Source organism: Ambystoma mexicanum, chromosome 5p (assembly GCF_040938575.1).
Source record: "Ambystoma mexicanum isolate Mex_15411 chromosome 5p, UKY_AmexF1_1, whole genome shotgun sequence".
Taxonomy (NCBI): Eukaryota; Metazoa; Chordata; class Amphibia; order Caudata; family Ambystomatidae; genus Ambystoma; species Ambystoma mexicanum.
In genome coordinates, this window is record NC_090930.1 from 413,296,886 (window position 1) to 413,585,243 (window position 288,358).

Here is a 288,358-nt window from a genome sequence, read left to right on the forward strand (position 1 = left end):
GTCCCCGGAATCTCTTCCGTCTGTTAACAGATCTTTGACAAAGAAATACCGCCCTTCTGTTAGCGACCACAGCTATTTATCTACTCACCCCACTCCTGAGCGTTTGGTGGTTCAGGCGGCTACGGCCGCCTCGAGGCAGGCGGTGTACCCTACCATCCCTCCGGATAGGGACGACAAGCGCTTCGACGGTTGGGCCCGGAAGGTATTTTCTGCTGGGAGCATGGCCTTGAAATCGGCCAACTCCACTTGTGCTTGGCAAGGTTTTCATACACTCTGTGGAACTGTGTTTCATTAGCGGCTGAGCATATTCCCGAGGAGGAAGAAAGGGATGGGTTCCTTGCTCTCGTGCAAGATGGCAAGGATACCATGTGCAAATCCATTGAGTCGGGTTTAGATACAGCCGACAGTGTTAGCCAATCCATGGCTGCGAGCACCATTTTACGCAGATTTGCGTGGTTGCGGAAGTCGGGTTTTGCTCCGGATGTGCAGGCCCGTCTTCTCAACATGCCCTTTGATGTTGCACATTTGTTTGGCATCAAGGCTGACGAGAGGCTTGAGAGGTTGCAGACCTCAAAAGCTGCGGCTAAATCTTTAAGCGCAGCTGTGCGTCAACCTCTGCCTTTTTTGTCCTAGGGGACAGCAATGGAGGGGAGGTTCTTTTCGCTACTACTCCTCCTTTGGTAGAACGAGACGGGCCGCCAGTCAAAGGGGACAGCGAAAAAGTACCTGTGGTGGTCGGGGAAATTGTGGTGCAAAAGCCGCTCAGGCAGCTGCCTCTTTGCCTTCAGACACTGCCGCAGCCGCTAACACAGGTTAGCTTCAAAAGACAATAAAGGCGCTGTGCTGCGCTGCGCTTCACGCTTTCTCAAGGCTATGAGCAGTTAAGCAGGCATGAGACTGGTGCCACATGTTCTGAGGGAAAAAAACTTAAACTGAGGTTGCGTGCGCCGTGCATCCTATTTATAACATCCGGTGACGTCGCCCTCGACGGATGCCTTCGAGGGACATCGACTCGATGTCATCGACGCTGGACGCCCTCTGCTGAAAAAGTTTCCGAAGTCCGCAGCTGTGGACATTACATGTCAAAGATGTGGAATCATTTGGAGGAACATCCAGTCGAAAGAACGTTACCAATTGGTAAGTAACTTGTTCATCTCTTTAAACAAAATATCCCATTCAACTAGGATGAGGAGGATGATATATGGAGGAAGAGAGAAGCCATGTGAGAGAGAAAGAGGAAGACCAAGACGTACGCTGGGGAAGTGCCAAGCATATGTCACGCATGAGAAGGGAGGAGACTGGAGAAGAGCCTGCAAGTTAAAAAATGTGGCGGCTACCTGTTGCAGAGAGAGAGTTGGAGACGCAGTGTCCTGTGACCAAAATGGAACATGAAGTTGAATCAGATGCTCAGGGTCTTACCTCGAAGAGAGTGAGAGAAGTAGTCAGACGCAGAGTGTCCTGGAGTCCAGAGAGAGAGAGACACCAAAGATGGTGGCGTGACCACAAAAGATTTGTGCTGGACCAGGAGTCCAACAAACAACACAAACCCACTCCGCTGACAGAGGCAGAACCTAATGGTACGGAAAGTACCATCCGACCATCCTCAACAATGGCATGAAAAAGGACGCATTTTAGAAGTAAGACAGAAAATGTTGATGGTACTGAGAACCAACCCGAGCAGCTAGATGCTCCGGTGACGTTATCCCTAGGAGCACCAGGTAACACGGAGAACTGGAGACCCGGGAGGGGAATCCGAGAATTATTATGGGACCAGTCATATTCATCCCAGTCAAAGTAAAGAGAATAATACTTAAATCAAGAGGGGTGAATGAGAACTGAGACAAGTAAGATTGGTCTCATAACAATTAAGATGAAGAAATCCAAATTGTGAAACCTCAAGGAGTGAATGAGAATCAATACTGGAATATTCAATCTTGTATCAGTAAACTTCAAGAAAGTAAAATAGAAGGCAAGAATTATAAACGTTGAATAACTTTACCATGGGTGGAGAGAAGAACAAATATCTGTAGAAATAATCAAGAGGAGAGTAATAGAATTCAAAAGGATAACCATCAAGAAAAGGCAAAGTCAAGCAAAGTCCTGAACGAATTGTATGAAATGATCAAAACAGTCACCAGATACTATCTGAAAGTTAACTATTGAATTTGAAGTTTACAAGAAGCAAATAGACCATGGTAGAAGTGAGTCATTATCCTGTCTGTAGTTGTTATTATAGTGGTAGGGGCAGTTAGGCTTAGTTTGGAGGGGGACAGATTCTGTTAAGACATTCACTGACGAGCACCTTAACTAGTTTTGTTAGGTATGGACACCTTATAGCATAGGGAAAGTTAGGTCTTTTTTTCCTTTTCTTGAATATACCTCATCGTGAAATGACAGTCCGCGTCCTTATTCTGAGCCGCAGCATAGGCAAAATTGATTCTCTGGTGTAGCTTGGCCAGTGCTGGGTTTGCTGATCATTTAGTCAACATGACAACAAGTTGAATTTTTGATTAACCAAGGATGTGCTTTGAGCTTGGCCTGGACATCTGGAGTGAATAGGCTTATCACTCATGAAAACACTTTAGTTTCACAGAACATAGAGCTGTCCGTACAAGATCAATGAGTAATGGGACATCTCCCATCCACATAGGCCCATTTTAAGGGAACATTTCTAATAAATAAATGTGAGTTCATTCTTGTGCTAATAAGAATCACAACTGTTCATATGACAACCTTCCCTGTGAAAAGCCAGGTTCAAAGGCTGGAATATACTTAAGCTTTCACCTTGTGACATGACCCGCCAACAGAAATGACCATCTGTAATCATACGACAAACTGAGTGAAAGTACTAGCACTACAATGAAAATTTGCTGACAACAAGCATCATTACCGTCTTCCACAACGAGGGATGGTCCACCCTAATGCGGGACGTGCACAGTGTCATCAAGAGGACACCGAGGAGGTACCTGGCTGAGATAGTCATGATTGATGACTTCAGTAACAAAGGTAATTAGTCACCGGATCAAGTATGAATGATGTAATGAGAATGTGCGACTAAGCCTGCAGACCCCCTTCCGCCCCCCTCTTGCAATGACTCAGACATCTCTGTCTCCTAGGTGCATTCTAATGGCCCAGTGCTGCAAATTGCTCTGTGTGGTTCCAAGCAGAACAGCTCCTCCGGCTTTCACACGAGATGTAAATAAATTCTGCCCAGATAGAATTGCTAGCATGTACTTACATGTGTGCATGTTGCTGTGCTGTGATTTCTGCATTTGTGCAGCAAAGGCTAGAGGCAGAATTTTCCCTGAGACTCGTTACCCCGTTCACATATCGTATCTAGTATGTGTTTGATCTTTAAGTGACAATTCTCAAATGTTATTGGTCTGAAAGAGTTTGGGACTGTCTTTGATTCTATGGGGCTCATTTTGTTTTGCGTGTTAAAATGCCTGAAAAATATTTTACAGGTGGCTTGGGCAAGGTAAGGTGAACCTGCTAAGGCCCTTTGAGATTTTGGCCAATTCACATGGGCAATAAAAAATGCATTGCTCGGTGTGCATTCGAATTTCCTGGCCTTCCCACTTCCCATGCCTGCTTGTTCTTCTAACGTCACACCCCATGCCCTGATTGGTGGGCTGAAGATACACTGTTAGCGTGGCTGTAGGGCCTGTTTTCTCCGTCCCTCCAGCATTTGTGCAGGTGGCTTGGGCAGGGTAAGGTGAACTGCTAAGGTGCTTTGTGATTTTGGCTAATGCAGCGCTCAGTGCGCATTCGAATTTCCTGAGCCTCCCGCTTCCCGGGCCTGCCTGTTCCTCCAACGTCCCACCCCCTGCCCTGATTGGTGGGCTGTAGACACACTGTTAGCATGACTGCAGGCCCCGTTTTCTCCGTCGCTCTGGCATTTGTGCAGGTGGCTTGGGCAAGGTAAGGTGCACCTGCTAAGGCCCTTTGAGATTTTGGCCTATTTACTTGGGCAATAGAAAATGCAGCACTTGGTGCGCATTCGAATTTCCTGGGCTTCCCACTTCCCGGGCCTACCTGTTCCTCCAACATCCCACCCCCTGCCCTGATTGGTGGGCCTCCTCCACCATGCTTGGTGCATTCACCTGACCTGATTGGTCAGACGGTTATTCAAAACCCATCCACCCTGGGCAGCCATCTGCCCAGAAGCCCCTGTGGCTATGGGCCCTAAGGCAAAGGGCGGCTCCAACAGAGGCGGCTCTAGAAAGTCTCAGCAGGTGTATGCTGGGGAAGCCAGCGACCAGCCGTCATCCAGCAGCAACCCAAAAAGTAAGGGTGGCAAGGGTGGGGAGTAGAGCAATTACTCCACTCTGGAAAACCCTGCCACTCTACATGACCTTACCTTACCTCAGAACTATGAACGTTTGCAACCCCACACTTAGTTAGAATTGTGAACATTGGCCTGCCCAGACCCACACTAGAATGTTAACAATGCTGCACTTAGTAGAATTGAAAACACTAGCCCACGCCAGACCCGGACACGATTGTGAATATTGACAATGCCACACTTAGTTTAGAATTGTGAACATTAGCATGCCCAGACCCATACTAGATTGTGATAGTTAGCAATGCTGCACTTAGTTTGAATTGTGAACATTAGCCTCACAGGATTCTGAAGACTAGCAATGCTGCACCTAGTTAAATTGTGAACATTGGCCTGCTCAGACCCAGACTAGATTGTGAATGTGAGCAATGCTGCACTTAGTAGAATTGAGAACATTTGCCTCACAGGATTGTGAATGTTAGTAATGCCACATTTAGTTACAATTGTGAACATTAGCCTGCCCAGATCCATACTAGATTATGAATGTTAGCAATACCGCACCAAGTTAGAATTGTGGACGTTGGTCCGCGCCGGACCCGGACAGGACTGTGAATGTTAACAATGTCTCACTCAGTTCCAATTTTGAACATTAGCCGACAGGATTGTAAAAGTTAGCAGTGCCACACCTGGTTAGAATTGTGAATGTTGGTCTGCGCTGGACCTGGACGGAATTGTGAACTCTAGCGAAACCACACTTGGTTAGAATTGCGAACATTGGCCTGCCCAGAGCCATACTGGAATGGACGGAATATATAAAATGGTTAGAGTGGATGGAACAGATAGAGTGGATGAAGTGGACGGAATGAATGGAATCGATTAAATGGATGGAGCGCGTGGAGAAGATGAGTGGATGGATTGGATGGATGATGTGGAGGGGATGAAATGGGTGGAGTTGAAATAATGGATGGAATGGGTTGAATGGGTGGAGTGGATGGAATTATGGAGCACTCAGTCAGAATCGTGAATATTAGCCTGCGCCAGACCCTGACAGGATTGTGAACGTTGGCCTCAGTCGCTTGTAGATAGAGATACAAATGTTGGCATGTCCCACACTTGGGTGGAGCTGTGAACAGTGGCCTGAATCTCATCTGAATAGAAATACGAATGTAAATGTTAACATGGCCCACATGTATATCACTGTGTACCCTGCCTTCCTGTACCCCATGCTATTGCCATATGTCCACATCCCTCCCTGTCGCTGTAAGCCCAGCCCCCTGTCTCTATGTGTCCGTCTGTCACTATGTTCCCTGCCATCCTATTCACGTGCCTGTTCTTGGGCGCTCTAAAGATAACCATCACATCACATCACTACGCTTACTTTCTACTATACACCATCATTCAACTAGAACACAGCTATAACCCCAACTTATTTGGCCTAGCTGTTCACATACGAATACGACCCCATGAACACCTCATCACCCTAATAAAATGCAACTAGCCAAGCACATTCTGGCCTATTTGCTCACATATGCGTCCTTCAGGCCTAACGCAGCCAGAAGCCCAGTCTGAGCGTCCACCCACCAGACTGCACACATCCAACTGCTATCTCCAGCAACACACCCAACGCTAGGATGCAGCTACCACCCAGCAATTATATCAGCTGCATACATATTTGGTGCACCCATGCACCCTATGACACTATCTCTCTCTACTGACCAGAACTATGGTTACCGAGGGCGTTCAACCTACCAGCGCTTTAAGGTCATACCAATGATATATAGAGCGCTATATAAATGCCAACTAACATAACATGACATAACATGCCTTTGCACACAAAAGGAGCCCATGTCCACTGATTCAGGCTAATCATTAGCTGTAGGCAAGCCTGGTCATGTGTGCTGTAAGGTTGCAGAAGTACAAGTTTGACACAGTGTTGGCATGTTTGTTGGCAAATACTTTTTTGATATAAAAGTAAAAGAAAAGGAAAAAACCTATCTTGCCCTATTTCTATGAGGGGTTACCCCACCTCAACAACAATACTAAGGACTGTTGGATGTCCAGTAAAATACAATGCCCATCATCCTGTGTCAAAACCTATTTTTGTCCCTTTCACTCCAGACTAACTAAGGAAAAACTGTATGTCTTGATCCAGAAGGAGGCTTCTCTTCTTCTGGATACAGATTTCAAATGTTCAATTCTTGATTTAAAAAAATGTTGTTCCAAACGTATAGAAAAAAACAACGTTCCCAATCATCAGTGGGGACTCTTCCCCTAATATTTTCTCCAATTCACAAATTTAGTATCAAGACTGGTACACTATCCTGCTAGACTTGACTGTAGACTTCATCACAAAACACAGTTCCCAAGTATCAGTGGGGAGTCTCTTCCTCTGTTCTTTCTCCAGTTCACAAATGTAGCATCAAGCCTGGTTCACTATCCTGCCAGACCAGACCGTAGATCTTAGAATTCCAGAAAATGCCTCTTCTTTTGGCAACAGATCCTCAACCCTTTGTTTTGCCTTCTTGTACCTCATTCTCTTATGTGGGTCCCAGAGCCCTCTGCGATGTCTCAGGATCTCCCAGACTTTAGTTTGTTTCTCTTGTGTGGTCCCAGAGCCCTTTATCTTATTGCGGGATCTCCCCGACTTGCTCTGGGTGCCAATCCCTTAACGGTCTGCTTCTTTAAACTCATGTGGGTGCTTGACACCCGTGTGTTGCTTTTGCAGGGTTTTCCTGACTTTATATGGGTCCCAGACCCTGGTCTGCTGTTTTGGCGGGGCTTCCCCCATTTCATATGAGTTCCAAACCCTGGTGTTCTGTTTTTGCCGGCTCTTTTCTCCTGCTTCACTCAATGTCCAAATGAACAGACCTAGTGTACTCTCCTGCAATGTACTGTTCCACATAGAACATTTTCTTTCGCTATGTCTTTCTGCTTTTTGGGATATTGGTACATGTCTTTTTAATCTGTTTGGCTCCCTCCGTGTCCCACTAGCCAGCCCGACTCTTTCTCTACCTTTGGGAAACGTTGTAGCGGTCTTCCGGTCTGTCCTGGGAGTAGAGCAGGGCTTCTGTTCTGCTTCCATGTGCGGCATCCTGCCCCAGGCTGCTTCGCAGCGGTAGGCTCTCCCTTACTTCGTCAGCTGCACCCCTTCTTCTTGCTTTGTCTTCGGCGGTCAATTTTCCTCGCTGGCAGTCACCGGACAGGTCCGTGCCCCAAGTCCCTACTCGATAGCGTCTCATTCTGTTTTCCTAGGTGTTCCACCACAGAAACAGCATATGGTTCCCCGCTCCTGCAGGGCCGTCTTGACCAAGTACATAGTCCTTCTGCCAGTGAGGAATTTGGCAGCTTTTTCCAGTTCCTCTGCCCTTGCCGGCTGGCAAAGGTTTCCAGTCTGTCTGGTGGGCAGACCGCCCACAGCCCCTTCTCAGCAGCTCACCGCTTGCCTGCTCCTGGCTCCTCAAGGAAGGGCTTGACAACACTTCCTGGTTTCCTTCCTCGATTTCTACTCTAGTTGGACCAATCGGAAGCCAGTAGCCACTAGACTGTTCCTTGTGGTTTTCAAAGGTGATCCTCATGCTTCTGTACTTCTCCCTCATCACAGTGTTTGTCTGTCAGCAGTGTATCTTTCAGCTCCCTATTCTTCCTACCCTCAATATTTCTACCCTTGATCTCCCTTGAGTCGGTTATGCTCTTCATAGTCCTAGTACTTTCTAGAGAAATGGTAGGTTGACAATAAATTACCCTATTAAGGAAGGGGCTGTTAAGGTTGTAGGAAGGGGGTCTAGGGTCAGGAGATTGGCAGGGATACCACGTTCTCCCACAGGGGGTTCGCCCTCCCATGAGATCCACCCACTGAGTACCACCCCCAGGGGGACTATCAGGTAGTGGCTTCACCACCTCTATAGAAGCAGTGACAATACCCTGGGATTCGTCACAGTGCCCATCCCCAATTTGAAACCACAGATGCACACAATACTTATGCAGCATGACATTTCACATATAGAACATCAATGTGTTATTAAAGTGTGATGTTGCCATGAAATAGTGTGGTAAGATCACACATTACGAAAGGAAAAACAGAGGGAATGCGAGAGTCACAAACTGAAGAGCTGGGATTTTAAAAGGCTTCTGAGGAGGGAACCTGTGGATAAGTGCAATAATGGGGTGTAAAGGGGGTGAAAAGGGGGTAAAAAAAAGAAATGATAAAAATAGGCATTTACGTATGTCACAATAATGGGGGTCACAGTGATAACAGATACCATATGAGCTTGGATAATATCTGGTGGTGATTGGGCATTGGGTATCCCGTGTATTTTTCCGACATTATTTACTTCAAAAACACTTCAAATTATACAGGGGGTTGTGGGTTAAGGGGTTAAAATTGGTGGGGACGGGTTTGGGCTAGGGGTACTAGTGTATTGAAAGCTTGGGGGGCAAACGGGGACACCTGAAAAATGAAAAAATAATAACATTCAAAGTGATTTTTCAAAGTAAATTACTTTGACGTAATCACTGTTGGCAAAATCACATGGAACCTGGCGTTGTCCAGAAGGGAACCTGAGGCAGATTGGACTTCCTAAAAGCAGGGACCAGCGGGGCATAGCTGGCTTGGACAACTGCCTGGGAACTCCAAGGGCTCATGCTGGCATGTGAATTCAAGGGTTATCCAAGAATGAGTATAGAAAACCTCCCAAATAAATTAGATATGCCCTCTAGAAGCATTTCTCTGCTAAGTCCTAGGTGTCGGTGGAATGGAGAGTGACACGCGGTGGAGCTCATTCCAAAGAAAATATACTCATTTTGTAGTGGCAAACGCACCCTGTTTCTTCACAGTATTCAATGCCAAGTGGGATGCCATTTCAATGAGAACCAATAGCATCTGCCTGTGCTGTGTGGGCAGTGAAGAACTGATAGCTTTTCGGCACAGATAAAGCAGTGGTCCTTGTACATTAAATACAATTAAATTGTAATATGCACGTTTCTACAGGTGTACTGAACCACTTAGGATGTGATTCGAATGTGCACATTCCATACACTAACTGAGAACTGCTTGACAACTTGTTACCAGTGACAATCAGAGATTTAAAAAGAGGCATTGAGAGATCAAAGGGAGTTTAGCCGTGCCACTTCATTTCCCTAAAAAAGAAAAGAATTATGCCAATGTAAATTACAGTCTTCATCAACCATAACATTACATAGTATGGGAAGGATCCTGCACCATTACGATCCTTTCTACTAAGTGAAGTGAGGGGAGGAGGGTACTCATTCCATTATTAGAGAATTATGAAACCATTCTCCTGTGTTGAGTGGATGAACCAATATACAGTGCCTTCTAAATTGATATTACCGCATATTGAAAAACACACTTGTAGATTCTAATGCAACTCACCATAGATTATATTTATTTACCTACATATGTTGGCAACCCACATATTTACATGGGGCAAATGGATTTCAAATGGATTAACATTGATAATGTTAATGTAAATGCAACCTTTCTCTGAAACCAATACTTATTTTTGATTTTGGTGAAAGCAAATTTCCCTGAATAATTGATCATGAAGTAGAAAGTGCATTGTGTGAATTAAAAATAAAGTTTTCAAACGCTGGCCGATGAGCAGCAATATTATAAGAGAATTTAACTTAGCTGCCTGGAGATAGCATTGTATTATTCTAGTTTAGAAACATTTCGAAACCCAATTACTGATAAAGGGTATGAGTGCATGAGTGTGTTATCTGTTAGCGAAACGTTCACAGACAGGCCAACTCTAATTGTGTAAAGAAGCTATCAATGTCCCCTGCAGTTTGGGGACCTTTTTTGGATTGATTTTTATTTTAAACAAAATATCTAATACAGACAGTTTCTTGTCTCCAGAATTATTGTTTGGGATTGTCTATTGGGGGTGTTAAATTTGCGATAGCCACTTAGTGAAAACAGCAACACATTAAAAGAGATCTCAGCATAGTTAAGGGGCTGTGGGCCATGGCCAAAGGGCCTGGCCAGTGGGCCATGGTTATTCACTAGAACAAGTGAGGCACAATAAAGCATAACAAAACCCTTGAAATTCAGTGAAAGTACTTAGTTCAGGGACAGTGACGTTGAAAACATTTCTTGCAACAAAGCTGGGTGATGGAAGTCATGAAAAACGTAACTCCGAGCCCCCTTATGTTACTCAGCCCAATGCGCGCATAGATAATACCACAAACGCCATCAACAATTACATCCAAAATAACATCATGGGTGACAAGGTTGTTCTCACTTCCAACACCCCAAGAATGTCATGGATTTTGTTGTGGAATATATCTCATATCACAATCTACATCTACGTTCCATATATAGGTAATGGCCCAAAATGTCGCCCTCATAATTGCAACAGCTGACATTTCTGCCTTTTTTTAACACTCCCTTTACACCAGATATATATGTGGGGGGTGTGTGATATTATAGTAATGTAGGGGGTGCAAAGGGGGTAAAAAAAAAGAGTAAAAATAGGCATTTTCATACGTCGCAATTATGGGGGTCACAGTGATAACATAGACACCATATATATGGAATCGTGACATTACGACAACTGCCCCGGAGCACGGTATGAAAATCCAGAACCCCATTACTGCGCCCAAGCAGAGCGGGGGGTGTGAGCGGGGGGACAAGATATTAAAAAAATAAAAGACCATGTGACGTCTTCACCACCTCATGTAAGTGGGAGGAGCTGACACCGCAGGGGTACAAGGATGTCAGTGGTGCACACAGGAGTGCCCCGCAGTAAAGGTAAGCGGGGTGTGTGGAATTGCGGGCCGGGGCAGGCGCAGGCGGGCAGAAGTGATCTATCTGATCATTGCGCCGCGCTGTAATTGCAGTTGACATTTTCGTCTGCGCAATTACGTGCGGCGCAGTGATCACATATCACCCACACACAAACTCTCAATTGGGGTGAGCAATTACTTTCTACTTGCAATTCTAACCCTTCAAGTGGCATTGGTTATGGAAAGCAAAGCATGAGTTATAGTAGCTGAAGGCAACTCCCATACTGTAGCTTACGTTACTCACCGCACCAGAGTAAAAAATAATACTATTTTCCATTAGCACATCTGAACCTACTTTAACAGGATGCTGGCCAAGTTCCACTCATGATCCTATTGAAACCTGCAGCCCACCTCGATGGCGTGTTCAAAAGTGGGATTATACAGTATGGAATAGCAGAAGAGCTGGTGTTCATGACCCACACACCTGGCAATAGTCCAATGATTAGTTTGTAGCAAATCAAGACTACAATTCTCTAATTCACATGTGCGATTAAGTGGGTCATGAAGAACTGGTGGCGAGCAGATGTTAAGTAACTGCTAATCCGAAACGTATTACTATACATTTTACAAAATATTGTTCTTATTAGGCAGAGTCAAAAATAATATTGGTAGAATAATGTTTAAAATTCTAGATCATTTAAAAAAGGTAGAATAACATTTGACAATAGGACACTTGCACTCCCCAGATGCAGTCAGGTTGAGCAGAGATGTGCATTTGCTGTTACTGAAGAGAGCTATGATACTTTAGCTTACAGTCCTTCTGCCTGACTTTAGTCCAATGTATTCAACTGAAGCAAATGAAGACTACAACTCCAAGAAAGCAATTGATAGGAAAATGAAAGCCCAGGACTGTTGACATACATACTTGATTGTCCAAGCCCTACTTCCTAAATATATTTGACAGTACGGTGGCGGGGAAAGATTTGCAGTGGCGAGTGGGTTGCAATATTTGAACAGCTGCAGCAGGGGTGGGGCGAGGAGATAATTGTGGAGGAATAGCTTATGGCAGAAGAGCAGCATCTGAACTTGCTACAGCCAACATGGGAATGGGCATTGAGAAAGCAACAAATAAGAACAATCCACAGCAAAATCCAAATACATAATGTACACATACCTCCTTTAAGTGTTTTTAACTGCATACCGTTGAACATTGGCAGTCCTGTCTTTCCGAAAAAGTGGCTAGGAACGTCCCGTATGCACTCCATAGAAATGTAAATGTGTCATTTTCTATCAGAAGAAAACTGCATCTACTGCCTGTGCTGTTGTATGCGCAAAGCTAGACTATTGCTACATACTACTCTTGTGAGTGAAGAACATTTTCAACGACTCCAGGTACTTCTCAATATGGCTGACATGGCTGTGACCAACACTCCCAGGCAGTCTCACAATTCAGCTGTTCTTAAGGGATGTAGCTGGCTCCTAGAGGTGGCCAGAGTTAAATTCAGGCATTGACATTCATGAAATTCTCATTGGCCATGCACCGACATACCTGAAGGATAACGTATCATGGCATGTGTCTGGCAGAAACCAATACATTACTCGTTACTGTGCCCATGTTTAAGTGTAAAAAGAAGTAGTGCGCCACTTTTTCCAGTAAAAGTGCCAATGCCCTGGAACTCCCTTCCACGAGAGATCCAAAGGATCAGCAACATGTTGGCTTTTTTCGTAAGAAATGAAAAAATATTCTCATTTAAGTAAGTCGATGTTTCTCGTCTCTTTACTAATTCTCTGTTTTTTGGTTACAAGCACGTTAGATACCTGTGTGGGCACTAGCGAAAGACATCAAATAAAATATTGGTTGAAAGGTGCATCACTGATATTTTAATCATTTGGCACAGTTGAACAAAATAAAAGATAAAGGACATTGGTCGTTTAGAGGGGACAGAATTTGAAATATTGCATTTCTATGTGTAAGCACTTTGATTAGTTTTGTATATACTATGAAAGCCCAGAGTGAATCTGCATGTATGCTATGAACTAACTACAGTACTCTGGGGAACACTGCTGGGCAGGTTAGTCAGGCAGTCAAAAATCAATGGCTGTACTTAACAACACAAAGGCCCACTTATTTAAACTTTTAAAGGTGAACAGCTTTAAAATTTGCCATTTTAGTATCATAACTCACATTTAATAAACACATAGCTTTCTGTGAATACTATTACAATTTGATGATTTCATCTTTCAGTCATCCACATGTTTATGGTGTCTACTTATAAGCCATTCTCCTGTACGTTTGAGAAACATCATTACTTTTCCCATTAGTAAAAAATAATTTCATACTTTATTATATTAGAAATTGAAATGTAACACTCACATGAATTCAATGTCTAATGTTTCTCGTGAGTACTTGCTTCATTTTATACTGAAATAGCAAAATAAATGTGTTCATTGCTCTCAAAGCACGGATTTCCTAGGGGTACATTACTCATGCTGGTCTTAAAATGCGTGCATTTAAATACTGAACATATCCAAAACAAAGTTCTGCTTAGCAATGCTGTTGGTCACAATAAGCTGTATTTCAAATTCCATACAATGAGTAATCTCAGCGGTCATATCTTTTCCACTATCGCGGGGTCGCACTTGGTCATTCTCCGAGTCAGGATCTAACCACAGATTGTGCACGGTCAAACTCTCCATCTGTGGCGCTTTTGCTTTCTTTAAATGACTTCTGGTTTTCCATGCAGGTGTCAGGTTGTGTTTCTTCACCGTTAAACTAGCCGTGCGTTTTAGGTTTCTGCCAGAAACACCAGACTCCATTTTTGTACAGTTGGTATCATTCAAATTAACTTTTGGTTCTGTATTTTTTTTCCTCTCTTCAGAGATTTTTTCACCAGATCTTGCTGATATCCTCTTTGTAGCCATTTGCGGCCTCTTTTTCAGCTTCGTCTACAAAAGATTTTATAGATGTACCATTTCTTTTTAGACGCAGAGACTGGCTGAATGGTAAGCTCTCGTGTATATTTAGGGTGCAGACTACTATAGAAGAGTAAAGAGTTCTTATCCTTTGGTTTGTGATAGAATCTGCAACCTTTAGTGAAGAAATCCTTCAAGAGAGCAAAAAATAACACAAGACATGCCTTACTGGAACACAAAGGCAAGAATAAAGATTAGGATAATATTGTTTCTGTAAGCACTTTTACGAACTTGTCTAATAAAACCAAAAAGATTATAGTGAGAAACTAAACATTTGGGGAAGGTGGGACAAATCTGCTTATACCACCAATCTAATAGAATCAGAACTGGAACGATCGGATGAGGAAAGATTTACGCTCATTTAAAGCTAGCTGCACCACATTACCAGAAATATGGGCCTTTGGGAGAGTAATAGGACATTCCCTGTGTGGACAGTGCAGATGCTGCAAACAGAGCCCTTGAAGCTTAGAGGTCGGTATAGGCCTGGCGGCTAGAATGTGGCAGCAAGTTCATTGTAATTATACTATGGTAGTGAATGCAATTTGGTGCCAATGCAAAGAGGTTGTACATGGAGAAGACAGAAGAAAAATAAGAACAAGAATCTTGAGGAGAAGAGCTGTATTAAGAATGAAATAATAACTGCCTCTTTAGTACATTATGTGGAGAAACAACATCAACAGTAACATGGTCAGTACTTTATGATCTAAATACAATTAAAGTGTATGCTTACCAGATAATACGGTTTAAAAAGGAACAGGAGCTAATTTGTCTTACACAAAGCAATGTGAGGGGATTGAATGGAACAGTGGCATGGTTCAAAATAAAAAAGAAATGATGATGAATTAGGACATCGGTTCCAATAACCCTCTTCTGTTGTGCAAGTGTAGGCCAGATTCATTACAGAACACTGTAAAAGTTCATTCGAATGACACAGAGTTCAAATATTGAGTCCACGTTTGTGGGAGCAAAGAACGCAAGCCCAGCGTAACAATGAAGAAACGCAATCCGTTGGTTGTATAGAAAACCATAAGTCTATTCATTTATGTAGTTTACATTGTGCTTTTATCCAAACCGTTTCCCGGGACTTGAACCTACACAATGATAATGCGACCCAGAAAAGTTAGGAGACTGAGGGAAGCGAATGGAATTTCAGCCGTTTTTTTAAACTGTGAAAGTTTCGAAAAGTAACGGATCTGAAGATGTGAGTTCCAGAAAAGGAGGGGCCAGAAGTTGAATGAGCGGAACCTGTAAGACGCACAGGTAGGGCGCAGAACAAACAATTGAAACTGAGAAGCAGAGCTGAAGGATGGCAAAAGGAAATTAAAGAATATAGATAAGGGGGAGCTAAAGCATGGATAGTCTTGAAGACTAAGTAGGGGGCGGTACTAGTAGATTTAAAAAACCCAAAAAGAGCGCAGACAGTGAGCTCGCACAGTATGAATGGTTAGATTCCAAATCGGTGGGTAAAGATGGGACCACTGAGATCACTCATCAAAAGGAATACGAAATATGTCGCATTATGACCAACAACATTGACATAAGGACTAAGGAGTCTAGGATATGTTCAGTATTTAAATGCACGCAAGTTACGGGCAGCCTGACTGTTGTACGCCTAACCAGTCAATGCAGTGAGTATAATGGGCTCATTTATTTTGCCATTTCAGTATACGATCGTAAGAATGCCCAACATCACGGGACACGCACTTCACGAGAACCATTAGACATTGGATTCACGTGAGTGTTGCATTGCAATTTCTAATATAATAAAGTATTACATTATTTATTACTATTGATAATAGTAATGATGGATTTCGACCTTGCAGGAACATGTAATTAGACACCATAGCCATGCAGATGACAGGAAGATTCAATCACCAAATTGTAATCATTGCAGAAAAGAAGGAAAGTGCAAATAGCAATAAAGATATATCAATGGAATTAGAAAAAGAATCACTGTATGCATAATAATATGTTATTGTTTCTATGGATGAATTGAGGTGAAACACATTGTAGAACTAATGTGTGTAAAAGATGATCCCTTAGTTTTGCCCAAAAGATGTCCCGTAGTAGTATGTTGTGATGGAATGCAACGTGTAGGGCCAGATGTTTTAATAAAGTGATCATGTTAGGTGCCAAACAGAACATATGACAAATACACTTCTAGTCTAGAACGGATGCACAAATAGGATTTAAGTTCTTGTTTGTTGTTTTATGTCGTGTTTGCCTGTTACGTTTGGGGTCTGGTTTGAATTTATGTATTATGAAAATTATTGTTTTAAAATGTATAATGAATTAAAGAGGCTATTTATTTGGAGTACTTATGAATGAGGACTGTGGATACAAACACTGCATGTTATGTAGCACGATTGTGTTGTCCAAAATATGTAATTAGTTTGCATGACTTGACTTAAATATGTTATTAATTCATGGAAAATTTTGTATTTATTAAATAAAAGTGATTTTTGAGAATACAATTTCTAATTTAAAGCCATGCCCCTTTAAGAGTTTAAATAAGTGTGCCTTTTTGTGGCTGGGTTCATAATGTTCCTAGGGGTGGCACACGTATGTTGTCTTGCTCTAGGATCCCCAATATAACATAGAAGTACAATAAACACTCACTATATACATCATCAAAGTTGAAATCTGTGAAACTATTCATGGTGGCTATTAAGGTGGCAGTGGCAACAGTTGCACAAAATAGAAGGGAAGGAGTATTTGTTGCCAGGAGGGTTGAACTTGGCCATTTTGCCTTATAGAAAGACTACCTCCAAGCACCTTTTCCACTACCTCTATGAACATTAGACTCTTTGGAGAGCTGAACTGGGTATATGAATGAGGTTGGACTAATAATGGCATTCTAAGGCCTCAACCATTTGCCGTAGATTACCAACACCTTGCCCAAAACTGCATCAGGTTGTCATTGCATCCTTCATCGTAAGTGTTTATACTCTTAAAGAAAAATAGAAAAAGAGAGCATTGGGGATTAAGCATGAATCCATCACTCATGACCGCCTGCTTCCCTAAGAGAGTGTTCTAACCTTTAGTCTGCCAATGCACTGGCTGTTGCATGTACCCACGGTCTTACCTGCCTGAGAATGGTGCCCACCTTTCCGTTGTGGATAGGGAAAAAAAGTGAAGGCATTGAGATCCTTGTTCAATGTCAATGGGAAAACAATAGCACAGGCAGATTTTGAATCCAAAATAGATGTGATGTGTCAATGAAATGGCCAGACTTTTCAGAATGGGTGGTCCTCCTGCCCAGCAGCAGCTGTGCCTCCTGTTGGCTGGTTGAGACTGCCCATGTGTATAATTCATGACTCTAAGATCAGAAACAAGCTTTGGAAATGTTTGAAGCCTGTTGGAAAATATGTATGCCGCTCTAGTTTGATTAATCTATGTGGCTTCCCATCTCATTCAGCCGATACTATTAAAACCTCAATAGCTCCTCCTAAACACCTAGGCCTACATAGGCCTACACCCCCTCCAATCCCATCTAACCTGAAAACCTGAGACTGGGCGATCTGCTTCTCCAGTTTTCTCCCCTGGTTGCCTATAGTTTCCCTTACTGCCAAATTGCCCACACTCCCCTCCCCTGTTGCTGGCTTCCCTCCCCTTTGTATCGTGATCTGCTTCTTTTACTGTGTACTTCCTCCCATGACTTGTGAAACTCTCCATTGCTTCCCAAAGCTAGGTCCATGCTCAATAAATACACAAATAATAATAATGTGTAGGGTCATGTGATAAATATTTGTGGAAGCAAGTAAAGATCCACGGGATTGTAGGCATACCTGTTAGACATGCATATTTTTTAATTGTTGATATGACTCAAATGTGTATTTTCCTGTTACAGCATTGTTCCATCATTGCTCTATAATCATTTAAGTATGCTCTTTTGGCGAAAACATATTTTGTATTGGCTGTGCATCTCGGGAGGAACCTGTTTCTGAGAGTCTGACAATTTAAGAGAGGTTCACTATGTTACAAGACATGAGGCGAAGCCTCTGAAAAGTCCATTTAGTTATTCCCCCTACAACCAATGATTCACATTGTGCATATATAGATTGAAAAGTGAGTCTTAAATAGACAACAAGCTATAATCAAACAATAGCAGACAAACAGTAGTTATTTCATCAGATTATGTAAAAGAGATTAATGAGCTCGCCCCAAACCCACTGCTCACAATCTCACTCAGTCCACTTTTTCTTACCATGTCTGAGGTCAAATAATACGTCCTGACCTTTACAGTATGGGTCATCAATCAAACAGCAAGATTTCCCCCAACCCCCCAACCCAGAGCACATTAAGCAAACGGTAAAAGTTCATGTCTAACACCCGCACTATTCTCACCTGAGTAGAACATTCATTCACCTGAGCTGGAAGAGATAGATACATAACAGGTCTTTACAGCAAATACACAATTTTTAAAGATGTCATGTTGCCATAAATTCATTTTAAAATCACTGTCTCTTTTCCCCACGTTGAAGAGTCCATAATGTTTCTTGTCCAGGCATACTTCAGTCTAGATACTGTCCTCTTCTTTTTTCATGTCGTTGTCGCCGAGCAACGTAAAGCTTATTTCAGATATTGGTATATTATCTTTGATTACAGTGACTCCAGTAGCGGTATTACTTTGGGTTGGACTGGCTTGACGTATAGCTGGCTTTGCCTTGCAACACAAGACTTGCTTTTTAAAGTGTTGCCTGAAAGATTTGCTCAACCAATACAGAGCAAAGGGATTTACACAGGAATTGCTGAAAGCCAGAGCTCGAGAAAAGATAGTGGCTGTAAGGTGAAACATGGACGAATCAATTAAGGAGTGATATGTAAAGGATCGATACAAGTAGAGGATATGGTTAGGCAGCCAACAGAAGGCAAACAATCCAACCAACACTAGTACTGTTTTGGCAACTCTCGTGCGTGCCTCGATCTAGAGGGAAAAAATGGAATATCAGTTAATTAAATACAATCACCTCATTTATTTAACTTTTCATATTAGTACAAAATGTATACATTTCATTATTTGCAGAAAAAATATTTCAATATCAATATAATTGTTTATTCATACAAGCCCACATGGCAGCTAATGCTATCCATATCTTTTGATAACCTTCATTTGTTTGTGATAAGGGAAAGCTGGTGTACCACAATCTACATGCAACCCTTCAACCAAGGAGTATGGGAGATTACACTATGTGTTCGGTCTACTGGTGACCAATAGGATCAGACATTTTTGCATACGAGTAATGGGTCAGCACGCCAGGCGCAAGCGAAGAAGGTAAGGAGATCTGACCCAAACGAGTAGGTCTTACCTCATCCTTCAAACCAAACAGGTACAGCAAACAAAAAGGTAGATTTTTCCTTTTCTAAAAAACCTGGGATCAACCATACTTAGCAGTTTTTGACTCATCACCACTGTACATGCCTGTGCCACGGTGAAGCTTGGGAAAGTTAAATTCTCTTCTGTTTCAATCTCATTTTAAACGCTTGCACCCTCCATTTTCTTAACAATTAGTTTCCGAGCTTGCCATAGCAAAGAGACTGCAACTATTCAGGTGATAAACAATACCATCAGGTTACCTGATAGGGGAGATGCCTGCTAACATATTTTACAGGATCACTCAGAGGCATTAGAAATGGTTCATCAAAAGGTCCCTTTGGCTATATTATCGTGCTGCATGGTCATTGAGGCCCAAGGTAAATTCCTAGAGGAAAGGGCATCCTTTGGTTCTGGCAGATCTTAATTTGGTCAGATCTGTCCTTGCTTGTGGCATGTGGATTGTCAAAAGGGGTCCCAAAGTTGTTCAGAATGTATATTGAGCCTTTGGATCTGTGATGATGTGCAATGCCACCATTTCTCAGTATGCCAATGATACAAATTTAGAAGTCATAAATACGTATTAAGGACGACCATCACGGGGCGGGATGTCTGGCTGTGATTGATACTGAAAGCAAGTTTAAAGTCAAAACCATCTAAGACTGACCATCTCCTTATCTCTACAAGAAAGGTGTCAGAGGATAGCTTTGTAAAGTCTTGGATTTCCATTTTAGAGATGATGCATGTTGCTCACTCTTTGGGATTGCTGCTTGATAGTAGACTATCCCTAAAAGTGCAGGACGCAAAGAAAACTAAAATAGCATATCACTCTTAGTGCATAAAGTGTTCTACGTGATCGCTGCATGCCCTGAAATGTCTGACGAATATGTCTTTTCCCCGCAGTCTCGACTCGCATGTCTCCCTGTGGCAAACGTTTTCTAATCCAAATGTGGGTTGGGACTTCCTTTGCAAGGTCCTTTTTCCCCACACTTTATTATCCCCTGCTATCCTTCCGATGGAAGGGGGGGACTCCCATCAGCCCCCAAACCCATTATACCATACAAGGGGTGCGGGGGACATCCCCGCTCCACTTTTTTAGTATAGTGGGATTTGACATTTTTGCTACTTCAGAATGCACATTCAGCATTTTCTTTCCGCAGAGAACGAGCGATAGCACATAAAGCTCTATAGACTTGCCGATATGTTCTGATGTGCTGTGCAGATCCATATTGATGGTGTTAATGTTATCCTGATGGGAGTTTGGAATGTGTTTGAAGACCACTGAAATCTGCTTTTCATTCTACAGTTTGGTTGACAGCGTGGATGAAAAACATTGATCGTACTTCCCCTAACATTTCCAGACGCCACTGGTTTATGTTCGAACCAGGAGACAGTGTAAATAAGACTTTACACTATAACGCTAGCTTTAATTCTTTAGCAGCCATGTTAGCTGGCTGCAGACAGAAAATGCACAATAACTCCAAAATATGTGAGATATGGCGTAAAGCCTTCATTCACCTGGATATCGCAGGCAAAAAAAAAGCTGACACTCATAAGCATTTTGCAAAGGAAACCCAATGTTAAGGAGCACACCTGTGTTCAGTGGCAATTACGGCGATTTGAGAGAGGAGAGGGTGCGCAGGAGAAATACAACCCTGGCACTAGGCTGAGGACAATGAAGACCAACAATAAATGTCCACAACTTGTGGAACACTCGATCCCCTGCACACCTATCGGACTGTCTAACAGCCAAACCTTTAGAATTTAACAATGTTAGCGAATTATAAGTATCTGTCTCTGAAGACCATAGGCTCTTTCTAGATGACCAGTGATAACTGAACTGTTAAATTCTAAAGGTTTGACTGTTGCTCAGTCCAATAGGTGTGCAGGGGGTCGAGTGTTCCAGAAGTTGTGGACACTTTGTTTTTACTCGTATGCATTTTCACATGCAAAACCAATTCTTACCTGCATTTCCTGCTCTTTACACTAACCTTTTTGAACTTTTTAAAAAATGTAAACGTTTCTTTCCGTAAATCTTCAAATGTAGTCATAATTAATCCTTTGAATGTAATTGGAGGAGAGCTTTTTTCCTTGTAGAAAAGGAGCGTGCAGATAGGGTAGCAGACTAGGAAGTGCAGTTAATTAATGGGTATCTAGTCAATTCATCTAAATCCATTCCATCTAATACCATTCCATCGAAATTTTTCCATCTAAGAAATGTCCATGTAATGCATGTTTTTTGGGGGTAAAGGGTTAGTTTTTGTTCAGGTGCATTTTAAAGGGTAAAAAACGGGGGTTTGGAGGGGACCCCCCAAACAAAAAGAAAAAAAAAAATGCATTAGATGGAAATTTGTTAGATGGAAACATTTCGATGGAATGGCATTAGATGTAATGGTTTTAAATGAAATTACCATAAACCACATTTCCTGTTCTATGACAGAGTAGCTCTACTCCAAATCAGAGAGTGCACTGCACATGAACGCAACAACAGAGTCACTATCCCTGTGGCTCAGAGGCCAGAAACACTGGCATCAATAGTGAGGATGGTGGGTTTTTATGGTCGAAATGTCTATCGAGTCAAGGCATTAAGAATATATGATTTGGACAGGTCAAACATGATGTGGGAGTGGTCGGATCACTCATAAGAAATAGCCTTCCTGATCAGGAGGCAAAGAGGTTCAGTCTTGGAGGAGAATCGGCCTATGAATTTGGCAAAGTGCTCAGTGATGCCCATGATTGCGGTCGCACTTTGGTGAGTGGCGAGTGCTTTGGAGATAGCATCCACAAAAGCAATTTTGGGCCAGAGACCTGCGGCCGAGAAGGTATGTACTAAGTATGCCACTTCAAGCTGCCTGACTTTGCATTTTTCTTTTCTCAGTATGAGCCAGCTGTCAATTTTCTGGAACACTTTTGCTAAGGTCCGACAGTGCGATTCTATGGTGTTGCTGTAGACCAAGAGATCGCCCTGGAAGATGGCAACATTGAAAGTGTTCTGTAGTAAGATTGTGTTGAGCCCTTGAAATAGTGCAGCTGCTAATGCTAGCCCAAGGGGCATCTTGGTGTACTGATACAAACCTTGATGAAAGCTGCATATGCCCTGGAGTCTGGATATAGACAAACCAGGTGGTATGTGTTTTTAAGGTCAAGTTTGGCAAAGACGTTCATGAGTAGCAGTAATTACAAGGTTTGGAAACTGGTAGGAGCCAGTGAATGTTATTGTTTTAACTAGACAGGTCGACAATGATGAAAACCTTAGCCATCACGTTCTCAGGTGATTATCACAGGGCTCAGCCATTCTGTGGCTTCAAAGGGCTCAATGATATTGCTGCATAGGAGGTCACCAAGCAAGTGCGTGAGATGTTCTCCGCCGTGAGTGCTACAATGCACACTTTATGCTTTACAGGTATGGCACCTTTGCATAAATCGTTTCTGTGCACAAATTTCCTGAGCGCACCTGTCATTTTGCAAAATAGTGCTGAAGAAGCAAACCTGCACCTGACCCATGTTTTATGGACAAGACCTGTCCTCCTGAGCTTGGATCAAGCTGTATTCTCGGTAGTGTTGGGTTGTCCAACATAGAACTGCCAGGTCTTCAATTGACAGACATTTCCAACCACAACATGCCATCTGAAAAGCAGTGTGCTGCGTCTATAGCCTAGTAAATCGATTTAGTCACCAGCACTGTGGTAATGGTAATTGGGGCCCACAAGACATGAAACTAGGAAGATGTGTGAGGAAGCAGCGATCTCTATTTCAACTGGGAGAGGGACGCTCGGTCTAATACCAGCATGTGGGGAGTGGGGATCTGCTGAGGTGTATCTTCGTGTTCCTCGGATGCCATAAGTCGATTGTGCTTGCGTGCTCAAGACTGCGTAAGCAGCCAAGTGTGGGGAGGACACAGGAGGGACGAAGCAGACGGGGTGGAGGAAGGACATTACAGCAATTTCCTGTGGAACAAAATGAATTTTCCCAGCTCAATCAACCCGCCCTGAACAAATAGAACGTTGGTAGTGAAGCAGAGCCACCACATACAGTTTCACGTCAGAAACAAAAAGAAAACAAAAGCAAATTGCCAGCTCAAAATTCCCATCCTTTGCTCATAACGAATCACACACACACAAACTGCCTCCGTTGCAAAGACATTGGGAGCTATGCATGAATGCCCACCAAAGGGGTGTACATTGAAGAAGTGTCTTTAACAGAGACATCTGCTGATGAAAAATGCAAATGCCCTTTCCAAACCACCCAATGCAGCCTTTGTCTCTTTTGCTCAAGCCAGTACATGGAATAAAGTATTTGAGACAAATGAGGTTGTCTAATCTTAGGGGGTTCAGTGGCCTCAAAGCATCAAGAGTTGGTGGATTTTCTACTGCCTCAAACACATTAAGACAACAGTGCTGCTTCTTTTTGGGGTGACACCACATTAGGTGATGATGCCTCGTTGTGCAGTCAGTGCCAGACTCTTCTACCCTGTTTCCCTTGCTCCTCCTCCTGCCCATGCAGCTGTCACTGCACCCCACACAGTGGCTGTTGCAAGTCCTTCCAAAAATGTAGTGCATAGAAACAACGAACGACTGCAGATTTGTGATCCGCGTATTGGCCCAGACCGATAGTTTCTGAAATTATATGTTACGATACTAGAGATGTTCAGTTCGGCCAAAACTAAAATTAAAGACCTTGCCAAGAATGTTACCTTTAAATAAAATAGGTCTTCTTAAAATAACACCTGACCAGGGATGTTTCCAGGTTGGGAAATGATCTGGGGTACACTAATGTCAGGACTGTCGGGATTCGGGGCTAGCTATACTATAGTCTTTTATTTGTAGCCCATGAGCTTCTATCTGGGGCTACGACCAAAAAACCTGGGGCTATAGCTCACCCCGCCCGCAGCAATGCCTCAGATGTAACCCCCTCGCCCTAGCGTGAGGAAATTAGCCCAGCGTGAGGAAATTACAACAGGGTCAACAGTTTAGCATCTTTACAGTGGGATCACTTCTGCTGGGGGGGGGGGGGGCTCTCATGATGACGTACCTGTTTCCGGGCATGGCCGTGCACTTCCGCAGGCATGTTGAAGGTGCTCTTGTATAAAGTTCGCGCAATGAGGAAATAATAGATGGAAATCACAGATAATGGTATGATGTAGAATACCAAAAAGCACATGAGTGAATGCACCTCCTGGAGTATTTTTTCTGAAACCGGATAAGGGGCACAAGCTTCAAAAGTAACATTTTTGTCAGGACTTATGAATATGTATATGTCGGAAAACACTGCCTCGGGAACAGCGATTAACATGGAGACGATCCACACGCAGCCAGCTTTAGCGCACGTCTTCAGAACTGCGTCCGACGTCTGCAGCTCCAGGGGCTTCACGATCGCTCTGTATCTGCAATGAAAGCCCGCAAGACAATGTTAAGACTCAAAATATGGGACCTTTCTTTTTCAGAATTATATTTATAGTCTTAAAATCCTATTACTGTAAAACTAAGGGTATCCAGATAAACAATGAACAATCTACAGTGGCCCTCTTTGTTAGAAGCAAAACCCAAGCCCCGCCCTTTTTGTGGAAGCCCCACCCCTTGACATGCCCCTTTTATAGATTTAGAAACTGTAGTTAAATAGCAAGAGAAGAAAAAAAATGCCTGCTTTTTTAGTGTACCTATATTCTTTTTGTTTGAATAGCAATACATTATTAAAAAAAAATACTATTTAATGTAAGACTGAAATGACATTTCACGCAATTATATGCCATATCTTTTTTGACCAAAAAGAGATGAAAAGCTTAGTTGTTTCTGACAAAAGCAGATCCAGTGACTGGCAAGCTATTTTAACAAGATGTGCATTAAGCCACTTGCCCATTTTGCCAGATCATTGTAAAAATATTATTTAAAAAGACAACTGTTAAAAACATTCGAATTGTTATTAGCTTTGAAATCCAATGAAACCTTGGAATAGCTCAGTGGGTTAAGAACCTCCTATGGAACTCTAGAAGCAGGTTTCACATAAATCACTGCAGCGTGCACATAAACCCGCCAAGCCAACATTCCCAAAAAATCTCCCAGGGAGAAAAGATAAGAGGGCTTCTTTAGCCATTTTATAAAGTGCACACCAATTACAAAATGGCCTGTTGCAATTTTGAAGAACCTTTGCCATTATTGCCCAATCAAATTAATTGTATATGAACACGAAATTTTAAATAGGCGCATAGTTCTTCCCAATCACTACCAACATCCAGCATTAAGATAGTTCTTCCCAATCACTACCAGCCCTTTGGAGGGATAGGTTAGTCATCAAATATTTTCCACCAGAATCGTATTCGTTTTGGCAAATGAGATAAAGAAGACGAGTTGCAATTGATTTCTCCCAGTTGCTCCTAGCCTTTCACAGCCACTGCCCCAAATTTAATCTCCCCATTTTATCTTTGTTGTTGCACTTGTTAACCTTATCAAATAGCAATATTCTAGATATCTTGCTCCCTTACAACATAATCAGAACCCCAGCGTTTAGTGATTTGACTATCATTTAAAATACTGCAAAATCAGCAGTTTTGCAAAAACACCCTCAAAGTCAGTTTTAATAAAAACACATACAAAGACAGCTTTTTGTTATGCAGAAATGCCCATGTATGACAAAAAGAACCAAACTGCATTTTTTTATTATTAAAAACTAGTCACCATATGAGGGGAGCAGTGGGCCAGAAAGCACACAGCATTCAGCCAGATAGGGAGAGTTGGGTCAACGAGTGAACGGTGGGCCGGAGAGGGGGAGCCAGCATTGGAGCAGAATGCAGAGAGTGAGCAGTGGGACAGTGGGGGAACGATGGGCCAGAGGAGGAGCGGTTGGCCAGAAAGCAGAGAGGGTAAGCGGTGGGTGGGAAAGAGGGAGCAAGCTGCAGATTGGGATAAAGGATGGGGAAAGAACATGCTAGACTGGGAGAAGAGATGGAGATGGAGTGAGAAAGAATGAAGGGCTGTGGACCGCAGGAGGAGCTGGAGTGCATTAGGGGGGAGTTGAGAGCATGATTGAGAGTGTAGCGGGGCCTAGAGAGTGCGATTTGTGGCTTGGCAGTGTGACAGAACAAGTAAGTATGCACAGGATTGCAGAGTGAGTGGTTTGGGAGCATAAGTTATGATGGAGAATTGGTGAGTGTGAGCAGTGTTGGTGAGTGGGGGCGCGTCAGTGCTTGGGGGATTGGAGAACATGGATGGGAAATATTTGCACCATTACAAATTAAATAATGATTGATAAAGCTATTGTGGGATGTTTTTACCCATGCATCTGAGCCCTACCACAAAAACTGTGCCTTACTGGCATTGAAAACATCATGAAGGCCAGAACATCCCAGAAAATGCACAGGGAAATGCATGAAGAATAGGCTGCCACCCATTTTTGCCTATGTTGTGGGCACACAAGGGCACTGCCTAAAACCACCATTGGGCTACACACAATAGCCTGAAACCATTGCAAAAGGGGCAATGCTGATTGCCAAAAGCAACCCATAACTATTGGGAATTCATTTTCTTCAGGTCAAATATGGCTAAATTATGGGCACAAAATTATTTTACTGCAGAACCACACCAGTGTCATGTGCTGAACCTGGATAATATACTTCCATGTAAAATCTCTTGTTTGAAATGCATTAATTCAAGACTGATCCAAAAAAAAAAATGCATGTAGTACCCGCTTTGGACTCAAGGCGGTGCTAGCGGTCTAAACTCTGACAGGAGAACTGCTACTTCAGAAGCTAATCAGCCTTCTGTGACAATTGGGACTTCAAAGCTTGTTAGTTAATTGAAAATCTAACCACCTGCTGTTCCCAGAGACAATCTGATTTGATTAAAAGGCCAAAAGGCTGGGAAACCTTCTCACCTCAGAAAGCCCAGGATATCACATGGTCATGCTAAACAAATGCAAAATGGCCCCCTGGTCTGTTGACCTCAGCTTGCTGGAGCCCACACAAAAGACCTTTTCCCTTGAATAGGATATGGTGATTTTGACTGTTTCCTGTCAACAAAGATCTGCCAGCCAGGAGAGACATGTGATCACTGTCATCCCCAAACTTTGGGGGCGGACTCAAACACTGCAGTACTTTGAATTGAAAGCAAATATATATTTTACAGAAACACTGATAACTCTTGGTAACCAGATGACAGAAATGTGAAATTTGGGGATCCTTAAAATGAAAACTTTGCCCACAATTCAAGCCCAAACTCCAATTTGTGTGATGTTCTGGGGCAAAACCTCGCTATTTATTGATACTACAGACTCTGTGTTTAAGCTAGAGACATGGGAATTTACTGGAGTATGTATGGACAGGCTGTGTACATGTGTATAATTTTTAATGAAAAACCAATGTTGCATAACCCACTAAAATCGAAAATAAGTTGCCATTTCTTTACCCAAGCTCATAGAAACACCAGAGTCGGAACAGTGCCTACCTCATGTGATATATGATGTGTGTAGGCGATGTAAAAACAACTGTGTATTTGGGAAAATATGTATTTGTATCAAATATAGATTTGTGTGTAAAGATGACAGGGGAGGGCCCTCTGGCCATAAAATCTACCTCATCACTCTGACTCACAACTCAGTTCCCCCAATCAAGGGAGAGAGGAGGAATTGGCCAATGATAAGTGAGAGGGGCAGGTTTAGTTATGACCAACGCACACACCCACTTTCCAAAACACATAAAAAGAGACTGCTGGGACAGGTAGAGACATTCAATTCCATTTGCTGCGGAGCAAGCTGACCGACGACTTCACATCCAGAGAACCAGACTTCAAATCCATCAATCTCCAGAACCTGTAGCAGAAATTAACTCCAGAATTTGTAGCAGAGAGGCCTGAATCCACCAGCTGAATCCTCTTCAGCAGGCCTCAACACCAACCAAACTATTCAACAGCCGGGCAAGCTGTTTGAATCTTTGCCAAGAACTGTTGCCGGAACAGCAGACCAGACCCAGACCGCTGTGAGCAGAACCGGTGCCTGATTGACCCGCTGTATCCAGAGAGGCTAGACCAGCTGAGCAGAGCTGACCCAGACGCTGTGAGCAGAACCGCCCAGTCCAGTCCAGTTGACCAGATCCGTGACGAGGACCATTAATTTCAAAATTAGGAGTGAGTATCCGCCAGAACTGTGCAGAACCCAATCCCTTAGTTAAAATAATCTAATCCAAACTATTTTAACCTAATTAGAACAGCCTCCTAGAAATCGTGTCATCTGTCATTTTTAAAGCTGCACAACTGTCAACTGTCAATTCTGCAGCTGCAAGCTGTCACCTGTTATTTTGAGTTTTACTTTAAATCCGAAAATCTACCTTTATTAAATCATCCGTATCTCCGGAACCGTTTGTGCTAGGAACGAAATTCCTACACCCTATACTTGTTCTGTAATCGCGAGACAGGCACTCGCGAAATTTACCGCGATTCGCGATTTGGCCTGATTTCTTCATCTGTAGAAATCAGCAGCTTTTTGCTTCTCTTTGCTAAAATTCGTTTGCAATCTGCGAATCATTCATAGAGTATTGTTAAAGTGAGCCTGAACTAATATAAAGTAGCCATCATCTACCCAGAACCTCTAGAGGGAATTAAAAGCAATTTTAGCACCTTTTCACTTCCTTGCAAACCACATTAAAGTAATTCGCCTGTGCTTAAAACTCATCCATGTTTTCCCTAAGCTTGCTGGGAGAACTGGAACTGTGTATTGCATTATAAAGTGTGATTTGTTGGGATTCTTGAAGACTGTGTGCTCTCCTTCCATTTCTTGTATTGCATAGGGGGGGAGTGAATTCTCAAAAGAAAAAGTGATCATATTACCTTTTGCTAAAATCATAACAAACCATGTTCAGTCAAGCCAGGGTCTTGATAGCATAACCTACATTAATAAGGTGCAAATAAAGACAATATACCTCTTTTGCAGCCTCACACCCACAAAACGTCTTTTGCAACCTAGTTCTCCATCACCCTCCCATCAATACAAAATGTGAAGCAAAAATACTGGAACAATGTTCAGTCAAGCATTTCATTCGAGCATTTCAACTCGAATGACTAATTGGTTACTATTGCAATCCTATGACACACCTGGATTTTGAATACGGTTAGCTCCTGGCATTTCTTATGTCGTTTCTGTCTTGTCTGCTTCTATGTGCTCACAGAGGCGTGAGGGCGAGTGGTGTGGTATAAGAAATTAAAATAATAATAATGAATACAAATTTATGGCACACAATGTGCTTTTTTGACTAGTAACATGTTCAGTTTCAGGCTGAAAAATCCTGGCGGGTTTGAATAATGAAGTTCAATTTTTCCAATGGAAATGCAGATCTATAAATAGCAGACTTGAAGGTTGATATGGTACCAAAGAAACGGAGGTGCTCCACAAACTTCACTTGTAGCACAGATATAAGTGGAGAATCGAGGACAACACAAACAAAATCTCATCTGACATATTGCTACTTACTTGGATATCAGTAAATAGAGTTCCACATTAAATTACACAAGTATTTACTTACATTATAATATGTTAAGTTAAAATGTGTCCACAGACGGACACCAATCACAAAACTGAAATGACCAACACACAACAAGGCAATATTTTAAATATTCATAACATCATAGCAAAGTCAATACTCTTTCGTTCCCAGGCATACCTTGAACCTGTCTCACAGCTGGTCCACACACATTACCCAAATGTATTTATTAGCCCATAGTGTCACAGAAATAGATGCACTCACAGGTTCAAACACAATCCAAATCAAAATTGTTTTCCAAAAACACTAGAAATACATAACAGAAAAATAATCATAAACCAAATTGCAATTAACTGGCAGAGAATGATTTTAAATCTTGATAAAGTGCAACCTATTGCCTAATGGATTCCTGACGGAAAAGCCATTTTGACGGAACAAAGCTGCCTTATTCTGGCCTCCAGTTAATGCTGGATCCTAATTTGATGTAACCCGATTGCCTTGAGCTGTTCTGAGGAGCCCACCCTTCTTCAGAACCAAAGTTTCAACTTCTGTGGTGGAAAAACGACCTGTACTGTAAGAATTCAAGGGTGGCCATATCCCAAGGGCAGACCTCATAGTGTCAGTAACAGACCAGATACTGTCAGGGTGCTGGACGCGACCTGGAATCCTCTCCCCGGAAAATCTTTTTCTTTTAATGTCCCAGTGTGCAAAGGGTGTCAGAGTGAATGGTCCTCTATTCTAGGTAGTCCACATTGCTGTCAGGACCCCCACTGTTGCTGCATTTGGCAGCTTTTTGCCGGAATTATTCCACTGCGATCCCCCAGTGACCTGCTTTGTTCAATCATCGCAGACGCTGATTACAGCAAAAGCCGTAGGTCTCGCTTCAGTCACAGATTCCCTACATTGAACAAAGCAGGTCTCTAGGGGACGACAGTGGAATAATTCTGGAAAAAGTGGCCAAATGCAGCCTTTGAAGGCTGAGAACAATGGGGGTCCCGACAGCAATGTGGACTACCTGGGACCAAAACCTGCCTCTGTCACTGTTATGTCGGGGCAATTTCCCAGGGGCTGGCAGGGCCATCCGTGGACCTCTGGGGTTGGGGAGGCCTCAACTCATCCCGTGTCCCAAAGGAGTATGAGGCACACACAAGAGCAAAGAGTTACTGCTGTTTATTGCACAAAACAGACAGGGACGAGCTCTCAGGTCATAGGCATCCGGGAGACGACTCGTTCATGGTGGGCTCGCAGGCCCTTTTTCTAACTGTATGACGCGGCTATGTGCGTCACCTGGGAAAACTAGTCCCAAAACCTAACGCCATCTCGGGTTGGCTCCCAGAGTGGTAGGGTCAGTATAGATACATATAGAGAAAACTGTTAGTGGTGGAGGAAGGGTCAGGTGGTACGCTTGGGCCATCCCTAATAATTGCTACAAGCGAATTGTTTCAAGGGGACAATTAGTGATTGGCTAAACTGAAGTGGCGTCAATGGTGAGCCTCTCGTATTCTGATTGGTTCACCCACGAGCCCCCAAGCCTGGGACCATCGCTGTTCCCAGCTTGCAGTGTACCTGGTGCTGGCAACAAAGTATGACTATGTGTCAGTGGCGGACAATGGACAGGTCTGACTATTAGCTGGTGTGCATGTCTTTCCCATCGCTGTCGGTCTCCAATTTGTCACCTCATTGTTGCAGCCTGTGTCCCAGACGTGAGATCCCAGCGCTTCTCTGGTCCTTGGTTCTCTGGGTTTGGCATCATATCAGGTCAGCCTGGTCACGCGTTGTGAGACTGTGGCTGGAGCAGAATTATGAGCATCTGATTTGTATTTCGGCTCTGAGGGGTGTTTAGAAGTGGCAGGTGTATTCTTGGTGTGGGGAGCGCGGCATTTAGATTGCAAGATTGCAGCCTTGGCTGTGGGCTCTCGTCGCGGCTCGTTCTGCGTGATCAGCAGCTTGCAGCTTTGTCAGAGCTGCTCCGGCCTGGGGACTCTGACTTTGCGGCCTATCTTGGCCTAGCTTATGGGTGGCGGTACATAGTCCATAATATGGGGGTCGCAAGGGGCAAGAGAGATTCATATGCATTAGTCCATATACAGGTTTACATCTTCATGGTTTTAGGGGCGAGGAAGCGTCTGCAAGCATGTACACAAGCTCTTCTGGCATCTTGCATTTCTGCAGTGCTGTAGTTGGCCTACGTGAAAAATAACACAATGCATGTGTGAGTGTAAGTGGTCCTCTACGTCATAGCACTGTGTATGTTCATTATGTGGATTGTTGTGTGTATGACCAATGTGCTTAGTGGCACGTGTGTTCTTGTCCGCTGGCTATGTCGTCATGGTATCTCTAACGATGGCGGTATTTTGTGGTTGCTGTCTAATCGAGTTGCTCCATATGGTCGATGTCAGCTCCACCTGAGGTTCCAGCATGTGGTTTGATTGACGGACAGCTTCCCTGGCTGTGAGGGGCGTGGCCACAGTGGATCTGGACATTCAGGGCAGCCGTGAGCGGGTCAAATTCACTCTTGCGGTGGGTGCTTGGGTTGTGACGTCCTAGGCCATGGTCTGGTTGACAATCGGGGGAAGGGATCATCCCATTTTCCCTCTTCAGTCCCTCCTCTGGTCGACTTGTCAACCACAAAATTATTCACTCTCTCTTCTCCTCGTACTCACCATACCTTCGTTATTCCTGCCAAGTGTCTGTACCGTGCACATGATCTTCAAATGACCAGTATATATAAACACATCCGCCACCGGGTTTGCAATAAATCCATTTTCCAATGTAGCTTTTCAGGGTTCCTTGGGTTCTCAACTTTTATTGATGGTGGATACAAGTCTGCTTCTACTATCTGTTGGCACATCCGTTCAAGTTCCTTAATAATGACGTCTGTGTGTTTTCGTCTTCAGCTGGCATTAGGACGTGCATGCCAATCATTTCTTCAGCAGTACGCTTTGATCTTTACTTCCATACCTTTATCCCCATCAGAAAAGCCATTTCTAATATTATGCATCCTGCCACAACCTTAAGGCCGTCTGAGATCCATGATGGCATCCAGGACCAGATGTAAGAGAACCAACTACCGTCCTTCACTCCCTATGCTTCTTCCATTTTGGTATGCATCTTGGCCAGCTGTGATAGTACCTCAGATAACGTACTGTTGTCTTCGTTGTTGGCAGGAATAAACATGCAACATGAGCTCCCAATTTTTGCGCAAACACCTCCTTCCATTGCTGTCAGGAGATCCAGCACATATCTGTTCTGTGGGGCCACCATCCCCACCATCCTGATCTCCCTTAGTTCTTCCTTTATCACGTTGAATCCGTTAACTGTGGAGTTGATTGTCATCATTAGCTCCCATCTTGTTATCTGGAGCCACTTTGCATTTGCATATTCCTGCACCCCTGGATGTACGATGGAGGAAAAGAACATTGCTGCTCTGCTAAATAGCCTGTGTGCTGGTGGAATGTCACTCAGAGCTGTTTCTGACTTTCCCCACAGGTAGTTTCCTGTCAGTGGTTCTCCTTGTCTTTTTACTCTGGATAAGTGTGTAGTGTTGTTCCGTTGCTTGCTTCCTACCATCTTCAGTGATCTGTTCTTCCTTTTATTCCCTTCGTACATCTTAGGGAAGTTGTCTATGTTGACGTGTTTTTGCGGTAATACCAGTGATGGCACGTTGATGTGTACCATAGTGCACACTCCATTCCACAAAAGTGGCAAGCTGTTGTATGCCTTCGCTCCGCAGGCCCAATAGTGGTCCCTCAGAACTGCTGTTCCTGCACCCCCCTCAGGAAGCTTTATCGTTCTCTTGCAACCTTCATTTGCTCCAACATCAACTTCTCCATCATGCTGGTAACACAGTGTTGGTGCTGTGAGTGGGAGTATTGTTATGGGTTCCTCGACTTTATCTAACCATGTCATTTTCTTCTTGCACTGTCATTACTGATGACTTTGCCAAAGTCAACATTTTACTTCCTACAACTCCATCCACCCATCCGCCTTTCGTGTATACCTTGCCATATATTAATATTAGTGGCCTTTCCCAGCATACTGGTTCACCTGCTACTTCTTTTGCGTACCACTCGCATGGTAGGTAATCAGTGTAACTTCTTTTGTCTCTCCTTTGTCGGGTCCATCTGTTATGTACTTGAGCCCTTTGGTCTGCTGCCACGACATGTCATATATTGGTAGTGTTTTGATGAAGTTATCTTCATAGGGGTAGGTTGACCTTGATTTCCACCTTAGTGTTGCTCTTTTCCCTTGAAATCGTCCACGTGTTTGGAACAATGCTAGATAAAAAATGTTCTTGAGGTGCTCATGGCGTATGGGATCAACAAGCACACATAGCAGTTGTCCTTTGTCATGTCCTTACAAATTTTGGACATGTGCTTGTACCACATGTTGTTGGAAATGTGTGCGGATTCAGTAAGGTATGTGTCCACCCCATGTACATCAATAGAAACACTACTTTTATCCCTCTTTATGTTGGGCCCCGCACTACTGTACCACCTGACACCGTGCTCCTTGCAGCCATGGTAGGGGAAATGTTAGTAAAGGAAGATGCCATCATATAGAAAGCATACTAGGCATACCAGACAGCGGCAGTAATCAGACTAGTGGTGAAGAATATCCCTTACATTTTTATTACAGTTGCTATTACCACTGGCTTGTCTCTCTTACCTTTGCTGCGGCCCTGCAGCTACTTTACTTTAGATGATATAGGTGCCCGCCTGAAAATTTCTCAAAATATAAGTTATTATTGTTAGTACTTTTATTCAAGCCCTCCGTATCAAGTAATCGTTCAATGCACAAGCAAAAAGCTGTTCCCACACTTTCCTTACCGTCCTATCTCTTAGGGCGGGTAATGCTGCTTGGAGATGTGGAAATGATTGTGCTATTATCATAAGGAACGTGTTATAATATACACGTATTCTCCTCCGTTTTAAGTATTTTGGCCTTTTTAACGTATACAAACTGGTGCGACAGTGCTTCTGTGGTGTTATCGTCTGCGGGCAGCATTTACTCCTGGGCAGTGACGTATGCTTCAGTTACGTATGTTCCTTTTCTTTTTATTATATACACAATAGCAATGCACAATACCTGCATCTGCGAGACAAAAAGAGAAGAGAGCATGCACGCGTTTACACAGTGTGGTGTATATTGCAGATTTTTTTGACAATGTTCTTCATTAATTGGTGGCTGGTGGGAGTACATGTTAGCTAATTTATTTACTTTGCCTGGGATCTTGTGATCATAGTGTGAGCTATGGGTGGTTGGTCGTTTATGTCCTTTGGGGTATCTGGTGTCTATACTGTGTCGTTGTTGTCAGTTGTCATTGCTGCAGCATTGGCCCCTTCGCTGAGGTGAGGAAGGGTCTGTGCTTTGTAGGGCTTGATATCGTGGATGTGTGTCCACACATCCTTACCCTTCAATTTTATTGCTCTAGGGGCTACCTATTTCACCAAGTGTGGACCTGTGAATCTAGGATTGTTCCATGTTCGATGGTAATTCTTCAGGAGAACCTGGTCTCCCTCTTTCACTGTCCACTGTGTAGTCTGTTCCTGTTCCTCGTTGGTTGCTTCTCCTTGTTGGTTGTTCTTCGACATGCCCTGCGTCCGTTGGATCTGTTGAGAGATAAAAGCGGCACTAGTAACCAAGGAAGAGACATACTTGTGCATTTCTTCACCAAATACAGTACTTGTAGCGTGGAAGTCAGTTGCTGCCCTTGATGGTGTTGTGAGTGGAAGGTGCATTTGACGTCCGGTCACCACCTCGTGGGGTGTGAGGTGGTGGTCCGAACCTGGTCTGTTTCTCAACTCAAACAAGGCCAACGGGAGGCAGTACAGCCAACTCTTTTTGGTCGTTTGTTGGGTCTTTGCTATTTCTTCTTTTAGGAGGCTGTTGAGGCGTTCGCAGATGCCATTTGCTTGCGGGTGATATGCGAATGCAAACTTATGTTTAATTCCCAAGAGGGCAGTTACGTGCTGGAACAGTTCATTGGCAAAGTGTGGGACATTGTCTGACCACAGCACTTCGCATACTCCCCACCTCGGGAACACCTCCCTCACCAGGAATTTGGCTGCTCTGAACGCATCTGCATGAGAGCATGGACCAGCCTTGATCCACCTTGAAAATGGGCACACTACTACAATCATGTATCTGTAACCTTGACATACATTGATCATGTCAACGTAGTCAATGTGTAGGTGCAGAAAGGGTCCTACAGGCCGGGGTATTGTACCTTTGATCACTTGCAGTGTGTGACCGACCGTAAATTGCTGACATGTGAGGCAGTTGCTAATGAAATTTGCAACATGTGAGTTTAGCTCGGGCAGAACCATGACTCTTTTATCCGTGCAGCAATTACTTCTTTCCCTGTATGTGTGGGACAGTGTAATTGGGTCAGAGCTGTTTTGAATAGAGCCAGGGGTATCACAACTTTTCCTGTATCATTCTGTCACCATAATTCATCTGTGGGGGACATGGTGCATCCTCTTTTGATCCATAGTTCCTTCTCTGCCATTGGTGCTGCTGCCTGCAGTTACATAATCTGTGTCTCTGGGATTTGTGTGTACCCATCCTTCATCAACATCTGTCTCACCCCCCCTTATCTTTTTGTTTTTCTGGGAGGATCCATGTCTCGCCAAAGTACACAGCATATTTTGCATGTGCGTCTGCTGTTTCGTTACCTCTTGATACTGGGTCATCACCATTAGTGTGGGCCTGGCACTTTATCAGTGCTACCTCTTCCGGGTAATTAATTACTTAAATTAGTTCAGCCAGTAGGAGAGCATGTTGTACCGGAGTACCATCTGCTCTTCTGAATCCTCTTCTTTGCCATTTTATTAATCCTGAGTGTATTGTTGATGTAACATATGCACTGTCAGAGTCTATAGTTACTCTTTTCTTATTGCTTTCTTCTAAGGCCAAAATTAGTGCTACTAGCTCTGCTGCTTGTACTGAATAGTGTTGTGGTGATTGGACACATTTTACTGGAACGTAAGTCCAGTCTTCCCTCAATCGTACTACTGCTGCTCCTGTCCTTTTTATCCCATTGATTTGATCAATTGTTGATGACCCATCTATGTACATTACCTCTCCCCCCTCTAGGGCATTTTTTGCCACTCTCCTGGTATTTGAGTAAATTTCAATTGCCTGTGTGCAGTCATGCACATGCTCCCCATTTTCCACTTCTTCTGCTATAAACCATGGTGGGTTAACATTACTGCACCTTACTACTTTTAGCTCTGGTCTCGAGAGTATGATCTCGTAACCTGTAGCTCTTTGAGTGGTCAGTGTGGATTTTGGCTTGTTCAATATTGCAAATAGGGCATGCTCCACGTACAGTGTGGTAGGGCATCCCATTGTGATTGAGGAAGATTTTTCTACTGCAAATGCTGCTGCAGCTAGGCTCTGTTCGCAAGGGAAGCGACCCATCATTACAGGATCCAAATGGCCACTGTAAAATGCCACTGGTTTGTGTCCCATGCATGTCATTTGTGTCAGTACTGCTTTCATTACTGCAGTATCACAATGTGAGAATATGTAGAATTGCTCTTTGTAGTTGGGGGTAGCTAGTACTGGTGCAGTTGAAATGGCGTGTTTTAATTCATTCAATGACTCTGTCATTTCTCTTGTCCATCCCATCTTCCTTTCCCCCCCTCTGTGCTCCTCTAAGGGCCTCGAGCAGTGGTCCTATGTATGAGCTGTAGTCAAAGACCCATGCCCTGCAGTAGTTGCATAGGCCCACAAATTGCTGCAATTCTCTCACTGTCTGCGGCTGTGGTGTATTCGTTATTGCTTGTGCCCTTTGTGGTGCAATGTTCCTTCCTTTTTGTGAGATGATCTGCTCGATATAAAGCACTTGTTCTTGACAGTACTGCAGTTTCCCCTTGTCATCCTTGTATCCTTTCTCAGCCAGCACTGTGAGCATCTTTAAAGAGTCCCTCCTGCACTTCTCCTCACTGGTGCTGCAGATGATGATGTCATCCACATATTGCAGCACTGTTCTTTCCATCTCTATTCTTCCCAAATCCATTTGTATTACTCTTTAAAAATGTATGGTGACTCGCAGTACCCTTGGGGTAGTCTAGTGTGTTTCCACTTTGTGTTGCGGTATGTGAAACTTGTTAAGTCTTGTGAATCAGGGTGTAGAGGTATTGACAAAAAGGCATTTTTGCGGTCGATCACAGTGAATCATGATGCCTCTGCTGGTATCCAGCACAGTATGGTGGCTGGGTTAGCTGCTATTGGGTATTCTGCCTCTTCAATGTGGTTGAGCGGTCCCAAATCTTGTATAAAACACCAGGACCCTCCCTTCATCGGCTTCTTTGGATAGTGGGTACTGCCTCACCCTGGGCAGCATTGCACCTTTCTTTAGCTTTATTTGTACTCCAATGCTTTTTATGCAGCCTACGTCATATGGACTAGTGGTCCATAGAGAGGCAGGTACTGCTGCTAAATCCTCCTCATAGAAAGGTACTTGTGTAGGGGTGGGGGCTTCTAGTGCCATTGGCATTTTCTGTGCTACCTCCTTGTATGCCACTCTCAACCAAATCTAGACGCTCATCTAGAACACCATCTCCTGCTCCATTTGAGAACAGCTCCTCATCTGATACCTGATTAGCCTGCATCCCTTTGCTAGTGATATTACTGCTCTCCATGCTTTCCCTTCCCCATCCTGGGCGTGTACTGCAATGTAATCTGTGGCTGCCACAAAACTCTCAATATCCACTGATATTATTGCCCCCTCCTCTTCACTGGTGGGTGTTTCTGGCCTGAAAAAGGTAAGCTGCTGGTCTCCTCTGTCTCCTCCACACCTTGCCCTCAATCCCTGGTAGCCATGCTATTGCCATGTCTGTTCCATACTGGAAGAGGTCCCCATCCACTGGTTCGGCCCTCACCACTGTTTTGCCACAGTAAGCCTGGAGTATGTGTCGTGCTGTGAGCATGTGTATGCCTGGTGTGGAGTACGGCGGTAGGGGGTTAACGGCACTGGTAAAGATGCCAGTGCCGTTAACCCCCTACCGCCGTATTCCGAGGTCCCTTAGCGGGTCCCACTAGGGCCGGCCTGTTTTACCAGCCGCCCCTAGCAGGCCCGTTAAGGGACCAGGGAGCTAATAACGGGCCCGCTATTTGCGGGCCCGTTATTAGCTCCTTCCCCATTCCCATTGAGCCCTATGGGGGCTCGAATGCGAATGGGGAATGGTTTTCAGAATGGGGACTAACCGGGTCCTCCAAGGTTGCAATGACCCAGTAAGTTCGCATTCCGACTACCCAGATCCGGGTTTGGAGGCAGCCATGGTGCTAATAGCACCATGGCTGCCTCCAAACTCGGAATGACCCCCATAGTCATGTTCAGTCTGCTCATAATGTCTCTCCCTAGTATGTTTACTGGCGATTGTTTTAAGTATAGCAGTGGTAGAGACAGGTCGTGATCTCCAACAGACAAGGAGATGTTATCAGTGAAAGGAACCAGCCCTCGAGCCCCAGAGAAACCTTGAGTGTGCATGGCTTCGCCTGACAAGTTGAACTTCCCCTCCCTTATACAGGACCTAGTGGCCCCTGTGTCAACTAGGAAAGAAAATGTTTTGTCACCTATCGCCACCTTTATGCGTGGTTCCTCCACAGGGTTAGGTGTTACCGATAGGATGGGACACTTCAAGGACATCTGTGGGCTGTTCTATTGGGGGTATAGTGACTGTCCGCTCCCTGTGTATGGGTTGTGACCCAATATTGTCACCCCCCCAACTGTGTCTGTTGTATTGGTGTGGTTGCCGGTAGTAGTTTATCATCCTGTACTTGTGTGAGCTGTTGTACTGTCTGGACGTGTTGTGCCATTGCCACTTGCTGTTGTGCCTGTTGTGGTGGTTGGTACTGCACTTGCGGTTGTTGTGGTGTGTATGTTTGTAGTTGTTGCTGAGGTTGTGGTGCTTGCTGTTGTATTAGTGTTTATGTCCTCTGCTGCGGCTGTTGGTGTTGGTAGAGTTGTTGTCCCCTATTGTAACCCTGTTACCCTTGCTCTCCCCATACGGTTTGTGCCGGTCTTGCTCTGCACGTGCGTGATATGTGTCCTACTAGCCGCTATGTCCAGCACGTTGGTGGCTCCTGTGCTTGTCATGGGTATCCTCCAGTGTTGTCTAAGTACCCCTGATGTCCATATTGGATGTGCCCCCAAAACCCCCACCTTGCGGTGGTGCTGCTGATCCAAATCCCCTTCCACTTGTTTGCCCACCCCTCCCCCGGTTAATTGTTTTTGTATCCGTTTCACATTTGTGTGTATCCACCTCCCATCTGTGCTGCATATTGGTGTTGGGCTGTGTATGGTGGGGGTGGTGGCATTTATATGTCGTCATTTGTGCTTGCTGTAGTGATGCTGTTTGTTGTTGTGTAGTGTCTGGTGCCGGAGTGACCTGGGCGGAGCCTGTTATCAGCGCACCTTCCATGGCATATTTGGACAGTTTCTTTTGGACCAGTTTCGCCTCCTCTGCCTTTCTGTCCTCCTCTTTCTGTTTCATCTTTTCTTGCCATTGCCTACAATGGTGCACTATTGTCAGCTGTGTCTCTGGCCATGCCTTTGCTTCCATTCCTACTAATTTCTTTAATTGTCTCTGTACTGGTTCTGGGAGGCCTTGAATCAGTATGTGGTAAAAAATTGTGAGTGTTTTGTCAATCGGTTCTCGCGTTTCCAGGCGCCACTTCTCCTGAATTTCCTGGAGGTAATCAACAGGATCTTCATTCTCACACATTTTGCTTGACGTTATTGCTCCTATGTCTGAAGTGTTTGGGTATTGCATCCTCAGTGCTTGCCATAGCGTGTGTCTGCAATGTGCAAATGGCGCCCCATCATGTGATGTGTCACTTATAGTTACCCCAGGGAATCCTGCCCTCTTCCAAATGTCATCTGCTGCGTCACCCAGTATGGAAATTAACAACCCCTTGACATTGCCCACCACTAGTTTTTGCCCTGCAGTTTGTTTTTCCATCTCATATTTACACTTCCTGGCCCCTTCACTCAAAGATGGAAGTCTGCATTTGACGTTTTCTTTGTCCGTATGTTTATATGGGATATATTGTGGCCTTGCTCCCCCTCTCTCTACTATTGGCATTAGAGTATACTCCTTCACCTCCACGGGTGTCCGTCTGTGCGGGTATGTATGAGTGCATTCGCTGTCCTCTTCCATGTCAGAAAGTTCTTCAATAAAGTCAGTAATGTGTTTTGTTACTCTATCACCTCCTATGCTCTTGTTCCTCCTCTGTCGACCCACTTGACCCTTCCTGTGTGTATCAGCTGATTCTTCCATTCTGCGTCCTGGGAGGTCTCTGAGTCTATTAACATATGGTGTGTGTTGAGCTGGCGGTGTCAGTGGCCGTGGTGTTCATTGTTTTAGTTGCCTTTTGTTTTCCCTCCCTGTGTTTTCTTCTTCCCGTGTCTCACATTCCCACGATGACCCGCAGTCTGTGCGTGTTATGTATAGTTTGCTTAGCCCCTCCCCACTTACATCACTTCGTCCTCCACAGAATCCCTCCTCCTCCTCACTGCAAAATCCATCTCAGAATGTCAACCCTGTGCCTGGGCGGTTTCCCCCCAATGTGACGGTCCCTAAGTCTATGCCTGTGTACTCGCCTGTCTTCTCCGCGCCCCCCTGTGCCGGTGTTGTCATTACCTCCTTATTGCTACACGCATATGTCTTGACCTCGTGTTCCTTGGGCGTCTCTCCTAGCACTGTATTGCTTTGCTTGCTCACTTCACCACCTACCTCCGCTCTTGCTCTATAAAGCTCATTCGTTATTGCGTTGCATACCTGTTCTAATATCCTTTCCTCTTCCTCCTTGTTGCTCCATAATCCACCCTCCCTTGCCATTATACTTTCTATAATTCTCCCCTCCTCATATTTTCGTGCGCTCTCCGATATAATCTTCTTCCCTCATAGTCCCATCTCCCTGGCATTTTCTTCTCGTTCCTCTTCTTTTCTCCTGACCTCCTGCTGCTCCATGCGTGCCACCCTTTCTGCAATCTCCCTTATGCGGTCCTCATTGCCTTCCTTTTCCGCTGTTTCTGCTCAAACTGTCTGATCAACGTGCTCCGTGCTTCCCTCAGTTCTGCTAATTTCGCCTCCAGCACTTCCTCTTATTCCAGTGTCATTCTTAACTCCTCCTTTGTACTTACCCAGCACCCTCTCTGTGTGTACTCTGTCTCTTCTTTACCTACCTTCTTTACCGTTTCTTCCTCTTCCCGTTATCATCCCTCAAAGCTTCAGTAACACCTGTGCTGCTATCCATTCTTCTGGTCCTATACTTGCTAAGTCGTTTTGTGCCCTTTTTTCTCCCTGCTGCTTACCTGTGTTTGTTTCGTGTCTGCTGCACTCCTCGCACCCAACCCCTTTTGGTAGCTGTCTGCTGGTGCGTATGGTGGTGGGCTGTATGCAGGGTTGGAGTATCCTTCAACTGCCGTTAATTGTGATCGTGTAGCTTCCCTCAACTCTCTCATTGGATACAGCCCTTATGTTTCTTTCTTTACTTCTTTAGTTATGTGCGTCTCTTCCTCATCTTCCTTTTTTACCTCTGCAATTGGGAATGATCCTTCTGATTCTTCCTCACTTTCCTCAGCACTGTGGGGAGCTTGGGGCGCGCTGCACCCGCCCTCCCCGCTCACCTTCTCCTCCTTTACTCCCTGCACGGTGAACATCCCTGGTACCCCTGGTGCACACCCCTGGAACATCTTCCAGAGGTCGAAAACTTCTAGGTGACTCGCTAATTTCTTCCCCTTATATGTGTTATGTAGATACGCTAGCAGTGAATGTTGCGTGCACATGTCAAAACTGCCATTTGGTCGGCCATGGTATCCTTATTTTGTTGTCTGTCCCTTGTGTCCATTCGATACTATACTTTACTATTTTATCTCTGTGCGGTATTAGTGTTGCGCAGATATGTCGGAGTGATGTTGTTAAGGCGCTGGCCCTGAGCCCTAACCCTGCCCCTGCCCCTATCCCATAATACGTAGACATTTTATAACTTCACTTTCTCAATACCACCGTTACCTGGTCCCATAAATTGGGGTCTTCCGACTTTCCGCTGCAAGGAAAAGCAATTTATTACAATACTTTTGTGCTGGGCGCCACCGCCCCCTTGGTTTTTACAACAATATCACCTTCCTTTATACTTCTCCTTCCGGAACTAGGGCCCCCGTTGACCCGTGGTGCACGAAGCCCCCTGTGGCTGCATGCCCCACACGTCGTGCTTTTGAGCTGCCCCACCTTTCCTGTGCTGCTGCTACTTGGTGCACCTGCAATGTACTTCTAGTGCACCTGCAATGTACTTCTAAATCCTTCTCCTTCTCCTCCTCTGCCCTCACTGCCTGCGCAGTGTATGCTCTTCTTGTCCCCCTCCCACCGGCCGCACCACCTCCTTGTGCGACCCCCGTTGTTGAATATGTGCCGGCGTTCTCCGTGTGTAGCCGCCTCTCCCCCTTCACCCCTCCCTTACCGCGTGTCCCTGCCCCGATCACTCTTGGAGGAAATAGACGGCAATATCCTATGCAAGCCCTATGGGTGACGTCACCAACTACTACAAGGGGTTACCGGTATGTACGATTACAGCAAAAAATGGATGCGTGCCATATTTGACAATCTTATTCCCCGTTATCCCCACAGCTGTCTTCCCACCACGTCTGGAGTGGAGTATTCATCAATTACTTCATTATTACAATCGGACTGTGCACGCTGCGTCTCCTCGCATGTGATACGCCCCCTCTCTAGGGGAGCTTAGCCAGCCAATTATCTTCCACACTGAGAAATAATCTAGCTACCTCCTGCGGGAATACGTTATCTATTCACAGAGCTAAAACACTCAATCAATAGGAATCTTCATCTATTCATTGATCTACAACGCCAACTCATAGGAATGCCACACCCCCTTACAAAAGGTGTCCGCAATCTCGACCAGTCAACGCGATCTGCCAGTCACACGTGGGTGCTCGAAGCCCCACCCAGTCTGCTCGGTAACACTAGAGGGGACGGCCCTCATGCCAGTCCCCGCTACACCTTACACACTGATCGCCGCCTGATGGCCAAAATCTTTTCTTAAAACCCTGTAAGAGCCACCCGCCACCCTAGTTACAATGCCTCCCGCCTCCTGCACAACATTGTATTGCTGTTGTGTGTGCCATACTCACATCGAGCTCTCGCCTGCCCGTGGCGCTCAACTGCGGGCACCCCTCCCAATCAGGTCGCCGCCTCCCCTCGTCTGGACCACGCCTGGAAACTCGCCAACCGCGGGCGGGATACTTTTCAATCCGGCTCCCGACGGCCAATCTCCGGATTGCGCTGTCCGGTCATCTCGCAGTTCTGCGATGGTCCTGTAGTCCTCCAAAGGGGGCAACGGCAGAGGGGCCGCGTTGCCGGACCACCTTGACGCAAGCAGCCTCGCTGTGATCTCGCCCAGTCTCAGCAGATCTCAGCAGTGCCTCCAACTTGTCGGGGCAATTTCCCGGGGGCCCGCAGGGCCGTCCGCGGACCTCCGGGGTTGGGGAGGCCCCAACTCCTCCCGTGTCCCAAAGGAGTATGAAGCACACACAAGAGCAAAGAGTTACTGTTGTTTATTGCACAAAACAGACAGGGACGAGCTCTCACGTCATAGGCATCCGGGAGACGACTCGTTCATGGTGGGCTCGCAGGCCCTTTTTCATGGCTATGTGCGTCACATGGGAAAACTAGTCCCAAAACCTAACACCATCTCGGGTTGGCTCCCAGAGTGTTAGGGTCAGTATAGATACATACAGAGAAAACTGTTAGTGATGGAGGAAGGGTCAGGTGGTACGCTTGGGCGTCCCTAATAATTGCTACAAGAGAATTGTTATAAGGGGACAATTAGTGATTGGCTAAACTGTAGTGGCGTCAATGGTGAGCCCCTCGTATTCTGATTGGTCCACCCTTGAGCCCCCGAGCCTGGGACAATCGCTGTTCACAGCTTGCGGTGTACCTGGTGCTGGCAACAGAGTATGACTATGTGTAAGTGACGAACAATGGACAGGTCTGACTATTAGCTGGTGTGCATGTCTTTCTCATCGCTGTCGGTATCCAATTTGTCACCCCATTGTTGCAGCCTGTGTCCCAGACGTGAGACCCCAGTGCTTCTCTTGTCCTCGGGGCTTGGCATCGTATCAGGTCGGCCTGGTCACGTGTTGTGAGATCGTGGCTGGAGCAGAATTATGAGCATTTGATTTGTATTTCGGCTCTGAGGGGCATTTAGCAGTGGCAGGTGTAACCTTGGCGCGGGGAGCGCGGCATGTAGATTGCAACATTGCGGCCTTGGCTGTGGGCTCTCGTCGGGGCTCGGTCTGCATGATCAGCACCTTGCAGCTTTGTGTGAGCTGCTTCAACCTGGGGACTCTGGCTTTGCGGCCTACCTTGGCCTAGCTTATGGGTGGCGATACATAGTCCATAATATGGGAGTTGCGAGGGGCGACAGAGATTCATATGCATTAGTCCATATACAGGGTTACATCGTCATGGTTTTAGTGGAGAGGAAGAGTCTGCAAGCATGTACACAGGCTCTTCTGGCATCTTGCATTTCTGCGGTGCTGTAGTTGGCCTATGTGGAAAATAACAACAATGCAAGCGTGAGTGTAAGTGGTCCTCTACGTCATAGCACTGAGTATGTTCTTCGTGTGGATTGGTGTGTGTATGACCAATGTGCTTGGTGGTACGTGTGTTCTTGTCTGCTGGCTATGTTGTCATGGTATCTCTAACGATGGCGGTATTTTGTGGTTGCTGTCTAATCAAGTTGATCCATATGGTCGATGTCACCTCCACCTGAGGTTCCAGCACATGGTTTGGTTGACGGACAGCTTCCCTGGCTGTGTAGGGCGTGGCCACAGTGGATCTTGGCCACAGTGGACATCTGGGCTGGCCGTGAGCGGCTCGAATTCCTCTCGCGGTGGGTGCTTGGGTCGTGACATCCTAGGCCATGGTCTGGATGACAATCGGGGGAAGGGATCCTCACATTTTCCCTCTTCAGTTACAAGACATACAACCTTATTAAGAGATATAGGTAACACTGTGTAAACAAGCATTGGCCATGCCAACAGTTTCGGCTTTTGTGTAGGCTTGGGAAAGGCAAGGCACTTTCCTAATACTTATACACAAGCCAAAACGACTGGCTTTGCCAATGCTTATTTTTAACAAGACTTCAGTAAAGGACGCACATGGTTCTTATGAATCGAGTGGCTGAACGCAGACCTGGTTTTATTACACGAGTTGCACTTTTACAGCTCCAATTAACTCATGAGCTCTTAGGAGACTGCTTTGAAAAAGCACTGACAGGCACTGAGTGCAAAATTTGATGATGAGACTTGATTAAAACAAGCTCAAAGAGATCCCAGGAGGAGATGTTTTGATGGGTCGGATGTGCCACGGGGATTAGTTTAGTCATCAGCAGTCAATGGGTGGCCAAATAACACTTACAGGCTGTGTGTCCCTCATATGCCATTTCTCCCCATCTGCACTCGAATCCCAAACTAAAAATATTGTAAAACGTGCAGCAACTCAATTGCTTTATGTGCCAGTACATAATGCAACATTCATGAACACTTATGTGTTTTGTCCACAGTGGGAAGAATGGAGCAATAGATCTTCTCTTAATGTTTCTAATTTTTTGATTAAACACAGGAAACAGTTAAACGCGTGGTCAGAAAGCGGCTATAATGGTAGGGAATATCATTAACTGTTTTCAGTTGTAGACAACCAATTGGAGGAAATCCAGATTGCACGCAGAGTGAATTGTACCCTATATAAAGAATATGAAATGACAGGAATAGTGTCCACGTGTTAGAATTCTGTCATTTCATGATTCAGGAATGGTTACACAGTGCTTTACATTTCCTCAATACCACCAGCCATTATACTCAATGCTATCATATGTTAACCTTTTGCAAACATTCTTAACTTATAGGAAACCTAGGGCTAGTCTTCAGGGGCTTTTAACCCCAGTCCGCAACAACAGTCCTCTCCATCTCTAGGCACCCTCTTAAGAATCCCCTGCCACAGCGCTCCAAGGTCGAGGATAGACAACAAGCAGCACTTTACAAAACCACTATGAATAAACAAATGTAGATCGTGACTAAATGCGGTGTAGGCCACTTCTATTGCTTTCATACACTGTTTGTGCACATCCTGACTAGTACTTTTATTGCTCAGGTCCTTGGTCCGGCTTCAGTTTCTAAAACTATTTCTGCTGATGCAGTTGGATCAAAAGTATTACAATGGATAAGGAAACTGAAGGGTCCTGGGAGGTTTGCCATCACAGCATCGCCTCAATCATAACTGCTGCATCACAATTGATGCTGTCGGTGATGGTCACCAGTAGTGCTTCAGGCACTTCCACTCTGCTCTTTTATAGGAAGAGAAATCATGAGGGGAGCGCTGGACGAGACAGATTACGAGCAGCAGTCACAAACACCACGTCCACAGCCATAATCGCCACAACCACCGAGACCCCAGTCACCACCAAGGCTAACGATGCTAGGTCCACCACCATCACAGCCACAGCTGCTAACATCTGATGCTCCCACCTACAATTTACATAGGGAACTTGGATGATGCCCAAGTACTCCTTCGAAGGAAGAAGGACTTGGATGAAGATGGAGGTGGTGCTTGTGATGATGGTAAGGAGCAGCAAGATCATCGCCTCAGGGCCAGGCCAAGGGGGAGGAATGATGCTTACAGTGATGGGATGCAACAATGATCTTGGCGGCAGCCTTGCTTGAACAGCATACAATTGTTTGTGGATAGATTTAGTGGTAGAGAAAGCACTGTGGGTCTGGAAGGACTTAATGGAGCGGTTTCTCTAGGCCACAGTATTCACATGATGTAGTCATGCACGGATCTCCTGTGATAACTAAATAAAGGTGCGGGGGGCAATGTTTCACCCACTTCACTCCCCATCATTTGCCAGTCCCCTGCTGAACAAACAACCTTCCTACAATGTGGCACACTGCAAGTCACCAGCAAACACCACGAACATCCAACCCAGTATGGATTAATGTAATAGAAAAGAAAGTGAGGGGGGTAAAACAATGCACCACTTGCAGTCCTCTCACTAAATCAAGTACTGGTATTTCCACCAATAATTAATCCAGCCCAAACACGAGGCTGAAAGACAGAGTCAGCCCAGGCAGCAATCTTAGCCTCAAAGAGTGCCGTTCAGGACAGAAGCAATGGTAGGACACTACAACTCTAGTACCCTGGCTCCATTGTGTGCTGGCCACCGTGCACTGCGGCATGACCCTGGTGTGTTTGAACTATCTGTAGGTCATAACTGGTCAATCTATGGCCCATCTAAGGTATGCTGTCGTGAAAGCCCACAAACCCCAGTGCCAGACCAGATGTTCAGCCCAGCATGCTGCCCCCACCACTAATAATACCAAATGACAGAGGATGAAGAGGGTGTTGAACCCATGCTGGTGCTAGGGTACAACTGTAGTACCTTGTTAAGAGACTGAACTCTCTGAGCACTCTTGTTGCATATTTTGGGCAACTTAGCCCATTGTCAGCCTTTGTCATGATTCGCTCCCTTCACTCTTGTTCCCGCTTCTTGGGTACCTGACTTGAAGTCCGTTCCCTCTTGGACTTTCTTTCTAAACCTTTCAACACAGTTCTGCAGTGAATTGGGAGCTCTAAAGGGATAGTTTCTATTTCACTGCCCTTCCGGTTCCATTTCAGGTTTTTGGCAAACAGTATGCTGCTTTACAAAAGACTATGCTTCCATGTATTTCTTGGCCACTTTTTCATCTCTACCTTTGCAGCACAAGGTTTGGTGGAAGATTAGGAACACCTTTGGCTGAGTGGTGCTAGCAAAGATTGCACCTGAGGTATGCGTTCGTTAGCCAGCTTTAAAAGCCTTCTTGCTTTAGCCCAATGATGAACATTGTTGATAGTGTCCCTGTTTGTGCACAGTCCCCTGTTCCTGTTTATTATGCTTAATGTCTAGTTCCTTTTTTCATGTTCCTAGATTCCCTTTGCCTTCCTCTGTTTTGCAATCAGCACTTCCCAGTGCTTTACCTTTCCTGTGTCACCCAGGCTGTTGGTTTTCTTTATTCCTTTTACCTTGCCCTGTTCTGCGATGTAGCCATGATACTTTAGAAGCCTCTCATTGAGAGATTTCCTGTTGTGTACCCTTTTCCTTTCCTTCCCTGTGTGGGGACGGGATATGGTTTTGCACATGTAATTTCGCTTTCGCTGCTCCTGTTCCACGACTTTCTCTTGGTTCCCTGCTGATTGTTATGTGTGGTGTGTTGTGTTCAGCTCCTTTGTGAATGCCTATGTTTTCCCCGCTATTCTGTAAGCACTATTCCTACTTGTCCTTGTCAGGAGTTTTATGTATTACGTTTCCTCCCTTTGCTCTTTGCTTTCTGGGTCTCTCTTTGATCAGCAGGATTTGTGGACTTTGCTGTCATTCCAGGTACTGTTTCTCATCCTTGTGAGTATGATCATTAAGTTACCTTATATATTACCATGAAGGGTGTTATTTCACAGGTCCAGTCATTGATTGTCCTGTGTGTGGGCCTGTGGGCTACATTGACCCACTCAGCAGAATTCCCATCCATAACCAAGCTGCGCTTCTGCAGTCAACAGCAAAATGGCTGCGCTGGCTCCTTGGAGTACCATTGCATCAAAACTGCATTTGGCAGTGACAAAAGGATGGCTGCACCATCTTGCCAAACACCTATTGGGCGAGTTGGAACAGGGAGCACCCCGAGAAAAGTGCCAGTGTGTGTTCTTGTGTGCACCAAAAGAAGCAAATTGAAAAAGACAGCGCTGCTCAGTTGCTTGCAAAAAGTTCCCATTGAAAAGGGAATATTTTACACCAAAAAGGATGCTGCCCTGACGCTATTTTCATCTATTCCATGTCACATTGTTTTTTATCAATAAGGCCCTGCCATGCCCATCCATACTCACATTGTGCTTCAGCAGAATACAGCATTATCCCTGAATGACAGTCTAATGTCAAGCCAAATCTGGGAAATCTAAGAAACTTCACTTTCAGCCGTGCGAGAAAATGCTTAACTTTTGGGTTACAAAATTTCAAAATTCAAGGCTTTAAAGAAATCCTAGCTCTATGGGCATATGTCAATTTCAGTGAACCTGTGGCTTGAACAAACTGCTGGATAAAAGAAACTGAATAGGGCTGCAAAACAATATTGGGAAGACAGGTGGAAGAGAGAAAAACTGAATTTAAAAGAGAATCCTAGCAGCTTTCACCATGTGTCAAAATGGTCTTTTGCAAACCAAAAGAAAAATGTAAAATCTTTTCCTTGCCTAGCAATGTAAAGGGGGCTTTGCTGTAGGACATATATGGAATGTTTTATTCAACAGGCTTGTTTTTGATTCAGAACAAAATAAAAGAAAATAAAGGAATTAAAATGCATTGGCTGGATTTTGCAAGCTCCAGAACTGGTCTTTCTGCTGGCTAAACTGAGGCCTTCCCCAAAAAGGAGCCACCATAAACTTCTGGGACACAAAGTGATAATTGCTAGCTTGGAAAACTTTAAATGGGCCCAGAAGCCTGCATATCCCAGGCTCATCAGACTTTTGTCTGGGCAGAGACCTCTTAAAATAGAGATTCTGGGACACCAACTTGTGAAGTGAGGAAGTGGCAATAAACATTCAATCAAACTGGGAAACCCCCATGACCACCCTGGGCTCAAATGACAGTTGGTGGTAGCTGAGAAAAAAAAGAGCCAAGTGAAGGACAAAGGCCAGCCCCATTTGTTTCAAAAGACTATTTTGATTAAGAAACTTTTAAGACTTTTATCTTTGCGACAGGACTTTGCAGGAATGTAAAAAGTTAACAGTGTGAATATAATTTTGTGGTTTTTAATTTAAGACGTAGCCTTCATTGCCATATTGGGAACAGAAATGGCAGGGAATTGCATATTCTAAGGAAAGTGTGCATGATGCCACTTTGAAATTCAATACTGATATGCCTAATAATAATCTATACACATGTATAAAGTTATAGAATTTTAGGCTGAATATTTTTTACTGAAAACGATGAAAAAATGATTGTTAAGCGGACGAAACAGTCTTACAAACTGGAGAGTTGGACTGGCACGCTCTGTGTAAAATATGTAATCTGTCCATGTGGTTTGTTAAAGTTCCACAACTGTATAAATTATGTTAAGACTGACATTTGTCAAACAGGTCTGTGGGAAGGCTTTGCACGTCATAAAGTCCAGCTCCATAAACTGAGCCACCTCCTAGAGGAGGCAACCAACATTGGTTGCCCTAGCCGTGTCTTGGGGGTAGGCCTAGCTCAGTTCTGCCTACCAATAATTCTATGATGTCACTGTGTCTTATAAATAAGGGTGTCTGACAGAACTCTAAAGACACTCACTCCTGAATTTCCAGCGCCTGCCTATCCTGACATTCCAGATCCACTGTTGCAAGATTCCAGTCTCTACTGCAAGGCCAAAGCATAGCTGATCCTATCCCAGCAAGGCAGAAGCATAGCTGATCCTATCCAACAAGATCTTGATCCAGAAATACCACTAAACCCCCATAGCAAAATCCCACTAACTTCAGGGAGAAAGGGTAAAGGTGGCTGAGCCAGCTGTGGGATTCTCCAGTGCAGCCTGCTTGCCCTGCTTACCCGGTCCATCCCGCTGAGGCGTCGCTGTGCCGTGACCAGACCTTTGCCCATTTGCCCATCTGTCTTTTGCCAGGAGAGCCCGCTATCTGGTTACTCGGGCATTGGAGCTCAGAACCCGGTTTGCTGTTCCTAATCCCAAATCCAAGAGCAGATTGTGAGTATTTTAACTTCCATAGAAATTAATAGCCTGCCCCATCTTGATACTTTGGGCCTCATTACGAGGTGGGCGGTAAGGGTTAACAGGCACTGGTAAGGAGACCGGTGCCAGCAAACCCTTACCGCTCTATTTCGAGGTCCCTTAGCAGGTCCCGCTATGGGCGCCTGGTTTTACCAGGCGCCCTTAGTGGGAAACGCTAAAGGACCAGGGAGCTAATAATGGGCCAGCTACTAGCGGGCACGTTATTAGCACGTTATTAGCTCCATCCCCATTCCCATTGAGCCCTATGAGGGCTCGAATGGGAATGGTTCTCAGAATGGGGACTTACCGGGTCCTCCAAGGTTGGAATGACACAGCAAGTCCCTATTTCGAGAACCCAGACCCGGAATGCGGTAAGGGGGTAGCCAAGGTGCTAATAGCACCATGGCAACCTCCTCCCTCATAATGAGGCCCTCTGTCTTTGTTCTACTCTCTAAGTAATCCTATCCATACCCTGGTAACTTGTCCAAAACTGTTAGAATTCTCTGTGCACCCTGTCCTTGTTTTTCTAGTGTTAGCACAAATCTTTCATTCACCTCATCTTGTAACTCCTTAGCAATATTTGGAATAATTTAAATTAATTCCCACATAGACCTGAACGCGGGGTGAACGGGTTAAGTTGCAAATTAACCTGGGATCGTACCATGTCTTTCTTTAACAATCTAGTCTTAATAATCTAGTTTAAGTAGAACTTTTCCTTTCTTTCCAAACCGATTTGCTCTTCTTAGTTGCTTCATTTTACCAAAACTGAACCTTCTTTCACCTTGAAAATCTTTCAGTTCTCCAACTTTAGTCACTCTTTCACCTTCATATTGTCCCTGTGATGTGCATCTATCACCCTGCCCAAAAACCGCATCCTGATTTTGTATATTTCACCCGTTTTGTTTAAAAACTGTTTTGACATTTAACACTGAAGTAAAGTGTAAATGCAACTTTTCCACGTGGGATTTCGATTGCATCGTGTTCTTACTTTCAACTTGCTTTTGAACTGTATGCCTTTGTTGATACCTTGCCTTGTGATTGCTAGGGTTTATACATTACTGCTATTGTGAGAAATCATATTTGTCTCATAGATTTAACCGCACATTAATTATTTGTCAATTTCCGAGTGTCATTTTAGGCCTCCTATTTTGTGAGGAAAGGTCGGAATTCGATTCTGTTTGCTGCCTCATACCCCTGACTAGCCGGTGTTTCTTTCTATCCACTTCACAGAATTCGATAATTGTTGGTTGAGGGAACATTGCAGGGGGAAACCTTAACTCAGGTACTATCAATCCTATTTGAAAAAGTGCTCCTATTCATTTGTGCTTTGGATATGTTCTTGTAGAAAGTTAACCAAGTGTATTTCAGTGGTTTTCATTTTAATTATCACCCCATTGTTGATTGCTGCCCAATATAAAAATGTGTCTGATTTCTTTGAATTTTAAAATAAATAAATATTGCATTCCCATCAACCGGCCTGGTTCATGGTCCATTGTGACCCGGGTTATTTGTAAAAGGGAGTGTGAGACGGGTTGTGTTCCCTCTCAAATTGAATTAATAGAAAATAAAGAGAAAGCATTCCTATTGTGTGTTACATCCTAGGCTAAGGCCAAGGTGTGTCGCCCGATTGAAATCCTTACAGGCCTAATGCTAACAGTACTTGTAACAGCAATTGTGGGTGAGGAGCTTGCAGACTTTCTTTTTAATCATAAGGAGCTTCCAAGTGCTTACCCCAAACCCCTTATTCATATATTTGTATCACATTCCACTTGCACATCCTGGGGTTAGTGTGCATGTTTCTTGGTTCCTGAGTCTATGTTGTTTGATATCCATTACTGACTGATCTGGTGCACATTTCCATGACCATATCCACTGACCTTTGTCTCCCCATGACAGACTTGTAAAGCAACTGCAATATAACACATGGTTCATGGGATCCATATGATTTGGCCACATTTTAACTGGTCGAAGCCTGTTATACTGCATTTATCAATTTGTGTACAGCAAAGCTCAGGGAAAGACACCTACACCTTGCACCCACTCGCACTTCCCTTCTATATGCCACACACCATCTACCTCCCAAAAATGTGGCCACTAGTCAACAACAGCATTTCTCCAAAACTCGTGGTTTACTGCATGATCTACAACATTATCTACAATCAACCTTTAGACCAACATGAAGCACAAACTACACTTCTTTTCATGAGGGATGAGATCTTGTCTTCACTTGACATCAACCATCCTAACAGCATTCTCCAGGTTCTCTCAGTGGCAATTGAGACCGTCAACTATGCAACACTCCTCTACTGACAGGACACATCATTTGCCATCTCTTGCTCAGCTCCCCATCTGATTTCTCTCTTCTCGCCTGCCCAGGATCTTCAGGTTAAGTTAAGCCATTGCCTCTCAAGGCCCTTCACCCAACACTGCATAATCCATCAAGGTTCCAACCTATCTCTTTCCTATTTAAGACCCATGGTGTACATCTTCACCCCCTGCATGACATTTTTCAAACCTATTCAGATGACATTGAGGTCTCCTCTTAAGGAATCTGCACGTGCACATCTCTGAATGCTTGTTCCAAATCCAGGACTGGAAGTGGCCTTTCTGTGGTAGCTCTCAGACAATTCCATTTGTTTATTTCAATACTCTTTCATCAGAGAAAGAGAAGGTTGGTGGCACCATGAAGGTGCTAACGGACAAGTGTAGCACTCAGTTAAAAGAGCCTAAACTCTACAAAGACTCTTATTGCATATTTTGCCAACATTGCTCATTGTCAGCCTTGTAAAGCAACTGCAAAATAAAACGACGCATGATTCATGGAAGGTGGATTTCTTAGTGAGCTCTTGCATCTGAGGCATAAAGAACAGCAGGTTGCCAAATAAGACACTGAGGTTTTTGGCTGAGCCAACTGTGGCTGGGAAGAGTCCAAGAGAGGGAGCGAAGAGGAATGAAAAGACTGTGGGAATGGAGTTGCCAAATGCAAGCATCTCCATCATTAAGGGATTCATGCAGAAGGTACAGAAGACACAGCGACTGACAGTCAAAGTCAACTGTTTTCAATTATATATGTACCTGAAGCAGCTAAGATTAAAGACCAAGGCTATGAAGCCTAATGCTGCTTGTTGAGCATTTCAAAATGGCCAGCTATGTGGTAGGTTGATGCTCCTAAAAGAATAAGAGTGATCTGGATCAATTGAGGTTATCTTTAGTGAAGTATTTGCAAACATGTTATTATTCAAAATTATATTTACTGAGCAAACCTGATAGACCTCAAATTTGAAAAATTCTTGGGAACAAAAACAATTTATTGGTGCCCATTTTTGGAAGAAATATATACATGAGCTATGGTATGCATTAATAGTACAGTTATTTAGAAGAAAATGTTAATTGGTATGAATTTGGAAATAATATGCATAAACCAACATCATGGCCATGTGTTTCATCACCTGGGCTTTGTCGAAGTTGTAGATCGTATGTTCAGTCTCCATCTATACCATAAACGAGCTGTATCAAATCTTCTTATGAGGGAACTCAAACTTCAAATCAAATGTAAAATACTGGGTTTTCTTAAAGGGATTGTGTTGTTTGAGTGCTTTAAATATAGAGTTTATATTATGTTTTGTGACTCGAGTATGTTCAGCTGTTAAATGATCTTTTCTTCTATGTTCCTATTTACCCAAAATTGCCGCATCAGAAATTTGAAATTCGTTGTGGTAGAATAAGTAGAATACCTCTTTTATAAGGGTGCTTGATTTCGAAATTCAGTTTTAAATAACTTATTAAATCAATTATCTAATCACATTAGTTTACTGTCACCAAGTGCATGTTATTAATAATACATATTCCATGACATGCTTTTGCCAAAAGAAATAACATACCCATCAAATTTGCAGTCATAAATACCGTAGAACTTCATATCCATATTTAATTCCACAAGTAGCATTTTCAGAATCTGACAAATTTGAAGTTTAGCGTGCCCGTTCATCAAAAATGACTGTAATAAATGTCTAAGAAATTCATATCCACATTTAAGTCCACAATTATCATTTTCAAACCCATCAAAATTAAACTTTTGGATGCCGAAATTTTTTGATTTGTTGGATCTTCTTCTAGGCTATTTAATAAATAGATAAATCACAGATATTAGTAAATTGTCTGTGTTATAATCTAATAGATTTAACTTTTTCAGTGAATTTAAGCTAAGCGAGCTAAAATATTGATAAGTCCCAAGCTGTGTTCTGTCGAGTCGCTTATAGGTTGTTATCCACCACTAATTTATATAGTTTTTCCTTCAGCTTTCTACCAACCTAAAACATCCCATTTCAATATAGTGTAATTTCCAATATATGCGATTAAACTTCACAATAATTCCATGTTGTAGCTAGATTCGGATTACCATATTGTTGTATCTCAATTACATCTTTTTCCAAGTACTATACATCTGTTTCTGCGCTGTTCTCATTTTGCAATCTAAAGTATGTGATGGCATCATGAAGTAAGACACAGACAACAGACTTAAGATTCAAACAAAAGATATTTATTAACTTAAATGTCACGATGGTTGAAGGCCTAACTTGTCCTAGGCTAAGGTGGGATTTCCCTACCTGAATGAAACTAAGGACAGTCTGAGTCAAAGAGTTCAACTTAACAGTTCGTCTGTGTCCGAAACCTGCCCTTGCCCTCACAACTAAAGCTAACAAATGTGTAGGGATGTCAAAGTAAAAAATAAATTGTGCTCAACTCAAAACTCCGAGTCTCTTCCAGCTCACAGCTTACTTTCAGCACCCCGTCCCAAGCATAAGAAAGTTCAATGAAAAAGTCCAAAAGTTTACCTTTCTCCAGTTCAAGGCAACGTAGTTCAGAATCAATCCTTGGGGTTCCCTTCCACAAGTTTCAAATAACATAATCCAAAAAAAAAGGGTCGAGACTACAGTCCCAAGACAACAAGTGTAGTCTTTTAAGCCTCGGGGTTCCCTTGCCCAAGACTTCACTTTCACCATTTGTTACTTGCTTCAATCTTTTCAAAAAGTCTTAACAAAAAAACACCAGGTTAACCTGACCTTCTTTCTGGCTTGCCACGCCAGTTCATTGCAGTAGTTTCAATGGGCTGTTTCACAGTGTCCTTGTCTCACCATTCAGGGCTCTCTGGTCTAGGCACAGTTTTCAGACTGCATGGTCCACACATCACAGGTCGTGCAACCAAGATTCCCTGGACTCCTCAGCCCACACAGGTTCGTTGGCACTTGTTCCTGTTCACCAAGTCACCTTAGCTTAGTTCCTTTTATTGGCCTCATGGCTTAGTGTGTAATCTTGCACTCCTCTGGCTTCTCATTGATGGTCCCTTGGCTCTATCACACACCTCTTGCCAAACTGGGGCATTGCCGCACTGCATTCATTCATAAAAGTTCACTCTGTGGCTCCCTTTAGCCTTTGATGTATTCAACTTCAGGGTTTAAGTTAAATTGTGCTGCAATATGTGTTTAATATTGTTTACTTTCAGGTCAGTCTCCCAAATGCACTTATGTTGCTTTATTGTAGGATCTCTTTTAGTTTGGTATTCAATATGCCTGTATTGGCTTCAAAGTACCGACCATTGTTCACTTGCGGTCCCACTGGAGCGCTGCGGTGCTTACCCAGCTTTCCAACACTCACTGGTCTTTTGCATATCTTCCAGGTGGTTCCCAGGACTTCCTCTTGCTTTCTGAAGTCAGGAACGCCACTGGCGTGTACCCCCTGTGCTTGTCATGTCTCCTCTATTTACGCCTGGCTGTGTCCTCTCTGCACCGGATCTCTCCTCAGCAGCTCCTGCTGCTCGCACTTGGAGATGGAAGCTTCCACAGCTGGAGAAAACACACATCCCTCTCATTTGGGACCCACAAGTCCTCTGGGATAATTGCCGGCGTCCCGGCTCCGTCTCCGGTCCCACCACAGCTGGCTCCTCATAAGGGTCTCCTGCTGCTGCTCCCCCTGTCTCTGTCTCTGCATGGCTGGTCTCATTGTATACACCTGCAGCCCCTTGACAGGCTGCAGGAGTGGATGTTTAATTAGGCCTGCCTGACCACAATGAAAGGGACATGCCTGGCCCTCACAGTTCTTAGCAGGCATTTTCCTCGTCCCAGTACTAGAGTGGTGAAAGAGTGTAGTCTTTATTGCTTTCAGTTGCCTCTTCTTCATCCCAGTCCTGCCAAGTATAATATGTGGGTAAATGAGGGAAGCAAGTTTATGAGAGCCCATAAAGTTTGGGGGAAGGTTAGGTTGGTTGTTGATTGGAAAGGGGGATACCATGTCTCACCCGAGGTCACCCCACTCCTAATCCTCAAGGACCCTCCACCCAGGTGATCCTACCTCGCTTCTCCACCCCTTAGTGTCAGGATCCAAGAGTGATGGCCTTTCCCTGTCCACATGCACAGAGGATCCAAGGGAAGTAGGAGTGAAAATACCCTCAGGTTTCTCACAAGTATCATTTGCTTTTCAGCTGCAAGCAAAGAAAGGATTATCATGTAGCTTAGTCATTAGGGCTAAATTAACCTAATACAATTGATAAAGATGCTCATTTAAAGTTGTTGCTCTCACCTCAGAATGCATATGCAGTGACCCGCCTTTCAGCTTGTGTTCTTTTTAATCAAACTTCCTGCGTTCTTGCGTTTTTCCAAAATGGTGTCCTTCTTTCACATAATAGACATGATATCATAGTACACTTCTGCTTAATGATGGATATCTCAATTGCCGTTCAAGGAATCTTTGCCTTTTTTTTGCTAAATGGCAAATTCACTGAATTCGTTTTTGCTGATCCTGCCATTTTTTTAACCACAAACAGCAAGGGGTGTGGGTGGAAACCCCCACATGCCCCCTTCCACCACCCCCTGACCCCACTATATACCTTGCCCCAACTTTCCATGTATGGGTTTGCGGTAAACGAAATGCCCAAAAACGTATTCAGCAAAGTTGCTATTCAGCAAAAGTAATGTATACCCTCCATCGTCACTATGTTTACGTTTTTACATTCTTCAGTATAGAAGTTAATTTTCTTACATTAATCTCACTCAATTTTACATTTCTTTATGGTAATAGTCTCAATTAAAGATTAGTTTGCTTAGTTTAATGTCGCCTTACATTTTAGGCGAACTTCGTCAAAAGTGAGCTTTTTTGGACGTACCACAAAACTCAGTTATCTATAGGAGTCAATTTTTTCTAAGTACAGTTACACGCCTTGAAAGTTTATTTCTTTATTATACATTTTTGTAGCTTGCTTAGCTTAAATTAGCAGATTAAAGATTGAGAGTTAAGCTTCGGGGGAGTGTCTTGCGCTCAAGGTCAGTCCTTTCAATGCAAAGATTGTTTCAAACAAACGTAGTATATGTCCAAATCATGTGAGATTTTGAATGATGTTTATTTTCCAAAAGAACAACAGCCAACACGTGTTTCGACCCCTGGTCGTTGTCAAGGCTGTATACATCATATGTATAACATAACAACATTGGTGACAATGTACATAACAGTGAAATTATCATTAGATCATAGAGTTAACCATAAAACCATAAAAAACATAAAAAAGGAGATAAGTCATACCATATTGTATCATATACCAGGTCATGTTAACACTATGATCTAATGATAATTTCACTGTTATGTACATTGTCACCAATGTTGTTATGTTATACATATGATGTATGCAGCCTCGACAACGACCAGGGGTCGAAACACGTGTTTGCTGTTGTTCTTTTGGAAAATAAACATCATTCAAAATCTCACATGATTTGGACATATAGTACGTTTGTTTGAAACAATCTTTGCATTGAAAGGACTGACCTTGAGCGCAAGACTCTCCCCCGAAGCTTAACTCTCAATCTTCAATACCATATACAAACTTTGTGGGAAGTTTGAGGGGGTAGTATTTGTTTTGCTGCCAGGATAATCAGAACTAATTTTAAAGGCTGGTTCTGGAATCAATCGAGAGTGGTCACTAGCGCACCAACAGGGACTGGCCCATATTTACAATTATTTTCCTGTCACTTTTCGGTCTTTGGTGCCTGCTGATTTCCACTGAGCCAATATGGCAGATTATATGTGTAATAGAGATGAAGACATAGCTGCACTTTTTGCCCCAAGGGGTAGTATAGAAAATCCTTTCAGGAGTAGCCACAATGCAGTAGAAGCTTTGAGACAGAAGTTCATCAAATTAGAACACTTGTCAAAAAAAGAAATCAACATGTATTGGGAACACGCTTCACTAACCAATTATTTGGAGAATTGAATTATACCTAGAGGTTTAAGGGTGCTAATTATGCCTAATTTTGATAATGAAGAGGACTGTGACTTGGCAGAAAGTTGGGAAAAGAATTTAAATGAAAGTTCTAAACCTATGTTGGAACATTTAAACACACATGCCACACGCGAACATAAGAGAGTGATAGCACTAATTACTACTGTGAAAGAAGAGATAGTCAACATGACCAATGCTGAAAGTACTAAATCAAAGAATTATGAGAAAATGAATGAGATTTTACGCGAATACCAAGATGATATTAAATTAAGGAACTTCAGAAAGTTTTACAGGGATGACAATGATTATAGAAAATCAAGGGTATATACTTTTCAACCAAAATATGATAATATCACTATCAAGCACCAATCCAATTCATCTAACACTACCCCAGCTAGTTCAGACCCTGAATCAGAAGAGGACAGTAATTCCACAATTAGTGGGGACAAAGAAGTGCCTGAAAGAGTCTCTCAAGGAGGGCAAAGTTTTTTTTAGAAGAAATAAGAAGGTACAAAAAAAGAAATCAACGATGCACTATCAACAAGCAAGTCAGATTTGCAAATCCACCAGCAACACCTACGTCAACACCAAATTTCACACCAGGGGCAGGAGAGGGAGGAAGCGGAAGCCGGAGTGGAAGCTCAGACGAAGAAATTTCATGTCCAGGGATACTAACCCGCTCAACCAGCAAGAAGCGATTGATCAATTGATACAATCAGACTTGGTAATTAATTTGTCAAACAGACAGCTGAATAAAACTGAAATTTCAGTATTGAATAAAGATTTATCTTTTGCACCCAGTATGGGCACTGATTTTGTTGATTTTAAAATTGACCTTTTTAAATTTTTGAGAAAACTCAAATTGAAAAAATTCTTCTCCACACAAGTACGTACCTTTGAGCGTAAAGCCTCACTTGAACCTCTTAGCACTTATACCATCAAAGATATCAAGAATATTGAGACTTTAATGTCTCTCAATTCAGAAAGTAACACAGACATTCATTCTATCTGTCAGGATTTGGGAATAAACACCAGCCATATAGAGATTAATGAATTTAAGCCTAAATCTAAATTTACATTGCAGTTTGGATCAGACAATATTATTGAGACTTTTCACAGAGCTGTGACCAAAGACATTCATGACTATTTAGACCAATATTTTCATAAAGGGAGAAAAATCAGGTCCAATTTGAGTCAAGAAGAGTTTAAAGCTTTAGATGATCTAGCAAGAGACAAATCAATCACTGTCAAAGAAGCAGATAAGGGGGGCAATATTGTGGTAATGAATACTTTGGATTACATCAGTATGGCCATGTTACATCTTAACACACCTGGATGCTACACCCCCCTTAAATCCAACCCAACCAAAAAAGTAGTTGCTGAGCTCTTGGAACGTATAATATTTTGGTATGAAAAGGCTTTCTTGACTGAAGATGAAAAGCAATTTTTGATCAACACAGAACCAGTTATGCCCACCCTGTATTTTCTACCTAAGATTCATAAAGACTATATCGATTTCCCATCTGTAAAACCGATAATAAGTGGTATAGGGTGGGCCACAGAAGGGCTCTCACAGTATTTGGATGAAGTTCTCAAACCCCATGTGATCGCAATGAAATCATATGTACGAGATAGTACTCATGTTTTACAATTTCTGCAATCATTACAATGGGAGTCCGATTATTTGTTAGCAACATTGGATGTATCAGCCCTCTACACTAGCATTGATCATGATCTGGCAATACGTACCATTGACTACATCTTTCGTGATTTTTCTGCATCATATTTAGACCATGTCCATTTACTGAAAAGTTTTTTGAAATTCACATTTGATAACAATGTGTTTATATTCAATGGACAGTACTATGTTCAAGCCAAAGGTGTTGCCATGGGGGCAAAGTTTGTGCCCTCTTTAGCAAACCTTTTCATGGCACAATTTGAGGATGTTCATATATACAGCAACACTGAATACAAGAACAATCTGATTGCTTGGCGATGCTTCATAGACGATATACTTATTGTTTGGAAAGGAGATTCTGAGTCATTTGATATTTTTGTACAATGTGTCAACAAGAATGATTTTGGGCTCAATTTTGTGGGCACTGCAGATGCAGATGCAATTGAATTTTTTAAACCTGCACATTTTCATTGAACAAGGCAGTATCCAAACCAAGACTTTTCGTAAACCAACAGAAGTTAACTCTGTACTCCAGGCACGAAGTAGCCATCAGCGCTCTACAATTGACAATATTCCTTCCGGTGGATTTTACAGGGCCAGAAGGAATTGCGGTAGGGGCTCTGATTATGAAGAAGAAACTAGAGTTTTGAGATCCAGGTTCTTGAGCAGAGGATACAAACCAACATGCATTAAAGCAGAGAATAAATACCTAAAATACAAACAGTCAGATTTACTTTCTGAGCGTTCCAGTGCGAAACACGTATCGCAACACATTGCAATTATTACTCAGTTCTCAAAAGACTCATCCATTCTTTATCGCTTGGTAGATAAACAATGGAATATATTTAAATTGGATAATGATTTGACTCCCTATCTTTCTGATAAACCTAAGTTCACTTATACACAAGCTCAGACAATAAAACAAAAGCTTAGTCCATCTTTTCTAGAAACCAAAGTTAATGATTCAGGAGAACATTGGTTGAAGAAAAATATTGGGTTTTTCAAATGTGGTAATTGCAATCAATGTCAGTATGCTCACAGTAATTGTCAATCTTTCACAGACATGAATGGGAATGTGGTTAAAATCAACCAATTTATCAATTGTCGCACAACCAATGTTGTGTACGCTATTATTTGTGTCTGTGGCAAGCTGTATGTAGGGAGCACAATTAGACAACTGAGAGTTCGAATCAGAGACATTTGTCTAGTTTAAGAAACAATGACCCCAAACCACCGTTGGCCATTCATTGGCGAGAATGTCACCAAATGCACAATAGCAATGATATTCGTTTCATTGGACTAATGAAGGCTAAGTTAGGCAAAAGAGGAGGCAATATTATGCTCAAATTGAAGCAACAGGTGTGTAAACTAATCTGTTTCTTAAGATGCACCCAAGTGGGTTTGAATTGCGAGCATGAAAAGCATGTGTTTCTTTAACCATATACAGGTTAGTTACAAAACCATTCTTAAGTAGTTGTGCGGTGCCATTCTTCAGTAACCCGATATTAGACATACGTGGGTATTTTTCCATAACACTAACGTAACTGTTTGACCCCATTACACGTGAACAAGTCCTTTTTTCTCCTATAATATAATACACCTTTTACTACATTAGGAGTGGAAGCTACCAAGGGAATCATGTTTACCTTTCACCAATAGTGACATATGCATCCTTTGTTGCCAATAACAGATATAGTACGCTGATAATGCGCATCATCATGTTTACATTGATGACGCCATCACGTTACGGGCGCCATTTTGTGTGGCGCTTTAGCCGCAACAGCGGCTGAAAAGCATTGCTGAAGGAGCCGAAAGGGACTGCTTCACAAACTGGAATCAGGGATTTATCCCCACAAATAGAAGGTATAGAATTTTGTGATGCAAATTATTTTAATTGGGTTTTTTTTATCTCGATGGGTCTCCTTGGGGGAACAAGGTGCTGTTCATGGATATATGGGGCCACATGTTCAATGTTATCTTTCACTTATCCAATTCTCACCAACAAGACTTCACTATAAAGGACACATAGGAGTAAAAAATTATTTTTTATGGGTATTGATTTAAATCTAAGGGCTATATCATATGATCAAAACATTTTACATATATTTTCACAGGCCACATAAAGATACTCATGCCAGAAATGGCCCATTGAAATTCAGTGTGCTTGTAAATCCGCCATGCCATAATAAGGTAAGACAATTATTGTATTTATCACTTCACAGTCCTTGCCACCAAACAGCTCATCATAGATTGATACATATATGTTCATTTACTGCAGAATTACCAATAATCATTTCTTCGGGAAATACGTTTGATGTCCCAGTGGTCTCATGAGAGAATTATAATTAATAGTCGTTAATGACATTGGATCTAACTTCAGGGTGAGTAGGCTTCATTCTACTTATTTTAGTATATACAGGTTACACTATTTCGATTTCTAAATTCTTGTTATATTTTGGTCATATCGGGTACTGACAGATAGAATACCTCACAAACCCTGCATAAGCTTAGTGTTCATGTATCAAGGATACATTTCTTAAGACCATATATTAGTGTATATTGAATACAATGGAAGGACAACACTTGCCAATTTGCTTATTGCAACTTTATATTTTCTTTCTATCATTTGGTATTGAATTCTCATCCTGCTCTGACTCCTACCATCAAATCCTGACCTGGTGCATGATACAATATGGTATGACTTATCTCCTTTCTTTATGTTTTCTATGGTTTTATGTTTAACTCTATGATCTAATGATAATTTCACTGTTATGTACATTGTCACCAATGTTGTTATGTTATACATATGATGTATACAGCCTTGACAACGACCAGGGGTCGAAACACGTGTCGGCTGTTGTTCTTTTGGAAAATAAACATCATTCAAAATCTCACATGATTTGGACATATACTACGTTTGTTTGAAATAATCTTTGCATTGAAAGGACTGACCTTGAGCGCAAGACACTCCCCCGAAGTTGAACTCTCAATCTTCAATACTACATACAAACTTTGTAGGAAGTTTGAGGGGGTAGTATTTGTTTTGCTGCCAGGATAATCAGAACTAATTTTAAAGGCTGGTTCTGGAATCAATAGAGAGTGGTCACTAGCGCACCGATAGGGACTGATCCCACATTTACAATTATTTTCCTAAATTAGCGGATTAGCTGATTTCAGTAAAAGATATGATAATAAAGACAATTAGCCAATACAGGTTAAAGAGCATCAATTTACGAAATAGAGTTGATTTCTCTTTGATAAATAAGAAAATGCTATCTGTTTATCCATTTATTGAATAGCAAGAAGAAGACCCAATGGATCAAATGTGTCGGCATGCAAAACGTTTATATTTAGATGGATTTGAAAATGCTAATTGTGGAATTAAATATGGATATGAAGTTCTAAGGTATTTATGACTACAAACTTGATGATTATGGTCAAATTAATAATTTCCATGGAATATGTATTATTTATTATTTGCACAAGATGTTTAAGAAACTGAATTTCGAAATCAAGCACCCTTATAAAAGAAGTATTTTGTCTTTGATGTTTTTGAGCTACTGCATTTTCTCCCTATCTACTTATTAGGTTGGGTGGCCCACCTACTAAATCCCTGACATAAAAGGTGCAGCTAGAAGTGAAGAATCCGACAGGATTTCCACCAGGAACCTGTTCTCGGCCTGTTCTCATGTGGCCAGGGGAAGGCAGGTGCTCTCTGATTGTCATGATGCCTACCCCCGGGGACCCAGACCAAGTCCAGCAACCCCGGAAGCAGGCATCAAGTTATCCTAAGCAAGCCCAACAACCCCTGCTAGGGGCTATTTGGGTCCAGTCCTGGCGCCGATGGCCATAAGCGCCAGGCTCATAGATTAAAACTTACCTGATGCAGACCATGCTGCAAACTTACCTGATGCAGACCATGCTGCAAGAGATCCAAGCCAAAGGAGGCTTGGAAGGGACTACTTTACTTAGGGACTATTTTTACTCGGGCAGAGCTGGGGAGGAATACTTACCTGGGACTACTTTGGTGGCTATTTAAACCACGCCCGAAGAGCAGCACATGCTTCGCGTTATTCTGCATCCAGCAGCGTAACGCTCACCGTGCCTGCAAGTCTGCATCCAGCCTTCTGCTACGCCCGCCTCAAGTTTGGAGCTCCTAGAAAAAGGTAGAAAGAAGGAGAAAAGGTTGGAACAAGAGCAATACCTTTGATCCTTACCTTAATTCCCGATCCATCGCGCCTTCGAGCTGGAAGAAAGTAGTTATTTATGCACGTCGCCTCGCCAGCTGCAGCGCCGCGCTGAACTCACCGGCCTTCGCAGCATCTTCACATTCCACCGCATCCTCCTGCATGTTCCTGCCGCACTCCGGCACCTAAGGAGAAGACAAGAACAGCAAGGTGAGCCAAGGGAATACACAGAGGAATATTAGTTACCCCCCATAGACTTACCTGATTTTACCACCGGGGGTACTATTCCTCTTCACGGGTCGGCGCAGCTTCCACTGCATCTTCGCCGAACCCTGGCCCCTAAGGGGAAACAAAAGGACAGCTAGGTGACACAAAGGGACTAACAAGGGGAACCCTCCTCACCACAATAGACTTACCTGATTTTACCGCCAGAGGTATTATTCCCCGAGACTTCATACTTTCTCTCAGCACCTGAATAAGGGAGAAAGCAACAGGTTAGATATTGACATTATTTTATCGAACTGTGTTGGAAAATACAAATCCTTACCAGAATACCACCGGTTGCCACAAGGAACTCTTCATTAGGGTCAAGCAGCAACCTGCAAGGAATCGGACAAGAGTGAAAGTCAGGCATTTGAACTCTTACGAACTTTATACTTATGGCGTCTTGCTGGGAATCTCAGAGTCAATATTGTTCTGGAACTCACCAATTCCTTCGAGCCAGTGAAGCAACTGGTTATCAACGCGCCCCTGCGCTCAAAGCAGGATGGAGAGCTCATCTTTTCAAACCATCAGGTCAGACTATAAGAGGGGTCATCAAAGGTGATCTGTGGGGAGAACAGCAGGGGTGGGGGGATTTACGCTCAACTCCACGGGTGCTTAATTCCCTTTCTCCATGTGCAGAAGAATATTCCTATGGGCCAAGCAAAGGAAGCTAGGTGGGCCAGTCCAGTCCATCATCTCGGCCGTACGCGTCACATTGGTGGAGACCGCAGCTGTCCAGTTCCGATTGACGCCTCTGTGGGAGCCAGGTGAGCGTAACACTGATCCCAACCCTGGGGGTGGTGCACTGCAGGAGGATCACATGGGGGGGGCATAATCAGCCCGGAAAGACACGGAAGAACCCCCTTTTAACTTTCCCCATAATCCCACCCTTCTGATGGGCTTTTCCCATTTTAATAAAAAGTAGGAAAAACAAATTCCTTTAAAATGTACTCCATGTCCCAGAATCCCTCAGGGACTGTACTGAAGAAGAGGGCTGAAGAAGCATGCAGGAACCAAGGCCAGGCAGCCCAAATAGCCTTTGGCAAGGTCAGGAAATTAGATTTAAGGGCCTGTACCTGAAGCCAATTGACACACCTGAGGGGCATACAAGGCTGCAGCAGGAAGGAGCAGTAGAAAGAAGCTGGAAGGACAGCAGAAGAAGCAGAGCACAGGACGCTGGAACAGAGGAAGTGCAGATTTCACCTGCAAGCTCCAAGTTGGTTCTTTGCTCACAAGCCAGGATTGGCCATGGCAGCATTGGAAGAGACTGGGAGAAAGAGGCAGTCTTTCCAGGTGTGCTAATTGCTGTGACTGCAGAGCTGAAGTTGGGTATCAATCCGAGGCCCGTGTGTAGATGCAAGTGAGGGAAGCTGGAGAAGGGAAGATTCTCCATTGAGGAGCCCAGATCAGAGACACACATGTTGCAGAGGGGTGTGGGTCCCAAAAGTGCCTGTAGTAGTTGACACTCTAGCTCCAACCTTGGTGGACCTCTGCAACCTCTTCTTCACCTCTGGAGTTTTCCCTTCCTCTCTCAAACACTCTCTGGTGCGCCCACTACTCAAAAAACCTTCAGCCGACCCCTCTGTCCCAGCAATCTATTGTTCGATTTTCATCACTCCTTTCCTTGGCAAACTACTGGAGAAGTTGGCTATCTCACAGCCTACTCCTCACACTGAATCTGTTGGTTATCTCCATGATCATCAGTCTGGCTTCGGAGCATCCAGAGGCACGGAAACTGCTCTTCTGAACACCCGTGAAGACCTGCTCTCAAATCTTGACACTAACTCTCCTTCTGTCCTCATTCTCCTTGACCTCTCCTCAGCATTTGACACAGTAAATCATCCTTGATCTATCACATCTGCGATATCCTGGGCATCACTGATCAGGCCGTGGCATGGCTTACCTCCTTTCTCTCAGACCGAACATCCTAAGTGGAACTTAAGCCTTTTCTCTCCCCTATCACTCTTTCTACTTGCGGGGTCCCTCAGGGATCCAACCTATCCCCTTGGTTTTTCAATATCTACATGGCTGTCTTGGCCTACAGGATCTCTTCCTTCGCTTCCAACGTTCGTTGTCAAGCGAATGACACGCAGCTCTCCTTCTAGCTACCCTCAGCCTCTTCTTACTCCTTGCTCATTCATGACTGTTGGTCCGCAATTCAGTACTGGTGTGCAGCCAACGATCTCTGCCTTAATGCCAGTAAGACAGAGATTGTTCTCAGTGGGACCCCTGCTCCCCGTTTTCCCACTCTCACTCTTGCCGGCCTCCCTTGGCCCTGCACCAACACCCACCAGTGAGACAAAAACTGGGGGTCATCTTCGACTCCACTCTGTCCTTCTCACCTCACATCTCAGACATATCCCAAAAATCACACTACCAGCTGCACCTCCTCCGAGGTATCCTACCATTTCTCACTTTCCCCCCAGAGAATGGCTGTCTCCAGAGCTCAGATTCCCTCTAGACTTGACTACTGTAACAGTCTCTTTCTCAATCGCCCTACTTCTGCACTGCGTCCTTTAAAACTCATCCAGAACGGAACTGCAAGCCCAGGGATTGCATCTCTCCAGCATTGAAATCCCTCCACTGGCACCCCGTGACTGCAAGGATCAAGTCCAAAACCCTCTGCATAGTTCACAAGGCTTTCTGGGGCCGGTGCCCACACTACCTACAGCACACGCTTCCCAAATACACTCCCTCTAGAGCACTCTGCTCATCCGCCTTCAAATCTCTCAGAGTGTGAGCTGTTTTTCCAAACAGAGACTTGGGGGTAGATCCTTATCCTCTGCAGGAGCCACCTTCTGGAACAGTCTACCTGCCTCTCTCCGTCTCAAGCCAGATCTCCCTAAATTCCAAAAACTCCTGAAGACCTACCTCTTCTCCTCTGCCTTCTGTCTACCTATACCTAACCTCTGCTCTCTACCTGCTACTTCCTCCTTCTGCTTAGCTAGCTGACTGGTCGCCTGGCTCACCTCAGAACCTTACAGGTCCCACGCACCCATACCAGTCCCTGCACTTGACTCTGGGACCCCCAGCACTTCTTACTATGCTACGCACTTCCCAATGAGATTACCCTCTCCAATTATCCTGGCCCTCCTGGACCAGGCACACTTGTCCTTTTCCCCCTTCCCTCGCACTTCCTTTCTATGGCACTCCATCTCTCTCCCCCCTTCGCTCCTATCCCCTCTGCATGTCACGCACTTGCCTTACCACCAGTTGTTATTATGTACCCCCCCTTGCTTCCCCACTATCTGTTACTGCACTTGAATTAGCAGAAATGTCGCCAGGCCTAGTATGCTATTACTACTGTATATCATTCGGAATCGACACGGCCTTATGAATGATTGTATCCCATGTTCCCTGCAGTCTTGCAGTGCTTTGCAGCATTCATTTTGTTAATAAGTGCTTTATAATAAATACCATAACATACAATACATGTCTGGTGGAGAAGGAGACTCAAAGGCAATTAATGACTGTCAGCCTAGATTGGATGCGAGTAATCTTTTCTTTAATTTAAACCTACATGGTATTACACCAGTCTTCTGATGGCTCATGTAGGACAACATTACAGGAGGGCTTAGAAAGAGAAGTTAGTATTTTGAAAAAATAATTGGTCGCGTTTGAGGGTGAATTTATTTCAGAGACATAATCTATGTCCTTGTCTCCAGTACCACACTTTTATACTTGGCATGCTAAAATCTGTATTTTGTAGTATTGCCAGGATTGGGATTTCTTTGTGTTCTTCTGGATTTTCTAAGAGCCAATTTAAATGTTCTAAGAATAGGAGAGAAACAATTGTTTGCATTCTTTCTAGTAGACACCTACTTGAAGTGTATGGGAGCAATGGTCTCAATAATGTTATAAATATTACGATAATAGGAGTTGACAGTAAGATCTTGGTCCTCCCTATCCATGAAAGTTTCAGTGAACAAAGTCAGATGCAGTAGAAAGAACGGAGCATTATGGAACTGTGTGTTCCTTTAATGAATTAAAATGTTACACTGTTCGAGGTTCATGGGGGATGAGTGTCTTAATGTATAAAACAAGATGGCGGTGTGATCGGACCACAGTATGCTAATAAGTGTGGTGGTTGATAAGAATATTCCTTGTGAGGACCCATTCAATACATCGACTATTGTGAGTAGCACCTGAAAGCATGAATTCGAATCCTAGATCAGTAGAGAGCACTTTCATTTGATGGGCTAAGTGACTGAAAGGATTGAAGAGATGACGGTTCGGTTTCGTTTGTGGTGAAATGATTTCGGTTAGGGAAGCCAGTGGACCACTTTGGATGGTAAGTTACTAGGATTAGTAACAAGGCTGTTGGTTCCAATGTTCATTCCAAAATTAACATTTCACATTGTAGAATCGGTAGTGAATTAATAGGGTGGATGTCTTTAAATGAGCTTCTCAAGATGAGGGTTACCCTGCCACCCCGGACATTGCATTCTATTGGAGAAAAATGTTTTATGTAATGTGAAGGCATCATCAAGCAAGACACAGACAACATACTTAAAGTTCAAAATAAAATGCTTTATTAAATCAAAGATCAGGATGGTAGAAGGCCTAACTTACCTTATGCTAAGGTGGGATTTCCCCACCTGAATGAAACTAAGGAAAGTCTTCAACTTAAAAGTCTGTCTGTGTCCAAAACCTATCCTTGCCCGAGCAACTAAAACTAACCAAAGTGTAGGGATATCAAACTGAAGAAATAGTGTTCAACTCACAGTTCTGAGCTTCTTCCAGCTCGTAGCTTCCTCTCAGCTCCCCTTTCCCAAATATAAGAAAGTTCCATGAAACAGTCTCAAGATTATCTTTCTCCTGTTTACAATAATTCAGTTCAATAGCAATCCTCAGGGTTCCCTTCCCCAAGTTTCAAGCAACACAGTTCACAGAAACCAACTGTTTTAAGACTTCGTTCTCAAGATCACAAAATGTAGCTCCTTAATCTTCAGGGTTCCCTTCCCAAAGACCTATCTACATTAGCCAAATGTCTGTTTTTCACATGAAGGGCTCACTGGTCTAGCCACGGTTGTCAGACCAAATGGTCCACCCATTATAGGTCACACAACCAGGATCCCTAACCTTTGAGCCTCTTGACTTTGATGTGTAGATTTACAATACTCTGGCTTTTCCTTTATCAGCCTCTTGGCTTTGCCACACTTGTCACACATCCTCTTCAGTCTTTGGCCTTATCACTCTGCATTTGATCATAAAAGTTTAGTTGAGGATGTTCTACGTGCACTCATCTTCTTGTAACACTAGTGCTCTTGTTCTTCCTTGGGGCATTCAGGATATTCACTTTAGTTGCTTGGTTTTCTTAACTTCAAGGTTTCAATTAATTCAGAGTTTGTGAAGCATTCATACCATGCAATTATAAAGCTCTATTCAATAGTCATTGGTTTGTATTTCACATTCCATTCAATTTGGTATTCAACAAACATTAATTTCGCTTGATTTAAAGTTTCATGCAGCTCGTTATTCAGGAAGCACCGTTATGCTTGATTTTAAAGTTTCATATAGTTCGATATTTAGTAAGTGTTATTTTGCTAAATTGTAATGTGGCTTTCATTCAGTATTCACTATAATTTTTTCGGAGTGCCTGGTATACATGCGTCCTATCTGACACTCAGTGGCTGGTGGCTTTTCCAGAGGCGTTGGGGGTGGGGGTGTGGCTGAGGGGGCTATAACTCCGGGTCTTTTGGTTGTAGCCCCGGATAGAAGCTCAGGGGCTACAACCAAAAGGTAAGTTATCCCCCAGTCCCGACAGTCCTGACATTAGTGTAGCCACGGATCTTTTCCCAACTTACCAACACCCCTGAGCTTCTCTGTTCGTTCAGCGGTTCTCTGCAGTTCTCTTCAGCAGAGGTTGGGAAACTCACCCCGGCATTTCCCTGTGTTTCTCCTCTCCAGCGGAGGTCAGAAAACTCACCCTTGCACACTGGATGTCCCCGGTGTCCCCTCCTCTGGTTGCCCTCTCTCAGCTCCGGCTGCATAGCAATAGTTACAGAGGGTCCCAGTTTGACACAACTTACACAGCCCATGGGCTGTGTAAGTCTTCTGTATAGTTTGCCGGCATCCTGGCTACTCATCCGGTCCCACCACGGATGCCTCCTCTGAAGCTTGGTCCCCGGATGGTTCCCTCTATGCAGGCCTCCTTCCTCCATGTTGTGGTTCACCAGACCCTCTTTATACACCCGCAGCCCCTTGACAGGCTGCAGGTGTGCATCTCCAATGAGACTTTCCTGACAAAGGGAAATGCCTGACCCTTACAGCTCCCTGCAGGCATCTTCCTTGTCACAGTAGCAACGTGGTGAAATTGTGTATTGTTCATTACTCTTCATTGTTTCTTCTTCGTCTCAGTACCAACAGGTTGAAGAGATGTAATATTCATTACTCTTAGTTGTTTCTTCTCGGTCCCAGTACTGTCAGATGTCATACATGGGGAAATGTGGGGAATAGTCAACAGGATAAGGGGGATACCAGGTCTGTCCTAAGGGTACCCCACTCCCAGTTCCCAAGGACCCTCCACCCAGGTGATTCACATTGCTTCTCCAACCGCAGGGTCGGGATCCAAGAGCGATGGCCTTTGCCTGACTACCTGAGAAGAGAATCCAGAGGTCTTGTGGTTAGGATACCCTCAGGTTTCTCACAATAATCCAATGCTAGGGCAGGGGAAATAGCAGGCCCTTCGGTGAATTCTTTCAGCCAGGTTTCGGTAACCACAAAGAAATCAAAGTTATGGTACAAGATAAATTAATGAAAATCATTGGAACGCAAGGGAGAGAACGAACATTTAGAGGGGCCCATTTTAGTGCTGTATGTATGGAAGCAGGATAATGAGAGACAAACCATTGTTTAGAGGAACAGAGATCTGTGGGGGAGCAAAATCTTTTAGGCCATAGGGAGAAGGGGGAGGGGCATTATCTGTTTCATAGAAATGCCATGAACCAGTAGGTTTGGGAAGGCCGAGAAACCAATGTAGCTTGGCAACAATGGAGTGCCTAGTTACATTCTCTTTGGTATGGGCTAATGTCAAATAAGCATCTTTTAATTCTGGCAGATATGATTAACCAGGTTTTGGTATTGTGTCAGGCTGAATAAGAGATAAGGGGATATTTAGGTACGTTTTGCCACATAACGCCTGGCTAGTCGGAGGACTGAGCATGCCAGCATTGTTGTTGGGACAGCACTCGCCAGCACATGACTCATTTAGTATAGTGTCTTCGAGACCATATTGACATTTGGGCAAATATTTATTTAATATAGATTGGAGGAGAAGGCTATAGCACCGGTGTGCTGAGACTTCGCTATAACCATAGAAACAGAAGGGGAAAGGGTCAGCGGTGAAGTAGGCAAGATCAGATGGTGCAACGACGCTTTTTGAAGGTTAAAACCACTAGGCTCTGGGGAAAAGAGTCAGCGTGATGGGCACACAGCCCACAGCTCCCAGAAGTTGCACTTGGAGGGAGGCTTGTTTCTTTGTGAATGAGTGTGGCAAGTATGATTAGTAATGTATGTCTTAGTTATTAGTTCTACTATTCATAAAGCCTCACCACAAAAGTCTTAATAGATGCTAAATGAACCATGTGGCAAACATGACAGTTCAGCTTGCCTCAAACTTCAACCATTGTTATGAATTATCGTTAAAACATTTTTTTTTAATCAACCCATAAAACAATAAACACTCCACCATTTACCCTAGTGTGCCAAACATGTTTTTTTCCTCCACCACCACAACATTAATACCTACACCAATTACAGCCATAACAAGGTACACTGCAACAACCAAGAAGGCTTTATCAACTCACTCGAACTCTGAGAAGAACCTAAAATCCATCTACCAAATTCATGGAGTGAGACCTTTCTGGTATTTGGTGAATTTGTGTTTTGTTTACAAGAGCTTGGTGGAAGATAACGTCTTACCTCTATGTTTGTTATGGTGTTTACCTTGGTATAACGGGGGAACACCCAACTGAACTCGAAAAGAACTACGTCAAAGACGAACCTCCAACAACTATGTCGAGAGATTGCAATGCTAGAATGTTGGTGACTTTGGGGTTTTTCATGGGTGGTTGAGACATGGGAAAGGCTTCCCCTACTAACTTGGGCGGGGGAGACATGATTTCAAACAGAAGAATGCCTCACCTGCATACTTGTTCCACAAGTAAAATCCAAATGTTCTCCCAATTTCATCATCAAGGCTTAGATCCAAAGCAATGCGCAATGTGCAAATGACACCTCTTGCTGTAATCTAAGATACATGTGCCCATAACAGTAAGAAATTGATGGTGAATACTGTTATTGGCCATTATTGTGTTTTCCATGTTAACCACTGTATGACTGCAGAGCACCAGTTCCATTTATCACTCACCACCAGTTCCTAGTCTACCACATCAACACTATCCAGCTAAAATATATTCTTAAGCCGATATTACCGTATGCACTGGTGTAAGTTCAATTAGCACTGGGACAGAAATGTGCCTGGTGCAGGAAACATTCTTTTAATGCATTGTTGATTGGGGCAATATTTGTCCTAGTCTCTTGCCCTGGTGCAAAAATGTTCTGAAATAATGTTTCTTGCACTAGTGTCGTTTTTTGCTCCGGTGCTACCTTCCCTTGTGCTGAAGTTTCTGTACTATGACCCTCAGTGTTCCACCAATTTGAGGAAGTAACACGCCTTCCATGTAGTTTGGATCCTGATTGGGGTCTCTGGGTCACCCTTTGCAGCTTCAGTATCCTGGTCCAAGTAGTACAGGCAGTGTGAGGGGACCATGTAATATATTTCTATTTGTATTTTATTGAATTTATATAGCCCTTTACTCCAAAGTGCTTTACATGAGAACAAGTAAACAATCCAGTAAGCATGAGATGACAATTGAACCACAACCTGAAAACAGTATAAAGAACAACTTACAAAATTTCAGGGGTGAGGAGGGTGAAGGGATGGGAGCGGTGTGCAAGGGAGTAGTAGATGTTAGAGGAGGTAAGGACGGGGGAAAGAGGGAATGCAGGAATGTGAAGGAAGAAGAGAGGAAAAAGAGAGGCTAGATGCGAGCAGGGGGAAGGGAGGAAGAAGATAGTTTAGATGAAAAGGGTAAGGAAGAGCAGTAGTAAGAGGTGAGAGTAGTCGGGAAGGGAGGAGGAAAGGAACGTGGGGTGTTAGGGAGGAGAGTGGAGGAGATAAGATTTTAGGGAAGAGCGAAAGGAAGGATAGGAGGGAGAAGAGCGGATGTGAAGGGGGAGGCGGTTCCAGTGGAAGGGAGCAAGGAGTTGGAAGGAGCGGAAGCGGGAGGTGGTGCAGGGTGGGGGAGGAGGAGAGAGTAGGAAAAGATTAGCAGAGAGGAGAGAGCGAGAAGGGGTGTAGAAAGAAAGAAGGGAGGAGAGGTACGGGGGGCAAGACCATAGAGTGATTTGAAAACAAGACAGAGGAACTTGAGCTGGGAGTGAAAAGAGAGCCAGCCTAGAGAGGTGTGGGAGGAGGAGATAAAGTCAAGAGGTGAGAGAAGGCATAGGGAGCAGATGGCAGAGTGGTAGATGGATTTAAGAGGGAAGAGATGGGAGGAGGGGAGTCCGAAGAGAAGGGAGGAACAGTAGAAGAGCCTGGAGAAGATGAGGGAGGTAATTAAGAGTTTAGTGGCATGGAAGGTAAGGAGGGGTCGGATTTTACGAATGTTGTAGAGGTGAAAGCGACAGGATTTAGCAGTGAGAGAAATGTGGTGAGATAGAGAGAGGAGAGGGTCGATATGGAGACCAAGGTTATGGGCATGGGGAGAGAAGGAAAGCTGGGAGGGGGGAAATAGAATGAAGGGGGGAGGGGAGGGAGGAAGAACAGTGTTGGCAGAAAAGGAGTTCAATTTTGTCAGCATTCAGAGTAAGGAAGTGTGAGGACATCCAAGATTTAATGGCCGAAAGGCAAGAAGAGAGTTTATCATGGATGTCAGGAGAGAAAGAGGAGAAGGATAAGAAGAGCTGGGTGTCATCAGCATAGAAATAGTGAGAGATGCCAAAGGAGGAGATAATAGGAGCTAAGAATGAGGTGTAGAGTGAGAAAAGAAAGGGGCCGAGGACAGAGCCTTGGGGAATGCTGTGGTTAAGGGGAAAAGTAGGGGAGGAGGAGCCGCCCCAAGAGTCAGAAAAGCTGCAGTTAGAAAGATAAGAGGAGAGCCAGTTAAGGACGTTGTCCTTGAAGCCAAATGATGAGAGGGAGTTAAGGAGGAGAGGATGGTCGACAGTATCAAAAGCAGCGGAAAGGTCAAGGAGAATAAGAATGGAGGAGTGCGGAGAAGAGATAGTTAAGAACAGAGGTTAGGGCAGTTTCTGTGGAGTGCTGTGGGCGGAAGCCGGATTGGGTGGAGGGAAGGAGTGAGTGGTTAGAGATGAAGGAAGCGAGTTGAGAATAGATAATGCGTTCGAGAAGTTTAGAAAGGAAGGGTAGTAGAGAGATGGGGCGATAATTGGAAGCAAGATGGGGGTTAGCAGAAGGTTTTTTAAGAAATTGGATGGTAGTAGCATGTTTAAAGGGAGAATGAAAAGTGGAAGTTGAGAGCCATATGTTGAAGAAGGAGGTGAGGTAGGGTATGAGGAGGGGGTATATTTTAGTGATGAGGGGAAAGGGAATAGGGTCAAAGGGAGAAGCAGTAGGATGAATGTTGGATAGGAGTAAAGTGACATCAGAATGCGTGACTGGAGAGAAAGAGGACATATTGAAGATAGGGGGGAAGGAGGAGGAGAAGGAGGAGAGTAGGAGGGGGAGGAGATAATAGTTTGACGGAGATTGAGGACTTTACTAGAAAAGGAGGAGGCAAGATCAGTGGCAGTGAGGGAAGAGGTAGTGGAGGGGTCAGGAGTAGATGGAGGGAGAAGTCGGGCTAAGGTTTGAAAGATGCAGCGAGGGTGAGAGGAATGTGATTGGAGAAGGTCAGAGTAGTAGGTGCATTTCACAGAGTTGAGGCATGAGTCGTAGAGGGTATGATAGGAGAAGTATGCAGATTGGTTAGAGGGGGATGGGTGTTTGAGCCACTGACGTTCAAGGCGCCTGAGGAGGCAGCTCATAGAGGAGAGATGAGAAGAAAGCCAGGGTTGAGCGGGTTTGTGAGAGGGGCGAAATGGTGAGAGGGGTTAGAGAAGATCAAGAGTAGTAGAGAAGGAGGAAGTTAATATGGAGGAGGCATCATAGGCAGAGGTAGAAGAGAAGCGGGAGAGGGGGGAGGGAAGAGGAAAGGGATGCTAGAAAGAGGGAGGGGTTAAAGCGGCATAGGTCACGCTGGAGAAAAGAGGTAGAGGATTGAGGGGGAGGAGGAGAGAGTGAGGGGAGAGGGAAAATGAAAGTAGAGAATGATCAGATAGGTAGGTGGGGAGGGAGGAGATGGGGGAGGCAGTGAAGGAGGAAGAAAAGATGAGATCAATAGTAGAGCCAGATTGGTGAGTATGAGGGGAACGGAGGGGAGAGAGGAGGTAGGAGTGAAGGATGGAGAAGAGAGGAGAGGAAGGAGGGTTAGAAGTGAGGTGGAGATTAAAGTCACCAAGTACAAGTAGTGGAGTGGGACTGGGGGAAATAAGGCTGAGGAGTTGGTCAATGTCCTCATAAAAGGAGCAGACTGGACCATGGGGGCGGTAGATGAGGAGGAAAGAGATAGCATGAGGAGAGTTAAAGATTTTGAACATGAATTCAAAGGAAGGGAAAGAGGGTGGAGAATTAGGGGATGGAGAAGAGGTGAAGTGTGGGCGAAAGAGGAGGCCAAGATCACCCCCATGGCCAGAGGATCGGGGAACATGTTCAAAGGAGGAAGAGGAGGATGTGAGGGAGGCAGGAACAGAGGTATTGTGAGGCGGGATCCAGGTTTCAGTGATGCAAAGAAATTGAAGGTTAAGGCGTAGGAAAAGGTCAAGGACAGCAGAGGTTTTGTTACAGATATACTTCAATATACTTTTGTTTTGTTACAGATATACTTTCTTCATGAGTGGCAGCTTGTCTATATTTGAGGATGGCAAGCTTGTACATTTCTCCCTGAAAGTGGATTCAGCCGTTCTGTCATCCCTCTTGGTCAAGCTAAAAAAGGTCCACATATTTTTTATGGTAATGGTCATAATTCTTTCATACGTTGTTTTAAAATCAGACTTTGGCAGCAGGGGACAAAATGTTGATACACTTTAAGGAGAAATACTGTTGTTGCTTTGCATCTGTCTTCACATGCTGTGGAATGTGCTTGTATACTGTGGCTGTTCAGTCATGTGCCACCAAGAAAGCACCATCCAAATTCCTGATGTCAATACAATACCCACGAGGGGCTACCATAGCTCCAACAGCTCCTGCCCAGCATTGCCAAGTCTTAGTTATCCGGACTTGCAAAAACTGCATCTTTTGATGATGGAGCACATTGCTCAGCTGTAGAAGCTCATACAAGGCATTGCAGACAGCATAGGCGCAGCGGAAATTCCACCTTATATCTAGAGCAGTTTGGAAGGAACTGGGTCACCAGGAGTTAACAGCATCGGGCAAACGCACTACATGATGTGCATAGTTAAATGCACATTTGTGTTATTGTATTCGGCATGCAATTGAGTTCCTTCAACATATATTCAATAGCACAGTAAACAAAATGCATAATGCAGGCAATGCAGAATTGTCGTTTCCCGTCTGCCCTTTGTGGAGGCACCTTGTGTAGGCTTAACGAAGGCAGTCATATATGTGAGCGCTGGACTAGTGCATTGATGAAAAGAGCTGCCCAAATATCAGGATTCTTGCAAATCGGGCTTATGTGTGTATGCATGTCTGCATGATAGGATAGGTTATTTATAATGTGCTTAATACCCAGAGGTTTCTAAGCCCAGACCCGTGGATCGAACCTGTGTTGCTCTGTGTCGTCTTGCTTCCAAGGCGAGCATGTTACCCCTGAGCTATGCTCCCGAGACATGGGGCGTTATTACGAGGTTGATGGTAACCCACCAGTGCACAGGCAGCTTGCCCCCAACCCTTTAACACTGTTTCCAGTACCTGACTTCCCAGTACCGCCAGGATATTACAAGTCCCGGCGTATTGGGAAGTCAAGCTCCGGAAAATGTTAGCACCCATTCCTGTGGAGTCCCATAGGACTCCATGGGAATTGGGACTCAGAACCATTGCTAGCGGTGCCGGTGCTTCTGGGACAACTCTGCTTTCTGGGGCCTTTGCGCCCGGCAGGTCAGATCAGCCAAGGTCAACGACCATGTCAGGCAGAGTTGTAGTTTGCCGGTCCGGAAAGGATGCCAGTAAGTTTCTACCGGCACCCTTATTTCCGGACCGCCAAACTCGGAATGCGGCCCATGGTGTTTCACATATCGCAAACCTAGCTGGGTATCATGAAGTGCTACATAACAAGGGGTTAGAGTAATTGATAAAGTGATACAGATGGATTAAATAAGGATATACTAATAACGTAGTTTGGTGTACCAGCTGGAGCATGGCAGTCTCGGCAGAGGTGGTACATTTGGAGGGTTCTATGTAATAATGTCGCTACAAAAATCTCGCCATGCAAATATATCGCCGAAAAATGGCCGTTTTTTGTGGCGACATTATTGCATGGAACATGCGGGGGACACCCCCGCAACCCCCAGACTTTTTTTTTTCTATTTTTTTTAAAAAAAACATTTTTTTTTGCCCCTGTCCCCATATATATGGTCACCCAAATAATATGGCCACGACATTTTCCCGGCGATATTATTTACGGCGACCATATATATGGCGATATTATTACCTGATACCATTTGGAGAATATTTGTACGCTGGAGACATTGTTCCTTCTTGACGACCTGCTATGCCGTGTGCCAGCTGGAGCAAGTAAGTCTTGGCAGTCCTGGTGGTTTGCAGAAGGGGGGGGTCTGCAAGGCAAGAGACTGAGTTGGGCAATTGTATTGTTTGCTCACACCAAGTTCTAATGAGTTACCTGCCCCCACTGCAGAGTGTCACCTTTTGGCAGTTCTTTGTAGATTGAAGAGTTAATTTTCTTTGTTTTCACTGAAAAATGATTATTTCATAAGTTTTCTTTTATTCGATTTTCATGCAACATAGAGATGAACAGCAACTTCAAGATGAAAACACGATTCATGTATTCTGACGAATGTGCCGCAAGCACCACCACCCAATAAAATATGATCCCGTAACCCATAAACCCCACTCTCGCCCATTGAACACCAAGTCAGTTACCGTCATCCGGGCGACCCTTCCCCAGCGCTGTCACCTTGCATCACAATCAGCCTGCGTCTTCCCCTTCCCTCATCCATTTCCCCCACACTGTTGTAATGTAGTCTTGTCATGTGATGTCACTGGCCTGGAGTGCTTGCTGTCAGAATGTTGATGCATGAATGCAGCTCAGGAGAATGTTGTGTGGATCAGTGAGTGCATTTTCTGAGTGTGTCAGTTGGGGGCCTGAGCTGGAATAGATGGATGGCCGGTGGGTTTCCTTCTCTGTATGTAGGTCCATTACCCCTCCTTGTCCCTGTCCTCTACTATATGTCTTGTATATAGCTGAAGAGTAACAGGATTGATGTATATACTGTACACCTGTAAAATAAAGCTGCCTGCAAAAACTACTGACTCCACAGCAGGTCTGTGTGTGAGTGCCAGCTTTATTAACCACAATACAGACTTTATAACAGTGGAGACGAGGATGAAAAACCTTTGGAAAGAAGAAACAAAGGAAACCAAAAGAACATGGACAGAGAGCGACAGAGGGAGAGACTACAACTACTTTGATGACAGTAAGGAGTGCTGTTGGTGGGTGGGGGGGGACAGAAGTTGAATGAGAGATCCACCGTTCCCCCATACAAATAAATATCCATCCTGCCCAGCATAAAGACAAAAATGACATTTGGACTCTGGGGGGGGAGGTCCCCATCACAAATTGCATTACTCCAGAGATTGCCAGCAAGGGAGAGCCCACTCCCCTATGAGAAACATAAGATGGTGTTTGTGTTTTCAATCAATAATGGGCATTGACGTTTGTCCGGCGCCAGGAAATTGTCCCGATGAATAACTAGTTTTATGGGATTATGGATGTTGCCAGTTCCGGAAAAAGGGAACTAAAAGTGTGAAAGAACGGAAAGAAGCAGCGTGTATTAATAGAATAACACCAGTACCTAGGTGGGTATAGCAAATTATTGGTGCCTGCAGGAATCCTGCAGGTGGCGCCAGTGCTCCACGTTGTCTATCTGGACCAAGCGAAAATGAATATGGAAAATTGCTAGTGCACTGTTAATAAAGAAGTGATATATCTAAACTTGCCCAATTGGAAAAATGCGGTATACAGCATGAACATAATTGCAGTATGGAACTTGACCACATTGAAAAATGCTGTGTGGAGTGACAGTTGGTGCCGGAGGACAAGAGAGGTCCGTCTTCTCTGGTGCCAAGGAGTTAGTGAGGACTAGTGTAGAACGTGGATGGCATTGGTGGAGCATGGAATGTGGACGTCTAAAGCCTGTGGTTGCGTGGCGCTCCGTTTCTACAATGCAAGACTAGGATGATCGAGTAACGGACCTTTTGTTACGTGCAACCGGTTCAGGAAGTTGCATATGGAAGTGCGTTGCAGTTCGAGCAAACAATTTGTTATTTCAGCAGGCGAAAAGAGTGGCGTCGTTGTGGAATGTTCCGTTGTGTGCGGAAGAAAAGAAAGGAGAACAGGTTTGATGGACATCGTGAGAAAGAAATGAACACTCACACTCGTGGTTTACGGTGTATGGAAAATGAACTTTGCTGCACTAGGTGAATAATGCCATACACTACAGTAAGAGGATTTGCCAGGTACAGGAGTGACTAATGATCTGTTTTGGCGACACGCTGCAGGCAGTATGTATGGAATTCTGTGTAAAATGCAAACAGCAATTTGTCCTTTTTACTGGGCGTGGATGAATTTTGACAATGATGAGTTTTGGGTAATATAGTTTTACTATATGGTTATATAAAAGGGACAGTGACAAAATAACGGAATGAGTAACAGCGAAATACAAACTGGATAAGCCACGGAGTATCAGTAGCAGGCTGCCACGGACGGCGCAGCATCTCTGGTGCGCTACAGGAGTAGCGTACCACGCACATCCACAGCATCGCCCATCAAATAGGTAAACCCAGGCGGGCCCCTAGTAACTGTCGCCTTACATCAGGAATCTCGCTGCGACGGAATTATGCACCCCACTATTTGCACGAAACAAGGTCCATATCCCTCGTTCAAAAGCACCGGATCCATTTCATGCTGAAATCACCGGCATTTCATCAGGCTCTACGCCGCCAAAGCACTCGAGACGCATCTAAGATGGCTGCCGCCTTTGTCTGAGGCTGACCCTGACCATCGCAGCCTCCGCGTCATACCAGTAGGCTGCTCCCTTTATTGCCCAATTGGGTGGACCGGTAGGCAGAAGCCGGCACCCCCACCAAAGGCACCACACATAAGGCGCCTGTCGTGGCCTGGCCCACTATCAGTAGCAGGCAGCCGTGGACGGTGCAGTATCTCTGGTGCGCTACAGGAGTAGCGTACCACGCACATCCACAGCATCGCCCATCAAATAGGTAAGCCCAAGCGGGCCCCTAGTAGCTGTCGCCTTACATCAGAAATCTTGCAGCGACAGAATTATGCACCCCACTATTTGCACACAATAAGGTGCATATCCCTCGTTCAACAGCACCGGATCCATTTCATGCCGAAATCACCGGCAATTCATCAGGCTCTACGCCGCCACAGCACTCGAGGCGCATCTAAGATGGCCGCCGCCTTTGTCTGGGGCTGACCGTGACCATCACAGCCTCCGCGTCATACCAGTAGGCTGCTCCCTTTATTGCCCAATCGGGTGGACCGGTAGGCGGAAGCCGGCACCCCCACCTAAGGCACCACACACAAAGCGCCTGTCCTGGGCCAGTCCAGGGACGGCCAGACGGCGTCGGCATCCCACTAAGACCAATTCTTCCTCCTAAGACTTGCCCATACGAACACGCTGCACTGGGCACCAACGCATGCAAGCTGATTCACATGCGATAGATACCCGATGCTAACAGAGCAACGCGAAAAATGCACTGCCACGTCCTGCACCAGCACTAGTCGATTACAACCGCAAGTCTCCCCCGCTCGCCCTCTAAGCTGACCACAAGGCCAACTCACCTCGCTATCGGCCATTTGCATCTAGTCTACTCTGTGCAAATGCTCCCATCCTGTGACAATTGCATCCAGTGCATTTTTGCCATCCTGTGATAATTGCATCTAGTCCATTTTTGCCATCCTGTGATAATTGCATCTAGCCCATTGTGATACATGCTCCCATCTTGTGAACAACCTACTTACCTCAGTGTCCACATACCTAACTGCACAGCGAACTCACCTACAGCATGTACACCCTGCCCCTCTACGTATGCCTGTTAAGCGCGCTACTTATTGAAATGACCTCACCTAACCTCCCTAGCCTAGAGCTCAACTACCACGATCACAACACCACTAGTCGTCCCCTCACTATGGACATCCTGCCAAAGCCATCATACACTCCACACAACATATCAGACACACTGGTGCCTAACCTGAGCCTGAGATTGGTCAGACTCAGATCCCGTACCCTCCCCATCCACTATCATGCCACCCCTACACTCATACCACACAGAAACTGCCGACTTAGCTCACGCACCATCAAAGCTAACACACACCACCACTGCGCCAATACCTCTAAATGCCACAACACAAAGCTAACACATGCCACACCTAACGGCAACCGGCAACTCCTACACTCAACATACCGCCACACCCAAGTCAGACCCTCCTACCATGCCTATAAAGAACCTGTGTCCCACGCAATACAAGTGTGCTTTAATCAATGTACGCTCTCTCAATGCCCATGCTCTAGAAGTTAATGACCTAATAACCACCCAAGACTTACACATACCTGCTATCACAGAGACCTGGCTTCACGAAGCATCCGGCCAAGTCATCACATTACCCTTACCGCAAGGGTATGCCATCCTTAGACAAGACAGGATCGCCAAATCAGGGGGGGTAGCTCTTATTTACAAAGAAACACTATCAGAACCATACCCCACCAAGGGGAAGGAAATAAAGACATTCTATCAGATAAAATAGCACTCTCGCCAAACAGCACAATAAATATTCATATCATATATCGACCACCTGGCCCCACCGCCAATTTCATAGGTCAAGTCAATCACCTCCTAGGAAACAATATTAAGAAACCCACTAAATCCCTACTTATAGGAGACCTAAACCTAGGATTCAACGACCCCCAAGGACAAAACCGCTATCTCTCTAACCAAAGACCTCCACGACTTAGGCTTCTCACAAAAAAATCACATCGCCTACTCGCACAAAGGACGCATCCTAGATTAGATAATAGACCACAATTGCAACACAGTCATCACCTCCAATATTAGCCTCCCTTGGACAGACCACAACTATCTCCAATTCGACATCCCATTTTCACCATGCACTAAAGTGCCTACCACAGCGCCGGCTACCTTAGCCAGAAGTGCCAAAAGACTCACTGCGGACAATGTCAGCGCACACCTCAATCTGCCATGCCTAGCGCCCCCATTCTCCTCGGACCCGAACATCCTTGCAGAGATATTCAAAGACACCATTACTACGGCTGTCAACACCGTTGCTCCACTGGAAAACAAAAAAGAGAAAAATCCTTCCACTCCAATTCCTGGTTCAACGAGGAACTCCAGACTCTGCGCAAAGACAAATGCCAGGCGCTCAAAAACTGGCAGAGCAATCCTTGTGACACCACAAAAGATAACTTCAAATCCATAGCCAAAAAATACAAAGACGCCATCTTCATTGCTAAATCTGAAGCCTACAACCACTGTATCTCCGCTGCCAACTCCCACACTAAAGAACTCTTCAGTATCTTTAAAGAACTAACTGCACCACCTACATGCCCTGATGAGATTGTCAAAGACGAAGCATGGTGCACAGGCATACAATCAGCCATGCTTGAAAAAATAGACCTCCTCCAAAACAAGATATCTCACCACTACAAAACCATACCTAAGCAAAGCCCTCATGCACAGACACAACCAAATGCAAAAAAAAGCAACTTGCCCAAATTTTCATTCAACGAAATCTCCGAAGCCGATGTCATTGACATCCTCAGACACCTCAAACCCTCACAATGTAAGGGTGATGTGTGCCCCCCAAAAATCATCAATGACTGCGCAGAACCGCTCGCCCCTCTTCTCACGGCATTCATCAATGCTTCATTCAAAACGGGCATAGTCCCAGACAGCCTTAAAGAGGCCTGGGTGCGCCCTCTTAAAAAAAAACAATGCTAGACCCCGCTAACCCCAATAAATATTGGCCCATGACAACAGTTCCATTCCTTCTGAAAATACTAGACAAGGCCGCCCACAAACAGATTCAACTATACCTTGAATCGAACGCGATCCTAGGAAAAAGACAATCTGGGTTCCTCAAGGGGCACGGAACCGAAACCGCCCTTATAGACCTAAAAAGTTAAATCACTAACATCCTGGACAAAGACACTCCTGCTCCTCCTCCTTGACCTTTCAGCAGCGTTTGATCTGGTAGATCAGATCACACTTACCAGTCATCTTACGCATGCGGCGCACTTCTCTAAGGATGCAGCATCTTGGGTTACTGCTTTCCTAGAGGGCAGAGCCATGAAAGTGTTCTCAAACACAGCTCATGCTGCACCCTCCATCATCCACTGCGGTGTCCCACAAGGTTCCTGTACTGCCCCCACGTTCTATAATATTTTTACCAAGCCTCTCTTTGATAAACTGGACGCACTTGGGATCACATACACAAATTACGCTGATGACACCCAGGTGCTCCTTCCCCTGACGGGGCATCATCATCAAGACGCCACTACCCTACAGCAAATCTACTAACGGCCTCTGCCTGAACGGGGACAAGACCAAAATCCTCATTCTCTACAGAAATCCACACTCTCCAACCTCAACCCGCTGTACCTCAATTTCAACATAGATAACTGTGTCATCCCAGTATTATCCTCAGTCAAAACTCTGGGGATTCACATAGATGCTATCCTATCTATGGACAAACAAGTCAGCGCCATAGTCTCGGCCTCCGCACGGAGTACTAAACTCATCAATGCAATAAAACCATTCCTAACTAAGGATAACTGCCTGTCCATCGATAGAGCAACCATAGGAGCCAAACTAGATTACTGTAATGCACTCTTAGTCGGCACCACCACAAAAAACCTATCTAGGCTCCAAACAACTCAAAACAGCGCTCTTAGAGCAGCCCTCAGCATACCGAAAAGAGACCACATCACACAAGCCAGGAAGCTCACTGGCTCCCAGTCAAGGACCGCATCTCCTTCAAAATTCTCACAACCACTCATAAATGTATCAACCTCTCAGCACCCTCATACCTATCTGACACCTTATGTAGATCTCAATCCACTAGACCGATCAGACTACAATATACCAATCAGCTAACGATACCTCGCATCAACAGGACTAAGGCAGGAGGTAAAGGCTTCCCCTTCCTCGCACCAAAGCCATTGACCTCAGAGCTGAAACATCTCTCTTCTCCTTCCGCAAAAAACTCCCCTCTTCAACTAACCATGCACTCCCAGTTAACTGCCTCTCAATGTATGTATGTAAAGAAATAATCTCATCCAATGTAACACCGACAGACTTGAATTGTATGTAACTAAGTATAAGCACCAATGTAACAAGTGCCACGATGCCTTCAGTCTGCTGTGCGCTCAACAAATGTGAATAAATAAATAAATATGTGGCAAAGGTGAAAAGTGACTATTAGTTTAAGAATTGATGTATTGAAATGCAATATGTGATGTCCAAGTTTTGTTATGTGAATTTGTGTGTGGCCCTGATCAAGCCACCACATTTAGAGTTGTTTACAATTATCAGGTATGTATGCAGCATATGAATATGTCAAATGGTATGACTAATTGAATTTTTGGAATTTTAGTAATGCTAAAACAGTGTAGAACATTTTTGAATAATGATGCAAACATTTGATGTTCTTGAAGAATTATATGAAGTGATCAACTACATAGTGTTGTAGGTTAAAATTCAATGTTCAGGGCTGTTGTCTTGTGGCAGTGATGTGATGTGCTGTGGCCCTAAATTTGGGAAGTTTATTTATGCATGCATAACTCGTGTATCCTAGATTATGTTTGAAGGAGAGTTATTAAATTGAAGAGGTAACAGTTTAACCAATACGCTCTAATACGAGGTATAGGAAAAAAGGGTATTAGGTACGCTCACATTTGAGGTACGGTAGTAAGTGCAAAAGGATTCATTGAATACATGCATAACATGGACAATTAGGGTCATAGTGTAACGACCAAACATAAAGGTGCACGGACAGTTGGGGTCAATGATAAAAGAAAAGGCACCAAAAGAAAAAGGTTAATGTTAAAAGTGAATGTTATATAAAAAGTGATATAAAAGAAAAAAGGATATATATATATAAAAGGAAAAAGATTGATTGAGCTGAGATAAAGTTTTAATGGCTAGCGGATAGTTAAAATGTAAACATGTGCACAGACATATTAGGCTACCTTTTGTTAGTATTGTTATTAGTTAAATTTATGCTCATTTTAAATTTGCAGTTCTACCAGGAGCACAATTTATGTTTAAATGTTGTTTCATGTGCGCGAGTCTGATAGTGTTGTGGTTTGGCTGACGCATGCATGTTGTTTACTGGTTTAAGGATGTACGTGGCTCAGGTGGGTATGAATGTGTTCGCCTGTTGTGAGAGGTTGCACCTGTATGTGTGTTGCTTCGTTCCACCGTCCCCCGTATAAGTATGTCTGCACTGAGTGAGTGCTGTGATGCAGTGTGCATGTGTTTGATATTTAGGTTGGTTGAAAGTTGTTTTGTCATTGGTCTTGGATGATATCTGTGGGGTGAGTGCTAGGGTGACAAGTGGGAACTTATTGCGATGAATGAGTTTCTGGTTGCGAGAGTAGAAGGAGAAGCATCTATGCATCCCTCCTGCAAACGTTGTATGTCGTGGCGACACCCCTCTTCTGCATGTTAGTGTTTGGACTCCTCAGACTAAAGTCTGGTTGGCTCTGTTTCATGGTTTTTGGGTTGCATCCGGGTCTGTTGTGAGGTAATCCGTGCCCCATCCCTTTTCTAATTTCCCACGTGTATGGTTGATTGATGTTTCCCCTATTGGTTTGGTTTGCGCCATAGTGTGGCAGGCTCCGTGTGTGGATGTGGCGGGTCTGGACGGAAGGATGTTATGTTGGAAGGCTTTTGTTGTGTGAAAGGTAGATGTTGTAATGTAGTCTTGTCATGTGATGTCACGAGCCTGGAGTGCTTGCTGTCAGAATGTTGATGCATGAATGCAGCTCAGGAGAATGTTGTGTGGATCAGTGAGTGCATTTTCTGAGTGTGTCAGTTGGGGGCCTGAGCTGGAATAGTTGGATGGCTGGTGGGTTTCTCTCCTATGCATTTTGGTCCAATGCCCCTCCTTGTCCCTGTCCTGTACTTCATGTCTTGTATAGAACTGAAGAGTAACAGGATTGATGTATATACTGTACATCTGTAAAATAAAGCTATCTGGAACAACTACTGACTCCACAGCAGGTCTGTGTGTGAGTGTCAGCTTTATTAACCACCAACAAGACATTATAACACACACGTTCAGGTTTTGCCCGGTATTCCCTATTCTTGTGGATCAGCCTCTTCATCCCCATGCTCCCATCCATACTCGATTCACATTATTTTTTTTTATGTTTTATGCATTTTTATTGGTTATTTCTTACTTATATACATACAGTCTAAAGAAAAGAATAAATAACCATTTACATTGTCAGAAATTCTTTGCACTTCCACCATAAAAAAAAATAATCAGAGAACGCATTGGTCACGTTAAAACCTCAGCTTTAAAGCAACAAAGAAACAAAAATAAAAAAAAAATAACAAAACAGTACAGACCATAGGGAGCAATTGCAATCCAAATGATCTTCCCTTAGGACCATACAGTTTATTACTGTTTCTTACATTTAAGAAATAGCTACACAGCAGTACATTATTGTCTGTCACGGTCTATTAATGCAGATTCTATCGGATTTAGGACAGCTATAGTGAGACGAGGCCTCTCTCCCATCATAATCCACTCCCACCATTCAGCAGCTGTAAGAGTCATTTCTGGAGCACAGCATTTCAATCTTAACATACGTAAGCTGGACAATACTCTGCAAGAGGAGGCCACATGCAAGATGGTTTCTACCACCCCCAGAGTTCCACAGAACCTGCATTCTGTCGCATTCGGACTAATCATCTTTCGAGATAACAGAACCTCTTTGGTCGGCAGGATATTGAGTCAGCACCTAAGCAAAAGATCCCTATAATTAGCAGATGGAAACTTCAGGCGGTAAAGAGGCGGATCGTTGAGGCGTATTCTTTATCTATAGGCGGTCTAAGCCTATCCTCATCTTCTATTACATTTATCAATCCAATCCATTAGTTTGAATTTATTTTTCCCATCTGCGGATTGTTCATTCCCATTAAACCAAGGAAGGGGTCTCCTCGGATCCCCACACCTCTGCTAGGCCTCTCTTAGCCAACACGAATGCTAGGACGGACAGCTTCCTATCCCACTTTTACAGGAGGTCTCTCCCCATATCCCTAGTAGACATACCTTGCGGTCGACCTCCCCTCCCAGGACCAACCTCATTCTTAGCAGCACCCCTTCCCAGAAGGGCTTTATCCTGGGGCAGCCCCAGATCATGTGTGTGCAAGGGCCCCTTTCACCATTGCATTTAGCACAGATGTCTTCCTTCTTCCTGATAAAGTGCAATCTATCTATCTATTATACTCTTCTATCTCGCCAAACACCCCAGGGCCTCGAGGCGCTCACAAGACAAAACGGGTAACAAAAAGCAATAATCAGTGGGAGAAATCTGTGTCGAGAGGGTAAAGGCCTAGCACAAATCAAAAAGATATGTTTTTAGTTGTTTCTTAAACTGGGAGGATGACTCGCAGTCCTTCAGAGTGGATGGAAGCTGATTCCAGAGTTCCAGGTTCCAGGCATGAAAGCCTGAGCCACCAATCCTCTTCCGCAAGATTCGTGGTTGCTGCAGAAGAATATCTTTGTTTGAACTAAGAGTTTGCCGAAAGGGAACTCTGGAGATTCTTGTAGATGGATAGTTTGGAGCTTTACCTGTCAAACAATTATGACCTAACATGGTGCTTATGAATCTAATTCTTAGGCCAACAGGCAACCAGCGTAATCTTCTGCAATCATAAATGACATCAGTGCGCCAGCCAAGGCCACAAACTGCTCCATTTTGAATCACTTGTAAGCTTTTTACATTAGCCTGCATGGAGCCAATGCGCAGACTATTACAATAGTCTAGTTTGGTGTTAATAATGGCCGCCACAATCATGGTGGTCTCAGAGAGGTACGGACGGTTTTGCCACAATAAATGAATATAGAAAGAGCAAGATGATTTACGATGGAGAACGTGTTTCTTGAATGAGAGATGGGAATCAAAATAGACTCCCAATGTTTTCACATGGTCAGAGACCTTGATGGTGTTGCCAACAATACAGAAGCTGCTGTAGGAAGGATCCAATTTCTTAAGTTTGGTCGGAGTACCCAGGATAAGCAGCTTGGTTTTCTTGTTAAGGGCCAGAGAATGTTTACAACGTTGTATGGCGTGGAAATGGTGTTGACCTTCTTTAGGTTCTTCCTATACACGCGTGACAACTTAATCACAATCTGGGTGTCGTCTGTCTAATTAGCAAAACGGACACCCAGTGATGATAGGAGATCGCAGAGTGGCTTTACATAGATCTTGAACAGAAGGGGTAACAAGCAGGATCCGCACAAGTCAACATCACCTGAAGGGGCTAAGCATTGTCCTTGGTTACAAAAGCGGTTTGTGGACCAAGAAATGACCTAAGCCAATTAGCTGCATGGTTGGAACATCTGCCCACCCCAACCAGCCTATCAGACAAAATGCCATGATCGACCAGGTCAAAGGCAGCCGAGAAAACCAAAAGCAGTAATAACGCCCGATCGCCTCCATCTACTATCTCTGCAATATTGGATTTGAGATCGAGTAGGGCGGTCTTGGTTCCATTATTCACACAGAACTCGGATTGACCAATGGCGAGAATGTCATTCTGTAGGACAAAGCCTTGGTATTGATTAGGAACAAGTTTGTCCAAGATTTTTAACAGGAATGGAACGTTGGTGATTGGTCGAAAATTACCATGATCGCTAACATCAAGATTATCCTTTTTCAGCAAAGGGGTAATTCACGCATCCTTAATGCTGTCTGGGACGACGGCTTCAGTAAATGACCGCTTGATGAGAGTAGTGACCCAGGGTATCGGGGTGTTCTGAAATTCTTGAAAAAGTGAGGCAGGGAACAATCCCTTTTACATGACGTGGGTTTGATCTCCGACATGAATTTCTGAACCTTGTTCTCTGACACCTCATGAAAGGAGAAACCAAAAGAAGTTGAGTCATAGGAAAGACAAGCCGTGGGTGTCTCTTTATCATGAACTTGAAATGGATTGAGTTGGTCCGAGATGTTTTGCTGATGTAATATAATCTTCTGAGTAAAACAATCATGAATGTGTTAGCACCAGGTTTTTTTCTGCTTCAGGGAGAATATGTTGCGGGACATTATCCAGTCAAGAGTGTTACCACCAATATGGGTGGGTTCAATGACATGTATAAATCCAAGGTTACCTACAGTATGTAACACGGATGCACCATCTCGGCATTGAGGTTTATTAGCCCATAAATTGAAGTCTCCCAAAACAAGAAACGGCGAGTTCAGTTTGGTGGTACACCCAAGGAGAGCTAGAAATTGTTTTTCAAAAAGTGGCGTTACCTCTGGGGGCCTATAAAGAAGTAGAATACCAAGAGTAGTAACAGGATTTATTTGTAGTTTTACGAGCATAGATTAACAGTGAACTAATTGTGGTTTATTAGATAGACAGAGGTTCAGACTTTTGTGAAATATCAAAGCAACTCCCCCACCTCCGTCTCGTGTTCCGATCTATGTGCAGCATATCATATCCCACAGGAGTTGCAAGAAGTGTAGAGTGACATGCTGCATCATGGAGCCACGTCTCAGTTATGGCCATGATGTCAGGTTTAAACTCGAGTATGAAATCTGAGACTTCTACAGCATGACAAATCAAAGAACGTGTATTCAATAAAACACATTGAAGGCATGTTTGGGCAGGCAATGTAGACGGTTCAGAACGAGTGGTGGCGCTTGTACAGAGTATATCCTCAATCAAAAGAACACTAGTGGTTTCCCCATCATCAGCAGAAATGCGAGGGGGAGGCGATACAGGGTTAACAATATCCTGTATATCTTGCGGCTTGTGTGTGCAGGCAGCTATCAACTGTGCTGCAGGTAAGGAAGAGGAGGTTAGGTCCTCTAATGAGGTGGCAAGTCTTACCCGGTGGTTCTTTTGGATGGCCGATATTAAGGAGCAGTGTGTAGACATGATAAATGCATGCAAAGGACGAGGGTGCAGAGTAACGGCAGCACACGGCACTAACCGGCACAAACCGGCTTATTCGCGCCAGGCGCGCCTGTGATCACAATATAACAGCGTGGAACTGCAAACGAGCAGGGAGTTGTAGTTCCAGGGACTCAATGCGTGCAGAGCTATAAGCTCTGTTTTAAATCACACGAGACAAAGGAAGGCAATGCAAGAAGAATGTAATGAGGTGAGTAAATAAAAGTTATACAAATAAAATAAGTGGAGCAGCGACAGAGTGAGAAAAAGCAATCAATCCTCTAGGAGTATAGTACACCTTAAGTAGGATCTTCTAAAGTATCAACCGATGTTTGACATTAACAGCCAGTTCCCTCGTGTGGTCCAGCGCACAGTCCCACTCCCCTTACGCCAGAGAGCCCTGACTCCCTTCTTGTCTTCAGTGCCTCCAAGGACTGAACAGTAACTCCCATTAACCATTTACATACATTACAGATTGGCTCTGCTGTGAATTTTTCTGTTATTTTGCTCAGGAGAAGCATCTCCTGTGGGATTATTGTAGCTTCCCCCAAACTTCTTATGCACGACGTGCTGCAACTGTAGGTATTGAGAAAACATTTTGCCCCAGGCCAAATGTATCCTGCACGTCTGTGAAGGAGGAGTAGCTCCCATTGGTTACCACATCCCCCAGGTACCCCATCCATCCATCCATCCATCCATCCATCCATCCATCCATCCATCCATCCATCCATCCATCCATCCATCCATCCATCCATCCATCCATCCATCCATCCATCCATCCATCCATCCATCCATCCATCCATCCATCCATCCATCCATCCATCCATCCATCCATCCATCCATCCATCCATCCATCCATCCATCCAGCCATCCCCTTTACCCCCTCAATTTTCTTTAATTCGTGCAAAAATCTGTTCCCCCAAAGTGGCTGGTCTTCCACCACTCTGGTATCCCATCCGGTTTTATCCAGCAAACATCGCCACACCTTGACCACTAATTTCCCTGTCAAGAGTAAACCCACCAGGAAGCGACTTCCCAAACAATATTTGACCCATTGTTCATGCTCCCAACCTCCATCTTTATAATCTCAAGGACAAATTATCCATGGCCTATAGAAAACAGTTGTTCACAACCGCAAGTTGCATAGCCCGAAAGTATTTGCAAAAGGTCCGGGAGATTGAGACCATCTTCCCAAACCAGAGTTAGACAATGCATCCAGCGCTATTCTGGGGACCATGGCCCCCCACAGTAATTTCCTCACTGTGCCGCCATCTAGATGTCTCACAGCTATCCTTCGCACCACTAAAGGACCAGAACCTGCCCAACATTTCAAATGCTCTAGATAAGCTCTAGCAAGGTCAGTTATGTAAAGGAGCAGGTCATAGGCAAATAAAGAAATCCTATCCTCATTGAACACACCTGCAATTGGAAACCAGTGCAATCCCAGTCCTCTTTAAATCTATTGGGATAAAGGGTTGATTAGGAGCATGAATAAAAAGAGGGAAGGGGAAACCCTGCCTCGTCCCCCTCTCTAGGGAACAGGGTTCTTAAAAAGGTAGCCATCGACCCTTACCCCAGCAGTGGAGGACCTGTACAGTAGTTTTGCCCAGCCCAGGATATTTGTTGCGAAACTCAACAATGGAACGCTTTGTACAAATTCAATGCCAGGATTACATTGCTCTTGTAAGGCAGTAACTTGGCCATTGACACTGCCCCAAAGAGCTGCCGCAGATTAAGACGGGTCTGCCGTCTCCCATCTGTCTACCTTCCTTGAAATCCCTGGATCGCCTCTCCCAGCAACACCATTTTTTTTCCATAAAATTTTTATTGAATATTTTCAAAATACAGAACAACCAGACATAGTCATTAAGAACACTACCCACTGCAACAAGAACATCTGGTGAAATAATCTCCCCTCCCACCCCTACCCCCCTTGCCCTTTTATTACCGAGTACAGAGTGGGACCGTTGCACCTATGAAAGACGGGAGCCGAGACTAAAAGAAAACCAAATTTCAAACATTCTCTGACCCAAGAAGGCTCACAATCATCCTCAAACTCAATGAGTGTTCAGGAGTCCAGGCCCAGGAGCGGCGAAAAGAGGGTTGAGGCCCAGTACAGTGAAGCGTTCAAAGTTCAAAGTCTCATCGCCTCACATATCTCATGCAACAAGACAGGGGTCCAATCACGCAAAAAGGATACCATTTTGTCGTGGACCATAGCATACAGTTTCTCATATGTAAATATCACCCAACCTCCCTGCTCTCAACATTCCCTGTATTACCTGCGGGAGACCACCCAGGTCCTCTGCGGGGACCGAGATCCCAAATAAAATCTCCAGGGGGCCCTTGGTCACAGTAAATCCAATGATGTCTTTGATCCAGCTAAGGAGTTCCGACCAATAGAGATGAACACCTGGACATTCCCACCACATGTGGAACCATGTGCCGAGGGCACCACACTCCCTAGGACACAGAGGGGAGAGGCCCAGGTACATCTTGGACAGCCTACCCGGAGGGAGATGCCACGCATGAAGAATCTTAAAGTTATGTTCCATAGCGGCAGTATATAGCGAGCCGGAGAAAAGAACATTGAAAATTCTAGACCAAATATCGTCCTCAATCACAAACCCAACCCTCTCGTTCCAAAGGGACTTAAAACCCTGCCTACTCTGAAGCTGGGCCATAACCAAAGTCCCATAAATTCTGGAAAGAGACCCTTACGCAAGTGGCACTCAGTAATCACCCTCTCAAAGGGGAAGAGCGGACGCGCAAGGTCCTTTACCCAGGGTGAGGAGGTCAGAATACCTTTAATGCTAAGGTGCTCAAAAATGGAAATCGAAGTTTCCCCCATAGCCTCTAACAGAGATGAATAATCAATGAATGAGTTCTGGAGGAAACAGCTGGGCTGCCCTCTCCATACCCAAATCAGACCACTTCTGGGTGTTTCTCAGACCCCGTTTGCCAAGATCCAAGGGAGGACCCCAAAGAGAAGAGAGAGAAGGCCAGGAGGAGAGAACAAGGTTTTCCCCGGAGGGCTTCCAAAGCTCCCATAGAACTGCCAGCGTAGGATCAGTTCTCACTCAGGCAGGGAGTGCACCAACAGGAGCCCATAACCAGTCTCTTACCTTCCGCGGATGTGTATGGAAGTCCTCAATATACATCCAATACGTACGTAGATCATCCCTCATGTGCTCCAACAGCACCCTAAATTGTGCCGCCTTGTAATACATGCGAAAATCTGGTAAGCCGAACCCCCAAAGGACCTCAGGAGAGTGAATGTGTCATGTCTGACCATCGGTTTCTTACTATTCCAGATGAAACGATGGATCATGAGATGGAGAAACCGGAAGAAATTCTCTGGGATCTTTATGGGAAGAGAAGAGGTAAAGGAGACGGGGGAACACATTCATTTTAACGGACACCATACGACCAAACCAGGACAGAGTCAGGGGCGCCCATCTAGCAAGGTCCGACTTAATTTTATAGAGAGTCGGGGGGAAGTTTAACTCAAACAGGGAGTCTAAATCTCATGGAAGGCGGATTCCAAGATAAAGGATGTCTGACCACACTACTTTAATGTCCTCCAGCGTCACCCCCCCCCCCACACAATCTCGTGAGACCGAACCCACCGGCATTAAACATGACTTAGACGGGTTAATCTTCAAGCCAGAAAGGGCACCAAAGGCGTGAATCAAGGAGAGACGATTGGTCAGGGAGACTTCCAGGTTAGTTAAGTATGGTAAAATGTCATCTGTGAAAAGAGAGTTTAAAATCAAGCTCCCCGACCCTGTTCCCCCGTAATCCCCGAATGCTGCCGGATGGCTATGGCTAGCGGCTCCATTGCGAGAGCATATAAAAGGGGGGAAAGAGGACAGCCCTGTCTAGTTCCTCTGGAAAGAAAGAGCCGATCAGAGATAACACCGTTCACCAATACCCTGGCTGAGGGCCCGTTGTACATGGAGGCAATCCAGCAGCAAAACCGTACACCCAGCCCCATTTTCTGGAGAACCCTGACCATGTAAGACCACTCAACCCGGTCAAAAGCCTTCTCCGAGTGAATAGAAAGCAGGAAGGCATCCAAACCACCACTTGAGGCCTCATGCATGAGGTCCAGGGTCTTCCTGATATTATCTGAGCCCTGCCACCTGTGGATGAAGCCCACTTGATCACTGTGGACCAGGGAGGGAAGATGCTGGGCCAATCTATTAGCTAGGAGTTTCGCCAATATTTTCACGTCAGTATTAATTAAAGAGATTAGATGATATGAGGGGCAGAGAGTAGGGTCCTTCCCCTCCTTGGGAATGACAACTATAAGAGCCGAAAGAATAGACTGAGGGAGGACACCAGATTCAAGAAAGGAATTAAATAATTTGGCCAAATGAGGGGCTAGAGAAGCCCCAAAAAATGTATAAAAGGCAATCGTGAACCCGTCATCACCCGGGGTGGTCCCCCCCTTCATCGAGCTTATTGTGTCAACAATTTCCTGAGAGGTGATAGGATTTTCCAGTGGACTCGCCTGCTCAGGAGTAAGGCGGGGAATTGGCAAGGCGTCCAGGAAGGAATCGACGTCTGAGACCTCTCCAACACATTCTGAGGAGTAGAGGTTTTCATAATAAAGGCGGAAGTGTTCTGCGATTTCCAAGTCTTCCGTGCATTTACCTCCACTAAGAGAACGTACCGCATCTACTCTCTTACTATTTCTGAGTTCCCTTAGTCTCTAGGCCAGGATCTTGTCCGCCTTCTCCCGTCTCTCCATGTATCTCTGCTTTAGAAAGGCAAGCTTTCTCTCGGTTTGCCCCACTAGGAGCGCCACTAGCTGGGCCTTGAGCCGTTGGAGTTCAGCACATTTGGGACCTAAGTTTGCCCCCCGGCTGGATTTCCTCAATTTTATCTCTAAGGATTTTCTCCTCCCTATCCCTCTCCCTCCTCCTTCTCGCTCCCATGCCAATAAGCACCCCTCTAATCGTAGCCTTAAATGCCTCCCAAACACCGGCTACCCCCACTTCCCCATTGTCATTCAGAGCGAAGTAGTCTTTGATCACAGCCAAAAGTTCTTGGGACAGAATTCTATCATGCAACAACAAGTCGTTACAAGACCACCTCAGGCTCTGGGGACGGGTAGGGAGCAATCCTAGTTGAACCCGCACCAAATCATGATCTGACCATGGGATTAGTTCCACCCCGAAATTCGATACCCTCTCCATCAGAAAACTATCCACCAGAATGTAGTCTATTCGGGAGAAGGAAGCATGCGGCTTAGAAAAGAAGGTAAAGAGGGGTGCGCATCATTTCCAGGAGGAATGAGAGTCCGAGACTCCCAGGGCAGCCTTCGTGTTATGAAAAGAATCTGAGACCCTCCTCTGCCCGTGGGAGACCGGACAAGGCCGTTATGTTTTTCTGTCAACGTCAGGGTCGAGGACCATATTAAAATCCCCTCCCACCAAGAGAACCACCTCTGTGAATTCCATAATTGTGGGCCTGGTCTCGTCCCAGAATTTGTCTCGGGCCTCGTTTGGGCCGTAAATAGATACCAGCGTCACCTTATTGCCCTTGACTTACCCCTTAACCATTACAAAATCGGCAATCTGGATCCTTTTGCTGAGCCTGTAGGACAAAGTGGGCCCCAGAAGAGACCACTATCGCCACCCCCCTCTTCTTAACCCTACATGATACGTGAAAAATTTGCTGCACAAATTTGGCTCTAAGAGGCCATTCCCTTCCCCTCACCCAATGAGTTTCCTGGAGGAATAATACATGGAGCTTCAACCTTTTAAACTCCGTAACCACCAAGGATCTCTTCTAGGGGGAGTTTAAACCCCAAACATTCAAGGAACCTAGGGTCAGCGCAAGGTGGGAGTCAGCCATCAGGGAAGTGATTTTCTCTGCATATTACCCTCTGGAGATATTCTAGGGCCAGATTCCCCAGGCTGCCCCCAACATCCCGGTCCGGAAAAGAAATGGTAGCCTCCACCAAAGACGGATCCCCACTCGGTAAACTCATGAAACTCTAACACAAACCCCAAATTTGCCAAATCCCCACCAACCCCTGTCTCCCCCAGAGTGCCTGGAAAACCTGCGACCACATAAATGAGAGCAGGTCCAGGCCACCAACGTCAGCCTCCAACGGGCAAAAGATCAAAACACCACTGACCCATTATGAGCCCCCACATGCTCTTGTGTGACAACAAAGGGAAGAGAAGGACAGATTTCCCCCCCGGCCCCCGGAACCCCAAAAACAGCAAGAATACAGAGAACCACACAACCCAATATCCAACAAAAATTGGATCCTGGGCTGATACACATTCTCAGCAATCCCATATACATGCACAGCCCCTCCACGTCACCCCCCAATGGAAACCAAAACATGAAAAGATTCAGACTTTGGAAGTGCTCGGCGAGGATGCAGACACTTTCCTATACTTCCTATGACCTCAAACTCGCCTCCTCTCCGAAGCGTGACTGAGACCGATCAAGCTCCCCTGGTTGGCACCCTGGCTGGACTCGCCCACAATCTCACCAGATACCCTCTGAATGTCGTCCTCCATGACCAAAGAGTATTTATAGCCATCAAGTTCAAATGAGAGCGAAAAGGGATAGCCCCATCTATATCGAACTCCCTTAGACTGGAGCCTTCTAGTTAGAGGAGCGCACAAGCGGCGGCGGGATAGGGTGAAGGCCGACAGATCTTGATAAATCGACACCTTAGAATCCTCCCAGGAGATGGGGCCTTTTTTCCTTGCCAGATCGAGGATTTTAGACTTCTGATATGATATGATAGGTTATTTATAACGCGCTTAATACCCAGAGGTTTCTAAGCGCGGACCCTGGGATCGAACCTGTGTTGCTCCGTGTTGTTTTGTTTCCAAGTCGAGCACCCTGCCGCTGAGCTATCCTCCTTCTCAGAAAAATAGTGAAATTTCACTAGGATGGATCTGGGCCCCCTACTAGGGTTACCTGCCCTGTGAGCTCTGTCCACTGTTGGTTCGTCAATATTGCCCTCGTCAAACAGCTTGCGAATCACAGAGTTGATGACTCTGAGAATGTCCGCCTGAGACTCACCCTCTCGCTCCGGAACCCCAAGGAATCCCAGATTGTTCCGGCGCTCCCTGTTTTCCAAATCATCTAGCTTAAGGGTACATTTTTCCTCTCTTCTCTCCAGCTCGGACAGACGCATGTCTCCAAAATGTCAACCGAGGGCTGATTTGCCTCCAATGCCTGAACTCGTTCATCCACAGCGTCCACTTTTTTATCCAACGAATCCAACCTCCTGCCTATGTCCGCCCGAAAGCCCCGAATCTCCTCCAAGATGGCAGCCATGTTCCTGTTAACCTCCTGGGCATCTAGGGCCTCGGATTGCGCCCCGGCCAACATGTCGGGAGGGGCCTGGGTCTGAGGGGGAGAGTAAGCAAACTTTTGGAGAGCCCGCGCCCAGCTCATCCAAGGAAGCTTCCAGCGTAGCCTGGTGGGCAGACCGGGAAGGACACCGTAAAAAGAGCCCCCACTAGATCAAGAGAAGGACAGGCCCAATCTCCCATCTGATAAAAAGCCAAGCCCGTGGCTCCTCCTCAGACCCTTAACCAGGTCCAACCGGCCCCTCCAGAAAACCCCCCCGGGACAGACCCAGAGGTGAGGCCTTCAAAGAGCTCAGGGCGTTCACGGGGCAAGGCCCCTCAGATTCCCAAAGTCACCGACTGCAGGTGGGGAGGGGCAGCCCCCGTTCCCCTGGCTGCGTTGTCTCAAGACCACACACAAAGGGGGACACCCACTCCTCTCCAGTCCGTCAAAGAGTCACAGGCCACCGGGGGGAAGGGCGAAGAGGGGGCCGATCCTGATCCTCAAAATTACTGCGGGCTAAGCGTGCCCCCTATATCCGCAGAGAGAGCCCCCACCAAGCGTCCAAAAACTCTCTCCTTACAATCGGGGACTCCAGGCACATTCAGGCCTCCTACTGGGTGGGGGGGCGGCACCCAGCGGCCAAGATCCAAACCGGGCCTCACAAACTCCTCCTCGCGAGATGGGCACCCTCCGCACAAGCCCGCACCAGCAAACGCCAGGGAGCAGGGGCAGGGGCTAAACCCGAGGCCCACGCGTTGAAGTTGCCCCTCACTCATGCCTCAGAGCTCAGCAATCCTCCTCCTGCAGGCAGGCGGGTGCCCGCAGCTCAGCCAGTCTTCCCATCAGGGAGGTGGTGGCCCCCACCTCAGGTTCACGCCAGTACGGGCCAATTCCGCCACTGTGGCCAGGCTCCCCACCCGCCACCACTACCCCTGCAGATGGCGCGGTGCGCGGGCGAAGGGCACAACACGCCGAAGGGTACATGCACACTTCGGTGGGTCCCGCAGCTCACTGCTCCTCTCTTCAGGCCGCTCGTGAAGTAGGAGTCCAAGCCCTCACACGACATACGAGCTCCCCTGAGCCCAGGGATCCTTTTCCTCTAGTCCACAGGGTCGCTCTGTGCTCCCTCGAGGCGGGGGGGGGGGCAGCTCCAAGCACCTCAGTTCCCCGCTGCGCTGCTCTGCCTTCCCGAGAGAGCGGCGGCTCCTGGGTGAACCAGAAGGAGGGAGCTCTCCCACTCCAAAGTCCACAGGGCTCGATCTAGGGTTCTGGATCAACGTTTTCGGTTCAAACAATGCTCCAAAGCTGCATGCCACTTTTCAGGAGATGTCCCGGGGGTCTAATTCTCACTCCTAGGAGGTCTTGGGGGGGCTCAGGTCCCATAAATCACAGCCCACGGAGGAGACAGATATGGAGACGTCAAGCTATCTCGGCGCCCCCTGGTGGCTCAGCAGCACCATTTTAAATGCCTCCCACAACGTCACCACAAACTCGCATGACTCCTCATTTTCTCTAAACAACCGATCCATTGTTTCTGCCAAGGTATCGCTCAGTTCCAGTGTCAGCAAATGATAGGTGTTCAGCTGTCAGATCCCTTGCGGTTTCCTCTTTCCTATTCCCCAGAGTACCAAGAAGAGTGATCTGAAAATCCCCTTGCCAAATACATCGCCTCCTTCAGTCCTTCAGCCTGTGTACTTCATCACTATGGGTAATAATCTATGAAGGACAAGAACCAGTTTGCTCCGGAAAGAAACGCTCATCTGGGTGCAGTTCTCTCTAGAGAGCAACAAGGTCTAAAGATTAGACGCACTTGTTCAATCTCGTGCCTCTCGTCCCTCTTGGTCTCACCTTGCAGGCTCTATCCCACCCCACATCCATTACATCGTTTAAGTTCCATCCAATAAGCACCGTAGCCGACCCTTCCTCCAAGAGTCTCCAAACTCTTCCAAAAGCCCTCTTGTACTGGTTGGTTTGCATAAACATTGACCAAGGTTTCCGTCACCTGTCAAAGTGTTGCGGCTTGAAGCACTTGTGTATAGGTGCGTTATAAATGCCAGATCATAATGCAAATGTACCCGCCCCTCTATCTGTTATGATAAGACTGGTTGCCCACAGGACCGATTTTGAAATCTAAATAGCTGCCCCCTCACCCATCTAGTAAACTTTGAATGGAACACAGTTTGGTAGAGCTTCCTACCCAGGAACTGACACCGGGTGCCTTCCAGGTGCGTTACTTGTCGCTGAACCACCTCTGGCTTATCACTCACTGCCCCCTCATCTTGATCTTATCCTCCCAACCCATTCATGTTTGTACTGGAGGGGAGTAGCTGTACTTCTGCCCTCTATATGGTTGGGACAGAGGCACAGAGCACACCAGCCATGGTTCTCTATATGGTAGTTTGGACGAGCAACCAAGACTTAAGCTCTCAGGAGGGGCCTGCTCTTACCACATGTATGTCTTCAACGCTAAGTTCATCCCTTATTCTATGAAATGCTCCTAGACCCTCATTAGGTGACCAACTGGCCCATTCATTTTGCACAAATTCTTTTAATTGTTTAAGTTCTAGATCATTGTTGTAACTGTGTTGTCATTCATCCTGTGGTATTGACTCATCACATACTCTGAAACCCTCTTGTAAGGGTTCCTCTGGATCTTCATCACATATTGACTGAAAACCTTGATAGGTAGTCTGCTATGACATTTCCTTTACTTTGAACATGGCTAATGGTAAAGTTATGTCCTTGCAGCGAGGTCACCCAATTCATTCTTCTTCTTGAGACACCATCTAGACCTTTTGACATAAATACAGATACTAAAGGTTTATGGTCGGTGATGGAACATTTGCTGTCCCATATAAATGACACGAAAGAGAGTGCTTCTTTTTCTGTTACAGAGTACATCTGTTTCACTTCTCGTGCTCTAGAGGCAAATGCTTTGATTGTGTCTCCACGCTTAGAGGCTTGCAAGTGAACTGCCCCTAATCCCGTACTGTTGGCATCTGTCATAATATAAGTGTCCTTGCTGGGATTGAAGGATGAGAGAATGGGGGCATTGACAACAGAGCTCTATCTCGGAAAATTCTTTTTCACTCAGTATTCCATTCGAAATGTTGGCCTTTCTTGCATAGATTGCTAATATTGAAGGATTTTTCTGAAACATTTCTTATGAACATTGAGTAATATTCTACTAGTCCTAAAAAAAACATGACCTCTTGTCTGTTATTTGGTGGTTTTGCCTGTAGAATTGATGAGATTAAACCCTCCCTTGGACATAAATCCTTTTCCGATAGTTTGTGACCCAAATAGTCAATATGGGATGTTCGGAAACATTTGTATTTTTGTAACGTGAGACCAGCATCACTTACTCTGTTCAGTTCTGTTTTGAGTTTATCATCATGACCCCATCACTAAAATGTCATCGTGGTAAAAGAATACTCCTGGAAAATCCTGCAATGTTTCTTTCATCATTCTCTGAAAGAATACAGCGGCAGATATCAAACCAAAGGGCATTGTTTTGAATTGAAATGCGCCATCTTGTGTTATGAATGTAGTTAAGCTTCAATATTTGGGGTGTAATAGAATTTGGTGATAGACTGGCACCAGATCGAGGGTGAAGAACACTTTGGCTCCTTCTGTGAGGCTGATCATTTCCCCAATATTTGGCAGGGAAAAGCGGTCTACTACCACATATTTATTGAGTGCCCCAAGGTCTACACATAGGTGGGCACTTACATTTGGTTTGCTCACCACCACCACTGGAGAGCACCATTCTGATGCTTCTACAGCTTCTATAATATACTTAATTAACGTATTCATCTATTTGGTGACTTCCTTCCCTTAATGCTATGGGTACACATCTTGCCTTTGCAATGACTGGTGAGGAACCTTTGTTCAATTTAATTACATGGCATTTACCGTTAAGCTAACCAAGTTCGTCCCTAAATGATATTGCCCACGTTTTCTTCTGGGGTAGTGGAAATGGAAGCAACACAGCCCAGAACATAAGGGTTGTCAATCTCATGTCCCATTGCTGCTAGCAGCCTAATAACCAACCACCTCTGTCAGAGACAAAAACCTTATTTCTTGTACTTTTCCCTTTGCATTTTAATGCCACATGGAACCATCCTAACATTGTGATCTTTGAACTACCATAGGTGGTGACTCTAAAATGAGATGGTCTTAAACTGACATTGACAAATTTGGATTGCCAGGTCTGCTTGACGATGGAATAGTCAGAACCAGAATCAAACATTTTTATTGGTGTTTCATTCATCATTAACATAGCATGTGGTTTCTCATCAGTGTTGCTCCCAACATTGCAAGCAGACCAAGTGACCCCAGAGGACTCTTTCTCGGAAGATTGTCCTTCTGAAGCTCCATTCAAAGTGTTACCATTTATTTCCTCGATAGCCATTTTGGTAGTACTGTGACAACATTTTGTAAAGTGACCTTTCCTTCCACATTTGGCACATTAAGCATTAACTGCAGGACAGGAAGCACTTTTTGCCAAATGGGAGGAGCTGCCACACCTGAACATTTCTTGGTGGAGGAGGAAGGTTTTGAACCAGAAGTTTATCACCTCCTTTACTAGGGGTTTTCCTTTTCTTAACGCCCCTCTTTGCTTCTGGAGGAGAAAAGGTGCAAATGGCCTCTTTAGCTTCAAGCGGATTGACACAAGCTATCAAATGTTCAATTCGTTTGGAAATGTCCAAAGCTTCATCTAAAGAGGGATCACTCTTTGCCCAAATGTCCTCTTATTTTTAATTCTTTGAGCATGAATTGATACGTAAACGCTCGTCATATAACAGACCAAAATTGCAAGCATTAGCTTTCAGTGCTGTGATAAAGGATGCACTGGATTCATCTTTCGCATGCTCCCTTGTGCTGAAGTGATAGCGCTGTAGCCCTATGCTCACACATTTTTCATAATGTTTATCAAGTTTTTTTAGAATGATTTCATATGGTGTGGGAACATCTGAGCCTTCACCAGCAGCTTCAGTGAAAGAAGGTAAGTCAGGGAGGCTCTTTAGAATTCTCCTGCCCTCGTAACTTCAACAATGCATGAGCAGTGCTCTGTGTCTTTCCATGTTAAAGTTAGGGCTTTAAATGGTCGCAACAATCTAAAAAGTCATCCCTGCACGTCCCCCAAGGTATGGTGGGTTCCCAGTGGTTTGAAGAAAGTGAGATGGTAGATTCCTCATGGTGGGGAGAACAAAATGATAGGAAATGGCAGGGGAGGGAAACCTGAAGGTGACTGGAACCTGCTGCAGCAAAGACTATAGCCTGCGTGGAGAAAAACAATATGCAGTGATGACCTATGAGAAATGAAAAGGCATGGTGTTGTAACAGCAAAACATTTGGATGAAAGCCGAACCCACAATGTGCGCGCAGAGATGCTGTTTTTCAGTAAAATGTGAGTGAACAATATGCATGTTAAGCATACAGGGTTATTGAAGAATGACAAGAGATGAGGGCACAGATAATAAAAAGAACGAATGATAAGGTATGTATGGAGATTCAGTTAAATAAAAGGTAGGAAAGCAGGACTGGCTGAAGAGGGATGCAGCCACTGAGTTCCAGGGATGACAGCAAAGCGTCCAGAAAACATGTGTTTACCAGGCAACAAGCGATAACCAGCCAGATTCAGGTGCAGTGAATTTCGAAGTGAGAAAGAATGTGGTCTGTGATGAGGAGAAAAGGAGCAGATGCGCTGTGAGCAGAGGGGTGCCATGAAGCTTATGGGGCACGGAGTTGAGGAAGCTGCAAACGTGTTAAGTCGATTGACTGGTTGGCAGCATAACTGCACCGCAGTGGTAGGCAGGTACGGTGACATAGCATTGAGAAGTTGATGAAGCGCCAAAGGCGTGGAGGTCTGGTTGGCAGAGGGATGAACGGTTGGTTGGTGCTGTTGCGTAGCTTACTTGGCAGCATCACGGGCGGCTGTATCTTTGGTTACTGCTCTGCCGGTACAGTTTCTTTGGATGGCGAGCCCCGGTCATACTTCGCCATGGCTCTCTGGGTTGCCAGCAGCCCCGCCCACTTCCCATAAATGCAGCCGGTGACTCGCAGCTTGCGAATCCCTTCCGTGCACGCAGCTCCAGCCGCTGACACTCCAGCAAAGAGGCTCCCAATTCTGTGGTCCTCTCACGGCCCGTCCTGGACCCAGCGCCACAGCTTCTTGGGGGTACTTGCCAACGCCCTGACTCTCCTGCAGGATCCAACTCAGCGGCCTCCTTCTGTCCAACCCACAACGCTCAGCCTAGCTTCTCTCCTCGTCTCTCGGCTGGCCTCTTTATATACAACTGCAACCACTTAACAGATTGCAGGTGAGAGTCCCCAGTCGCAATTACCTGACTCCAATTAGTGGAACCTTTTGGCCATGCCTGACTCTTACACCAGTTAGCAGGCCTCTTCCTCGTCTCAGTACTATAGTAGTGAAACGACAAGTTAATATGCACTGCTCTTAGTCGCATCTTACTCATCGCAGTACTATGATGGTCTGAAAGAGGGGAAATTAGGGGAAATGGTTTACATTAGTCCATAAAGGCAGGAGGAGGGGGGAGTTCGGCTCTCACTTGGCAAAGGGGGATCCAATGTCTCCTGGTCGATATCCTCTCCCCAATCCTGAAGGACCCTCCACCCAGGTGATCCTCCTTCACTTCTCCACCCCAAGGGTCAGGATCCAAAAGTGATGGCCTTTTCCTGGCCACCTTAGCAGAGGATATGAGGGGAGTAGGTGTGAGGATACCTTCAGGTTTCTCAAAGAAAGCAGCAATCGCGTAAGACTGAAAGTGGTTACCAAGGTGATCTTGAATACCGAACTAGTGAAAAGCAGTGAAAACATATTTTAACAAAGCCAAATGACTAATCTTACTAGTGTGAGCCTGTGGACAACCCGGCAACCCAAGGAGGCGACAATGCTAAGAGTTAACACAGACTAAAACCAGGGCAATTACAATCTAGCAAATATTGTCAACAGAAGCAGACAACAAAAAGGTTCATGAACTGTTAACCTAGTTTCCCAAAATGTGTACAACACAGTGTAAAAGCTGGTATAAATTCACATTACCAAAGCCAAGGAACGCGCAGGAAGAGACCCTCACCCTGTCAGTCTTTGGTTACTTGTGTACAAGAGTAGCAAGCGGGCTGCCTTTTTGGAAAAGGCGATCCAGAAGGAGAGAAGCATTATTTGCAAAAAAGTATTAAAGAACACACATTTTGTTTTACCTGAAGATTTATTGAAAGTTTTGAAGTAGCAATTTGTTGAATATTATGAAAACTTTGTGAACTGGTTAGTTGACTTGAACCATAAAAACACTTGTTGTTGTGAAATGCTGTTAAGGCAGATGAGTATACCTGGATAGAAAAACCTTTAGAGTAGTAGGCCTGGCATGGGAGTAAACCAGGAAGTTGAAGAAGTGCTACAACAGTGGTCCTGGCAGAGATGTCATGACACTTGCCCCTGGCCCTCACTGGCAAGTCAGCCTTCCAGTTAGGGCAAGGTCAAAGGCCTTCAAACCTCATCCAAGACTCTCTTGGAGTCAGTCCTGGCGCCTTTGGCGCCAGGCTCATAACCATCATGAAGACCAACATTAGAATGGGACTATTTACATGGGACTATTTAACTTGGAGGGGGGGGTCAGCCAACATGGAGGCACACACATATCTCAGTTACAAGGAACTGAGCTATGTGGTCTAGTCTTTTGGGTGTGGCAGGCCTGGGACTACTTTACCTGGACTACTTTGGGTGTGGCAGGCCTGGGACTATTTTACCTGGACTACTTTACCTGAGACTATTTAAACTACACCAAAACAGCAGAACATGCTTTGCGTTATTCTGCTGTGGGCAGCGTAACGCTCACCATGGCCAGTTCTTTCATGCCAGTTTACCTGAAACGAAGGACCGGCAAAGAGAGAAAGAACACCACGAAACTTACCTGGAACAGTATCCTGTCTTCAATCCATCGCTGACTTCAGTTCCACTCACCTGAAGGTACGAACTCCATCATCCGGCACCTCATCCTGGAATACCATAACCTGGAAAGAGGAGAAAAAAAGACAGCATTAGTAAGCGTTTACTCACGTTTCCTCCCGAATGAAGCAAGCCCCACAATTCTTACCTGGGTAGTCATCTCCTGGTCAGTATCATTGCTGGAACATTACGCTGCTCGGCGAGGAACATCGCAACCTGCAAAGAGAGAAAAGACACAGGTTAGCAATATAAAAGCCCAGTGCATCGCGCATTACTCACCGGACAGCATCGCGCACACCGTGCTTTCGCCTACCGGCCCATGCTCATCTTCAAACTGCATGACACCAAAATACCTTTCCATACCTAAAAGGAAAGAAGCAAGACATTATTATTCGAACTAAGAGGAACATAAGAACTGCATATAAAGACTGTAAAGCAGCAAACCTATGGAGTCGCAGCAGGCCTTGATTCCCACAGGGGGGCTTGCACCAGTGAAGTAACTTGGTCGTTGCTTGCCCCCCACATCTATGCGCCCCTGCCATGAGGAGCAGGACAGAGAATCCACCTTTTACAATATTAAGGTGAGGAGAAGACCCAAGGGGGAGGGGAAGGAGTTGAGGCCAAGGGAGGTGGGAAAACAAAGACAATCTGGTATTGAATCCAGCTCTCCTATATTGCAGACCCATCTTTAACCAGAGGCCTTACCAAGGGACCGGGAGAGGGTTCGAGAGTGCAAATCATCCAACCAGGGCTGGGTGGCGTGCCTGTGGATACCAGGTGAGCGTAACAAGAGAAAGTTAATGTTGTTTATGGTACTAAAGGAAGAGCATGTAAAGCAGTTACAAAGAAGCTTTATTTCTTAGAGGTTATCATCCTCACCAAGACAATTAGTTGATATTGATGAACTGAGAACATGTTCAAGGAAGAGGAACAGCCTTCTATTTACTGTGCTGGAACTTATTGTTGAGAAGTTGAAGTTGCACCAAACTGAGTTGGAACTTTCAGTTGATCAGTTGAAGTTGAATCGAACTGTGTTTTAACATTGTTGAAAATCAGGATTTCCTAGTATTATTTTCTTGGACTGTAAAGCAGAATCACATTTAAACCTGTGGAAGGGGAATTTGCCCAGGTTTTTAAAAAGAAACTGTGGTTATATTATCAATTCAATCACTATTGTTTTGTACAGCTTTGAATTTTCTTGTTTATTTATTGTATGTATAAGTGTGAGGGACAGATATCATTTATTAGGGTGTTTAAGTTAGTTTATTTCAGGCAGGGAAATCCTCATCAGGGTAGGGATAGTGAGGCGTTCATCCAACCTTCTAATGTAATAAAAGGGAATTTGTTCAGAAACCTTCAGAGTTGTCCGCCTCATAATTCAGACCCCTCACGCTGCCCACTGGGGAATATCTAGGGAATCTAACTTTGGAGCTAGCCCCCTGCAAATACATTGTGGAGTTTGTATCCGCAGGCCCCAACACATACATCTATCACACATCTCCAAGGACCATCAGAATGCAAAGCGAAAGTAACACTGAATGTTAACAATACAGTAGAGATACATTTTGACAGTTTGACCGATCTGGTGTAGTCATTTGTACAGGGAGAGGCATGCAACACAGCAAGCTCTATCACTGTTATACATCAGTGTATTATCCGCAATAAAGAGCAGTGGGAGATAGCAATAGCACGCTGCAGAAGATTCTCAGCGTCATGTTTGATAAAAAGGATGCTGGCAGCGGGTGGCTTGATGCAACCCTACAGTTATTACATATCCAGTGTTATGGATACCATCCTACAACGTCCATTTGCGTGTGTGCTGTCTGGACCTTCCAGCTGGTTTTATCAGAAAATGTCTAGAAAATGCCCACACCGCGATTACCTATATCCCCACCAATATTGTCTGGCTGTACAGCTGCTTGCAACCTCTCTATACAACCTTGCAACAAGTGTTTAAGAAACTTCAATTTGTAGACAGTCTCAAGGATGATCGTTTCCGTTTATTACTGCTGAGCATGGTGAATATAGTCATTGTGGATGATTTGATGATGCAGTGTGGTCAAAGCGCTGAGCTAGAATAAGCCTATATTCAATATTCCCATCATCGCAACCCTAGTATTTGCTATATTGTGCAGAACCTGTTCAAGCAACAAGTCTATAACACTAGTTGTATAGTGTCATTTAAAAGACCCTGCGATAAGCAACAACTAGCCATGACAGCTCTCCAGATGTATCCATCCAAAACACATATCTTCATGGAGGCTTTTGAAGACCTGATCAGTAAGCCCTATGGATATCTGCTGGTTGACAAAAAAAAGAAAAACACTCTCGAGGATTATACATTGCACACCAATATACTCCCAACCTGTATTTTTGCTGTTTACACCCCTAAACAGACATCTAAAAACACCATTAACCACAATACCACATCAGTAGCTGGTCATGCTTTCAACCTGTCGGCACGCATACAGGGGGAAGATCACACTGCTCAAAATGCTTGTATGTGCCACCCAATAACGCAAGGCCATGCTAGCTACGGCTGCTGATGATCTGGTGGCCGCTATTTTGGAGATTGCCCAGAACACTGTAAAAGGGCGACTTAACACCGTCAAGTAAGTGTGCTGAAAAAGAAATAAGGCGTCATCAAGAAACTGGTCAATAAGTGGATATCGATATGCGCTAAAAGAAAAGTGGTCTCTCAGGCCAGTGAATTCATAGGATCTCTCATCTCTCATAGGCATAGCCCTACTGCTAATCACCAGATTGCTCAGGGGTCAGTGATGGAGCACGCTTACAAGATGATTTGGTGGACAAGCGTCAGTTAGGAAGTCTGGTAGGCCCCACACCCCTGGAAGATTGGGATATGCAGAAGGTTGCCATTCACACTAAGCACAGGGATGCAGAAAGAAACAAACTAACCTTTTCCATGCCCCAGAAGAACCTAGCAGTGTGAAGGCTCCACTGACAATAGACCCTATTGTGGCAGATGTGGTGAATACTAGCCAGCGCTATAGAACTATGCAGAACTACTGCTAGATAAAATGAAACATGAAAGAGATGCTGTGACATGGACCGATGGGGGAAGTTTATCTGCAGGGGTAGGGATGTAAGGGGCTGAAACCTCCATGACCTAGTACACAGTATTACAAGTCGACAGCCCACTTCTAAAAAGAAAATCCCCCAGCCGCTAGAAGGCAGTTGCCAATTTAAATATCCCGACATCCGTTGCAGGTAATTTAACCCAATGACGCCTTCTGTAGAGGCTAAAAACTGGTGCCACTGCTACCCCAAAACACTGCCTTATACCTGGAACAATCACCCTTATAAACATATCCCATTTGCCCCATCCTGAAGTGAGGTGGAATACCTGGGGTTTAAGGAATCTTTAACCATCCCCTCACAATTTTACGATGACCCTGTCGCCTATACCTCTGAAGTGTCTAGGCCATGCAGGAGACGTGGCCCTCCTAGTTTGCTGTCTGATTAATGCAAATGACCCATTGTCTACATGTATTTAGAATGATTGTTGTGATTTTCTTTTTGTATTGAAATGTTAGTGGTATCACCTTGTTTTCCTTTCTGTATAAATATGTCTTTTTAATAAATAACAGAAACTTGTTGATTTTGTAAAAGTTATTTTATCGATATATGAAACACCAGATAGATGACACATATTTGCACTTCTGACAGAGTAAAAATTCTGAGATCTATGCACGTTATATAATGTCTTGCTTGGTCTTTTTGTTAACAAACAGTCACCATTTGATCGCTTTGCTTGCAATTGTTACAAATACATTTTCAAAACAGCTGACGGACATCTCCATTTCAACATTTGACTGATAAAGAATATACAGCGTTGTCCACAGCTTTAGTGTCTTGGACCGGCTCTGTAATACAACATAAATACTTTAAAATGCTTTTCACGTATCCTGTTAAAACTCTGACATATTTTGGGTTTGTAGGAAATGTGCCAATCTGTCAAACACTGTTAGCGTATTACCCTCCAACCACAGAGCTATCCAGTGTGTCCCGCACCGGGCCTGTGGATCAGTGTTCACCACCAGGCTAATGGGACAATACCTGGGTAGCTGCGTGTGGCATGCATCGCTGGCATACTGTGAGAAACCTGAAGGTGTCTCACCCGCTAGTCCCCAGGGATGTGACATCCAGGTGGCCAGTTCACAGCCATCACTTTTGGATCCAGTTCCTAAGGGTGGACCAGTGCGGGAGGATTACCCGGATGAGGGGGTCTTCGGGGAGTGGAAGTGGGACACCTGAAGGCGAGATGCGGTATCCCCTTCCCTGTAACACATTTACCCCATCCTACCAGGTAGGATACATAGGGATTCAAACCCCCCCCCTTTTCTGACGCAAACACTTTCCCACAGACAACTCCCTATGAGCGAAAACAGACCAACACCCAAGCGGTATACCTGACATGTCCCAATACAATTGTAAGGCAAAGTCAGGCAATTACTGATCATTACACACACTTGACTTCCATCACCTGTCCCCACATGGATAAAAGGCAGAGCATGAAAGCACACTCTGAGCGAGGCAAAGCACACGAGCAAGCAGCAGTTCAATACAAGGCGGAAGACGGCAAGACCAAAGGGGATTGCAAGGAGAGAAGTGCCCTTGATCTTTTCACCGAAAGACTGCATCTTTCATGAGCCTTCAAGAATAGGAAATGCAAGACCTGGAAATAAAGCTGAAGAATCCTGCATTGTGAGTCGGAGTTACCCAGGGCTCTCCCGAGTCGATAGTCAAGGTGGGGAGAAGCTTTTACCGACATGGTACTGTCCTTGGCTCCTACAACAAAGCAGCACCAGTAAAGTCAGCACAGCCGGTGAATTGGGGAGACAGATTACAGACCGGGCGGTGTTGAAACCAAGGTTGTAAGCAGCAACATTGTATAAAGAAGATTATTTAAAAAGTGGATGAGTGAATAAACATTGAAGCAAAGGTACAATACCGTAGACAGAGGTCCGGCATCACATGGGTGCTCATTCGAAAGTCTGTTAGGTATTCAACTGAAAGGGTGCAAACTTTAAAAGAAAGATCATTGTGAAATCTAAGTGGTCCTGCAATGGGTCAAGCCAAACCCTGTGCATATTCTAAAGTCTTCGATACTTAATGTAAAATTGACATTGGTTTGAGCCCGGCTGAGGGAGACTAATTGTGTTGAAGGGATCTGAGCCCGGTTGAGGGTGAACTGTGAGTTACCTGAAAAAGAATAACCTACGAACATTGTGTGAGAAAGAGAAAGCTGAAAGACAGGCTTGAGGCCGACAGAGGGAAGTCTTTGCAGAACTTTGTGCTAAAAGGATCTGGGCCCGGCTGAGAGAGATCCGGGGTGACTAGTGAATCAACCGATTTGAATACTTGTGAAAATCTAAAGAGGAAAATAACTGTTTATTTGGTTGCATCAGGCTCTTTGAGTGAAGAGACTTTGAGAAGAAAGGAGACTTAACCTCCGTAGGCCCTGATGCTAATGATTGAACTGTAACCTTGTGTGATAGAAGCCAGAATCTGTGCAATGCTAGAGTGAACCGCCTTGTCCCGTGCTGAATACATGAAGAAGGGAGATCAGCGGCCTGAACACCTGACATATCATTTTGAACACTTCTTTCGTTGTCTTAAACACTACCCCCACACTATTTCTATTTAGAGGTAAGGAATGTCAATACGTTTTTTTAGTATAGGCCCTTATATTTTGACAAGACACAATTAGAACTGCGATATTATTTGATGGTCGTAGCTTGCTCCCATCTGAAGATTCAGGATTAGATAGGCATTCATCAGACCCTTGTTGAAGTGCAATAAACACCCTTGAACTGTGGTCATTTGTGTCGGTCTTACTGTTGATGCCATGCCTTCCTTACAATACACACAGTGAAATGTTATCCCAAGCGGGTCTACGGTCATGCAGAAATCCTTTTATCTGTAGACTATCCATTACATATCAAAGAGTAGGTTTGTGTGTGCGTTGACCTCGAGAACGCGATCAAAAACGTTGCACATTAGCGGCAAGTGCATAGCGGTTAGGTTTCTTTCAAACTTTATCTCAGCGAGTACGTCCCACTCCTCAAGAGGTTGAACTGACCCAATGATGCGTTATCGGGTCTTAGATCGAAGGCCAGCAGGGTATAGCGAGGGGTGCAACCCGGCATCATGCATGTGCTACCCCGTAATAGACACCAGGCCCATGTATTCTCTGATGCATTCTCTGATAATGTCCAGATTTCAAAGTTAGGAGCATATGCGTTGGCTGGCATCATTGACCCACTGATGCGTTATTGGGTCTTAGATTGAAGGCCAGCAGGGTATAGCCGAGGGATGCAACCCCGGCATCATGCATGTGCTACCCCGTAATAGACACCAGGCCCATGTATTCTCTGATGCATTCTCTGATAATGTCCAGATTTCAAAGTTAGGAGCATATGCGTTGGCTGGCATCAAGACACGCAGTGCTGCATAGTTCAGCCTTTGAAGTGTAATGGATTTTGATCATATGCGCTAGTGAGTGCCACTGTTTCAACAATCCCCACAAGGATTATTTTTGGGAGCTGTCTCAGGAACAGGTTGTCTTGACTGGTACCCTGGTAACCAATAGGAACACTGAAGAGTTTAAGGGCTACCCTCTTAACTGGGTACTTAACGTTAGATATTTGCAATGCCTCTGCATGCGCTCGTCTAATGGTCAGGGCTCACAAGTTTAACAAATAAACTTGCTGATACAATGACTATGTTGTATTGTTCGTCATCCCTGCTCATGAGGCAGAGAGCGTCTGTTTCTGGATAGCTTCACTTTACGGTCAACACTGTTGATCAATAGTTCATCCTGGAAGAAAAGGTCTGCGTGCAGCAGTCCTAGTAAATCAAATATTCTACTGGTTCTGGCATGGCAGACTCTTCACAAACCCTGTGTTTTCACCACCTGCCTATCCAGGGCCTCAGGGCCATCATTTAATATGCTGTATATATATGCGCTGCAGACATACATATTATCACTCTGTATTATTATTCGATTGCCCAATGTCACGTCCACCTGGTTAAATATGGTGGCTATGGGATATGCGATTGTGACCACTTGTGTGGCAGCAGCGATGTCGGTGCCATCAGCGTTTGTTATTTTACAGGTTAGATGCAGCAACAGGTCATCCAAATCCAGAAACATGTTGGTCAAACCAGATACAAAGAATACCATGGGGGCTAGCGGTGATAGCCGGCAACTCCATAAATAAAACTGTTCTCGATGCTAGTCTGGGTCGGGGGTAAGCTGAAGAGACCGACCTCCGATTTCACACACTCACTGGAAGAAGGCCATTGTTCTTTAAAAAATATATAGCATCGCCTTTGTGTCTTTTAGCTTACTCAGCTGTCTGCGGGATCACCTCGAGTTTCTTTTCTTAGTGGATTTTGGGGGGCTGCACAGATGAGATGCAGACCTCTTACTCTTAACACTCCTACATGGTCTATAAATTAAGCCAGATCCGCCCTGGCCCTCTCTTTTCTGATTGGTGTGATGATTGGCAACCGCCGTTGTCGCACTCCCCATTACGTCTTTTGCAAAATTGGTGGCTGCTGTTTTCACATGCAGTTTAGCTAATATTAACGCCACGGTGTATGAAGGTCATTGCACGTTTGAAGAGACTGATACCACTGAGCCCCACGCTGTACATTAAGGGGCTTCTGTTAAAAAACGGCTGATCTCTATAGCCGGTCTGGTTCCTATAATATTCTATATAGACCCTGGGGTCCCAATAGTTCTTCGCCACAGCCAATCTAACGCTGTTTTATTAGTGTTTCAGCCAGAATGGTCAGAAGTGCAGCCACAGCCAGATTTTCCAGTATTTCAATGATACAAACTGTCCTTAATTGTCTCTTATCGGTATGCTGACCGTGTCGAAATGGTTTTTACACATACGGACGTAATCGGGTTCGTTGTATTGAATGTTCACAATATTGTTGTTGTTTGTTCTAATCTCCATGGTTCCAAGTAGAGGTGCATAGCTATCTCCCACCCTTTTATTCACCACTATATCACTGTAAAGCAGTAAACTGTAAAAACACTTGGTTATATCAGCACGGGTATTGTCCTGTGGTTCTTCTTAACTTCTAACATGTTGCACGATTCTCAGTATTTTATGTAGTCTCCCTGTTGTTGAAAACCTGACAGCCGCATCTGTGCCCTGCAGAAAGCCTTTCTGCTGGTACGGGTCTAGGTAGAACATCAGATCACCATACTCTGGTACCGCTGCTATGCCTATGTTGATGCTTCTGACAAGGCTGTTTATATCTGGGTAGTACACCTTGTCGAAACACCCCAGTGAGAGCTACAGAGAGTTTGTTCATTTTATGATAAACGTGGTTTCCTCCCCACCTAAAGTATCCCATGAGCGGAAGTACTGAACTTCTGTGAGCGCCACAGTCCATTGTACTTCCATATTTACGGGTTTGTCCAGCTTCACGGTAAAGTTGGATATTTTCTTCTCAGGGAATGTATACGTGGAAGCGTTGCTCGGCAGTATAATGTAAAATGTTGTAGATTCCATGCCGCTCCGGTGATACACCCCTGGTCTCTAGAGATTCAGTGTCAACCCAACTGTTGAATTTGTCAGGCCACCCCAGACATTTGACAAGATATTGCTTCTTAGCACCTCATCCTTTACCAGTTATAACGTTTTCTATTCTATAGACTCATTTTAATCAATTAGTCTGTATACATAAAGACCCCCCGATGAGCCACTCTCTATGATAATAAAGATCTCATTGCTGTAGTTCTGCCCACACCCCTTTGTAAAGCTTGCCTCGAGTTTCAAGATCCTTACATGATCTCCCTTTTTAAAGGGGCATTTGTGTCTCCTTTTTAAAAGGTCTTTTGCTGTACAGGTTTTTTTCCAGACCTCCAAGGCATTCTGGGGTGTTACAGCTGCAGGGGTAGTGTTAATAGATCTGTGATGCGTGTTATACACATTTATAAATGCGGGTAATGCCTCCACATATCTACAGGTGTTTTTAACTGTGAAGCACAGCCAGAGCCGTGTTTTAAAGGTGCATATAAAATGTCCTACAATAGAGGCTTTAACTTTGGCGTGTGTTATGAAGTGAAGCACCAAGTGTTTTAAATGCATCTGTTGCATAAAATCTCCTTACCGGCTTCTGCCTGTAGTTTAGCGCGTAACCGTCCTTTGTTAAATATGCATTTAAAGGCCATCGCTAAACTGGGACCCATTTGTTTTCTCAAGTCTCAACATAGGTGTATTTTAATAGAATGTTGAGGACGGCTAGAATATAGCGAAAACCATCTTTGTCTCCCTGGAACTTACTCAAATCCATATCATCTGTCAGCCATTGTTGAACAATATTAGATACCATGGTCTTCACCATGGTATCTGATATTGGGCCGGCTTGTGCAGCATGTAGGCTTCCTGCCCTCAAAGCCATGTCTTGACAGTGCCCCTTGAGACTTTCTCACCATCGGTTAGCAGTTTACAATACAGGCTATCAACCCCTCCATAACTACCAACACCCCTCCCCACCTTCATCGTCATATTTTAGACAGCTTTACACTGGGCATGTTCACCCCATAACCGCTGAACATAAAAACAAAACTAGGTTTTATAAACAGATTTATATTAACATTTATACCATCAATTAGTATTCACAATTTTATTCACATTGAATATTTATTGTTGTCAAATGTTGTCCAGGGATCCTGCAGGCTAAACATTTTGCAGCATATGCAATTATTTCATACACAGACTGTCGTTCACAACGTCGATATGCAACCAAGCATAGCATGTCGGTAGCTGATCAAAATTCCTAAAGCTCCCTGTCAAACAGCCAGTGTCTTTTCAGGCATCAGAAATGTTGGTGCATATCGTACATCGCTGTGCTCAATGAAAGTTCTGCACTTAACCTTACATCGACCATTCCACTTCAATAGCATGGTTTCCAATAGCTGTAATTGTAGGATGGTTGCTGTTGGAACACATGTTTGCAATACATAAGACATTGTTACATTCTTGTCTATATATCTCCAGTGGTCTTTCCAGGTAGCACAACATCCTTGGACATACAGTACTTAGACACTTTTTAAGTAAATCAATCAATAATTGGGGTGCACAGCCAATGGCAGGTTTCACATTCAATTGATTGCTTTCCATCAGGTGTTTTATTTCCTGCAAATAAGCGCAAATACATACACATTATCTGCATTCTCTATCTTCATACATCTGTTTACGGGGCACCATGCATGTTGCTCTGCTGTACTCTTAGGTATACTTTACCCCACCACTTGGGAACTGTATTCTTAATATTTCTTCGAACGCACTTCCGACACACCTATCTGAACTGCTTCATTTTCAAGAGGCGTTTACCTGCTGATTGCATATATGATATATATTTTATTTATAGCGCGCCTATACACAAGTGTTTCAAGGCGTGACAAGGCAAGGGAGGGGAACAAAGGAGGACAAGACAGCGATGTTACGAGGCCAAGTGACAATGAGATTGCGCAAGTGTAGGGGCAGGGGAAGGGGAAAAAGCGCCAGGGGAAGGGGAGGGGGACAAGTGCGAGACATAGGAGAAGACAAAAAGAAGTGCGGCCAACAAGTGACCGTGCAAGGGGGTTAAGTGCAGACAGCAAGTGATTAGATAAGTGCAAGTAGCGGGCTGTATGGTTGCAGATACAGCCCCAGTGCAGGGGTGCCAGAGGCAGTGCATGTGCGCAACTGGGAGGGGAGGGACCTGGGCCTGTGATTCAGAGAGTAGCCAAGTAGACCAGTGGAGTATCAGACAGGAGATCAGCAGGGAAGTGGAAGATGGAAAGCGGAAGCAAAGAGGAAAGTCTTGAGCTGCTTCCGGAGCTGGAAATGGTTCTGCTCACGTTTCAGAGAGGCAGCAAGGCTGCTCCAGAGGGAGGCTCTGGCAGAAGTGAGAGATATGCCCCAGCTCGCTGCTTAGAAAAACACCCGACTCTGAAGGAGTTAGAGGTGGAGGAGCGAAGAGCTCGAAAAGGAAGATACATCTGAAGAGAAAGCTGGAGATATAATGGTCCTAAGGCCGAGAAGGCCTTGATGACAATGCAAAGGGTCTTGAATTTGATCCTTGCAGCCACTGGGAGCCAAAGGAGGGATTTCGGTGCTCGAGAGACACGATCCCTGGGCTTTAGGCCAAGGACAAGTCTCGCAGTCCTGTTCTGGATGAGTTGAAAAGGACAGAGTAGAGGTGGGTAAATTTAGAAAGAGGCTGTTACAGTAGTCAAGCCTGGAGAGAACCAGAGCTCTGGAGACAGTGAGCTTCTGGGGTAGGGAGAGGAGTAAGGAGAGGAAAGGACGAATACCTCTGAGGAGGTGCAGTTGGTAATTTGACTTCTTAGAGACGTCGGAAATGTGCAGAGAGAAGGAGTTAGTGGAGTCAAAGGTAACTCTGAGGTTCTTTGCCTCAAATGTTGGAGTGGGAAGAGGGCCAAGAGAGGCCATTGTGCCCAGAACATTTTAGACACGCATTGTTCCGACCCTTAGCTGGGTTAGCGGCTGTATAAGGCACATTATTTCTACAAGGTGTTTAGCGCTCGAAATGCGATTTTACGTAGTGAATTATCTGTAGACGATATTTTCAAACATTCATGAGCATCCTGTTGGGGGATCGTCAATTTTGTGCCTTCAGCACCATCTGTAAAAGTGTTATCACTACTACAGCTGTGCAGCCCTGAAAAGCTAGGATATCAATCCAGGTCACATCTGACATGTCGAACAAAACCAGAGCCGTGTATTGCTACCCGGCATGCCCAAATGCACTCCTAGGGGACCAATCCCCATTTACACATTAACACTTTTCATAAATAGTTACGCCAAAGTGGCGGACATTCAAATTCAAGCATAACTCAATCTCTTCTTAAGTTGAATCGGATGACTGTTAGATATATAATGTTCACACTAGAATATCACAATTCAATGTCAAACATATCGGTCAACCAGAACCTAGATCATAGAGATAACTCCTGAATTTTAATCATTCAAGCATAAAGAAATCAAATTTGCAATATATCCCATATCTGCACATAAAGCATATTTTGTCAGTGTTACATACAGGACAAGAAACATTTTCAAAACAAGAAAAGCCTTGCAACAACAGGCATTGTACAAATCAATTTCAAGTGTTCACAAATTGTCACTTCATAAATCAATCGATCAAATTGGCAGATGTTTCCAGAGAAAGTCCCTTTTTGAATGTCAAAAGACAACCAACGCGTTTCGGTTCATAGAACCATATTCAGGGTATGGACTTCACTGTTCCTATTCGTTATTGTATTCCTACAATGGACCCTATTGGGTAATGAAAATAGATGTCTATTTAGTAATTACTCTCAACTTCTATGTTCAATCGCCAAAAATGTATATTAAGTAAGAACCACTAACCTTTCCGAGAAAAAGCGGAGGTCCAGTGAATGACCTAACAGTCGTACAGGGAAAGAAGAGGGAAGTGTCAGGACCCAGGGATAAAAACTCAATCAGTCCCATAATTATTCGAATCAGTAAAGGCATAAACAAAATTGACCCATCCACTTACCCAGCCTTCTGGCAGAGCTCCTAAAGGACTGGGCTTCGAAAGAGTGCGGTCAATTGGAATTCTAAAACACATAAAAATGGACCGTTTGTAATTATATGCATACTATATGCATTATCCAAACAATCTAACAGGTGGCTCCTGCTCTGTATGTAAAGAGCAGAGGAATAGGACAAAGGCGAAATGCTTTGAAGAGTGCAACTCTTGGTACCATTACGACCTTGCCACGCTTAAACGCAAGTGCAGGGCGGCGCAGAGGAAGTGGAGGGCCGTGGGCGCACCCCCTGACAAAATGGCCTGTGGCCTGCTCCAAAGGCAGTACAGACTTTGTCGTCTCTAAGAAGAGAGCCTGCATTCAAGCCTGCATCTCTGCGGCATCTAACAACTCAGCCAAACTTTTCAAAATCTGGAAGGGGATGGCCAATCCTGCTGCAGTCTCTACCTCTCCTGTCCCTTCCCAGGCTCCCTGTACGGCCTTGGCCGCGCATTTCACTACTAAAACTCAGCACATCCTGTCCACCCTCTCTTCCTCTACCTGTTATGTTATGTTGGGTTAATTAAATTTATTAAGCGCGTGTACGCCCGAAGGCCCCATGGCGCTAGAGTGAAAGCAGAGGTTAGTTCCCCCCGCCCCCTAAGTCTAAAACACACACGTTTTCAAGGATCGGCGGAAGGACAGGTGGTCCACAGCCTGGCGCAAGGTGAGAGGACGGGAGTTCCATGCCTTGGTGGCCGGCAACGATACAGCATGCCCACCTGTCCAAGTCAGTCTGAACCGAGGAACCACCACCAGAGAGGCAGATAGAGAGGAGACATCGGGTAGGAATATGTCGTTGGAACTTAACCTGAAGGTATTCTGCACCCATGCCATAAAAGGCATGGTGCACCATACACATGGATTTAAACAAAATCCGATGTTCCACTGGGAGCCAGTGGAGCTGTCTCAACAGTGGGGTCATATGGACTCCGAAAGGAGGATGATGAATGGCCCTAGCGGCAGCATTCTGCAATAGCTGGAGCCGGTTTATCAAATAGCATGGCTGGGCCAGGTAAAGGGAGTTACAGTAGTCAAGACCACTCATAACAAGCACTGCAACCACCGGTGCCTGACAGTTCACGGGAATGAAAAGGAGGACCTTCCTAAGAATACAGAGTTTAAAATGACTGTTCTTACATACCGCTGCTGTTCCTCCATGGGAAGGGACGAAGAGATTTTAACTCCCAAGTTCCTAACTGATGACACTGTTATAGAAAGGTGACAGAGAGATGCAGGCCAGCAGTCTATGGTCCAGAACAGAAGGGGACAGGTAGTACCACCGCCAGCACCTCAGTCTTACTGCCATTTAGCTTCAGCCAATTAGATGTCATCCATGCACCCACTTCCTAAGCCGAGTGGCCACATCAGACTGATTCAAGTCTAGACAGACCAGAGTTTGTGCATCATCGGCATAGGAATAGTAATGAAAAACCATGGAACCAGTCAAGCACTTGGCCGGACAGGCCGGCGGCAGACATACTGGCGATCTGGATTGGATGGTCACCAGTGTTGAACGCAGCCGACAGATCTTATAATACAACTGCCCCAACAACCCCCTAATCTACCAGGCGGGCCAATTCATCAAGTACCGAGTTCAAGACGGACTGAGTTCCCCTTCCTGGCTGGAAACCTGATTGAAATGAATCAAAGTAAGAAGAAGATTCCAGAAAAGTGGAAAGGAAGGGGGAACCAGGGCTCCCAACAGTTTCATGAGAAAAGGCAATAAAGAAATAGGGCGGTAATTACTCAGGGTCAAGAGAGGCCTTTTTCAATAAAGGGATCACCTTGAGTGCAGAGGGAATTACCCCATCAGTGAAAGATGCATTAATTGCATCAGTAATATGAGCAATTTGGGCACCCGAATTTTCCTTTAGGAGAGCCAGAGGAATGGCATTGGCAGGGGAAGCTGATTTCAGACATCGGATGGCAGCAAGAATATCCTCATCCAAAAAATAGGAAACTTGGACTAGGTCCCATTTAGCAAGGAGTCCTCAACAGGGGCTACATCATCATCTTCCTCCTCCTGTACCACTCCTGGCCCGTCTGGGGCCATCTCTCCTCCTTCTTTCTCCTCCATTCCCCTGTTCACCCCTATGTTTCCAGACAAATCCGATCTATGAAAGTCTCATCAAATCAGGTTCTCCCCTGCTCATCCAGAACTACCAAGGATCACATCAACACCCTTGCTCCAGCCTTGGCCAATTTCTGCAATCACTTCTTTGCCACTGGAAGTTTCCCCCTCCCCTCCATAAGCACTCTGTTGTGGACTTCCTTCTTCCCTCGGCTGATCCTTCCTATCCGGCTAACTATTGCCCAATCTCCATCACTCCTTTCCTGGGCAAACTTTTGCCCTTTCCTGGGCAAACTCCTGGAAAAGCTGCCCATCGCCTAGCTTAATCTACATTCTGAATCTGTTGGTTGCCTCCATGACCACCAGTCTGGCTTCAGAGCTGCCAGAAGCACAGAAACTGCTCTCTTGAACACCTGTGAAGATTTGCTCTCCCTTCTGTCCTCATTCTCCTTGATCTATCCCCTGCTTTTGACACAGTCAACCATGCCATCCTGCTTAATCATCTCTGAGACATCCTTACGATAGGATAAGATATGGCATTCATAACGCACCTGTACACAAGTGTTTCAAGGAGCAATGAGGCAAGGAAGGCGGACAGCGGGAGGACAGGGACGACGATCTTACTAGGCTAAGTGACATTGAGATTGCGCAAGTGCAGGTTTGAGGGGAGGGGAAAATTGTGAGGGGAGATGGAGGGGAGTGCTGAACATGGGATCAAACAGTAACAAGAAGTGTGGCCAACGGGTGGCAGGTGCAAGGGTAAGTGCAGACAGCAGGTGTCCAAAGTGCTGGTAGGGGGACTGTAGGGTTACAGATGCAGACCCAAGTGCAAGGATTGCTGGGCGGCAGTGCGGGTGTGCAACTGGGTGACCAGTGCAGCATCAGACAGGAAATCAGCAGGGGAGAGGTAGAGAGAAGGCAGAAGCAAAGAGGAAGGTCTTGAGGTGCTTCCGGAACCGGAGATGGTTCTCCTCAAGTATCAGAGAGGCAGGGAGGCTGTTCCAGAGAGTCAGATGGTAGCAACCTTGGTATTACTGATCAGGCCCTGGCCTGGTTGACCTCCTTTCTCAACAACTGATCCTCTCAGGTCCAACTGGGGTCTTTCCTCTCTCTCTACGTGTGGTGTTCCCCAGGGTTCTAACCTCTCTCCTTAGCTCTTCAACCACTACCTGCACCTCTTGCCTACTGCATTGTTACTTTCTGCTCCGATTTCAATGTTATGCGTATGGCACTCAGCTCTCTCTCAGGCTCCCCTCAGTCACCTCTGCTTCTTCTCTCATGCCAGACTGTCTGGTCACAATTCAGGAATGGTGTGCCACCAGTGGTCTCTGCCTTAATGCCGGCAATACTGCGATCCTGCTCATTGGGACACCCGCTCCCTCCTTTCCTCTCATTCTCTGGCCGCAAACTCTGGGCCGTCTTCCTGCTCCTTCCTGTGAGGCTAAGAACCTTGGTGTCATCTTCGACTCCACTCTCTCCTTCTCTCCTCACATCTGTGACATCTCTAAGAAGTCAAACTATCAGCTGCACCTCCTCAGAGGTATTTTTCCTATTCTCACTTTCCCCTAGAAGCTCACTGTCTCCAGAGCTCTGGTCCTCTGTAAGCTGGACTATTACAACAGCCTTTTTATAAATCTTCCTGCCTCTACTCTTCCACGTTTATAACTAATCCAGAACAGGACTGCAAGACTTGTCCTTTGCCTCAAGCCCAGGGATTGTATCTCTCCAGCTCTGAAATCCCTTTACTGGCTCCCTGTGGCTGCAAGGATCAACTTCAAGACCCTCTGCATTGTCCACAAGGCTTTCTGGGGCATGCGACCGCTCTACCTCCAACTTTCTCTTCCAAAACATATTCCTTCTCTAGCTCTCTGCTCATCCACCTCCAACTTTCTGAGGGTCAGGCGCTTCTCCAAGCAGAGAGTTGGGGGCAGATCTATCTTCTCAGCTGGGGCCCTCCTCTGGAACAGCCCCCTTGCCTCTCTCAAGCTTGAGCAGAACCACCTCCAGTTAAGGAAGCAACTCCAGACCTTCCATTTCGCTTCAACTTTCTCTCTTCCTCTCCCCTGGTGATGCACCGGACTGCTCCACGCACTGGTCACCTGGTCACCCTTGGAACTCGGGCGCAGGCTCCTGCATGTCCAGTTACCCTCGCACTGCCTCCGGGCTTACCAGCACTTAAGGGTCTGTATCTGTATAAAGTCCCTTCTCTCTGCACTTATGAGTCACCAGCTGGCTGCACCTGTGAGTTAACTGCACTTCCACTTCCCCTCCCCATGGCACTTCTCCCCCTCCCCCTTCCCCGCACTTGCCAGATCTGAATAACACAAGGCCTAGAAAGATCATTATTTTGTCCTCCCTCGTTTACCCTTTCATGTCTTGTCGCGCCTAGAAACACTTGTGAATCGGAGCGTTATAAATGCCCGGTACACAGCTTCTGATACGTGTTATAGGGTCCACAGTTCCTCAGCTACTACCTCCTCACCATTGCGCAAGCCTCAGGGGTCATATCATATCCCCCGGGTTTTCAATTTGGTTTGTACAGCAAACACAATAAATATTAATAGTCTCTGCTACTGGGTTACTCTCCTCACTGCCATCCTCTTTATCAGCTAGAGTCTGTAAACAAACAGAATTGCATGGTTTTAACACCAGGCTAGTTGTCACCCCACCTATAAAATCCAAATGGTTGCTTTAAAAATATACCCACTGGCTAGCACTCCATCCAATATCTGTGCTCCAGAGCCTTCTAGATTCTTTCAGTGTTCATGGGTTCGGTGTCACTCTCTGTTGTCACATTTGCATGACCATGGATTCGTATCCGCTGTCTCAAGAGCAGGCTCTGCCTGCAGATGATCGCACGGGATCCGCTCCCGGGGGTTGTTCCAGAACCACTCCAAGTAGCCAATTCCAGATTAACCATGACCAAGGCTGTTTCCTCCGTACTGTTTTGAATACAATCTTTAATAGACCACCTCATGGCCATGGCGATGATCGATGGCTCGTTGCTGAAAAAAGTGTAGCCGTCTTCTTGCAGAGCTCCCCAGCTTTGTGATCAGCCATCAAATCCTGAGAGTCTTCCATCACGTAAGACAATAAGAAGTATAACCTTCATGTTTTCCCCCATGTCTTAACTGTAGCGGTTCATAATTGCAGTTTCCTCTGCACCACGCTGAAAGACCCCATGGAAGTCGGAAGAGCACCTGTGTTCCTGAGACGTACAGTAACATCTATATATATCCGTGTTTTAAGGCCCACGCCCAAGAGAATCATTGCCTTAGAACAGCCCCTAGACCTGTGCTTATTTATAGCCGGTCCAATGTATATAAAATGTATATTAAAACTGTTGTGGTTCTTATAAAATGTATATACAAACTATTGGGGTTCTCATCACATTTTTATCAAAAATGTTGGGGGTCAAAATGTGTATAAATAATACTGTGGTTTTATCAAATTCATAGCGGTTCAGGCGCATGGAAAGGGCCGAGGAAAATTAACATTGACCAAAAAAGTTGTCCCTATCAACTGCCTGTACTGTCAAATGCTGGAAGAGGTTAAACACCAAGGGATGATGATGGAAGATACCCTTGCGTCCGTAGGAGAGTAGAACTGCAACATTGAATGTTATCAAAGAAAGGGCATCCTCCATTTGCATTACTGCCTCATCCTTTTACGTGGAGGGGGCCTCAATGGTGGAGGGGGCCTCAATGGTGGAGGGGGCCTCAATTCCCCCTGCGTATCGCAGCTGAATTCAGCAAAGTGCCAACCCATAGTTAATGATTGGAAAAGGTGAATTAAATGAGGGTGGTAACCCTAGCTGACTCTAAAGGAAGTTGAGGATACTCAGAAAATGGGTAATAATACACAGCACAGAAGGAAACATTACACAAGGGAAAAGACTCACATCCTCACAAGAAGATTGAAAGGCTCCTGCAAAGCTTCTCGGCCATTAGCATCGAGTAGTACATCTGTAGGTACTGCATCTACTACTGAAGCATCAAAACTGACAGTGAACAAGGAAGACGACATATAGTACATCAAGCCCACGACAATGGGGATCAAGGAGAGTAAAAACAGAAACAATGAATGGGGAGAAATGACAGCCTATGCAATTACAAGTACATGTGGGGGGTGGGAGGACAAGATAACATAGAAGTGAGTCCCAGATTCTAAACAGTGTCTCTGGGTAGCCTGTGGCGAATCCAGGGTGAAAAAAAAAAACATTTATTTGGGAGTTAAGGTGCAATTTGTACCAGACTATAATTAGTTTGTTTTAGTACAATGTTGTGGAAGATTTGACTATCCCAAGTTGTCGCAGGGGTATCAGATAGTAATAAAACAGAACGAGGGAGGTTGGAGGGAAAATGCAGGGGCAAATGTTTTAGTGCTTGGTAGTGATGTTGCAGGGACAGATCAGAAGAAGCCGGATAGACTGGCAGATACCAGGCTCCTGATGAGGGAGCACATCTTCCCCGATGCTCATCCTCTTCAGTCACATAGAGAAACATTGTGGGAACTTTAATAATATTCCCTCTCTGCTATGCAATGCCAACCATGACCTGGCAGTAGATGAATTCCCTGGCCACACATTTCTCACCTTAGCCAAAATACGCTTCTCATCATACACGATTAAGGACCGTTTTATGGAGCATCTTGAATCCTTTTTGGGCGTGGGATTTGTTTTCCCTCTCGGTGGTGGTATCAGAGAGTCTGCTCTCACAGTTGAGCATCTAGGTCAGGACCACCTTACCAAATGCGGGCTACGGAGGGTTTGGCATTGGTTAGCTGGTATTCTGTAACCAGCCAAAGGGCAATAGAACACTGACTCAAGAGTTGATGTTAGATTCAATATCGAAATCGGACATCCTCTTGCTACAAGATATGCATCTGTGAAATATGATGTGTTATTGACGAGATGAGATGACGGTTATATTGCAGCTGGCCATTAATATTCCTCTGGGTGCCCCAAAAGGGGGTTTAATGATCTACATCAAACATTCCTTTATCTCAACTAAGTTAGAGACTGTAATTCATTTGTTCCCGTTTGTTCAATGCACGGCTTATGGTTAGTGTTATGGGTGACCTTCCCATGTGCATTGCCCCTTTAAGGGGATGTGTCCCTCCCACGTGTATTGCCCCTTTAAGATGGGCCATGACTGTCATGGCCCAAGCTAATAAAAGGAGCTCCTGCAGGCACGTGAGGCAGAGCGGCTGCAGACTCCCAAAGAGGAACGACTGAGTCCGTGTCTCATTAAGGATGTAGGCCGCAGGCCTACCAGTGGAGGCCCAGGCCTGCATGCGCTGATGCCGTGGGACCCGCCTGCCAGGATGGTGGGCGAGGTCCGCATGGTAATGGGCTTGGCAGGCTGTGCCCCACCCCGATGGCGCTGATGCCCCATAGTGCCAAGGGGCCTGCCGGATGTCCAAGGCAGGCCCCAACCCCCGCAGGCACTGGGCCTGTGGTGTGTTGATGGCACAGGGGTGCCTGCCAGATGTCCATGGCAGGCGACCCCCAACAATGGCGACGAAGACGAGTCCACGCGGCCCTCTTCCCCCATGCTGCCAGTGAGTGGTGGGGGGAGAGGAGCGTTTGACCCCACCGCGGTCCAGCGTGGCCTGCGCCTCACCGCCGTGGTGTAGGCCGGGCTGCCCCGTGGTGAGGTACACACCCAGCGGCGTTCCACCGCAAAGAGATGACGAAGGCGACTTGCGGCATCCATCGCCGCACAAAGGAGGAGAGCGAGAAGTGCAGCGCCCGACCCCCACCGCTTGCCAGGATTGGCCTGCACCCCACCGTATGTGTTGCGGTGAAGGCCCGGGCCACCCGGCGGTGAGGCGGCATCCTGCCACAAAAGAAAGGAGGAAGGGGACCTATGCCGGCGATCGCCCCGGCAGCGGCCCTCCGAGGAGGGTGCTCGTGCGGCCGGGGTGTGAGTACCGCTCCCTGTGCTTGCCGCCAGAAAGCAGGACCTGCCGGTGGCCGTCGCCACGTCCGCAAAGGTGACAACATTGCTTTGGTTTTTTTTTCTCTCTCTTTTCTCTGGTCCCAGTCGAGGGGAGAAGGAGAGAACAAAAGGAAGGAGGAGGAGCCCTGCCCGCGTTCTCCCCGGCCGCGGCCCTCTGAGGAGATCCCTTTGGCCCTCTGCTGAAAAGAAAAGGGAAAGAAGTGGTGACCTAATGCTCCGGTGCAGAGCGGAAAGGCTGCAAGGAGGTGTGTGCCCCTGTAAGCCAGGCACAGCACCCTCCTGACTGATGCCGCTGCTCGAGCCTCCACGAAGATTCTGGGCCCTGCGGTGGTGAAACGAAGCTCCAACATCGGTGCCGGTTTGTCCATCCCCGGGTGTGCCCGCCCCGAGGGGTGTGCCTGTCTCTGCCCCCCAGCACAACAAAGGAAACCGGGAGGCACCCACGGCGGCGAGAAAAAACAAGTAGCGGGACCGGATAGTGGACCCTGCATGGCCGCGGCCCTCCAATAAGAGGGTGCTCGTGCGGCCCTGGGGGGGTTGGCCCATGGTGTTTGTGTGGCCTCAGGACCCTGGCATGGTCATCAAGAGTGGAAAGGAAAAGGGGAGGGCCCGACTGGCATCCCACAATGTAAAGAATAAAACGCCTGCAGACGCGACATCAGTGAGGTGGAGGAATGACCCGCAGGCGACGGCATCATCCAGGACGGTGCAGTACCGCCATCCGCTGGAGTCCATTAAGATCCCAGGCCGAGCTATGCGGGGGGGAAAATGAAACAGCTTATGACACCCCGCAGGCATCTGCCGCCCTGGGGACGAGAAGAATGGAGTGGTCCTGGCCGCACTGAAACACCCCCATTGTCATCACAGGCCCGACGGTGGAGAAAATGATGTACTCCCGGCGGGAGCAAATTAGGGAGATGAGTGCTCCTGACAATGCAACCGCACCTTCCTGAGGGGGGCTGCATGCGCCAAAGGAGCCTCATGGAGGTTCTCGGGCCCGGCGGTGAACTGAATAAAGTGCTCCGGTGGGGAGCAGAAGACAGGAGGTGGATTCCCTGGCTCGCAGTGACGGTGCAGGAGGTGAGCATGATAACCAGGCCCCAACCTGCACTGCTGGAAACTCCTAAGGCTCCCAGGCCTCGGGGAGGTGACTCGCAGAGGCGCTCCAGCGCCGGAGCTCTGGGAGAGAAAAGGACACGTTGGAAGAGCCCAGCCCATCAGGGCCAACAAGGAACATGTGGCTGCCCACACCACTTCCAGCGCCGCGTTACCAGCCTCACCCAGTCAGGAGTGTCGCACTGCCAAAGGTGCGCACTCCTGCCTGAAGAAGAAATGACCCCAGTGCACACTAGGTGGCAACTGGATAGCCGTGTTGTGCTCAACAGGGGACTTCCACCCTCATGCTCATCAGAACTCGAGCCAGAACATTTCAGCATCCTACGCCCTGTGCATTGTACTCCGGACCATTTCAATGTCCTACGCCCTGTGCATTGTACATCAGAATAACAGTGCCATCGAGGTACAGGATTCACCAACAAGGAAGACTCCGTGCTGGCCCTGCAAGGGGCCTCGACACCCTGCCACGAAAGTCCCCACTAGACCATCTGAGGACCAAGGAGTTGTTACGCTCAACTGGCTCCCACAGAGGCGTCGATCAGAACTGGACAGCTGCAGTCTCCACCAATGTGACGCGTAAGGCCGAGATGACGACTGGACTGGCCCACCTAGCTTCGTTTGCTTGGCCGTAGGAATATTCTTCTGCAAATGTGGAGTTGAGCGTAAATCGCTACACCCCCGCTGTTCTCCCCACAGATCACCTTTGATGTCCCCTCTTATAGTCTCACCTGATGGTTTGAAAAGATGAGCTCTCCATCCTGCATTGAGCGCAGGGGCACGCTGATAACCAGTTGCTTCACTTGCTCGAAGGAATTGGTGAGTTCCAGAACAATATTGACTCCGAGATTCCCGGCAAGATGCCGTAAGTATAAAGTTTGTAAGAGTTAAAATGCCTGACTTTCACTCTTGTCCGATTCCTTGCAGGTTGCAGCTTGATCCTAATGAAGAGTTCCTCGTGGCAACCGGTAGTATTCTGGTAAGGATTTGTATTTTCCAACACAGTTCGGTAAAATAATGCCAATATGTAACCTGTTGCTTTCTCCCTTATTCAGGCGCTGAGAGAAAGTATGAAGTCTTGGGGAATAATACCTCCGGCAGTAAAATCAGGTAAGTCTATTGTGGTGAGCAGGGTTCCCCTTGTTAGTCCCTTTGTTTCACCTTGCTGTCCTTTTGTTTCCCCTTAGGGGCCGGGGTTCGGCGAAGATGCAGTGGAAGCTGCACCGACCCGTGAAGAGGAATATTACCCCTGGTGGTAAAATCAGGTAAGTCTATGGGAGGGTAACTAATATTCCTCTGTGTATTCCCTTGGCTCACATTGCTGTTCTTGTCTTCTCCTTAGGTGCCGGAGTGCGGCGGAACATACAGGAGGATGCGGTGGAATGTGAAAATGCTGCGAAGGCCGGTGAGTTCAACGCGGCGCTGCAGCAGGTGAGGTGACGCGCATAAAATAACTTCTTTCTTCCAGCTCGAAGGCGCGATGGATCGGGAATTCAGGTAAGGATTAAAGGTATTGCTCTTGTTCTATCCTTTTCTCCTTCTTTCTCCCTTTTTCTGGGAGCTCCAAACTCGAGGCGGGTGTGGCAGAAGGCTGGATGCAGACTTGCAGGCACGGTGAGCGTTACACTGCTGGATGCAGAATAACGCGAAGCTTGTGCTGCTCTTCGGGCGTGGTTTAAATAGCTCCAAAGTAGTCCCAGGTAAGTATTCCTCCCCAGCCCCGCCCGAGTAAAAAATAGTCCCTAAGTAAAGTAGTCCCTTCCAAGCCTCTTTTGGCTTGGAGCTCTTGCAGCATGGTCTGCATCAGGTAAGTTTGCAGCATGGTCTGCATCAGGTGAGTTTTAATCTATGAGCCTGGTGCCTATGGCGCCAGGACTGACTCTCCATATGAGCCTGGCGCCATAGGCGCCAGGACTGGACCCAAATAGCCCCTAGCAGGGGTTGTTGGGCTTGCTTAGGATAACTTGATGCCTGCTTCTGGGGTTGCTGGACGTGGTCTGGGTCCCCGGAGGTAGGCATCATGACAGGAGTTGATGGTGACCCTGACACTCCCATGAAGAAGCGGTGCACTGGGCAGGTCGGGATGAGTCCACTCAGTCCAGAGGAATGTGAGCGATCACATACGCCATGTCGACACTAGCCGCAGGGCAGAATTAATCCACCAGCACCACAGCGTTGCTCCAAGCACAGTGCACCTGAGCGTGCTGCACTCTGCACATCAGGTATCTCATCACTAGTGCAGTGTCCAGATTGCTGCGTGGAAGGGGCGAATGACTCTGTGCACCAATGACCGCCCTGTATCATTGAAGTATGGCATCGACCCAGCACCAACCATGGCCTCAGCATGGCCAACGTGGGACTCTCACCCTCACGCCACTCACGGTTCACAGTCATGAGTACCGGGACATCCAGTGTTCTGGGTGCCGCAGGGCTGAACAATGTGTGGGGCCCCAACTCCGAGGAGGGGGCGCTAGATGCTGTCAGGTGATCCAAGAGGGTGGCTCTCACCATGCACCGGTGACGCTAATCCAGCTCAGCGTTGCCAGCCGGACAAGGAAGGGTGAACTGTAACAGCAAGCAGAAAGGAAGGCCAACCAACGGTGAGGTAGTCATCTCCCGGCACAGTGCCAGCAGAACACGAGCCACCCTGCCTGCCAAACATGTGGCCCCGACTGCGGGCCACCAAGGACATCCTGCCTGCCATGACATCAAATGACTGTGTGACTGACTAGCAAACCAGGCAGCCCTGGACCCCAACCCCGGGGATCAGTGCATCAGGCTAGAAATGGGTTGCAGCTCAGCATGAGTGCTTGTGCGCCCTTGTGCGTTCCTGATGGAAGGAGACACTTTGGACGGGGGAATATCGCCGGAGAGGGGGGCAGGTGATGACCTGTCACCCCGTGCCCGGTTAACAGCACCGTACCCCACCAACAGCACGTGGAGAAGCGTGGATGCCCGGTGACTGGTGTCCTGCTGCTCGGCTCTGAACATCAGGGAACTAGGCCGATGTGGCCCCTGGCACCCACCAGGTGCGGCTTTGCCAGCCATTGACTGTACTATCACTGGACCTGGACCCGGAAAGTGACTCCTGAACAGACGCCGATGGTAGACGAATTGGTATCCTGCGGTCCTGCAATTGCTTAAAGAGGACTCTGTAATCCTGTGCGTTTGCTGCTGTGAACCCGCATATTAGTAACATGTTTAGAGTGGTCTCAGTAAAGAACAATAAGGTGAAGCGGTGGCCCCGCAGTTATGAGGTGTGCGTAGAGCCAGCCGCAGACCATGGCGTTTGTCAGTGGTTGCAGGTTCGAACCCCAGGTTAATAAAGGGTCTTGTAAACTGTGGGAGAACTGCCTACACTCCACCGGCAGCTCACCTCCGCGACTGTCCCCCGCGGAGCATGTTTAGAATTGGTTGGCTTGTGTTATGTTTGTAATTATTTTGAGTTAGCTAGGTATGGGATAGTGTTATATTTTAGTATTTGGTTATCCAGCAGGGTTTGAAGTGAGAAGTAGTTTGTCGTTCTGTAACAAGTGGGACGCATGTATGTTTTAGCCACGTTTGTCTGTTTGTTATGAACAGGAGGAGTGTTATGGTTGACCCTCCCATGTCCATTGCCCCTTTAAGGGGATGTGTCCCTCCCACGTGTATTGCCCCTTTAAGATGGGCCATGACTGTGTCATGGTCCAAGCTAATAAAAGGAGCTCCTGCAGGCACGTGAGGCAGAGCGGCTGCAGACTCCCAAAGAGGAACGACTGAGTCTGTGTCTCATTAAGGATGTAGGCCGCAGGCCTACCCGTGGAGGCCCAGGCCTGCATGCCCTTATGCCGTGGGACCCGCCCGCCAGGATGGTGGGCGAGGTCCGCATGGTCAGGGGCTTGGCAGGCTGTGCCTCACCCCGATGGCGCTGATGCCCCATAGTGCCAAGGGGCCTGCCGGATGTCCAAAGCAGGCCCCAACCCCCGCAGGCACTGGGCCTGTGGTGTGATGATGGAAACAGCACCCAGGGGCGCCTGCCGGATGTCCATGGCAGGCGACCCCCAACAGTTAGGAGCCCAGTGGAAAGTATGGATTTTGTACTGATTAATATATACAATACCTCAGATTGGGTATTACAAGAATCCCGCTCACATTCTTCTCAGCGTCTCTATTGCTTGCTACAATGTCCCACTTAAGTGTTGAGTAGTCACTTGCCTCATTGGCTTGGATGTGTAATCTTTTTAACATATCCAAACGTATCACCCAGGGCACGTTCATGCGCCATGACTAAACCCCAGTCAGCCAGCAGATCGGTCCATGCTCTCCATAATGTGGTAACTACTTGCTGCTTAAGTATGGCAACAGGGATTGATACTACTTCTGATAGGTCATACCCTTCCAGGCAAAATGTGGGAGGTTGTGCATTTTGCATTTAAATCACCCACAAGAATATCAGCACTCGTATTGCACCTCTTCAGGGGCTCCATAATTCTGGTCATTAGTACTTAAACTTACATCATTGGGAACCGAATCAGTTGGTCAGAAAAGAACACTGACATAATCAATGCTAACGTAAGACATCTTATATAGAACAATATGCTAGTTCTAATGTGGAAACGTGAGCTTGCATGCATGTCTGACGTTTTTCCAGGATATACAAGCACTCACTGAAGGTTAGGCATGCATACTTGATAACAAAGTAGCCTTAATAGAGGAGGCTGTTTTACCCGTGTATGAGATTGTTAAACAAAAATGGGTACAGAGAAGTGTAGCCAGATTGCTTCACTCCTCGGGAGAGTCTTCACAGTGATAACCTATCAACACAAATGCAAACATTGGCTTTAACTGTATGGAAGATGGGGTCTACAATGGCAACATATGCTGCATTTTAAAACAACAAATGACTAAAGAAGGTTGGCGTATGGTTAATCATGTGCCCGCTAGGGGTCATTTAAATCCAATAGGAGCATCTCTTTGGGTGCAGTTCATATCTCAGGCCTTCAGATGTAGACTACTGTATTTTGACCACAAACATATGGTTGGCTCAACATTTCCAAATTGGATATTAAAAATATAATATCCGGTTTGAAGCCACCCAGAGCACTCTGGTCTGGATAGGTTATCTAGTGTAGTCCTCAAAAAGTATTCCCTGTTTGGACCACCCTTTTGACACTCCTATTTGAATGTATTATGCACAATTTGAATCTGCTTGAGACCTGGACCTTAGCAGTGTTAGTATGTGTACATGTAATTACCGTTTAATTGCACTGCTTGACAGAAGCAGCAAACTATTTGCATCCCTAGAGTTAAAGGATTTTCATTGGTGGGCCAATGTGCAGAGTATTCTACCACATTTCGAAATAGGTTTTAGGAATCAAATGTCCACCTCTTTAAGGATATCTGTCTAAGGATTAGATTCTAAACAGCGAGCTAAAACGTGTGTTCTTTGGTCCCTGTCCTGCTTTGTACTGTAGGAGTAATTTATTTACGTATTCTCAAAGCCATGCATTGGAAAAGAAAACACGAGTACAGTGTCATCTTAAATATGTACTTTTGCACTTCTGAAGCAGTGCAAAGGTACACCTGTTTCAGCCAAAAAGGCGAGCAGCTCATAAGAAGCATGTGGGAAGGGCTTCCTAGACCATAAGGCATATTCCCATTATTTCCAAGATATCAAGGACCAGTGGAAGCCCTTTCATCAGAATATTCACAGGAGAGCGAGTGAGGGAAAAACCATGACAATAGCGGTTTCTGCGCAACCTTCAAGGCTTCCCTTAGTGTGCAAGATATTTTCTTCCACATTTAGCTCGACTACTTATGTAGAATCTGGTACTAAAGCACCTTAAAAATAACAGGAGCATTGCACTGCAGTCACTAGGGGCACAGTGGAAAATTCCTGAGCAAAAAGAGAAGTTTCAAAAAGTTACCAGAATATGTGCAAAAATATGAGTAATACAGAATTACAACTCTTCGAGAGGGTACCCCAACACACAGACATAAACACGTGTTTACTTAATAAATGTCACTGCAACTAATAAAGAATTGTCAGTCATTTGAAGAACATATCAATGGGTCCTGGTAATCCCCTTTTAAAAAGGTAGACTATAGAATTCACAGAAGCCTTTGATCAAGAGATCCACAACTTCGAGCTTGGGATATTGACCAGGGTTTGTTGAAATTAATTATTCAGGGAGACCTCGGTACCAGGACTTAATATGGACAGAGAACTCTCAGAGCCTATCAACACGCATAATGATGCGTTTTACATTTTAGCACCATTCCTCTTTAGTCGATTGATTGCTGGCATTGATATAGTTCTAAGGACCATGAGAAACCACCTTCCGAAGTTGCAAAATTGACATATCAGTTACTTAGCATAGCTGATGATATAACCCTATTTGATGTTGCTACCGTTGGTCTGAAGCAAAGCCTCAATGCTGTGACCAACTTTTCTGAAGAGCAATTTATTTTTGGGATTGGTGCATTTGGTGGCAGAAAGTGCCAACTAAATGCCAAAACTATTACTACAGGTAAAAGAGAAGGGGGTTCTCAGAGGATATGGTTGCCGTGGCAGCTGGCAATGCTCTGGCATGAATCTGCCAAAATGCGATGTCTTTGTTTCAGATGCCCTCCGCTTTATCAATCAATGATGGGTTGGTTACCAATATACGTACCAATCATCAGTGTCATAACATGTCACGTACGTTTCATGACTGGGCAGCGTAGTGATATGTATACATTGTTCCATGCACTGGACAATCAGCTCATGAATCAGAACCATGCCGATGTCACCCCGGTGCAAACTGCCGGTGAACGTGCCATCTTGATGGCTTTTGGTGTTAACTGCTGTTAGCAGCAGCTCGCACCCGGACCTCTGGACAGTGCATAGACTGGGGTAAACATGGAAAGGTTGCTTGCTGCCCTGTACGCCATCTAGGAACTTTGCTGTTTTCGTTGCTGGTTCCCAGGTCCACCTTGGAGGCCTTTCGTGCCACGCCATCATCTATGGGGCTTACTGTTCCACGGTGCCCTTTCCTCCTACTGTGTCTGTGCTGCCAGCTTCTGCCATGGACCGTGGACCCCTGTAGATGCATATGCTTTTGGGTGTGGGGGACAGCTCCAGCACTGTATGTTCTCTTACTTGCTAGAGTGCATTTTTTTTACACATAGTAGGACATCGTCATCGAATTTTAGGCTAGTTGTAGGGGTGCAGAAATACGAATTTTAAAATAGTAGTTTATCTTTGGGGGTGGGAATCTATTATTTTACAGCGTTCATTGTTCACATGGGGGTTGCTGGTAGAAAATGCTTAGGGTATTGAATGGTTCGTTTTTATGATTCCGACTGTGGCTTCGTCCATGAAGCAGTGCTTAATTTGTAAAAAAAAAGTGCATGGGTTGAGAAAGTATAATGCTGTAAAGTTGGAAAAAACACTTGTTATGGTAGGTGTAGTGGTTCCAGCATTCCGGCAAACCCAGAGGCAAAAGAGTGCATTTGAACACACTTCTAAGTTCTAGTCCACATTTCGTCTGGACCATGCTTGCTGTCCTCGAAGTGAAAATACATTTGATAAAATTGTTGCACACCTGCGGATGTTATCTTATTTGTAAATTTTGTAGAATGACCCCCCCACCGCCCGGCCCACCACCTCCCACTGCCCTGTTTCCCAAATGGCTCTGAGTGGAGCTGCGTTGCAATCATTGTCCCGGTACTCAGAATAGCTCAGCAGCAATGTGCTCGATTGGAAGCAAGACGACACGAAGCAACACAGGTTCGATCCCCGACTCCTCGCTTAGAAACCTCTGGGTATTAAGCACGTTATAAATACGCAACTAAGACATGCTCCTCCTGTAACTGCGCCTCGATGCCCCCGGGCTGTGTGAGCGCTTTAAAAATGCAAATATAGCATTCTGTTTCAGTCAGTTTTGCACTGTATTTGTCTCTACCCTTTCTGCCCCATCTGACAGTCTGTTAAAGTACACCAAGTATTGTTAATCGGTTACCTCAGGAAGAGCACCCTCCCCTCAGCCTGTTCCTCAGTCACCTCATCCAGGTGTTTTCTGTAATCAATTTACTCTCAAGCCCTTATCAGTCATCACATCTCATAAATGCATCCCCCTTCACCCTTCCTTTGAGCATGAGCATGGTGTTGTATAACTTGGAAAAAGTCATTTCTGCAAGACATTGTTGTGAAATCAACGGCCTGTGCTACTTGTCACCCAATATTCAGGGGCCAGAGGAGAATACATATTCATATATCTCCTTCCCACTGACATGTTCTTGACATACTTCACTAAACTGCAGGGTGTAACAGACACCCACCTCTATCTGATGATTCCTATCTGAGGATTGCATGTGCTCTCATTCGGAGCACATGCTCGGAGCGTATTGTATCCAGGTAAAGGGGCCACATCTGGTGTATGAACCACACATCAGGATAGAAAACATGTGCTGGAATTATGTAAAAAAATGACAGCAAAAGACAGTTGAGAATTATACACGAATACTCAACTAGTGCTTTTATTTATGACGACAGATTAGTGGGCACGTGCACCATGTATATCCCTGTCTAGTTTCCATGTGTGTATCTCTGCCTGAAATGGCATTTCAGAAGTTCGTCTTTGCATGGGCTTATCTCGCAAAGTGCAGCCGGTTCGGTTTCAGCCCAATACATGCACCGGTCCGGACCGGGTCCCCTTGCTGAAGCTCGTTTGTGGAATAATGAGGCCGATAACATTAAAAGGAAGAACGGAAACACCCAGGCAAAAATTCACAGTTTATTCGCTTAGATGAATGCTATTCAGGGTCGTACTGGGGCATACAATTGTCTCGAGTTGGGCTTGGCACCAATGAAAATGTGGCCAAATTTGCAAATGACATTTCATTCCTTTTGTGACAGACTAGTGGGACCACGCTGCCGCCCATGCCCCGCCCAGTCTTGGGCCTTGCCCTGCCTTGCCTCAATCACGTAAGCTACCTTCCGTGGGGCCGCCATCGCCACAGCCATGCTGAGCCTGATGATGACAAAAATTGGTGCGTGGCTCAGCGGCCCCACGAAAGGTAAGATTTTAAAAGAAAAAATGTATATTTGGGCGGTTGGGGCCCATCACTTTGGAAGTGATGGGCCACAGCCGCCACTCAAATTATGTTATTTCTTTTAAAACCTACCTTCTGTGGGGCAGGGCCCCGGCCACTGGCCCCACGGAAGGCCAGGTTTTCAAAGAAAAAAGTAAAAAACGTACTTTTGGGCACAACCTACGGGCCCGTCCGCAGAAGAGTCATCTGACTCAGTCTGCGGCAGCACCTGGTCACAGAAATTGGCCTGGGCTTGGGACTGACTGCAGTCAGCAGCACACTGCACACTGCACACAGGTCACACAGACAGAAGCCCGGGTGCGGACGGCCCCTGGTGTGGTCCTGACTCTTGAGCAGTCAGGACACCACTAGGGGACCGTGCCGCCACCCGGGCCCCGACCTGGGCCTTGCCTGATCACTAGACTGTGACAGGCTCAGGCTGCACCGCACGCAACAAGTGACTTACCTGCTTTGCCGGCTGGGACTTGGTCTCCTGTCGAAGCCTCAGGGTGGGGGGGACGGGTAACGCACACTGGCACCCGAACAAATGAAAAAGCAGGCAGAGGAGGCTCCAGGAAGCAACTAGGCCGCACCACGCAGGGCAGGCGCTCTCTCTCACAAGTCAGGACCGACGATGCCATGCCTCGACACCTTCACTTCACAGTAACCCGTGAAATAAAGGTGGCGCCGCACTGCCTCCTGTGGCAACAACCACACGTCACCATGTAATTTCACTGGCTCAGAAGAACAGCCAATGAAAACTGCATATTCTGTGTTACTATACAGAATGTATCAAATACTGCATAGTAACAACAGAATGGTAGTTTTCATTGGCTGTTTGTAACAGTTTGTTGTTCATTGCTATTGCTGGCTCCTCCCAGGCCCAGTTAGCCATGGCCTGCAACCTGCAAGCACGAGAGAGATCGAGATCAGAATGACAAATCCTAATGATTTATTATCGAAGCAAACCAAAGTGGAAGAACAAACAAAGCAATTGCACGTGCGCTTGCCCGCATGAGTTCCGGTGCCCAAAAAAGAGTGCCGGTGTTGGCCACCGGCAATCACCCCACAAATTAAGCACTGCAGGAGTGAGAAGTAATCCTAATGGCAGCAATATGTTATCACCCCAGAGCGTGTCTGGGTTGGCTATAAACGTGTTTACTGCGATTTTCCCTTTCATGTACCCAGTGGTTGAAATGGCCTTTTTTTAATTGGGGATCCCACCTAGTACAGGGTTAATGGGGCGGGCTGTGGGGGTGGGGTTTAATTTTGGTCACCCCCCACAAACATTTGCCTCTCAGGCCCTCAGAAGATGAACCATGAACACCTGGAAAATAGCCAATTTTTTTGTAATTTTTCAGCATCGTAAAAAATGAACAACATGTGCACCCAGTCAAAAAAAGAATATTCAATCATCAATGTTTCAGATTTCAGAGCACTCCTGCTCAGACCCTCAAGTGTCCCGCCTCTCAAACTAGCAAGCAAGGTTCAAATCCTGGCCCCGGACACAAACCTAGGGAACGCACTGCAGCATTTGAACATTCTTTTTTAATGTTTCTTTTATTGCTTAAAGCACAGACCTAGCTCGAGAGCAGCAGAGCGATGTACAGAGTGTGGGTAGCCGGCATTTGGGCTGGCATCTTTCAACAGTAGTGCAGTACTGTGAGGTATGTGTGTCGGTATGCGCGTGCATTGGAATTAGTCCTTGGCCAGGTGTTGTTGAAAGAGCCATGTTTTGACAGTTTTGACAGATTTGAGCAATTGGAGAATTGTTGTGGCATTCTAAGCTGACACCGGTCGAGTTCCAGAGGGTGGGTGCATGACAAGAGAATGATTGTTTGTGGGTCTTCTCTTTGCGGACGAGTTGTGATTCAAGCCGATTGGTCGATTTGCTGCCCAAGGAGCATGTGCCACAGGAGCTTAGATGCCAGGAACAATGGTGTGCTAGTTGTGACTGCTTTGTAGTTGATATACGCAGTCTTGAACAGTATCTTGGCTTGGAGTGTAAGTAAATGTAGTTCACGTAGGATGGGGATAATTCAGTAACATTTCTGTGCTCCCGTAATATATGCTGCAACGTGGTGGACTGCCTTTAGGGGAGCCCTGTCAGGAGAGCATTTCCCCCATCAATGTGCGAGATCACAAGGGCCTGCACTCTGGTCTGGAAGTCTTACAGTGGATTAAAGGGTTTGAAGGTTAGCTATTCTGAGCCAGACTAGTTGGGTCGTCTTGGCCATGTGTTTCTAGAAGGACAGATGGCTGTCAATGGTGAACCCCAAGGATGCTGCTGTATCACAGTGTGCATCAAATCCTTCACAGCGCACATAATTGAGCCCTTGTTGGACCAGTAGTTTTTTAGCGGGTGGACTGATGAGGATGAATTCATTCTTGGATGGGTGTAGTTGAGGTAGGCAGTCGACAATCAGGACTGGATGATGGCTAGGTAATCACAGAGACGAATTATGTCCTGTGCGCTATTTACTCTCATCTAATACAGAGTATCATCTGTGTATTGCTGTATGCTAAACTGGGATTTTTGATGAGAGTGCCCAGAGGCTACATGTAAAGGTTAACACGGATTGGTGAGTGTATGGAGCCTGGGGGAGTGGGGAGGGGACTCCGCAGGAGACCTGGAGTCAGTTCGAACACAACACGTTCATCTGGACAGCCTGGTGTCTGCCCGAGAGGTAGGTAAACCGATTCAGAACAATGCCAGAGAATACCATCCTGTCAGCAAGGAGGGAGAGAAGGATGTGGTCGTCAATGGTGTCAAATGCATCAAGGACAAGGAGGCATGAGTCACCCTTATCTATGATTTAGAGAGCATCATCCACCACCTGGATGGTGGCTGTCTCGATGCTACACTTTGGGCGGATCCCTGACTGATGGTGATTTAGGAGGTGGAGTTGTTTGTTTGATTCTAGCGAGTAGTTGTGTAGCAACTACATTTCCAACATTTTAACAATAAAAGGGAGGTTTGTAATGGGCCTTTAGTTGGCCAGGCCATCTGGAACTTGGGTTGTTTTTTTTTCCATAAAGAGGTTGTATGAGACCAGTTGTGAGGGTGTCCGGGAATGATTTATCTGCAGTGGAGGCATTGATGATGCAGAGGAGCGCATTGCACGCTGGACCCATCAATTGTTTAATGATGGAGGATGTAATTATATTGTCAGAGTAAGAAGTAGGTTTGAGGGAGGCAATCATGTTTAGGAGATCCGGGAGAAGGAGAGGAGAACATTCGGTCCATAGGGGCAGTGTGCGTGCCTGGGTGCAGGGATGCTAATGCTGCGAGAGGTTGATTAGATGGTCTCTCGGATTTGGTCTATTTTTTCAATAAATAATGTGCCTATTCTGTCACATTTTTCTGGTACCTTGGGTTTGGGTGAGGGTTTGGTACAATAATGTACTACTTCAAATAGGGTGCTGCTCCTGTTACAGGCTGCCGCAATGGTCGTGGAGTAATAATTAGCTTTGTAATCAGAATCCTAAGGTTTGCGGCCAGAGATTTGAGGTTGAGGAGGACTTCCGAGGTCTGGTTTTTGTGTCACTGTTTCTCTAGGGCTTTGATTGAGCATTTGTTGAAGGCTAGCTCGGGGGTGTACCATGGGGCAGATGGTGTGGGATTGGGTTTGCACAGGTGATGCAGGGGGGTGATGTGAAGACCAAGTCAAGGGTGTTGACTGTTATGCTTGGGGGAAGAGCACAATTTCCTTAAGGTCCATGGAAGAGGTCAGTGCGAAAAGCGTGCTTCGAGTGTGGCTGCCAGCCTGTGACTTGGGGACATTAAAATCACTGAGAAAGACATCATTTGAATGTGCTAATTTGGCATAAGTTGGAGATGTCTGCAATTAAAAAGTCACTCCTGTGAGGTGGTCTGTAGATGAGATGGAAGGTGGTGGATTCCTTGTACAATAGAGGGAACTGGTAGGTGACAGATTGAAATTAGCTTGTTATGGAAAAGGGGATGGTTGGAGTATGGTCAATTGCGCCTGTGGAGGATTGCCACTCCTACTCCTACCTTCCTGTTCGGTCGGCATTTTGGATGCAGTAGCCTCAGGTTATGACATTGTCAAAAACACGTGGGGAGGATGGGATAAACCATGTTTCAGTGATGAAAAGGGCATCATTGTTGTTCTACAACTGCTGAGCGAGCATTGATCAACATGAGAGTGTGTGTGCATGTGCTCCATTGGTGTTGGATGGAATGGGGGGAATAGTGATTAGGTTCACTTGGGTAGCTTGCCAGGGCTGCCCAGGGAACTTGGCCATTTGAACCCTAGTGTGTGGCGATGGGCTGTGGAGGGAGGAGGCACATGGTGATGTCTTTTGGTGAGTAGCAGTGGTAGTGATTAATTTGTAGGTGAAATGCAGGATAGCGAACCAGGCCCTTGGTTCTATCAGCCCACAACATGCACAAACAGGCGAGGTCCTTGTTTTCGCATGTCCTTTGCGGAGGACGCCGGTAGACGCCTAAGGAGGACAGATTAAATAGGTGGTAGGCAGAGCAACTGAGTGGCAGGGCCTGGCCACGTGACCAGCAGTCTAGTCAATGCTGTCTGCTTGGAGCTGGCCTACAGTCCTTAAGCAGCGGCTTGGAAGGCACAAAAACTGGAGGTGGTTAGAGAAACTGAGTGGTAAGGCCTGGTCACATGACCAGGTCTAGTCAGACAGCATTGAGTAGGCTGCTGTTCACATGACCAGTCCCTGCCACTCAGTTGCTCTGCAGTCAAAAGTGTAAAATTTATAGGGGCAGGAACAGAACAGGAAATACTAAGTGGGGCAGGGTGTGGGAGTGGTTTGAGGGGAGATGGGCTGTGAGGGGGTTGCGTCCTTTTATGTTGTTGGTCAACCCAGGAGAAGGGCACACTTGTGTGGGTGCATCTAACTTCTTTACACATTCTAATGGACTATTCTAGTGCAGCTTCAATGTTACAAGTGGTTAACTCTCTCCATGTCGAAGCCACCCATGTAAGAACTGCTGTGACAATGAACTGTCAGTCTCCTGTCCCCCCTACCCTTCCATTCACTCCCCCGATATGCAGTACCAACCCCACATCACAATTTAAATTGCTTAAAATTGTATGCATACGAATAGGTTGCCAACGATGAAACATTTTACATTAGTTACTGCTGGACTTATGTTAACTCTGCAGCCACCAGCACGGTTTATTGTCTATGTCCTGTTCTCTCCTCCCACGTCTCTATAGGCCAGCCAGGTCGCGCCAACAGAACCCAACATTTCAGGGGGGGCAAGTGGATGGTGGAGGTGGCCTAAAGCCCGGGCTGCCCAATGTTCGCTGCTCCACTGCAGGAGAGCATCAGAAAATGCCACTAGAGGAGCATGTGTGGGAGTGGTTATAGCCAGGGCAGTTGTTTCTAGCCAACTTGGTGCCCAAGGCGAAACCCGATAATGCGCCCCCTTGAATGGCACACGTCAATCCCAATCGATGTCACGATACAAAACCCTCCTCAATAGCAATAAATCGTTCCTAAACAAATTAAGCTGGTTTCATTACATTGTAAGTTAAGTACTTTACAGAAGAAATCAAATGTGAAACACACAGCTGCTGCTACCAAAGTAAATGGTTCTTCCATCACCTGCTCTTCGGAAAGGCCTTGCCTGAATGCAGTTTCAAAGTGTCCATACTGACACACTTTGATGTAACCAGCCGGTTGCGGTCTGAGGGTTCACTGACCATGTGTTGCAGGCCTTCTGTTCGAACCACCCCACTTGTATTGCGCAAAGGGTAACACTAGACTAACCATATGAATTTTCTTTCTGATAAAAGGTTATTATTCCAACGTAGACAGTCTGGTACACCCCTATTGTACTCTCAAAATACCCCTATGAGAGAGATAATTCTAGATAAGGAGGTGCTTGGTCTCAGTCTGAGCATGCCCAATACAGAAACATATTTAAGGAGGTATATCTATAGGCAGGAACTGATACCTTACAAGAGACAACCAATAAACAGGGAAACATGTACAAAATGGATTGTACTTCTCACAAACGTTAGTCTGACCATTAATAAGCTGATGAAGCATTTTAAACAAAACCAGCTTCTGATATGTGTTATAGGGTCCACAGTTCCTCAGCTACTACCTCCTCACCATTGCGCAGGCCTCAAGGGTTATTTCTCTAAAAAGTAATACATACAACAGCAAAAACTTTTGGTGTGTCAAATAAAAAGACATAAAAATAAAGAACAGTTTAAAACGTTTTCTGTGTGGCATGTTAATTCTCTTGGAAGATTGCTTAGATTTGGTCAGCTAACTGATGCTTTGTGCTGGCCTTCAGTATAAAAATGCCCCCTGTTCAGTTCTCATCACTGTGGTGTAAAAACAATGACTGTGTGTATACTGGTCATTGGCCTGGGTCATAACACCGCTAGTTAACTGGCCTGATGAATGGGTGCACAGTGAAGTTGCTGGCCACGCCTTACTTCATGACAGCAGCGGTTCTTAGTTGATTGGAAGAAACGAAGCAGTGAGACCAGAGCAGGGGGACATCCATCGGCTCCCCACCCCCCCAAAGGTGAGCTGACCCTTGTCCCATAGACCAACAGCAGTTGCATGGAAGCAAGGAGGTAGCTGGGGGCAGGATTTAGCTGTAATAGCAGTTGGAGTACCAGTGGGGCCACCTTAAAGTCTCGGGCCACTGATGCAGCACTTCCCAGTGGGGCCGCCTTACAGTTATTTGGCTACTGGAGCAGCATTTCCCAGCGGGGCTACCTTACAGATTCTGCACACTTTAAGCATCTTGGCCACTGAAACAGTAATGAGCATCACTGGGGTCACCTTTAAGAATTGCGGCCACTGGAAAAGGAGTTACAAAGATTTGTAGCAGTTCCCAGCGTGGCCACCTTGAAGAATTGGTCGCTGGTTCACAGCCAGGCCACCTTACAGATTCTGGCCACTGGAGCAGATTTTCCAGCGGGGCCACCTTACTTTTATTTGGCCACTGGAGCAGCATTTCCCAGCTGGGCCACTTACAGTTTCTGGCCACTGGAGTTAACATATGGTAGCAGGATTTCCCAGTGGGGCCAACATGAAATTATTTTTGGCCACTGGAGAAACACACCTGATCATTGGCACAGATACAGCTTGGGAGAGATTAAGTAGTTAGAGGATCAGGCCCCAGAGGGGCCACCTTACAGCGCCATGGCCTTATTAAGTATGCAGTTCAGGAGGTGGGCACAGACAATGGTGAGACAGTGAGTGCTCACAGTCATCAAAGGAAAAGGTACTGTTGCAAGCATTTCGTTCTCTGCCCTGCATGCTGTTTGGCATCTGGGGAGGCATCTGCTCATTGGAGGGAAACCTGGGGATATTGCAGATGTTGTGGTGCTACCCTTGAAAAGCCTGAGAGCACATCTCTCATGGTTTTGGAAGAATTTGCTCATGATTTTTTGGCATTTTCCCAAGAGTTTTCAGTACATAACAGAGAATAATTACTTTGTTATTGTGTTTGATGTGAGGCCTGTGATGTCTTGGGTCCTCCCTAGTTATGTTTGGCACAGCTCTGTTTGGTTTGGTTGTGGTTAAAGAGTTTCTTGGTGCGCTCGACTTGGCCTCTTTTTAGAACAGTTGAAATTCTTTGTGATCATTGGATGTGACAGCAATGCATTAGTGAAAAGTGATTTGCCTTGTCCTAAAAAAAAAAATTTAAAAAAAAAAAATTCTCCCACAGGAGCAACGTGTACTTTATGGACTTTTTCACAAAATGTTTAGAGTTTCAAGATTTGGATTGCAGTTTATCACCTTGTTTGTGGTTGAGGGTGATGTACATTGGGAGAATGGTGGAATTTTGCGTGTTAACAATTTTGGGGTTTGGAACCAGACACTAGTTTTATAGGGGTGTTCTGCCATTCGTGCCACAGATTTTGGGGTTTGGAACCCAGCACTAGTTTTATACTGGTGTTCTGCCAGCTGTGCCACACATTTTGACTTTGGAACCCTGCACTAGTTTTATAGGGGTGTTCTGCCACCCATGCCACACATTTTGGGGTGTTGGAAACTGCACTTAAGGGGATTCCCTCCCCGTGCCTTGGGGAGTTGATTCCGGTACCTTAGGACTTGAGGGGGTTTCCTCCCCGTGCCTTGGGGAGTTGATGCCAGTACCTAAGGAGGGGTGGTCCTCTGCGTCTGCTGTGCACAAAGTGGGTGCCTGTGCTCTGTGCATTTTGAGCATTGATCATTTGTTCTGGTAGTATACTAGAAGATGAAGGGTGTACTGCGTTTCAGTACACCTTAGTTGTTGGCAGCATTATGAATGAGGGTGTTTTGGGATCGTGTGGCAATGCTGGTGTGTTGAGAGTTCAGGCTGGTTCTTTGGTCCGAGTGTCTGTGGTAGGCCTGCTACAGATTATGAGTGTTTTGGCTAGTGGATTGGCCACTTTGCAGGTCTTTTAAGGGACTATATGTTGGTGGGAGCATGTGAGACGTCTCCTTGTTCTTCGGAATGGAGTGAGTGGGATTTGAATTGGAGTTTGGAGTGGAAGTGGCCGGAGTGTTGTTGGTTTCATACTTTGGTCACATTACCCCGTGTATTTTCCCCTCACACTTCTTTCCATACCTTTATATTGGTTTCTGTTGAGGGGGGAGATGTGTTGTGTCTTGTGTTCGCTGCTTTGGTCCTGCAGGAATGTTTGCCTGAGACAATGCCTGATGGAATGTTATGCCTATGGAATATTGTGGTGAGAGTGCCCCTGTAAACTCCATGAAGGTCAGTTGGAGTGAAGCAGCATGTGAGAGAGGAGGCCGATGGATGTCTCCAGTGTACTTTCCTACTTACTTACCCTTGGACTTACCTGATGTATACCTTGTCACTGGAACTTAGCAAAGAAGTTCACTTCCCTTAGCAGAGTTTCAGATCTTTAATTTCACCCCGCAACACATACCTATGTAACCACGGGTGAATATATTCTCGTGATCAGCCTGAGGACAGCTATTATTCCAGTAAACCAAGAGATGATGGGCATTTGCATTGGGAAAAAAGACACTTAGCAAAGGAGCTTTATCGGACATAGCTAGCACTTTTGCTTGTGCGTATTCTTAGATCAAATGCCTAGTGCACCATTTATACTCTTGGTGTTCCATTGGTCCATACAGCCTTTAAGGTCACCACTGCTCTTTAAGGATTCCCTCTCGTTCGGCACTAAAGCATCTTACCTCTCACCCGAGGGATTTAGCCTTCAATAGGGTTAGATGGTGGTGGGCATTGTGGAGCACATGTTTTCATATACAGGTTGGCTCACCCTAACAATTTTCCTTCTAATTGCAGGTAGTTACCCCCGTCTCTCACTAAACGGCTCGCCCAAAGAGGGAATGTAACAGCACCCCATTTGTCTCTACCAAAACTCCCTTTCTCTACCACCACCCCACCTCTCTATCACACACCCACTCTGCCTCTACTGCACCCATTCTCTCTACCACACTCCTCTTTCACTGTACCATACATCCTCTCACTACCGCACTCCATCTCTTTAATATACTCCAAACACTCTACTACACTCCTCCTCCGTCTACTACCCTGCTCTCTACTGCAGTCCATCTCTCTGCTACACCCTCTCTTTACACTCCCTCCATCTTCTCCATCTACCTCTACCTATACCACTCTCTCTAAAACACACTCGAAAACTGTCTTCACCACACTCTCCCAACCAAGGACCATCACTCTCTCTATACCAAGCACTGTCATATCACACTCCTTCTCTCCCCTGCACCATCTTTGCCTCTCCCATATTTATAAGCATTGCTCCCACACTTATTAGCATTGTCAAACACCCTGAAATAATTGTCCTCCTCCCAACAACGCACCCTTTCTCTACAGCACCTTTGTTATCATGTACACACCCTTTATCTCTCTTCTGCACCCTCTATCACCAACCTGCTTCATGTCTCTTACAGCCTCGCAAATACCCCTTTGTTCAGCACCCTGGATCCATTTTGAATTTTGGATCCTGGCTCTACAGCAAGGACACCTCGCTTTTGCACACCCCTTTTGCCCTCACTCTCACACCTACACTAGCTCTCACTAACACTCTACCTAGCTCTCACTGTTACACGTCTGACTGCCTCAGGTCCTTTCCCACCAACCCCTCAGAGGTACCAATAGGTGACCATTTCACAGAAATATTTTGTTGTCTCATCAATTTGTGAAATAACAATTGCAAACACCAAAATGACGTTTTTTAGGGTGATTGCATTCTGGCACTTGTAAAGTTCAGGATGAGGAAAAAAAAAAAAAGAACAGTCCCCCTTTCTTTCATTTTTAAATATGCTTGGTCCAAGCAGATTTGTTATGTGGCATTAACTCTTAAAAGTTGAAAACACTGAATACATGTTTAGGCAGACATTAACCCCTTAACTTCTGATGGTTTTCCCTCCTAGTGCTGAGCCCTTTTTTGGAGATTTCAGTATGTCGCATTCAATCCCTTGTAACTTTTTTGTTACAAGAGATATCTCGGCCAAAACTAGCCCCTTTTCTTCCCACATGTAGGCACTTATAACGCCACCAAGGAATCTGAGTTTATTGTAGGGAGTGAGAGAAAACAACAACAAAAAAAGAACAGATTTTGTGTTTTTTCAGAAAATGGCAATGGAATTATGTACAAAGAAGCCTCTTTTTTTCTTTTAAGAGCTAGGAACACATGGTTTGCAGTTCTGGATTCACAATTTCCAAGCTTTCAAGAACAGGTTGGATGGAAACAAAAAAACTAAGGTTACCATCAGTTTTGTGCGAGATAGGCGATTTTTCCCGACCTGCTTGAAAGGAATGGGAGGGGAGGGTAGGAAAGCTTGATGGGAACCCAAAAATACATACATTTATGAAAAGTAGACAAAATTCTAAGTTCAGGAAAGGGTGATTTGCTCAGGTCGGGCAACGATCATGTACCTAAAATGTCTACAATTTGGGAAAACATAGCTCAACATGTGCTGGACTGGTAAGGTAACGGCTTCTGTCAATATTGAGAAAAGCAATGCACAGCTACATTCCCCCTGACTCATCTAGTTAGGACACCACACATTTTTGGTAATGTTTCACAAAACAAGCAATACCACAAGCCAAAAATGGAGCCATAGTACACAGGATTTTTATGCTGAGTGACTAAACAGGCGTACTGAGCATTTGAAAATAAGGAAAACTAATGTGGTAAAGAATGGCAAGCATACAATTTTTGAAAGAGTACAGGCGGCCCTTTTGAAGGGTAGGTGACTTGTGCAGGATACAAAAGCGCAGTGTGCCTAAAGCAGCAACTAAATGTAGGTCACATTTGGGAAATGAAACAGCAGGGTAACAAAGTGCAGTAGGAAACGTCTGAAAATGTTCTAAAAACCAAGAGAAAAAACAAATGTACTACCTTCCCACGTTCCCACAGATATCCCGATGAAAACAGTACCTCACATGTGTCAGTGCACTGACGGGGCGCAAAGGAAATAGGCTAAACCATTGGTACATCAGATGCCCTGGGGAATGCTGGTTTTGGCCATCTGGACAACCCACAGGTGTGGCTCTGGGGTGTTGCAGCGATCAAGGAAAATGGGGCAACCCATACATTTCTGAAAAGAAGACACCCGGGGAATCCAAAGAGGTCTGGATTGATTACCCACAAGGCCTGGCAAACTCCAAAAAGTGACAAAAACCCCACAATTTACAGACATTTTCCATCAGGAAACCACCGAAACATGCTGGCAACACCACATGTCCTACCTTCCCATGGGTGTCTCGACAAACACAGTACTTCACATGTGTGGGTGCACTTACCTCGGAGCAAAGGGAAAAGGAAATTCCTATGGTCGGGTGATGTCCCTGGCCTTCGGCGGCCCTCTCCCATCTGGGTCAACCGTCCCTAAGGCCAGCCTGGAACTCTGGCTGCCCTGTGCTACAGGTTTTCCCTCCAGGGAGGGATGGGGACACTACCAGTGCTCCCTGCAACTGCCGCAGAAATTGGGAATGGTCAATCAACAAGAGAGAAAGGCGCTCAAGCTCGGAGGTAGCACCCCGGCCGTCCCGCAGCTCTGGCTGGGCTGTTTGCCTCCGGGGAGGGGTTGGAAACCTGCTGGGGCTCCCTGGGACCACTGCATAACTTGGGGATGGTCAACCAACAAGGGAGAAAGGTGCCCAAGGCCAGGACAATCGCCCCTGATTGTCCTGAAGCTCTGGCTAGGCTGTGTTACAGCTCTTCCCTCCAAGGAGGGATGGGGACCATGCTGGGGCTCCATGGTACCACCGCAGAACTTGGGGATGGTCAACCAGCAAGGAAGACAGGTGCTGAAGGCTGGGGACATCACCCCTGACCATTCTAGAGCTCTAGCTGGGCTGAATGACAGCTTTTACCTCTGGGAAGGGACAGGGACCAGGCCGGGAGTTCACTGGGAGCGCTGCTGAACTTGGGGACTGTCTACCAACAAGAGACATCACCCTGGACCGTCCTGGAGCTGTGGCTAGGCTGTGTTACAGCTCTTTCATCCGAGGAGGGCTGGGAACCCTGCTGGGGCTCACTGGGACCGCCGCTGAACTGCAGGGCTGTCGGCCAACAAGGGAGACAGGCGCCCAAGACAGTGGACATCACCTCTGACCATCGTGGAGTTCTGGCGGGCATGTGTTACAGGTTTTTCCTCCAGGGAGGGATGGGAACCCTGCTGGGGCTCACTTAGACTGCCGCTGGACTTGGGGATGGTCTCCCAACAGGCACCCAAGCTCGGAGGCAGCACCCCCGGCCATCCTGGAGCTCTGCCTGGGTTGCATTCCAGCTTTTACCTCCGGGGAGGGGTTGGGATCCTGCATGGGCTCGCTGGGACTGCCTCTGGACTTGGGGATGGTAGACCCACATGGGAGACATCCACCTAAGGCTTGAGACATCACCACTGACCTCCTGGAGCTCAGGCTGGCCTCCGTTACAGCTTTTCCCCACCAGGGAGCCCCGGCAGTGTGCCAATCCCTCCACACAGAAAAAAGCTGTAACGCAGCACGGCCAGAGATCCAGGATGGTAGGGGGTGGTGCCCTGGGCTTTGGGCCCCTATCTCGCTTGTTGGTCGACTGTCGCCAAGTTCAGCGGCAGTGTCAGGGAGCCCTGGCAGGGTCCCCCTCCTTCCTCTGAGGGAAAAGCTGTAATGCAGCCCAGCCACAACTCCAGAACGGTCAGGTTGATGCCGCGGGCTGTGGGTGCCTGTCTCCCTTGTTGGTCGACCATACCCAAGTTCAGCGGTTGTCCCAGAAAGCCGCGGCAGGGTCCCAGCCCCTCCACCCCTCCCCCGAGGTAAAAGCTCTAACATGGCTCGGCCAGAGATCCAGGGCGGTCGGCAGTGCTGCAACGAGCAAAGAGCCAAACAGCCCCCACCCCCAAAATCCTTTCCCTGGTGGCCTAGTACTCCTTTCTGCTTCCCAGGGGTGGTCAATTGGGCCAGACCCTCAATTCTGCCCCCTCCCCCTGAGGGAAGCAGAAAGGATATGCCCCTCTGTGGGTGGGGGGGACTGGTTCATCCCCTTGATGCCTCCAAGCGTGCCACTAACATTGTAGTGGAATGTTTTGCCTTCCTTGGGGGCAAATGAGTACCCATCTGCCCCCAAAGAAGGTAAACCAACATTGCATCACCTTTGTGGCAAATGGCAAAACATTGTGCCCCCTTGGTTTTATTATTTTGGGGCCTCCACCCCCAAAATCAATTTCCTGGTGGTCAAGTGTGGATTGCTGGTCGAGGATCGAACCATCCTCGACCAGCAATCTGCTTGTGTGAGGGCACTTTGGAAAGGGGAGTGTCTCCCCTTTCCAACGAGCTCTCACTTCAGCATGTACATTTCATTTCCTGATGACGTCGGCGCACGTAGCTTGCGGCAATGTGATCACGGCAAACCCCTGATCCCCAGGCACGGAAGGGGAAGTCCTACCCTTCACTTCCTTGGGGACGGAAGGATCGAGGGAGGAGCAGGGGGGGTCACCCCGCAAACGTAAGCAGTGCGGAATACGAAATACTTCGTCCTCCGCACTTAAGGGGTCAAAAACAAGCATTGACAAAACCAATGGATATAGTCAAAATACTTTTTACACCACCATAAACAGAACTTTTTCTTGCTAATATGAAGTACCTTGAAGCACTTAGGACATTATGTCACATGTTTAATTAGTTATGTACTGCCTTCATACCTTTGAACGTCAAATGCTATTAACTGCAAACACCAAAACGATTGGCTTTGCCAATGCTTGTTTGTTTTATTTTGAGCCTTTCATGAACTGCACCTCTAATCTCAAATCAGAGATAGCAGAGTACAATAGGAAAGCCCAATGGCACAACACTGGACTCCGACCTGACCATCACGTCACATCAGCTCAATGGTAAAAAGCGTTTTCCTCCAGATCTGTATCCTTCACTGTAATTCTCCATTCCACATAGTTACCAAAATGATCATAATCATACCATCATGCATAGATTATGCCATCGAACTATACCTCAGAGCCCCTGACCTCGCAATGGAGAAAACTGAATGCAAAATACTGCTGCAAGATTCCTCCTAGCCCTATGTTCTAGAGAACACATCTCTCCTGGCCTCCGAGTCCTCCACTGGCTTCCGAACGGTCGGCGTGCTGCCATCAAAGCGATATGCATCACTCATCGAGCCTTCTACAGTACAGTACCTGAATACCTGTAGCATAAAGGTTTACTCGCAACAGACCAAACAGGAGCCTCAGATTTGCCTCACCACTTCTACTCTAAATTCCATTGACCAGATCAGCTTGTACTGGGGCACCCACAATTTGGAAAACTCTCCCTGTAAACATCCGCTGCATAGAGGACCACATAGTACCCATCCATCAATTCCTATCTGCCCACTGTGACAAGAGCCAGCAAATGCCTTTTAATGGAATCAGCCTCTCCTAACATGAGCTATGCCAGTCCCCACCCCTAGCAGATCACACCTGCTACTTGCATTTCAATTAATCTAGGCCTTCTTAAACTAAACTGTTCCATCACCTCACAGAGCCCACCTGCTTCTGAATGTATGAAATTAGACTTTCCGAACATAAACCACTCTAGCCCATCCAAAGGCCCCATGGATACTGAAGCCTTCTGCGACTTTCACTGCCAAATCCCCACTCGTAGGAATTCAGCCTCTCCCTCAGTCTCCCCTACCATGTGAAGCTGAAAGGATCAGGCAGGTGGGGAATGGACATACAGGGGACTCGGGTGGGTGGATCAATGAGAGGGGTAGCGAGCGGTTTCTCTCTAGAGAACCGGGTTATCTGGAGACTGGCAATGGCATAGACCACCTGTTCAGTAATCAAGCCATTGACTCTCAGACAGACGCTTTGCAATAACACTGGCAGGCCCTTCAGAGAACCTGGTTTGGTGTTACTGCTTGATGGAGCTAGCTCAAAGAATTCCCTGGGGAATTCGTTTATGGCAGGGAGAGGGTGGGAATGGCCTCAGGGACTTGCATTGTCTGGGGCAGTAAATAGGTGGGTGAATAAACACATTCTGTGCCCCCACCGCCCCACATTTCATCTCTCTCCTACCATCAATTCCCATGACAATTTCAGCTTTATGGGCAGGGCTTTCAGCATCACCTCGAAATAAAAATAAATACTAAATACCAAATAGAAACTATTTAAGATTAGAACATGAAGTGAAGAACCTACAAAACCGTCTACTTACAAAATACAAAAGGCCTCATTACAAGCTTGGTGGTGCAGAAAAACAAGTCACAGTGTAAATGAGGATTTTTGGTGGGTTGACTGCGCAATAAATCTGCCAATTTTCACAGGAAACGTGGTAGATTCACATCCAGCTCGTTTGCTGGAGGTAAATCTCATGCTTTACCTCCAAAAATCAGAATTACCACACAGCAATTACGCCAGCGGTAAAGCCGCTAAATTTCCCCATGGAGTCCTATGGGAATTATCACTACTTGTAATCCCATGGTAACTCCACTGGACCAAGTGGGGGTAAGATTGAGTTTGGTGATATTCCAGTGGATTTACCGCTAAACTTGAAATGAGGCCCAAAGATTTTTAAGTTAGTGTTTGGAAACAAACAACAGTACACATAGACATAAAGAGATGCATGTTCAATGCGGTGCACCTTCGTACTGTGTCTATCACTAATGTTGTGCCTCTGCAGACTCACATTTCAGACAATTTTGGAATGTATGAATACATTCTGTGTATGTGGGGCACTTTAAAGTGATCCGAATGGTTTTGGGGCTTAGGTGGGAGCAGGAGTGGACTGCTCACCAAAAGAGGCCCCGGAAATAATTTCCAATGTGGCCCTATATGACATATTTTCAGAAAGCCCAGCCCTTTTCCTATGGGAAAATGTGGAAATACCACACAGAAGAGGCCCAGGGTTCCCTATAGGTCAGTACACCCCTGGGTAGTAGTAAGGTTGGATAGGTCAGCGTTCAGGAGGCAGGCTGTGTGGGGAGGTGAGGAAGGGTTGGTTAGTTGTTCTAGGATACATTGTGTGATGGCCAATGAGTGCGGTATGGTGCAGGATACACTGGGCCTTGTGTGTTTCAGGATATAACGTGTCCTCTGATTCAGCGTGCAAGGATTCAGTGCGCTTTGGCCAAGGGGTGGTGGTCAGGGGTAGATTGCAAGAACACAATGCGGACTGCACATTAAAATACAGCCTACTCTAGCAGTGTATGCCGGGATATAATGTGCCTGGGGTCTCTGGCTGTTTATTTTGGGCGGTGTATATGTCTGGGCTGCCTCGCAATAGGTGGCTTGTGTGTATCCAAGTGGCACAGCAATGTTGTCGCTCATCAGCCACTACTTATCTATTTGAATTGCATTAAACAAAAACAAAGCGACAGCATAATCAAATAAAGCCGAACTCGTGGGGTCAGGGGACCCGATTCCCACCAAACATTGAATGCAGTGACATAGTTACTGCCTAATCTTAGAAAGCGCTTGCAGAGCTTTGGGGTCCTGACCAGAATTAGATGCGGACAAGGAGCCGCGCTGCCCGCACATCCTTTGTAGGACAGAGGGGTGTGCGGGCAACCTCATTGTACACCCCAAAGCCATTTGCTTCGGTATTGTTTGTTTGTTTGAAAATATGAGAAAATATGGGTCTGGTCCGGGGTTTATTTCGTAGGTCAAATTGCTCTACACTCAGCCTGCTGCTGGAGTACGCGCAAATGGTACCCTTTCTTCCTCATTTGAGCTGGTTAGGAGCACACAGCATATTTGTTTATGACTTTCGTTGACCAGGGTAATCCTTTAAATATCTGAGCGCTGGTATCAATGAATCAGGAAGTACTTTATAGTAAAAATAGTGAAGACTGCCTTCACCGTGAAACTATTGAGACATGGGCTAGTATACCAATGTCGTTGATGGACAGGTTGTCACTTTTTTAGCTGATTGAAACATATATAAAAACTTGGAGATGACAATGACTGAGTTTGTTTGGAAGTCTGTCTTGGTCAGCATGAAATGGAGGGAGATGGCAACGCCTTTTGAATATGGTAGGCTTGATGCCCCAGCTTTAAAGCTATACTGGCTGGTTGCACAATGCATCTACTTCTGGCATGATGCATTCACTAAAGGGCAACAGGTTGTCAAGATCGAGAGGGCATTGTTGGGTAACGCTGAAGTTACATCTGCATTGGTCGCCTGGCGCTAGAAGGACTCTTGTCCTTTTGATCGGACTAAGTAATGTTGGAAGCGGCATGGAAAGAGATCTTCCTTCATCTGGGACTTGTTAGTGCTTATGAAAGGGAAACCATTGTGAACATCTCCTGGTGTTGGTGGCACAAGGGACAAGACGACATAGAAATTCTGGTTATGGGGTGGCCTACTTGTCCTACCGGATATTTTTCAGGATAGCCCTGATTCGAGCAACAACGTAGGGGCTAATACTATGCTATTCTTCCAGTACAATCATATGCGAGCTGTGTTTAGGGCCAAATGGTTGTCTATCGCTTGTGAGCCGGTTTCACATCTATGTGTAATCAAGGTTTTAAAAAAAATGTTTTTTCATTAGTTATTTAACAAACTATACAAACCAAACTTGCAGTGCATACAATAACATTTCAATTATACATCGCTTGATTGTGTTCACTGCTTTCCATATCCCAACCCCTGTTACGAGCCCATTTCCTCTAATGCTCTGTTTCCGCGTCTTGCGCCAGGGTGTTCTCTTCCATAGGTTCCATTGGGTCACGCATTGACCCAAATAATTCTGCTATTAATAATTTCCATGCCATCAGGATCTCAGTCTCCTCCTCCCCGCCTACATTGCTAGCTTCCTGCCATACCATAGTTTCTGCCTCCGCCCATTTCTGCAGATCCTTCCACCATACCTCCACTCGTGGTTTGCGGCATGTCTTCCATCCCATAGCAATTCTTCTCTTTGCAAGTGTATATGCCAGGTCTTTTAGTTTGCTCACATGCTTAAGTTTCTGTGGCCTAGGGAACCCCCCCTAACAAGCAGGCCCACACTGTATCCACCACGATCTTAATACCTCTTTCTGCTAGCTTGTGTGCCACTTCGCTCCAAAAGCGCTCAATAACCGAGCATGACCAAAACATATACACCATGCCCACATTCTCTTCATCACACTTAGGGCATGCTTGCCGTCCTGCATTTTTAAACCTAGATATCCTTTGGGGTGCCATATACGCTCTATGCGTGATATACAGCTGTATCTGCTTTAGTCTAGCATTCCTCGACCCATTCCTATGATACCCCTGGGCTCGTTCCCACATCCCATCATCCATCGGGGCTCCCACTTCTTCTTCCCAATCTTGTCTCAATTGTACTACCTCCTTCCCCACTTTGGACATCACCATCTCGTATATTCTAGATATCTCGTGCCCCCCCCCACCCCCTCTGCTATGTCATATATTAAGTCAATAGTAGCATCTGGTTCTTCCTCCAGTACCAATTCAGGCCAAGTTTTCTTAATTATCTGCACCAGTCTATGGTACGTGATATACTGGCTTGTATGTAACCCGGTTTCCTCCCTCAACATCTCGAAATCTATTATCGTCCCCTCTGGCCATATATCTCCCATGGTCACTATCCCAACCGGTTCCCAATGGTTTCTGATTATCATCCGTAATTGCTTTTCTCCACCCGCTAGTGCAACCAGTGGTACTTGAGTGGAACACAGGGATGGGTTCTCCATCATTTGGCAGGCCCTGTGCCACATCCTCCATCCAAGCACCATCATCTTGGGACGCCCCTCCACCTCTGTCTTGGGCAGCCACATAATTTCTCTTAAGTAAAATGGGGCGCAATCTTGACCAAACAACCTTCATTCCGAGGTGCTCTCCTCAGAGAGCCATTTGGCCATGTATTGCAGCTGGCCTGCTACATAGTACACTTCATAATTAGGCATTTTAATACCCCCACTCTCAAAAAAATTCTGTAGCTTCCAGAGAGCCACTCTGTTCCGTGTTCCGTGCCACAGGAAGTCCCTACACATGCTGTCCAATCTAGTGAAGAACTTCTTTGGTATCCAATACGGGATGTTCCCAAAGTAGTGTAGAAGCATAGGCAGGACCACCATCTTCAACATCGCCCCACACCCCATCATTGCTAAAGGCAGCTTTACCCAGAACCTCATACAATTTTCGATTTTCTTAATGGCTACCTCAGTGTTGCACCTATGCTCTTCTTCCACTGTGTGGTATATATCTATCCCTAGATAGCGAAATGTGCCAACCGCCCATGGTATCTGTAACACCGGCAGTTGTTTCAAAGGGATCCCTTTATATCCGCCTAATGGGAACATGCTGGACTTCTGAGGGTTCACTGCTATACCTGACAACCCCGCATATCTTTCCATAACCTCCAAAATATATTGGAGGTTTTCCTCCGGGTGTCGCAGATACAACAGCAGATCATCTGCATATAAGGATATCAGGTGTCGTTCACTCCCTACCGCGATGCCTATCGTGTCATACTGTTGCCTCAAGTAGATCGCTAAGGGTTTCAGGGCCAATATGTAGAGCATAGGGGACCACGGGCAACCTTGTCTGGTGCCCCTATGGAGTTGCCACCTTTCCGATATCACTGCTCCAGTTTTAACTCTGGCTAGCGGTTCACTGTATAACATTTTGGCCCACTGTAAGTATCCAGGACCCATCCCATAGCCAGCCAGGGCTGTCAACAACCATGTCCATTTGACCGAGTCGAAGGCCTTTATTGCGTCTAGTGACACAATTGCCAGTTCACCATCAATCTTGTTTCCATATTCAAGGACTCTGTGGAGCCTTCGAAGATTGTTAGATATATTCCTATTAGGGACATAACCTGTCTGGTCCGGATGTATTAATTTACCAATGACCCTCCTCAATCTATTTGCCAAAAACATTTGTCAGTATTTTACTGTCTTGATTTAACATTGACAGGGGTCTGTATGAACCGCAGCTTTGCCCAGACTTATTAGGTTTGGGTAGCGGTTTTATAATCGCTTCTCTAAGTGACTCTGGCAGTCTGCCCAGCTCATGTGCCTCATTCAACATATCCAACAGAGGGGGAAGCACCTCTCCTTTAAATGCTTTATAGAATTCAATTGGGAGTCCATCAGCCCCCGGGGTCTTACTAGTGGGCAACTGGCTCACCACCTCCTCTAACTCCTCTAAAGTGATCGGCGCATCCAGCTCCTCTCTTTCCTCAGCACTAATCTGTGGCAATACTATGTCCTCCAATGTTTCTACAATCGTCACGCGATTATCCTCCCCATCATCTCCATATAGCCGCCCGTAATAGTCTGCAAACTCCTGGTTAACTCCCTCTTGAGTGTCAACCACCCTTCCGTCTTCTCTTGTTATCGTTCCAATCATAGGTCTAGGGGTTTCACTCTTATATAGCCATGCCAAAATCCTCCCTTGTTTATCCCCTCCCGCATGCTGTCTCTCTATATATTTTTTGTAGTTGAGGTTACCCAGTCTCTCCCAGTGCCCATCACATTTCTGCTGCAGCCTGAGTTTTATTTCAGTGTCTTCTTTAGTGTTATATCCTCCCTCTAGTGCCCTTTCCAATTCACCCTCCGATTCCCGCAGATCAGTCAGGATCCCTCCTTGCAGTCCTTTGGATTTCGCTATAGCTACCCCCCGCATCACAACCTTGAAGGCCTCCCACAATGTGCCCGCCGAGTCCACACTGCCAGTATTTGTCTGAAAATAGTTAACAATTTCCTCTCTCATATCCTCCCTAAAGAGGGGGTCTCCCAGCGCCTCTGCTCTGAGGCGCTATGTCGGTATCCTCGCCCTCGGGGGACGATATTGCCATCCAAGGATCAAAGGCGAGTGGTCCGAAAGGACTCTCGATTTATATTCAGCGTGCGTGTTCTCTGTCAGTATCTCTGGTGTGACAAAGACATAGTCTAGCCTTGTGTGTAACTGCTGCGGGGCAGAATAATGCAAGTATTGCCTCTCTTGGGGGTGTCGCTCCTTCCATGCATCTTCGAACCCAAGGTCATTCAGCAGTATCTGCAGCACTTTAGCAGCTAGGGCAGGTCTATCCATTTTCCCATCTGATCTATCTACCTTAGGGTTTAATACACAGTTAAAGTCCCCCCCAGATCACCGCACTCCTCACACACATGGTGAGGTTGTTACACAATGTCGTAAAATATGCTGCTGTATTTTGGTTCGGGGCGTATGTATTTACAACGCTTATCTCCTTGTTTTCCACCAATCCCCTCATTATGACCAACCTCCCGTCCGTCTCAGCCAGCGTCTGTAGCAGCTGAAATGGGACGTGTGGCGCCACCCAAATAATCACTCCCCTAGCATACGCCGAATGGGACGATCCCACAACTGTCCCCTTCCATTTCTTCCCAATCATCTCCATCTTGTTTCGCGTCAGATGCGTTTCTTGCAGTAGGGCTATATCCATCTTCTGCATACTTAGAATTCCATTTCCTCCCGGGTACCAGGCACGATTCACTTGCTTTTCGAGATTGCTGCAGGGTACTTATTCAGATGACCATATCTTCATTTCTGGATCGCATAAGTTATTTTTCAGGCGTACTGTCCAGGATCAGTGTCGGATCAGCAGGAGCTGCACGAGAAGGCACGTCCTATTCCATGGCTAGTTAGCCACGCCCCCTTTCTGTGTAATCAATGTTGTATGATTAGGATGATGTAAACACTTGTCAGATGTGCAGTGGTGAAACATTTGCATGCTACGAGGAATCCGAGAGCGTCCTCACTTCTTTCCCCAATATACCCTCCTCCCAGGTTGCCAGGGAAAGGAAGTCGCTATTGGATCCGGACCCTGGGAATGGATTTGCAAGGGAGGATCATCTGGGTGGAGGAGACTTGGGGAGTAGGGATGAGGTACCCTTAGCTGAGACATGGTATCCCCCATTTCCTTTTCCCCATGTGTCCAATGTCCCCCAAGCCTTCATAGGCTGTTGTCAATCCCTTCCCAATTTTTCCTTTCTCTCATTCCCTAAAACACACCATTTATATACTGGGACGAGGAAGAGCCCAACTAGGAAAACAGTATCTCTTTATTGATAGATACACTTAAAAACATCAGTTAGGTACTGGGACAAGGAGGAGGAAACCAAGAGGAATACAGAACTCCTAAACCAGCAATGAACGGTCTAGTGTTTTTGTGACCAATTAGCCTGGCGGAAGGTTTAAAAGCAGGAAGATTTAAGAACTTGGAGGCAGCTGTGGAAGCAGGAATTGGGACTGCTGTGCGAGAGCAGACCTCTCTGAGAAGGCAGCGTGGCAGACGTAGTGCTTGAGGAATCAGAGAAAATGCAGAGTGTATGCAGTGGGAAGTGCAGCTAAAAGAAGCTGTAGGCCAGTAGCTGTAAGAGATTTCAATCAGGCACACACCCAAGTCTTGCCTAGCATGTAGTGCGCAAATGAAACCCTTATTTATTTTTGTCTATAAGTTCAATATTCTGAATGATATACCACTCATATCATACCTTTCTCAAAATAAGCCCCCCCCCCCCCCCCCCAGGTCACACTGAACCAGGAATCAGGCTAGTTTGCAAAGGTAAATATTTATTTATTTATTTTAATATTCAAATCACATATCGGTTTACTATAGATATAAATATGGGGCAGCAATCACCCAAAGGGTGACAATACAATTCAGAAATAAGCAACACAATTGAATTTACTTATAAGGAGGCAAAATAGAACACACACGGAAAAAGAACTGTTTGTTTTGTGCACAAAAAGCATTTAGGTTAATGTCCCCCCTGCAAAGTTTTGTTTAAATACAAATGAGCAATCCTACACCAATGTGAGTAACCAGCAGGTTTTCAGGAATGAAATACAATGTCTAGAGTTATAGCAGTCTTCCCTCCCCCAAATAAGAAAGAAAACCGTTTGGTAAAATGACACTTTAAACTGACAGATGAAATGGCTTTGTGAAATACTGCAAAATGGTCAAAAATGCTTAAAAGGAGAACATTTCTAAGGAAAGCAACACTATTCAGGTCCTAACATGCATGAGCCATTACATAAACAACAATACACACTTGTGATTAGGATGGGATGGAAAAGGCACTTTGAAATGGGCAAAAGACACGTGTACTTTGGCTGAAATTGCAAATTCGCGGTCAACTTTTACTATGCGATATTGAAGAAAAATGGGTCAAATACACTGTTCCAAGAATTAAAGATGGAATGGGTTGAGATAGGGATAATGCAATGCAGATATACCATGGGTCACTGTTCTTCCTATTTATACTTACAGTTCCTTGTGATTAAATTGGACCATCATCTCTGGTCATTGGGTGGATCAGGTCTACCGGCAGCAAGGCATCTCTAGAGGGATTCGGATCAGCGGCGCGGTTCTGGTCAATTTTGGACTGCACCTCAGACTGTATTTGGAAGGACCCAGTAGATAGCAGGATGCAAGTTTTCAGCGGGCTCGCCTTAATGGTAGCAAGCCAAGCTGATTCAGAATTAAATCCCTTCAAGTTTGGGATGTTTGCAATTGGGTCAGGCTAGCAATGAGTTTGCATTGCTAGAGTCTGGATTCTGCAAAGAAATCTGGATCTTTCAAGAATTCTGGAGTCAGCTACAAGTTGAAAAGTTCTGCAATAAGGTGCTGCGCGGACATCTAGATGGGTTCTGGAATCAGTCTTCTGGAAGCAGTGTGTGTTCTGGAAGCAGTGTGTCTATGTGTAGTCAAGCTCCTATATTTATCTATTACAAATGTTATGGCATGGGCAGAACTTCAAAACACACCCCTATAGTTGCAAGTGGCTGCAGGCATGTGCTTTGTTTTAATTGGCTGCTTGCACAGAGCTGTCATTTTATGACAGGATTTAGGAACTCTCACCTGGATTTTTACCCAAAACATACTTTTGCACAAATGTACATTTCTACCATTATGTACTCTCATAAAATTGGACACACATATTTCATACTTGATTGTCTACATCCACATTCAATACCCATCTTTGTGAAAGCTGTATTGGTCATTCTATGGATTTGTATCAATTTTACCCATAACACTTTGGATTAATCATTTCTAATTTGATACACCTCAGGGCGCTGATCAGTGGATCATGTACATACAATTTTCAGCTTGCCACATTAATAGTTTTTCCACAATCAAACATTTTTCATAACATTGGTTCCTTACATGGTACGAGTTTCCTTAATGTCTTCAAATCACAAGGCTGAAATTAGTTTAATGTCTACCAAGTTTCAGGTTTATCCCTCTGTAGGTTGTTCCGTTAAAGAGTTTTCAATTTTTTAATCAACATAAGGCTTTCACAGCAAAGTCCTCCTCTGTAACCTCCCCCTTCCAGCAGTGCTCTCCAGCCCTTTGAAGTTCACTGAGAAACCTCCTCCACACCCTGTCCCTACTTGCAGAGGTCAATGCATCAGCCTGTTCTTTGTTCTTTTGTCAGCCCGCAGACGAATGTCTAATGTGGCCCCATTGTGTGACTTGTTGGGATTATGCGGAAACCATTAACAGCCATTAGCCTTCCTGTTCCCAAGGAAATGTTAAGCAGAGATGTCAGTTTTCCCAGGCAGGCTGTCAGATCAGAATTACATTGTGGATTGGTTTCAGACTGTGCTCTTGGACATTAAAATCTTTTCATTTCCCATATAAAATATTAGCACAGTGTATAAAGGATTTCACCATTTTTAAAAGGATTAGCCCTTCACAAACATGCTTGAAATAGTGGATTTTGCAATTTTTCAGGAAAAGAAACTACATTTAAACTGTGTTTTGACAGCTAATTTTCTGATGTAGCTGTCAGCCAGCAATGTCTGGATTTCTCTGACTGCCTGAAGAATCCATGGTTTCAGCACCCTTTTCCTTCCAATAATTCACTGGAAAGATGACAGAATTTAGCGCCAAAACAGCACTTTGAAGGATGCCATTGATTAGAGAGCTGTGTTTAAGGGCATTTTCAGATTTGAACTCTTCTGTGCCCTTGTTTCAAATGACAGATGACAGCAGATGACAGATGACAGCAGTGATTCCTGCTTTTACACCACTTTGCCTGCGTAGGTGGCAGGGCGTGCAGCTCTTTGGTGGTTATGGACCATGCGCAATTTTGCAGATTCAGTGGCAGATTCAGTTCGCACAGCGTTTATTGCCTCCATTTTTTGCAGTTTCTTTTCCCCATTGGCAAAAGGGGTACAGTGTGGCGCAGTGGCATGGATAAAAATACTCCACATACCCCCCCCCCCCAGACTCCCTCTTGATATCCAGTCCTGGGGGAGTTGGGCAAGTGGTATTATTTTTCTTTCAGACCATGTGAAAAATCCAGTTGCTTCTCCCATCAGCGATAGATGCGACCCACTCTCCTTGCTGGTTCTGGTTGGGAGTGTGGAGCGGCACTCCGTGCTCTTGGTTCTTTTTCTGGTCCCTGAGGAGTCCTTCTTGGTGATTAGATGAGTTTTAGTTCCAATGCTAGAAAACAGAACGTAGCATGGTTATGGAAATGTCCCCAATACTAATCCGAGGGGTGTAGTGGGGCGGATACATTCATTGAATATAATTTACAATATTCCCCGCCTATGTTTACTAATCGTTTTAACAGGTGGATTCTGTAGGTGAGGCCTGGGATGTTCACCTCTCCTCCATTTCTGAAATTCCATACCTACCGTAGCACTAGTGCCTACCGGAAGGCTTAATTTAGGTTTGCCAGGACCCTGAGATTTACTCTCCAGTTGGGACCAGGCTTGGCAATAACTGGGGTCCAAATTGATCGAGTTGGTTGAGGAGGTCAGTGCTCATATAAAAGGCAGAAGGAACACCTTGCACAACCCAACAAGTATGTACCATTTTTTTTGTCATCCCTAGAAATTTTGATCATGCAACGGCTAAGCACAGGATGTTTGGAGCGTGGCGTTTCCAGGCCCCATACCCATTGCTGCACTGACTCTACGGCGGGCAGGGTCTGGTCTTTTGGGATTTGCTTTGATAATACTTCGCTGATGAAGCTTTCTTCGCTATTCAAGTCAACTCGGGCAAGGACAGACTCCTTGCCGTCATTTAACTGAATCGGGAGGAAGAGCTGTTCACCCTTTTGCAGAAAGCCAGCTAAGTTTTGTGCTGGTTTGATATCAATTTTAGCTATGGATTGGGACTTCCGGATTGTACATTAGTATCAAATTTCAATGTATCCCCTTCCAGAGTGGAGTGTCACTTGAGACTGGAAGAGAGGCTGATTTGCAGAAATGGAGAGGAGTTCTCTTCACCAGTTGTCCAACAGCTATGACTCGGACGTCGGGTATGTCATTGTTTTGAAAGTAGAACCCGATTTGGTCCGGGGTTTGTTCAACCATGTGGCATGTGCCATTTAGACTAACATGGTTGACGCTTTGTTTTAATTTAATTGGCCTGTGAGTCTGCGTCCAGAGTACCTTATTCACACAATCTATTAGGGGAGACAGCCTGCGGAGGATGTCATTCCCTAATAGATAGGGGGTTCCCTCTGGCATCACGACTAGGACCGGGTGCTTCATTTTGTGTCGCCCAATTTTAATTTCCAGCTCTGCAGACCCTTCAACAGGAATTTCCTTCCCGTCAAAGTTCTGGAGCTGTCGAGGAAGAGGGGTGATAGGAATTTAGTATCTTTTCCCCCTTCCTGAATTTAGCTGCTCAAAGATCCTCTTTGACAGCAAAGTTGCTTGGAATCCAGTGTCCACGAGTGCTGGAATTGTACATTGCCCATGCACTTGGATGGAGGCGTAGAATCTACCTTAATTCTCCTCCAATGGGCAAAGGTAATGGGTGCTCTTGGTAAGCTTGATGGTCAATTTGATCATTTCTGACTCTGACACCGGGATAGTTGGGTCAAGATACAGTGTTGGAGTTGAGGAATCTGGCACAGAATTTTGACACACCGCTATTTGGGGAGTTTCGGGCTCACTTTGTTCTAGTTCTGGGCTGCCCCCCCCTTTCTGGAGGCAGTCAACAGAAGTGGTTGGTGAGGTTTGGGGTTCCTCTTGTGCTGGTTCTGGGTAGCCCCCCCTTCTAGGAGGCGGTCCCCAGAATGAAATTGGGTGGTTTGGGAATCTGAGCACACAGTTTCACACTCAGTGATTTCAGGAGTCTTGGGCTCCTCCCTTTTTGATTCGGGGCTGTCACCCCCATTTTTGCAGACAGTCCTCAGAATGGCTTTGGGGAGCTAGGGACCCTTCTTTCTCTGGTTCTGGGCTGCCCCCCCCTTTTTGGAGGCATTCCCCAGAATAGGTCTGGGCATGATCCCGTGTGGGAGCTTGGGGATCTGCAAAACAAATAGGACAGTTGGATGTTGGGAGAGTTTTGGGCTCCTCTGGTTCTGATTCTGGGCTCCCCCCCTTTTTTGGAGGCAGTCACCAGAATTGGTTTGGGCAAGGTGATTTTCTGGCTGGTCATTCTGGGGTTCATTGATGGGCGGTTTTAACTCAGTCCCTACATTTACCCAGTCTTGATTAGGATCTCTCGGGACCCATTTTTCTTTGGGCGGAGTTCTCCCATCCCTGAAGGAGAAGATCCTTTTCCCAGAATCCTCTGAGGACCCCTCTCCTTCAAATTGGAAGACTCCAATCTCCTCCACAAAATGGGTCTTTTTAGGCCCTTTATTTCTCTGACCCGCCCTCTGTTCCTTAGGTTGCAGACTTTCGGGGGCAGGAGATTTTGGTTCCGGTTCCTGGGTTTCCAGGGGCTTTTCCCAAGTGGGGAAGGAAGCTTCCTCTGAGGCTTTAAACCCCCCTTCCCCCTGTGCCTCCTGCCTGGGAACCGGTGGGTTGTCAGGGATCTCTCCCCGTCATTGATCTGGAGTACCAGACTGGTGATTTGACGGGTTCTGCGTCGCCATGCTCATCTGTGGGTTCTGCTGAGCCCTTAACATGCGACCCAGATCCTGTGACAAGTTCTGGACCTGGCGCTCCAGTTGGGACACCCGCTCTGGCTGGCACGGGGGTCTCTGGTCCATCCTAGGTTGATCATGGGAAGGGTAACTGTCCCTTCTCCCATAATACCCTTGGGTTGGGATAGTTCTGGTACCCCTCTACCCTTGGAGAAAACAAAAATGCTGACAGTGGTGCACACCTGGTAACAATTGATATAGAAATTCAAATCATCATTATATGTACAGAAGAGCTGGTTTAAGAATTTAAAGGTGCGGGGGAGGAAAAAAGGCCTTGGCACAAAGCCTAAATCAGAAAAGAGAAAATAGAAGAGGACCCAAAAAGTGGGGCCCTCCCGTCCCCTGCACACTGTTTACTGATGCCACATAGGGCCTTCAAATATATGGATATAGATATATAACAGCAGTTTGTTAGTTGAGCATATAACAATTTATTTGGCAAAGAGGAAAACAAAATTTGCCAAAAGGCACATTCTGTTGTACAAAGTAATTCGTGACGTTTAACATATTAAAACAAATTGCGAAGAAGCAATAAATGATGGAGAGGTGATGCTGTCCAATTGTGGAGTGGCCGACGCGTTTCGAGGGTAACCTCTTCTTCATAAGGGCCCAATTGAACTGTTGACAACATTTCAAGGAGACAAAAAGTAAAATCTTTTATTTTATTTCCATAACAGTCAAGGACTGACTGACAAGCTGTACATAACTCGGGATGCTAGCGAGATGGTGAAGAGCAGAATACTGGAGATCTAGTATGGTGAAAAGAGTGAACTAACAGATCAAAGAGAAACACTCTATACTAATAGCTAAACACATAACAAAGGAGATGTATTGTGTGAGATCCACCCATGCTCAAAAGCCTACCATTCAGTCAAATGTTAAGATTGAAGAGAATTATCTCAGACCCAGCAGGCCTTGACTCAGAATGTTCATTTCTAGTTGAACGATTTGGATCTAGGGGGTATCCAGATACTATCACAGGAGAAGCCCGCAACAGATCAGAGACCTTCACGAAGGAACAACTACGCATCCCTAAAGTCAAGGACAAGTCCACACCGCTACTCTACATTTCAAAGTACTCACGACAGAGTTTCCAAATCAGCAAAACTCTGCGTAAAAATTGGACCATACTACACAATGATCCCTCTCTCCTGAAATTATTTCCCAAAGCACCAATGATGGCCTTTAAACGTGGACATAATCTCAAAGATAAACTAGTGAGAGCGGAAAGACCTCCTAAAGACAAACAACTTGTACTGAGTACCATAAAGAAGGGTACCTTTCCCTGCTTGAACTGTACGAACTGTAACAATGTTATAAAAGGTGAAACGATATCTCACCCACAAACTGGGAAGAAATTCAAGATCAGAGACTTTTCCACCTGCCTCTCCGCAGGTGTCATCTACTCATTGAAATGTCCCTGTGGTAAATTATACATAGGACAAACCACAAGACCCGTCAAAGAAAGATGGTCAGAACACAAATCCACCATCAGATGTAAGAATCTCAGATCCCCAGTGGCAAGGCACTTCATCGAATTCCAACATACGATTGCACAAATTAAATTTCAAGTCATAGAAATTGTCAAACGTCCACACAGAGGTGGCAATTACCAATCCCTGTTGTCACAGCGAGAGAAGTACTGGATCCACACACTTGACACTTTGCAACCTAAGGGTCTGAATGATGAATTCTCTTTGAGTTGCTTTCTATAGTGAATTGTGAAACTCACATGTTACATCGCCAACTACTATACACAAGTGTCAGTATCCCGGACCTTAAAAAAAATTTTTTTTCTTTGTCATTACAAGTGTTGTGACTTTGATGTTTTCTTCAAGGGAACTGTATTTTCCTATGTTTGACTTGCCTATATTCACTTAAATGTTTGCACCTGTTCACGAATGACCAATTGAACCATCTCTCCATTCGTTCGAACCTTGTATGAGTAATAGGCTACATCGCAATCTTTTATCCCCTTGCCATTGAATTATACTTGTCTCACTATATAATGAGTAGCCTCATGACTCTACATGATTTGTTTTGGACTATTAAGAGTAAACTGCATGTACCATTTGTGTTATCTATCATGACTGTAACGATTATTGTACTATTCACAAATTTCTGTTCCATTAGAACCAAAATTATAAAATGCGTTGCGATGGTGAACACCAGAATTCTTATGTTTCATTATGGAACATATTAACTCTACTTTTCTTATTTATCCTGATCTCTGGTCAGTCCCTATGAGTACGCTTGCACTATGCGCCATTGCATGATGGCCTCCATATTCCTCACTCACCGGCTTCTATGCCCTTTTCTATGTTTATCATTTAGTTTCCTTTCTACGTCTGACGGCGTGTCCCCAGCACAGCTCGTTCCCTAGGTTACGACCGCGCGGAGCCACTGCCTGCCGGTTTCAGTTTCCACTAACAGTGTTCCCCGCACTGTACAGGTAAGCTACCGCTACTTGGGTCCCTTTGCCCGGTTGGGAGACCCCAGGTTCATTTCTCTCCAGTATAACAGAAATGTATATGTCCCCACTTAGGTGCCAGCAGTACGTGTCTCTTTGCAGATGCCCTGCATCGTATAATTGTTTCGAATACTTGTTGACCACACGGATGCCCCTGTTGCCTTGGCTACTCGTCCCGCAACTCGAGTGAGTGCATTCTTCAAAACCAATTCCGGTTTATTTTAAGTATTATTTATTTTATTCAGTAGCGCTCTTTTGGAGTTATTCTTTCTCCGTCCACAGGAGGGGTATGGTTTTTTCTTAAACACGCTCCCCATATTGACTCAGCTTTTTCACTATTCAAGGGTGGTCCTTGTTATTTAGAACCCACTACCGCTTTTGGCTTATCTCGATCTGTCTGACTCTTCATCACGCCATTTTCAAAAGATCCCACCATGTAGGTGGATCTCACACAATACATCTCCTTTGTTATGTGTTTAGCTATTAGTATAGAGTGTTTCTCTTTGATCTGTTAGTTCACTCTTTTCACCATACTAGATCTCCAGTATTCTGCTCTTCACCATCTCGCTAGCATCCCGAGTTATGTACAGCTTGTCAGTCAGTCCTTGACTGTTATGGAAATAAAATAAAAGATTTTACTTTTTGTCTCCTTGAAATGTTGTCAACAGTTCAATTGGGCCCTTATGAAGAAGAGGTTACCCTCGAAACGCGTCGGCCACTCCACAATTGGACAGCATCACCTCTCCATCATTTATTGCTTCTTCGCAATTTGTTTTAATATGTTAAACGTCACGAATTACTTTGTACAACAGAATGTGCCTTTTGGCAAATTTTGTTTTCCTCTTTGCCAAATAAATTGTTATATGCTCAACTAACAAACTGCTGTTATATATCTATATCCATATATTTGAAGGCCCTATGTGGCATCAGTAAACAGTGTGCAGGGGACGGGAGGGCCCCACTTTTTGGGTTCTCACCCCTCTACCCTTGGCCTCTCCTCTCCCGGATTGGGCTGTCTGGGCTCAGGAAAATGGGGAAAGAAAGAAGGGTTGTTTTGGGGGTTGATGTTTGGCGGGGCCGGGGAAAGAAACTCAACCTGGCATTTGAGGGATTAGTGCCCTCCTAGGGGGAGTGAGGAGGGAAGTTTCATGGGTTTCCAGCTACCTGGTTGGATCCCCCGCCTTGGGCCAGGGGAGTCCACACATAGAAAGAGAAAAGAGGATCCAAACTGGAACCCTCCCGTCCCATGCACACCTTTGTACTGCGTCAATAAGGTACCTTAATATCAATTAAAAGAGGATTATGTTGTCAGTCCACATTCGAGAATAACAGAGGACAAGCAAAATTTAAAATAAGAGTTAGTAATGCAGTCAATTCTTTGAGTGTAAAAACAAGTGTTCTTTTATTCCAAACGCAGAAGCCAGAGAGGATTTAGTTCATTGAGGGTGGCTGACGCGTTTCGAGAAGTATCTTCTCTTCTTCATGAGCCAGAGATCATGTACAAGAACTAAATGAAAGCAGTGTAGAGAAAATAAAGGCAAAATCAGAATGCAATTGCTACTAGATAGTTTCCAGAACCTACTAAATGTTTACAGACAAATTGTTATCTTCTGGCAGTAAAATCACAAGAACAGTCTCTCAATGGTTACATTGACAAAAGAAACCATAGTAGAAATGAAGTTTCACAATTATGATTGAATTATATCCAAAGCCACAAACAACCAAAACAACCAATGGCCAATTGGTCTAAATTCAGAGGAATCACAGATGACTGGGTAAAGCAAAGTGGGCAATGCAAATGCATGCTATGGAGAAGGGCGGAAAATATGCTCACCATGACTAGAGGAATCCTTAGCGCTATAGCGTTTGGAGGTGGCTCTGTATTAACAGAGTATATAATAGGATACTGAGTTTTAAATCAAGCCAACGGAAAGAGGGATACCAGTGTGCTGCAATAAAGAAATGTGGGTAATCAGTATGGTTGGTTGAACAGAGTGGTAACAATATGGAAACAAAAAAGGTGAGACCAACTTAAAGGTAAGCACTCACCCTGGCTGGGAGAGCATCTGTGTAGGTACCTTCGGGTCCTATCAGATGGATGCCAAATGCGGCGTACAATCACTTTCCTCTCAAAAGGGTGCCGAATGCAGCATACGATCTGGATTCTGTCCGATGGTATTACATAAGTAACGTGTGATCACTGTACAGATGCCTGCTAGGGCATAGTGTCGGAATCCGCGGATAGCCCGAAAATGCTGTGCGTTAGATTATACAGCCATTAAAAAGAGAAAGTTCTCCCCTGGTTAGAAATGGTGTAGGAGAGTGGGAACTTACTGTCGGAAGAACGTGGATCGGTTTCCAGAAGCAGCGATTATGGTCGACATCCAGTGAATAACCAGTGCGTCTCACACATCCCAATGAGGAGTATGCGTATATCGATGGAGATGGTTGCTATGTGAGGGACGCTGCCAGAGAAGTGGAGGACCCTCTTGCATGTATTCATGTAATGCGTGGTTCGTCAAAACAAACGACGGACTCGCGTTAGGACTCAGAGAGTGTACCGCTTGACAAAGCTTGTATAAAGCGGCGGCCATTTTAGAGTGTTAAACCCGTGCCGAAGAGTGGTTAATAGTGACGGAATAAAACTACAGAGAGGTGATCGGAATCAAATTGCCTGGTGGGCAAGGTCATACCATTTGGGTTGTGGTTGATTGGCTATGGATTTACAAAATACAGAAATAATAAAGCTGATATCACAGAACACTGCCTGTTAGATATGAAATCTCCACAAGATAATGAGTTTCTTGCATTCAGTTGATCGATTGCTATCTGCAAAGTTACATTGACAGCGTTATAGCCTAGTAGCATTCATAGACAGTACTCCAATGTAAATACTCTTGATATACATTTTGCTAAAGATGGACAATACATATAAAGAGCCCGATTGGAGGGAAGGAGCAAAATGGATTATTAAGAGCCTCTTTAAATGAAGCATTTCAATGAAAATTCATCATTAAGACCCCTAGCGAGTAGTGTGTTCATTGTATGGATCCAATATTTCGCTCGATGAGAGAGTATTGTCTGGTAGTCACCACCTCTGTAGGGTTTTTTGACTACTTCTAGGACTTGAACTAAATCCTCTATGGCTTCTGCGTTTGGAATAAAAGAACACTTGTTTTTTACACTCAAAGAATTGACTGCATTACTAACTCTGATTTAAATGTTGCTTGTCCTCTGTTATCCTCAAATGTGGACTGACACATAATCCTCCTTGAATTGATATTAAGACGCCTTATTGACACAGTACAGAGGTGTGCAGGGGACGTGAGGGTTCCAGTTTGGATCCTCTTTTCTCTTTCTGTGTATATCTAGGTATCCCTGTGCCAGGGACACTTTTCCTCCCCCGCACCCATAAGTAATTAATAACTTTTTCTTTAAAGTTGTTACTTCTGAATTATAAAACTGTGTGTGTGCACCCTCTATCTCTCTGTTCTTGGAGTCCACACATAGCCCAGGATGGGTCTTCTGCCCTTGTAACAGGGGCTGATATAGTCAGGGAAGTTAGGGGTCCTATTTGTGGGGTTACCTCCCTGACTACCTATTTGGGATTGGCCCGAGGGCCTTCTGCGTCTTCGGTTGGAAGGATTTTGCACAGGAATATTTTTAGGCCCTAGCCCCATCTCCAGATCTAAAATGGGGGCAACCTTCACCTCTGCCACCTTAGCAGCAGCAAGGGTGTTGATTGGTTTGGGGTTTTTATTTGTACTTTTATTCTCTACCGGTTTCTGCACTTCCTCTTCTCATGAAAGTCCTTCACCAGCTGGGTCATGATGTATTTAGGGAGTGCATGAAGAAGGTATTAATGAACTCCCTACTGTCTGTGCGCACCCTCCTGGTGGTCTGCGCAAAGGTACATTTTATCTCTTGTACAAATTCTTGTGGGGCCTGGTCTTCCCCACATTGTAGATTGTAGGCCGCCTTGCGGGCCTCTTGAGGGTTCCTATGTATGGAAAAATGCTTTAAGATGTCCGTCCTATAGGTGGACCATCTTGAGTGGTTCTGATCCTCCAGCCCCGCAAAGAAGCTGGAGTATTCAGGGGAAAATGTCCACTTGACATACTGAATGCAACTCTGGCTATCTTTCAGGTGGAAAGTATCCATCATTTGCTCATATAACTCGAGGTGCTCCCAAACTGAGTATTTGCCATTTTTATGATAGGGAGTTATGACACTTCTAATGGCCTTCATTTGTTCCAGGGGATCTTTAGGTAGGGCGCGTTTAATTTTGTTGGCCTTTTCAGTCTTGGTCACCCTTGTCCACTCCTCCTCTGACTCCGAGGCACTGCTACAGGAGGTGGCTATCTGAACCTCTAGGCTCTCCCTGATTCTGCGAGCTTGGGAATGGCTTGCAGAATGTGGGGGCCTAGTCTCTTGAGACCTGTGGCGCTCAGAAGAGTCTTCTGACTCTCCCTTGCTCCGAGGATTGGCCGAGTACCCCTCCCACCCCCACTGCCCTAGCTTGGAAGATTTAGATCGTCTTTCCATCAAATCACAATGTAATTTACATTAGTGTTGCTCTTACATTCAATTAAGTTCTTCAACATTGCTTTCTCTGTGATGTAATTTATACCACAGCCTCCATTTTTATGGTTATGAATGTTCCTGTAAATCGCCTGCTTTATCCCTGTGTGGTGATGCTCAGGCATGTGGTACGACAATCAGGCATCCATACACAGGACAAAAAATCACCCTACAACATTATGCAACATGCGAGAATAAAAAAAAGGGGATGTTGTTCTCATTCCACATTGAAGTATCATTTTGAAATTATTATGAATAATTGTTGAAATTAGTGACTACTGTACTAGTTAGCAGTAAGTCATTGCTCCTGAAGAAGAGAGGCAAATCTCTCGAAACGCGTTGAGCTCATTACTATCCCCCCTTTTTTAGAAATTTGTGTAGAAATGTACTTTAGAAACCTATTTTTTAACAGTCTTGACTCCCTTGAATCTGTTAGAAATTCGTATCAATTCTTCTGAATTTTGTTGAATTTGTTGAAAGAAATTACTTTTGGTTATTTGTTGAATTACAATGGCTTGAGTGAATTGAACTCAAAAGAAAAAACAATATTATTTTGTACAATTTTGATAAATATCTTCAGTAAAAAAACTAATACCTTCAGGGTGAAAATTTGTTGATTGAACTTTACTTTCAATGTTTGTTTACGTTGATTGTGGCGAAATAACTTCTTGAAAGAGTGATATATCGAATATTTGAAATTACTGAAAATATTGAGATTTGTTTGGAAAATTTTCTTTCCACTCTTGAATGGTGTGCAGGGGACGGGAGTTTCTATTACCAATAGGAAGTACACATTTTTCTTATGAAAAAGAGAATGCCACAGATGGATTTTACAGCCACGTGATCAGCGTAACCAGTCTTGTTGTGGATACTCTACTTCTTCCTGGGATTTACTTTAGTTATTCAAAATCACTAGGGAGGTATGGTTTTGGAACACAGGTAAGACAATCAGAGCAAAAAAGATTCTAACAATACTGGAGTATTAGGGAGAATTCTCATTCTATGGCTAATTTCCCTCACCTAGTGAGTCCCCCAGCAGCTTTGCTGGATTTCTGGAGTTTATTTTTTCCACTTGGTAAGAGTGTGAGCCTTTTTCCCACGCTTATATGTGTTTTGCCATGTGTATTTCTACTGTTTGTGTGATCTTGGGCTCTGGAGTACACCACTCCATGAGACCCACCTTTTTGTGTGCGTTACACAGCACCTTCAGTGCAGTGACACAGGGTTGTCTTTGAGACTTCCCACTGACTCCATTTTTCTCGGGCTGACTACTGTCCCCCAGAAACAGGTAAAGTGTCATTTACTTTATGTAGTCATTTAAAACTACAGACCCAGTACACCCAATCTTACATGGAGTACTGGAAAGGGTTAATGCCTATCCCTTTTTGTCTGTGCCTCTCTGAGCTTTGTTTTGCTCTTTTAACATTTAGACTAGGCTGGTGGCAGTGGTATCTACCCTATCTTTTGTACTGCGATTTTACTATATAAACGTGGTATTGTTCCAGGCTATTATATTAGCCTTGAACATAAACCTGCTTGACCAAATACTCTTTCTTTTGGCTCCGGTCGGGTTTATTCGCCATTTCTTTTTGTTAAAGTCCTTCTTGTGTTTTACTTTGCGCGGCAAACCAGGTTTGCCTTCTTTGTTCACCGTCTTTTGGCGAGCTTCTGCAAAGAAGCCCTCCTCTTGGATCCTCGGTGTCTAGGTGGGCTGTATGTGAGGGAGGGGTGTAGTCACCCCCTGCACAGGGTATCCTAGGAAACCCAAGTCATACTTTGCCATGATTGGCTGAGGTGGTTATCCGGGCTGGACAACCCCCCTGCTGCATGATTGACAGCCAGGCTGACTGAATGGGGGATTTTCGGATAAAAGGCAGGACTATTGGGCTGGAAGTCAGAGAAGCCACTGGAACTACAAGGAACAAAAGAGAAGCGGAGAAGAAGACGGCTGCTGCAACTACCGAGTCCCGGTGAAGCCCTGATGCAGTCCTGAGCTATCTACCCTTCAACGACCAGAGAAGATCCAGTCCGGAGTCTTCTTCCCTTGAGCCTGGTGGAGTCAACCAGCTCATCTTCCACAGTCAGAGGATCCTCTTTGTGGTTGAAATCGCTGCACACTGCTGTCGTGGTCCGGATAGCCATCTGAAGAGCTTCTCCTGTTTTAAAGGAGAGCACCTTTTATTCACCGCTGCTGCTGCTGGCCTCATCCCTGGGTAGTGCAGCTCACTCCAGACGTCCTCCTTCTTGTCCTCACGACTGAAGCTCCAGGAACTGTGAGTCTGCAGGAAGCTACCAGGAACAAATGCCGTGGCACCAGCTTCTTCAAAGAATAAGGTACTGTGTCCAGCTTTGTGGAACTAGGGTGAACCCTTTTCTCCTCACCCAGGGCTTGCCCTTGTCTTCCTTCCCACTTATAACTTTTGCTTCCTCTGTTGACAATATCCAAGTACTCCTGGCAACGTTGAATCTTGAACTGACTGTGTGATCCTTGACAACAGGAACCCTGTTACACTTGACATTGGCACAGGCCTATTGACTTATCTTCCCATCAGCAAGTGTTCTCTGTTTCTGTCTGCCTTGACAAAAGTATTGCTTATGAGTTTTGCCCCCAACTCTATTTTGTTAACTCAGGTGCTAAATGTGTTTTTACCCCGGTAACATTTCTTTCCACGGATATGCGTATCTTTAGTAAGACCGAACTGTCATTACTGTCAAAAAGTGATCGCATATGTATTCCCGGTAACGTCTTTTGTTTCACAACACTGGTCCATCAAATCATAAGGTACTTACCTTGAGTTGTTCTGCACAAAGTGAATTGGTTGTGTGTAGTGTATTTTACGCGTAGTTTCGATTTAATAGAAGTGAAGTGTTTTGTGAACAGATGGTTTAAAAAATAAATGTACATTTACTTTTTAACCAAAAACCTTGAGTCAGTGTTTACTTGAGTCACAGTAATTGTAGTCCTTGGCGTAATCTCTACTACTGCTCATTTGCTCTTCAGATAAGTCTGGTCTGGCTGCTCCACTACTGCTACTACTTTAACAGTGTAGTACAGGCTTGTACCAAAGGTGAACTTGTATTGCCATTTGTAGTCTTAATTGTGTGTAGTGGTCCCTAAGGGCACTGCACAGGATTCTGCCTAACATGGACTTCTGAATTAAAGATGGAATGGGTTGAGATAGGGATAACACAATGCAGATATACTGTGGGTCACTGTTCTTCCTATTTATACTTACAGTCCCTTGTGATTAAATTGGACCGCCAGCTCTGGTCATTGGGTGGATCAGGTCTACCTGCAACAAGGCACCTCTGGAGGGATTTGCATCAGCGGCGTGGTTCTGGTCAATTTTGGACTGCACCTCAGACTTGATTTGGAAGGGCCCCTTCTGGTTACTGGACCCGGTAGATAGCAGATGCAAGTTTTCAGCGGGCCCGCCTTAATGGTAGCAAGCCAAGCTGATTCAGAATTAAATCCCTTCAAGTTTGGGATGTTTGCAATTGGGTCAGGCTAGCAATGAGATTGCAATGCTAGAGTCTGGATTCTACAAAGAAATCTGGATCTTTCAAGAATTCTGGAGTCAGCTACAAGTTGAAAAGTTAAGGTGCTGCACGGACATCTAGATGGGTTCTGGAATCAGTCTTCTGGAAGCAGTGTGTTCTGGAAGCAGTGTGTGTTCTGGAAGCAGTGTGTCTACGTGTATTCAAACTCCTATATTTATCTATTACACATTTTATGGCATGGGCAGAACTTCAAAACACACCCCCATATAGTTGCAAGTGGCTGCAGGCATGTGCTTTGTTTTAATTGGCAGCTTGCACAGAGCTGTCATCTTATGACAGGATTTAGGAACTCCCACCTGGATTTTTACCCAAAACATACTTTTGCACAAATGTACATTTCTACCATTATGTACCCTCATAAAATTGGACACACATTTCATATTCGATTGTCTACATCCACATTCAATTCCCATCTTTGTAAGAGCTGTATTGGTCATTCTATAGATTTTTATCAATTTTACCCATAACACTTTGGATTAATCATTTCTAATTTGATACTCCTCGGGGTGCTGATCAGTGGATCATGTACATACAATTTTTAGCTTGCCACCTTAATAGTTTTGCCACAATCAAACATTTTTCATAACGTTGGTTCCTTACATGGTACAAGTTTCCTTAATGTCTTCAAATCACAAGGCTGAAATTAGTTTAATGTCTACCAAGTTTCAGGTTTATCCCTCTGTAGGTTGTTCTGTTAAAGAGTTTTCAATGTTTTAATCAACATAAGGCTTTCACATCAGTCCTCCTCTGTAACCTCCCCTTCCAGCAGCAGCTCTCCAGTCCTTTGAAGTTCACTGAGAAACCTCCTCCACATCCTGTCCCTCCTTGCAGAGGTCAATGCATCAGCCTGTCCTTTGTTCTTTCTTCAGCCCGCAGACAAATGTCCAATGTGGCCCCATTGTGTGACTTGTTGGGATTATGTGGAAACCATTAACAGCCATTAGCCTTCCTGTTCTCAAGGGAGTGTTAAGCAAAGATGTCAGTTTTCCCAGGCCAGGCTGTCAGATCAGAATTACATTGTGGATTGGTTTCAGACTGATCTCTTGGATTAAAATCTTCTCATTTCCCATATAAAATATAAGCACAGGGTATAAAGGATTTCACCATTTTTAAAAGAATTTGCCCTTCACAAACATGCTTGAAATAGTGGATTTTGCAATTGTTCAGGAAAAGAAACTACAGTTAAACTGGGTTTTGACAGCTAATTTTGTGATGTAGCTGTCAGTCAGTGATGCCTGGATTTCTCTGACTGCCTGAAGAATCCATGGTTTCAGGATCCTTTTCCTTCCAATACTTCACTGGAAAGATGACAGAATTTAGCACCAAAACAGCACTTTGAAGGATGCCATTGATTAGAGAGCTGTGTTTAAGGGCATTTTCGGATTTTACCACTTCTGTGGCCTTGTTTCAAATAACAGATGACAGCAGATGACAGATGACAGCAGTGATTCCTGCTTTTACACCACTTTGCCTGTGTATGTGGCAGTGCGTGCAGCTGGTGGTTATGGACCATGCGCAATTTTGAAGATTCAGTGCACACAGCGGTTATTGCCTCCATTTTTGGCAGTTATTTTTCCCATTGGCAAAAGGGGTATAGTGTGGAGCAGTGGCGTGGATAAAAATACTCCACATAGCTGAGTACAGAAGAGAAACCGGCATGAGCAGGAGAAGCTGCTGATTGAGTCCCGAGCTGCGAGAGACGCATCGTTGGTGGGAGCAGAGCCACAGAGATCCGCTGCAGAGGTGAACTTGAAAACCAATTTGAATGAAAGCAACCACATTGAATACCGTTATGAATAGATGTTGCTTTGTGTAGTCACACAAAATAAAGGAACTGTGCAAACTTTGGCAAGAGCCACAAGGATATAATTGCAAACTGTGTAGCTTGAGAGAACAAGCATTGGCTATGATAGCGTGAGCAAGTGCAACAAGTGAATGGTGGCATAATTATGTGGAGAGAGTATAAGTCAAAACACCACTGTAGAGATGAGACAGTATCAACGTGCCTATGAAGAAGAAGCAAGGGATGTGTGTTGGTTGTGTGACCTGTAAAGAGTGGACCGCATGGTCCAACAACTTTGCCTAAACCGAGTACACCCCTTCATGGAAAAGCCACTTAAAGCACCACAAAGAAGCTTGTGTTTGATTCTAAAAGGAAACCTTGTGTGATGTGAAAGTAAGGAGTTGAACGTTATGACATTGGTGAAAGATAACTAAGACAGAAGAGCGGGGAAGGATTCCAAGGAATCGTGTTGCGTTGAAACTGTTGAAAAACTTGAAAGCTTGGGGAAAGGAACCCTTTGACCAAGAGCTTGATGAAGTTTTATGTTAACACTTGAGGCTGACATCCCTACATATTGTATACAAAAAGGTGTGAGGGCAAGTATAGGTTTTGGACACGGACACACATTTGCTTTGGACTTCCTGACACAGACTACCCTTAGTTGTATTTATGCAGGGAACTTAGTTAGGGCAAGATGGGCCTTTTTCAACCTTCTTTATTCTAACAAATGTTTGTAGCCCATACTTTCAGTGCATTGTCTGTGTCTCATTCATGCGGCCTTCACAATGATAACTAAGGACATTTCTTTGTACTTAATGTTTCGCCTTATCCCCTTTAAGGTATCGTATAGATCATACTATACTTCTGTCAAAATAATGGTAACTCAGATTGTGAGAGCAGACACCCGTGATGTATTATAAGAATATAATTTCATAGTGAGAACCTAGCTCGGTAGCAATGTGATGCTGGAAATGCATCGGAGGGACAGGGCCTCCGTATCCTTGTCTTTTACTGCTTTTTATCGTGCGTTCCGTCGTTCTTTCTGCGCAGGAGTTCATGTGGGACTCCTGGCGGTGCAGCTCTCTTTTGGTTTGGTGTACAGACCCATGGGATACCCTTATGGAACCCATGGGTGGGGGTACAACCCTGTGCCCCTAGTGTATGTTTTTGGGCACCTGTGTGAAGCCCAAAGAGCAGGGTATGGGCTGGTGGCAGCTCCATGCTGAATTTGACAGGTGCTCTGAGTATCCTCCATTTTGGGATACCCAGGCCCTGCCATTGGGATCAGTTGATTCCCGATAGGAAACAAGATGGCCCCCGTGGCCTCTTGCTTTCTATTGCCTGTTACCTTGTTTTCCCAAAGTCCTGGGAAGCTCCGGCTCTGTCCCTTCCCCCTGACCGGCTGTTGGGTGGAAGTTCCATATATGGTGTTGTTGTGAAGTCCAGGCCAGACTGGCTGGAGCCTTCCCAGTGACTGTATGTTGTGGGTACACACTGTGGGTGGGACCACGGTGAATGGAGTGTGTGACGAATACGCATTCTGTGTTGTGGGTGTCTAGTATCTGGTGTTTGACACAATGACTGAGACAGCCCTGCCCGAAACTGGTATGAATGCAGTGTGGAGTGTTGAATGGCTGGGTACTTGTCCCAATACACATAAATAGTTCTGAGTGTCTGGAGAGGAGTGAATGGCCTGCATGCACTATGCACCTGATTGGATGCCTGCCTGCATGAATGCCCTTCTGACCGATTGGTTGCCTGAGTGTGACCCAGCAGAATGAATGGGAGATCAACTAGTATATCTGGGGGCCTCTCACTGCTAGAATTCGTGTTCAGAAGCCGAAGGGTAACTGGAGTGAAACTAAAGCTTGACCTTGAAGCCCCGCTGGATGAGAAGAATTGCTGTTGCACTCCTTCACAATCTGAAAGCTTCTGTGTCTTCAAGGACTGACCCAGAGAGGACCTGGTAAGGCATCATATTCCCGAGCTACGAGGGACCATCGTGCACCAGCTGATCTTTGCCAGAGCTCCCTGGTAGACAGACCTTCGATAGGCTCCCGACCCGAGATGGGGACTGCTGCGGAATCCCAAGGAGAAGCACTCGGACTGTTCTCCGCCACTGTCGACGACCGCCGTCGCCGACCAGAGCCGCCGTGCTCCCGTTTGCCTAAAAACTTAATTTGATCCAAGGACGCTCTTGTCCGCATCGTCGCCGCTGTATCCTGCTGGAGAATGCCTGACCGTCGACGCCCCGAGGAGCATCCGCCGGTGGGTTTCCCACCACCCAAAGACCACAGACGCCGAGGACTCGACGCCCTTGCTGGGCCACAGTTCTTCAAACTCTTTGCGGTCCAGAACTATCGACACCGAGGTGTCCCGCACGCCTCTTCCTTGCAGGACGTTTACGCTTCCCCATCAACGAGCACTGCTAGGAACGAAGCGCCACTTTACCGTCATAGCTCACCCTGTTCTCCGTCAGACGTTCGATGACCCGCGACTCCTGCCTTAAAGGGAGGGCACTCAAGAAGGGCTGTCGATTCCCCGCCGAGAAACGCTACAATGCCAGGTACTTTGGGGTTGCAGAACTATTGGGAAGTCCATTATGAACATATGGACTGGGCTTGTATCTTTATTCTACAGGTTGCCCAGGTGGGGGGGGGATCTCCACACAGAGCTGTGTTTAACGGTAGCGACTAGTATTCTGCCAATTGTTCAACCGTCTTGCTTTCCTTCCTCTCTCTACTGCTGGTTTCCTCTTTATTGATCTATGTGACATTTTGACAGTATAGTTGATGCACTTTAATGAGATCTGATAATCTTTGTGGTACCACTGTAGAACTGTATATATTTACCATTGTTGATTTTCTGAGCACAAAGTGAGTTATTGTGATAGTGTACATAACCTTCAATATAAATTATATAAAGACTGTGTTTTAACCGATACAGTGTGCAGACATTCCTTTGTGGGTGCTTGGGGACTACACTGTACTTAGGAACCAGCCTGCATCACCTCCTGAGAAGCTAGGTCTTGATTGCTTGACCACGTACCAATAATAGAGAATCTTGGCTGGGGTCCTCTGTGCCTCTCCTCTACCATATAGAGAGCAGAAGTACAGACCCCCCTCAAGTCTTTACAAGAAACAGATGCTGTACATAGAGCATAAACAATGGTAGCGAGAATTTAACAGATCATCACTTAAACATTAGTAAAAGTTATCACAGTAGAATATACCGATGTACACAAGGTAGTCCACATCTGGGTTAAACCAAGGTGTTGCTGGAAGAGCCAGGTCTTCAGTTTTTTCTAAACTGAAAGAGACTTGTAGCAATCTGGAATGCAACCTTGATAGAGTTACAGAGGACCGGAGCCTAGCAAGCCAAGGAGTGCTTCCTAGTTTTCCCCTTGTGAGCCAGTCTAGTTTCCAGTCTGGTGATGTTGTCAGATAACCTTGTGCTGCACAATGTTTTTAGTTTGGCTGTTAGGTAGGCGGACTACGGTGGTGGTTACCTTACAGGCGAGGCAGGCAGTTATCCATATATGATCTCATAGAAATCAGTACATAATGGGTTACATTAAGTATACTCGATCAGCAGGCTCAAAGTGTATCAAAGGTTGTGTGGCAAACTAGAAGGACTAAGACAATTGGAGTTTGTTCACACAAGGTTTTATTCAAAATATAATGGGTAAAAACATCCAACTAGCCCTATCGCTATGAGGGAAGTTCTCTACCTAACAAAACAAAATCGAAGGGGGGCTTTAAGTCTAAAATAACATTTCTTCAATCAAGTCCTAGCCACTAACTGGCCCTACAACTTTAGAAAAATCATCAACTAAAAACAGTGTTGTGAGGCTTTGTTCAATAGCCTTAACGTGGCCCAATTTATTCTTGATGTGCTCAGGGCTTCGAAAGTTCCTTTTTCACAAAACAGGATGTTTTTCGCAGTCTTTGTATCAAGTTAGAGTTTCACTTTCTGCAGTCATCAAAGAAAATGTCTCTTGTAAACATCTCCATTCTTCCGACATTTATTGAAAACAACCAAAACATAATTCTTTACCTTCTGTTACTTGCTCAGTCTAAGTTCAAAGTGTCCATCTCTGTCTCAATACCCCCATCATAGAATATCTGCACCCACTCTTATTCACAATGTTTGTATTTTTCTTGGTCCCCTCTTCATAAGGTATTTGCACATTAAGGTTGCTCAGGCTCCCATAACATCAATAGCCTTCACATCCGTCAATCACAATGTTTGTACCTTTTATTAGTAGTTTCTCCGTCGGGTTTCTCAGGCTCCTATAACCTCACCCGCTTTCCCCGTGACTACCCATCTCTATAGCTATGGTCGGACGTATGTGGAGCTCGGGGGGACTCAGGCTCCCTCCAAGGATCTTGTGTCTGCATACCTTACTGACATCCGAGCCCACCACAACTTGCTTGTGGTTGCGCTACCAAATGAGACGTGGGTATTTCCGTTTCGATTCCTTCTCTGACCTGGGTTTCTTGGTCAGGTGTAACACCAACCTTCAGGCATTTGTCTATCGCTTCCCTAACACTCCTTGCTGCCACAAGCTCCATAGCCCTGCATCGCTCCACCCCTCCAGGACGCCAACGATTCAGAGGCTCGCCTCTGCCTAGTGGTTCCTTCTTCTCTGTAGCAGTTTTTTTCTCTTATATACATCACATGAACAAACGGAACGTTGTCCTCCTTCGCTGACTGAGGCTTTCAGGCTGTGTTCAGCATTGCCTATAGCCAACACATACAAAGAAAGATCTTTATGGAATACAATTGTTGTAGGAGATAGTAAAGTCTTTTCTACATCCATATAAGTGGACAATGTGGTTTGGACTGGCAGTTCCACTCAGAAATGGGAGTCCTTGTCCCCAAGATGGAAGTCAATCCCAGTGAGGTCCCACTTGCCCAAACCCCTAGGGAGGGTCTTGCATAGCATGCTGACCTCCTTAGCCTCTCAGGGAGTGGGTCATCTGTGGAAAGCAGGGACGAATTGTCTAGATTCCTCAAAGTTGCCTTAAAATATGAAAATAATTTCAAAATAAATGAACCACAGTTGTGCAATCCATTCATCCCCATCCATACACAAACTAGTGCATCATGAAATCCATAGCTCTATGTACAGTTCTCCAGCTTGCCATCATGTTTTAGGGCATATAAACTAAATTAGAGCTTACAGTCATCATCACCTATACCAAACAATTAGATTTGCCCAGGACGGCCTCAGGTCAGACTGGGTTTGCAGCATATCCCACACCTCATGCCATTCACTATAGTAACCAGTCTCAGTTTCAGGTCCAGCTGATCTGTCAGCAATATTTATTTCAGCTTGAATGAACCTCTTGAGATTCTCTGCCATCGGCCTAGGACCGTACTACCCTGGGATTTTCAGGCCATCGCAGTGCTCCTTTTAGCTAGAATCAGTCCGAGGGAGGGCACCTTAGTAAGCATCCTATTCCTTTTGACTTTTCCCTCATGAAGCAAACCCAGCAAGCATACCTGGACTGATGCTTGGATCTGTATTACAGTTAGCTTAGCTAGTGAACGCCGTCAGCTTGGGTCAGCCCCTGGCAACGTTTTTCCAATAAGTACTGAAGTAATATGTGCTCTCATGATACATTCGTATTGTATTTATTGGAAGCGAGCATCCCTAGAAACCCGTTTCGCATGACGTAAGACTCTGGCTCGTTCACCATCAGTCATCTCTTCCCCCTAGGTCATCTCCCCACACCCCCATTTAATCCTCACCTTAACCCCACCCTCTGTTCTGGACACCATCTCAGCAGCATAAATCTCTGATAAACACTTACCTTCCTCCCTCAGACATTTCAGTGAAACATTAATAGCGTGTATCAAAGCCTTGATGGGAAACTCTTCCCAAAGAGATCCAACATCCACCATCAATTTTGCATATTCCAGGAGGTTTTCACATATTCTAGGATGTTAAGTAGAATAGTAAAATGTTGATCCCGAAATTCCCAGTATGTAAGAGCTGCATCATCATACTATATGATAAAAGGCCAGATGCATGCTTGTCCGAAGCGGTCCTGGATGCTTCGACTGTTATCACTAATACAGGGATCTGTTGCCTTACACATACAACAATAATACTTCAAGTTCATCTTCCAGGTGAACAAAATGTATTTCAACAATAACATACAATTAGCTGTAGAAAATGCCAAAGACAGGGATACGACTTTAACAGCATTCTTCAAGTTTCATACACTAGGAAAATATATAGATTACATTTTTTTTAAAAAAACTGAAATTCATTTGATTAAGCACTGTTTCTAATAAAAATGAATTACTTTTAAAAAATATACTTATGCATTATGTAATTATTCATTGTAATATTTCTTGGTACGTATTATTATATCAATAATATTCTTCATGTACGTTTTAAACTTTGACATCAATTTACTTTATTATCTCACATTTGCCTCGAATCATGTACTGCACATGAATTGTAGTTCACCGACATCTCTTAACCTTATATATTTGAGTCCAAAACCTGTGAGAAGAATCCAAAATGAGGCGAGGATACAACAATTGCCGTATCTACTATTTTGAACTTTCAACAGATTATGTGAGATTTTGTTTGTGGTTACTACTCTGCTGCGTAAAAGAGACAAGATCCTTTACAATTTTATTTTCTATTAAAATAAATCACACTAAAATACACCACATAATATATTTACACTGTGAAAATGTCTTCCTGTGCACATGGGCTTTTCCACTAGTCTGTATATAAATCCTCAACTCGACCTATCCGGTACAGTCGTGCACCTCTCTCTCCACTGAGAGCATAGCCTAGTCTACTGCACGTATCAGTGTGGCCACCGGGGAAGGGATTGATTTCCGTTCCTCCACTAGGGCACCCTCAAGAGATCGACTGATTCAAGTGGTTTACGCACAGTCGAAAACATGTTGGCCATGGTGTCTGCTTGTGGGTGCAGACACCAATCCACTAGATGCTGCAACTGAGTGTACTAGTAGTAGGTTTTAAAGTCAGGGGTGCTGATAGCCCCCAGCCCTGCAGGTAACTGCAAGTAAAGACATGTGCAGACTTGAACTCCGCTGGTGCAGGAAGGAAAAAAAAACGGAAGGCAGGCATTTTTTGCCTATGCCCCAAGAGTCTGCAACCTCTTCTCCATCAACATCCGACTCACCCCATCACTTATAGAGTTAAGGAAGGAGCTCAAGACCCTCCTCTTCAAGGAATGGCTCCTCCCCAAGAATTAGGCCCATACACCGCCAAATTCCCCCTTGCCCGAGACTGGGTGAAGTGAGGGTCAGATATGAGAGATGGACAAGTAGATAACATCACAAGTAGCCATTTATTAAATAAGGGTGTGATAAATGCCTCACTTTCCCTAACCCAATGAGGGTTTCCCTGCCTGTCAAACTAAGACTAAAGGAACACACTCTAAATTTCTAATCCTCACACCTATACATACAACATAAATCATATAGGTATCATATGGCTATTCAACTTAATAAAACCATAGTTGTATTCAAACGTAAACTTTGCAACCATATATATATATTTAATTGGACAATGAAAGCTACAATGTTTCTTCTATGGTTTTTCTCAATACAATGGTTATGCCAATATTGCTTCACTTCATTAGTTTGGTGTTCAAAACAATTGCGTCCCCTCTTTGCTTTAACATTCGGGTTACAATGTGTCTCTGCTTGTTTCCCTTCGAAGTAATCGTTATGCTTTACTGCTTTACTTCATTATCTCGGTATTCAAAACCATTGTTTCTTATTAATGGTCTAATACGGAGCACACCAGGGTTTTCTACCGAAGGACAACTCACCGGCTTTCCTCTGCGCCTCCGTTCAACCTGCCGATACTACCACTTCTTTTCTCTTAGGGATCTGGGCATCCAACAACTCCTGTTGCATTTCTGTTGCTTGCACTCTCTGCAATAGAAGCATGCTCCACTCCCCAAGTACTCCGGTGAACTCCAATCACTGGTGTGAGCCCTGGAATCAGTAGAGCCTTTCTCTCCCATGGGACAGCTGGTCCCTTTACCGATTTCTGCTGCACGATCCCTGCAACTTGGATTTCCAGCTTTAACGACCCCTCTTGGCTCCGCGACTCGCTGGATACACTGCGGCAGCACAGATGTATTCACCTTCTTGTTTCTGCTGCCTCCACTGCTGCGGTTTATGTCTATTCATGGCCTGCACCTGAGGGGTGCTTAAATATTCAAAAGTCCCGCTCAGGTGTGGGTCATTAGAACCACTGGACCGTATGTTATTGTTCTGCACCTCTGAGCGCCTCTTCCTCGTCCCAGTATCTAGAGCATTATGGGACATGGAGTCCCTAATGTTCTGATTTATTTTAACCTTATTTATTGCACTCCGGTCAAATATTTTAGCCAATGTACTTTCAGGAGAGGCTTCCAAAAGGAATGAATGATTGGGTTTTGGTTTTATAATTCCAATCTAAGGGGGAATTACAACTATCTGAAGTGAATGTATCAATTCTCTTATTCTTACATCTACCATTTTTAGGCTGCCCTTACCAATTTTCACAACTGGCATTTTGTGTAACTTTAGGTGGGGAAGCCTTACTCGGACAAGACATTAGGTACTTTGGTACTATGTAAGTCTCATCCTCCAAAGAGGATGAATACCGAGACTCTTCTAACAGAGTCATCTCATTCCTGTGGTGTCCTTCTCCTCTCAGGTGATCTACCCAGCTGGTACCAACCCCAGGGTTAGGATAAGGTAGCGGTTGCCTTCCCCTGGCCACCTGGGAGCAGATTTTAGGCAGGATCTCTGTGAGGACTCTGCAGGATTCTGCACAGTTATCTGATCACCTCAGTTTCCTCCCCTGGCTACTTGTAGATCCATTGCGGACCATTGCCCTCTGTGGCAGTTTAGAAGGAGTCAGACACGTTAAGGACATTTAAACTGATGTTTAATCAAATAAGTCTCCAACTACTTTTATTTTTGGTTTGTTCATTATTCTCGTTAGGGTGTTTTCAAACCTCCAGTTAAACAGTTTTATATTCAGTATCTCGTCTGTTTTACTGGGACGAGTTCTTCTAGTTTCATAATGGTACCATGGTGGCCTCCCACTATGAGCTGGAGGTAAATCTGCCACCTTTCTGCCAACTTTTGCCACAATTACAGCTGCAGTAATTCTGCCAAAAATCCACAATGGAGTCCAATGGACTCCAATTAATGGAGGCTAACACCAACTACCACCACATTTAATCTGGCAGTAATAAATCCGGACCAAGTGGCAGTAACAGTAATACAGTTTGTTTGTTTGTTTGTTTATTTGATATGGTGCAGCCGAGACCCGAAGGTAGTTGGGCGCCAGCATTACAAGGATTCTTATCAGCTTAGTTACACAGTGGTTATATACATGCAGGATTTACATACACAGTATTCATATGCAAACAGGATTTACATACATAGTTATATACAGGCATAGTCATCTATACAATGTTACAGTGGGTGATCATATTAATGAGAGAAGTAGGCAGAGTATCTGCTGGTGGTAAGGTGGCATATATGCAATTGGTAGGGAGGTCAGGAGGGAGCGCTGTCTGGGTAAGGGGAGATTCATCTGGAGCTTCATTTAGCCATCATTGGTCCAAAGCCATGCTAGAACTTTTCGCCTAAATGAGGGGTAGGGTTGGTCATTTCTGAGCTCAAGTGGGAGTTTGTTGGTTGATCTCATGGGCCGGTTTGAGGTTTTCCTGTTGATTCTCTCTGTAAGGTATGGAGGCGCAATGTTATTTAGACATTTGGAGGTCAGGGATAGTGTTTTGAGGAGGACCCTGTCTTTCATGTTGAGCCAGTGAATATTTCTTCTGAATGCAGAGATATGATCTCTGTCGGGAATATTGAGAGCTGCTCTTAGGGCATTTTTTTGGAGTCTTTGGAGTTTGTCTATGATGTACTTATTGGAGCCCGCATAAAGTGCGTTGCAGTAGTCCAGTCTCAATAGTATGAGTGCCTTGGCTAGGGTGATGCGGCTGGTTTCAGAGAGGAATGGTATAAAAGCTCAGATCAGTTTGCAGGTATATGCTGAGGAGGATGCTAGTGAGTTGACTTGCTTCTTGAGGGAAAGCGCAGAGTCGAGATAGAAGCCAAGGGTTTTAACAGCAGGTACCACTTTAATGTCGTTGTTGTCGATATTGAAGGTGGCGTAGTTGGGGTCGAGTTTTTTTATGGCCGTCTCGGAGCTTAGGATTAGGAGCTGTTTTGTCGTCATTCAGGCAGAGGCCATGGGATGCCGTCCATGCCTGAATGAGGAGGTATATCTTATTTACTAAGGCCGAGTCCTTCAGGAAGTTGTCCGAAAGGGGGATGAGGATATGGGTGTCTTCTGCATAATTGGTGTAGGTGACACCCAGTCTGTCCAACTTGTCGAACAGGGGCTTAGTAAATATGTTATACATGGTGGGGGAGACGCAAGATCCCGGAGGTACCCCGCAGGGGACTTGAATGGGGTCTGCGAGAGGGGCGAAGACTCTCATGGTGCGGTTTGCTAAGAAGGATTAAACCCATGTTATGGCATTACTTGAGAAATGGGCGGCTGTCCTGAGGTGGTTACATAAGACTGTGTGGTCCACTAGGTCAAAAGCCGCCGATAGGTCAAGGAGGAGTAGTAGCATAGCTGAGTTCCCTTTGTCCTTTAGTTCATAAATTTGAGTCTTGAGGTCAATCAAGGCTGTTTCTGTGCCGCGGAGGGGGGCGGAATCTGGACCGACGAGTTCCTGGAAGGTTGCTGGCTTCTAGGTAGTCCTGTATTTGTGAGTACGCTACTCTGTCGAGGATTTTAAGTAAGAAGGGGACTGTAGTGATAGGTCTGTAATTAGTTGGGAAGGTTAGGTCCAGAGTTTGTTTTTTGAGCAGGGAGTGCGGGGGGAGTACCAAGAGTGTTTAAGGTTGTTTGGCACTAGGTTAGTTGTAAACGAGGCATTAATGAGCTTAGAGATGAAGGGGGCTAGATCTCTAGCTGCATCCTTCATAATTTGGGGTGGGCAGCTATCTCCTTTGCAATTGGAGGGTTTGAGCGAGAGAATGATTTTTTGTGTTTCCATAATAGAGACTTTCCTGAAGTTGAATGGTCGGGTGGTGCAGTCCTGAGTGAGCAGAGATGGTTGCTGTTGGAGTATAGTCTCTGCTGGGAGGAGCAGTGAGTCTTTCTTTTTGGCAATTTTGATCTGGAGGGATGTAATTTTGTTCGATAAGGTGTTTTGAATGTCAGTACTCCATAGCCTATCCTTGGGAGTGTTATCCACCTGTCGTATGGGAGATTCCATTTCACGGAGGATAGCGAAAAGTTCCTTGGTGTCTGATTTGGTTTTGATATTCTTTTGTTGAAAGTGTCCTTTTTGTGCTAATTATTGCTTTTTTGTACAGTTTACAGAGGTTTGTTAGTCTAAGCTTATTTTCTTCAGTAGGCCAGTGATTCCAAATGGATTGTAGCTTGCGTTTTTGTGCCCTTAATTCCTTCAATTGGGGTGTAAACCATGCATTGAGGTGGGCTTTCTGTTTGCTTTTACGTGTTTTGACAGGTGCAATAATCTCTAAAGCTTTGGTCATGGTACGGTTGAAGGTTTCGACTAGTAAGGTGGGATCTTTATTGTTGGGTGGGTTATTGAGGTCAGGGAGGAGATGTGGTAGTAGCTTTTCTGCTGTGATGTCCTTTTTCTCCTAGTAGGGAGGGAAGGTGCCATGACTATAGTATTAGGGCGGATAAGGTCCAGAGAGGCAGAGAAGGTGATTAGGAAGTGGTCGGTCCACGGTTGTGGTATTGTGTTTGTAATATTAATGTTGCAATTTAAGTCAGAAACCCAGTCTAAGGTCCTTCCTTTGATATGTGTTGGAGAGGTGACATTTTGTGGCAGGCCGTAGTCCTTTAGAATAGCAGCAACCGAGTGAGCCTGTTTGTCGTCATTATCGTTAAATCCGAGGTTGAGGTCACCCATAAGCTATATTTGCGAGTGGTATTTGGTATTATGGGATAGGATGCAGTTTAGGTCATCTTCAAAAGAGCCAAGTAGCCCAGGAGGTCTCTAGACCATGTGTATGGTTAAAGTCCGGTTGTTGGATAGGTGAAGTTTGGCAGTGAGGGTCTCGCAGGATTGGTTGGGTGGAGCATTGGCAAGCCTGAGAGCTACATTGGTTTTATGGATAATGGCTAAACCGCCGCTTCTGGTGTTGGGTCTGTCTGCTCCGAGTATCTGGCATCCTGTTATGCTCACCTGGCTCCCACAGGGGTGTCGACCAGACCTGGACAGCTGCGACCTCCTCCAACGTGAAGCGTAGTGCAGAGATGACAGACTGGACTGGACCGCCTAACCTCGTCTGCTTGACCCGTAGAAGTATTCTCCTGCAAGTGGAGAAAGGGATTTAGCCACCCGTGGATTCTAGTAATGGCACCCCACTGTTCTCCCCACTAATCACCACCGATTCACTTTCAGTAAGCTCACCTTATGTTTGTAAATGATGAGCTCTCCATCCTGCGTGGAATGCAGGGCGCGTTGATACCAGTTACTTCACTGGTTTGAAGGCGTTGGAAGAGTTCCGGATGAATATTGACTCTGAGGTTCCAGCCGAGAACCCGTAAGTATAAAGTTCAAAGAGTTCAATATGTCCGATGTTCACTCTTGTACATTCCTTTCTTGTGTTGCAGCTGGGTCCAAGGGAAGATTGTCTTGTGGCAGCTGATGGTGTTCAGGTAAGAGTCTGTATTACCCAACACTGTCCAGCAAAAGATGCGTGTGTTTAAATGGCTGGTTTCTCTCTCCTTACAGGTGCGGCGTAAGAAGTTGCGGTTTGTTACAGAATAATGCCTCCGGTTGTTAATCAGGTAAGTCTATGGTGGAGAGGTTGTATTTGGTTGCTTTTTCGGCTCCCCTTATGTTTCTTTTGTCCCCTAGATGGTGGAATTCGGCGGAGAAAATGATGGAGGCTGCGCCGGATCGAGAAATTCTGCAAGGACTGGTGAGTATGGCGCGGCGCTGCAGCTGGCGATGCGACGCGTGTAGAATAATGTCTTTTTAAAGTTCGGAGACGTGATGGATCCGGAATTCAGGTAAGGATTGAAATAATATCTGTTTTCTAACCTTTCCTTCTTCTTTCTTCTATTGCTAGGAGCTCTGGATTCGAGACGGGCGTGGCTGAACCCTGGATGCTGACTGCAGGCACGGTGAGCGTTACGCTGCTGGATGCAGAATAACGCGAAGCATGTGCTGCTGTTCGGGCGTGGTTTAGATAGCCTCCAAAGTAGTTCCAGGTAAGAAGTCCCTAGAACCACACCCGAGTAAAAGAATGTGTCCCTGTAGTAAAATAGTCCCATCCAGGCCTCACATTGGCTTGGATTCATTTGCAGCATGGTCTGCATGAGGTAAGTAAAGACTATGAGCCTGGTGCCTATGGCGCCAGGACTGAACCCAGACAGCCCCCATCGGGGCTGCTGAGGTTTTATTAAATATCTGGATGTCTGCTCCCGGGGCTGATGGGCTTGATCCGGATGCCCGGGGGTAGGCATCATGACATATCCATCTGGTACTGCTATCATGAGGGCAGGTCCTTCAGCCCCATGGAGCCATGTTTCTGTTATGGCCATTAGGTCCAGATTCTCGTTGGTGAGTGTGTCGGCGATCTCGTTAGCGTCGGCCACCATGGATCTGGCATCGATTAGTGACCTAGATAGTGGTAGGGTGCTAGTGTTTTTTGTTTAAGGGGAGGGTGTGGTTGTAGATGCGTTAACTCTCTGAGTGATTCTAGGAGTAGTATCTGGATGGTCAGACGAAAGTTTGTGGGAGTTATGTTGCTGTGTGCTTTTGTTGGGTGGTTCTATGGAGTGGAGTGTATTACATGTGATGCTTCTTTTATTGAAGTTTGTTTTGGGATCGTAGAGACATGGTAGTCTTGCTCACAATCTCATATTTCTGTCCTTGGGGGGGCATGATGTTGGAGTGGGAGTGGCCATAGTGGCGAGGAGGCCTAGTTTTATTTGGAGTCTCAGGGTCCCTAGGATTTTACTCATGATCAAGGGTATGGTACAGCAGGAGGTAGGTGGTTGCTAGGTGCACTAGTATAGTTTGGGTAGGGCTGCTATATACTTATGCATCGATCATGGCTATCCACAGTTAGTCTAGAAGCAGCATTCAAGTGGTGAGGCACAATTAGGCTAGATGCAGCATTCAAATGTTGAGGCACAATTAGGCTAGATGCAGCGTTCAAACGGTGAGCCCAATGTGGCTGTTTACAGCATGCAGTTGTATGAGTGGGCTTAACAAGTGGCAGAGGTTAGGCAGTTGGTGTAATTGCTGACGCCATCAGTAGGTCAAGCACTTAAGTTAATGCAGATATAAGGCAACATTGGGCGATATGGCATTGAGTAGAGTGGGGTGCAGTGAGCACAGGCTGGTGACCATATGCCGTACTAGGTAGTTACGCGTTAAGGGAGTGGAGTCATGAGACTTTTTCTGATAAGGCACTTGCAGGTAGGGGTATGTGGGCGCATGCTCGAGTTCATGGAGAGGAGCAGACAGACGAAGGTGGAGATGGGTAGTAGGGATCTTACCGTGCAGTTCACGGTTTGCAGTCAAGATGTTTGCAAAAGGTTGGGGCGCAGAGGGTGGAAGGCACTTGCAGCGTTCCTGGGCCCTGGCACTCTGTCGCCTCTGAACATGAGCGTGCCTTGTGTAGAGTGCCTTAGGGAGATGTGCCGGCTCACGCCTTCCGGCTCCCTGCGGGTCCGGAAATAGGAGGCTCGGCAAATGGAGCTCCTCGGTTGCGGCTCTGGTTGCCTAGCTGTGCTCCAGTGAGTCTGGTGGTATCTCACTGGATTTTCCACCAAGATAACACCAATCTTGTAGTGAGCCCCTTTATCTCTAGCTTTCTCCACTCTTCTTAAATCATTGGGCACTTTCCCCTCTTCCCAGGGTATTTGTGCCCAGTCTCTAACTACTTTTATTTCTGGTTTATTTGTTATTCTCCTTAGCTCTTTTCAAACCTCCAGTTAAACAGTTTAACATTCAGTATCTCATTTGTCTCACTGGGCCGAGTTCTTCTCGTTTTATAATGGTGCCCTGACGGCCTCTCACTTCTCCCGTTCTCCCAGTTACCTTTTATAGTACAGAGGAACGTGGTAGGGCTTGGCACCCACTCGGTCCCCTTCTTCTGCTTTGTGTTTCATGCTTCTCGGTGTCGCCGGCTTCCCGTTCTCGGCCGTCTCTCGTTTTGCTGAAGTGTACGAGAGCATGCACCAGGGAGGCTTGCACACTCCCCACTGTGATGGTTTCGGCTGAGTTCACCGGGCGTACTGCCCACCACAATGTTGTTGTGGCCATGCCACACTGGACCTAGGATTCTCCTCTCCTGGTTCACAAGGCTTCTCCGTTCTCACAAATGCCGGACCTCCCCAGTGAGGTTCCACTTGCTCAGACCCATAGGGAGGGTTTTTCCTGGAGCAGGCTCACTTCCCTAGCCTCAAAGGGGGAGGGCTCCCCCTTGGGGAGAAGGGATGAATACCCTTGATTATCACACCTCCATCTGAACTCCACTCTCTTGTTTCTATGCTTCCTAACCATATTCTTCCTCCTATGATTGTAAAGCGCTCTCTTGCTTCTCGAAGCTGGGTCCGCTCTCAATTAAGAACCTAATAAAACATTGACAATATTCTCCAAATCCCGCCTTTCCATGTACATTTTCCCAATATCATATGTAACTTAAGTATTCATTTGGCATTAACATAACCTGGAAAAACAGCAACCTCAGGAGCACCAGCATCTTTGCAAGTGCCACAAGCCCTAGTACTGATTGTGGACATTTTGACCTGAATTCCACCAACCTGCTAAACACAATCACACCATGTTCTACATCCCACTGATAAACCCAATCCCAGTTTGCACAAACTTCGATCCCAAGGTACTTAAAGCCACCAGCAGGAGTCTCCATTCCTAAATGAGTTAAACTACTACCAACCATCTCAGGTATTGTATAGAGGTTAAAAACCAGAACGGACAAGAGCCTGAATTGCTTAACTGGATCAAGCACACGTTCCAAATTACCTACAGGGTCATGCACATACAATATTATGTTATTCACATACAGTCAAATTCAATGTGTCCTTCCGTAACCCAGCAGCTTAAAGTCTCCTGCCTATCACTGTAGCTAGTGGTACAATCACAAGGGCTAAATCATAAGGGATAGCTGGCAGCCCTGCAACATTCCTTTACTCACCAACCAATGAGTAGACAAAATCTCAGTAACATGGACCTGGACATAGACCTTCCCTCCATTCAGGAGGGCTACCCAACCAACATCTTCTCAAGCACCAGCCATTGAGAATTCCAATCTCCATAATCGAAAACATTGTAGGAGTCAAGACTGACCACCGCGACGCCTTCATTTTCATCACTGCACCTATTCAGGCTTAGAAAAGCCTCCCCCGATTATGCATAGAGAGGGGCATGGAAGACACAGACCTCCCAGCGCGTGCACCAATAATATATTTGTTTTGTTTGTGGGCAGCAGGTAATTGTATGGTGTGGGTGTGTTGCACTACACTCCACAGTGCAAGTGAAACAGTTTATGAGAATATGCAATCACACTGTGCCAAACATGAAACAATTTGTTGAGGCACAATTGCACAATATTTTAATTTTAAGCAAGGTCAGCCTGACACGGGTTTCAAGACTTGGCTCTTCTTCTGAGGCTGAAACAATTGATATTATAAAGTTTAGAAATTAATTATTTACAATCATTGAGAAACGAGTAAATAACAAAGGCAACAAAATCAGAGGTAACATAGGGTGGGTCACAAACCAAAGTACTTTGTTGTGGAGGTTTCTCCTATGCTACAGAAATACATAGACCCACTTTCAAGAAAGTTGTTTGACATGGAAGGTTAGAGGGGGGCATTAGGGAAGGTTGGGGTGTGACGTTGGCCAATGGGCTATGCCCTAGGTGATCATCCTTCTCCCCAGAAGGGGAGTCCCTCCCCAGGAGGTCCTCCCGCATTACACCACCACAAGAGATCTATTGGGTAGCAGCCCACCTCCCTAGTCTCATGGGAAAGGGCTTCCTCCTGGGGAGAAGTGGCGATACCTTGCAAATTGTCACACTCATCAGCAACCAGGCAAGAAGCTACCGGCCTCATCAACCTCAGCAAGATGGTGTGCCACATATGCAGCATAATCAAACCCGGACAACCCGTCACGTGCTCCATCAAGCTCCCTCCCACTGTTCTTTTTGTAGGCCTGCACATAGTCACCCCTGCCCTCCCTTTGTACCAACCCCAACATCTCCCTCTCAAGGCAGAGAACTCTGCTCATCAGTGCTCGCCAAACCTCACCTTTAGTTAAAATATAAACTTCTATAAAAAAAACTTTCAGCGACTCCCAATCAGTATGCCTAGGTTTAGTGGATCCCAAATTACGTACTAGAACGGGTGACTATTAAGAGAAGTTTTAAATGCCAAGTCCACTAGCATATTGTTCTTAAATCTCCACATGGGACTGGGGGAAACACAGAAGCGACTCCATTTCTAACACCAGTGGAACGAGATCAGTTAGGGTTCTAGCCAGGAATTCCACTTCCCAAACCAGACCAGCAACATCGTCCCCTAAAAGATTGGAGTCAATACGCAAAAAGGAGCCATGTACACCAGAATACATTGGAATAGCAATGCTCTAAACCAGGCTTCAACCTCAGTACCTCACAAAGAAGCAAATCAGATATAATCCTGGATAGAATCTTAGATGCCCGGCTCTGTGGTCTCACACCCCTGCTCGGAGTGTCCAGTGCCCTATGCTGAGCTTATAAATCATTTCTACCATCAGCTGCTCCGGGTTCAGTGCATAGGTACCCATCAGCATTTTCACGTGCCCCACAGTCTACCAATTACTCCTATGTGTCTACCACCAGGGTCAATCATAGTACTTTGTATAGAATCCGGAACCCAGATAAGCACACATCAGGCAAAAGAGGAAACAAGGTACAACCACTTGCCCCTGCCATCGAGTTCTCAATTTATCCAATTTGGCCTCCACAAGATGCGTGTCCTTTGGTACGGCTATATCCATCTTATGCGTCTCCTGTAGTGCGACTATATCCATCTTATGCGTCTCCTGTGGTGCGGCTATATCCATCTTATGTGTTTCCTCTGGTATGGCTATATCCATCTTATGCGTCTCCTGTGGTAGGACTATATCCATATTATGCGTCTCCTGTGGTACGGCTATATCATTCTAATGCCTAATCAGGTATGAACGTTTCTTGTTCCTTCGGATCACATTCTTAACTCCCTACACATTCCTTCCAACTGAGTGTATTCAGCGCTACCATAGTGATCACCGATAACTTATCCAAAGCCCACCCCCTTGAGCGCCCTCACAAATGCCCCAGCAAACCAATGTACAAAAACTAAAACCAGCCCCCCCCCCAGTACCCACCACATGTCCTTTACTCTAACGCACAGATGCAATTTCCCCAATCCCATGAAGGAAGGCTACAGGTCAACCGTAAAACACCCCAATCAGGTTTTTCACCGGAACGTAAGCCACTCAGGAAAGCAATCTGTCAAGAAAACTCAGGAGTAAGCTCAAGTCCGGGGAGCCCAATCCATGAACAGAGCAAACCTTGCCTGCACACAACCCATCCCCTTGCCCCCACACTTAAACACATACATCCATGTGGCTACATCACCCAACATTGGGGGAACAGAAGTATCCTTTGTTCCAGTATACATAGTTCCCTCTGAGCACCCTCCAATTTAACTTGCCGTATAAGGATTGCTTCAGTATTCAGCGCTCTGTAGGTTCATTCGGGCTCATCAACCAGACCAGTCTTCTGCAAACCATCCAGTCCCTGATCAAGATCGGTCTCACTCAGCACCACAGTGCCATTTGAGTTTACAAAGACCCTTCCAGTAAGTGCCATCTTTGTGGCAGTCACATGAGCTATCCATGACCAGTACTACGTGAATTGCTATCCCTCTCTCTGGGTTCAGTGCCAGTGTGCTCCACCTCCTCAATCCAGCCCCAGGCCACCTTTGGACTGCTGACGAGATGTGTCTTGTACCATCAGATTCAATCTGTCTGGGTAGAAATGCCAATCACTGACAACACTGAGTTTCTGATCAAGTAATGCCAGTTATAGACAGCGCTGCGGAGGGGGCACCATGCAGCTGAAAAGTGGGGGCTAGTAACCTGTCTCCCAAGGAGGACAGGAACAGAGAGGTCACGGGCTGGCAGAGCACCAGCCAGTGTGCAGGTAGAAGTGCTAGCAAAACACCCTCTCCCTCCGCTTTTCCCCAAATTCCTCAGACTCCTGGTGCTAGGCAGGATGAGGGGGCAGGGAGGGAACAACACCACTGGTCATGGACACCAAGTAGGTGTGAAGCACCCAGGGCAGGGAAGTAGGAAACACCCAGGTAGGAACAAAGGGGCACCCCAAGGTGCAAATTGCCATTGGCACCAGCTGGCCAGGGGCTGGACAAGCCCCCACACAAGCACACAGAGCCCAGGGCTAGTCCCTGGCCAATATAAGGAGCAGCCAGAGAGCACAGTTCAGTTTGCGACCCTGCACGGGGAACCAAACAAGTATCCTGCATATGCAGTTTACATTTTCTGCCCCCGCCCAAACCCCCCCCCCCCCAAGGACCCTCCTACCCAAAAAAAAGGGAGGAAAAAAGAAGAGAAAGATGCAGGGCAGCGTACGGTGCCCACATCGATGTGAGAAGAAGAAGGCGGCACAGGCCAGAGGGCGGTAACCTCGGGACCTCGTGCCCAAAAGTATACATTATGTATTATATTGTAAATCATGATCATATCCGAAGACCAAGAGAACGAAACGCCATCCTGTGGCCAACGGAAATGGGAACCGAACCATCACCATCTAAGTTAGTAAAAAATATGGGAGTCCTGATGGACCAAACCCTTACCTTAGAACCACAAATAAATGCAACAGTCAAGAAATGCTTTTTCCTCCTCCACACGGCAAGAAGAATCCTACCTTTCCTCTCCTTCATGCACAAAACACTCACTATTATCGCCCTCATCATGTCAAAAATCGACTATGCAAACAGCCTCTATCTTGGAATACCATTATACCTCCTGAAGAAACTACAACGGATCCAAAATACAGCAGCCAGACTACTCCTCAAACTCTCAGGAAGAGAACACATCACTCCTGCCCTAAAGACACTACACTGGCTCCCAGTGAAACATCGGATCACCTTCTAAACAATGTGCATAACGCACAGGGCAATCAGTGGACAAGGAGCAGAATTCCTATAAAAGAAAATAACAATCTACAAGCCAACTAGACTCCTCAGGTCCAGCAACGAAATCCGCCTGGAACCAAAATCATACCTCAATAAAAAACTTGGAGGCACCTCCTTCTACCACTTAGCCGCAAAAACCTGCAACAACATCCCAAAAGAAATAAAACCAAAGATCACCTAAAATGTATGAAATTACTAAAAACCTGGCTCTTCAAAACACCACATTCATACTGAAAACTGAAATGGAAAGGAAAAAAAAGGCATGACTAAACTGGAGTGCACGCGGACAATTCCCAGAACCGATTAGGAAGCAGCCACGCCACCTGGACGAGTGACGCCGGGTAGAGTGGAACACAGGCGACACCCAGGGAGACGGAGTCAATAACCCCACCCTAATCCCACCTTACACCCGCACTCGCCCCATAGTTGCCACCAGGTACCACAGTGTTGTAGAATTGTCGGGATATTAGCAATCACCACATTAGCTGAGCTGTGGACATTGGCAGGTGCACTGGCTGTAGGAGAGGGAAGGGAAGACAGGCAGGGCTGTGAGGGAAGCTGGGGAAGGAAGGGACCAGATGTGAAAGGGACCTTGAAGGCCGGATGGTCCCAGATCAGGACAGAGGCACAGGGATGCTCCCGAACCCCATCTGGGGAGATTACAGAAGACCAGTGCCTCAATTCAGGATAGATATGCCAATTGCTAACCAATTGCACTAACAATTTCCCCCCTCTGCATACACCTCTCAAACTCCAAACCAAACACAACCGCAAACCTACAGCACAACAAACCGCACAAACTTCACTACAGTGCAACAACAAAACAAAAACACACAGACTCTCACAACACTACACAACGACTGCCAGCCGCAAACACTCCAGGCCCAGCCAACTGACCCACCGGTCTGAGGCCGCCAACAGCACATCACTGCTCTCTTGCACTTTTCCAGTTTCCTCCCACTCATACCCCCTCTCGTCCTCTTTCAGAGCCGCCAGAGCGCCAGGGGACCACTCCGGTGGTGATAGTGCGTGGTATAAATGTCCTTTAACATTAACATATTATTGCAATGATATTTAGTGTTTTATTGCGTAATGTGCAATAAAAAACCACGGCCTTTTATTGCCAACACTTACATGATGTTTCGTGTGGTATCTTTGGGGCTGATGGGGTCAGTGAACAACCTCTTGGGTTCCCCGGTTACTGGCAACACGGAGTGCCTTGTCTTTCAATGGCACTGGCAATGCTGGCAGTACCCTGGCAGGTAATGGCATTCCTGGTCAATGGGTGGGTACCTGGGTTGCTTTTTTTTTAGCAAAGCTGCGACTACTTGGGGTTTTGATGGAATAGTTGGCATTGATATGAATACCTAGGCTTTTAATGACAATACATGACAAGGGAGCCAGCACATGAGCTTTTCATGGCAGCGGTGCACATTACTGAGACTGTGTTAACAATACTTCGCAACAGTGCGAGTACCGGAGCTTTGGGTGGTAATATCGTCCATGCGATGCGGGCACCAGAACATAGCATTGCAAAGCCTAGCAACATTATTGTGCTGGCAGCCAGGATCTAGCAAATAAAGCCGGGACATGGGCATATGATGGTACATGCCAATGCCATGGCTTTATGAGGGTTGGCTATAAGGTGCGTGTGCGCTTGTGAGCCGCAACACGTGAGTAGCCGGCGTGCGTTACCCCGTTGCTTACCATTGCCGCTACTTTCAGACCATGCTAATACGGATGCAACCAGCAGCGGCCATAGGAATCCCCAATGGTGTTGACGCGTATTCATATACAGTCAAACGATGTGCACGCTATCTGCAAAAATGGATTGACGAAGTTTTACTAGGTTAAATAAAAGCAAACTACGCTCCACCTAAGTTTGGATATGATATATAATACAGACATTTTTGCATGTCTTTTTTTTTGTTTAAAGTAAACACATTTGACTGCATGAGACTAGGTGGAAAAAAGATAACATTCTTTAAGATTCCCAACGGGGAATCTTAAAGTGTATTACAGCACATACCACGTTCACGTGTCATCGCCAGGGCAAAAGCACGATTTACGTCTTGCCTTGTGGTAATGCCCAATGCCGCCAGGTGGCAGTGATGCACCGTTCATGTTTTCTCATTTGAGCCATAGGCAAGGTAGTTTTAGAAATGTGTCACTCAGGTCAGTGCGGTCCGAACATTACAAATTGAAAAAAAAGACACGAAAGTACTGTGGCAAACGTGTCATTATTATATCAACGACAGTTAATCGCATTGTCATATTCAAAAAGTTGTACTTGTTGGGGTTACTTTATAAAGATTGCACACATTAAACTTCATGTTAAGTTATTCTAGAATTGCCGGAGATCACACAGAGCTATAATGAAATGAATGGCCGCCCCCGTGCATGCATGCATGCAGGCATGCTAGCGGCTAGAGGCGGCGGCCCACCTGTCGGCGCTGAGCACGGTCAGCGTGAAGACGGACACGCCGACCGAGGTGAGCTGGATGAAGGAGAGCGCCTTGCAGCCGGCCCGGCCGAAGGACCAGGCGTCGGCGATGTAGCGCGTGGCGTCCACGGGCACGCAGGTCAGCAGCAGCAGCAGGTCCCCGAAGGCCAGGCTCGTGATGAAGATGTTCGGCACCGTCTGCATGGACTTAATGGCGAAGAAGACTCTGATCAGGATGACGTTCCCCAGGAGACCCACGGAAATGATCAGGGCGTACGCCACGGTGATGGCCGTCACTACCCCCAGGCCCGGGGCCGGCTCCTCCTGGGCGCCGCCGGTGGCGGCGCTGCTGCCGTTGCCGGGGCCGCACGCTTCACTTCCATTCAGGTGCGCCGACAGAGTCTGGTTCCCTGAGGGGAACACTTCGCGGCTCATCCTTCCGGGGTCGTGTTAAGCAGCCAGGTGCCCGCTTCAGTTAGGGAGTGTGTGACCCTCAGCATGACAGGAAGCCCCAGGCGGACCCCCCACGGCGCGCCATGCTGCCTCGAGCGCGCAACTCCTGACTCCCGAAGGGTGCTCCGCCAAACGCGCACACTTTTAATGCTGAATGGTGTGGGAGGTGGAGAAGATTTTTTTTTTTTTTTTTTACTGCCTTGCAGCTTAGTGGATGCCTGGGAAATGCACTTCTCCACATATTTTTCAGCATGCCATTATGTTTCCATCTGAAACAATACCAACTTTTTAACGTGTTATATACATTTTTTCATAATATAGCAGCGAGAGCGCACTTACTGCCTGGTGCTGGTTTGACCCACAAGGGAAATTGGGTAATTACCCAGGCAGGCCGGTGGCTCTGAAAGACAGGTATTGCCTCCCAACAGGCAACAGACATTGGACCAGCCCTACCACCCCAACCTTTCTGAGGTACTGTCATGTGAGGAAATACATGTTTCTGTAGTTGTTTTGTCTACCTCATAGTGTATGATGTCTCCTCTTCTTACTGGATGGCACAAGATCCATGACTGCACTCGCGTGCCACTCTCATGCTCATCCCTATGGTTCCCCTGTTGGTGCTCAACAATGGCAACCCCCCCCCCATACCCCTCCGCACTAGCGTGAGTGGGGGTTTAGATTCTATTAAGAGACACAGAGGCAAGTATTATGCAATGCAATAAACTCCTTTACTGTCAACTAGCAGCAAAGAATTGAAAATGTTACAAAACGCCAAAACATTTAAAAACAGTATACCAACATAAGAAATATAGACACAGATCCCAATCCAAGATGGAAGTCCTGGCATGACAGCCGATCATGGTCTTTCCCCTCCTATAAAGGCCCATGCAGCTAGTCCCTCATCCTCTTCTGAAGCTGCGAGAGGAAAGTGGAAAAGAAGTTCCAGACAGAAGCGCCTACCGTCCGAAAATGGAATTTCACCGGAACCTTCGATCCTCCTGACACTTCTTCTGAGACACTACTCCAACGTTGTCCTCAAACGACCACTGGAGGAAAAGAAACAAAGCGTCAATATGAAGGAGGGAGGGATAATACTCGCCCTGTGTCTCTCAATAGAATCTGAACCCCCACTCACGCTAGTGCGAGGGGGGGGGTTAGCTATACCATGGCGAGACCGGAGGCTTCCGTTTATGCAAGTTCAAGGCTCTTGCAACACCACATTAGCTACATGCTAAACTTACCTATGATAAACAGACTTAAACATAGACTCATCAGACCAATCAGCTGCCTGGCGGATATCCTCCAACCTCCCCTTAGCAATGCTGACTTAGAGGACATGGCTTCCAGAGCCGAATGAGCCTCAAAGATGGACATATCTATCCCATGCTCCCTAATAACCCAACGCATCCAGCGAGCCAAGGTGGCTTAGGAAACTGCAGCAAAAGGCTTTCTGAAGGAGATGAGCAACTGAGAGGTGGCTGGAGCTCATATCTCATTAGTAACCTTGATATAAGCTTGCAACCAATCAACCACACACAATTTATGATCCTGCGGAAACTAAGGATAAGAATCCGAGGTAGACAAACCCTTTGTCCTACGTGAAATAAAGAATGTTGCCCCCTGAGGGGAATACACTTTATTATCCACGCCCAATGCTTTGACATCGGAAACCCTTTTCATGGAAATAAGGCATAACAACATAGTTAACTTTGCAGACAACTGTTGAAACGAAAGATTGTCATTTAATGGACCTGACAAGCATCTCCTGAAAGGCCCGGGAATGCACTCGCAAAAATGTTCCATGCCATGAGCGGTAGCTGCCGTTGCAAAATCAACTCATGACAAAACTCCCCCCCCCCCGCCGGGTCTGTGATTATCAGAGGGAAGGATGGAAGGTTTCTGGGAATGTCTTCTGCGAGCTCCAGAACAGTTAGGCACCATACTTGAGTTCACCAGAATTGGGTCAAGAGGACCAATGACGTTACCTGTCTGCGCACCGGAAGTAAGACCCTCGGAATGGGAGAGAATAGCAGAGGATGGCAGGAATGCATACCCCTGAAGATGAACCCAGTCCTGAAGAAAGGCATCTACCGCCACTGCGTCTGAATCCAGACACCAGCTGAAGAAACGAGGGACCTGGCTGTTGAGGCGTGAGGTGAAAAGGTCCGTAAGGATCGGGCCCCAAATTTCTGACAGGATAGCAAACACTTCCCTGTACAGCTTCCAATCATTCCCATTTCGAAGGAGCCTGGAATTCCAATCCGCCACCGTGTTGCTGAAGCCTGTCAGATACTCCACCTGCAGCATAATCCCGCGATTGAGGCAGAAGTGCCAGAAGTCTCGTGCTAAGTCTGCTAGCCCCTTGGACCGAGTGCCCCCCAACTTGTTGATGTAACAGACCTCCGACACATTGTCCATTCTCAAGAGAATGCAAAAATTCATCCCATCCTTGGTGAAACTCTTCCCTGCAAAGGTACCCATCAGGATCTCAAGACAGTTTATATGAAGAGACTGTTCTAGAGCGGACCACTTTCCTCCTGTAGAAACCTCTTATTTTCGAGCTTCCCAACCAGACAGACGGCATTTGACGAACACCATATCAAGATCAAACCCAAAGATAGCCTATCCGTTCCAAACTTCAATGTGCTGCAGCCACCAATGAAGCTCGGCCGTTGCGTCTTGAGACAGGCTCACCACCTGAGAATAAAGGGCCCTGGACTGAAGATGCTGCTTCTTCAGCCTCTGAAGAGCTCTGTAATGGAGAAGGGCTGGAAAAATGTCTTACATGGACCTGATAGCATACCCAAGTATCGAGCAAGAAGCTGCAGTGATAAAACCCCCTTCTTTAGAATGGATCTGATCTGGGACCGAATCCCCTGCATCCTCTTATGGACCAACAAGAGCTGGCACAGCTGAGAATCTATAACGAACCCCAGAAACTGGACACCTTGTGTAGGAACGAGGACATACGTTTCTAGGTTGATTGCAAACCCCATATCCTGAAGCAGGGACACAGTCAGCCGAAGTTGGGAGAGCAGAAGTCTTTCCTGCGTTAGGATGAGAATGTTATCCAGGTAAATGATTATCTTCACTCCCCTCGACTGCAGGAAAGCCCTCACTGGCCTCAGCAGGTTTGTGAAGCACCATGGACCTGAGGAGAGACCGAACGGGAGAGACACAAACTGCCAACACCGACCCTGCCACTGAAACTGCATAAATTCCTGATGAGGGGGAAAGACTGGGACTACCAAGTATGCATCCTTCAAGTCTATCTTGCCCATCCAATCCCTCTGCAGGAGGGAGTCTCTGAGATGAATCCCTTCCCTCTTGAAGTGACGATACACTTCAAAGGAATTTAGGGCCTTGAGATTGATAACCGGTCTGAACTCCCCATCTGGTTTGGGTACCAAAAAGATTAAGCTGACATCACTGCGGGAACCACTGCCCCTTCTGAATGAGATCACGCACCTCTGCATCGACCCAAGCTTTCCTCTCCTGACCGAAGACTGATGGACGGGGCCGAACAGCCTGAAAGTAGGAACTATAAAACTCTATGTGGCAACCTGCACTGTCTGCAGCACCTAAGCGTCCACTGTGAAAAGAGACCAATTGTGAACAGAACAAGCTAACCTTTACCCAAACTCCCCTACCCCGGGAAGAAACCTTTGAATGAAAAATGCTCACCTGAAGCAGCACGTCCACGACCTGTTCCCCTGTATGAGCGGCCTCTCCACTGCGTTCTTTCTTGTGGAAAGAAGGTGTCAGAAGCTCCTCTGAAGCAATATCTGGAACACCCTCCTCTGGGCACAAACTGAGTTGGACGGGAGGAGCTCCCAGAAGAGCGGGCTGTGCCTCTTCCGGCCTTGCCAAAAACACCCTTGGTCGGGCTTTTTTGATGTTATTCTGCGCCTTGTCAAGAGCGGTAAATGTATGCACAAATGAGAAGAGTTCTTTGACAAACCTCTCCCCGAACAGCAACCATTGAGACCCGCTCCTACTGGGGCCATATCTGCCAGTTTGGAGTCTAGGCGCATCAGCAACACCTTAAGCTGCTCTGAGGACAGAGCTGTGTTAGCATTGCCGAGCAGGAAAACACTACGCTGGACCCAGCCTCTGACCACTGTCTCGCTGAGAGGGGTGTCATATACCGCTCTCTCCTCCAGCATATTAAAGACCTGTGTAAGGGGCCCCAGCACATCCAAGAGTTTCTCCTGACAGGACTGAAGAGCCTTATCAATTCCCTTTCTAGGGTCCTTACCCTTTTTTGAGAGATAAACCACCATCTCAGGAGTCGCTGCATCCTTCTCCAGAGGAGAAGGACGTGGCACTCAGCCCTTAGTTTATTACGGGCGCCCCCCATGGGCTTTCTCACCCAGTGCTGTATAACGGAAGACACAGCTTCCGATTGTCGTCACTCAGCGACAAAGGATGCTGAATACCAGCAAGGACACCTCGTTTTAACCTTCTTCCTTTTAGGAGGGGAATCCGAATCCACAGAACATGAGGAGGATTTTGAGGAAGAAGCAAAAGGGGAACTCCTATCCATACTCCTATGCCTTTTCCTGGACAGGGACCCCTTTTCTACATGCTTAGTCTTGGCTTAGCTGCACCCGTGTGAGGCCTAGGCCCTTTGGCCGGGGTATCAGAAGGTCCTGCCAGACCTTTTTCATGAAAATCAGCTATGTCATTTACCGGGCGCTTAAAAGCAGAAGCTAGTGTATATTTCAGGTCCCACAACGCCACATTAACTGACTCATAACTTCTCTACAGAAGTGTCTATTACCCTGTTTCAACCTGCGCCCTGAAACACACTGCTTCACTGGGAGCTCATTCTCCTCTGAGGAACTACCTGGACTGCTTTGGGTGCCCCCTTCACTACCCTGGCCTGAAGCTCCTCACCCCTAGGAGCGGACATGGTTCCTTTTACAGCTACAATAGATAACCCCCAAACTATGACAGAAAAGGGAGGGGGTGATGGGACTCAGGTGAAACACTGCATAATAGTAAAAACACACTCTGTTGACACCAAGACCACCTCGAGCAGAGGTTGCTCCTCATCCCAGCAGCCCTGTAGGCACCACACAGATGAGAGTAGAAAGGACAAGCAGGTCAAGACTCATAAGCACCCTGAAGGAGCTTTTGCCATGCTGCTAAACCGAGCAGGCTTCTTTCCGGTGAAATTAAACTGTGTCCCGTGGAGACAAAGTATCAAGAACAATGGCTTAGAACTTGACAAACAATATTACAGAGCTAGTGTGATTCTCCAATAACTGATTGCAAGAAGGTGCTGCACTGCGCCTGGAGCGCACGTGCAAGTTGAGCCCCTCCCAAGGCGAGCCCCTCCCGTGGTGACTCGCGCTGAAAAGGTAAACAGGAAAACAAAGAGCGCGTCTCTCTCCAGTGCGTCTCTGCCAAGGAGAGAGACTTGCTGCCCGGGACGCTGTACAACGTCTCCAGGGCCCACAGTGCACACGAGTGAACACTTGCACAGGCAAGAAAATGAAAGCGAAATGGGGCGACTAACCAACTGTTAGGGAGAATTCTCAAAAATGTGTTAATTCCCTACACCTTAGAGACCCCCAGCAACTTTGCTGGATTTTGAGAATTTTACTTTTTTACCTGGAGAGAGTGTGACCCTTTTTGTCCCATTCTCTCATGTATTTTAATGGGATTTTATATGCTGTGTTTCTTTTTGGTTATGGAGTCTAGCCAACTCCATAGGCATCATCTTTTACAATTGTGTCACAAAGCACCTTCAGTGCAGTGGCACAGGGGTGTCTTTCAGACTTCCCAAGGTTTAAATACCTTCTCTGGGATCAACTACTGTTTTCCAGAGGAGTAAAGTGAAATTGGCTTTACTTAGCATTGTACTTGCTAGACCCAGCACACCCTATCTTACAATAGATTGCTGGAGGGGTTACTTAGTATCCCCTGTGTCTAAATGCTCATGAAACATTTTTTATGTGACCCTTTCCTCAAATGACTGGCTGGTGGCAGTGGTTTCGTTTTTAACTACCTAGGTTTGCATTTACTGTGACCGTTCGCGGACCCGGTAACGTTAACCGCAGGAGCCATCTTTTTCAAAAAGGCATCCAGCCATCTTTGCTAAAATGGTGCCCGGTCTTCTTTTTTCACCAGGTCTTTGTGGAAAGGTCCTTCTAGAGAGTTTCTCTGCACTACAAACCAGGCTTGGTCTCTTTGTTCATTTCGCCTTTGGCAGGGTTTCTGAGAGAAACCTGCCTCTAGCGCCCGAGTGTCTGGGGTAGGCAGGAAGTGAGGGAGGTACCCGAAACTTCCTGTGCTTAGTCTCCTACGAGACCAAAATGCACTCTGTGGTGATTGGCTGGCTGACTGTCCGGCAAGCACAGCCACCCTGCTGGGTGAGTGACAGCTAGGCTGGAATGAATGGGAGAGAACTGAATAAAAGGGGAGTCTTTTTGGCTTGGAAAGCAGAGTCGACCACTGGACGAAGGAACCGAAGAAGAGCTGGAAGAGGACGGCTGCTGCAACTCCCGGACCATTGGTTTGCCCGTTGAGGCCCTGCTGCAGTGACTACTTGCAAAGTTTGCATCGACAGAGAAGCCCTGCAAGGACGACTTCTCCCTTTGAGTTGGTGGGACCAATCAACTCCCAAGTAATCCATCTGGACACACCATCTCAGAGCTGGCTGAATTTCCTCAGATTTGCTGCAGGAGACCGTGGAGCTAGGGAGAGGGACACCAGATTGTGTGCGTTGCTTGTAAGCTGGCCTAAAGCTTTTGTAAGATCCTCCGAACTCCCAGAAAGCAGGACTGACGAAGCCTGACCCCCTTCAGTTGAGTGTGGGACCTCAGATGTGAGGAAAGTCCACATTTACAGCCAGGAACCACGCTTATTGCTATTTGCTGTACCGCAAGGAGCTGAAACGCCAAACAGCCACTGAAAGTAAAGTTTGCCAGTTGCCAGTTTTGACATTACTGGTGTAGTGCAGGAGTCCCTCTATGTCCTCCTTCTTGTCCCCAAGACTGAGGCCCAGGAACGGTGAGATCTGCAGAGCTGCACAGGAACAGAATTCTTCAGCTGCATCTTTTCTTCTTTACCAAGGTACTGTAAAACTAGCCTAAGCGAACTTACCTCTTACTGCGGAAGTGCTTGTAACTTCTACAACTTACAAGTCTAATCAGCTTGTGGCCCTACATTTGATTCTTCTTTTTTATCAAAGACTCCTAAGAACTTGTGCAAAGACTTTTACATTTGCTTACCTGAAGTGCTGCATCCTATACAAAGACTTTTGCCCATTGACTTTGGCTTAGCCTATTTGAATGTAATGGCTCTTCTAAGTGCTATCTGAAAGTATTTGCCCTGCTTATGAATTTGTAATTTCTTGTGTTCTAATAACCTTTGCCTTTTACCAACTTGTTAAGAGGGTTCTGAATGCCAACAGTAAGATATTAAGGTCCCCAGCACCCTTGTTACTGAAGTAAACTGTGGGTGTAGGCTGTGTCTGTAGGCCATCCCAAAAGGGTCTTGTCTGATTCAGAAACTTAGAGTGTACAGTATTGAAGTATATTTGTGTGTTACTATTCTATTGCTCCCTTTTGAAGAAGGCTTTATAACTGACTGATAATGTCATGATGCCTACCCCCGGGCATCCGGACCCAGCCCAGCAGCCTCGGGAGCTGGCATCCAGACATTTACTGAGACCCCAGCAGCCGCGTCTGGGGGCTATCTGGGTTCAGTCCTAGCACCTCAGGCACCAGGCTCATATTAGACATCAGTCCTGGCGCCATAGGCGCCAGGCTCATAGGCATTACTTAACTCCTGCAGACCATGCTGCAAATGAATCAAAGCCCACGTGAGGCCTGGATGGGACTATTTTATTAAAAGGGATTATTTTTTACTTGGGTGTGGTTCTGGGGAACGTCTTACCTGGGACTACTTTGCAGGCAATTTTAACCACGCCCAAACAGCAGCCCATGCTTCGCGTTATTCTGCACTTCAGCAGCGTGACGCTCACCGTGCCTGCAGCATCCAGTCCTCAGCCACGCCCGCCTCGAACCTGGACACCCTCCTAGAAGAAAGAGAAATAAGAACAAGAACTTACCTTTTAACCTTCATCTGTTCCCGAATTCACCGCACTTCAGAATTGGAAAAGACACGTTGTAAATAAAAGCATTGCTTTGATAGCAGGCGCGCCGCGCCATACTTACCAGTCTGCATCTCCCCGGTTCAGCGCTCAACAATCAAAGCAACCATATTATACTCACCAGAGTTACCGCTCCCCTAGGCATTCTTCATCGGCGTTCCACCTCTTTACGCCGCACCTGTGGGAGGAAAGAACACTTGTTAAAGACATTTATGTCGCTTTTACCGGACAACGCTGGGTAATACAGACTCTTGCCCACGCACAACCTGCCGCACTACAGGTGAACTCTTCTCGGATTAAGCTGCAATACAAAAGGGATAGAAACAAGTGAATAACAGACAATTGAACTCTATAGACATTATACTTACGGCTCCTTGCCATTTACCACGGAGTCCAACACGTCTGGAACTCGCCCAAAATCTTCAAACCAGTGAAGCAACTGGGATTCTACGCCCCCCTGTGCTCGGTGCAGGATGGAGAGCTCGTCATTACAAACAATAAGGTGAGACAACAAAAGGGGAATATCGGGGTGTTTAGAGGGAACGAATTAAACAAGTGTTTCCTGGTATCCACTGGGTGGCTAATTCCCCTCCTCCTGCTTTTAGGAAACTACTTATACGAATCAAGCAGACGAAGCTAGGAAGGCCGGTCCAGTCAGCCGTCTCTGTACTACGAATAACGCTGGTGGAGACCTTAGCAGTCCAGTTCCGATCGACGCCCCCGTGGGAATCAGGTGAGCGTTACAGATAAATACATTATTAATTGTGTATGCAAGAAACCTTGAGTGTAAGAGTTTATTTGAATACCTGTTACTGTGAATCTTTGTGTAACTCCACTACTGCTCAGATTTCCCCTCTTGAGATAAGCGTGGCTGCTCAACACGCTACCAAAAGGGTGTAGTACATGTTTATATCAAAGGTTGGGTTGCCTATACCTGTAGTCAGAGTTGCTTGAGTGTTCCCAGATGGTACTGCATTCAAACTTTGCCTAACACCAACACACCGCACACTGCTCAATATTAATAGCACAGAAGTAAGCATTAACATAACATCAAAATATCTTATATTGAAGCACATTCCAAAATATATAACACACAAACAGTAGAAAAAGAGAGTAACTTATCTGCTGGTCGAGCAGCAAAGAAGAAGGGATGAGGGACCAGCTGCATGGAGCATTATAGGAGGGGACAGTCCCTGATTGGCTGTCATGCCAAGACTGCCATCTTTGTGTATTTGTCATATGTTTGTATACTGTTTTAAAATGTTTAGGTGTTTTGTAACATTTTCTAATATTTGCTGCTGGTTGTCAGTAAAGGAGATTATTGTATAATAGAAAGCCTCTGGTCTCGACATTGAATTCGGGCTATGAGTAGGCAATGCAACAATTTGGCCCATATGTGCAAATCGCGCTTTGCTCCGTAGAGCAAAAAGTACACTCTGAAGGACAATGGACCAGTGTTGTTGGTAAAAAATACCATAAGTGCAGTACATTCAGTGTTAAAACTGGCCCATATTAACCCACCAAACCACCATAGGCTGGTTTGTCAGGTCGGCCCTTCAGGTATTGCCCTATGGGCACGTTTTGAGCTTGCTCTTATCCCCTCAGTTCTCTGCCCACTGGCAACATATCCGCCTCATCTGGCTGAGCCCTTTTCTGGTTATGTTGCCCACATGCCTGACCCATCATACCTCGTTTTTGGCCAATGTTTACATTGCAATTCTAGGTCATTTGTGGTGATGCAATTCTAGGTCACTTGTGGTGACTTCAAGCCTAATCCATTCCAGTTGCTTGGCTCCCAAGTTTGAACCATGGGTACCTATCCCCAGTCACTTTGGCCAGCATGGTACACATTTTTGCTGACTGAGCAAACCCCAACTCATTTGTGGTCACTGGACATTCCAATAGGTGCCACTCTCTGGTTCCATAATGAGTTTGGCATAGGGAGGGGTTAAACCAGGCTTCTCCACTTTAGGTCATGTTTTCATCTTGCTCCATATTGCCCACAAATATTATTCAGTGACAATAAAATGCCTCTCTTTGTAGTACTCTTGGACTTTCTGTTCCAAGGCTTGGAGATGGACCCTATTCTGTTGATCATTGGGACCTGTATGGCAGCACAACTTCTCAGGTGAGGTTTATTTTGGAAGGGAAAACGTCTGCCAAATACCGGGCAATGCTCATAGCCCCGACCTTGTTTTCTGTATACATAAATGACAGGGCAGAGACAGTTCTTTCTGACTCAAAGGATGTTCCATCTGTGAAACATGTACGAGTTCTGTCACATCTCAGTACAGATGGTTCTGTTCTGCTACCACATACACCAGAGGCACTCCAAGCCCAACCTGGGGCTATTAAAATGTATTGCAGAAAGAACAGACTAGTAATTAAAATTGCGAAATCAAAAGTAACGGTGTTTGGGGGAACAACTCTGTAACATATAAGCACATACATCTTTTTGCATAAGAGTCCCTTGGAGCAAGTGTCAGCCTTTCCTTTTCTGGGTGTACGTTTTGTGGACACCTCATATTGATATGGCTTTATCACAAGCAGTGCCTTCTGCTAGGGCTATTATCTGCCTGAAACGCAGTCATGAAAATATGATCTCTCCCGAGGTGAAGATGGGTTTCTTAGTGGTATTGTGGCTTATGGTCCAGAGGTATAGAAGTTAGACCCAGTCACAAAAAAGATTGTGATTGGCGAAAGAGGATTTTGGGAAAGGTTCTTGCTTCTGCCGCCAGGTTTTCCCAATGCGGCTCTAGAAGCTGTAATTGGAGCACTGCCAGCATTCAGTCGGGTGCGTAAGAGATCTGCCTATTATGCCTGCTAAAATGTTCAACTCAAAAACAAACAACTTGATCGCCTTAGCATGGAAGGAACATGTCTCCATGGCTGCGCCCTCAAAATTTAGAATTGCCCTGAAACTTGAGCTTGAGATGGTGCAGACATCAGCAACGATGTAATAAACACACCCTGGGAAACGTTTCCAGGCTGTTTTTTCTCTCCCCAAAACAGTGCCAATTCGCTGGACTCTGAGTCCCCATCACAAAGAACGTGCACGGGAGCCTCTTGCTCAGTGCGAAATGCAAGTAAGTCTGAGCACTGGTAAATGGTACTTCACACTGTGTGATTCCCGCCCCATTGGGAGCAGTGCCGGGCAGCAGCCCCACGGGGCCATAGTCCACAGTTTGAAGCCCACTCCCCTAGCGCATTTGGGAAGAGGGCAAGAATAATAGACTCCCATTCCATACTATGCCTGGTGCTAATGTACAGACTTTACATGGTCTCTAGCTTTACCCTGGTTTACTTAACAATATTGCTTTCACACGTTTGGCCCTGGCCTGAACTCCCCCGAAATGTTCTGTATTCTTTCAACTCACCGGCTTTTCCAGGTCTCTAGTCCATCACCTGCAGCTCATTTGCAGCCACCACCCCCAACCCAAAGACTAACCATGACACGACTTTCAAAACAAGGATTTGCAAAGCCAATAGGTAAGGCTTTTTCTTCATAGATGTTCGTGCTAGGCTATGGATGAATATGAAGTTTGATGTTCTGTTAGTGAGATTTATACCACACACTGCTGCCATTTTCATGGTCTCCAGGTGCTCCGGCGTATCAGAAAAGGAATGAGGGTTAGGGAGGGTTAGTAAGTGGGATGGAGTCGGAGAGTGCAAGCAAACCTTTGCTGTGATGTTGGCAGCTTCAGTTTGGACAACAACGGTCACTGTGTTTTGGGTCTGCTTCCATTTGGACAACAATGTTCACTGTGTTTTGGGTCTGCTTCTATTTGGTAAGGGTCTGGTTTATTTGTGTGTGAATCTGTATAGGATTGTTTTGTGAGTATGTGGTGTAGTTTTCTGTTTTGTTTAGTGCTTTGGGTGTTGGAGGGGGTGTGCAGTTTGCTGTGCGATTTTAAATATTGTGCTGTAGTAGATCTATGTGTATGTTATTTGGTAGTTGAGGGTGTGCTGTGAGAAAATAGAAAGTCCTAGAGTTAGTGGTGAGATATGTCTGTTTTCTTGTGGGTTACTTTGATTTGGTTGGGCTCCATTCCTTCTATGGTCATTCTCGTTAATATACTTTGGTTTGGGGTGTCGCTCCTTCAGTCGTGGTCATGGTTTCTTCTTCGATAGAACTTCAATTTAAAGTGAGTGAGTTAAAGAGCCAGATTTCTAGTAGTTTTCTGAATTTTAGATGTTCTTCTGTTTTGTGTTTCCCTGGGGATTGAGTTACAAAGTTTTGCCAAGATGCAAGAGAATGAAATGACGATCCATCAAATTTCTGTTTTGGATATTGCTTTGGTTTAATGTGGATGTCACCGCTTGATCTCTGTGTCTCTGAAAGGCACAGGGAATCCCACTCTCTAGATTTAGGGTATTATCATAACAGTTATCTCAGAAGGAAAATCCAGAGGAAACAATTTGGGAATGCTGTATTAAGGATTTTATTATACCTAATACAATTTATACTGTGTGAGTTTAATCACAATTTAATCTGCACTCAAGCAATCATTTATTTAACATAGCAGGAATGAGTTTAAAAACATCATCATTTCATAAAATTCATACTATCAAAAGCATTAATCCACACATACCACATACATAAGTCCACTCATACAAACCAACAATAGGTACAAGCTAAAACCATCTAACAAATATAACAATTCATTGACAATCCAATTATTGTGCAAAAATTGATCTCTGGCCTTGCTTTGGTTTGTAAATGCAGTTTATTTTTCCTGTATGAATTCCACTACTTGGCAGTGTATTGCTATGTGGGTTATACAAAGGCTCTTGAGGTAAATACTTTTTTGACTGGTAGCCAGTGTAGGGCTCTCAGTGCTGGTTCTCTTAGTGATTCTGAGGCATAGCCTTTTCGCCGCGCTCTGTATTTGCTGTAGTTTTGGGTGAGGTAGTCTGGCATTCCAAGGTATATGCTTTCGGGGTAGTCAATTCTTACCATAACGAGGGAGATGGCCAGTGTTTAGTATCTGTTTGATTGTGCATAGGTGAAAGAAGCTCTTCTTTACTACTGCATTGGCTTGTGGTTTGAGTGTTAAGTCGTTGTCCATTAATATTCAGAGATTTTCTAACTACTTTGGAAGGTTCCCATTTCACTGGGGTAAGGCAGGTTGTTTCTGTTCTTTCTGTTAGAAAAGATATTAACCATAGCAGAACCCTTTTGCTGTTTCCTTTTTCTTGCAGTCTTTTGATGCTCGTTTCATGGTGGACTGTGTCACAGGCTTTTGATGGGTCTAGCAGTATTAGCGCTGAGTTGACATTTCAGTCAGTGTTAGTTTCTAGATCATCAAGATGGATAGTAACACTATTTGCATTCCTCTCATGGGTCTTAAACCGACTTTTGCGTTGTCTAGTATCCAATTGCTTCCTGTATGTTCCAGGATTTGTTCATATACATAGCTTTCTAGTAGTCTCGCCAGGTCAGTGATGTTTGAAATAGGTTGGTACTTGGTTAGGTATTCTGTGTTTCCTGAGGGGTGTTTGAGGAGTGGTTTAATGTATGCCACTTTGAAAATTTGTGGTACCGCTCCTGTTGTCGAAGAGTGGTTAAAGAGGTTCTAAAAGTATTCTGCATGCATCTCTTGAATGAGGATAATCTTGTAGATGTCTGGTGGGCAAGGGTCTGTTGGTGATCCTGCTTTGTTGCTTTGAGTTTTTAGTGATGAATGGTGTGTTGAAGACTCTGGTATGTGTTTCGTCTGTCCATCTCGGTTCTGTCCCTGGTGTTTTCAGCATCCCTCCTTGTGTGATTGGAGTGTTCATGAATGCCTGGTTGTCAAGGTGGGTTGTAGGTTGATAGGTAGTGGGACAAATAGAGTGATTTCAGTCATGTTCAAGCAAAAGGGGCTCTCTTCCAGAAAGTGGTTAAGTGTTGTGTTTGTTGGTGTTCGTTGGTGTTACACATTATCAGCGTTGGTCATGGTGGCAAAGAAGGAGATTAGGAAGAACGGCACATAACGTGATAATGCAGGCTCCCAAAGCGACGGTTCCTTGTGAGGAAGACCGCGGTCTAATTGTTCCAAGCACATCTTACGTTCCTGTGTCTACTCACGTGACTGCTGATAAGGAACGAAGTGTTACTAGCATACGCGTCGCTACTGTTCATACCGACGCTCCGTAAATTCGCCGCTAGGATTCCTCCTTTTGATATTGCTAACTTGCATTCTCCTCTAATATCTAAACTTCACTCTTTTCTTTCCGCCTCCCATACCCACAGGCTTATTCTCAGGCCGTATCCCATCTCCACCATAGATTTCCAGTTAGGAGTTTCGCCTGTGTCTGTAAGTTCCCTTAAACTTAGTGTCCTCTTTAACTCATTCAATCCTCCCATTGCTAACATTCATTCCCTTACTTATCCGTTCAATCAGCACCACAGTTCTAAGACTTCCAGCCATCCGGAAACTCCCAAGAACATCCTCATCCCATTGAGAATCACATTCTGAATACAACGTACGTTTCCATTCCAAATCCGTAGTATTCTCTTGTTTTCTCACTCTTTCCTACCTGGCATTTATCTGTTCTATCTTGTTCCCCGGAAAGGTTTCCAATCCTCTTCGCACTCCAGCTCGCCTAGAGGGACCGTCCAAGCTGCTACCCTCCGTTCCGAAGAGCCACCGCGATTCAGGGTTTTATTCCCCAGGAGGGTTTCCCTGGGGATTCGGCCTCCCTCCTCTCTGATATTCAATCCGGGGAGTGAGAGAGAGCAGGACTCCCACGGGGGATTCCTCAATCTCTGCCTGTTGCCTCCGGTGCAAGTCTCTGTCTGCCCAGCTTAGTGAAAATGTAAGTCTTTGATTTTACATCAGATAACAGTTGGTTCTTTGACATGGTAAGTTGAGATGATTGGTCTTCTTCCATCTGGTTTGGTTTTTATGGTGCCTTCTTGCATGTCAGTTTTTCCTGGTGCATGGCATTTTGTTGGAATGTTTTTGTTGGGTCGAGCGGCTTGTTGGTTGTCAATTCCTTGTTTGCATTTGTCTGTTTTAATTAGGTTAATCTTTCTGGTCCGTTGTGGTAGCTTGTCTGGATCTCCGCAGTTTTTATTTGCGTGTTGTTCAGTTGTGGGGTTTATGGGTGATAGATTATTTCCTTGGTTGATATTTGTCGACTGGCGTCTCCGTGGGTAAGGCTATTTGAACAATTTTTGTTGGGAATGTCTTTACTGGCTGCATGTGTTTGGTTTGATGTAGGGTAGTATCGATGCCATGGGGCACTCCAGGTTTGGCCTGTTTCAGGACCACTTTAGCTCAGGGCCCCAATCTTATATCACAGGTGCAGAATCTCACATGGGTGAAATCTCGCAGGGGTGGAATATCATAGAAGCAGAATAACGCTGGGACCAAGACTCACTGTGACGGTAGCTTCGCAGTGGCAAAAGTTGCAGTGGAAAAGCCTCACTGCGGCAAAACATCCACAGCGGCGAAAGCCTCACTGTGGGTCAGCCTCTCCATGGCAAAACATAGTGGCAAAAACCTCACAGTGGTGAAAGCCTCACTGTGGCGGTAGCTTCACTGTTTGCAAAAACCACTGTGATAAAGCTCACATTGGCAAAACCTCCAAGTTGCTTGGTTTCAGAGTGGTAGAGCTTTCACAATATCAGAGTTCCATATTAGCAAAGCTTCACAGTGGCAAGATCTCGTGGCAGAGATCTTACAGTGGGGAAAATCTGATGGCTTCAAAATGTCACAGTAGTCAAATCTCAGTGGTGAGGCCTAATTGTGATAAAAACTGATAAAGGCAAAATTCTGATAATTGTGCGATCTCGTATTAGTAGAAGTCACATTGGCTAGATTTCAGTGGTCAGGCCTTACAGTGGTAAAAAAAAACTGATGGTGATAAAATTTGATAGCGGTAAAATATCACATTATCAACGCTTGCAGCAACACACTTTCAGTTGCCAAAACTTCGAAAGGCAAAAACTGATAATGGCAACATTTGATAGTGGCACAATCTCACATTAACAAGATTTCAGTGGACAAACCTTGCAGTGGCAAAAATCTGATGGTGTCAAATTTTGATAGCAGTAACAATTCTCATGTTAGCTATTTCAGTAGCCGAACCTTACAGTGTCAAAATCTGATTATGGCAAAATCTGATGGTGTAAACATTTCATGGCTGTCAAATCCAAAATGAGCAAAGCCTCCAGTAACACACTTTCAGTGGCAAAATCAGATGGCAGCAAATGCTTACATTAGCATAATCCCAGTGGGAAGAACACCTAACAATGATAAGCAAGGTTCACAGTGGTAAAATCTACCAAAGGGTAAAGCCTCACAAGCGCAGGATCCCACAAGGGTACAATGGTACAATCTCTCATTATCAGTGTCTTACAATATCACTTACCTTATTGTCAGTGATCCCATGGGTCAGTGGGGAAATGCAGAGCAAGGCTGGGCAGCCGGCAAACAAGAGATTGCCCTTTGCCAGCTGCCAGGACAAGTCTGCTCTGTGTTTCACCTTCAATGGGATATGTTTCCTGGGTCAGCTAACTGTGAGGTCTACCAATCAGTGCTTTGGGGGAAGGGAGTTGGCAACGAGGGGGAGAAGGCGTGCAACAAGGGAAGGGGGCTGGTTGGCTGCACAATGCGGATGCCATTAGATGCAGGTGTGGAGGTGTGGCGCAAAAAGTATCAGCATCTAGGCTCAAATGGCGTAAAGGAAAAACATACTTTGGCAAGCGGGTCACTGCAGTAATCCTGCTTCATCTGGTGTGACAGAGAAAGGCTGTGCTACGCTGGGATGGCTTGCTAGGGGACAGGTGTTCCTGTGGACCACCAATAGGGGCTCAGGGAGGGTGGCCAGAAGGTTGGGAGAAGGCAGGCAACAAGGGAAGGGGGCTGGCCCGCTATACAAAGCTTATGGTGTTGGATGCTGCCAGGGTGGTGGGGGTCAAAAAGTATCAGTATCGATAAGTTCGATTATTGCATGGGCTGACGAGTGTCATTGTTTAGATGAATGATGAATGTGTTTGTGTGAATGGAGGAGACTTGGGTATATTTGTGGGAAGAGGTTTGATTGTTTGAAAAGAATGATGGGTGTGATTGAATAGTTTGTGAAAATGTGTACATGAATGAGTATGATTAGATGGATAGAGTGTGATTAAATGTGTGTGATTAGGGGGATGGATGGGTGAGAACAGAAGCATGGATGTGATTGTGTGATGGATACATGGGTATAAATTATCAATGTACGTAAATGTGTTTGTGATGGGTGAAATAGGATACATGGATACAATTGAATGGGTGAAACTGGATGAGTTAAACTTCCAACATTGAAAACAGATTAACAGCTTCCATTTTCTGAGGGTTAACAAAAAACAGAACCGGAGTATATGAGCACAAAAGGTATTCGATTCCCAATAGAAATGGAATACACAAGAGATGTTAAAAGACATAAATAAATAAAGGGGTGTTTTTCTTTATCTATGAGAAATGGGTGTGTTTTAACATTATTTTAAATATTTTCTGACACATCCAATTATTTTAGCTCCAGTTTTGACCTTTGTGCCTCAAGTACAGTGCAGACATGTGACTAATTGGATTCTGGTCCACAGAAGTACTAGAATCCCTACCAGGATGAGTAGGGGTAAAATGGTCCACTGAGCCCTCAAATTTCTGCAAACCAAAAAACAATGCAATCATAACGGTAAAACAGGGACAGTTAAGAGATATAGCTCCTTTGCCATTTATGAGAATGTGGGCCAAGGGAAGGCTATACTCTCAAGAACGGTGTGAAGGTGAACCAGTAGTGAACCAAACAACACAGTGTCACAGTTAAAAATAAAGGGAATGTTCAATTAAGGTTTTATAAAAAAAGAAACACTTTAATTAAAAAAAAAACGCCATCTGCAGATAGAATTAATTGAAAATGCTGTGCAAAAACCCACCCCCAAAGGAAGAACAGAGAAGATGCGACAGACTGGAGAAAGTAGCACTCTGAGCATAATTCCAGGAGTGGTAGGTAAAGTACTAACCACAAAAAAGGATATCTTGATTGAAAACGAAAGCGATCATGACCTAACCAGTCTCTAGGTACCAAGTGGACCATGGGGGCAATTCAGAGTCAACAGTACCTGGATTCAGTTCTTGGTGGGCTGACTCAGTCAGACCCGGAGTCAAATGTAGATGTGAGCTGATCAGCCTCAGTACAGGCACGTGGAGGGCCCAGCAGCAAGCGTGTGTCTAGTAGGGGTGAAGACGGAAGCTCTGTGCAGTAGAAAGGCATCTCTCGAGGATGCAGGTGTGGTCGGTCTCAGGAACGTTCAGCAGTTGACGAGGCCGAGTTGGGCTTTAGCCGCCAGTAGAGGTCGATGTCACTCCAGCGGTTTCGAGTCGGTGGGCAAAGGTCATCAAAGTGGTGATCTAGGGTGCATCAATGTGCGATAAGAGGTGGCAGTTCAATGGCTAGCTGGGCTGAGCCAAGGTTGTAACCCCCGGTTAGAGTTGGCGTGTGACTCTCCAGTGATTTTGTTCAGCTCCCGGTCTTGGACAGTCACTTTGGACCTATCAGATGACATGCTAGAGAATAGACATAGATGAGAGAGATGCACCATGGTTTTGCTGGAGGGCTCACCACAATGTGGTGGAATGAAATGGTATTAAGTGTGGCATGAGGGTCGACGTACTCTCTGTGACCTGAGCAGGAACATAAGGGAATAACTAACTTACACATATATTGAATAAACATGTGAACAGGTGATGGCCTGTGGGACTGACCAATTGCCCCCTTTTTTCAATTTTTTACAGTAACATGACTAAAGCTTCAATGGGCAATAAATTACAGGTCAGAATAACTGAAAACAATAAGAAGTGTTTTTGCTCTAACCCTTCGGAAGGTTTTATGCCCTGATGAAGGCTGGTCATGGAAAAGGAATTTTGCAGACCCGTGCAGCCGAAACTATAGTTGACAATTGTGATATGTTTAAAGCAAGAACTGTATAAATGTAATGGTTGGTTACCAGATATGTATTGCGATAACAATCTTGTAGCCACTACTTTGTTATTAGCACGTTAGGAGAAAAAGTGGCATATACAGTTGGAAGTATTGGTGCCAGGTGAAGATGAACTACATCACCGTGATTATATTAAGGAATTATGCATATTGAGTCATGGGAGGTACATGTGGTTGTATATGAAGAGTGAATGGTACGGTTAGAATTGTGTGACAGTTGAATATACAGTTGGGCTAGAGATATTGGACACACATAACCAGAGTCCTGTGTTAATAAATGTATTGTATATCATATGTTTTAGATTTATGGGAGTACTGCAGGGGAGGCATGGGATCACAAGTATGACACTGACACAAAAGATACAATTTGTAAAACATTTATTAAGTTGGTGGGGTTTGGAAAAACTCCTACTTTGCCCTATAACTAGGAGGGAAGTCTTCTCGACCATCAAATAATAAAGAAAACAGTCTTAGTCGTGTCTGTCAAATCAGAATGGCCTATGCTAACAAAAACCACATTCCTGCCCTATCCCTTGTAAAAAAAAAGTAATGGAAGTATGTATATAAAAGGAAAGTCAGTGTTTGACAAAGAATAAATGTGCCTGAATCAGCTCTCCTCCCTACGTTCAGACAGCACAGAATAAGGCAGTCTCAGTAGGCAGGATGACACACTCTGGCTCAGGTTTTAACACTAAAACAGTTCGGAATGTGGATCGAGGCCTGTCTGACCTTCCATGTTAGAGGCTCTTGTTCCAGTCTTCCGCAAATAACAAAACAAAATGTTCATACAGGTCTCCCTCTGTTGGACTCAGACCTCTTCAAACAAAAAAGCAAAAGTTCAACATCGGTCCCCCTCTGCCGGGCTCAGAGCTTGCACATTTCAATGTTGGTCCCCATCTGCCGGGCTCAGACCTTTCACAGTTCAACAAGACTTGCCGGGGCTCCCTTCCCCAAGCCTTCTCCATGTCGGGTCTCACTCTGCTGGGCTCAGACCGCGTTTCGGATGTCGAAGACTTTCGAATGTGCAGGGCTTCCTTTACAGACCACCGTAGGACCACTTCGACTCAGAATTCAATATTCAATTTTTCCTCTCCCCTTCTCTCAGGGTTAACTTGGTTCACTTTCACTTTACAGTTCATTCACTTTTATCATCTCAAACAATGCACCTTTCACAGAGACTTTTGAGTGGGATACTCCTTTTCGCCGGACCACTCTGTTACTCTGTATCGCTGATTCCACAGCTGTCTTTATCTTACAGTTCATTTACAGGTCTGCCTTTCCTTGCATCTCATCCACATGCGTGCAGCCTTCACTTGTGGCACAGTTCAGTCTTTCACACCGGTCTGTCAGGTCGCTTGCCAATTCATCTGCTTTGTGCAGTTCTTTCTTTTTTGATTCTTAATTCACGAGTCAGGGTTAGTACCACAGGCTTGGCTTCGCCTCCCTGTCACCCAGGAGAGTCTCTGGCATCCTTGAAACACAATGCAGTCTTCGATATTGGGATCTGGCCTTCTCCATGTGTCTTTCATGGCCTTGGGGAGGCAACAACCCCTTGCTCTCGTCCTTTGGTCTGTCGCACAGCTCGAGTAGGTTTTCCTTCAACCCGGACATTCTGCTCGTACTCTTGTTCCACCTTGCTCACAGTTTGTCTCTAGGATCCGCCTTTTATCCGTGCGAGGAGAGCTAATTGGAATCAGGTGTATGAACTTGAAGTCAAGTGCCTGACTTTGCCTGATCCGATTAGTAGGACATGTGTAGTACAATGTATAAGAGTTAATCTTGTTACTCTCAGGCGCCCTTTTCTTCGGCCTAGTGTTTGTGCAGAAAGGGGGGGAGTTGGCACTTCAGATCCTAAAAATAGGAGGGGTTGAATGTACAAAAAAGGGGGGAATACCGCATCTTCCCATCAGTTGCCTAACCCCACTTCCCGAAGACCCCTCACCCAGGTGATCCTGCCACACTGGTCTGCACCCAGGGTCTGGATCGAAAGACGATGGCCATGCCCTAACCACATGAGAGAGAAAGAGAGAGAGAGAGAGAGAGAGAAAGAGAGAGAGAGAGAGAGAGAGAGAAAGAGAGAAAGAGAGAGAGAGAGCTATCCCCGGGGACTAACAGTTTCCCAGGGAAACCAGGAAAGGAAATCAGCGTTCCCTTGTTCTTTACCTTTTCAGTGTTCTACAGTGAAACAGTAGGGTTGCAGGTCTAAGAACCATCGCATGACTCTCCTTTCATTGACTATGCATACTAAAGGTGAGTGGTCGGTGACAGTTTTGAACTTCCTCCATAAAAGATAGCATCTTAGATGGACAATTGCCCATTTAATGGCAAGGGCCTCCAATTCCAATACAGAGTAGTTCTCACGTGGAAAGAGTTTACAACTAGTGAATAGGATGGGGTGCTCTAATCCATCGCACACTTGTGATAAACCTGCTCCTAACCCTGTGAGAGAGGCATCAGTTTGTAACAGAAATTATTTGGAAAAATCTACTACTTTTAGGATTGGGTTCGGACACAAGGTTTGTTTTAGGTTATTGTAGCATGCATCATCCTCCTCAGTCCAATTAATCTTCTGGGGTTCAGTATTTCTTATCTTGTCTGTTAATCTGGCTGTTCTATCTGAAAATTTTGGGATAAGCCTACGGTAATAACTGATCAATCCTAGGAATGACCTGAGGTCTCTCTTGGTCTTGGGTGTGGGGACATCTAGGACGGCTTTCACTTTTTCTTGCTGAGGCTGGACACTGCCATGCCCTACAAAGAAGCCTAGGTATTTCACGGCCAATTGAGCCAGATTACATTTGGATGGATTTGCTGTTAAGCCGGCCTCTCTGTGCGTTCTCATAATAGTAGACAGATGAAAAAGATGGTCTTCACCAGTTTTACTATAAATGACTACGTCGTCAATATAGGCCCCACAGAAATCAGAGTAGGGCTGTAGTATCCTGTCCATAAGTAATTGGGAAGTGGCTGGGGCCCCATGCAGCCCAAAAGAGAGGACTTTGAAATGAAATAGTCCCATTGCTGTCGAGAAAGTTGTATTTTCCTTATTAGGTCCATGTACTGGGACCTGCAAATATTCCTTGATTAAATCTAGGGCTGACACAAAGGTGGCATTTCCAAGTTTATCCATCAACTCATTGATACGTGGTATAGGATAGGCATCAAAGGCGGAGATGGCATTAACCTACCAGAAGTCTATGCAAAACCTCCAACAGTGATCAGATTTTGTTACTAGCACAATAGGGGAGGACCATGGACGCGAACAGAGGGCTCGATAATGTTGGCCTTCAGCATTTTTTTAACTTCCTCAACCACTATTTGTTTTCATGCTTCTGGGAGTCTATATGGTTTCAAATGGATCAGTTTTCCCTTTGGAGTTCTGATATAATGATAAGTACCATCTACTCTCCCTGGCTTCTTGCAGAATACTTCAGGGAATGCCATAATAAGGTTGTTAAAATCTTCTTGTTTAGATAGTTCTTGTGGAATGCGTTCTGAGTTGTCTATCTCCTCTGGTACCAAACAAGTTAATATAGAGGGGGTGGGGGCGGAAGGATTTCTTTCCACTCCTTTAAGAGATTTACGTGGTAGTGGTGGGTCTTTTGCTTTCTATCAGGTTGGGCTACTTTATAGGTACAGGTTCCTGTTTGCTCTAGCACTTCATAGGGCCCATGCCACTTTGAGACAAGTTTATTTTCAGAGGTAGGTAAGAGGACTAATAACTTCTGTCCTACCGAAAAAGGTCTTCAATTCACCTTCTTGTCATAGGTGGACTCCTGTTTTGGGCTTGAGCTTTCTCCATGTGAGTGTGGACTAGACTCCGGATGAGTTTCATGTGTTCTCGCAATCGGTTAGTTGTCTGTGAGAGGGGAATGGGTGCCTCTTCTCTCTCTTCCCAGGTCTCCTGGAGCATGCCTAAGACATCTTGTGGTTCTCTACCGCTGAGTAGCTCAAAAGGAGCAAATCCGGTGGATGCCTGAGCGATCTTTCTTACTGCAAACAGGGCCATGGGATGTCCTTCCCATCCTCATCTACCAATATTTTTTAAATCATTTAAAGGGTTTTGTTAAATCTCTCTACCAATCTGTCTGTTTGGGGGTGGTAAACTGAGGTTCTTAAGGTGGCAATGTGTAGCAATTCCTTGACTTCACCCATAAGCTTACTCATGAAATTGTATCCCTGATCCATCAGAATTTCCTTGGGGAAACCAACCCTAGAACAGAATGGTAGTAGGTGTTTTAACATTTGCTGGGTATTGTGCATGGGAAAGGCTTCTGGATACCGGGTAGCGTAATCAACGATTATGAGAACATATGTATTACCCATTCTAGAAGTTTCCAACAGTCCAATGACATCCATCCCAATTCGGGAGAAAGGGACTTCTATTATAGTTGATGGGTTTAGAGGGGCAGGTAAGGGAATATGTGAGCTGGTTTTCTGGCATATTTCACATGTCTGAATGTAATTATTTATGTCAGCATGGATACCTGGCTAGTGGAATTTCCCACTGATGTGAGCTGGGGTTTTAGACTGTCCTACATGTCCCCCTGTCAAATAAGAGTGTACATTCTCTAGCGCGATATTGTTATGGATTTAGGTTTTGGGTATTACTAACTGAGTTTTACTTAGGCCTTCTCTGGAGATGTCCCTTCTATAAAGCAATCCCTGTTTCAGAAAGAAGAAGGGACTCACGTTTTCTTGTCTTTCTCCCTCAGGACTCACTTGTAAGAAATCCTCTGCGAGTGCTGGATCATTTCTCTGGGCGAAGGCTAGATCGGGAAGGGTAGGTTCTTCTTCCCTTTTTGCCACAGGGACACGTGTCTGATCAGCCTCTTCAAAGCCTAAGCTACCTCTCTGTTTCCTCTGTTCATTTTCTACTTTAAAACAGGGAAATAGAGCCTTCTGAAGGCTCAAGGATTCCCTGTGCAATTTTGTCCCATACTGCAATTCAAATGGGGTTTCGCCAAGATTCTGTAAGCAAACCTTTATGTCTCCCCAAAAGTCTGGATCTATAATGCCTGCTGGGACATTTAGACCAAACTTCCAGGCCAGGCCAGATTTTGGGGCCAATCTTATATAACAACCCGCAGGGGGTATTAAGACTAAGTTCGTGGGAATCATCCCTCTTTTCCCGGGAGGAATAATGGCTTCTAGACTGCTACAAATATGAACGTTTATGGATTCTTTTGTGGCGGTAGAGACGTCTTAGGCTCTGCGACTAAGTTTCTGGAATTTCTAGGGTCCCCCAATTTGTCACAATTGAGTCGTATCCTACTGTGACACCATATGTAGGGCTGGCATGGTATTACAAGTATGACACTGACACAAAAGATACAATTTGTAAAATCTTTATTAACTTGGTGGGGTTTGGAAAAACTCCTACTCTGCCCTATAACTAGGATGGGAGTCATATCAACCATCACATAATAAAGAAAACAGTCTTAGTCATGTCTGTCAAATCAAAATGGCCTATGCTAACAAAAACCTAATGCCTGCCCTATCTCTTGTACAAAAAAAGTGTAAAGGAGGTATGTATATAAAAGGAAAGTCAGTGTTCGACAAAGAATACATGTGGCTGGATCAGCTCTCCTCCCCATGTTCAGACAGCACAGAATAAGGCAGTCTATATAGGCATGATGAAACACTCTGGCTCAGGCTTCAACACTGAAACAGTTTGGAACGTGGATCGAGGCCCACCTGGCCTTCCACCTTAAAGGCTGTTGTTCCAGTCTTCCCCAAATAACAAAACCATAATGTTCATACCGGTCCCCCTCTGTCGGGCTCAGACCTTGCACATTTCAACATTGGTCCCCTCCTGCCAGGCTCAGACCTTCAACAGTTCAACATTGGTCCCCCTCTGCTGGGCTCAGACCTTACACAATCTTTTGCGGAATTGTAATGGCAACAACCTCCTGTAGGGAACTCTTGGGGTTTTTGAGCCCCTACTCTCGTACCTTGGTCTGTCGCTCTGCTCCAGTATGTTCGCTTTCACTGCAGAAGTTCTGCTCACACTCGTGTGTCTCTAGGTTCTGCCTTTTATCCGTGTGAGGAGAGCTAATTGGAATCAAGTGCCTGACTTTGTCTGACCCGATTAGCAGGACATGGCAGTACGATACATAAGAGTTGGTCTTGTTGCTCTGTTGCCCTCTTCTTCGGCCTAGTGTTTGTGCAGAAAGGGGTGGGGGGAATTGGGACTTGGGATCCCAAAACATAGGAGGGGTTGGATGTACAAAAAAGGGGGGAATACAGCATTTCCCTAAAGGTTGCCTCACCCCCACTCCCTGAAGATCCCTCACTCAGGTGATCCTCTGACACTGGTCCACCCACAGGGTCTGGATCCAAAGGCGATGGGCGTGCCCTGGCCACCTGAGGGATCCCCCGGTACTAGCAGGTGAGACACCCTCTGGTTTCTCACAGTACCAATAAACAAGTGAATTTGTTTTTTTATTGGTGGTGGTTTGAGATATGTGATCAATGCCAGGTGGCAAAATCATGCCACAGGCCTGATATTACAAGAGTTTAAAGAAAACATTTAGTCTAGGTTCCCTTTTTTGTGCGATATTTTGATTCCCACTGACTCTAGACTCAAAATAATTGAGTGGGCAGACCTCATTTTTTGTGCGAGATTAGCTAGGACATGATGCAGTGCTGAGCTGGCCACTGGTGCAAGCAATGTTCGATGCGGTGTAGGAGTGCAACAACCAGCCAGCGCCTGCAACTTCTCTCTTGTTCCAGGTACACTGAACACGGAGCGACCAGTTCGGTGCAGTAGAACAGGGAGCTTCGGCTGGTCTGGTCCTCTGGTTGCTGTGAGGCCCTCTCAGGTGGACTCGAGGATTGGATGGTTCTGTTCAGGGTCTACTCTCCCAGTTCAGGAGATTCCTGTTCCTAGGTACTGATCCACATAAGAGGTTACTCACTATGTGTCCTGGGAGTGGTAGGGGACAGATCGTCCTTCTGTCATGAATGATTCCTTCTTGAACTCAGGCTGAGAGCTTTGGAGAGTGCAACTCTCCCCAAGGAAGTCCAGTGAGATCTTCAGAATTAAGCTGTGGCCTTAATGGATTCAAGAGGATCTGAGTGAATCTCTTGAAGGGGTGGAAGGCCAGTTCTTTTAAGGGCAAGAGTCCACAGGTATTTGGACTAAATTCAGCCTGAATTTGTGGTTGGAGTGGACTTTGCCATGTGGATGTCAAACCCAAAGTGCTTTGCTCCAGGCGAAGTAGAGGGGACAGGAAAGAGAGAGTGGGACAGTGAAAATCAAGACAGGGGAATCCTTCTCCCACTGACTAGATTCCTCCTGCCTATTATGATCCAACCCCCTTCCCTTCTCACTGAGAAGAAAGGCTTTTAGGGATGTAGAACACTGGTGTGAGGCTACTCCTCTTGAATAGGTGTGTTCTCTTGATATCTGGGCCCAGGAAAGCTGCCTGCTGTGCGGCTGTCTCAGGTGGAGGAAGTTACCTGCCCTCACAAAGAGATCAAAGAGGGGGCGCAGCGCTCCAGGTTAGCGTCCTGCCATTTAGCGGGGTACACCTGGCTGACCCGAATATACATCACCTATGACAGCGGAGCTGGCTCACAGGAGCTCACAGGAGCTCAGATATGTGTGATATCAATTGGAATTTGACAGTCGCGATTATAAATAGTAGCATGCACTATGCGTAAATGTAGGCATAGCTTTTGTTCAGAGTTTACCCTGCCACCAGCATAGGAGACTTATGATCACCATAGTTTTTGGGTACAGGGGGCCTGGGACTGGGCTGTCTCTGTGGCTGTCAAGTGGGCATCTTGTGACAATCGAACCTGCTCTGTCACGCATAGAGCAGGTGCTGCAGATCAGGCTATTGATGTGGCAGGGCACGAGTGCACTATGCTTTTGGCATGGAGTGGATGGCATGGAGTCGATGGGAATGGGCTATCTGGTTGCCAAATGACCCCTTTGTGAGACGGATTACCAAGATCAACCTATTTGCTAACACAAATTTTAAAAAAGTCAGGGCTTTGCACCCTTACCAGATGGCAATTCCTCACCAAATGACTATAAGCACATGCCTGTGGATTGACAGTCCTATTATAAAATGTGCATTCAAGCACACACAGAAACACACATACATACACAAGTAGAAACACAATATTTGAAGTATTCTCTGATAAAGAGAATGAGTGGCTGCAACAATTAGAAGGGAAACTTTGGAGGAATGGCCTGGGTCTCCCTCAGTGTGTTCCAGTGGAAGTAATTTGCTTCGAGTTAGGTTTGATTTCATTGGCTACCCGGAAAATGTTTGCAGCAGGCAATTTGTATCTCAAAATAAGGTTAAGCGCTGGTAACCCTGATTCTGTGTATTCATATTTTTGTGATCAAAATGGCAAACTATGCAACTTTCCGGCTTTGAAATTATGGCACAGTGAGATACCACTTTCTGGAGTAAATATGCTGTTTATTTATGCCAGATGACAACTTGGCCACAAAATTCTTTGAAATAAAAAAAGCCAAATGATCTGGGATAGGGATATGCGAGCCACCTACTTAGATGGGAAGTCCAACTACAAGTTATATTCTATGCAAGCGTTCCAACCTGATACTGCACGCACCTATCTCATTAACCTGCAAAACACGAAGGTGAGGCGGTTTATGCTTCTACTAAGGTCAAATCCGCTTCCTGTGCTGGCGAATAGGGGCATGTGGAGTGAGACTACAATGCAGGAACGAGCATGTAGAATATGTGGGGAACAAATGGAGACTGTGCAACACTTGTTGACCGAATTCATCGGTCTAAATCCCGTACTTGAGAAAGGATTCTCAAAGCGGGTCCATGATATGAATTTTATTCACATGAACCAATTTTGGTCTGCGATTGATGAAGGCAGAATCATTGTGCTAAACTTTACTGTATATTATGTGTGGGAAAAAAATCATTACATTTTTGTTTCAATGAATTGTACATTAGTATACGATATATTGCACAGGAGACAAGGAATCAGCTTTTAGAAAGACCTGTTTTTATTTTAAATCACAAGATCGCCACTTATGCATCCGGAGGCTGTATACATGGTGGAAGTGATTTGTTTTTAATATAATTCTTATTTTAAACTTTTCTTTGATAATAAAAAAATGGATTTATGTCTATGAAGATTTGTTCACTTATCTATTGTATTGTTTTACAGTTTTAAAGGTTATATTTAACCAAATGACACTTAAATAAAAAAACATTAAAAAAAGAAACTAACATAAAAATGAAATCACAAACATATTTACTATGGAAATAAACCTGCCTTCAATGATGTTAGATGGATCTGTTACAGTTTGAAAAAATCACACATAAATAACAGCCTCTCTCCTATTTTACTTGTGAATAAAATACTTATTTTTATAAATGGAAGTGACTGCGCCCTCACTATAGCGAGGTGAACCTAATGCCCATGACCTGTTAAGGTCTGTTGAAACCTGCATTCTTTGCCTTGTGACAGGTATTGGGAGTGCATGAGGGCACAGCCGCAATCAGCTGCATTGGGAAGCTAGACTATCCTCGCGCGCATAATTGTTATGCAAGATCATTTACGATTCCTCCCGCATCCAGAAAAATACCCTGAACGTTGGCAATATAATCAAGTTATTCGAGGATTTAAGGGGAACATATCTCCAATAATAATAAATACAGTTGCGTCACACCCAGCCATTAAAAGTGCCTAAGCCCTCCTCAAATGCGATTCAAGCAAAATGTAATAACGAGAAAGCAGGGCTTCGTGTACTAGCGGCTAGAATGATGTCATTTGCCGCAACTGTTCCATCGACAGACAATCCTTTCCATCTGGAATGATGTATTGCGCTCCCCATCAAGGAGGTTTATATGAATATCCCCCCCACCCTCCCTGCGAAAAGTACAACAATATTTTTTGAAACCATGAACTCTGACGTTTCTTTTCTCTCTTGGAATACCTGTGACCTTAATGGGAACATGGAAGATCCTCATTGGGTGGAATTCATCGCTGGCTATGAGATTATGTCACCAGGAAACCTGGGCAGTTCAACCAGAACATCACATGGATTAAAGTACTTATTACGCTCCTGTCAATGAGGGTTTAAAAGGCAGGCCCAGTGATGGATTATTAATCTGGGTTGATCAATCATTGATAACGAAATGCTCTATTCTGGAAGTGGATTTCCCGGACATCAGGGCAGTCAGGAAAAATATGTGATTTGTAGTTTGTATTTATTAGGCAGTCGTAAGGCGCTTATACATCAAGGAATTGTTGCCACCTATTGCCGTTTTGAGCATTCTCCCAATGGGAATGGGATAGTGGGGATTATCGGTACTGAGGGGATGCTTCACAGGAAGAGGCGTTGATATTTCTCTCCATTACTGTGCGTAGTGAGCCACGCTGACATGGTTGCCATTACTTGCAAAGGTAATGTAGTATAGCAGAAATTGTTCCAAACTCAGTTACAGCTCACAGCTATGTAGGCTGTTACTCTGTTCTGAAAAGCTACAAACAGAATGCGGAGCAGGTCTAGGGTGTGGCCTTTTGTAGGGCTTCTGCAGAGACCTTGCAACAGGCAAAGAGTCCTACATCAGTGAACCAAATACATACATGCGCAATGGCACATTGTGGGGAGTTTGTAAGCATGCAATTTCCCAATAACACTTTGTAGATCACAGAACATTGCACTTTTTCACTGGTCGAGGGTCCAGATCGTGTCTGCACCATAAGGGCCCACGCACAGCGTTCGTGCAGTTCCATGGTGATGTCGCGCATGTTCTCCATTGGGACAGCTGTCCGCAGGATGCGTTTTGGGCAGAATAATTTGTGCTCATGTGCATAGGTTTCCTATGTACACCGTTGGGATCTATGCAGTAATTAATAGTGCGACACACATGCGCCGACCATTTTGGGACACGCTGGGTGTTTGTAGGGTATAGTAGGTGGGAGGTCTATGTGTACAGCTACCTGTAGAACGTGAGTGGGCGCCTTGATCTACTTAAAGCTCGTCACAAGTTTCATTGCACATGCTGGACAGAGGCAGCGTTACCAGGAGATAGAGGAAGAGATGTGCATACGCGTACTTGTGCAACAGACAAACGTCCGCTCCCACAACTTGTTATAGGTGGTTCACAAGGTGCAGACATATGGTGTGTACTAGCGTGATACAGTTGCCTCCATTGTGATTGTGGATAGGCCGGGCAGGTGCGGTGTCAGTAGGAGACCTCCCTTTTCCTTAATTGCGGTACTGTGTGCCGCTGAGTCATAATGGCATTTTAAAACCAAAGGAAAAGGCACACGTACACTCAGCAACATCTTACATATCAACGTTTACTTCCACACATTCATACATGCCATTAGGAAAGGGATGGGATAGCAGAAGTGCATACTTATTGTGGGGAATTATGGATTTGGACAAGTTGGTCATGAGAGGAGGAAGGGATTGAGTTAACAGCGTAACGTCTCTAATCACACAGATTTTGATGGGATGGTGGGCTGTGAAATGGGAAGAGGTACACATGCAGGTCGGGCAGTGGTATTTTGTTTTGACCATATTATGTCCTTGTATGTCATCTTTTAAGGTGACAAAATTGTTCACCAATTCCTCCATTTTGCCTTCCAGGCTGTCCAATTTGCTATTTACAAAGTTTCTTTCCTTTCCTGTGCCCGTATGCTGTTGTCGAAAGGGTGCCAATTGTGCTGCCTTGCTTTCCTTTCCAATATGTTCTCTTAAAGAAAAGAAATCTGTTAGGTGTACATGAAGCAATATATATTACATATTTTACGTTTCAGACTGCGGTGCGTACCAATGGGGTTACGATCGTAAGTCATTGCTTCATGAGAGACATTTTCTTCGAGCACTCTAAGGTGCTTGCCATTGCTGCGTAAAAAAACAAACGTTATGCTTCTCAACTGTTGCATACTGCACCACCTGTGCAATTATCAGACAAACTTCAGTGTGCTTACTAAATTGTAGTGATGTTTTGGTCTTAGTACTTTCCAGCCCTTACTCTGTCCGTTCGTTATTTGTTAACATGTAAAGTAGCAGTGTGGTAAGATTGTTGAAGGCAGACGTCACTTCTCTTGTTGGTGCATTCTGTTATGGTGTACTCCCTATGCCTTTGTGCTGTTTGTTTCATAAGTACACAGTTTGCAGACCTCTATTTTCCCTTGCACTTCATGCAAATGGTGCTGTTTGTATATGTTCCTTGGGTTTGGGCAATGGTACCACTACGTAAGAAAGCTCCAGCCTACCTGAGCAGGTTGGATGCCACCCAAATTCCACAACCAGACGCATAGTCCGTGACTTCTGTGTGCATTAACATGGTGCCAGCAGTTTCAGTATATTGTACAGTACATCTTTACAAGCTAAAGGTAGCCTTGTAAAAACATATGAAATTCAGTGAAAAAAACGTTGTTAAAGGGGCGTTATGGTTAAGTTGCCCTAGTAAAAACCTATGCAATTCAATGAAAATATGTTGGTTCAGGGATGTTATGGTTACAGGTAAAACCGAAAAATACTGTCTATTTAATTATTGAAACAACAGATTGTTGACTGAATATATCTCACCTATAGGGTGAACACTAACCACAATTTTACTGTTTGGCTTCTGTAGAGGAGCCTATGATAGTGTGCAGGGGACGGGAGTTCCTTTATCTAGGAACTTATTCTGTTCACCACTTTAGTCCTGTCCAGGATCACCACATAATCTGCATAGGATAAGCAAACCAGGCTCTTATTCCCATATTGGGGTGGGGGGTGTTAAGTGCTTCTCCCAGACTTTTTGCTAGAACGGAGAGGTAACTATTAAAAAACAGAGGTGCCAGCGCACACCCTTGTTTTAGTTGTTTTAGACCTTCCCATGTTGGGATAGAGTCGATAATGTCCCATCCTGCGATAACCTAATTTTAACAACTGTATATCGTTACAGGTCTTTTATGAAATAGAGCTGCGAGGGATCTATTTCCCAATCCTCTAACATTGTCCACAGCTTCCCTCTGTCCACGCTATCAAACGCAGATGAATATTCCACAAAGCATGCAAATAAAGCCAACCTCGGTTTAGATTCAAGGTCAGAGATCAATGTCAACAGGGTCCTGAGTGGATGTGTTGTCGAACATCCCTTTCTGAACCCTGTTTGATGGTAGGAGAGCATTCCTTTTTTGGGCTAGCCATTCTGTTAGTAGTTCCAGCAAGGTGTTAGCGAATACTTTCCCGGTACACTCTAGCATAGTCAGAAGTCTGTAGTTTTCCAGGCATTCTCTCTGGCCTTTTTTGAAAACAGGAATAAGGATAGCACTTTTCCATGTCTCGGGTATCAGCCCGGTTTGGCAGACCTGCAAGTACAGTTGCTTTAGCATACTTGCTCAAAACTTGGGTTTACTTTTCAGGGTCAGGTTAGTAAGGCCATCTGGGCCGACAGCACTAGACAATTTAAATTGTTTGATTTTGGCTACCAGGTCTACTGTTTTAAGATGTTCTTCCACCATGGTATTTAACATCGGGTGGGCAGGCTGATTTAAGTTTTGAGGGACCTAAAATGTCCTTTTGATATATTCTATCCATCTCATCTCAGATACCGAGACGATTTCCTTCAGGCCCGTATGAGGTCCCTGGGCCTTACCCAACCAATCCCAGAATTCTTTTGCATCGTTCGTTCTTATTAATTTGTTCAGGTACTTCCAGCCCTCATCTTCACAAGACACCCTATGGTCACGTAGCCACAATTTATAGTTGTTCCTTGTTGAAGAGATCAATTCTTTAAGTTCTAAATAAGGCCTCTCAAATGTTTATTTTCAATGTGTTAATTACGGAATTCAGTGCTTTCTTTTTCGTAGCAATTAGGGGATCAAACCGGCGGACAGGGTGGGGTACATTTTTATTCCCTAATTATTTTGTGGATGCAGCTTCAGAAGTTGCTCTACAGAGTACTTCCACAATAATATCTTGTATCTGCATCCCATCGCTGACTATCAGTTGGTTTTTCAAAAGTGCATTATATTTAGCCATGGTTTTGGTTCCAACGTAAATGATTTCCACCAGAGTTGACCTCCAGTTTGTCCCTTAAGTAGGCTTTTGGTCTCGGGTTAGTTTCTTATAAGTTGGTAATCCGCATTGCATGATCACTAGCTTTTGTATCCTTTATGTCTAGAATTAAATCATGTTTGTTCACAAAAATGAAGTCTATTCTTGTTTACCGTTGGGCCAGGTAGTAACTTTTACCCCCTTAGCCAGGTGTATAGGTACGAGCTCAAATTCGGCCATCGTTCTCATCCATTACATGGCTCTCTGCCTACCCCTTGGGTCATGTTTCTTCTTCCCACCCAGCATCCCCAGCTGTGTTTGACAACAGTCCACATTAAAGTCCCCCATTATAACCATACCACACTCCTTGTGTGTTGCTCACCATGCCCTACATTTTCTCGTCAGGACCTCTCTACTTTCAGTGGTTATATGTCCCCATGAGGGATCATATAAGGTCGCCACCAGAATTGGTCGCGCTTTGTCGTTGGGGTTCGCGATGGAAGCTTCCATAAAATTCAAACTTGGGGGCACTCATTATATTCCCTTATGTTTAGCCAGGCTTCAGCCCCTATTCATAAACCCCCTTTGGGTCTACCCATTAAAGGATGTTTTGAAAGCCGAAAAAAAATGTTATTGTATGAATTAGCTAATTACGACAACTGAATAGCTGTATAAATTGGAATATTTCGGGTATCTATGGCTGTTCTATTTTTTAATTGTTGATCTAAGTTTTTCCAAGTTATATACTAAATATGTTCATTGTAGTTTTATCTATGAAATCTTAATTATGTTTTAATGGAAACTGTTTGATGCAATTATATGAAAAATGTTTGTAAATTGAATAAAACTGTTAAGTAGGTAATCATTTCCCGTTTTTTGCAACTTTCTGCTTGCATGTAATGTTTTCTTTGTCCCAACTGCCACTGAGCTACAAGGTCCTACTAATGGTAGTTAAGAGTTTGACAAATCCTACTTAGCATACCATAACTAGTGTACATGTGAGATAGCCTTATAATTCTCTGTTGAGAATAGTACATTTGAAACAGCAGCAACATGGATAGACAACGTAAGGGACCTCCTGACCAAGACTTGGCTGCCTTATCCCTCCCTAGCCTGTATCCTGCCTACGGCCACCTGTATCCAATCTCTTAAGTAGCCTTCTAACTGTCCCAATGGTATTATATCAATATATCACACCAACATTATTTTATGATATCATTGAATTCTCTTATTAACATACTGTTGCTTGTAATTGCTACATATCTTCTCAAAGCGATTACTTTTGTTACTGGTGAAATTATTTATTCTTTCAAAGTGGACCACTCAGAAACCGCCTTCATTCAGTCCTCAATTTGTCAGGTCCTAAGTGGACATCTTATGAAATACCTCACGCTTCCTACTACAACAATCTTCCCAACTCACCATCGGATATGAGTGGTCAATCCCCCTTGCATGACTTTATTAAAGAGAATCAAGGAGTGGTTATTCTGAAGGGAGATGGCAGTGAGATGGACATCCTTTGAAGAATTTTGAACTAATGGAGAAGAATCATGTTGATATTGTAGAATAAGGTGGGTGATGGTGCCTGCTGGTTTTCCGCACTTCCAGAATATGTATGACGTCAGAAGGCCCAATTGCATAATTTTCTATTAGGCATGGGTAGAGCCTTCTGTTGGATAAAGTACTTGCCATGTTAGTGTACATTTCCGGAATATCCGACAGGAGACACAACTGCTTGTTTTCGGTAATACAGAACCCCAATCAGTTCACTCTGCACCTTTCAAAATCCCCATATCACAGGTGTCCAAACATTGATTTAAGTGAGATATCTTCATCTATCAGGATTGCCCACCAAAACGTAATCTGTGAGCTTACACAGTTGGGGAGGGATAGACTATAGGTAGGATCAAAGGCAATTAAACCTTGGTTTCACTCCTAGGCAATGTGTTGTGATGTGATTTGTGCCTGCTGTATGATGTCAGAGCATCCAGGGCTATGCATGGAATGTGTGCATGCCAGGGTTTCATAGTTGACAGTTGAGGAGTAACGGAAGGAGCTGGCTGTGTGCGTGTGGGGACCCAGTGTTTCGTGTCGTGTATTTGTGAATTACCTATGCCTTCATGTGAACCCTGAGAGGCGACGACCAAGGACATTAAAGTTGTATCACAATTACCATAACAACGTGCCTTCCATTTTTACACTGGTGATGAGGATTTTTGGAGGGCAAGGTGTACGTAGCTGCTGAGGGGGGTGCAGTGGAACGAAGCACGAAGACTGCCCCTGGTGTCATCCTATCCCCACACTCACCAGTTTGCGGCCAGCTGCTGCTGGGTGCTGGTGCCCCGAGTTCCGTTGTTCTTCAGGGACAGCTGATCACTGTTGGTTCTGCGTGGGTCGGCAGTACAGTGTCCAAGTTGAACAGTAGCCCTGTACCACTGTGCGGAGCGATGGGGAGAAGTTGAGGCTGAACTGGCTGTTGGAGTTGTCTGCATTGGGTTGATGATGGCAGGTGTGTTGAGAATGGTCATGGAGGGAGCGGTGCCAGCCTTCTGTTTTGAGGTGGCAAGTGGGTCTGAAGTGACAGTGAAGGGAGAGTCCTTTCGCTCGCCTGTGATCCCGAGCGGGTTGCCGGTTAGTGGTCTGGTACAGAGGGGCGCAGAGCCTGCTGAGATCTCAAGTGGATTGCCGGTGAGAGGTCCGGTACTGAGGTGTACTGAGCCTGTAAAGATCTGCGCAGAGTGTCCACATGTTTCTTCCGACTTGCCAGATGATTTGATTACGTCGGCCCAGACATCTTCAGCTACGTTGGTCCACTTGAAGGGCCGTTGGTGTGAGTGTGGGCGTTGCCCAGTGCAGGCTGCATTAGAGGTCATCACTTCTGGTATAACATCCCAGAGAGTGCCGCATGTTGCTCAGCGGATGATGAATGGAACTGATTTTGAAACTCGCCAGAGTACGGAGGAATGATGACGTTGGTGATGTTTCTAGCGATTGGAGCATTTTGGACGGTGTTCTGGGAGAGTCCCTGGATACTGGAAAGCACAAACTGTGGTAGTCCAGGGTTGAGGTAGGACTGTGTCAGGCCTGTGTTTTCTGTTTGTTTATGTTTGTGGCCCTGTTGTTGGAGGGATTAGGTGATCTCCTGGGTTGGTGTAGGGGCATAGTTGTCTAGGCCGTTGTCTTTGACTGCGAGTTTGGTGATGTGTTGTGGCCTTATGTTTAGGGCGTATAGGTCATCCCTCGCCCTGTAAATCAATTTTTGGGGATGCGGGGTCGGTCCTCCTGTGGTCACTGTAGTTCAGTCGTCCCATATTACAGACATGAGGGTGGATTTTGGGTGTTCTGTATAAGGACATTTTCATGTTCCGGTTTTTGATATTTTATTTCATGTAACCTTCCTTTTTAGGGGTACATTTTTGTTTGCCGGGTAATGTGGACCTGAGGTTTGGGGTTGGTGCTGGGACAGGACATTTGTTGTTGTGATCATTTTATTACAGGTGTACGTTACAGTTTTCTCCTCATTGGACATGAGGGTTGGGGGATGCACTGCTTTGCAGGTTTGCCGCAGCACAAGTGTGGTTTTTAAGTGGTTGCGGTTTCGGTTTGCATCCATCTTGTGTGAGGATGTTTTGACTGGGGTGAGAATTTTGCATGTGTTGTGCAATATTTAAGTGGTGCCTGCGTGTTGGGTGAGGCGTGCATGTGGTGTGTATGTAGTGCGGTTTGAGGTGTATGGTGTTGCAGGAGTTGTGTGGGGTTACATAGCGAGTGTGGCTATGGGTTTTGCAGGGCGACCATGGGTTGAGCTGCGTGTTTCAGCGTGGTTGCATTGATCTACAGTGAACGAGTGTGGTTTGCACACGTCAATCTTTAGGGAACGCCAGGTGAGTTCCATAGTGTCACGCACGCTAATGGTTGACCGTACTTGTGGCCATTCATTGGGGCCGTATTGTGTCTATAGTTTTGGGGGGTTTAGCCATTGGTGTTGTACATGAGGTTCTTCATGTTTGGGTCGCTTGTGGAAGGCCGGGTGGTTCCACGGTTTAGGGGTCCAGAGTTACAGGTTCATAAGGACTATGGATTATGTTCCAACTGGGTGTGTGCGGAGTGTCTAAGCTTTTTGGCTGATTTGTAGGGTTTTGCTGCAGAATACCGGCTGGGTTCTGTAGCGTTATGACCAGGTGTTGTTGGTCGGTCATTATGCTAGTTGTGCATAGGTTTTGGGTTTCGTGACTATGTTAGTTGTGCATAGGGTTAAGTTGGTGTCTGTGTTGGGGTGCATAGAATTTGACCTTGAGCGTTGTTCAGTTTTGAGTCAAGTTTCCTTGTGGTCTATGGTGAGGTGATGTTATCACAGGAGTTGCGTTTAAAAGGGATGATTTGTCATGGGACTTTAAGGTGCAGTGTGTCTGTTTGCTGTGTGATAGGTATGAGTTTTTGGGTGGAGTATAGTGGAGTTAGTGGCTCGGCAGGATTTGTTTGTTGGGTTGTTTTTGCTCTAGGCAAGTTGTGGTTTGTGCTCAGGTGTGGCAGGCCTGTGGCCCTGGGGGGCACACCAGCACACCAGGGCGGAAGGTGTTTTTTTTCTTTTGATGGCTATATTGGTAGGTCGGTTATGCTAGGTTTGTGCTCGGGCGTGGCAGGTCCAGGTTCCTGGCGGCAGTCCAGGATGGGCAGTTGCAGTTTTTTTTTCACTTTTTGTGGGTGTTCCTGTCGGGCTGTCAGGTGCAGCGGGTGTTGGTCCTTGTTACAATTCGGTGGGCTTTATACAGTCACACATTGTGTAGGTGGGAGTGCAGTGTCAACGGTTGTTTTCATCTGCAGTTGTTCTCGGCATTCGTGTGTCGGACATACATTGTACTTGTATGCTGTAGGGTGTTTAGTCCTGGCATTTTGTGAGGTCCGGGTTTTGGTTGTTGCATATGGTTGTGTGTCCTTTTTAGGGGCTCTGGTGTTTTCCGCTATTGTGGCCATTTGGTACGAAGCGTTCTGGGGTGTGTATGGTGTCTGCTGGGTTGTGCTGGTCACTGCTTTGTTCCTTGTGTTCTGTCAGTGTATTTCTACGGTGGGAGAAGTGTTATGATGTGATGTGTGCCTGCTGTATGATGTCAGAGCCTGCGGGGCTATGCATGTAATGTGTGCGTTTCAGGGTTCCAGAGTTGACGGTTGAGAGTAATTGAAGGAGCTGGCTGCGTGGGTGTGGGGACCCAGTGTTTCGTGTCGTGTATTTGTGGATTACCTATGCCTTCATGTGAACCCTGAGAGGCGACGACCAAGAACATTAAAGTTGTATCACACTTACCATAATGGCGTGTCTTCCGTTATTACTCAATGCCACAATTCCACAGCAAGGAGATGAAGGACAAGCTCTACAATTCATGACGATATAATGAGCCAACTGTTAGTAAATGCAGCACAGAGCTATCCATCAGTTTCAAACTCTAGGTTTCTTTGAACAAGAATCAGAGCGCTATTCGAAAGCAGTGGTCTGGCATGCCCAGGATAAACTAAAGGGCCTCTCCCTTGCATGTTTCATGGTTGCAAATTACCATCATTTTTTGCCCTCAAAATAGATTTTGGGAAGGCAGCCATCAGGTATTTATGAACTGGGTCTATTTCAGGCACAGAACAGTCCATTGTGACTGTACTTGTTGGTAGGAACAGTTGACTGGCATGGATGCTCAAAGCGATTTCATGGGCCCTCTTGATGGAACCGGAGTCAAGCGATTGTGACAATGTTTTTGAAGAACAACTTATCATGCAAAAAGTGGAAAGGAGGGCAGCGGCTCATGGACGCCCCCCTTGCGATAACAAAGTAAAGAAAGAGTAAATCCTGGGGCAGCACAAGCTCAGAATGCTGAGGGCAGAAGGAGGAGGGATATTTGAGGCTCAGGCATGTGCAGGGATAAAGAAACACACAATAAAATGAGCCAGGTCCCTCCTTGATATCCTGATGAGAGAAACCCCATTTTTCCACCCGGTTGTGGTGTCATTCGCTAGCTAGCAAAGGATTGTTGGCATCCCACAGTCATTGTTTGGGATTTTATATAGAACTTTGCATACATGGGAATTGAGAGGCTATTTGGAGAGGCATGTTAATTTGGCAAGAAGTCAATTTTAACAACAATTCAGCATTCCCGCAAGCCCAAGTCCAGGTCATTCTAGCAATCACTGCCCTCCTGTAGCAAATTGTGTTAGAATACTAGTTCATGGTTGTCATGTCTAATAATCACAAATTCAGTGTCAAAGGATATGCCTGGTTAATTTGCAATAGCTTAGCTACAGCCTCTCACAAAGAATTATAGCATCACATGAATGTATACAGAACAGAGGGATATAGTCGAAAGAATGGTGAACACTCACTAAAGTGTACATATTGACTAAAGTTTGTTTGGTGAAGGTTGATGGGTTTGCCCTGGGCAAAGTGAGTATTAGTCTTATTCTTTCAGTAGAAAATCTCCAAAATCAAAACTTAGTCTGTATCTACAAATTGGTTTATTAAGGCCATGTATTAGGCTTTAAATTGCAGCCGACATGTGTTACATGTGTTTCGACCTTAGGTCGTCCTCAAGGCAAAGCTTTGTACGCTCAGAGATCGTTATTACAGAGCTAGTGCGCACCCACTAATGTTGTTACCCCAATCCTCTCATACTCACTACATATTGACATACGTGACATTATATGGAATTCCCTTTTCCCAAGTGCATTTAAGATGAAATAAAGGAAAAATAAGTCTCTGTATCTCAATGGTATTGCCAACATGCTCGATGATTACTTGACACATTGGGGTATTGTCAAGCAGCACTCTTGATAAATGGTTTCCTTTTTTTCCTACTGAGCAGAGACAGGTGTTTACATCTGCTCATAGTGGTGGTGCTATGTTATTAACAGGAGGGTAGAGTTACTCTTTCTTCTTTTCTTTAGCTCTAGCTCCTGTTCTAGCTCCTGTTCTCTGAGTTGATCATCCAATTGCTTCAGTTCTCTCCCCCAATGCTCTCTTTGGTTCTTTATTGTTTTCCTGAGGTTAGTGTGATTAGTATCAGTTCCTCAGGAGAAGTGAGAGGCTGTCATTTAGTTTTTCCCCTTTGTTACTAATAAAGGGAGGGGACACACTTCCTCTCCTCTGATGGACAACGGGTGTGGGGTTTCCTGTGTTGTCTAGTTTGAGGAGCGCCTCTGTGGGTTGTTCCAATCCTCCCTGTTCTCCTGTCCTTGTAACAATGAATTTCCAGTTTGGGGTTTCCCTCAGAAAACGAGGGGGATTAAAGGAGATGTGTTCCTTCTCTTCCAGCACTACAGGAAAGTAATGGTTGACCTTGTTTGGGAAGTTTTCCCTGGTGTTCTTTTAGTTATTTGGAACTTGAACGTGCATTCCCTCTAAAGGTCCTTCTCAGGTATCGCTGATTGCCTGATTGTATTCAATCCTGGACCTAGTAGGGAAATCTGGGAGTAGTATTGTTCTCTTCAATTCTTTACAGTATTACCCTAGCTAATTGGGAATGGGGTTCTTGCATGCAAAGCAGCCGCTATCCTGAGAGACCATGTGACCATCCCCTGTTATGAGGAAGTCGTGCTGCGGAGGTGACCTGCAGGGTTTTAGTGGCCACCTGCTAGTCACCCCTGACTACCAACATGGGACATCATCACAAAAGCAACATGTTTTATACTTTCTGACTCCTGTAAGTTCCTGCTTGTGATGTAGTTTATGCAGATATAACAGAAGTGTCTCGCATACAGTTATATTTCTCCTAACTCTGTTAGGATCACTTTGTCTCTCAGGGTCTGATCTCCTACCTCTTTACTTTCTACTCAAGGTTGTCAGTCCCCAGTTGGATTTTCAATGTTTTCCAATTCTTTGACAATGCTAATTCATTTCAGGTGTCTCAGGACCTCTCACAGTCTCAAGGCTCTTTTTTAAAATGTCTCCACACCCCTCTCAGGCTCGATCTATGATTTTAGGTGACTTTTAGGTTTATCTATGCCCCTACCCCAGTGAGTCTTTAGGTGCTTTCTAAGGTTTCTAATCGCCCTTTGCAGTCTGCAGGCATCTTTCTGGACTCTGGCTTCTAAGTGCCCCTCTCAGCCTCCAGGCATTTCTGAAAACCTCTCAATGCCCATCTCAGGCACTATGTATCTTTAACGCCTCTTTGCACCCCTCTCACACTCTTGTCACTTTTTCAGGATTCTCAGGCTTTAGATGCTTTATAAAACTTCTCAGAAGGTTCTTCAAGCATCAGCCTTCTGCATGGTAGCAAGGTACCGCTCCTCAGAAGATGTTCATCAACCTGTTAGTACAGTAGTACAATGCTTCCACTCCTCCCCCAGCTCCAAATGATGATTCACCGCATTGCAGCAATCTTGCTCTTCTTACACCCAACTACTTGAGTCTGGATAGGTAAGAAGCCTCCCTCCCTTTTCTTTTGAATTATATGGCCTCTGGGGGCGTTTGTGCTTCTTTCCCCATCATGCCGTAGTGTGTGGCCCTTATCACATGCCGCTGGAATGTCAAGTGATATAAATCAGGTTGGCCATCTGGAATTTCGGAAGTGTACCTATGTTTGTGAAAGCCACCATGTGAAGCTGCTACATCTTGGAGTGAAAGTGTTAAGGAAATGTGGGTTTCAAGGTAACTCATCATTTTACTTTTTGGGTTTATAGTTTCTTTGCCATCACCATCTCCCAGTCTCACCACTGCACTGCAGACCTCTGTTGCCCTATAAAAACTGAATATTGGAGCTTGATGCGTGCCATATCACCAAGTTTGAAAGTATATTCCTTCTAGGGCTTGCCCTTTGTAATGAATGTATATTTGTTTGTCTCGTGTTTTCCTGACTCAAACCTAAGATCTTCAGTCTCTACGGTACTTTTCATCAGCATTGGGCATATTTAACCTTGCAGTATACAAACTCTAGTTCCATCTCAATTACGTTGATCCCAACCTATATCTATGCCTTCCCGTTGCTCTTTACGTTTCAGTGTTTAGAATACACAACATTGCGTGAAGGTGCCAGCGAGCTGAGCATTCTATCAAAAGTACAAAATCAATCTCCTGAAAGGTAGTTGTGACAGTACTTTGATTAGGCTTAACTAACTACAGTAAAGCAGCTTTTTGGCCTTAGGGTTTGTGCTATGTAATACGTTATAACATAATATAACATGAAAAGTAGTAATTCCATGTGATACACAGACAGGTAGTACTGACATCAAAGTAATTCAGAACAGAAACATCTGATAAGCAAGGTATTCCTTCGAATGACATCTATCTGTGGAATGTGTATGTTTGTCTAAGGATTCTTTTTACAGGAGAAACACCCTCATTTATTACTCCACACAATGCAGCCATCCCACCCCACAATCTAGGACAAGAAGCAGGCTGATTTAATCAGAATAGTTTGCATTAAATAAACTAATAAAGAAAGGAATTAAAGGTGGTCCCCTAGCTTTCAGTGCTAAGGAGGACAATCACAATATATCACATATATACAGGTAGCTTGTCTAAAGAAAGGAAAATGCAACCTACCTGCTCACTAATATTTTCATTTCCAATTCCCACAAGCATCCATAGATAGAAAAATAAATGAGAATCACTATGCTACAGAAGGTAATATATTCCACAATGTATACACATAAATTGATGTTTTATGGTTTGGTTCAAAAATGTAAAACAGTTCTTCAAATGAATTTGGAAACAAAACTGTTCACTTAGTTTTCCTGAAACCATTAGTATTGGCATCAGAGAACAATATTTCATCTAACATATGGTTCTCTGATTTTTGGGCTAATTCAAATCTAAAATGTTAGCTACTATCTTTCACAAACTATTGGTTCCCAGCTTGGGTATAGTTATTTTGAACACATGCTTTGTGTTGTTGGATTAGCTGCAATTATTCCTTTTATTGAAATGCTTCGGTTCAAGATTCCAGGGACAGCAGCTAATAAATCTGTCATTTTTGAGGACTCTGGTTTACCCCCATAACATCCCACTTTCATGTGTTCATTAAGAAATATGTTTCTGTTACTTTGACGCACACCAATCACAAAGGCTTATCATTCCACATTTCAATGCGGGATGTCTTATTTGTTGACGTAAAGCCTTCTTATGGTGAAGCTATTGAGGGATTCCATTTTAATTATCATTCACAAACCACATACCCCTTGTACTATATTGCCCCTTTCAGTGATATACCTTGTAGACATGGTTCCCCCAAAATACTTTTAATCGCTTTCTGGGATTAAATTAATTTGTAGGATATTTATCTAAATACTCTGAGATCATTGTACTCAATGGTTGTTTGTGTTTCAAGGCCCAGAAGAGACAGAGCCACCAACTGGCATCAGGCAGCACTGCATGCTGCCTTTTCAGTCTTTTCACATGATCCCTAAATCCCTATGTTAATCCAGTCAGTCTTATCCCATTTGGAAAAAGGCCTGCTTAAGGAGATTCACTCATGCAGCATCATTTGACACAGCAATGGTGGATTGAAACAGCCCACGATAGGTTCCCTGTGCTTACTTACACACCCACTGTCCTCCTCTTACTTTCATTGGCCCATTGAATTCTCGCTCATAAGGGGATGTGTCATCAATATGGAAGTTCCTCCTCAGAAGTGAGGAATAAAAATTGGACTGTACTATTAATTGTTCTGATTCCTTGCATGGACGTTTAATGTTATTAAGAAACATACATCCAAATTCATAAGAATATTCTGAATCTGGAGTACTCCTTTATATTTTTGTCACTGTATGCATAACAGAGTTTTGTCAGTTTTGTCTTGCAATTTTTATACTGCCTTTGTGTTATCTATTCCAGCTGACTTGCATTTCATTTGTGTTTGGGCTTAAATCAATATCTTTGGAGCACCTGCTGTCTTTAAAGAACGGAACATTTTAGTAGGCAGATTTAATGGATTAGATGGGCAACCTTCCATGTGCGCATTGCTCTGCAAGGTCAGGGGTCAATGGCCTGCCCAAGATCTCATCTTCTAAGAATGCACTTGCTGATCCATCATACACTGAACTTCCAATCTGCTTAGAAATAGAAATCCATGAATTTGGGCTGAACTCCCCAATATAAATCTAGCATCTAATTCTTGTTTTTGTTGGAAACAAACCCGTTCTCTTCAGACATTCACAGATGTACTAATAACACTTGTAATGCCTTGATCAAAGGGGATGCGATGAGGACTACAAATTCCTGCTTTCGAGGCAGCTGACACTTGCATAAACATAGCTTCAGTTAGGCCAAAGTTCACAGCTATGGTTGGCAGAATGTAAAAGCTACATGAGATATAGTTTATCCCATGTAATAGAACTGTGCTTTGTTTTTACTCACACTGTCAATCTGACAATATGTGTCCATAAATATTCTAGACCTCTGGTGTGATTTGTAATGATGTTCTGTGCATCCTTTCCTTATAGAATATATTTTTTCCTTATTGTGCATTGATCAAGATTTTACCTTTTACACACGACTACAAACATGCATAAAATACAACAAAAGAAATGTATAAAGCATATATATATATATATATATATGATCTTCATAAATATTCTTATACAAAGCACAACCAAACGTTTAAGATCCAAAACCAATAGCCTCATTCGATAAATTGCATGCAATTTCTAAAAATCATTAAATGTGCCTCTTATTTAAAAGACCTATATCATTCAACATTCTAATCACTTCCATGGTTAAAAGGACCTGGTTTCCAGAATTGAGTCATCCCCACATATCTTCTAAAATAACATATATATGTGTTAAATGTATCCAATATCTCAGGCCCTTCACTTTCACCGCTGTGGGTGTGCAAAACACCACCTCGTATGGGCCATGAAATCTTGGAGCATTCCACCTATGCACGACGCTCCCAACGTATATCATTTCCCCTGGTTCCAGCTGACCTGTTGGGCTTTCCTTCTCTCGAGTGTGCATTTCATTCTCCCCATCACTTATGAATGGTGGTGCAAGTTGTCTCGCTATCATTCGTGCTGCCTTCGTAAGTTTAGTCTGGTAGTCATTAAATTCTTCTCCTAGTACAGTTGCACTTCTGTGTGCATCTGAATGTCTACGGAGGGGTGAGTGTGCTGTGTGCATTCGTCTCCCTGTCACGATCTCATGGGGTGACAAATGGTGGTCCTTGCTTGGCTGATTCCTCAGCTCAAAAAGGGCCAAGGGGAGACAGTGCACCCAATTTTTCTTAAGGGTGAAACACAGTTTTGAGAGTCTGCCTTTTAGTAATCCATTGATCTTTTCTACCATACCGTTACTTTGCGGGTGATAAATCGAGCACAATTTATGCCTTATTCCTAGCAAGGATGTCACTTCTTTAAAGAGATCGTTCACAAAATGTGTGCCGTTGTCAGAGCTAATTACATCGCAAATTCCCCAGCGGAGGAATACTTCCCGCACGAGAAACTTTGCAGCACATTTCGCATCTGGGCGGGCACAGGGAATTACTTGTACCCATCGTGAAAAGGGGCAAACTACCACTATCATGTACCTCGCTCCTTTGCATCTCTCACCCATATCCGCATAGTCGATATGCAGCTCTCTGAAAGGTCCTATTGGCTTGGGTATCGATCCTCTTAGTGTTCTCAAAGTCATGCTAGTGTTGTATATTTGACACATTGTGCATTCCATTGTTAGCTTGGAGAGTTGTTCCTGTAATCCTAGAATAAGCCAGTTTTCTTGTATCTCAGCTGCAATGTGCTGCCTTGCGTTGTGTGCTGGGAAGTGTAGCTGCTGGAATGCTACTTCTAATAACTTAGTTGGCATCACTACTTTACCTGTGTTGTTTTGCCACCATAATAAATCAGTTGCCGACTGGCTGCATCCTCTTTTAGTCCACAACTATTTTTTGTCCTCAGGTGCCTCTTCCTGTAACTCCAGTATTTGAAACACTGGCATGGTATTGTACTTGTCCGGGGCACTTTCCTCCACTTCTCTTCGCATTAAGTACTCACCTGTGTTTTCTTTTTTCAAATATGACGCCTCTTTGGCAGCCGCGTCTGCTGCCGCGTTTCCCAAAGAGGCAAAGCCAGTGTTATTTGTATGGGCCTGGCATTTTACTATTGCTACCATGGTGGGTTCTTTCAACGCGTCTATGAGTTCCCTTAACAATTTTGCATGTTGTACGGGTGAACCATCTGCCCTATTGAACCCCCTTCTTCCCCACCTGGCAAGCCCTCCATGTACTGTTGTGGCCATATATGCTGAATCCGTGTAAATCATTACTGCACATCCTTTTGCTGGTCATAATGCTTCAATTAATGCTACCAGCTCTGCTGCCTGTGCTGAAAAATGAGCCGGCAGTCACTGCTGTATTAGGACCTCGTACTCACCTGCTTCCATTCGCACGACTGTTGTTTTTCCCATGTCACCCCCACATGTTTTTCTCCAGTTTCTGAATTTATGAAAGCTGACCCATCTATGAAAAATACCTTGCCTTCTGCCAGTGCGTTCTCGCCAACCACAGTTGTGCCATTGTCCTCACCCTGATATGTTGCACAATCATGTGCCTGGATATCCTCTACAGTGCATGGTTCTGAGATGAATCTTGCGGGGTACAACCACTTTGCATCTTACCACGTGTATATTGGCGCTTGACAGTATTACCTCATACGCGGTGGCTCCCTGTGTGGTTAATGTGCTTTTTGATCGCTCGAGTGTGGCGAACAATGACTGTTCTACATACAATGTCAGTGAGCACCCCATTACTATGGGGGCGCTTTTCTGAATGGTGAACGCGGCGGCTGCGAGAGCCTGTTCGCATGCAAAATGTCCCTGCATTACAGCGTCCAGTGTCCCACTGTAGTATGCCAGAGGCTTGTGACCTAGTGACGTTTTCTGGGTTAGGACTGTTGTCATGAGTGCCCCCTTACAGTGCGAGAATAGGTAGAACTCACGTTTATAATCTGGGGTCGCGAGTACTGGTGCGCTCAAAATGAGTTCTTTGAGTGATGTGAATGCATTGCACGTCTCTGAGTCCCACTGTATTTCTGTTTTTTCCTTTTGTGCCTCTTTGAGTGCCTGGAGCAATGGGCGTGTGTATGCAGCATAGTCTAATATCCAGGCCCGAAAATAGTTGCACATCTCTAGGAGTTTTTGCATGTCTTTTACTGTCTTTGGTCTTCCCACGGCCGAGATAGCCGCTACTCTGTCTGGGATTATTCTCTTGCCATCTTTCGATATCAATTGCCCTAGGTGTAGCACTTCACGTTGACAGTATTGTAACTTTTCTTTGTCCACTTTGTACCCCTTTTGGGATAGCAATGTTAAAAGGGCTATGGAGTCTTTTCTACACTCTCCCTCGTTTTTGCTGCAAATCAATAAATCGTCCACATACTGTATTATTGTGCTGTCAGCAGTCATGTTTCCAAGACCTTCATGCAATATTCTATTGAATATGCTGGGGCTTTCGCAATATCCCTGGGGCAATCTGCAGTGTTCGTACCTCTGCCCACCTAGGGTGAAGGCTGTCTCTTCTGCGAGTGGTATTGCGAAAAATGTGTTTTGTAAATCCACTACAGTGAAGTGAGATGCATCTTTTGGTATGCTGCATAGGATGGATGCCGGATTTGGGAACTTCATTTAGTGGGCCTAAGTCCTGGATCATCCTCCAGGCCCCTCCTTTCGCTTTTTAGATTGGGTAAATACAAGTGTTGCACAGGGAGTTCGAGGGTACTATTATCCCCTGTGTGAGTAGAGCATTTATTGTTTCTTTTATCCCTTCCTCTGCTTCCCGGGACAAGGGGTATTGTTTGACCCGGAGTAGAATCGCTCCAGGCTTGAGATTGATCTATACTGGTGTGACCCCGTGTAGTAGCCCTACGTCATGGGGACCGGTCATCCACAATTGCCAGGGCACTGACTGCATGTCATCATTAAAGAATGAAGGTGGGGCGCCCACCACTGCCATCAGCTGTACTGGCACCTGTCTTTGCTGTATCATTATTTCACAAGGGATAGCTAATTCCATGATTATTTCTCCATCACTCTCTGAATCTGTGAAAAGCTCATCATCTGACAGATCTTGGAGTGCAATGTCAGCGTTTATGCAAAATACCGTGCGCCACTCGCAGCCGTGCATATCCATTGCAATTACAACTATTCTTTTGGCTGTGATTTGTACGGCATGTATGTCCAATGACATCACTGTTCCTGGAACTATCTTGGTGCTGGCTATCGGGTGAAAGACAAATTCTGCTGGTACTCTCCATTCTAGCTTTTTCAACTCTGGGACCACCCTAGCTAATGTTTTTAGCCCATGAATGAACATATCTGGGTCCACGGGTATGCTGCGCACCTCTGGGCATGTCGCTCTTGAATATGTCACTAGCATCGCACGCATAGAACACATCCCTGGGTTTGAGCACACATTCCCTCCCCTTTTTGTGAACGAGATAGTCATGTTCAACTTACTGAGGAGCTCTCTTCCCAGCAGGTTCACGGGTGATTGTTCATAATACAATAGGCGTGCCCTCACTGTTTTTCCCCCCACTGTTACGTCCAAATCTTCAGTGTAAGGAACTTCGACCACCGCCCCAGAGAACCCCTGTGTCTCCAATTTACGATTAGATAGCGGAAACCGGCCCTCGCGTATGCACGATTTTTCGGCTCCTGAATCTACCATAAAGATGAATTGTCCGTTTCCTATCTCTGCTCCTATCAATGGTTCCTCGCTTGCATTGAAGGTTGTCGATAGGATTGGACACGCAAGTGCTCTCTGTGGGTTGTCCTATGCTGGATGTCTAGTTGTTCCCCCTTGGCTGAAAACGTTACCTGAAACTACCGCTACTCCTCCATATGGGGCAGGCGCACCTTTAAATGTTGTGGTGAATGGGTTGTTTTGAGTGTGTGGTATGTGTTCACTGCTTTGTGGATGTTGTTGAGTGTGGTGTGCTCTTTCCCTGTATTGTTCTTGCCCTCTTTGGTCTTGCTGTTCTCGTCCTCCGTCCCGGGGCAACCCGTGTGGCCTCCTGGATAAGGGTGCCCGTAATACTGATCATATTGGTAACTCGGGTTAGGCCTGCTCCTGCATTCGTGCGAGAAATGTCCCCACCTCCCACAATTCCAACAATTTCCTTGCCCCCCTCTGGGTCCTGGTCCCCCATTTCTGCCATTACTTCCATATCCCTGTCCACCCCCTCTTCACCCGCTGTACCCACCTCTTCTGTTGCTGGGGTGCCACGCTTGCCACTGAAGTCCTCGGTACTCCTCCTGTCCATTCATCTGCCTTTGCCCGTTGTCTGCCCAGTTTGCAGCCATCCTCCCCTGTATTGCTACTAACCCCCCCTCCTCCTTCTCTAGTTCTCTGTCGTGTGGGAGTGCTGCTACAGCTGCTGCGACCTTCACCAGTTTCGTTTGTACTAACTTGGCTTCGTCTGCCAACCTCGTTTGCGCCACCTCCTTTTCTCGTTCCTTAATTCTTTTGCAATGGTGCACTATTATGCTCTGTATCTCTGGCCATCCTTTCGCTTCGATCCCTGCTATTTTGTCAAGCGCTTTTTGCACTTCTTTCGGAGCCCTCTCTTTATTATGAAGTAAAATAACGATGTTGATTGGTCATATGGTGTACCCATTTCAGCTCTCCACATCTCCTGGAGCCGAAAAATGTAATCCGTAACTTCTTCCCCATCATTCATAGTGCATTGCATTACTGACTGTAAATCTGGCGTGTCTGGGAATGTTTCTCTCGATGCGTCCCAAACGCTCGCGCGCATGGTATTGAAGGCAGCGCCATCATGTCTGTCACTATCCAGCGTTATTCCCGGGAAACCTGCTTTTGTCCACACCCTGACTGATTGGTCCCCTACTGGTGACACAAGTAAACTTTTTACATCTCCAATGGCCAGGGGCACCGCTGCAGTGTGTTTCTCAAAGGCGTATATCCATTTGCTAGCTCCACCTGATAGCAGGGGCAAAGACTTTAATAAGTTTGCCTTATCCATCTGTGCCAAAGGTATATAATTCGGTCTCCCTGCCCCCGATGTATTAGTGGGAGTTGTAGTCATCCCTTACATCCTTTACCAATACTCACCTTTGTTCCCTTTTGTCCCACCATGGCTATCCTTCCCGTCCTGTTTCTTAACCTCCCTGTCCACTCCTGTTCTAGTGTCCTCCCCAGTGGTGTTTCCCCTAATTCCACTAAACTTCCACCTGCCGCCATTCCCAATCTCCCAGCTTCCTGCTCGTCTTCGTCTAGGTCACACCACTGCTCTTCTCTCCCATCACCTTCCACTCCTTCTCCCTCTACACTTCCTCCCATATTGTTTGCTCCTAGTTCTACTACCTGAGTGGGCTCCTCTTGTATTCTGAATAGTATCTCCCCTTTCTTCCACCCTTCCTCATTTGACTTATCTATGGGGTGGGACGGGGACAATCGTTCTGACCTTGTTGTACTTGGCTCACCTTGTTCACATAGGCTTTGTATCCTTGACTACTCTTTCCTTGCTATTGAGAGTCTGGCGTCTAAATCTTCTGTCAATTTACATATGTTTACCAAGGGGTTACTCACCTGCCCATTTGATCGGGGGCACTCGTATGGCGGTGGTGCAGTTGGTCTTGCTGTGGGTGTGGGGGTGCTAGTGGGCACGTATGTGGGATCAAGGTATCCTTCAGCGGGTGGGGGTTTATTTAGAAGTGGGTACAATCGAGTCACCTCTATGACTCCCTCTTTTCCCTCGTCCTCCTTGCTACCCTCTGCTCGCACTGATGGGGTAGCCGTGAGGGCGGGTTGATCAAGTGTGGTATCTATTTTCTTTGGTGGAGGTATTTCCTCAAATAATCGCCATAGATCTAGTATCTCCCTCCTACTATGAAATTGTTTCCCCTTGTATTTTAGGAATATACAGGTGGCTACCATGTCCAGAACACTTTTATCAAAGGACCCTCCTTGTGGCCAGACCTGGGGGAGACCCTCCTCCTTCAATTCCGTTACCCACTGGTCATGGTACTTAGTTATTCTTTCTGCATGGCCTGGTAAACTTTTACAGATGTGCGCTAGGGGTGTCTCCGCTCCCATGCCTAGATCGGTGTTACTCTGTTCTCCTTTATTAGTCTGTTCTGTCACTATGTGTGGGTTACTGTGCATATGCAACTTCAACCCCTTTCAGGTTATAATAAACAATTCACACTTTGCTCAATGAAAAAGGTGATGGTTTGTCAAATCTTACCAGGCCATACTTACAATGACCATACCCCCCTAGAAAAGTGCTTGAAAACAGTGCAATTATATAGTGTCACGTAATTACAGAAAATCACAACCATACAATGTGCACAACACATCCCAGACATTCATCATACCTCAGCATCCACATATAGCATTTACCCTCCCTGTCTTGCTCTTCGCCTTCTACGGCGACCCCCTCTAACCCTTACACAATTTTTTTTGTTTGTATATATATATATATATATATATATGTATATATATATATATTGCAAAAAAAGGGAAAAAGATGATTCCTTCTTTTCCCCAAGGAGGATGGCACTCCGAGCAGTGAAATACTCGCCAGAGTAAAACTTCGTCCTTGATTAAGTGCAAAAGACAATGGGTTTTACTTCCAAAATCCAGTTTTATTGTGGCATCAGCCAAAATAGAAAAAAAGACGGAAAAAAGACACAGTACAACGCGTTTTACAGCCTGCTTGCTGCTTGTTCACATACAAGTGAGTGCTAGAAGACATTGTGTATCTATCCCCACTAATTCCCAACTCTATAGTTCGACAAACTGTGGTTGTCCCTTTTCAGTTTTTATTACTGCCCGTACTCAGTACCTTAAGGTTGATAAACATGGTTGCCATTTTGTAACGGCTATTGCTAATACTTTTTTGTATGCTGAACTGCTGATATACCTTTGCCAAGACTAATGAAACCATGTAATGAATGTCACTGCTAAATTAGCAGAAGTTTTTTTACAATATATATATATATATATATATATATATATATATATTTTTTTTTTTTTAGACCTTATTTCTACCCCGAGATGAGAGGAATTTAGAGATGAATAAGAAGAAAAGCTAGTTCTAACGTATTTTCCGTGTCTCTTCACTTAGACACCCTTAGTTTATCTTTTCACGGTTTTACTTATTCCCAGCACTAGTCGAGATAGCACTACGCGGTGCCGCCTTCTTCTCCCTTACAGAGTTAGGTTCCTGTCCTCTTTTCCCTTTTCACTTTAGTGTCCTAATGGCCATATGCAAAGAAAGAGAAAGTATTAGAAGTAAGAAAGTTCCCCTTATATTCCCCACTCCCTTTTTCTCGTTTCCCCTTGTCCTTCAAAAAACTAAAAATGTTCCCTTTTAATATCACTCGCACTTAATACTCACGTGCCCGTCTTGATCCGAGACTCACCGGATTTGGTGCGTCCAAGCAGCGCGGCCTCGCCCTCAATGGCCCCACCCGGCTCCGTCGAGCAGTACTAAGGGTTTTTTTAAACGGGACCCGTACCCTCTCGCCCTAACTGCACGCGCACGTCTCTGCGTACCAGTTGCCGTAGGTGGGCGTCTCCACTGCAGCCGGGGTCGTCTCGTGCCAAGGGGACAGTTTAAAGTTAACAAAACAAATCACGTCTATGGGGTCACCACTGAATGTACGTGTCCCCAGAAATGTACCCCCCTTATTGAGAGGCAATAATGGACACACCCCAGAAGGGGAATGAGGCCAGGACCAAGTGCGGGTGAGATCAAAAGAGCTTTATATAATTCAATACAGGGCATGCAAAGGACTCTGCAAACTCTGACAATAGCAAAGACAGTCAGTTATATTACAAATACACGTCATGCATGAGGTAAACTATAGGGGCCACAGAGTCTTAGGGATTGGGTGGTGATGGCTAGGGTTGTAGATCATCTGGTCGAAACAAAAGGATCTAATGCCTTTTGATTGACAGTCAAATGGTCGAAAAAAAAGGGTGGATTTGTTTTCTTTTTTTTTTTTTAATTTTTTTTTTTTTTATGGGGCGGTTCTCCCCCTACCCCCCGTTTTCTTTATTAAAAACTTTTTTACCAACCCACTCTAAAAAATATATATAAATAAATAAATAAAAAAATTCAACCTTTTTTTTCCGACCATTTGACTGTCGATCAAATGGTCATTCAATCAAATGTTTTCGACCATTTGACTGGACAGCGATGGCTAGGTGGTATACAATGTATACAGTTGCTTCTCCAGGATTGGCGGACGTTGGTGCTGCGCCACGTGCGGTGGGAGGTCAGCTGGGCTCATCGGGGTGTAGCGCCGGGCCGGACATGCCTTGTAACAACGATTGATAACTAAACTAACATTTGCCCTTTTGGCCACACATTTCCACCCATTCGTCACACTTCATGTGTCCTGTTGATTTGCAACTCTTGTAAGTGCTGACATGGCCAGGAACATTGATATGCGAACTGGAGTGTCTCAATATATCACTTTGGGGGATAGCTCAGGTTCAAACAATCAGGTCTCATGGGCATGGTCAGGGGCATGGGCAGGGGTGCTTGACAAACCATCCTTGACAATTTCGGTGAGGGATGGTATTACGATCTGTTGGTACACGTGTGGGCGCCCCCCTTTCTAGGGTTATTAAATCGGGGTCGATGGAGGTAGTACTGGCCCTTGGGGGGCATGTGACTGGTGCCTGAAAGGCGGTGGGATTTGGGACCAGGTAGCTCGTAAGTCATGGAGTCAGGCTGTGGCGGCCTCTGACATGGGGGAGGGTGGCGGATGCTTGAAACGGGTCCAGCAAGGTCGGGAGGGAAGGCAGGGCTGTGCTGTTTGAACACCGTCTATCTTGAGAGGGCCTGGGCAGGAGGAGGGGGAAATGGCCTTGCAGCTCCGTGCGTGGCATCTTGCACGAGGCAGTTTACTGTCGTATGGGTGAGGGGCGACTAACAACACATGGGGTTTCTAAAAGCACTCATATGTATTTGCATTAACATGGGATACTAGCTGGGGATCATACTTTTTTACATAGCATTTCAAATCTACAGTTGACATACGAACATGAGGTAGTGTCAGGCAGGTGTGTATAAAGAGTGTATAAAGAGAGCAACATAGGTTATTGTTCACAGTTATCAGCTGTCCAATCTTTGTACATCTCTTCATTATATGCAATATCGGTTGCACATTTTTTCTCTTTATCCATTCTCCTTTATATTAGTAGTTTCTACACGTTGCAAGGGCTTTCGGGGTGGGTATGGGTGTGAGGCGCCACACCGTCTATAGTTGGGGGGCTTGGTGCAGGGGTCAGGGCCTGCAGGGCTGGTCTCAGTTACATCCTAATGTTCCTGTTCATGGCTGGGGCAATGATGTACTGCGGAAGGTTAACAGCCACAGTGTTTTATTTTGTTGTTTGCTCGCGTCTGGTGACTCGTGAGAACAAGTCCTCAGTGGATCTGCCATGCAGTGGGAGGTGGAGGAAGTGTGGGCCTCTGTGAGCGCGGTCAAGTGGAGGTCACTCTGCCTTGGGTTAGATATGCATGTTTCTAGCAAGATGGGGATGGCTTAATACAAGATGGCGTCTATGCTCTGCCACATAACGTGGTGGTGCAGCCCCACGTGTCGGCCTGCAGCCGCCCTGCCGCCTAGGCCCGGGAGGCCGGGGGCTGTCGACGAGTCATGGGTCTTACCCAGGGTGGGACATGTAGTGGGAGGGGGGTCCTATTGACCTACCCTTCCCTACAGCATCAATGGACCAATATTCTAAAAATAACCCACAAGTTGCTTTTGTGGATAGTGCAATCATATCCCTTTCTTTAGCACAGCCATAGATCTCCCTTTGTAATAGTTTTTTAATTTTTGCATGTGAGAAGCCTAGCCAACTAGAGGCATTCTCCTTGGCCCATTTCTCATACGTTAAATATAACTTTTGATGTGATGTAAGTGATGTAAATATGTCAGACCAACACTGCCTAGCTAATGCTTTAGGGACAGTCACATTATGAGCTGGGGCACTATCTTTTTTGTTTCTCACAATCAAAGGGGATTCTGTTGTCTGACAGTTCAAACTATGCTACCCCCCTTGTTCTTAAGAACATTGCATTGGCCATCACAATCCTCCGGGACATCATAGCTGACCCGCACCACCTCAGTTTGCACATCTTTGTTTACAGTTTTAGCTGCTTTGGGAAGATCAGACCTTGCATGCTTAGAATCACTGGTCACATTAGTGCTTTTTGAAGATGATCACTCAACCTCTTGAGTCCATCTGGTTGACTACTTATTAACACAGTGTGTTTCTCCCCTGCCCTTCAGTTTGGCACACACTATTTTAATACAATGCCATCTTATTTTTAACTGGCATAGTCACAGCGTCTTCGTCTATTTCCGCAATTGACTGTATACTACTTGAATGGGCAGGAGACTTAGCATGTTCTGCCTCCCCCTCTGTTAAATGGAAATTCCTACGAAACATTGTAGAATCAGACCTTGATTGATTTTTACTTCACTTTTTTGACTTTTTAAGTGTGGGTTAAGTGGCTGATCCACCGAGGTGGATGCACAAGAGGGCATACCCTACAATACAGGTTGTCCAGGTGTGGGGGCATGGTGGGGTACCTTATCACTGCATGGCTTGGTAGTTGCAAGGGCACTGAAGCGGGGGAGAGGGCTCAGGCTATCCATTGGGCTGCAGAGATGGCCACGAAGGATACTAATACACAGCGCAATTTATTGGGGTTTGGGCACGTGGGGCAGTTAAGTTGAAACAATATAGCACCAGCAGTATGAGGCAAAAGGTGGGATAAGTTTCGATCCAGAATACAAGTCAGTATGGACAGTAGCCTTGGGTATAGACTCCACTACTCTGGAGTCAGACCAGCGTCTCTTGGGAGCCTAAAACGGCAGGGGCATCTGGTGGTGGCTATGAGGGCTCCACTTCCTCGAACAAATGGCATTCTCTCAGCCCAAAAACACCTGCAAGGGCAGGGGGGTATCAGGCGCGGACAGTTGAGAGAGTTGTGTCTACGAAGGAGATGGTGGGACAATGCAAGGAACGGAGTCGGACCAGCGCCTCTTGGGAGCCTATAACGGCAGGGGTGTCTGGTGGTGGCAACAAGGGCTCCGCTTCCTTGAACGAATGGCGCTCTCTCAGCCCAAAAACACCTGCAGGGGCAGGGGGGTATCAGGCACAGAGGGTTGAGAGAGATGTGTCTACGAAAGAGATGGTGGGGCAAGGCAAGGAACGGAGTCGGACCAGTGCCTCTTGGGAGCCTAAAACGGCAGGGGCGTCTGGTGGTGGCAACAAGGGCTCTACTTCCTCGAACAAATTGCGCTCTCTCAGCCCAAAACACCTGCAGGGGCAGGGGAGTATCAGGCATGGAGGGTTGTGTCCACAAAGGAGATGGTTGGAAGAAAGGGGAGGCAGGTGGCCTCAAAGCAGTGGTAGAACCAGGAGCCGGTTGAGCGAGAGCAGGTCAAAGGAGGACGGAAATGTGGAACGGGACTGAAGTACCCCTAGAGCAGGCACGACCAGCAAAGGTGAAATCCCTGGTCAAAGGAGGATAGAAGGAGTTGCACTGGGCAGCAAGGTGGACACAGAACTTCTAGAGTACAAATGGGAAAAGGGGGAGCCACGGTGGGCGGTAACCCACCTTTGGCCAAAGGGCCAAAAGTGGGTTACCAAGGGCCAAAGCGAGCTGGACACTACAGCAGGAGGAGCTGACGGCCGGCAAGTTCCGAATTCAGTGGCACGGGGTGCCAGGGAGGAAATGGGCACAGCTACAGGGGCTGCGGGAAAAATTGCTGGGTAAGCAGCACAAACCAGATGTGCTGGTAAACCACTTGGGCGGGAGCGAGTTGTCCAACTTGGGGAGTGGGCTCTTGTTGAGGGACATGATGTTCTCTTTACAGGAGACATCGGCACAGCCGGGCGAAACAGAGATCATATGGTCAGAGGTGATTCCCAGGGCGGAATGGAGGTGGGCCGAAAAACTTAGTGGTGCCATGGCAAATTTCTGCAAGGGCAGAGGCTTCCAACGAATCGGACATGGCTTGATCAACTTAAAAACCCCAGAGTATTTCTTAAAGGATGGCGTACAGCTGTCTGCAATGGGGAGGGATCTCTTCTTCTGGAACATAGGTACTAAATGGTTGGAGCTGTAAAGTGGAAAAGGAAAAAAGGGGAGCCACAGTGGGCGGTAACCCACCTAGTGGCGTGGCGGTGTTTGGGCGACCAAGCACAAATGATAGACTCCGGATGAGCCAGAAGGAAACCGGAATGGGTCTTCGCTCTTCCCGACCAGCGCCTCTTGGGGGCCTAAAAGGCGGGGGCGTCTGGTGGTAACGACTAAAGCTCAGCTTCCCCCAAAAACAAACAGCGCTCTCCCCACCCACAGACACCTGCACGGGCAGGATAGGCTCAGATACAAAGGGTCGGGGGAGTTGGGGGCCTACTATACAAAAGTATAGGGGGAAGCAAGGGAAATCCGACACGGAGCAAGCGCCACACTTGCAGACTGGAGTTCACAAATTTGTACAATAATTCTGTTGTTATGGAAATAAAACTGCGGCCAAGTTTGCCATATGAAATACTGTGTCATGCCAATTTATTGCTGGGAAGTAATAAAGCGCAGCCAGGAGCATGCGCAAAGGAATAATTGGCAATGAAACGAATGGACAAATGCAGGGGTTATGTCGCTGATGACGAGAAAGACCAGAAGAAAATGGAGGAGGCAGCATTTTAACCGCTGCAGAGTCATGTCCTCCTACAACTGGGTACCCCCCCCGGGAAAGGGGAGGGTAGGGGGCGGAACGGTGCCAAAATCAACCCAAAGCCCGCAAAGGGCAAAACAAAGGAAGTGGGCGGGGCGAGCCGCCTTATAAGCAGCAGGGTCCGACTGCAGAAACATCTCGCTCCAGCAGTGGGACCCTGCTGAGTCGGCGTACCAGAGGAAGGATTTCGTTTTCCACCCACCCACGAAAGGGCAGGGAAGGAGGGTGACACCTGGACGTCGCTGTCACAGGACGGTCAGGATGGTGTGAGCGGTGTTTGGGCGACCAAGCACAAATGATAGACTCCAGATGAGCCAGAAGGAAACCGGAATGTGTCTTCGCTCTTCCGGACCAGCGCCTCTTGGGGGCCTAAACGGCGGGGGCGTCTGGTGGTAACGACTAAGGCTCAGCTTCCCCCAAAAAGAAACGGCGCTCTCCCCACCCACGGACACCTGCACGGGCAGGATAGGCTCACGTACAAAGGGTCGGGGGAGTTAGGGGCCTACTATACAAAAGTATAGGGGGAAGCAATGGAAATCCGACACAGAGCAAGCGCCACACTTGCAGACTGGAGTTCACAAATGTGTACAATAATTCTGTTGTTATGGAAATAAAACTGCGGCCAAGTTTGCCATATGAAATACTGTGTCATGCCAATTTATTGCTGGGAAGTAATAAAGCGCAGCCGGGAGTATGCACAAAGGAATAATTGGCAATAAAACGAATGGACAAATGCAGGGGTTATTGTTATTTCCCCATGAAGTGCCTTTCAATGGATTGGCCATGCTGAAATGCTTGTGCCGTTCCCAAATGCGTGCACGGGGTTCGGCCAGTGCATCGCATGTGCTGGCGCAGGACTGCACGGAAATGTGCAGGGTGCCCAGGGGAATTCAGCGGCCGACACATTCCTCTATAGGTAGCCCCAAAAGTGCTTCATGTTCGCCTATTTATACCACTTATTCCCGAGGGAGAACGTTCATCGTACATGCAAGACACAGGAAGTACGCTTATCTTCGCATCCCTGCGCGCTTGCTAGGCGGAGCGGCGCCAGTGCTTTCCCGCCGACTGCACACAGGGATTCTGCACAAAGCGAAAACAGTTGTTATCCTTGTCCACCCACACACCAAGCTGTGAAGGACGAGCTTACTACTTCTCCAAATGCTGCAGGGCCTGTCAACTTAATGCCAATTATGTCAACGTAATGCTTTAAAGCAAAGTGCCATAGTGCAAAATGAATGTCATGTACAGAGCGCCATAATAATGCTACGGTTAACAAGGTAATGGTTTTACAATGGTATTCCCTAAGGAACGAAGATGCTCCGGGCTCATATCACGACTAATAGCCCAGCTGCAATGAGCAGGCCCACCTGATAACATGAATGCTGGGAGCAGCCTGCTCTTTTGTGTTTATGCGAGGTTTTAAGATGCATTCACTCTATTAGGGATGTCAAGTTGTTGCTGTGCTAATGTTCCCTCCATTTAAGCTCCACTATTTCACGAACATTCAGGGATTGGTGCAGGCAAAGAAGAAGGTGGGGGTTTAACTCGTTTCCATCCAAAAGTCAAGATCGGGCGGCAGAGGGGGCGGGGGAGGGAGGGTGGAGGGTTGGATGTTGAACTTGCAGTAACCACTCCAGTGCCTCAGAGCTTCCAAAATACATATGAATCCTCCCTGCCCAGATCAAGCTGCAGCGAGATGCACACCTCTTAGACACAGCTTAGCCAGGGGCGTCTTCTGCCAGAGGCGGCGCTGCCCAGGAGCAAAACACAGTTAATAAAGAAAATTCAGCGTCTCACAATAAGTGAATGAATGATCTAATTAATACACCCCACAGCTCTCAACAACAGGGTGCCACTCTCAATTCACAACGATCTCGAATCTAATTACCCCCCTTCTGGACCAACCAGCATGTTGCCATATTGCTTAGTTATGGCCAGCATACCTGCACAGTCCTGATGGAGTCCCAATACTGGCCCAAAACAGTGTGGACTGTTTATTCTCAATATATTCGAACTTTCTACAACACTGGATTTTATGTTTTCAGTGTTTGGTTACATTAAAATAAAATTTTGACAAAAAATGCGTTTTATTTATTTATTTTTTATTCAGATTTGTCGAGCGCGCAACAGCCCGCGGGCCTCGTGGGGCTTGTTACAGACAGTTCGTAGCTACAGTTACAGATGCTAACAGGCATCAACATCTTCCTGGCACACCCTGTAAGCTGCCACTTGCAAGTTCATATAACACCCTGGAAGAGCGTGGCTGTGCCCCATGTGGTCTGCAGCACTAACCTGTAACTATCAGCCACAAGTCTTCGCCAGATGTCAGCTACTCTGCACACAATTATGTGTCGGACCAAGGACCCGACCTTAGTGTCCGTTTTCTTATTTCTGAGGGATTTCTACCACACCGCAGGCAACGTGAACGTCATCAACATGTAGGAGAGATCATGACATGTGAGTTGAAGAGACAGGACATTACCCCAAACATTTTTTTCAAAGCTTTACGGAAGAAGACGTATTTGTCCATCAGTTTAGGCACTGCCACTGTAGTAGCGCATTCCACAAATGGGCGTCAGAAACTGCAGAGACGAGTGCCATTGCAACCTGGCAGTCTGTCATTCCACAATGTCTCTGGATTTGGAAAATCCTGCTCTGGTGCTTTGGGAGTAAGACTACCTTGGAGCCAGTGATCTACTGACCTGGAATCTGCAAGCTCCTGACTTCCATCCGTGGATCATAAAACCACTACTGTGTCTGTAGGACCAATCAAATACAGTCAGACGCATGTCAGCGTGGGCGTCGCAAGTGCAGAGACGAGTGTCATTGCAGCCTGGCAGTCTGTTATTCCAAAACGTCTATCGCTTTGGAAAATCCTACTCTGGTGCTTTGGAAGTAAGACTACCTGGGAGCCTGTGATCTACTGACCTGGAATCTACAAGCTCCTGACTTCCATCCGTGGATCGTGCAACCACTACTGTGTCTGCAGGACCAATCAAATACAGTCAGACGCATGTCAGCGTGGGTGTCGTAAGTGCAGACGAGTGCCATTGCAGCCTGGCAGTCTAGCGCAAGAGCAGAGTACCAGTGCGGATCTCTCCTACAGGGGTGAGAAAAAAAAACTATTCTTGGTATTACCCTTAGCGCCGACACCCTCAGTGGGGTGGCACGGTGGTCGCCCATGCTGCTCCCAATAACCCCCCCCCGCCCTCCAGCTCTCATTCCACATTCCGACTCTCACTCCTGCCCAACTACCCTCCTCCCAAGGCAACCCAACCCCCATCCACCCAAAGGATAGGCAGAGACCAGTAGGATGAGTGGGAGAAAAAATTGCCGCAGCAAACTTTATTACACATAAAGTCAGGAGTTAGCTTACAGGTGTTCCGTTCACGCTCAGGATTTTCTACTCTGAGAGCAAGCAACTTTCCCCCCCCCCTCCCCCTCGGGTCCTTGGGGGACCCGACGCGGGCACCCAGTCCCTTCCTCATCAGTCCCTCTCTACCCTTTGGCCATTTCTTTATTTTGCAATTTTTCTTTTCATTTCTTTCCCCAACGCTATTTAAGTGCAATTTTTTATTTCGTGCTTTACTTTCTTTCCATTCTCCATTTCCGCTTAGGGTCCTTCTAAAGGATGCGTTCCGGTCTCCTTTTCCCCTTCTTGCTCCCTTTTCCCTGGATTCCCTCTTCCCATTTCCCCGGGTTGGCTTATTAATCATAGTTCTTTCTGTCCCCAAACAGGTCTTCCTCCAGCCCATCCTGCCAGGGAGCCCCTCTCCCCCTTTCAGCCAAGACCCCGATCAGCCCTAGCTCTCCCCGCCGCCTTCGTTGTCCCATCCCCTCCGGACCCCATCGCGCCCTCCTGATCTAGAGAGCCCCATCCATCAAGCGCATACCTATCCCCCAGAGCCCCAGCGTCCTTCTTATCCCCCTCCTCTTTCCCTGCCTTTCGCTAAGGGGGGGGTCCACCCCAACTAACCCCCCTGCTCCTCCTGGCCCCTAGCCCCCGCACTCCAAGCCCCCCCAGGTTTCTTTTTTGATCTCCTTAAGCTGCCAATCCCAAAGGGCCCCCTTCTCTTGAGCCCCCCCTATCATCCCCCTATCTCCCAGGGGCCCCCCTTCCCCTCAGTTACCACGTACTTGCCGGAGCCCGGTTTACAGTGCAAACTTTTCAATTCACCCCCCCTTGCTGACTTCATTGTTGCTTTGCAATTTTCAGTTTCCAAAGAGGCACTTCCCATTTCCCCCACCCACTTTTGGAGTTGGAAAGGTCTTCCAAACCCCCCTAACCCTCCCCATTAACGTGGGCCTCCCCTGAGTCTAATACTCCTGGGCGCCGTTCTTAATAAACTGATGGCTGTGCAGTTCCCCTTGTGGTATCCGCCAGTACTTTCTAACGGGAACACCAGGTAACATCTGCTGGGCTTGTCTGCAAGAAAAAACATCACACATCAGTACAACATTGTAAAGAGGGAGGGCGCGAGGTCAACGTAGGATGGAAGCCGGCAGAGAGAGACCCTGCGTCTTCAGACCGGGTGTATTTAAGCCCCAAATGGGCGCGCGGGTGATGACGTCACCCACCCCTCCACTCCCTCACCAGGGTGGAGTGATGCCTGGCGCACACCCCCCTCACCCCTCCCCCGACACCTCGCGCCACCGTGCCTTGTGAGGCAGTCGTCACTAAGGGGGGCCCCCGCCGAGGGGCCCTCCTTCGTAGGGCGCGGGAGCCCGTCGTAGCGCCGACACCCTCAGTGGGGTGGCACGGTGGTCGCCCATGCTGCTCCCAATAACCCCCCCACCCCCCAGCTCTCATTCCACATTCCGACTCTCACTCCTGCCCAACTACCCTCCTCCCAAGGCAACCCAACCCCCATCCACCCAAAGGATAGGCATAGACCAGTAGGATGAGTGGGAGAAAAAATTGCCACAGCAAACTTTATTACACATAAAGTCAGGAGTTAGCTTACAGGTGTTCCGTTCACGCTCAGGATTTTCTACTCTGAGAGCAAGCAACTTTCCCCCCCCGCCCCCTCGGGTCCTTGGGGGACCCGACGCGGGCGCCCAGTCCCTTCCTCATCAGTCCCTCTCTACCCTTTGGCCATTTCTTTATTTTGCAATTTTTCTTTTCATTTCTTTCCCCAACGCTATTTAAGTGCAATTTTTTATTTCGTGCTTTACTTTCTTTCCATTCTCCATTTCCGCTTAGGGTCCTTCTAAAGGATGCGTTCCGGTCTCCTTTTCCCCTTCTTGCTCCCTTTTTCCTGGATTCCCTCTTCCCATTTCCCCGGGTTGGCTTATTAATCATAGTTCTTTCTCTCCCCAAACAGGTCTTCCTCCAGCCCATCCTGCCAGGGAGCCCCTCTCCCCCTTTCAGCCAAGACCCCGATCAGCCCTAGCTCTCCCCGCCGCCTTCGTTGTCCCATCCCCTCCGGCCCCCATCGCGCCCTCCTGATCTAGAGAGCCCCATCCATCAAGCGCATACCTATCCCCCAGAGCCCCAGCGTCCTTCTTATCCCCCTCCTCTTCCCCTGCCTTTCGCTAAGGGGGGGTCACCCCAACTAACCCCCCTGCTCCTCCTGGCCCCTAGCCCCCACACTCCAAGGCCCCCCCCCCCAGGTTTCTTTTTTGATCTCCTTAAGCTGCCAATCCCAAAGGGCCCCCTTCTCTTGAGCCCCCCTATCATCCCCCTATCTCCCAGGGGCCCCCCTTCCCCTCAGTTACCACGTACTTGCCGGAGCCCCGTTTACAGTGCAAACTTTTCAATTCACCCCCCCCCCCTTGCTGACTTCATTGTTGCTTTGCAATTTTCAGTTTCCAAAGATGCACTTCCCATTTCCCCCACCCACTTTTGGAGTTGGAAAGTTCTTCCAAACCCCCCTAACCCTCCCCATTAACGTGGGCCTCCCCTGAGTCTAATACTCCTGGGCGCCGTTCTTTATAAACTGATGGCTGTGCAGTTCCCCTTGTGGTATCAGCCAGTACTTTCTAACGGGAACACCAGGTAACATCCGCTGGGCTTGTCTGCACGAGACCGGTCGCTGCGACCGGTGTCACCGCCACGACTCACAGCGGGCCACCGGCCACAGTGAGTTCCCCCACATGCACCTGGTCGCCTTAGTACACTAGTCCCCAGTTATCCTACCAACCTGCTCCTTATACCCCCCATTCATTCCATCCGTAACAGACGTGCAGGCCCTCCGGCTATAACCGGTGGCGTGATGATGCCGAATGAGGTCTACCTTTGACCGTTCCGTTCCCTTAACGGAGGCCTCCCCCAGCCACGGTTAGGGAGGGAGCGTTTCGGACCCTTTAAAGGCCTTCCATCGTTGACAAAGCCCAATCAGAGCCGACTTTTGCCCCCTCCCTGAATGTCCTCCGCCGGCAGCTCATCTGCAGCCCATCCCTTCCAGGGCATCTTTTAAGTTGTACACCATCACCCTTACCCCCACTTCTGATAAGTGGACTTTGTCTTCGCCAAAACAACCCGGAGTTTTCAAACTGATCAAGGCGTGCTTGACCCAACCAAAGCCCCTGCTGATCAGGAATTTTCCTAGTTTCGTATTCAATTTTCGCCTGGATTCCTCGATGCCCCCCTGGGAATATGCCTCTAACTTCCCTTTACTTCCACATTGAGATGGGCAGGATGCTATGATGTTGTCATCATCGTAGGGCAAATAAGATGAATAACAGTAGGCATTAAGAGTCAGCAGCAACTATTATATTGTGCCCAGGGAACTGATCATACAATTTTACTAACAACTGTCCAACAGACTTTTCAATGGATTTAGTGCAAAGGCCTCCAGGATGGTCATATACATTATCAGGCTCCTGTTAATCTGACTAGAGAGGTCTTGAAGCACCACAGCAGGCACTTGAGAGTTAGTCGGGCCAGCAGCATATTTTTTCAGTTTAAATGGGGTCTTAGTCACACTAGCCAAACCCCCGACAGGACGACCCCTTTCCTTTTGCGTTGCTGGATGGTTTTCTATGTTAAAGTCATATATCCTAAAATCATTGCACGCCCAAGTCTCTTGAAGGAGAAAAATATCACTCACATTGACGTATGAGAAACCCAGAGGATAATCCAAGAAGGAGCGATGGCCACTAGTGTTCCAAGAGATCCCATTAATCAAACCCATTGATTTACTGGATCAATGGCCCAGGGATCCAAGTGATTCCAGAATCCAACATTCAACCTCACAAATTGCTTAACAAATGATGACAGCAGACTTATTTTTTCCATTGAGGGGCTAGGTGACAAGGCATCAATTTCAAATTGCGGCGTGGGGAGTTGAGTTTACTTGGTGGGGGGGTAGCACTACGGATATGTTTACGGCACACCGTCGTTTGATAACCCAGTGACTTAAAGTCAAGAAAGCAGGTCTCAAGTCCACAACAACTGGGGAGATGAATTCAATCATAACCCAATTTGGGGGGCTGTCAAAATCAGGAAGTTCAGCGGAATAGATGTCATCAGAACCAATGGGTTTCACCCGGGGAGTTTGGCAAACAAGTCCAAGAGGAAACAACGAGTCATGAAAGGGCTCTCTGCTGTGGGGTTTAATTCCTCCATTTTGGCCCACTTCCCCAAAGGTGCTATGGTTTCAGTGGAGTGATAAACTCCTGCACCCACAGAGCCGTTTGAATGATTCATGAAGCAGGTTAACAAGGAAGACTGAGCAGGTACTGGGTGGTCTCCGATATTGTGTTCTGTGGGCCCCAAATCGGTGACAGCCCATGAAGGCAAAGATTACATCCCACGCAGGACAGTGGAAAGCATTGTGGTGGATCTTAAAGATGAAACTGGGTGGGGTTCAGAAGGAGCCTGGCCCTCCGTCCCCATTACGAGCCATTTATCCATGATTTTGATTTGATTTTTGGATTTGTAACACGCACATCCCATATGGGAACATGGCAGAAAGTGCAACTGAGCGCAGATGAAAACAAACAGAGAGAGTGCAGACATTAACTAATTTCTTTAGGTTGGCCAGGGGATTTACTCAAACAGATATGTTTTCAGTTGCTTCCTGGAAATTGTTAGGGATTCAACTTGCCTCTATTTTGGGAGTTCCAGGCTCGAGGGCCTGCTGAAGAAAAATGGCTAAACCCATATGTAGTGGTCCTAGGGGGGACCGCCAACAGACCTTGTCACATAGATCGTAGAGGGAGGGTAGGATGTGAATTATGATCCTGGATGGCAGATAGGCTGGGGCGAGGCCATGAATATATTTGAAAACCAAACCCAAACATTTAAACTGTATCCTATGCTGCATCGGGAAACCAAGAAGGCTTTTCAAAACTCTGAGATAGCTGTTTTCCTGGGTAGTGAAAAATTCAGTTGCACTTCAGAATTCTGGGTGACCTAAAGCAGAAATGTCGGTATGCCCATCAGGAGAGCATTACAGCAATCTAATTCAGTATTTGTGAGAGATGCCATGGGATTGCGCCATTATCCAACACTTCCATGAATCAGGCCCATAGTTGGGTGATCCTTCTCAGAAATTAGCGGAAGTAGAGGCTTGAGAAGTTTTAGTTGGTAGTAAACAGACTTAATAATCTGATGTACCCGAAGATTACAGCTCATGTTGGACCATACGCAGCCCAAGTTTTTTACGGAATGTGTATTTGGTTGGAGTTCCAAATAAAGCTGGACATGGAACAAAATGTAACACATTTGCTATTCTCTTTTTTTGGCCCAAAGAAACGATGATCTCCATTTTTGATGGATTCAGTTGGAGCTTATTATTTAGCATCCAACTTTGAATATTGTCTGCGCATTGTAAGACTCGCTCCATTGCCTCCATTAGTTGCCTTAACCGGACACAGATCGGAGTATTGTCCGCATATGAGTGATAACATAAATCAAACTATGCAAAGATATTAAGCAATAGGCGGATATATACATTAAACAATAACAGGGTCAAGGAAGAACCTTGGGGCACTCCACAAGTAACCGGTAATGAGTCAAACAGGTAATGGACTGCCTTACCCGGCTGAAAACGATATGTCAGAAACGAGGATAACAATTTTGAGTGCTTCATCGGACACGTGCCAATGATGATAATCTTGACCTAAGAGTGTCAAAATCGACTGCATGGAAGGCTGCCGACAAGTTTAACATGTCAATCATGCTGAGGCCACCATTGTCTGCAGTCTCAAGTAGGTCATATCAGATGGCCATCAGTGCCGTCTCGGTGCCATGACCTGGTCTAAATCCTGACTGGTATGAATCTAAGATGTCATGTTTTTCCAGAAATGTCTGTAGCTGCATGATTAAAATTATTTTTAGAATGTTAGCAGGCCACAGCAGACCATCAATAGGGTGATAATTGGCCAGTGTGTTGTGGTCCTTTGAACCCCACAACTGCACTTGTCAGATACTACCATCCTGGAGTGATCTGGTAACAACCGTTCTAGAGGCAATGTGTAGTATATACATTCCAGACATGTAAGCAGAAAGCAGGAAGGACTCTGGAAGCTGGCAATTAGAAACAGGTATGAGCTTTATTAAGTTACAGGGCTTAAATAGGAAGTAATGGGGAGAGCTATGGTAAATAGATCCATCTGTGATCAGCTCCCATCCTGTGTGTCCCCAACCGTCACTCCTGGAACCTTGAGGGAACATAGGGTTCCAGCTCAGCTAACATTCTATGGGTTCGCATTGATGTACATCATTTCAAACCCAACACCACACAATGAGAGGGTCTCTGAGGAGTGCTGATGCACCCTTCCTGATTTTGTGTTTTCTGAGAAATGTACTTCTTTTCGCACTACCTGCTTGTTGCTTGTGTTAGAGAGGGGGTGTCTTCTGTGTCCTTTACCCCGTGAAATTTGCCAGTCTGACAGACTGATGGTTATGGCACCCTCTGAGGAAGCGGGAGATGATGAGACAGTAGGTGTAAAGGGCCCATCTCAGATTGGAGTATGCTTGTATTTTGCTCTAATTGAGACAGTAAGGTTGTTTTAGCTTGAATTCAGGGGCTCTGAAAACCGGGGCGCCTTGCGGACAAGGCTAGGAGGGAGGATCTTTTGCAAAAAAGCAAAGCCATCCAAAGGCAAAGGCTGACCATCCAGTATAGCATCCCCATCATAGTTTTCCAAAATAGTGTCAACGACTCTGTCCTGAATCATCTTCATATCTCGCTGCTCATTTGCCATGTTAGAACATAAAGCAAATAAGGCATCTACAGTGGCTGCAACTGCATTTAGGGATGAAAGAGGTACCGATTCCACCTCAAACCAAGTCTCAGGACTTAAGGAAGACAAGTCCAACTCACTTTCACTGTCTGAAATATCAGATGAGGAGATCATTTGCTCCAAGCCTGGCATAGCTGACATGTTTGTGGCAATGATGTTATCATAATGTTCAGATCTGTTTAGAGCGGGTTATGCACTCCAACCGATTCTCTTTGCAAGCCAAGGCAGAGACGTAATAAAGAAATATTATTGTCAATGATTGGAGAGGTGTTGCACAACTGGAGAAATAGAGTTGCTCCTAGAAGGAGATGCCAGCACTGTAGATTTAACTCCTTCCAACCCTGAATCAAATCAACCGATCATTCTTCTGTTTACTTTGTCTCCTTTCCTATCGGGACTCATTCTCTCCTTCTCTTGCCTCTCTTGGTTGGGTACCCTTCCATTCCCAACTTAAATTTCACTTCTCTGCTTAGTTATTAAATTTCTTTATGGGCTTGCCCCTGGCTACCTTGCTTCTCTTCTTTCTTTATATGCTCCCTCTCGTACTCTTCGTTCTTCCTGACTTTTTGGGTTGAATGTTCCTCACCCCCCCCTGTGCTTAATCCCGCTTTCAGCTCCTTGCTCCTCATCGTTGGAACATGCTCCCCCGTCTCTCTGTTCTGTGACTTCCTATTCTCTATTCCGCTGTTCTTTGAAAACTCACCTGCTTCACTCTTTTTGATTGCCTGTTGCCGGAAGTGTCTGAATGTTGATAATCACTACTGATTCTTATGTACGTTGTTTTCTTTTTATGTAAAGCACTTTGGAAAAAGGCGCTATAAAAAGCACAATAAAAATACAAACTACAAAAAAATACAGAGTCATCACAAAGTAGCCCGTAATTTCTGCCTGTAACTCGAGTTGAGTATCCATTTTGTCTTTTTTCAAATGCAGGACTTCACCCGTGTTGTTGCGATCAGTGAGGGGACTACGGATACGTTTCCCAGCACGTGTGGTGTTGCTGCGCAGGCCATAGGTACGGGATTTAGAGGGTTTCATTTATTCAATGAGAGCAAAGCAAACGACGGGCTCCCGCGCCCTACGAAGGAGGGCCCCTCGGCGGGGGCCCCCCTTAGTGACGACTGCCTCACAAGGCACGGTGGAGCGAGGAGTCGGGGATGGGTAAGGGGGGTGTGTGCGCCAGGCATCACTCCACCCTGGTGAGGGAGTGGAGGGGTGGGTGACGTCATCACCCGCGCGCCCATTTGGGGCTTAAATACACCCGGTCTGAAGACGCAGGGTCTCTCTCTGCCGGCTACCATCCTACGTTGCAGCTGTGTTCGTGCCTGTGGGAAGAAGGAAGCGGTCCAGGTCGAGTAGTTCCAGTAGTTCCAGTGGTTCCAGTGAAGGAGTGTCCAGTTCGAGGGTGAAGGGAGGAGGTAAATTCTATGGCGCGTGGGGTATGCGTTTGGGCGATGGTTGGACGCGGAAGGGTTTAATTATGGGGGATACTTTGTTGGTTTGGTTTTGAACAACGAAGGGGTCGCATGGTTTTATTGTTTTAGGGTCCAGAGCGGGTCCAGAGAGGTAAATTCTATGGCGCATGGGGTTTTGGATTTGGGCGATGGTTGGACGCGGAGGGCTTTATTTATGGGGGACACTCTGTTGGTTTGGATTTGAACGACGGAGGGGTCGCATGTTTTTATTGTTTTAGGGTCAAGAGCGGGAGGTTGGTGCGACGGGTGCAGTGCTGGGAGGCTGGGTTGATGCTTTGAGTGCGGTTACATGCTGTTGGTGGTGGAGTCGTTTGTTTTGCCACGTGTTGGGGGGGGGGAAATGGAGGACAGGGAGCGCACAAGATGTGTTTCATGAAAGTTTTATTTCAAGTGCGGGCGGGCGCTAACAGTTGGCGCACTCCAGGGGGAAGGGGTGGGTTCTTTGCTGGTGGATTAACACGCGCACATGGGCCACACAAGGTTCAATGCGTACCCCGCGGGGTTTGGGGAAGGTGTTTTGCATTCCAGTTGAATGGAAACTGCGGCATGCAAGGGGCACCATGGGCGCCGGGGTACATTGATTCGTTTCGGGCCAGGGTAAGGGCAATGCAATGGAAGGTTTTGGAACGTCAGGTAGGAAAGCAACATGCTCGAGGGACCTTTCCATAGGGCCATTTTGGCGCGCTTTCGTGGACACAAAGGGGGTTCGCGGGGTATTAGCAAATATTGGAGGGAAAGGGCACTTTTGGCCGAGGTGCTGGAGGTTCGGGCCTACTGGGGCCTTGCTGCTTACGTGGCCTGCTGGAGTGGAAGGTTCGCGCCTATAGGTGCAATTGCAAGGGGGGGAGGTCGGTACAGGTGGGATCCCATGGGGATAAGGATCTGGAAGAAAAAAAAAAAAAGGGGGTTTTATTGTATAGTGGCACGCGTAGGGTCGTCTCTTTTGTTACAGGGCTGCGGCACCATTGCTTTGGGGGTTAGTCATTTGTTCACCATTCAGGGCCTACCATGTTCGAACCCTGGAGATGCGGCTCGAGCTGTGAATTGGTCGCCCCCAACATTGGCGAACAGTGTTTGCTTGGTTGGGGGGGGGGAGGCGGAATAGGAGGTCTGCACACGACGGCAGGTTTCACACAGAGAGGCGATTTGCTAAAATAGTAATTAGCCAGGCGACAAGGCAGGAAAGTGGAAATAGTGGGTTACGAGTTGTCTGAACCAGCAGAGGGGCCAAACAAGGAAGGGGCAAAGGAGAGTAGTTGCATGCCACAGGTCGTTGTTAAGTTATTTAAACATGTGGGGGAGGGGGTGCAACTTGGGGCCCGCTCTGGGGGGAAGGGGTGGGTTTGCAATGTATTCGGGGGGGTTTGTTCATTGAGGCATGAAGGCAGGGCTTTACTGCTTGTGTAGGCGTTTTTAGTCAGTGGCACAGTAAATTAAACCGCCAGGTGCGGGATGGCCACGACACTGAAGATGGTGTGCGTCTTAGTTGGGATTTTTTTTTTCGGGTATTCGGGATTGCGTGGGACCGAGGCGGTTGCAACTTTGCGACGGTGCAGGGCTAAGGGTTTTAACTTTTAACGAGTTAAATTGGTAATCATGGATAAGAAAATGATTTGCAGGGTTATGCTGTCCCTGTAGGTGTGTTTTGCTGACCAAGGAAATTGTAATATAATGTTCGAGTTGATGTAACCTTCGCGGTAGAGGAGGTCAGCTTCACTTGCGCCGCTTGTCCTATAATTACGGGACTGGGAGGGAAATGGTACTTCTGGCCGGGTTCGGGTACCCAGGGGGCGGGGCTGTTTCTTGGCCACGACGCCGATCCTCAATGTGAATGTGCCGACACAACCACGGGAGCAGGTTGGTCGCGGGAAAAATGTTTGATTGCAATGTTTGAAGGCAAACTGTGAAATCCCAGCTGAGGGGACAAAGAGCGAAGGGGGATGGGTAACAAACATATGGCACGCAGACGGGGTTTCAGTAGGGTAACATGGCCATCAGGCGTTGATGTACATTTGACTCTTGCCGAGGGCGGGGGAGGGCTTTGCAATGTGATTAGTTCAGAAGTGTGGGCAGGCTGACTGCCCGAGGCATTTGTGGTCGGTGTTAACTACTGCTGTTGGGTTCACAGCAATAAAGGGAGGAGCGTTCGCGGGCAGCGAAGGGTGCAGGGGGCAGGTCTGAAGAGGGTTAATTACTTGCCTTCAATGCAGGGCAGCTGGGTATTTCGCATTGTTTGGGGATGCTTTGTAGGAACGAATATACAACAACGACTAGGCTACGCAATAGCGGCTGCCTGCGAATAGGGGAGCAGTTCGTTCAATAGTTAAACAGCAGCAGGTAAGGGGCACCATGGGGTGACAAGGCAAATTGCATGATGGTAGGGGCACCGGGGTCCGCTGGTTCACTTCTGGCCGGGGGGAGGGTGGGGTTGGATACTCGAGGGGCTTCGCTGCTCATTGGCCGCAGCTCTGACCGTTAAATGTTAATTTGCTTTCAACCACTCGAGTGGGATGAAGTTTTAAATCAGTGCCTGCGGGGGTTAAGTCGTGGTGCGCGCTGTGGGGTAGGAAAAGTTACTGTTGATGAACTTGCACATATGTGGGTAAACAAAGGGAAATGCGTCATCCCTCATGGGGTGGGGGAAGGCATTTTGCTGCAAAAATTTCGGGGCACGGCATTGGCCAACAGAGGGGCCGAACAGGGATAGGGGAGTAGAGTACAGCTGCACGGCATGGCACTGGGTTCCTGTGAAGTGCGGGCGGGCAGTGGGGAGCGGGGGGGTGACTCATTTGGAGCGTGCAGGTGAATGGGGGGAGGGTGTACATTGCATAGTATGGGGCATGGCTCGACGGTGGAAAATACGGTGTAGGAATCGGGTGGCGAAGAAACCATCATTCGTGCACAAAGGTATGGTGCGGACGAGGAGTCGGGGCTGTGGGGAAGGGAGGGGTAAGAGGGTGAAGGGGGGGCGGAGTTGAGACATGTTGGGGCATGGAAGCAGGCCCCCGTATGTACGCGAGGCTGTCCAGCTAGGTGGGGTTGGGTGGTATGTAGGGTAATTGCCATATGTCTAACTGGGCGTGGAAAACAAAACGCATCAGGTGGTGCTGCAATGTGGAAAACTAGGAATGGGGGGCTTGGCTGGTAATTGAAAGGCAGGGTGCGTATGATTTTAAATAGGGCGACCCCAGCACAATGATGGGTCGATTCCGGAAAGCACATCCAGGGGCCAACAAGGACATGGTACCGTTCAACAGCGAGTGGTGGAGCCTAGTGACCTGGAAAGGGGTATAAGGGCACTAGCGGACAGGGCACTTTCGGGAGGGTCAAGGGAGAGATATAGCAGGGGTTTTAAGACCTTTCTGAAAGTCACGGTGGGACAGGAACAACGATCTCGGGGAAGCCAAGGTTCAACAGTTCATACTATGGGCCAGGGAGAACCGCAAGTCCAAATCTTGGCTCGCAGGGCATTTATGCGCCATCGCCTTCCACAGCCAGCTAGCAGGCGGCAGCGACCCAACCAAGTGCTTCTTAGTAAGGGTAGCTTTGAGAGGTTGGGGCAGGGGGGAACCCCCTAGCAGGGACGATAGACGTCCTATCCATTTCGAACTGTTGAAACAGATGCTCACTCGAGTCAACTTTATATGTTTCTCCCTATATGAGTGCGCTCTTTTCAAAGCTTGCTTCACTTTGGCCTTCTTTGGAGCCCTACGCCCCAGTGAATTGATCGCCCGCTCCAAGCGTGATCAGGAATTCAAGGCGCTACTAAGGGGTGACATAAGCATTTCAGAGGGAGTACTGAGGGTGAAGATAAGGAGTTCCAAAACCGACCAGCGGGGCACCGGAAGGAACCTGGTGCTGGGGTGTTTGGGGGTGGAGGATTACTGCCCGGTCATGACCATGGGGGCATTCTTGGGGGCCAGGAAGGGGGGCCAGGGATACTTGTTCATACACGAGGACGGCTCCCCCCTCACGCAATTTCAATTTAGGAAGGCAATGGCTTTGGCTCTCGCCGGCATCAGGGGTATCAGCGGGCACTACACGCCTCACTCTTTTCGAATAGGGGCGGCGACAACAGCATTCCAGGAGGGACTGGGGGAAGGGAGCATAAAGAGGATTGGGAGGTGGCAATCCGACAAGTACAAACTCTACATAAGGCCGGAAGGTTTATAGGTGGGGACGCACCGTGGGGGAAAAGGGGTAGGGGGGGAAGCCATGGAAGCCAGGGGCGGCATGGGGACGTGACATTTACCAACCCGGAACATTATCTCTCCACAGAGCGCAAGTCGGTGTGGGTTATCGGCCACTCATTCGTGGCCCGAGCAGCAAGGGGCGCGGAGAAGGAATACCGAGATATGCATATGGGTTTCGTGCGGACCCAAATATGCTGGGCATACAAACGAGGGATGAGATGGGATGATTTGTGGGGGGTGCTGGATGGTTGCAGACGACGTCACGGACGCCCGGACATAATAGTAATACACCTGGGGGGAAATGACCTAGTGGACAGGGGGCGAAGGGGGCTGCTGGCGGGGATGAGGGCCGGACTCACCCAAATTGGAAACAGTTTCCGGGGAACGACATTGGCATGGTCAGAGATCATACCTAGACAGACTTGGAGGCTTCTGATGGGAAAGGTGCTGAGACCAAGTAAGCAGGGCATGGTCACTTAGAGGTGTGAAGTTAATATGCAAAATGCTACACAGCCTCCCCTGGGCAGTATCAATGAATACATAATCTGGACAAGAGACCGCCCTAACGTTTGTCCGAAATCGTGGGGCCAATGCACCTGAGTTGTCTACGTCTCCGCCACAGGAACGACCCTCATCCCTCTTCGATATTGTGATTCATAGGAAAAAAAAGGCTTACCGCAGTGCAGTGCTCTTTGTCCTGAATGGACAGAGATGACCAGCTAAGATCTCTTTCAACTGGCTATAAGAAGTGGCTGAAATATCATAAACATGCCACTCAAAATGCGAATTGGTAATACCTGTTTATATTATTGAAGGGGAATGACAGTAAAAGGTTCTGGGACAGGTATATAGGAAATTCATGGCGAGGCATACTGCTTAAGAAATTAATTTTATCCTTAGTTAGTACTTGGGTAACATACATTACAGAATTTTATGGCGATCATGACCTGATCAGGGAAGGATTGCAACATCACAATCAGGTTAGAATTGCATTGATGGCTTTGCAGAAGATGATATCATTGAGGTAATTAAGTCACTGAAGGCCTCGAGAGCCCCTGGCTCCGATACAGTGGCGACTATTGTCGTTGAATCCAATTATATAGCCCCTCTGTTGGCTCAGTTATTCCATCACATTTTGATACAGGGGACTATTCCTATTAGTTGGCGGGAGTCCATTTTTATCCCAGTTCACAAAAAGGGCGATAGAATGGTATCTTCCAACTATAGACTGATAGCCATGCTGGACTCCAGTGCAAAGATGTTCTCTTCCCTCATCTTGAATAAGATGAACAAGTGGGTAGAAGAGAAAGGTCTCCTGAAGAAGATTCAGACAGGATACAGAAGCAATCATAGTACATCCCATGACATCTGTGCACTCCATCATGTAATGGGGGAAGCTCTCTCATGCCCAAATAGGAAACTATTCCTATGCTTCATTGACTACACTAAAGCATTTTATTGCATTCCATGGCCCATATTATGGTCTAAACTAGCATGATGGGGCTTAGATCCCACTTTGCTATATTTTGACAAGCTAATGTTTGCTGATACAACAGTCACCATTAGGGTCAGTCAGGACGGTGCCGTTACATGTCCTATTGCTACAATCCATTGCCTTAAGCATGGGTGCGTACTTGCCCCTCTACTTTTCAACATATACATCACCAAAATGGACACGGACATCAGGTCTAGTTGTAATTTTCCACATACTATTGGAAAGGGAGGCAACCCCATGGCTGGCTTACGCCGAGGACACAATGTTGCTTGATCTTTCACCAATAGGCCTCCAGCACTCCACGGACACTTTATCCACTTTTGCTATTGCCAAAACCCGATAAACCCATTGAAATCTAAAATAATGATCATTGGCAGCGGGTCTCCAAAAAGATTTCCCTTTAATTGGATATTGGCCAGAAACATGCTGGATGTAGTCGATAGTTATATTTACCCGGGCTTCTCAATTAAATCTCATCCGATGCTTCCTTTCTATGGTGAGTTCACTACTTTGAAAGTACTGAAGAAATGGCTTGTCATAAAGAGATTTATCTCCAAAAAGGGGGGTATAATATCAAGTGTTTTCTCACTATATACCACTTGAGTATCATCACTGGCTTGCTGCATGGCCTTGAAGCATTGTCAAGTAGATTTGCGACTTGGTTCGAAAGAATCGAGGGGAAACTACTTTGCAGCATGTTGGGTAGAAGCACTAAGGTTTAAGCTTGGTCTAACCTCTATTAGGGCTCACTGGCGGATGCAGCATAGCACATTTTATATACAATTATGTGCCCTTTATTCTGGGACTAGCACTCTGTTGGGCTTGAAAGCCTCTCATTTGTGTGAAACACACAGAGCCCTTTTTTATTAGATCTGCAAAATTAGGTAATGGTCCATTTGGAGAACATAGGCTTGCCCCTAAATCAAGCTCTGACACTTCCCAATGTCCACATTGTTATCAAACATAAAACTATGCACTGGGACAGATAGGAAAACATGGTGAAGCTTAGCAATAAATAGTGATATGTGGAATTTAGCATGCAGGGATATGCACTGAACACCCCTCGTACCTATCTCACTAAAATGAATTCATTGAAATTGAGGCAATTTATTATATATCTCTTCTTCAACGTTAGAATACACTGGTGGATGGCATGGTGTTCCCTATCATGATAGACATTGTCGCCTTTATAGCCAAGCTGTAGAAACCAGATGCCATGTATTAATCTCTCGTAGCGTCCTTAGAGATAACCATCTTCAGGGTTATTCCTCCTTCTGGAGTCGGACGAACCACTGCTCACAAATCAGTTTTGGAGTCAAATATATGCTGCGGAATGAATTGTTATTGCCTCCGCCACGTCCTTCATATGGAAGGAAGCACTTCGACTCTTTCACTCTAGGTCTTGGATCTAGTTTGTAGTAAGTATACGATAAGCCTCGGGTCTCGGGGCTGTTGATCTAATGTAGATTATATGTTGACGATTGAATAGTTTTTCATTTGCAAAATGGTGACAATATTTATTTAAATTGCTTTTGTTTTCTAAAAATGCATCAAGAGTGATTATGAAATTGTTCCTATAATTGTAGAGTTACTTAATATTTATTTATGTAACATTTTGGATTATGTGATTTTTTTTACTTTTTTGTAAATGGAATAGTACAAAAGGTTAAATATTTAACCAAATGACCCGATAAAGAACATCTACTATTGCCACACTATTTTAGTTTAGAGTTAGGCACAATAAGCAGGTCCTTGTTTGAAGGGAGGCACCAGTGAATCTTTTGTCAAAGATAACTTGGTGCAAGATTGTGAAAACTCTTAATACCAGGTACAGATCATCCAGCACAGAGACCAAAACAGTCTTGGTACCCCGACCAGGTCTAGACCCTGACTGAAAAGCATCAAACAGAAGGTTGTCTTCACAGAAACTCCAAAGCAGGGGAGACAACCAATGATTCTAGCAGCATCATTAAAAATGGAAGAAGTGAAAATTAGCAGGAATCAGAGGATCAAGAGAGGGTTTTTTGAGCAGAGGAATAACCAAGGCGTGTTTAAGCTCTGAAGGAATCGTACCTGTAGAGCAGGTGTGATTAATCGCACCTATAACATTATGAACAATCACAGGCAGAATTTCTGTCACTATTTTAAGAGGGACGGCATCAATAGGAGAGGCCGATTTCATTCTCTCCACAGCCTAAGAGATGTAAGAAGCTACGAAAGATGAAAAAGAATCCCAACAGGATGCAGAGACAGTGAGAGGCACAGGAGTCAGTAGAGAAGCTGGGGTGGGAGGAGAAGCCATAACCTTAGCAGTTTGACTACGAACAAGCGTAATATACTCATGAATATCGCCTATTTTATGAACAAAACAATCAGCAAGTGAGTCAACCAAATTTTGGGAGGCAGGGATAAAGTCAGCAGGGGACGCCTCAGTAGACAGTGAGCGAACAATCTTAAACAGTTCTTTGGGCTGATTAATGGAATTCTCAATTTGAAGAGCGAAAAAAATTACTTTTGGCCCGATCAATGGCTTAATGGTAGCTGGAAGTAGTAGCACAGAATTCTACCCTATCACAAGGGGAATAGGAAGAGCACCATTTACGTTCAGCTTGCCTACGTTTGTGATGAAGATGTTTAAGATTGTCATTAAACCAGGACTCCCAGGGCCGACCCCGCACTCTGATACATTGGAGGGGGCCACTAGAGTGGCAAGACACAGATCATTAGTATGAGCAGCGAACAGGGACCGATCAACATAGCGCCAGTTACGCTTCCACACATTCTGATTACAGGATGTGGGAGCACAATCAGTTAAATTATAAACGAAGGGAATAACAAAATGATTAGACCAAGTGATCCTGTGGGCAGTGGCAACTGAAATATCAGTGCACTTAGCAAAACTTAGATCAACGCGATTGCCTAAGAAATGGTTGGGTTCAGAAACAAGTTGCGCCAAAGACAAATCAGCCATGGCCACAATGAAATAGACATTATAGACATGTTTCTTTTAAAATGTGTATTATATGTTTGGTTTATTGCAAACCTTTCATATTTTTGACATGTTCATAATTGTCATTATAGTCTCAACATAAAAACAATTTCATCAAAGATAAAAAAAGAAATGTCACCACAGCAAAGATCATGGAGGTGTTTTCCCCAATTAAAAACATACTCCACCAGTCTTCCGCTGACAAATTTTTTAAATGTTTGCAAATGTTACCTATATATCTAATTCTTAATGATTAAGTGTTTTGATGATTCAATAAAATCTCCCTTTTTACAAAATCTACAATTTGATTCAGTCTTCTCTATCTGCCTCCGAACACTTCACACCTCTCTGGTAGGCAATAGATTTAGACGTAGTGGCATAAATAGATCCCGAAAACGAGGACATGGAAACTTAGTTGAATATGCTGGCAGTTGGATCATTGCTCCCCTTTCATATATCAAATTTAATGATAATCTCTATGTACTCCTTTTGTCTCGTGTATTTATCCAAACCTGTCTCAATATTTTTTATTAACCTTCTCTGAATTTGTCATTAATACCTCCACCGACAAGTCTAAGCTATTCAACCAATTTGTGCACGTCAATTTACAAGTATCTAGAAGCCATTAACTTCTCTGACTATCCCTGTCCTTAAGATCCCAAATGGAGGGAGATTGTCTAGCATAACACACTTATGGAACAGGGCCAACAATTTCCATACGATGATAGAATGGAGTGATTGCAAGCTTAGTTTGTAACTAACCACTGCCATTCTTAAACTATTTGGAAGATGGGGTACCCTTTTCCAGAAATCACCCCCAAGAAGTTCCAAGATTTCACCCGGCAAGTTCAGGATTGATTGATGGGGACACCCAAATAAATGAATGAATCAACCCAATCCAATTTTTCTTTGCCCGCATACCTTTTAAATCCTACTTTTTACTTACTTTAAGCTGTACTTAGTATAATTATTTTAGTTTTGTTTTACATTAATTGGAAGATCATTCTTTTTAATGTATATTTCAATCATGACCAGATCATCTGCATATAGGATCCATGGAATGGGGCATTCATATATTTCTGTAGGAAAGGAAAAGCTTTTACCCCTTTCTGACTATTACCCATGTCCGACAAGCATACATTTCAGAAACAGTGCGGGTGCCAGGTGATAGTCCTGCTTCAATCCCCGGAAGGTGAAGATTTTTTTCAGAGAAAACACTGTCCTTCAACAGTCTTACTTGAATTGACGTTGATGTATATAATGACTTTATTGCCTCCACTAAATCCACGGAACACTTCCAAGTTAGTAATTTCTCCCAAAGCCTCTCCCGGCTGACACTGTCGAAAGCTTGTTCCAAATCAATGAACAAACCACGTCTTGATTCAGGTTAATTATATTCAAATATTGCTTTGTCTTCAAAGATCAATCAGTATTTTAGTGTTCCTGTCCTTTTCTTTAAAATACCTTCTAACAGAAGATTTTATGTTGTTTTCCAAGTGAATATCAACTTTATTTGGTTTCCATGGAATGCAACTAGTTTAAAAGTGATGTTTCTTGGCTGGAAAAAATAGGTTAAGAAACAAAGTTCACGTGTATCCCTATACACGGAATTCTTAAAAAAATAAGAAAACTGGATTAACTGGACCAAGGTAGATCATAGAAAACTCCTATTCTTTGGGGTCCGGAGATGTATATCTTATTTAGGCTCTGTTCCTCAGACTCAATACATGGTCCCCCCTTGTAGTTTTAAGGGAAGGGATCAATTTGTGGCCTGACTTGTGGACCTCATTTGTCCGTTTCCAAGTGTCAGGGCACAAAGAAAAAAGCCTAAAAGAACAGAGCCTAATCTCATCTCATCATTATTAAGTAATATCCAGAGATTACGTGTATTGTTCTTGAAAATAATTGTTTACATTTGCTCTGCATCTAGTGTAGTCTTTGGGCTTTAGAGGATAATAGCCAGTTTCTATATTGTTGTTTCTTTTTCTTCCTTAGAATTACTCTCTCCTCCTCCCGAAGCCAATTACATTCTATTAAGTCAGCTCGATACATTTTCCTGGCCTCTATCAGCTCCTTATTGTAGGTGTGTAGTATTTTAAATTCAGGCTTCCACCATTCTCTGTGATTTTCCCGGAATTCCAGTAGTACCCACGAATAGTCCAAACCCGATTTCTTCAAGACTAGATGGTTTTTGTATTTGGCTGTGATAGATGGGACCTCACTGGAGCTAATTCCTAATTTGTTCCCTCCCTGCAAGGTCTGTATGGTTTCAATCGTGCACAACTGGGGGCGTTCTTGTACTCCCTTCCATCTTACTGTTAGAAGATAATGGTCACTATTTTCCATAAGAGTGATCATATTACAAGAAATAAAACAATAGTCCAAATGTGCATCCTGGTCGCCCCGGGCCCAGATCGCTCTACCCGGGATGTCATCCTTCATTTTACCATTGAGCATAGAGAATCCGCGCTCAATCGACCATTGAGGAAGCAATATGAGTACGAGCACATGATTCCTAACAGACGTCATCCTTCTCTATTTGTTCTAATGTGGGATTCCTGACAGGTCACCTCTGAGGTATTCCAGGGTAAATCCTCCTTTTAAAGATAGCAATCCATTTCACCGTCTGAGGGAAGGTAGTGTTTAAATCACCAATTAACACTATAGCAGACACACCCCTCATTACTGCTTGATCCCTCCTGCCCCTGATTAGCTTTTCCAACATTTCTGTGGAATCTGGGTCCCCAGAGGAATCAATTTTCATGATGGATGTATATCCACAGAGGGGATGACTGGTTCTTTATTGGTCATGCAAAATGTTAGGTGAGTCCACATGTACCAACGCGGGTATTCCTGGAACCCCTATTGAGACCCAGGTCACCAAACATCCCCTTGGTATTCCCGGTTCCTCTTACTAGTGGGAATAAGGAAAGTGGTGTAGTCATCCTAGGCGGGTCGGTTCAGTATCCATGTCTCTTGCAGATCACAAATTGTCAAGTCAAGGTCCCCCAGATTTGCTCCCAAGCTTGTGACATTCCCACTCACAACCTTGTAGACTCCACATGAACCTCAACACATTTGTCAGCAGAGCCAGAGCACTCGGCTGGGCATGCTAACTGCAACCAGTCAAATTGTCCATCATACCTATATCCTACTCTTATATCAAACTTTCCACTAGATTAACACTCTTCCTTTTATCCCCAGAGCAGCAAGCCCCACCTACTTCCCAGAGCTAGAGTCCTCCACTCATTGGGTAATGCAGCCATTCTGTATATGAACTTGCAGTCCAGGGCCACGTCCCCGACCTACATTATTTATTCTGCCTCTGCTACCTTTAGTAGGCCTCATGGTTGATGACATAGTCACATCCACCATTGTCTCTAGTTCCTGTGCAGAAGAACTAACAACTTCCTGTTTTTTCAGCCTTTTTCCAAAATTGTTCTGGGCATATAATTGAACCTTGAGTAAGGTTAACATGGGGAAAGACTTCCTCACTTTGAGCCACTCCAGCTTTTTGCACTTTCCCAATAAATCTGACAAAAAAGGTCCTCTATAATTGGTTGTGTCGTGCAATGGCAAACGGCATGATTCCAATGTCAATACCCATCCAACAACACATGGATTGCCAATGTTATTGTCGCTATATCTTTCTCCCTTTTCTATGCTCTATCATGGTAATATACCCTTATTCTATCCAGAATGTCATGCCTGATAGTCAACTTACAATTATGAACAAACCTCAGCCAGTGTACAACATTATTTATCAGTCTTCCCTATCTTTCTTGAACTTACTTTTGTCCTAGGTAACCCAGAAAACTAGCTAGAGCAACTAAAATGCTTGCCTTAGCCTCAGCCCCTCTCGCTCCCTGAACGCCCCTCCACCGTTTTTGGGATGCATAAGGGCTCATCATATTTTCCTGGACTGTATTTCCAGGGTGACTGAATCCCACTGCCTGCCCCCTCCTCGCCTCTCCCCTGGGTCCTCTAAGATTGCGTGCTTCTTTTGGATTAAATGTCACTCTATTGTCAGCCTTGGGATCCCCATTCATCTCAGGCTGTGCCATTTCTTTTTTTTTTTATTATTAAATGATTTAGTTTTTTTTTTACAAACTTTTCATTTACATTTACAATGAATAAAACATTTATCTAGTGAGTTATTCTGTTCACCATCTATATTCATAGTCTGTTTGTTAAACGGCTTTGGTTTTTAAATCAGAACTTCTCTGTATGGTTGCATAATATAATTCCAAAAAAGAATGATTGTTATAACAAGATTTTTGTTGTTTCCTGAAAGAATCTGAGCCCATCTTTCCTTGGGAGCCAGTTTAATTTTTCAGCTTGTCAACATATCTCTGAAAAGCGTTTGTTTTTCTTTCAGTATCGTACACTCCATTATAATGTGGTATAGCGATTCCACAATGTCCTGTTATATTGAAGCGTTGTTGGAATTTGCCTCATCTTAGTTAGCACTTTGTGAGTAGGAAGCAGATTTATACGGAATCTGAGAAATAGATCTCGAATATATCGATCTGGAAAAATGGTAAGATATTGCGGCAAATGATTGATAGGTCTTATATCAATTTTCCTTTTATTTCGTGTTGATTTGCAAATCATTCTTTCCCATGTAAGCTTCTAGCTTAGTTAGGTTTTTTTGTAGGCCCAGCAGAGTTTTTTCCAAGATCACTATGTCGTCAGCATACGGCATGCAAGGAACGAGTGTCGCATTGAGTTTAGATGGTTTTGCTGCTGAAAATCGTTGTTCCTCTGCGATTTCTGATGTATATCAATTAAAAGGGGTCAAAGCCATTGAGCATCCCTGTTTCAGACCATTCATTGTGCGAATCGGTGCTGATACAACTCTGTCTTGTGACAATTTAATTTTGATGGTGGTGTTTGTATAAAGTTGTTTTATTGGCTCCAGTATTTCAGAAGGACACCAGATCAAAGGCCATATGAAGATCGATGAAAGCTACATATTTTGTACATTTCTTCATGATTGATTCTTGCTTCACCATATTCAAAATGATCAGATTGATGTTAGTCCCAGTGTTTTTTCCAAAGTTTGTTTGCCTTATATCATATCTTTTTGTGGTTTTAATCCAAAGTGTCAGGCTTTTAAGCAGAAGAGTAGCGAACATATTACCATGCGGATCTAATAACACTATAGGTCAATAGTTGGTGGGAATCTTCCTATCTCCTTGTTTGAAAATAGGGATTAGCATGGCCACCTTCCATGTCATGGTATCTGGTTTGTCTCTGCAATGATAGTGAAATTTTGTATACAAATAGCTGACCAAATTTATGGATTGCATTTTAAAATGGCATTACATAAACCATCTGGCCCGGGGGCCGTGGAAGTGTTTCGTTTATGAATCACGGACAAGATTTCATCTTGTTCCCATTTCAATGTCCATTTTGTATGCTGATTAAGGAGAATGTTAACATTTCTGATTCTGTCTTTTTGGTTGTAGAGGTTTTCAAAGTGTACAAGCCATATTGCTTCCGGGATATCCTGAATCATATGTTCATGCTGCTCGGTTTGCGGGTTCAGAAGGTTCCATAACTCTTTTGAATTATTTGATTTCAGAGCTTTTCAAATATTCTCCCGTCAATTTGAATCATCATCATCTTTGTTGTTTTTATCCAATTTCTATAGCTTTGTTTTGCCAGTTTCATAAAATGGTGATGCTCTTGGGTTCCAGTTTTTGTAATTATGTTCAATTCTCTCCTTAATTCCTTTGTTTTGACAATCAGAGGGTAGTTTGAATGTGTATGTTTTTTCCTTATTTTTTGCCCTTTAAATGGTTTTCGTTGAAAAGGACGCAACATCCATTCATAGTTTATTTTCTCTGCTCCTTTATGATCCGTGTCTGAGAAAGTCTGTATAAGGTTAGCTGCTTGTTTCTCGCTGATTCTAAGTTTATTCATGCCACAATTAATCTCTATGAGTGATAGAGATATTTTTTCCTTATACGGACATGAGGATCTGCAGGTTACAGTGAGTAGATGATGATAGCTGGTTATGGATTTGATGTTATCAACTCTCTTTTATTGTATGCGATGCATAGATGTAGTCGAGCATAGCAGTCGAATTACTGTGAGACCAAGTTGGTTTGTATGGAACAGCATCAGTACTGGGCAGATTGATAAGGGTCATATTTCTATTGTTCAGTTTTTTGTTCCAACGTCGGACCTTCAATGGTAATTTGTCATGTGATATTAGGTCTCTGTTAGACGGTAAAAGATGGAAATTGAGATCTCTGCAGAGAATACATTGAATAGAATGAAATTTGACTATTGCAGAGTCAATAGCTGTGAAAACGGTATACATGAAGAGTTCATCACTGATTGCAAGCGGATTCCAATCTAAGTTCATAATGACTAGCATTTCCTTGGTCTTCACTGGGCCATATTTATCCTGTATAGACTGGGCATAAAGGGGATATTCACACAGAGTCAATTGAGCCCACAGATTTAAGTTACTGGATTCCAGCACTTATATCTTTGTTTCATTTTTGATCAGGGTTAGTTGCCCCGCTGATGGGCGCCCTTTCGTATGCTGGATCGCTGGATTCATATATGTGAGAAATCCATTGCATATCGGTTGAACTGAGATCCAAGTTTTCTGTAGAGAGATAATCTGAAATGTATATAGCTCATTCAGATTTGTTTGATACAAGTGGGCGAAACCTCTTGTATTCCAAGAGCAAAGTGATAAAGGGTTATTTTCTTGCGTTGGTAGTTGTTTTGCCATTTTCTCATCGAATTCAATGAGGTATTTGATATCTCAGTATCTCTCCAGATTAAATGCTTAGTGTATTTTGAGCACAGGATATTTCTATTGCTTGTATATGAGGTTCTCTGGGACCTAGTGATCACTGCTTTTGAAGTCTTAGTATACTGTTGGTGAGTTTCATCTATAGCGTCCCCAATCTGTTGTTCTTGTTTTATCCTTCCTTTTCTCTGCCCACCAACAGCATCATCATCTCTGTTGGTTGTGCAACCAAATTCTAAGTGACGGAGCTGGGGTTCCAAATCGAGCACTTTATTCATGGTATCTATGGAGTTGAATTCTATCCATACACTATCTGTGATGGAATCATGAGTAAATTGCACCAATGTTATGTCTGTTGACGTTATGGATTGTAGCAAAGGCACTGCATGAAGGAGGCGAAGAATATTAGTTCTGTTTAAAATGAGTGTATCATTGTTGGCTTCGAGTCTTTCTATTTTCAGTTTGTTCACTCGTGTATGTGCCCGTGGATCAATAAAGGTAGGTGGTCTCAGTTCGATATCTCAGATATCTTGTTTAGAACGATCTATCCCAACCCTTTGTCGTCTACTGTAACCTCCTGTTCCTTGTGTATTTGGTTTATCATAGTCAGTGGTGAGATCGATCACTGTCGAGTGCACCCACACAGTGACATCAAGATCATTATCGGAAATGTCTTCACAGGTAAGATCACAAGACTGTATCTGAACAGTATGTCTTTCTTCATATTGATCTTTTATAATCAGTGAAGGGTCATCTTCTGTTAACGTTCAATCAAGTCGTGCGGACGGTTCATAGTCCAAGTGAACCGATAGATTCATCAGGAGCTTGTGTTACGTTTGTTTGTCTATAGACTGAGCTTGCTCAGTTGTTGTTTCTGATTTTGCACAGGAGGTTGAGTGAGTGCTGTGTCACTTGTTACCTTATGTGCAGGAATCTTATGGTGTTCCT

At 45.5% G+C, this 288,358-nt stretch overlaps 1 protein-coding gene and 1 long non-coding RNA gene across 2 annotated transcripts; one reads left to right on the forward strand and one right to left on the reverse strand.

The window, feature by feature from the left end:
- Positions 1–13,344: 13,344 nt before the first annotated feature.
- On the reverse strand, positions 13,345–202,650 carry BRS3 (bombesin receptor subtype 3). Its single transcript, XM_069612802.1, has 3 exons — positions 202,043–202,650; positions 24,345–24,696; positions 13,345–18,926 (listed from the first exon to the last, which is right to left on the reverse strand). Exons 1-3 carry the CDS (start codon positions 202,474–202,476, stop codon positions 18,519–18,521), a joined length of 1,194 nt encoding a protein of 397 aa, XP_069468903.1. The 5' UTR covers positions 202,477–202,650; the 3' UTR covers positions 13,345–18,518.
- LOC138480977 (uncharacterized) lies at positions 168,290–170,265 on the forward strand. Its single transcript, XR_011274177.1, has 3 exons — positions 168,290–169,368; positions 169,462–169,572; positions 170,055–170,265. It is a non-coding gene; the product is annotated as an uncharacterized lncRNA (long non-coding RNA).
- Positions 202,651–288,358: the final 85,708 nt, after the last annotated feature.

Bases quoted from the DNA above. Each gene is read 5' to 3' on its own strand.
- BRS3 (XM_069612802.1), bottom strand. From the start codon at position 202,476: ATGAGCCGCGAAGTGTTCCCCTCAGGGAACCAGACTCTGTCGGCGCAC. The intron at 24,697-202,042 runs GTGGGCCGCCGC...CTTTCATTGCAG, and splicing joins ACCGTGCTCAGCGCCGACAG to ATACAGAGCGATCGTGAAGC. The intron at 18,927-24,344 runs GTACGTCATCAT...TTTTCCCTCTAG, and splicing joins ACGGCCATGCCCGGAAACAG to ATCGAGGCACGCACGAGAGT.